At 43.7% G+C, this 258375-nt stretch overlaps 3 protein-coding genes across 9 annotated transcripts; all 3 read right to left on the reverse strand.

The window, feature by feature from the left end:
* Positions 1–14555: 14555 nt before the first annotated feature.
* Positions 14556–64126, reverse strand: setd5 (SET domain containing 5). 6 transcript variants are annotated; one of them, XM_020468660.2, is made up of 24 exons: positions 63655–64126; positions 42387–42644; positions 36084–36186; positions 35363–35607; positions 33561–33619; positions 30319–30506; positions 29748–29786; positions 27363–27820; positions 27000–27117; positions 25812–25921; positions 25358–25667; positions 25116–25199; positions 24852–25001; positions 24386–24763; positions 23863–24120; positions 23532–23655; positions 21422–21702; positions 21144–21200; positions 20477–20983; positions 19815–19907; positions 18054–18334; positions 17519–17646; positions 17117–17205; positions 14556–17017 (listed from the first exon to the last, which is right to left on the reverse strand). In XM_020468660.2, the coding sequence occupies exons 2-24, from the start codon at positions 42455–42457 to the stop codon at positions 16355–16357; spliced, it is 4794 nt and encodes a 1597-aa protein (XP_020324249.1). In that variant the 5' UTR covers positions 42458–42644; positions 63655–64126; the 3' UTR covers positions 14556–16354. The 6 variants fall into 6 exon arrangements, with proteins under 6 accessions (XP_020324249.1, XP_020324246.1, XP_031682565.1 ...); XM_020468657.2 differs by having other exon boundaries at positions 35363–35637; positions 63655–64008; XM_031826705.1 differs by lacking the exon at positions 63655–64126 and having other exon boundaries at positions 24386–24748; positions 35363–35637; positions 42387–42510.
* A 1896-nt stretch (positions 64127–66022) lies between these two features.
* On the reverse strand, positions 66023–80921 carry LOC109876197 (probable peptidyl-tRNA hydrolase 2). 2 transcript variants are annotated; one of them, XM_020468650.2, is made up of 7 exons: positions 80482–80921; positions 76944–77066; positions 76676–76747; positions 76498–76572; positions 76060–76157; positions 75697–75811; positions 66023–68001 (listed from the first exon to the last, which is right to left on the reverse strand). In XM_020468650.2, exons 2-7 carry the CDS (start codon positions 77052–77054, stop codon positions 67915–67917), a joined length of 558 nt encoding a protein of 185 aa, XP_020324239.1. In that variant the 5' UTR covers positions 77055–77066; positions 80482–80921; the 3' UTR covers positions 66023–67914. The 2 variants fall into 2 exon arrangements, with proteins under 2 accessions (XP_020324239.1, XP_020324240.1); XM_020468651.2 differs by lacking the exon at positions 66023–68001 and adding an exon at positions 74921–75005 and having other exon boundaries at positions 80482–80907.
* Positions 80922–88266: 7345 nt separating this feature from the next.
* Positions 88267–208092, reverse strand: plxnb1b (plexin b1b). The gene is made up of 37 exons (XM_031826739.1): positions 207654–208092; positions 147421–147519; positions 121547–121639; positions 120159–121332; positions 117781–117963; positions 113348–113476; positions 112780–112880; positions 111805–111937; positions 110853–111009; positions 108243–108351; positions 106908–107016; positions 105421–106431; positions 104844–104978; positions 104522–104644; positions 103843–103936; positions 103035–103201; positions 101600–101751; positions 101271–101513; positions 100977–101153; positions 100552–100780; positions 99057–99302; positions 98472–98657; positions 97143–97291; positions 96802–96902; positions 95397–95614; positions 94881–95059; positions 94712–94778; positions 94010–94156; positions 93408–93573; positions 92975–93078; positions 92637–92721; positions 92176–92342; positions 91888–92048; positions 90296–90443; positions 90033–90173; positions 89647–89721; positions 88267–89262 (listed from the first exon to the last, which is right to left on the reverse strand). The coding sequence occupies exons 4-37, from the start codon at positions 121329–121331 to the stop codon at positions 89158–89160; spliced, it is 6870 nt and encodes a 2289-aa protein (XP_031682599.1). The 5' UTR covers position 121332; positions 121547–121639; positions 147421–147519; positions 207654–208092; the 3' UTR covers positions 88267–89157.
* Between the last annotated feature and the right edge of the window lie 50283 nt (positions 208093–258375).

Here is a 258375-nt window from a genome sequence, read left to right on the forward strand (position 1 = left end):
CTTTTGATAAAGTACGACTGGAGTATATACACTGCTCAAAAAAATAAAGGGAACACTAAAATAACACATCCTAGATCTGAATGAATGAAATATTCTTATTAAATACTTTTTTTCTTTACATAGTTGAATGTGCTGACAACAAAATCACACAAAAATTATCAATGGAAATCAAATTTATCAACCCATGGAGGTCTGGATTTGGAGTCACACTCAAAATTAAAGTGGAAAACCACACTACAGGCTGATCCAACTTTGATGTAATGTCCTTAAAACAAGTCAAAATGAGGCTCAGTAGTGTGTGTGGCCTCCACGTGCCTGTATGACCTCCCTACAAAGCCTGGGCATGCTCCTGATGAGGTGGCGGATGGTCTCCTGAGGGATCTCCTCCCAGACCTGGACTAAAGCATCTGCCAACTCCTGGAGAGTATGTGGTGCAACACATACTCTCCAGAAACAGACTCCATGAGGGTGGTATGAGGGTCCGGCATCCATGATGTCCCACATCTGGGACATCATGTCTCGCTCCATCCACCAACGCCACGTTGGTGGATGGAGCGAGACATGATGTCCCAGATGTGCCCAATTGGATTCAGGTCTGGGGAACGGGCGGGCGAGTCCATAGCATCAATGCCTTCCTCTTGCAGGAACTGCTGACACACTTCAGCCACATGAGGTCTAGCATTGTCTTGCATTAGGAGGAACCCAGGGCCAACCGCACCAGCATATGGTCTCACAAGGGGTCTGAGGATCTCATCTCGGTACCTAATGACAGTCAGGCTACCTCTGGCGAGCACATGGAGGGCTGTGCGGCCCCCCAAAGAAATGCCACCCCACACCATGACTGACCCACCGCCAAACCGGTCATGCTGGAGGATGTTGCAGGCAGCAGAACGTTCTCCACGGCGTCTCCAGACTGTCACGTCTGTCACATGTGCTCAGTGTGAACCTGCTTTCATCTGTGAAGAGCACAGGGCGCCAGTGGCAATTTGCCAATCTTGGTGTTCTCTGGCAAATGCAAAACGTCCTGCACGGTGTTGGGCTGTAAGCACAACCCCCACCTGTGGATGCCTGAAGATGGTTAAAATTGATGGGAAGATGGATGGAGCCAAATACAGGACCATTCTGGAAGAAAACCTGATGGAGTCTGCAAAAGACCTGAGACTGGGACGGAGATTTGTCTTCCAACAAGACAATGATCCAAAACATAAAGAAAAATCTACAATGGAATGGTTCAAAAATAAACATATCCAGGTGTTAGAATGGCCAAGTCAAAGTCCAGACCTGAATCCAAACGAGAATCTGTGGAAAGAACTGAAAACTGCTGTTCACAAATGCTCTCCATCCAACCTCACTGAGCTCGAGCTGTTTTGCAAGGAGGAATGGGAAAAAAATTCAGTCTCTCGATGTGCAAAACTGATAGAGACATACCCCAAGCGACTTACAGCTGTAATCACAGCAAAAGGTGGCGCTACAAAGTGTTAAGGGGGCTGAATAATTTTGCACGCCCAATTTTTCAGTTTTAAATATCCAATAAATGTCGTTCCACTTCATGATTGTGTCCCACTTGTTGTTGATTCTTCACAAAAAAATACAGTTTTATACCTTTATGTTTGAAGCCTGAAATGTGGCAAAAGGTCGCAAAGTTCAAGGGGGCCGAATACTTTCGCAAGGCACTGTGTGTATATATATATATATATATATATATATATATATATATATATATATATTAATACAAGAATCAATGTTTTTCTGTTTTGTATCTCTAATACATGCAATGGGATAGCGATCACTGATGTCATTAGAAAAAATCAATCAGGGAGGAGTTTGTTGGGTTTCTTACATTAATCCATGTAGGTTTGGATATTAGTTGAGTCAGATTAAAGTCGATACAAATATTTTATTCAATAAACTAATCCAGGTTAAAATCTCCCCAAAGAAATATAAATGCAACATGCAACAATTTCAAAGATCAAGCTGTTGCTTGTGGCCTGTGGAATGTTGTCCCCACTCCTCTTCAATGGCTGTGTGAAACTGCTGAAACACTCTGTTGTACACATCGATCAAAAATGATCCCAAACATGCTCAACGGGTGACATGTCTGGTGAAGGCCATGGAAGAAGGAGATAGAAAAACGGGGATATTTTCCGCTTCCATGAATTGTGTACAGATCCTTGCGACATGGGGCCATGCATTATCATGCTGAAACAGGAGGTAATGGCGGCGGATGAATGGGCCTCAGGATCTCATCACGGTATCTCTGTGCATTGAAATTGTCATCAATAAAATGCAATTGTGTTCATTGTCCGTAGCTTATGCCTGCCCATACAATAACACCCCCCCCCCTGCACCATTGGGGCACTCTGTTCACAATGTTGACATCAGCAAACTGCCATATTTTCTAAAATATATATATGTTGTTTTTTTGTGAGTATGGAAAGTTTCTGGGATCTTTTATTTCAGCTCATGAAACATGAAACCAACACTTTACATGTTGTGTTTTTATTTTTGTTCAGTATAATTCAGATTACGGAAAAGTTTTAAATACAGAAATAGTACCAACACCCTCTTCCAGTGCAGCAGGGCGGCAGTAAATCTCCACTACAAACATATGCATGTTTTGGCATAAGGCCACATCTATAACCAAACACTCAAACCTTTTGGGGATAGTGACACTTAGACAAAATGATGCCACGAGAGTCAATTTCACATATATAGCCACCCCTCCCCCCTTTTTTCAGTCTATCACACCTGAAGATGTTGTAATCAGCTATTTCAATGTCTTTATCCATGATCAAACCATTGAGCCAGGTCTATGTGAGAACCAGAACATCCAGACAGAACGTCCTCATTGTTCGCCGAGAGAACTCTTGCCTCTCTCCTATTTGGATGCAAGCCATTCCTCTTGTGAAACTGGGGCCTCTTCCAGAAGTTCTCAAAATTGTCAATGAACTCCGAATCTATCGAGGAACAGTAGGATTTTAAGCCAGTAGTGTAGACAGAGGAGACGGTTAACTACTTTATTATCATTAACAATGGACACCACAGTAAACTATAAATTTAAATGATCTCCACACTACTGTTTATTCTATGACAGAAGCTTGAAATGCTGAATTGACAAACAGTTAAATATCACATTACAAAGCTATGGCTAGAAAGAGGAATGAAGAGAGAGATGGAGAGAGAGATGGAAAAAGAGGGAAAAAGAGAGGACAAAGTGAATGCAAATCTTGGAAAATGGGAAAAGAGAAGTGAAGAGCAAGAGTCAGCTGGAATTGAGAGAGAGAGAAAAAAAAACAGAGAAGGAGACCCAGATGGTCAGTCTGGAGCTTGGCTGCAGCAGGCCGTCTCCTGTCTGCTCCCTGCGGGCTGGCCAATGAGACGGCAGGATGGAGGGGGCCCGGGCCTGGACAGTGCCAATGCTGTCGGGCAGTGCCAACACGCTTTGAGAGGGGCCAACCAGGGGCCAAGCTGTCACAGAGGAGCCCTGTGGAGGGTACCGGCAGGGCCGCTTTCACTTTGATCACAGGGAACCGACAGATGATGGCACTGCCAGCGCCAGCGGACTGACACCAAGGTGTCCTTCTACACCCTAAGAGTATCTATTATATTGACAAGATAGTAGAGTGACCGCTCTAACAATGGTAATACATGTCCTCAAAGATGGAAGCACTGTATTGTCTTTGATGGAAGGAAGGTGGGAGTAGGCAAGATCAGGTGGGACCATTCTAGCCAATGAGAGGGCAGATACCCGTGTTTTTTTAAGTTGCCAAAATACGTCCACTTATATCAGCACATTCGTAACAACCTAAGCAATATGAAACTTCTATTCGATTGAATAAGCCTCACGTAGCAAATTAGCAATTCAATTTTTTGTTGACAAAATTTGACATTCTCTCATTGACCTCCAAACAAAAATTCCTCACTTCGTGGTCTTATCTTTGGGTGGAGTAAACCCTCTCACGTCGCCTGTTCCTCTCTGACTACACCCTTTCAAATGCCTCCTCGCTTTCTCCCTTTCTTGAGAGGTTCACTGATGTGTTGGCAATAAGATAGGTGAAGTTGCACAGCCACACTAATGGATTGCGTCAAAAGTCGATAAATAATTCAAACCTGCATATGGTGTAAACATGTCATTGTCTTTGACTGCACCAGCTGTCATCTACAGTATCGAAACAGAAGTGTGGTACGACTCGGATCGTGAGCGAGTCTGGACCCTCACTCTCAGTGTCGATCAATCGGGTCTGACCAGTTGCACATGTGTGGTCCTATCGACCGCTCTCCTTTCTGCCCGTAGACATGAAAGGAAAAAAGGAATGACCAGTTGTTTATAGCACGCCTTGTTTAAATAATTCAGTCTGGTCAAAGAAAAGGATGTTGTCAGCCCCTGGCTACAAATCACTTCTAAATCATCATCACCCATCCAGTCTTTATGAGTCACCAGGAGTATTACACACAACGAACTAGGCAGTGGGTGCCACACCTTGAAGGGGCTGAGCTGAGGCCTGAGCTCATCGACTGGAGAGAGAACAGTCGAGTCAGGGAGTGGACCACAGTTTGTGTATGTGTGGCCTGTCACTGTGTGTGTGTCAGGAAGTGGACCACAGTGCGTATGTATGTGTGGCCTGCGAGAGTGTGGCCTGTGTGTGTTCACGCAGCTAGCGAAAATAATCACATGGAGTGTGGTAATCATTGTGTGAGCAGAGATTAGCTCTTTGGCCATGTGGGTTTCTCATCTGTGGATGAGCTCGGTCGGGAGTTGAGGGGATGGGAATGAGAACAGGATGTGCTAGGCAGGGTTTTGGTGGGATGGGTATCTGTCAAAGGATGTCTGAGTGTTTAGGCTTCACCATCGGAGTGGCAGCTTTGAAAATAAAGCAACCATGTCACTTCACTTTGTAGACAGAGCCAGCAGCAGGGCCTGGCCTGGCTTCTGTATGTGAGGCTTTGGCAGGAAAGGTGGAAAACGTTACCCCTTACCTACAACGAGCACACTCACCTGCACACATACACACGCAAGATGAAACCACACACGCACAAGATGTCAGGATGTCACAATCCCCCCCCAAAAAATCGGTTATTGTGCCCTTGAGCAAAGCACTTAACCCTAATTGCTCCAGAAAAATCGCTCTGGATAAGAGCATCTGCTAAATGACTAAAATGTAGGTCATGTTGTCGCCGTGCCCATTCTTGTTTAAGTCAAACATCAGACGTGTTTATTGTCCATCTTAAAGAACAAGATGTGCTGACAGGACTCAATATAACACCACACTCTATCTAAAGCACTGGGTGGTGACCAGGGCCCGTAGCCACAAAGTCTATCAGAGTAGGAGTGCTGATCTAGGATCGCTTTAGCCTTTTAGATGGTAATGAATATATTGACAGGTGGGGACCTGATCCTAGATCCGCACTCCTGCTCTGAGACGCTTTGTGGATACGGGCCCCGATTCCAGGGGACATGTAACACACAAGCATTAACCACGTAACACACAAGAAGGAACAGCACATATACAAACACGAGCCATCCTGAGGTTCAAGCAGTGCGAGAGTATATTTTCTCTGCGAAGCTCCTAAAGAGTTTGCCCAATACATCTTATAGGAAATAATCTTCAATATATACCTTCGCCTAATGTACATAGAGCTCCATAGAAGTTACATAGATGTTTCCCTAGGTACAGATCTAGGATCAGCTTGCTTTTCAAAAATCCTAACCTTAACCATTAATGGGGAAATGCTAAATTAACCCAAGAACAGCATCCAGGGGCAACATAGATGTCCAGGATCAGGACCAGTATGCATCTACTTACAGCCACTTACAACTAGCTGGATCTCTTTTTGGAGACTGGTTGGATGACGCGCCAAGATAAAATTAGACCGTGGTTTTCATCAGCTGGTATAATTAACCAGTTATGTAATGGCTCTGCTGCCACAGTGAGGGCCTGGCGGGGGTTCTCCTCATTAAAAACAGACACATCTAACATCGTCATCACCGATGCACATACAGTGAGCTCCAAATGTATTGGGATAATGACAAGTTTGTTGTTGCTTTGGCTCTTTACTGCAGCACTTTAGATTTGAAATGATATAATGACTATGACCCCTCAAAGGATTAGTACAAATTCAAGTAGAATTGGTACAAATTCAAGCGGTCAAATGTTTTTGGTCCCACATGATTACATCAAGTGTGTGACTCCACAAATGTATTGGATGCATTTGCTATTTGTTTTGGTTGTGATTCAGCCACAGGAGGTTGGTGGCACCTTAATTGATGAGGACGGGCTTGTGGTAATGGCTGGGGCCGAATTACTGGAATGGTATCAAATACATCAAACATATGGTTTCCATGTGTTGTGTCATTTCCATTCGCTCTGTTCCAGACATTACTATGAGCCGTCGTCCCCTCAGCAGACTCCACTGGTTTCAGATTATTTTGTGCCCAATAGAAATGAATGGTAAATCATGTATTGTATCATTCATTATTGACCATTACGTTCTACTGGGCACAAAATAATCTGAAAAACAACCAAAAACAAACAGCAAATGCATCCAACAAATTTTTAGAGTCACAAGTTTGATGTAGCCATTGTGTGCTATGAATATGGGACCAAATACTTAACTTTTTACTACTTTAATACACGTCGGGCATCCTTCTGAGAATCCGGAGGCGAGTGTGTAAACTCCCACTCCCTTCCATTCTTCTGGCTAACGTGCAATCACTGGAAAATAAAATTGATGACCTATGATTAAGATTATCCTACCAACGGGACATTAAAAACTGTAACATCTTATGTTTCACCGAGACATGGCTGAACGAAGATACGGACAATTTAGAGCTAGCGTGATTTTCCATGCACTGGCAGAACAGAGACGCTACCTCTGATAAAACGAGGGGTGGGGGTGTGTCTTTTTGTCAATAACAGCTGGTGCGCGATGTGTAATATTAAAGAAGTCTGGAGGTATTGCTCGCCTGAGGTAGAGTACCTTATGATAAGCTGTAGACCACACTATCTAGCAAAATAATTATCATTGTATTATTCGTAGCCGTCTATTTACCACCACAAAACGAAGCTGGCACTAAAACCGCTCTCAACCAACTCTATGAGGCCATAAGCAAAGAAAAAAATGCTCACCCAGAAGCGGTGCTCCTAGTGACCGGAGACTTTAATGCAGGCAAACTTAAATAAGTTTTACCACATTTTTACGTGCAACCATGGGAATGGGGGAGAAATCCTAGACCACCTTTACTCCACACACAGAGATGCATAAAAAGCTCTCCCCAGCCCCCCATTTGGCAAATCTGACCATTATTCTATCCTCCCGATTCTTACTTACAAGACAAAAAGCAGGAAGTACCAGTGACTCACTCAATACGGAAGTGGTCAGATGACGCGGATGCTACACTACAGGACTGTTTTATTGCACAGACTGGATTATGTTCCGGGATTCATCCAATGGCATTGAGGAATACACCACCTCAGTCATCGGCTTCACCAATAAGTGCATCGATGACGTCGTCCCCACAGTGACAGTATGTACATATCCCAACCAGAAGCCATGGATTACAGGCAACACCTGCATCGAGCTAAAGGCTAGAGCAGCTGCTTTCAAGGAGCAGGAGACAAATCCGGACACTTATAAGAAATCCCGCTATGCCCTCAGACGAACCATCAAACAAGCAAAGCATCAATACAGGATTAAGATTGAACCCTACGACACCGGCTCTGACACTCGTTGGATGTGGCAGGGCTTGAAAACTATTACGGACTACAAAGGGAAACCCAGACGTGAGCTGCTCAGTGACGCAAGCCTACCAGACAAGCTAAATGCCTTTTTTGCTCGCTTCGAGGCAAGCAACACTGAAGCATGCACAGGAGCACCAGCTGATCTGGATGACTGTGTGATAACGCTCTCGGTAGCCGATGTGAACAAAACCTTTAAACAGGTCAAAATTCACAAAACTGCTGGGCCAGACGGATTACCAGGTCGTGTACTCAAAGCATGCGCGGACCAACTATCAAGTGTCTTCACTGATATGTTCAACCTCAACTGAGTCTGTAATACCTACATGTTTCAAGCAGGCCACCATAGTCCCTGTGCCCAAGGAAGCGAAGGTAACCTGCCTAAATGATTACCGCCCCACGGCACTCACGTCAGTAGCCATGAAGTGCTTTGAAAGGCTGGTCATGGCTCACATCAACAGCATCCTCCCGGACACCCTAGACCCACTCCAATTCGCATACCGCCCCAATAGAACCACAGATGACGCAGTCTCAATCGAACTCCACACTACCTTTTCTCACCTGGAGAAAAGGAACACCTATGTGAGAATGCTGTTCATTGGCTACAGCTCAGCGTTCAACACCATAGTGCCCACGAAGCTCATCACTAAGTTAAGGACTCTGGGACTAAACACCTCCCTCTGCAACTGGATCCTGGACTTCCTGACGGGCCGCTCCCCGTTGATAAGAGTAGGCAACAACACATCTGCCACACTGATCCTTAACACTGGGGCCCCTCAGGGGTGTGTACTTAGTCCCCTCCTGTATTCCCTGTTCACCCATGACTGCGTGGCCAAACATGACTCCAACACCATCATTACGTTTGCTGAAGACACAACAGTGGTAGGCCTGATCACCGACAATGATGAGACGGCCTATAGGGAGGAGGTCAGAGAACTGGCAGTGTGGTGCCAAAACAACAACCTCTCCCTCAATGTGAGCAAGATAAAGGAGCTGATCGTGGACTACAGGAAATGGCGGTCCGAACAGTCCCCCATTAACACCAACGGGGCTGTAGAGGAACGGGTTGAGAGTTTAATGTTCCTCGGTGTCCACATCGCCAACGAACTATCATGATCAAAACATACCAAGACAGTTGTGAAGAGGGCACGACAAAACCTTTTCCCCCTCAGGAGATTGAAAAGATTTGGCATGGGTCCCCAGATCCTCAAAAGGTTCTACAGCTGCACCAGCGAGAGCATCCTGACCGGTTGCATCACCGCCTGGTATGGCAACTGCTCGGCATCTGACCGTAAGGCGCTACAGAGGATAGTGCGAACGACCCAGTACATGACGGGGGCCAAGCTTCCTGCCATCTAGGACCTATATAATAGGCGGTGTCAGAGGAAAGCCCATAAAATTGTCAGAGACTCCAGTCACTCAAGTTATAGACTGTTTTCTCTGCTACTGCACAGCAAGCGGTACCGGAGTGCCAAGTCTAGGACCAAAAGGCTCCTCAACAGCTTCTACCCCCAGGCCATAAGATTGCTGAACAATTCATAAAATCACCACTGGACAATTTACATTGACCACCCCCTCTTCTCTTTTGTACACTGCTGCTCTGTTTGTTTGTTACCTATACATAGTCACTTCGCCCCAACCTACATGTACAGATTACCTCAACTAGTCTGTACCCCTGCACACTGACGGTGCCCTCTGTATAAAGCCTCGTTATTGTTATTCTTATTGTGTTACTTTTATTATTACTTTTTCTTTTAGTCTACTTGGTAAATATTTTCTTCTTCTTGAACTGCACTGTTGGTTACGGACTTGTAAGTAAGCATTTCACAGTAAAGTCTACACTTGTATTCGTCGCATGCGACAAGTTTTATTTGATTTGTACATGAATTTGTCCCAATACTTTTGGTCCACTAAAATGGGAGGGGGGGACTATGTACAAAAAGTGCTGTCATTTCTAAATGGTTCACCTGATATGGATGAAAATACCCTCAAATTACAGCTGACAGTCTGCATTTGAACCTTATAGTCATCATTTGATTTGAAATCCAAAGTGCTGGAGTACAGGGCCAAAACAACAAGAAATGTGTCACTGTCCCAATACTTTTGGAGCTCACTGTATATACAGTGCCTTCGGAAAGTATTCAGACCCCTTACTTTTTCCAAATTTTGTTACATTACAGCTTTATTCTAAAATGGATAAATAAATAAAAATTCTCAGCAATCTACACACAATACCCCATAATGACAAGTGAAAACAGGTTTAGACATTTTTGCAAATGTATTAAAAATAAAAAAAAACAGAAATACCTTATTTACATTAAGTATTCAGACGCTTTGCTATAAGAGTCGAAATTGAGCTCAGGTGCATCCTGTTTCCATTGATCATCCTTGAGATGTTTCTACAACTTGGAGTCCACCTGTGGTAAATTCAATTGATTGGACATGATTTGGAAAGGTACACACAGTTGACAGGGCAAATCAGACCAAAAACCAAGCCAGGAGGTCGAAGGGAATGGTCCGTAGAGCTTTGAGACAGGATTGTCCCGAAGTAGCTTTGGGACAAGTCTCTGAATGTCCTTGAGTGTCCCAGCCAGAGCCCCGGACTTGAACCCAATCGAACATCTCTGGAGGGACCTGATAATAGCTGTGCAGCAACGCTCCCCATCCAACCTGACAGAACCTGAGAGGATCTGAAGAGAGGAATGGGAGAAACTTCCCAAATACAGGTGTGCCAAGCTTGTAGCATCCTACCCAAGAAGACTCGAGGCTGTAATCGCTGCCAAAGATGCTTCAACAAAGTACTGAGTAAAGGGTCTGAATACTTATGTAAATTTGATATTTCAGTTTTAATAAATTTGCTAAGATTTTTTAAACCCTGTTATTGCATTGTCATTACGGGGTATTGTTTGTAGATTGATGAGGAAAATAAACAATTTAATCAATTTTAGAATAAGACTAACATAGCAAAATGCGGAAAAATGTCAAGGGGTCTGAATACTCTCCTGGCTTGGATCATTTTCGAAAAACCCTGAGGTTGGGCAAAAAAGGTGAGTTTGCTGCTAATTACTTGGTTGGGATGTTGGGTGGTAGATGAGAATGAACTCTACTTAATGTGGCCAAAAAACAGGTCAGGAGCCACTCACGGCCCAGACTTGAATGTAGGGATTGAAAAGGGGCTTGTGTCATGGTAACTGGGTTAGATCACGGAGGGCTGTCATGTTCCCGTTAGGTCTGTTAGCTCTCCAGTTTCCTCTCTGAGTGATTGTTATTCCGAATGCAACAGTGACGACAGATAGACCTACACGACAGCCTGTTCCCACGTAAGACTCCAGGTGTGGTTGACTGATGTGCGTGTGTGTTTTTGTGAAAAAGCCACCCAGCGTGCTACAGTGCTAGACACCGCACCGACACCCACAGGAAAACGCCAGGCCGGGACATTCCGAAACGAAGCGGTCCACATTCCACACCTAGCGTTACAATTCCGGAAGCTGCGCTTTGCTCATATAAACCCAATGAGTCAGAAGAAATATCAAAATATTTAGTGGAACTTTTCCCTTTGCCCAGACGGACCAAACCCCAGTCGACCCAGAGCGTTCCAGAACGGAGATGCGCCGGCCAGACAACGAGGGGCGGGGGTGCACTCTGGCACAGACAGGAGTGCAATAGAAAAAGAGAGGGAGGAACGAAAATAACATTTTTTAAAATTGGAAAGAAACAAGCACAGAAATGTATGTTTAGTCCTAGGCGTCTCCCACTAGCTCTCTCTCTCTCTGCTGTGTGGTACCTTGGCCGGCAGAGCAGGTGTTGGGCAGGGAGGGTATAAAGGCCATCTGGAGCGCAGAGCAGTGAGAATTAAGACTTCCACACTCTGACAGAGCTCAGACGAACCATCTGGTCCACTCCTCGCTTAAAGAACCTGTTCCCAGCTTCATCACACACCGGCCTCCGGCACTTGCGCTCTCTCACATGAAAACATAGGCTACCTCTTCACTCAGTCACTTTGATCTGCATTTGCTGTCGGGAGGTTAGTGGAGTGTGAAGACCTGCTTCTTCCTGGTAGATTTCCCAGTTCATTTTTCTTGTTACTTCTTGGAGCGGAGTCGGGCTGCCATGGCGTGGATGAGACGTGTGTTTGAACCTGGGATGTCAGTCTGTCTCTGGGCTTTGTGTCTGTCCCTTAGTCTCATCTGGACTTGTCAGGTGACCCAGGCAGCCATCTACAGACACGCAGGTACAGTACAACCTTGATTATATACACTCTTGGAAAAAATGTGTAATGAAGGGGTCTGTTTTTTGGTTCCAGGTAGAAACATTTCACCCAACGAACAACCCTTTTGTAAAAAAAAAAGAAAGTTATATCTGGAACCAAAACAAGGGTTCTCCATCAAGGGCAGCTGAAGAACCAGCTCTGGTCCTAAGTAGTGCGCCAGAGTAGGCTAACATGTTTCTGGTAACTTGTCTTTTCTCTTTTGGTGCACAGGCTATTTCGTTTTACCTTTCTGTAAAAAAAGAAGTAAAACCTGTGGAATATATTTTGGCTTTGGTCAAATAAACATTTTGCACACATTTCTTCCTTCAATTGAATAGTGACTTGACAAAACAAAGCAAAACTCCCCTTAACAAATCAGCGTAGATAAAGATACACATTGTGTACCATCAATTAAAATAAAATCACATCTGTGATAATACATTTTCACATGCATTGCATGAATCCATTTCTCAATTTGGGTCATCACTTATTTGGAATGGAACGCTTTACTGTTCAGCAGTTTAAGTGTAACATTTCCATCTACTGGCCAAATGAAATAATGCTGGCAGCGCAGGGTGCAGCAGGACAGGTCTACTTATTCAGGGTCAGATTGGTATCAGGCAGTAATCTCTGGAGTTTATTTGTAAATCCTTGCAATTGTGCATGCCATAGCCAGATAGATTGACAGTGCATTCTAACAACCGGTACGTTTTTAATCAATGTCAATTGAGCTCTGTATTCTGACTGCAGGTCCGTGTATTCACAAGGAGGTTCAGTTTCAGCCTGGACAGACCTTCTACAGGGGCTGTGACAAGTGCTACTGCCATGAAAATGGCTACTTTTGCCTCTCGTGAGTAAACAAACCAAATTAATAGCTACATTAAAAATAGACCTTAAAATGTTGAGTACTGGTATGCAACAGTGAGATATAGAAAAATCTGCTAAAGCCAAACAGGAATTCTGTTTGCCAATATCACAAAGTGCCTGGTTTCTGTTCGTATCCCCAGACCGATGAAACCTACCACATGGCCCAACAAGTGCCAGCGGGTTTCGACAGAGTGTGGCTACCGCATCGTTTATAAGGAGTTGCCGGAGGTGGAGTGTCGTGCCTACAGCTGGATCCGGTGAAGGAAGACACACCGATGCCCCCAACAGTCAAAATACAAGACGGCAAGACTCTGGCAGTGGACCCTTTAATGAAGCAGTTACGCGGCAGATAACATACCCCACTCAACCTTCAATTTGCTAATTGGTTCTCTCAAAAGGAGGAACCAATTCCCAAATTGAACAACCCAACTCCCATCCTGGGATGCCAGTGTGTGCACAATATTGACTGTAAAAACATTTAACTGGACCAAAGGATCTCCTCAGTTGTCATGGGATACTAATAAGGTGTTGTCAAACAAGTACCGCAAAAGTAGCAACCAACTCCAGTGTACAGTTTCCCATCGTCCCAATATGCTTGTTCAGATTCCTGCCCGTCGCCTTACTGTAATGACCACTGGTACATGGGACCAACTGAGTTGATTGGTGGACTCTTCTAAGAGGACAGACCATGTATCACCTCGCGACAGGTACGCAAGACAAATGGCGTTGCATTATACATGTCAACGCTATTACACTCCGCTGCCCAAGTGTGGGCGCCCATACCCCAACCAGACACCCGTCATTACCACGCAGTGTTACAAAAAGGTCTATAGTCATCTCCCCATTTTATAATTTCCCTCTGTTCTTTCGTAGGTGTTCAATCTTCTATATGACATTGACTAAGTGGCGCTTTCGCACCCTGATTAGGTTTTCAATGTGAAAGGTAGCGAGAGCGCCATCAGTCAACTTCACAAACGTATGCTGGGTTTACACTTCACTAGGCATACTCCAGAGGCTTCGCGACTTCACACGACACCGAGATTTTGGTGCATGTCTGAATTTGCAACTTTACGCAAGCCTCAGTGACGTATTGCTAAGCACCCTAGCATCACTTCGTTTGTTAAGCTAAGGAGATGCATGCCAATATTTCACTGTTGACTTCATTGTATATAATTTCTTTCTAATAAAAAAATGGCAGTTTAACATACTGTGTGGACATTTTTTCATCTCCATTTCCCCTCACAGATTTGGGGGGGGGGGGGGGGTATACACAACATATCATAGATGGGAAGGAAGGTAGCCTAAAGGTTAAGAGCATTGGCCCAGTAACCGAAAGGTCGCTGGGTCGATTCCCTGAGCAGACTAGGTAAAAAAAGAAAATTAATTGACGTGTCCTTGAGAAAGGCACTTAATCCTAATTGCTCCAGATAAGTGTCTGCTAAATTACTAAAATGTAAATTTAGGATTGTCCTTGCATGAAATATCAAAAATGGCCAATTTCTAAATACTAAATGTATTTAATTAGATCTTTTGGATGGGGAGTCCAAATAGTTACCACTATGCTCTGTTTAAAAATCAAAACAAAGTTAAACCTCCCCAGAAAAAGAAATGCACTGTCCGGTGTTGTGTAGAAACAGATTTTCTGGACAGACTGTCATCCCAATCTGTCTATCTGTAAGATCCAGAAAAGAAATATCATGCTGCAAATTTAGTGTACTATATTTTTCTTTGTACAGTTTAACACATTTTATACAAGTACACATGATCTTACATTCTCATTTGTTTCATTTTAGGGTTTTGTCTTTCTTCACTCAAGGTGCTGGTAATATTGTGTCACATATTTCTCTGAAGTCTTCGGTCAAACATTCATGTAACAAGTGAGTACCCTTTGTCTATGGATGAGGCAATAAGAAAGGTCAAGTGTCCGGTCAAGCTGACAAGTCCCTCTGTCCAAAACCTTCCCTTAAAGCCCCAGTGTGGTTCCTGGCTCCCCAAAGACATTTACTCCCAACCAAACTAGAACGTCCGAACGAGTTCCATTAAAAAGTCCATCTTCCTGCGGTCTCGTCTGTCACGAGGAGACTACATCTCCCAGTGTGCATCAGCAATGTCATTTAACATGGATTAAAAGTCCCACTGCAGTGATCATGGCACATGACTTGTTAACGCCGCAGTGTGATTTTTCATCTTTTTGTTTTGTATTCAGTTGGTGAAGACCCTACTAAAATGGAGGTACAGCATTCTGTGGGAAGGGAAACGTCTTGAAGCAGCACTCGCATAAAAATAAGAAAACAAATAAAGGAGAACACAGCAGCTTTTTCTTTCTTTTTTTTATACCATTCAAACAAATCCCGCCATAGATTATCCTCTTATTTTCTTAGGTGGCATACGGAATGCAAGGATTGGTCAGAGGGAGAGAAAAAAATATATATTCTCAATACATTTTTCATAAAAAGAATCCGACAGGATTCAAGAGACAACAAACCCAACGGAGTAAAGAAAAAAAAATAAAATGAAGTACTCTGCTTCTTACTTCTCGCTCCAGCAGAATAAAAGTTAACGATTACTAAGATGCATTTCTGGCAAAAGTCTTGATTCCAAATAACAAATGAGCTGAATCAACCGGTTGAGTGCGGAACATAACTGGATTTGAATGTAAATAACTTAAAAAGACGAAAACAACTGCAGCACCATGAATTACAAGATCTGTATGACTCAAGTATAATATAGCAAATCTACTGTGAAGTAGTAATACATCAAATCAAAACAGTCACGTGGGAAACAAAATAAATGTTTTAAAAAAAGAGCAGAAAAATCATTGAACAGTAAAATACAGATCAAGAGTGTTCAGAAATTGGCTAAGTTTGAGACAAAAAAACTGGAAATCATAAGGAATGATTTTTAGGCAGCTGTTATTTGCCACCCTCTGCATCTTTATAATGGATGATACACACATACACTTTTGCAAGTATCGTTTCCCATTTCCAAACGAAACACATACTGCAGGACTGACCCGGCTTCTAGCCAAATCCAAAAAGTAACCATGACAAAGTCTCTGCTGAGTTACACCTGCCATCTCAGCATGAACAAATCCGGAACCAAAACAATAGGTACGCTTCTTTAAAAACAAAAACCAAGAAAACACTTTGTACAGATAGTCGTGGTTGAGTTTCACCATCTACTTAGCCAGTTTTACACAGTCTGTTCATGTCAGGGCAATTTCAAATGACACTTTTTGTTGAACATGTCTTTTTTTCTCTTTTCATTTGATTCCTTGATGTTGAAGTTCCTCAATTAGCCATGTTTAGAATGCAGTAATTTAGTTTCAGATAAAACAAAAAGACAGAAAATAAGAAGCCAAGAAGCCAAGTCCTTACTCCTCTTAAGTCTGTATATAACCCCTCCCCCAAGCCTAGTTTCTCCACAGGGTTTAAGATAGGAGGTACACAATTTCACACACACACGCTCAAGCAAACAAACACACACACACACACACAACATCCTAAAAGCTTCCTGACTGTGTCCTTACTCCTGACCCCTGTATGGGTGGGTGCTGGAACTGACTGAGGGGTGTCCCGCGCTGTGGGTAGTGTTGTCCGGTGGAGGCCGCCAGGAGCCTGGAGCCGGTCTGCAGCACTGTCTGCCCGGGGCTGCCTGGTTTCAGGCTCCGGGACGCCTGCTGCTGGCTCAGTCTGGAGGCGTGGTGGGACGCCGGGTTCCCCACAGCACCGGCGCCCAAGTCTGTTTTAGGGTTGCCGTGAGCCCTGGAGCCAGGGGTGGGAGACCCTGACAACCCACTGTTCAAGAGGCTGGCTTTTAGGTGGCTCCCGCCACTGTACACGTGGGACCCGTCCATACTGCTGCTGCCGCTCAGCTGGTGCAGGTTGCCTCCTGGCGGTCTGGAGGCCCCACACAGCGCAGAGTCTGCAGTGGAGGTGGTTTGGTTGGGGAAGGAGGACAGGGAGTTGAGGGGCTGTTGTTGATGCTGCTGCGAGGGGTCTTGAGACAGGGCGGAGAGGGAGGACAGGCGAGAGTAGAAGCCCTGGCCTGAGGGAGGGGGAGCCGAGGGACTGTAGGAACCACGGAATGGAGAGGACACGCTCTGCTGAAGGAAGGCTGGACTGTCCACTGTCTGCTGGTGGCCCTCCGATAAGGGGGGCTGCACCTTAGAACGAGAAAACGCACAAAATACTTCCTGACACCCTAGTACAAAACCAGGCGAAACAAAACACTCAACTCTCGCAAATGACAAGGGACACCATACCTGGTGTGTGTAGACAGACGGGCTGTATCTCTGTGGGCTTTTCATGGGAGAGGCCAGGGGTACCGTCTGGATCTCATACCGGTCTGCATCTGGGATAAACAGAACAGGACACAAGCTGAACAGATGGTACATGCGTGCGGATTCCCTGAAACCTCGGAATCTGAAATGAATTTGGCAAATGTTGTTCCAGACTAGGCTAGATACTGTAGCTACATTTCAGACAAAAACTTTAGACGAGAAAACCCAAGACAAACCAGCCTAAACACACCACTATATTTCAGACTAGAGGTCTATGTTTAAGTCTCGTCTAAAATCGGGACAGGAGGACGTCTGGCCTGAATTTCCTACTACTTCATTCATGTGAAAACTAGAAAAACCTGGTAGTGAAAACGAGCGCAGTACCAGGGTCCTTGTCTGTAGCCGAGCAGTCCGTTCTCTTCAGCACACGGTCCATCTTGAGGGAGCCCCTCAGTACCCGCTCTAAGACACCCTGGCCCTCTCTCAGCCGCTCAACTGTCGTGGGCACCATCCTGGATCGAAGCAAAACACCAACACCGTCATGTACAGTATGTTCAGTCACACACACAATGGGCTTATATAGGACCCTATAAAATCTGTACAATAGTTTTTTGTTGCCGAATCCGTTTTAGTTTTTCCCCCAAACTCAGTTTTGTTTTTCATCGATAGTCAGGTTTTGCTCTAAGTCACTTTTTTTTTTTTTAAATAGAAAAACAAAACAAATTGGATGTTCCAAGTCCACAACAATGCTTAAACCACATCAGGAGACAATTTTTGGGGTCTGGGAAAAATCTAAAGACATTTTTATTTTTGAGTGCAGTTACCCTTGAAGTCAACTGCACACCAACAAGAAAAGTGAATGCAAAGTGACAGGGAACAAAGTGCTGTGAGAGGATGTGGTGCCGGTGTCTAGTCTTACCAGTGGCTGGTACCTTCCTGAGCCCTGGACTGTTGCTGTGGGGCGACGGTGTGGTGGTTATCTGGGGGGCTCACCTCCTCTATCTGGGGGATGGAGGAGTGGATGGGGGAGGAGAAGGAGCTGTGGGGGGAGGCTGGGGGCTGCAGGTGGAAGGAACGGAGGCCTCCGGGAGACTTGGCGCTGGCACAGATGGAGCTGGGGCGGGTGTCCAGGGAGCTACCCCCGGGTTCTGGGTCCCTGCTGCTCCCCTGCTTTCTCTTACGGTACTCCAGCAGAGACACCTGAGTCGTCGAGGAAAAAGAACCATCCCTAGTCAGTCATATGTACAGCCTTAGTCCCATGACACACACACTACCACTGGTTGCATTGCGACACCAGTGATTACTCACCAGTACAGTATGGTCAGGACGTCATGCATCAACTCAACTGTTAGACGACTTACCTTGAATGCACGTTCGCTTACATGTTATCAACGGACTGACCAAACATCCAAAATGTTACCAAACCCTGAATGGAAGAGCAACCACAGGTCACCGATCTACTACTTCTACCATCCTGGGAGTTCTATGGTGGGTCAACATCCTCAGTTGCTGTGGTTATCTGACATGGATATAGAGGTGCAAAAATACAATACCTTGGCTTACAATTGGAATGAGTCGACTTTGACAATAACAGACAAACAACGAAGCGATCCAGGGTAGCTTTATCACACTCTCCCTACAGTGTCGGGACAAAACCCTGCTGAATGGCAAAGAAAATGGCTTTTTGTACCAGAGTATTGATACTGGCATCAATGTTATTACCAGAATCAGGAAGCGATCATATTCTAAAATGGGTTTTGTCACACACCACCATTCTGTTTTGACTTATGAAGCCTTTGTTCTTTGTGGATAGTTAGTAACGGGCCAACATTGAAACATCAGCACAGGCAACTTATCATTATCAAATGAAACATCACAACAAAGCAACCACTGGGAGGTAAGAAACAAAACAGAAAGGGGGGGGGGGGGCGACAAAAACAGAACACTCGCGTACGGTACATACACCCACACTCAAGAGACAAATGAGAGAGAGAGCAGCTCGGTAGAAGGTCGTCATGAAACAGGCAGGAGACTCAAGGAGGGAACGGGGGGGGGGGGGGATGAGAGAGATGAAGGCTGCCTGAATGGACAGTCCGATATCAGGGCTACCAGGAGGCCCCACCTAGACCCTTAGAGCTGCAGTTAGAGGCTTAGGACTTGAAGAATCTCCACACAGTAGGGTCTTCGGACCCGAGGACTACTATACTTGTTAGGGCCTTTTGATTCTGCTTGGGCCCCAAACCCAGCTTCTCGGGCTCCAAAGACTACTTTTATGGACCTTCTGATTGTCCTTGGGCCCTTAGGGGTGCCTCTTGAAGGGGTGCTAGTATGGTTCTTGGATGGGCATTGGCCATACTGCTGGTATGGATCGAGGCTGGTGAAAGGGGATGCGGGCACAGAACTATGGATGAGATGGACCATAGACGAATGGCCAGTGAAGCCGACGCCCACAGGGCCTGGCTCAACCTCGGCAACCTGAAGACAACACCATGAAGCATCGGGCTCGTAGCACGGCGCTCCGAGACGACGGGGTGACCATGTTTCTGACACAGAGATGTTTTGATATAATAGGTCATGTAGGTTTTTTTGGGGGGGAAAAGGGGAGTTTGGGGTGGGGCTGTGTATGCGGATGCCAAACAATATTTACATGCACACTTCTAAATGGTATGGAAATATTCACCATATTGTGTACTGTCTTGTATTCACGTCTTACTGCTATAGCCTGGTAACCTGGCTGTCCTGTCAGCAGACTAACGGTTTGCAGGTTGGCCCTCTGCCTTGGTAGAAACAGTGGAAGAAAGACTTGGCAAAGGTTTCAGGAGGAGCATAGGGGGGGGTGGGAGGGTGAGGAGAGGGTCGACAGAACACAAAACCTGTTGGGCTAGCTGCAGTAGGAAAGACAGAATACACATAGAGAGAGAGAAAATGTGTAAATCATTCTAGAAGTACGGCATCGTTTGTTTCTAAAGACATGTATGACAATTGTTACCCCACGTCTATTTTGATTAAATTATCATCTCGGCGTGGAATCACTGAGCCCACTTGATCTATTTGACACAAAGTGAATGGAAAACACAAAGCAAGGAAATACTACAATGACCAAGTAGTCATTCAGTTTCCACATACTCTACCACACTCAATATGACTCTTTCCCCTCAAATTTGGACATTATACCAATAAGCATGTAGGCACTTCTTCCATACTACCACTTCAGACATGATCTACCTAGCATACCGCCATTTGGGAGTTTCATTTAAAACAAATAGCTTTGTTAAATGGTACAATTTCTTTGGGGAGGAAAAAAAAACAAAAGCAGGAAAACGTTGAGAGAGTTGGACTTGCCTTCTTTTTCTGCGGTGGGTTACTGGTGTGGTGGGGAGGGGTGCCGCTGTCTGGGTAGCCCCCGCCATAGTGCTGCTCGCCGTAGGGTGACAGAGAGCCAGGCCCTGCCTCGGCCAGAGGCCCTTGGCCACTCACGGTGCTGTAGAAGGACTCGGCCGGGGAGAAGCTGCCCTCCGATTGGCTGAGGCGCCTGTCGGTGGTGACGGGGTTGCCCAGGTTGGCGTTGAGCGGGGAGCAGGTATAGATGAGGTTGAACTCAGTCCTGAAGCTCTGCTCTCTGGCCTGCTGGGCCGACTCGGACAAGGTGCTTGGCGCCAGGGGAGTGAGGAGGCCGCCCCCGCCCACCATGGAGGCCAGCGGCCCCTGCGTGTCAGGGGGAGGAGGCCCCGTTGCCAAGAGGAGAGAGAAGTCGTCTGACATGGCGGGCGCAGGGCCATCGAGGCCCGAGGACAGGTTGGGGAACTGCAGGGCGCAGCGCGGGGCGTCAACGTCCGGTTGCAGACACGGCTACAGGTGGAGGAGGAAGAAGAGGGAAACAGGGTTACGAAACCTGTGACAAAGAAAAAAAGAAAAACACCTGCCCTCATCTGTCCTGTGTTCCCTAACGCATCTAGCCCCGTCTCCAGTGATCTAACAGTTACTCTGGGTCTGTGGGGTGAATGCCTACCTCTGGAGAGATGGACTCTGGCCTGTGCACAGGAGAAGCCTCTGGAGATGATATGTTCTGGATGGGTAGAAGAGAGAGACGTGAAATACCATTAGAAACAGATCGATAGCACAGTGAAAACAACCATGTCTATGCACTGTAGCGTTGTACGCAGAAATGTCATATGTTCTGGTACCCCACTGACACATGTTCAGTATGTCCTGTGTGTGTGCGAGCATATGTGTGAGAGTGTATTTCTGTATGTCCTGTGTGTGTTTATCTGCATCCTTCCAAAGTACCTCAAACTGCAGTGGCGTGTTGCAGCGGCTGGTTGGCAGCGAGGGCAGTGGCGAGTAGGCAGCCATGCCGTTGGACAGCCGGCGCTCCTCGTCGCCGTAGCAACCCAGCAGCGCGGCGTAGGATGCGGGGCTAGGCAGGGGTTGGTCCGACGGCAGCGGGGGAGTGATGGGCGACAGGGGCCGCAGCAGCAGACAGTGTTCTTCTGAGCCGGGCAGAGGCGGCGCTGCCTCCACCTCCGGGCCATATATGGACCGCCTCTTCTTGGGGGGCGCCGCCAGTTCTTTATTTATTTATTTTTAAATCGGAAAGAAAAGCAATAGCGTCAGATGATCTGCTGTGACAGGTGTCAGCGCACACCGATGAAAAGGATCTTCGTTTGGGGTTAGGTTCACTTAAAATGATGTACATGGTTGACGAATTAGGATAAAGTAAGTAAAACAATACCAGACTAACAATAGCTAACGCTAAATACTGGCACGTCTGAGGAAGAGTGCTCGTCAACAGCAAGACTGCTATACCGGACCCGGGTTCCAAAAACGATTTCAACTATTAGAAACCTTTCAAATGCTGCAGCTGTGCTTGGCTGACCTCTTGCAATGGAACAAAAAAGAAAAGTCCCAAAAGTGCAAACATCGTCCACCTTGAAAATGCTCAAAGTATTTGAAAGACTTGGAATAGTATAAACCAGGTCTGTACTAAACTCAGCAAAAAAAGAAACTTAACATGTGTAAATATTTATATGAACATAAGATTCAACAACTGAGAAACTGATCAAGTTCCACAGACATGTGACTAACAGAAACTGAATAATGTGTCCCTGAACAAAGGGGGGGGGGGGGGTCAAAAGTAACCGTCAGTATCTGGTGTGGTGAGATGTTACCCCACTCTTTCACCAAGGCACCTGCAAGTTCCCAGACATTTCTGGGGGGAATGATCCTTGCCCTCACCCTCCGATCCAACAGGTCCCAGAGTTGCTCAATGGGATTGAGATCCGGGCTCTTCGCTGGCCATGGCAGAACACTGACATTCCTGTCTTGCAGATGGCATTGTCATGCTGGAGGGTCATGTCAGGATGAGCCTGCAGGAAGGGTACCACATGAGGGAGGAGGATGTCTTCCCTGTAATACACAGCGTTAGGATTGCCTGCAATGACAACAAGCTCAGTCCGATGATGCTGTGACACACCGCCCCAGAACATGGACCTTCCAACTCCAAATCGATCTCGCTCCAGAGTACAGGCCTCTCAGTGTAACGCTCATTCCTTCGACGATAAACGTGAATCCGACCATCACCCCCCCGGTGAGACAAAACCACGACTCGTCAGTGAAGAGCACTTTTTGCCAGTCCTGTCTGGTCCAGCGACGGTGGGTTTGTGCCCATAGGCGACATTGTTGCCGGTGATATCTGGTGAGGATCTGCATTACAACAGGCCTACAAGCCCTCAGTCCAGCCTCTCTCAGCCTGTTGCGGACAGTCTGAGCAATGATGGAGGGATTGTGCGTTCCTGGTGTAAGTTGTTGTTGCCATCCTGCACCTGTCCCGCAGGTGTGATGTTCGGATGTACCGATCCTGTGCAGGTATTGTTACACGTGGTCTACCACTGCGAGGACGATCAACTGTCCATCCGGTCTCCATGTAGCCCTGTCTTAGGCGTCTCTCAGTACAGACATTGCGATTTATTGCCCTGGCCACATCTGCAGTCCTCATGCCTCCTTGCAGCATGCCTAAGGCACGTTCACGCAGATGAGCAGAGAACTTGGGCATCTTTCTTCAGGTGTTCTTCAGAGTCCGTAGAAAGGCCTCTTTAGTGTCCTAAGTTTTCATAACTGTGACCTTAATTGCCTACCGTCTGTAAGCTGTTAGTGTCTTAACGACCGTTCCACAGGTGCATGTTCATTAATTGTTCATGGTTCATTGAACAAGCATGAGAAACCGTGTTTAAACCCTTTACATTGAAGATTTGAAGTTATTTGGATTTTTACGAATTATCTTTGAAAGACAGGGTCCTGAAAAAGGGACATTACTTTTTTTGCTGAGTTTAGATTACAAATGCTACTAGACTTGTTAGAAGACAGTGAACAGACAAAAAAAATATATGTTTGTAGATACCGGCTTTGAAAGGGTTGGGGGTGGAGCTGCTGCTGTTACTTTGGTGGGAAGAGGTGGACTCAGTGCCATCCTCCAGGCCCCCCGAGCAGAGCCCGCTCTCATCCTGGGCTTGTTGGATCCATCTCTGCACATAGGGGAGATACAAACAGGCATCAGACAAAATACCGGAACACTGAATATCCTTCAAACATATGAAGGGTAGTGGACAAGTGCACACTTGGGATGCATCCACTTCTAACAGCCCTGTCCTTCACCCACTACACATCACATTTTCCATGTACCCCTATTCCCCATTGACCCCAACAACTTCCACAACTCCCTCCACCATTACCTTCTTGAAGGAGCCGTAGGTGGCGTCCACACTGACAGGCCGGCGCCGGCGCTCAGGGTTGAAAGGCGAGCCGAAGCGCACGTAGTGTTTGGGCGCAGTGCAGATGAGCGGCGAGGCCGCAAGGCCCGGCAGCATGTTGAGCGTAGTCGCCAGCACCGTGGGGTCAGTGGTGATGCGCAGTTGCCGCTCCACCGTGGGCGCCTCCTGCAGGACTACCTTGTCCAGCACTTTGTCTTTCAGCCACTCAGTCACCAGATACTGGGGGAGGGGGAGATCATTATTTGCAAACAAATTCTGGAAGACTCGTTACCTCCAAATTCTAAAAGGGACTTTTCAGCAAGAAATCTGGGAATTATTTTTAACAAATTGTGGAAAAGACTGACAAATTCTACATTTGTGTATATTGGACTATAAATGTTGTAATACAAAAACTCTAAAGAGTTGTCCTGGTTCATTAAATTTTTAATAAATAATAACAATTAAATACAAAATGGTGGTTGGAAGTCAGCCCCATCCCTCTCACCTTCTTAGTCTTAGGCAGGTTGCGAAGGTTGCCTTTGTTCAGAGCACTCAGGCCTTCTCCGTCAAGGAGTTGCCCAGCTCCCAATGCTCCGTCTCCCAGCCTCAGCTCTGTCCCGGGTCCCCCCAGGGGACCCTCCTGCCCCTCGGCCACCACCGCCTGCTCCAGGGCTGCCTGCTGCAGGGCCAGTGCCTGCCGCTGGCGGCGGGCTCGCTGCGACGAACTGGAGCGGTAGCGCGAGATGCGGCTCTTAGGCCGTGGCTTGGAGGAGCGGGCCGGGGGAGGCTTGGGGGGCACCGCAAGAGGGGCCAGGAGGGGAGCGGTACACACCAGGGCCTTGTCTGCGTCAGCTACAAAGGAGGGTTCCTGGAGAGAGAGATTCTGTTGGGGGGGGGAATCAATATTGAAATATTGGTCACAAAGTTCAAAAAGAGAATGTGGCGGTAAAGGGGATGAAAGTCTAACTCACGGTGACGTAGGTGGCACGGCGCGTGCTTATCCCCACCCCTACTTGGTGGGCCGCGGCGTTAACCCCCGTGGGGTTCCCTCCGCTCCCCTCTACAGACTCCAGGCCCTCCTGTTTAAACTCATCTATGCCCCCTGTGCTGGGCGTCCTCTTCTACAGAGACAGAGAGAGTGGGTTACGAACTGCAGACTTACACTATGATTTGATAGTGACAGTGGGTTGGTTGGTGCGACAGGAATTATGTCAGGGCGGAGATGTGGCACATACCGGTCTACTAGAGATGAGGACTCCGTTCTCGTCCAGCTCTTCCTCCTCTCCTTCCTCCAGCTTCACCCCATCTAGGAGTGCCTCCTGTAACACATACGGCGCATACATTTTCATTACACAGTGCACACACACCCCCGTGTGTCTCTGTAGGAAAGCACCACGAGTTGTAAAATTCTCTACAACCCATCCACCCAGTCTCTATATGTACACACACGTCTTTGCACCAAGACAAACACACACACCTCTGTGTCACTGTTGCCCAGGCTGACGTTGCCCTGCAGCGTCTCCCGGACCTCGCCACTCTCCTCGGGCGGCTGGTTACTGTCATCTGACATCCCGAAAGGTCCCTTGCCGCCACCTGGCCCCTCCATCTCTCTCCGCTGGGCCTTCCGCCGCCGCGTCTCGGCCCCCGTGGGTGCCGGGAGTTGAGAGGGCGGGGGCAGCGACCCCGCGGCTTGGCAGAGCAGGGTTTCGCGTGGGCTCAGATTGTGCTTCAGCACGGGGCAGTTCTGCTGGTTGCCCTTGTAGCAGGCGCAGTCCACCTTGTAATTACTGCAATAACGATAACAATAAAATGATTTATCTCGTGTGCTTTTTTAAAACCCAGATGAACACTTTAGGGTCGAGAGAGAAGAGCAAAACCGTACTTTGTGCTGATATAAAAAGTCTTTACAGATATACTTGATTGACACTGACCAACTATTGAACTCGTAGTCAAAGCTGATGGTGACCTCGGCGTCCTTGAGGATTTGCGTGACGGCGTAGATACAGAGGTGGATCATGCCATCAGCGATCATATGCCGAACCTGGAGGGGACAGAAGACATTATGTATTAGCTTGGCTAGGACTGCATCCATTTCCCCCCCTAGAACAGGGGTCCCCAACATGTCGCAAGCTACTCATTTTTTTCTAGCTTTCATAATAGGCACATTCTTCTCCCCTGCAACTCTTCCCCAGGTCCTTCCTGTACAAGAGAAACCAGTGCATTGTTTTCTAGAAACACACCTGGTAAAATAATGGTTAATAAAAAACTAATGGGGGCACTTTCAAATCTGTGATTTATTATAAAATTGTTTTACTCACTTTTTTTCCTGGCTTTAGATTTTAGTATTTCACTCTCAAAATGACAATTGTTCATAGAGAAACAACAAAATTGGATGTTCTGAGTCAATGGTTAAATCATATCAGAAGACATTTTTTTTTATTAGGTCTGGAAGAAAACTACCAAATTGATTAGTGTAATTCCCCTTTAATTGCACATCTAGCGAGTGAGGAAAGTGCCGTCTAATGTGCTGGTTCTGTACTGCTGCTGCTCATTTCAAGGCAAAGTTCGCAAATAACAATAGTGATATACTTCTGCCAGGTAAGCCCACATTGCAGTTAACACTCATTGAGGAGGTTTTGTGGAAAGCACCACAGACAAACAGGGGCAACTTTTCTGGATATTAATTGGCAGATATTGTTTTAGTTTTAGCTTTTTAAGCCAACAGGTGGCTAACCAGGGGTGGGATAATGTCAGTGTTGCGTTGAATAGATAGTAGCTGGGAGCTTGCGGTGTCTGATACTTGTGAGATTGGTTTATGAAGGTCTGCGATGGAACACATGGAAAATTGCATTTAGGCCTACTTTCAGAATTGTTTGATCGACCTGTTGGAGACTCCTGCTCCAGAAGGGTGCGTCTCAATAGGCATAAATCTTTCCCCATCTTTTCCTTCATCTATGCTGATGTAAGAGCCCAGGAAAGGTGAGAACTAAATTCACCTGGTCTGACATTGCAAATGAGTGAAGTGAACTAAGGAGAGGAGATGAGGGAGTAAGTGTAAACTACTGAGATGCACCCAATGCCTTTCTTGAAGAAAAAAAAAACCAAACAAGATGGCTGACCTCTGCGCTGGGTGTACAGGACCTCCGGATGAAGCGCGCATCATTCCCAAATGTCCGCGCGTCCACGCACATCTCTACGTCGTTGAACTTAGAGTAGAACAGCACGAAAGGGTAGGGCCTAAAAGAAGTCAAAATCATGTCAACATGTGTATTTTTTCATAATAATACATCCTCAATTTCCTTCATAAAAACGATGCAATGGTGCAGCATATGAAAACCAAAACAGTCCACCTTAAAAATGTCAGATTTGACATCTTACCAATGCCACATTTTTGTTGGGCCTGCTTGAAAAAGCATGGAAGTTTGGGGAACGTTTAGGGAATTCTGCAACCATATGGAGAAGTGTAATGAAGGAATGCATACTTTTTGAAGAAGTGTCCGTTGACCTCAAACTGCTGTTTGAGCATGACCTTGCCCCGGTACTCGATGATCAGGGTGTCTGGCTCTAGATCCCTTGACGCCCGCAGGATCTTCCGGTGCTTCTGCACACGTGTCACCCGCCCCAGTTGTAACTGCATCTGAGAGCCAAGCACCGTGTTGTTGCACGCCAGCTCCGTTCGGTTAATTGTGTCCATGGCATTGGCCGAGGCATTGACCTGGGCCGGTGAGGTCGTCGTTGTCGCTGCCGTTGTATCGCCCACTACCACGCCCTCGGCAGCAACAGTAACGGTGGCGGCGCGGTGCAGCTGGAGCAGTGTCTGGACGTCAGCACTGTACTGGTTGGCCGTGGCCTCCTCGTACTGGTCCGTCCACTGGCGGATGCGGCTCTCCCAGCCCTCCGCTGTGGTCTCGTCCACTGCGCTGGCCTCCGTAGTGGAGTTCTGGGGGAGGGGAGGAGAACGGTTTTACTTCAGAGCCGTGTAGTGTTGAAAATACATGTATTTTTATTTTATTCACCTCCATTCTAAGACCTTTCATAAATGACCATGTCAGGTCTACAACACGTGTTTCTTCCCCTTAGATTAATGGGTTATCATGGGTGGGTGGTGCACAGTGCTTTATATCAACTTACCATATGATCATAAAATGGGAGTATTTGTGATTGGGTCAAAGGAACACGTCACTCAATGGAACCCTGAAGCTAACAAAGTGGCACTGATTTCTTCATCCCATTAGCTACTGCTGTGAAGTTTATTCATACATTGATATACAGTACCAGTCAAAGGTTTGGAAACACCTACTCATACAAGGGTTTCTTTATTTTTTTTTGTTGCATTTTCTACATTGTAGAATAATAGTGAAGACATCAAAACTATGAAATAACACATATGGAATATGTAGTAACCAAAAAAAGTGTTAAACAAATACAAATATATTTGAGATTCTTCAAAGTAGCCACCCTTGGCATTGATGACAGCTTTGTACTCTTGGCATTCTCTCAACCAGCATCATGAGGTAGTCACCTGGAATTAATTAACAGGTGTGACTTGTTAAAAGTTCAATTAATGCATTTGAGCCAATCAATTGTGTTGTGACAAGGTAGGGGTGGTATACAGAAGATGCCCTATTTGGCAAAAGTCTATATTATGGCAGGAAGAGCTCAAATAAGCAAAGAGAAACAGTCCATCATTACTTTAAGACATTAAGATCAGTCAATCCGGAAAATGTGAAGGACTTCTAAAGTTCCTTCAAGTGCAGTCGCAAAAACCATCAAGCACAATGATGAAACTAGCTCTCATGAGGACCACCACAGGAAAGTAAGACCCAGAGTTGCCTCTGTTGCAGAGGATATGTTCATTAGAGTTACCAACCTCGGAAATTGCAGCCCAAATAAATATAGTTCAACATTAACTGTTCAGATGAGACTGCGTAAATCAGGCCTTCATGGTCAAATTGCTGCAAAGAAACCACTAGTAAAGGACACCAATAAGAACAGACTTGCTTGGGCCAAGAAACATGAGCAATGGACATTAGACCGGTGGAAATCTGTCCCTTGGTCTGATTAGACCAAATTTTAGATTTTTGGTTCCAACCGCCGTGTCTTTGTGAGATGCAGAGTAGGTGAACAGATTTGTGTGGATCCCACTGTGAAGCATGGAGGAGGTGTGATGGTGCTTTGCTGTTGACACAGTCTGATTTATTTAGAATTCAAGGCACAATTAAACAGCATAGCTACCACAGCACTTTGCAGTGATACGCCATCCCATCTGGTTTGCGCTCGGTGGGACTATCATTTGTTTTTCAACAGGACAATGACAAAAAACACCTCCAGGCTGTGTAAGGGCTACTTGACCAAGGAGGGAGATGAGTGCGGCATCAGACGACTTGGCTTCCACAATCGCCCGACCTCAACCAAATTGAGATGGTTTGGGATGAGTTGAACCGCAGACTGAAGGAAAAGCAGCCAACAAGTGCTCAGCATATGTGGGAACTCCTTCAAGACTGATGGAAAAGCATTCCAGGTGAAGCTGGTTGAGAGAATGCCAAGTGTGCAAAGCTGTCAAGGCAAAGGGAGGCTACTTCGAAGAATATTAAATATATTTTGATTTGTTCAACAGTTTTTGGCTTACTACATGATTCCATATGTTATTTCATAGTTTTGATGTTGTCACTATTACTCTACAATGTGGGGGGGAAGTTTAATGAGTAGGTGTGTTAACTTTTGACAGGTACTGTATATAAATGAACTTCACAGCAGTAGCTAATGGGATGAAGAACTCAATGCCACTGTTAGCATCATGGTTCCATTGAGAGACCTTTGACTGGTACTGTATAACTGAAAAGATCCTCGGAAGGAATTCATCTTACCTTCATCCTCATGGACTTTCTAGAACCCTCTCTGAAGGCCTGTAAAGACAGACACTCATTTACACAACGTTTCGACAACATTCAGAGGGTCTCCTACTCACAACGTTTAGGCAACGTTTCAGAGAGTCTACTTGTGTTAACACGTTTCAGAGATTCACAAAATAATGTAGCAAAAATAACTTTATGCTACTAGAAAAAGACTGCAACTTCTCTCTTGGCCTCTAGAGGTATAATTGGCATATTCAGCCTTAAGAGCAAATTAAAACAAGTAACTTCACCATCTTGGTCCTCTTCCTAGCTGTGGGTTTTGCATTTGCTCCCTCAGCCCCTTTTCACACTTTGAATGTGTGGCATTTGGCACACATGGCCATTTTCCCCATACTATTGTTGTCTTTAGCAAGGATACTCTTGCCGTCGCTGCCGCCTGCATTTAGCCCAAATGGTGGCTGGCACCTTCTGCTAGCACTTCATTTGGCACTCTTTCCTGGCATGTCTCGCATTTCACACACACTTAGGACTCTTTGCTAACTGTGCTCTTTTGAGGACTGTGCTCTTGCTCCCAAGTTCCTACCTTTATTTTCTTGCCCTTGGGCACTCCGCGGGCCTTCTCCATGCTCTTCTTCCTCTTCTTGGACTTGTTCCGCTTAACGCGGTTGACTGTGAGCGTGATGCTGGTGGGCGTGTGCTGCGTTGCTGTGTAGGACACAGTGGCGGGCGACACTTCCTCGTCACCACTCTCCGTGGCGCTGCTATCGCCCACTAGAAGTGCAAGAGAGACTTGAGCATTCACAGGTACTTGGCAAAGTTAGTTTCCACCTGGGCACGCCAACAGTAAAGACTTAAGGTTGGTTTCCCGGACTAAAATGCTATTTAAATAGAGATTCTGCATTGAACTTTTTAGACCAGGCCTAAGGCTGCTTTCACACCAAATTGGTTTGGAACGTTTTTTTTCCGAACTCCAGCGCATTTTCTCCCTTAGATCAGTTCGTTTGGACTGGTGTGAACACTATCCACACTAGGGAGCGCAGTAAACACGCTGTGGTTCGCTGCAGGTGATCATGCAGTCCCGGACCAAACACAGTAAAAGAACCAGAGGTTCATTCAGTATTATTGGTTGTTTTGACTGCGATCATTTGATCAAATGCACGCAGTAACTTAACATACGGTGAGTAATAGCACATTTATGAGCGCATCCCATGCAGATTAATGGAGAAGGGGGCTACACTGTAGGCTACTGAGCCGGTAGTGAAATTCTACACACCCATTGCATAGTCTTCACATTTTGTGGCCTTAATACAACATCTAAAAAGGGATTACATCATATTTTCAAGTAATGAGGTGGCAGCATCATGTTATGCTTGTCATTGGCAGGGACTGGGGAGTCTTTTGATCCTGACAAAGGAGCAAAGCTCACGTAAAAACTTAAAGGAAAACCTGCCTCAGTCTTCTGAAAACCTAACCCTGGGATGTAGTTTTATTTATCAGCAAGAAATGTAGATTTTTATGCCAAAGACACACCAGAATGGCTCTCCAAGAGGTCTTGCGTGTTCATGAGTGGTCTAGCCTCTGTCCGGACTTAAATTTGCTTGGCAATCAGAGTCGAGGTTTAAATATTGCTGCCCAACAATGATTCCCAACCAAATTTACTGAGCATGAGACATTTGGACCAAAACGATGGACATATGTTGCCCTAAGAATCGTGCAGAGTTGGTAGAATACTATTCAAAATGATTAACGCTGTGAACTTTGCCAAAAGGTGCTTCCAAGAAGTATTAACTCTGGGGTGTGAAGACATACGCAAACCAAACTTTCACTTTGAATATGTGGAGTAAGTTGTTCAGATCTGAAGGAACAAAGTCCAATGCAATCCATTTTTACATTTAACTTTCAGGCAGCAAAATGTGAAGACTGTGCAAGGGGTGTGTCGACTTTCACTAGGCACTGTAGTATACTCTTCTCCTCCTGCGGCCGTTCTAACAGGTAGTGGATATTGCGCGGTTTCCTCACGCATTTTGTTGGATGACCAAAGCGAAAGTAATAAACTCAGCAAAAAAAAGTGTCCTCTCACTGTCAACTGCGTTTATTTTCAGCAAACTTAACATGTGTAAATATTTGTAGGAATATAATATTCAACAGACAAACTGAACAAGTTCCACAGACATGTGACTAACAGAAATTGAATAATGTGTCCCTGAACAAAGGGCGAGGGGCAAAATCAAAAGTAACAGTCAGCCACCATCTGCATTAAGTACTGCAGTGCATCTCCTCCTCATGGACTGCACCAGATTTGCCAGTTCTTGCCGTGAGATGTTACCCCACTCAGCCCTAGCCCTCATGCTCCTATCCAAAAGGTCCCAGACTTGCTAAATGGGATTGAGATCTGGGCTCTTCGCTGGCCATGGCAGAACACTGACATTCCTGTCTTGCAGGAAATCACGCACAGAAAGAGCAGTATGGCTGGTGGCATTGTCATGCTGGAGGGTCATGTCAGGATGAGCCTGCAGGAAGGGTACCACATGAGGGAGGAGGATGTCTTCCCTGTAACACACAGCGTTGAGACTGCCTGCAATGACAACAAGCTCAGTCCGATGATGCTGTGACACACCGCCCCAGACCATGACAGACCCTCCACCTCGATCCCGCTCCAGAGTACAGGCCTCAGTGTAACGCTCATTCCTTCGACGATAAACACGAATCCAACCATCACCCCTGGTGAGAAAAAAAACAACTTGTCAGTGAAGAGTACTTTTTGCCAGTCCTGTCTGGTCCAGCGACGGTGGGTTTGTGCCCATAGGCGACATTGTTGCCGGTGATGTCTGGTGAGAATCTGCATTACAACAGGCTTACAAGCCCTCAGTCTAGCCTCTCTCAGACTATTGCGGACAGTCTGAGCACTGATGGAGGGATTGTGCGTTCTTGGTGTAAGTTGTTGTTGCCATCCTGTACGTGTCCCGCAGGTGTGATGTTCGGATGTGCCGATCCTGTGTAGGTGTTGTTTCACGTGGTCTGCCACTGAGGACGATCAGCTGTCCGTCCTGTAGCGCAGTCTTAGGCGTCTCACAGTACGGACATTGCAATTTATTGCCCTGGCCACATCTGCAGTCCTCATGCCTCCTTGCAGCATGCCTAAAGCATGTTCACGTAGATGAGCAGGGACCCTGGGCATCTTTCTTCTGCTGTTCTTCAGAGTCCATAGAAAGGCCTCTTTAGTGTCCTAAGTTTACATAACTATGACCTTAATTGCCTACCGTCTGTAAGCTGTTAGTGTATTAACAACCGTTCCACAGGTGCATGTTCATTAATTGTTCATTGAACAAGCATGGGAAACAGGTGTTTAAACCCTATACAATGAAGAGCTGTGAAGTTATTTTGATTTTTACGAATGATCTTTGAAAGACAGGGTCCTGAAAAACGTGCATTTTTTTGCTGAGTTTATGAAGTTTGAGACACAGAAGTTATGCTTCTTGATAATCATTGATGGATTTAACATGACCATTTTCTCCAATTAACAAATGACTCGTATGAACACACATTTGGCAATGTGAAACCAACCTGCCCAAACGCAAAAAATACAACATACCAGATAAAAATCAAAGTCGGATTCGAACTATAGCTACGAACAATGTGTGAAAAGCCCTAAACTTAATCCGTGTCCAGGAAAACTGGCCCATGGAGTTTACGTGGTTTAGTTGAGGCCAAGTGGCACCATGTATATACGTAACGCCCGTGCATCAATGTGGTGGCTGTATGCGTTTTCCATACTTGGAATACGCACATTGAGATGCATTTTATGTAGTCTATCATTCACCATACCTGATACATTTTCTTGTTTCCGGCGTTGGCCGTCCAGTCCTTTCCTCCTGTCTAGCCCCCTGAAATCACAGAAATAAGAAAATCACAATTAGGAAATTGCAGATCTTATAGGCCTTTAGCAAGGTGAGAGATAAATATATCTATCTCAATATATGACTTATACTATATCTGTATTAATCTAAGCCAAATAGAAGTGGTGACCCACCATTAACGTAGATGGTGGGTCACACAGTTGAAGTCAAAAGTTTACATACACTTAGGTTGGAGTCATTAAAACTCGTTTTTCAACCACTCCACACATTTCTTGTTAACAAGCTATAGTTTTGGCAAGACGGTTAGGACATCTACTTTGTACATGACACAAGTAATTTTTCCAACAATTGTTTACAGACCGATTATTTCACTAATTCACTGTATCACAATTCCAGTGGGTCAGAAGTTTACATACTAAGTTGACTGTGCCTTTAAATAGTTGAAAATGATGTCATGACTTTAGAAGCTTCTTATAGGCTAATTGACATCCTTTGAGTCAATTGGAGGTGTACCTGTGGATGTATTTCAAGGCCTACCTTCAAACTCAGTGCCTCTTTGCTTGACATCATAGGAAAATTAAAACAAAATCAGCCCAGACCTCAGAAAAACAATTGTAGACCTCCACAAGTCTGATTCATCCTTGGGAGCAATTTCCAAACACCTGAAGGTACCACGTTCATCTGTACAAACAATAGTACGCAGGTATGAACACGATGGGGCCACACAGCCGTCATACCGCTCAGGAAGGAGACGCGTTCTGTCTCCTAGAGATGAGCATACTTTGGTGCGAAAAGTATAAATCAATCCAAGAACAGCAGCAAAGGACCTTGTGAAGATGCTGGAGGAAACGGGTACAAAAGTAGGTATATCCACAGTAAAACAAGTCCTATATCGACATAACCTGAAAGGCCGCTCAGCTAGGAAGAAACCACTGCTCCAAAACCGCCATAAAAAAATCCAGACTACGGTTTGCAACTGCACATGGGGACAAAGATCAAACTTTTTGGAAAAATGTCCTCTGGTCTGATGAAACAAAAATAGAACTGTTTGGCCATAATGACCATCGTTATGTTTGGAGGAAAAAGGGGGAGGCTTGGCAAGCCGAAGAACACCACCTCAACCGTGAAGCACAGGCTCATGTTCTGGGGGTGCTTTGCTGCAGGAGGGACTGGTGCACTTCACAAAATAGATGGCATCATTGAAGCAACATCTCAAGACATCAGTCAGGAGGTTAAAGCTTGGTCGCAAATGGGTCTTCCAAATGGACAATGACCTCAATCCTATAGAAAATTTGTGGGCAGAACTGAAAAAACGTGTGCGAGCAAGGAGGCCTACAAACCTGACTCAGTTACACCAGCTCTGTCAGGAGGAATGGGCCAAAATTCACCCAACTTATTGTGGGAAGCTTGTGGAAGGATATCCAAAACATTTGACCCAAGTTAAACAATTTAAAGGCAATGCTACCAAATTGAGTGTATGTAAACTTCTGACCCACTGGGAATGTGATGAAATAAATAAAAGCTGAAATAAATCAATCACTCACTCATTATGCTGACATTTCACATTCTTAAAATAACGTGGTGATCCTAACTGACCTAAGACAGGAAATGTTTACTAGGATTAAATGTTAGGAATTGTGAAAAATTCAGTTTAAATGTATTTGGCTAGGTGTATGTAAACTTACGACTTCAACTGTACACACACGACATTCCACAGAGTGTACCATGTATTCAGAACCTTTTCTCAAAATGGCTGCGGCCGGCTCTCACCTGCAGCTCTCGCACTTTATGAGGAAGCCATCCGGAGTCAGGCTGCAGTGGCACCAGCTGGCCACGGCCCCTTCTTCCTCCGACGAGCTGTCGCTGTCAGCAGAGTTCTCCTCCTGGCGGCCGTTGTCATGGTAGCGGGAGGTAGGGCCGCGTGCCACGCCGTTGAGCTCCATGCGGGGGATGATGGTGTGGGAGAGCGGGGAGGCGGGTGGGGTGGGGGGAGGGGGCGCGCCATAGTTGTGATCCTGACAACACACAACGGAAGACTGTTGCATCTTCAAACAATGGGTGTTCAGGTACAAACAAAAAAAGAGGAAGGGGAAACGGAAAATGGAAGACGAATGAAAATGAGGGCAAACAAAAATGGTACGTGACAATACAGCATGTTAGCTAAAAACGCACGAGGGCGCTGCGAACGTGTTAATCAGCATTAGCGATTCATAGCATTGAAGCCTTGCGCCGACTTTATTTTGCTACGTTTTGATACTTAGCATGTCGTGCGGGACTCTCCTTCCTCTCGGATGTAAGACTACGCTTGCAACTGTACTGGCCTTACGCGCTCTTAGGCCGACACATTCATTTAGGATACTGACGAAAAGTCCAGAAGGGACATCTTACAAAAAGATACTTGATCGGAATGTTGAGATCGTCAGATATGAGAGAGACTGGCCTATAAAATTGGCCACATTGTGACAAAGGAAGAAAAGAGCTGTGTACTCACAGTATATGGTAGTCCCCGATACCCATGACTCTGTGCACTCACACAGCTGTGGTTGGGGTAGTTTTTCTCATTCACGGCAGGGCTTGCTTCCACTGACTCAGGGCTGAGAGAGGGAGAGAGAATGAAAGCATAAGCAGTAGAAACATTGACAGTAAAAGAGTAATGGTACAGACACAAGGAGAAATCTGACTGCTGATAGGTACTTAGCACAGTTGGAGGCTGTTCCACCTCTTGCAGGAACAAAGATGAACTAAATGCTTAACCAATAAATAATTTAATTCACTCTCCATTATCACATACTGCCAGTTACAGTTCGCTTGCAAGCGTCGCCATTTAGCACAACACAGCTAGCTACTCCATCGACTCGACAGACAAGCTGCTTCATTCAAAACAAACAAATCCATTGTGATTTAATTATAATGTTGCTAACTACACTAGTTATCTATACTGAATGTAAATATAAAACACAACATGTAAAGTGTTGGTCCCATGTTTCATGAGCTGAAATAAAAAGATCCCAGAAATTTTCCAAATGCACAAAAAGAGTATTTCTCTCAAATGTTGTCAACAAATGTGTGCTCATCCCTGTTACTGAGTATTTCTCCTTTGCCAAGATAATCCATCCACCTGACAGGTGTGGCATATCAAGCTGATTAAACAGCATGATCATTACAGAGGTGCACCGCATGCTGGGGACAATAAGGGCAAACTAAAATGTGCAGTTTTGTCACACAAACAAAACAAGGCCACAGTTTCAAGTTGAGGGAACGTGCAATTGGCATGGTGATTGCAGGAATGTCCACCAGAGCGGTTGCCAGAGAATTGAATGTTAATTTCTCTACCATAAGCCACCTCCAACATCGTTTTAGAGAATTTGGCACTACGTCCAACTGGCCTCACAACCGCAGACCACGTGCAACCCCACCAGACCAAGACCTCCACATCTGGCTTCTTTACCTGCGGGATCATCTGAGAACAGCCACCCAGAGAGCTGATGAAACTGAGGAGTATATCTGTCTGTAATAAAGCCCTTTTGTGGGGGAAAACTCATTCCTGATTGTCTGGGCCTGGCTCCCCCGTGGGTGGGCCTATGCCCTCCCAGGTCCACCCATGGCTGCACCCCTGCCCAGTTATGTGAAATCCATAGATTGGGGCCTAATGACTTTTTCAATTGACTGATTTCCTTATATGACCTGTAATTCAATAAAATAGATTCGTTGAAATTGTTGCATGTTGCGTTTATATTTTTGTTCAGTGTAAATAGCCAAGAAACACAAACGACAGTTTCACGTCCGTACACTTTCATTTCAAGTAAATAAGTAACAAAGCAGCTTGCTAGTTATCTTACATTAGCTCCAGCATGCACAAGCCCAACAAGCTACTGCCACCTTGTCGCCTGGAGTATTTAAATTAAGCAAATCGGAGGCAAAACTGTTCTGTGTGAACAACAAAAAGGTAACTGCCGACACTCTGGGCAGAGGTGCTAAGCACCTACTGGCAGTCAGATTTCTCAGTGTGTCTGACCCTTAAAAGAGTATAAAACAAAAGTTGGAGAAATGTAGGAGTCAAAGATAAAAAAGTTAGGAGATATAGAATGAAATATGGTATCTAGAAAGAGTTTTAAAAAACTACAGGGAAAGCCATTTTTCAACTACTAAGCAGCTAAGCTTGGTCATATTCATAACGCAACAGAAAAAAAAAAATGAAAGACAACCTAAACTTGCCAATAAGACATGCCCGTTGTAACTTATCATCACAAAACGTTTTGGTATAGTTTGTCTTGATGAATACTACCATGTTGGGGTGGGGGTCCTGCATTAACCTGCTTTACTTGTAAACAACTCTAAGGTGATATATCCTAGACCTGTTCTGTACACTAGATGGCGCCACAGCCCAAAACATCCTCAACAGCTAAGGGAAGTCTGGGTGAACGATGACAAGTCAGGAAATGGAATGTCAGCGGCCATGATGCGTGTTATGCAACTCCCCCGTTGCCCTTTAGCAGAGGTCTTGGAGGGAGGGGAGAAGAGAACCGTGTCTTTTTACCCAACAACTAAGAGCCCTGGTACACGTAGCCCTGCCGAACAATATCAAATGTCAAAAGGCTACATGTCAAAACAAGAAAATACTACATCCCGGCTGGTGATTTTTCTAAATGTCGCCCATGTCTGCTTTTCTGTTTCTCATTGTTTTCATGCGAGGTGAAATCCCCCACCCTGCATGCCTGCCCGAGTCAGGTTGGGTTTCTTAGTATGGGGGAGGGGGAAGAGCCTGATCCAGCTACATTCCATAGAAGCTCAGTCATCTGGCTCACCTACAGGGTAGTAGGAGCACCGGGCTGTTTTCCCTGTGCAGTCTAGAGCCATTTCCTCATACAGCACTCAGCAGAACAGCTGGCTCTTGTTCCAATACTTGTCTGATTTAACCTCAGTCACCCTAAAGCTCTCTTGGGGGGGGGGGGTCATCACTGATCAGTTACAGGTGTAACAGTATAATTTTAAACCGTCCCCTCGCCCATACCCGGGCGCGAACCAGGGACCCTCTGCACACATCAACAGTCACTCACGAAGCATCGTTACCCATCGCTCCACAAAAGCCGCGGCCCTTGCAAAGCAAGGGGAACTACTACTTTAAGGTCTCAGAGCAAGTGACGTCACCAATTGAAACGCTATTTAGCGCACACCGCTAACTAAGCTAGCCGTTTCACATCCGTTACACAGGGTCCGTCCCAAATGGCACCCTATTCTCCATACATTTTTAGCAAAAGTAGTTCAGTATGTATGGAATAGTGTGTCATTTGGGGCGCCACCACTATGTGATGGGGTGGTTGAATGCAAGGCCTGACAGGGGAAGAAGGGTTCAGATCCTAATGGTCCCTCACGCTGCCTTCTGCCCCATAGATAGAAAGTAGGGATGCACGATATATCGGTATCAGATGATATTAGCTGAAAATGTCAACATCGTGGTCGGCCCGATGTCTAGTTTAACGCCGATGTCAAAACTGGCATGCATAACGTAGGTACAAGACGTAATGACTCCACGTCAACAAAATAAATGCACAGTAATAGTGTCACTGCTATTGGCTTCACAACATACTATGGAACGCCTTTGGGTCTTTGCGTGTCAAAAAAGACAAGTCAGATAACACTATTTGACACGTTAAATAACACAGATTATAGAATGTTGTGTGTTCTGAATTTGCATGTGCAAGTCAAAACGCCACCACTCCTATCAGTAGCACTTGTCAAAGCTGTACAAAAAAGTCTGCAAACAAGCAGACACCGGCCACGAACGACGCATTTACAATACCACGTTGGCAATGAAGCATCATTTGTTTGACCACAACTTTAGCTTGGTACCTAGCTAGCACCAATACAACCAGCCCGAAAACTATGACCAGTAGAAACTGCAGTCATTTTCATTATTCTTTGCAATGATTTAGGAATCCTTGTGAGTAAGTATTACGTAGGTGACCACTTGTTGTTCGCCTATTGAAATTGAACTTCAAATAAATAGCTAGCCAGCTACTTAACCGTGTTGCTCAAAGCTAACGTTATAAGCAGCCAGCTAGCTTCATCTGGCTAGTGAGGCTCGACCGGACCGGATTATGTGTTGTGAAGCTAGCCACAATAAGGATTAGGCACAATAGTGGAATTTGCGGTTTGCCTTCACTTTAAAATAGGTATTTTTATTTTGATGCAGAAGGTTACAATTGGTGGAATCATGCCATATTTAGACTAGATAATGTTAAACAAGGTTGGAATGTGAAGCAATGAAATGGGGTCAGTCTACTCGGTGACACCCACAGAACACAACTGTTAAGAGTTTACGCAAATATTAGTGTTGTAGCTCTTATCACGGGACTCACCTCCCCAGTCAGCCCATTGTGTGTAATGACATTCATATTGCACTGTACAGCCAGCCGTACCTAAGGATTGGGGATCAATGAAATGGGTTATCAGTCTACTCAATACCCAAGATAATTTTTCCCAACATCCTCCTCAGAAAGACTCAAACATCCATGCAGTATTGTTTTTCCTCTGGAATAGTGTTCAATACACAGGTTGATAATAAATGTGGCTCAGTTCAGTTGTTTCAGAGTCCAGCAATAAGAGCTACAACGCTACTGTTTTCTGGGTTGTCACTGAGTAGACTGATACCCCATGTCATTGATCCACAATCCATAGTTAAGGCTGTACAGTGAAATAAGTATGCCCTAAACGCAATTCTAAAGTATAATACATTGTGTGATTTTAGATTTGTCAAATTAACAAATTGCCCAACCTCATTTAGCATGATCTATTCAATTATGGCATAATTTACTATTTGCAATCATTTGCATCACTGTCAATTACATTTATTTTGAAGGATACCCGCAAAGTCCACTATTGTGGCTAATCCTTATTGTGGCTAGCTTCACATAGATGGTTCTGACCCCATTTTAGATGACACCTAGCTATATAGTTAGCTAGCTACAAAAAAAAAGAAAAAAGTTAGCTAGCTACTGAAACGGATGTCGTTTTGCTATGTTTTTGGGGATGAACATTGCTTGCATTTTTTTATGACCAGCACTGTAGGTGCCCGAGACAACTTTACTAGCATCAAAGCATACGCAATCGATGAAACGTAACACATGAAATACGAGTGAGTGTAAAAAGTACGTAAAAAAATGAATACACGTTAAATTAGTATGTGACGTGCAGTCATTTTCAGGTCCTGATTGGTCAACAAGCTCATTTGACATGTCAAAGAGTGTTATTTGACACAAAAACCCAAACGGCAATCCATAGTATGAGAAATCGTGGTTGAGAATGAAACTGAACAAATTAACAACGAAACAGCACAGCAAGTTAAAGAATTAGATTTTGATTATGTTTTACTGGTAAATGGGGACATATTGTAAAGCCAACAAAATAACTTTTTGGTCAGTGTGGTGTGTATAACCTTTATTTAACTAGGCAAGTCAGTTAAGAACAAATTCTTATTTACAATGACGGCCTACCCCAGCCAAACCCAGGCCAATTGTGCGCCGCCCTATGGGACTCCCAATAACGGCCGGATGTGATACAGCCTGGATTTGAACCATGGACTGTAGTGACGCCTCTTGTACTGAGATGGTGCCTTAGACCGCTGCGTCCGTGTGTGTTACCTATTTAACTGTAATAGAATGCTTAATAGGCCGTTAAAATTCTAAATATCGGTATTGTTTTTTTGGCAAGGAAAATATAGGATATCGTTCAAAAATGTTATCGGTGCATCACTAATAGAAAGGCATCCGGTAGTACTCCTGTATTCTGTCTAGGCTTGGGCAGTATACGGAAATAACCACGGGATGGGTTTTCAATACCATTAAAACAATTTAAATGTTTTTTTTAATAAAATGTGAATATTTGTAGCTACTTAAATACCTGCTGTCAACTTGAATAATACGTTAGCAGATAAAGATCATTCTTCATTTCACCTGAAACATTTTTCATTATGAAGTTTACTGGTACTCCCTAGTCACGTGGCGTTTGTTTACAAGCACACAACGACGAGAGCACCTGCTTGGTTATCTAGTTACAGTATGGAATTCACAACTAAATGTTTGGAAGCTGGATATCTTTTAAATATTAAGTTAACAGTCTAAAATGTGCTGAATGCTCAGCAGTTGTGTATTAGGTTTGCTAATTTATTAACTTGTTAGCTTGATTTTAGAAGAAGCTTCGCTTGGTAACAGCAGAGAATCTCCTTATCAAGAGCCTTGCTGTGTAATATTTGTTTGGTGCGTGCAGCACCAAGTACTTTTGAGTTACTTATATAAATTTGAGCAGGGATGTATGTTTGTCCTGCAAATAATTTAGCTCAGACACTGTATAAAATGTTCACAAAGCACTTGTTAGCATTCTCTATGGGATATTACATGGAATTGTTAGTATTGCGAACCTATGGATTAAAAAGGCTCAGTGGGGTTTGAAAAGAGCACCCCGTGTTCAGTGCTGATATTACCGAATATCCTGGTATGGCACAAGGTCGGTATGAAAGTATGACAATTGGGATACCGCCCAAGCATAATTCTGTCTGTGGTGGGCCCCAGCTTCCTGGTCTAGGTTGGAAGGCCTTCACTGTGACCTACACTTTCCAGCTCTCCTGGTCACTTCCTGATTCTGACCACAGTGGAAACGCAGCAACAGCTAGTTTAGAAACATTTTGAACTGCTGCACATGGCTTGTTGGGTAGTGAAAAAAAGACACACACACACACACACACACACAAACCCTAGCATCCCTATCCTCAACCCCCCCCCTCCCCTGTGGTACTCACTCTGATCCAGCAGCCATATCTGAGTAGGACGTTTCTGGTGTAGTGACTCCCAGCGCGATTACTATGCTCATGACGTCCAGCACAGCGGCACGCAGGGAGGAGGGGGAAGGGGGGGGGAGAAGGAGGGGGAGGGTGGGATGGGACAGGGGGTGGGGAGGAGAGGGGGGGGGGATCACGGGGTCTGAACTGTAGTGACAGACCACTCCAGGGGTGGGGTGCCGCAGAGCCGCAGCCGACGGCTCACGGACATGGGGAGACCTGGGGAGAGAGCGAGAGGACAGGTCAGGAGTGAGACAAACACGCACCCCAAACACATCCACCAGCGAGCGCACACACACGCCCACACAAGGAAACAAGTGAAGAGTCAACAAAAGACACTTCTGATCCCATGAACTTGAGTTGGGTATAGCCTAAAATACAGGTAGAACAATAGAAATATAATCTGTATATTCTAGATTATATATTTCTATGGGTACAACACCAATATACAGACAAGCATAAAACTGGGTCTCCCGCTGCTGTTAATACACAATCGGACCATTTCATTTGGATTCTCAATGAACTATCGTGAGTCATAAAATTTTAGAGGTCATTCTAAAATCGATACAAGCCTAAAAGAAAGGCTACAGAAGTTGTCACATACACCGGATAGGTGCAGTGAAATGTTTTGCAGGGTCAGCCATTGTAGATGGCGTCCCTGGGGCAAATTAGGTTTATGTGCCTTGCTCAAGGGCAAGTCGACAGATTTCTCACCTTGTCGGCTCCGGTATTCGAACAAGCGACCTTTCAGTTACTGGCTCAGAAGCAATACTCTGTCTTACCTAAAAGCCAAATGCAAAACAAGGGAAAATCTGCTGCAGCCCCATGTTCTGTAAGTGTGTGTGAACAATGAACTTGATTGAGTTTCAATACCATGGGGTCGGCACCTAGGCCTAAATCCTAGACAAGTTGGAGAATAGGCCTAAGGTTTATAGGGTGTTTCCACACCAGTGTGGACAGGGAATATTTTTGGTATCTCAGATTCTGCTCTGAAATTTTCATAAAGAAAATTAAATTGGGAGGAAGGGTGTTTATCAATATGTTGTGTCAAATGAAAAACGCGCCAATCCTCTCCAAACTGGGATGGTATAAATTGATAGAATAATTTCTTAATTTATAGACTAATCAACGCAGATCAGGCCCGGTCCTGGCAGAGACAAAATTGCCACCCTCCTATCCCCGCAAAGTAGAATAGTAGCCTAGGCTATACACAGTGTAGGCCCACAATGCATCTTTATGAATGCCCATGTGGTAGCCTACCGTTTGTCATTTCATTCATACATTTGTGAACGTGTGTATTAGTCATTTACTGCTCTCATTCTCGGGGTGGAAATGTTGTTTGCAGAGTTCACAACCTGCTAGACTTGTGAGAAATTAGTTTGGGTTCATAACAAACCATCATGTGTGTGTTCCATGTGAGCATCTGTCTGGTTTCTCTGTCCTGTTAAATGTTGATGGCACGTGCGCTTGAGCACGCATAGAAGTACCTTGCCTGCTTCTCGCCAATGTCAAATATAGGAAATTGCCCATTTGGGGGATGTCTGATTGTCTTAACTCACCATGTCCACCAATAACAAGCTGGGCTTCTCAGTAATTTTTTCCTTCACCTCAAAGTATATAAAGTAAGTATTTTTAGAATATATATATATATTTTTTATCCATTCAAATGATAATACTTCCTCACATTATTTGAAAAATCTTTCCAACACTCCCCCTCGATAATCAGCGTTGCTGATAAATAAGTTATGGGCATATTGCGTGTATTTGTTTCCATTTTAAATTATTGTAAATTTCATCTTCACATTATATCATAGCTGTACCCCACATACTTTCCTTGTCAAATCATTATCTTATAGCCTACTTTCGGAAAGCCTAGTTTTTTAAAATACGTTTTAAGGAAAGGAGAGTTGTGCGCGTGTGAGTTCGCCGATTCTCTATACGTCCATTCAGAACAATTCCTAAAGTAGCCTGTCTGGAATCCATCCCTTTAAATCATGACAGGAGCGTTTGATTCTCATCTCATTACGACGTCCTCTCTGACGAACATGCCAATGCCATCGAATGACCACAGCAACAGGGTGTGACGTAATGCGAATATTTTGCGGGACAAAGTGGGAGAGAACCCACCAGACTTCGTTTGAATGGTTTTGTGCGTCGAAATAGGATCTGTATGAAAAACAATTATATGCAGAACAGGTAAGCATATCTTTATTTTTACTTTGACTTAATATAAAAATGCGACAGATCCTCTCCAACCTGGCATATCTTAATATTTATAAGTAATAACCTGAATGGTAATAACAAAGTGTAATGGCTTTTCTCCAACTAGGTTTTATTAAGAAGCATATCCAACAAGTGTACAATTGACCTTCCCTTTTTTGACCGCCGGTTATGTCGGTGACTTTGTACATTGGCCTGGCCAATTATCATAAGCTCAAATTCCAAAACAGTCGCATCCCTAGCACCACCAACACAGTGAATGGGAAAATGGATTCAAACGGAACTCTTTGCTGGTGATTTGCAATCTTAGATGAGGGCTATGATTGGTTAATTACATATATCCATTTATTTTAATAAAATGTGTCATATTTTCAAAAGTACCAGAGAGCCCGCTCTTAAAACGTGATGTACGTGTAGAGTATTAAAGGGTAGGAAGCATGAGTTTACTCAAACTAGGGCTGCTGCCCCGCCACCCAAAAAACGATCTTCGTCGAACAAGAGCCTTCTTTCGACCAATCGATTGGTTGACATTTTTAAATGTCTATTTATCCCTATATAGACACATCCTATGTGTTTTAATCTATTAAAACTATATGCACTGAGCTTGTCTGATGCCTTAATCAAAACTGTTTGACGAAATAATTATGACACAAATGACTAGATGGAGGCTGATCCTGGCTCAGACTTGCTGCACGTGGCTGTAACTAGCATCCGTTGGTCTCTCGCTCTACTCCCTGCTGCAGCGACCACCACAGAACATCAAAAGTTTGTATAGCGCTGTCCGTGTTGCTGAAGCTTTAACATAATTACAGCCATTTCTGACTTAAGTTGTTACCAAAACACCTCATTTGTTTAGGAAAAACATTTCCTATTCCCTTGCTCTCTTTAGGTGCATTTGGAAAGCATTCAGACCACTTGATTTTTCTCACTGTTACATTACAGCCTTATTCTAAAAGATTATTACAATTGTTTTTGTCCCCTCAATCTATACACAATACCCCATAATGACAAAGCAAAAACCAGTTAGAATTTTTTAGCAAATGCATAAAAAAAATAAAAGTATTCAGACCCTTTACTCAGTACTTTGTTGAAGAACCTATGGCAGCGATTACAGCCCTGAGTATGACGCTACAAACTTGGCACCTCTATTTGAAGCGTTTCTCCCATTCTTCTCTGCAGATCCTCACAAGCTGTGTCAGGTTGGATGGGGAGCGTCTCTTCAGAGATGTACGAGAGGGTTCAAGTCTGGCCTCTGGCTAGGGCACTCAAGGACATTGAGACTTGTCCCGAAGCCACCTCCTGCGTTGTCTTGACTGTGAGATCAAGATCTCAAGCTTGATTTCATCAGACCAGAGAATCTTGTTTCTCATGGTCTGAGTCTTTTGGCAAACTCCAAGCGGCCTGTCATGTGCCTTTTACTGCGGAGTGGCTTCCGTCTGGCCACTCTACCAAAGACATAATAGTTGGAGTACTGCAGAGATGATTGTCCTTCTGGAAGTTTCTCTCATCTCCACAGAGGAACTCTGCAGCGCTGTCAGAGTGACCATCGGGTTCTTGGTCACCTCCCTGAACAAGGCCCTTTTCCCCCCCGATTGCTCAGTTTGGCCGGGCGGCCAGCTCTAGGAAGTCTTGGTGGTTCCAAACTCCTTCCATTTAAGAATGATGGAGGCCACTGTGTTCTTGGGAACCTTCAAAAGCTGCAGAGTTTTTTTTTGGTACCCTTCCCCAGATCTGTGCCTCGACACAAACTTGTCTCGAAGCTCTACGGACAATTCCGTCGACCTCATGGCTTGTTTTTTGCTGACATGCACGGTCAGCTGTGGGACCTTATATAGACAGGTGTGCCTTTTCAAATCATGTCCAATATATTTAATTTACCACATGTGGACTCTACATAAATTATAGTCATACCAAAAAGTCACGTTTTCTTGTAAAGCCTTTATTACAGCAAAGACCAAAAACAGTCACATTCATTTGTGAACGCAATTTCCGAAATGGAATGGTTGTCCTATTTATTGTTAACGATAATTATTCAATGTTTGCTTGATTGCATTTCAAATCATGAATGACTCGTATGCTATGAAAGACCTGAACAAATAAATTATTGATTGATATGGTAGCCTATATAAAAAAATAATTGAAATAGGCCTTAGTAAGTTACGGTTTTAAGACTAAACAGGATGCGCTCTTAGGCCTACAGCTCGATGGTGGTTATACAAGGCTGCTATACGAAGCCTACTAATGATAATGAAATCAATTATTATTATATAAAGGAAAAATTAGGGTTTTTATAATTAAGGTCTTAAGTCCAGCTTGTGAACTGCAGCTGGCAAGCCTGAGGTGATTTACAATCTGACAAGAAAGGTCTATGAAAGTGCAAACCCGTGCCATTGGTAGGTTATAAATCAATGAAAAGTATATTTGAACCATTTCACAAAACAAAATTGAAGACGTTTAACCCTTCATAGGAAAGACAACATAATGACGTGTCAAGATATAGTAGAGGTAAGGGAGGAATGAGTCCAGCTAGCTCAAATAAACAAGGGAATGAAATGGGTGTATCAATCCCTGAGTCTAGGGGGGGTTAGAGGTATACACTGAGTCTACAAGACATTCAGAACACCTGCTCTTTACATGACCAGGTGAATCCAAGTGAAAGCCATGATCCCTTATTGATTTCACTTGTTAAATCCACTTAAAATCAGTGTAGATGAATGGGAGGAGACAGGTTAAAAAATATATATTTTTAAGACTTGAGAAAATTGAGACATGGATTATGTATGTGGCATTCAGAGGGTGAACGGGAAAGGTCAAAAAATATAAGCGCCTTTGAACAGGGTATGGTAGTAGGTGCCAAGAGCACCGGTTTGTGTCAAGAACTGCAATGCTGCTGGGCTTTTCATGCGCAACAGTTTCCTGTGTGTATCAAGAATTATCCACTACCCAAAGGACATCCAGCCAACTTGACAACTGTGGGCAGCATTGGAGTCAACATGGACCAGCATCCATGTGGAACGCTTTCGAAACCTTGTAGAGTCCAACACTGATGAATTCAGGCTGTTCTGAGGGAAAAAGCAGGGGTTGCAGCTTAATTAGGAAGGTGTTCACAATGTTTGGTAAACTCAGTGTATATACAAGCAGTTTGAGAGACTGGTAACGGATAAAGACTGACTGATGCTGTTGAAATGCAGTTCTTGAGGAGAAACGACCACACTGGATGTGTACATCTCGCCAGCCAAGGACGACAAGGCTTGGGTGGCTGCAGGTCAAGTTGTCCATTCCCTGTCTCCTTTTGAGGACAACAAGGGGAAGAGATACCATTTTATAGAGCCTTTGCTGGCAGATTATAGGGTGAGAGATTAATACAAAGCATGAGCTAAAAAATTAAAATTAAAATTAAAAATGAAAGCACTGAATTGAGTTTTTGTATGTTTATTCAGTTACTCAGGTGGATTGTTAATAATAATTTAATATGAAACATTTGTCATTGATGACCTAGAATGAAATGACGAAAACGTTGTACATTTGAAACGGAGTGCAGTGTCATCATTTGTTGTCACATCCATAGCGCAGAATGTCACATCCATAACAACATTCTCCTCTAGTGCTACGAAAGTTAAAATATTTCTATAATAATTGGAGGTATGCAGCACTAATTCGCAATGAAAACAGATCTTCAAATAAAGCACATTTGTGCATTTCTGGTTGTTAAGATGGGACCAACGAGCGCCCTTTGAAAGCCTATGCAATAACTATTCAAGACACTGGAGATTTCTTGGTTCTTTGGGAGGTGCACTGCATTTTCAAATTATACAAGTATTATAATTAAGTTTGGTGAAGAAATAATTAATATACAAAAACACTCCTTTTACAGAGTCACAACCATAACGAATGTCATATCCATACCGGTACATTTTCCTCTCTAAAATATATGACAATAGCTGCATTTTCATAGTGGTTGTTTTAGTGTAGCCAAGCCTTACTTTCAAAGTGGCTATTCAGAGAATTGAGATTCGGACATTTGCCGTTGTGTCCCTTCTCGCAAAGATGCATGTCCATTTCTGTCACATCCATAACGAAAGTTTGGCTGTTCCGTTACAGAATTTTAAGTAATATCACTGAAGTGTATACACTTCCCCTATAGGGTTCTGCAAATCTACACATTCTCATTAATGCCTGATAAGTCAATTCTGTGAAACATTTTGTTTCTCATTTTGAGTGCAAATGCCATCTACATCACGCTGGAATTTGTCTGCACAGGGTCTTGCAGGCAGAATGTATAGGTACAAATGTAAAAAGCATATCAAACATCCTTCTTCCCAATTAAGTTTCTGTGAGAAATGCCAGAGAAATCTCAGTTTGTTCTGGCAATAGCAATGTCAACTAATGTCGGATATTTCACAGCTTCATAGCAAAAGAGTGTTCCATACTCAAAATCGGGAAGTGTCCATTTCAAGTACCTTTCTATGGCATTTGTTGCGCCCCCCCCCCCCCACACACACACACACCCACATGTAACTAGTGCATGGTACGGCACAAGGGGCCACCTATAATACCTCACATTACACAAACACTATGCTGAGTCATGCTGTCATCCATGACATGGGGTTGTGTGCAGGCTAGGTTGGCAGCACTGCTCCACCTAGATCGGACTTGCAATGGCAATGACTGTCAGGGACGGACTTTCCGCATCCCAAATACAGTGCACTATTTTTGACCAGAGCCCTACAGGTTACTGTCTGACTATACGCTCTGGATAAGGGGGTCAATATGTAAAAGTAAAATGTAGTGCACTAAATAAGGAATAGGGTACTATTTGGGATGCAGACATTCCCTTCCATACAAAGGCTTCCACTGCCCAAGGCCAGTAGTGCTTTCCAATGTGGAGAAAAACAAGCGCCAGATTCCTCAGTCACCACCCCTAAAGCAGGAGCTCTATCTTGGCCTCCCTCTCCACTCACCAGGAACAGTACCAAGGACAACCAGCGGGGGCAGTGTTTGCCCAGACAGACATTACTAGGGGGTGAGTCATCCAGAATTAGGCTGGGCAGCCGGTCATGTGATCCACACTCCACGACTACGCAGACGCTGGAACACTGACCCACACTCCCCCCCCGTCTCATCCGCCCAGCCACCTCGCAGGATAGCCAGGAAGCAGAGCAGACTGTGGCTGCAGAAAGAAGCAGCAGCCCTGGGAGCGTGTGAACCCAGCAGCAGCAGCAAAGAGAGAGAGAGGATTTGGCTTAGAGCAAGGTCACCTTAAGGCCACCCACACGCACTGACTGACTCTCACACAGACATGAACGCATTCAAAACATGCACATGTGTACACACACACAGTCACAAGGGTGTGGCTTTTAAGGCTTCCAACAAAATCATTCTTCCGCACTACACAGACCTTGATCCACCCTTGTATAAAGCTCAAGTCATTGTTCAACTGTAGTGGTGTGTCCAGTAATGGGTAGCCTAGTAAAAGTACTGAGATGCATGGCATTTCTGAACTGGGCCCTTAGCTACGTTTAAAGCTAGCTTGCATGCGTTCCCAGTGCCTAGTTACCAGCATCTAGCCACAACAATGGGTTAGCTAATGGCCTAGCTGCCTCCACTAATGTCAAGGTCAGCTAACTCTCCTGCCCAAAGTTTATTTCTAGGTGGACAGCGATAACTGTCTCTTGATTAGAGTGGAACTTGCTGACAGAAATCCATAGACGACCGTGGAATGGTTTGGTCCTAGAAATGTTTTCTAAAAAATTAAAATATGTTGTAGATTCAAGCCTAGTGTTAGGTTTGATAATGAAGGAATAATATACAAAGCATTTAAGGTACAGATCAACATGCCAATTTTACACTTCCGAGTTGAATTCCTCTTTAAATCTGAGGGACCATTTAGTAACTTTTCTTTGAGATAAAATGCTCATCTATAACAAGTAGACTATAGTCAGAAAAGCCCAGCCATATATACAGTACCAGTCAAACGTTGGCACACCTACTAATTCAAGTCATTGAATGAGTCTTTATTTGGACAATTTTCTACATTGAAGAATAATAGTAAAGACATCAAAACTATGAAATATGTAGTAACCCCCCAAAAAAGTGTTAAACTAATCAAAAAATATGTTATATTTGAGATTCTTCAAAGTAGCCACCCTTTTGCCTTGATGAAAACTTTGCGCATTCTCTCGACCAGCTTCATGAGGTAATCACCTGGAATAAATCTAAACAGGTGTGCCTTGTTAAAAAAGTGAATTTGTGGAATTTCTTTCCTTAATGCGTTTGAGCAAATCATTTGTGTTGTGACAAGGTAGGGGTGGTATACAGAAGATAGCCCTATTTGGTAAAAGATCAAGTCCATAAGAACAGCTCAAATAAGCAAATAGAAACGACAGTTCATTACTTTAAGACATGAAGGTCAGTCAATAGGGAAAATTAGAAATATATTGAAAGTTTCTTCAAAGTGAGGTCGCAAAAACCATCAGGCGCTATGAAACTGGCTCTCATGAGCACCGCCACAGGAAAGGAAGACCCAGAGTTGTTCATTAGAGTTCAAGTAACATACACATCAACTGTTCAGAAGAGACTACGTGAATCAGGCCTTCATGGTCAAAATGCTGCAAAGAAACAACTACTAAAAGGACACCATTAAGAAGAAGAAACTTGCTTGGGCCAAGAAACACATGCAATGGACATTAGACCGGTGAAAATCTGTCCATTGGTCTGATTAGTCCAAATTTTCGATTTTTGGTTCCAACCGCCTGGTATTTTTGAGACGCAGAGTAGGTGAACGCATGAACTCCGCATGTGTGGTTCCCACCGTGAAGAATGTAGGAGGTGTGATGTGTGGGTGTGCTTTTCTGGTGACACCGTCTGATTTATTTAGAATTCAAGGCACACTTAACCAGCATGGCTAACACAGCAGCAATATCCTATCTGGTTTGCTCTTATTGGGACTATCATTTGTTTTTCAACAGGACAATGAGCCAAAACACACCTCCAGGCGGTATAAGGGCTATTTGACCAAGGAGGAGAGTGATGGAGTGCTGCATCAGATGACCTGGTCTTCACATTCATCCGACCTCAAACCAGTGGAGATGTCTTGGGATGAGTTGGACCGCAGAGTGAAGGAAAAGCAGCCAACAGGTCCTCAGCATATGTGGGAACTCCTTCAAGACTGTTGGAAAAGCATTCCAGGTGAGAGAATGGTTGAGAGAATGCCAAGAGAGTGCAAAGCTGTCATCAAGGCAATGGGTGGCTACTTTGAAGAAACTCAAATATAAAACATATGTTGATTTGTTTAAGCCTTTTTTGGTTACTACATAATTCCATGTGTTATTTAATAGTTTTGATGTCTTCAATATTATTCTACATGTAGAAAATATAATTTTTTTAAAGAAAACTAAACACTTGAATGAGCAGGTGTCCAAACGTTTGATCTGTACATATTTTATACATTGGTTATCACGAAATTGGGGATTTACCAATTGCAATCTAATTACAATTACAACCCACCTGGGTAACCGGGAAACAAGCCACATCAATGTTTAGGAGGAAACACCAACCGATGACCTAAGTCAGCCTGCAGGCGCCTAGCCAGCCACAAGGAGTCGCTAGAGTGCAATGAGCCACGCAGAGCTCCCCCGGAAAAACCCTCCCCTAACCCGGGCGACGCTGGGCCAGGGTTGTAACTTGTGACAGACTTGTGTACTTTTTTACAGAAATACAAATGCACACACCATCATTTCCCTGTTTTGTCTTCTTGCCAGGTCACCTTTGTAAAACAGGTTTCTAACCTCAAATGGTTCTTACCTGGTAAAATAAAATCTACGGCTACCGTGCCATAGAGAGAAGTGCTTATTAAAAACAACTTGACTGTTAGAAGCGAGAGAGCTGTACTATTTATTTGGACAGAAATAGCCGGTTCCCTGTGAGGCCTCAAAGGGAGTTCACGATTGGGCCTTGTTCCAAAACAACCAGACGGTGAACTGAGAGGTAAATTCCAAAAGGGGAAAGAAAAGGCCTCTTTACCTCTCCCTCTTTCCCTTGTTCGCTCCCCCTAGCCTTGAATTCCAGGCTCAAATTACCAATGGCCTCAAAGTCTTTAAACTTCACTAGAAGAGGCCATTTTGGAGAGGAGTCTAAGGGGGACACAAAATGAACAGCAGAGAGAATACTTTCTCCCTCCCTATCCTGCTTCCGCTCTTCCCTGCCTGTCCCTCACTGACTGCCTCGCTCTTTTATTTCACTCTCCAGACAGTTAAGCTACACACACACACACGTATCATGTGTCCCTGGAGGGATAGTGCATGTATGGCATCACAAGAAGGGAGAGAGAAACCAGGATGTGTACACACACACAAAAACTACACACCTAGCTACAGTGTAGCAGGGCGGAGTAAAGGCGTCAGCATGCCTCATTTCAGCTGGCGGCCAGCTGAAGTCGGCCAGGCGAACCAAACGAGTGTGCTTGCATACTCCTTTTAAAAGACCTTCGCTTGAAAAACGGAAAAAGAGGCACTAGTACCATTTGTCCATTTTGAGACGCCGTAGCCAGTATACTGAAGATTAATGCATGAAACTAACGCAAGAAATCTGCCATAAATGTTTATGTTTTTTCCGAGGAGATCTTAGTCGTGCAATTTTACTTCTAAGATGTTCGGTGCAGTATTCTCAATGAAAACGAGTCATCTCGTTGAATGACAAAAACTTAGTTGACCAATAACGGACGGAGGGGTGTAGACTTCAGCGTCCAAACCTTGGCTGGCCCCGGGGAAGAATAAAAATGTATACCCGAACATTTTCTTATTTACTGTGGCGTTCGTTGAAAGCATTTGCATAGGAAAAATTAGGCTAGGCCTACGTCTGTCGCACAGAAATAATTTGTTACTAGCACGGAGTAGTAGGTCTACACATCAGAGAGACACCGCGTCAAGTCATTCCCATGTTTGGCCGCAAAAGATTAGCCTACCCCGAAACCACACTGCAATGGCTGTGCGTATTCTGCAATACCGCACTCACATTACCGTACAGACTAGGGATGCACGATATATCAGTGAACATATCGGAAAAGGCCGATATCAGCTAAAAATGCCAACGTCGGCCCGATGTCTAGTTTAAAAGCCAAAGTGCAAAACCGATGTCAAAGCTGACGTGAATACCTATAACAACTAAGGTAGATGTAATGAATGCACGAAAAATACAGCCCTACACAAAACAAAAATCGGAAAAATACTAAGCACACAGTTTCAACAAGTAAACAAGTTCAAGTCGAGCAGTCATTTGAAGTGGCAAGAAATGTTCAGCGAGACAAAGGCGAAATCCATTAACACCAATACAATAGAATTTATTGCCCTTGACAATCAACCGTTCTCTGTTGGGGATGATGTTGGCTTTCACCGACTAGCCAAGCACCTCGGGAACACATTACCAAGTAGGTGCTATTTTTAAGATGGTGCCCTACCGGAGTTAGACAGTATTGTTGAAATGCACATCTATGAGTGTCACTTCTATTAGCTTCACGACTGACATTTGGACAAGCGATGTCAGCCCCATGAGCATGCGGAGTCTGACAGCACAGTGGGTCGACGAGGATTTTGTACTGAGAAAAACCATATTGCATGCTCAAGAATGTGATGGTTCTCATACCGCTGCTGCCATTTCAATGGCATTAGACAACATGTTTGAAACATGAACACACTCCTAGCTCCATTCGAACAACTGACTCGAGAAATAAGCTCAAGTGTGTCTGCAGCAGACTTGATACACTGTCATGGCATTGAAATGCCTGCTCAACAAAACTGCTGACACATCGTGGGGTTAAAAAAAGTACTCTACAAGAGGCTGTGAACATGCGATTTGGTGGCATTCTCTCTGAGCCTCTGTGTCGCCACCATGCTCAATGCTAGGTAGAAGGAGTGCTACTTCAGTACAGACAAGAAACAGGGTTTATGTGAAATGTTACAGACAGAGCTGGACAAGATGGAAACGGACACAGTGACAGTGCGCACCAAGGAAGGGAGGCCACGGACAGACTTCACTGATTGACGTGTATGATGAAATCCTGGTTGAGACTGAACAAATGAACAAAACAGCACAGCAAGTAAGTGAAAGAAATAGGTTTTGATTATGTTTTACTGATAATGGGGACATACGTAAATGCCAACAAAATAACGTTTGTGTGTGTGTGTTAACTATTTAATGACTGGAATGCTTAAAAAAAAAAGGCAGCTACATTTTTTAAATATCGGTTATCATCTTTTTTTTGTCAATGAAAATATTGAATATCGGTATCAGACAATAATGTCATATCGGTGCATCACTAGTACAGACCGGACGGAATGAAACCTCATGGGCTCGTTGGATTGAAAAACATGCTAGCTTACATGCAAAAACTCCAAAAGGGATACACTACCTTGGTAATGTGCGTGCCGCATAAGTATTCTGTTAGCTAAATTTTGTGAGTGCCCACCAGAAACCTTTAGCGTAATAGAAGACCATAGCCCTAGCACAACGCAAGCCTCATTAACCCCCGCAGAACGTAAGAGAAATACACTTTAAGTGGACAAAGTGGTTCAGAAAAGCTAGTATCACGTTTCGATTCTTCAATGACGTGTTGCTTCAGCACTGGGGTAGGCTATAGCCTAGCATGTTTATTTTTAAATTGTGGCTGATTGGCATCAGAAAAAGAGGACAAGCGGTGCTTGAGGTCTAGATTGAGGGTATGGGCTCAAAGACAAAGGAGCTTACTGGTTCACATTGTACTGGCTTAATTGACAGAACATGTGTGGTGGGTGATGAGAAGTAGGATAGAACATTGATCAAAGGTGAATAGCCATCTTCTGGGGAACAAGTAGGAAATCAAGGCCTCAATGAGAAATATTTCCAAACTCATACCTCTTTCGTTTTCTCTTGTGCACACACATTCACACGCTGACGTCAGAGACTGATTCTATAATCGTGTGTTGTACACGGACTGGGATGAGCGCTTCACATTTGAGCTGCGGGGGGCATCGTCAATTAACAGGATAGGCGACATTTGTTTACATATTTTTCTGTTTTGGAAAAATAGAAAATAAAAGAGAGAGGCTAAGGTTCTTGAAGCAGGTAGAAGGGTAAAGCTCCTCACTGAAATCCGACAATATTTGGCAGAATTCGATCGTCATTTATGCAAACCTTTCAAATGAAAGTAACGCAGCGAGAGAGAGGGGGGGGGGAATAAGGGCAGGAGTGAAAGTACAGTTTGCATTATATCGGCTCTTCCATCTCTCTTACCCTCTTTGAATCTAATATCCACCACCCGCTGCTCCCTCAAAAAAAAAACGCAATTACGTGACAACAACAGTTTGCTCTACGCACAACACAATTATTCCCCACATCGACAGTCTCCTGGTCTCACAAGAAAAAATGTCTGCATCAGATAGGACACCAGCTGGCCTCCTGCTAAAAGCAACCCCTGAAAGTAAACATGGGATACTACTGAGAGACGAGCTATCATGATAATAATCCCACAAACTGGTATGAGTCCCAACTTCAAAATCCTTTTTAGTTAATGATATATTTCAACATCTGATATCACGATATTGACGTGTCGTCACATCGTCGAGCCAGCAAAAAAACTACAAAAGAAAAGTAGAATGACTAAACAGCGACTTCCAGTCGAATTTTGGTCAGCCGGCGTGTCGTCAGATCATTATGCCGCCATCATGATCTGACAGTTCTCATGCCGTGCGGTCAGGCAGCGAGGAACACATTGCAGCCTTCCATTAACACAACAATGTCCAGCTGTCTGAATGGACCGGGACCAGACTGGGGATGAGAAGGACACAATGGAGAACAAAGGGGGAGAGAGTGCCATAGGAGGATGGGGGGGGGGGGGGGAGCAGGCCGACAGAAGGGCCAGTACACAAAATCAATCATCTGTTTCGGGAGCAAACAAACCAAGCCACTGTCCACTGGGGCAACAGAGGAAAGGGAGGAAGGGAAGGGGTGTCTATTTGGGTACACAATATCCCAGCCTGCCCTATCACTTTCTATTAGTCAGACTGAGACATCAGAGCTGCTCATTGAATAAATAAAAGTCTACTTCTCGACGTTCTGAGGTCTAAGCTAACAAATCGGCTTAGCTTAGCTGTGAATAGAGCCGTACAATGTGTGTCCAGTCGACATTCATCACGGGACGGTTACTTTCTTACATTTGTTGTAACAACAATGTACGTGTTAGCTACATTTGTTTGAACTCGTTGGCTTCCTGGTGTCGAGGGTGTAATTTCCCCCTGAGAGAGTGTGTGTGTGTCTCACTCACACACACACATGGGTCAGCACTTGCACCACCTCGCACTGATGTTCATCACAACACACATACGTATGCTAACGCTAGGCTAGAGGCAGCATCGCAGACAACACAGAGAGGCCATTTTACATGCCTGGGAGCTCCTGGGTTTAGCCCATGTGTCTGCTTCCCACAAAGTATATTCTGTTCGGGGCCCAGGAAATGCAATACAATGATTTAAACAGGAACCCAAAAACGACAACATTTAGTATTTAATAAAGTAAGCATGGCTGAGTGAAAACAAAATCAGACCGTTGCATGATTGTGGTCAGGACGGAGTGCACACATCTACTGCTGCCAAACCTTCAATTCAACCATAACCCGTTTTGGGAGGGGGGAGGGAGACATGTAGCAACTCTGGAAGGGGCAATGAAAAAAGGCAGCCTTCACGAGGCTGCAGTGGGTAGGGAGGTGTTGAGCGGCCCGACACCGATTTCTTTCATCTTCCTCATTTGCTCTCTGCGGTGCAACACCCTTTGTGTAAACACACAAGTCAGAAATATGGTTTCGCAATGGTTTCACCTGACCAAGGCAAATGTGTCAGTACTCGGACCTCGAGCTTGTTTTATTGTCCCTGCCACATAGGAGGGGAACATGGCCAAGCTCTTCTTCCCTGAAGAAGAAAAGCTTGTCTCTGCCATACACAACAGGTCTCTTCATTAATCAGAGCCTTTTGTGGAAAAAAATAATGAATAAATAAAAACTAGGAAGGGAGAAACTGCCTGTGTGGGAGAGCAAGACGGAAAGAGAAAGAACGAAAGAGAAAGAACAGAGAGCGAAGGACAGAGCATGAGGGCGGAAAACCAAAGAGAAGAGAGAACATGAGAGAAGGGGAGAGAGGGCGTGAGGAGAAAGCAAGAAAGAACGAGAGTGTGAGATGATTACGTAGCTCACTCGCCCGCTTCTCCTGGCCTTGTTTTTCCCCCAGCCTCTTCCTCCTCCCCCTCCATTATTTTCCCAAGAAGCTTTGCTCCTCGCCACACAACAGAATTACCCAGCAGAGCCCTCTGCAACACTGCTCTCCCAGTGCCATGGCTGGGTTGAGGAATCGGCGAGCCCCATTGGAGCAACTCCAGAGTGCCTGGGCCAATCAGAGGGCACCAGAGAGCCAGGCGTCACAGCGACTTTTTTTAACCCCATTGTGCAAGACGAGCCAGCAATACAACACAGAGCAGCTGCCGAAGAGCAGAGAGAAAGAGCGAGAGAAACAGAGAGAGCGAGCAAAGGAACAAGAGACATAGCAAGAGGGAGGGAAAGAGTCACATACGCAGGCAGTCACACACATACACACACACATTCAAATGCAGACAACCTTCACTGGCATGGACATGAGGGAACAATGTTGCAAAAGTAATCAATATCCAGCATGTGCAGTACTACCCACAATCTTGCTATCGTCCAGTCAGTAAAAAGGATTGCTCACAGCAACCATAGCTGAGAGCAATCTCCTAATAAAAGAAGCAGAGATAATGGATTCACTGAAAGCCAGTGTTTCCGCTGCTGTCATTTAGCTGTGGCGCTGCACCAAAATCATTGCCACAACGTCCCAAAAATCTGGAATATTAAGAATATTAAGAGAGAGAAAAAGTACTCTAAAATAATAGCAAAAAATAAAAAAAATTAAAAAAAGACAACCCCATAGTAGAATATTTTATATATATAGGCGGCTTGTTGTGTGATCAATACATTTTCCTCTTGAGGCGTATTCAAGTTACGACTGCCATCTAATATAGACAGCAAAAATAGGCTACATTTATTTAGTGGGCAACTCAAACTTTTAGTAGTCACATCGGTTTACACTTTAAATGGCCTGCGTATGGTCTAATGAACGAAAGCCTGAATTCATGTGATCACTGAATAAGCTTAAACAAAATAGGCCTATCTGCTTGCACTGTGTGTAGGCGGTGTATCCATCTACCGCACTGTTGTCCTTCCAGACATGGGATTTCACTCATGCAGCACCTGTTTCCACAATTGTGTTGTAGCCTATACCCTTATCGTAACCTTGCTTTTTATTTCGCTGGTTAGGCCTACGTTAGCCATTTTCACATGAGCTAGGCTATCCAAAGAAAGTAAACTTGGCAATGTGTCGTAATCTCACGTAGGGAAGAGTGAAAATGAACTCTGCGGTGGACAAATTCAAACATTTTAGCCCCACACAAATAATGACCAGTCCAATATGTTAATAATTTTTAAAAGAGCTTCAGTCATTTATAAAAATTATCCGGGGGGGGGGGGCACATGAACTCCACCCGCCACTGCAGGACATTTATTTGTAGAAGAAACACTTCTGAAAGCCATTGCAAATCACTACCAAACAAGGAGGTAGCTAAAGTGAAACCACAGACTCTCAGACACAACCAAGCTTCTCTTATTAATTCTCTGAGCCATGAATTCAATCCGTCCAACTGGCCATATAATGACACATTCAAAACAGTGACTGTGCTCTGCATAAGCAGAAACTCACCACTGCATTACCATGTCAATGGACACACCTGCCCTCCATGTAATGAAACGAAGTGTCATCAGCATACAAATGGGGTAGCAAAAAAAATAGCAAATTTCCCCCCTCTCTCTTTGCTCTTCCTAACAACCAACCACATCCCCCTAGCCTAAAGTAGTCTGCACGACGGAGCTGGGATCCTGTCTTCCTTTGTTGAAAACCGGCCAGCATCCTGCCAGTCTCTCTCACACACAAAGGTGATCTAAATAAGATGCAACTATGTCAACATTTGAGAACAACTTCCCCTTACATGGATTAGTGTTATGTTAGTTCAACGACACAATGTTGCCCCAACAGTAATGATCACGTGTAGTTATTTTACAGCTGTGTGGGTGTAGCCATCGATCCACTTTAATAGGAACACCACAAAAAAAAATAAACAGGCCAGACTAATCTTGCCCGTCCGCACATTCCTTCAGATCTCCGAAAGTTAGCGAGGCCCACTTTTGGGGGGGAATTCCACAGCCTCCCCACACACACACACACACACACACACACACACACAATAATGCAAAGGAAATCCGAGCAGATGTTCTTCAACAGTACAGTACTCTCAAAGATAAGCTTGCCAAGGCAAAACACAAGTGTACAGAAGCCATTTTCTCTTTCTGAATGACTCTTACGTTAACTCCTTTATGTTGATTGCGTGTTATATGTAGGCTAAATTCTTTATGTTACGCGGGCGGTGGGAAGTGTTTTACCCTCACAAGGTGACCCTGTGTAAGAGGCGCCTAAAAATGCAAAATGGTAGGCTATATGAGGCAGGTTATAGAAAATGAACAAGTCAAGTAGACCATGTGGACATTTCACAATATTTGCAGGTTGGGTTAAGAAAGCGAGCCATTGTGTCCATGTCCCAATTCTCCCTGCGTTTCTTAGGGGCTTGTGTGCTTGTCTTTGTCTCTCTTGGTGAGCACACCGTTTGTTCTAGATAACAAGAAGGGTCAGGCTAGGGGGAGTGTGGGGGGGGCTCATGTTTCAAACGGTTATGAGTGGCCAGAACGGCAGCGGCGAGGCTATTAAAAGATGGGAAAACATATTCAGAGAATGCGCGCCGGGACCAATCGAAATAAGTCTCTACTCTGTGCGCCTTACCACCGGCATGCTTCGAGAGCAACCAACACATTTCAATCCCGCCTATTCAGTATGAAATTGGCAAGGTCGTGGTAGCCGCACTACTAAGGTTGTGGTAGCCAAACTGTTTCATCAAATCACCAGTCCATCAGTGACATTTAAGTTTTCCCATTTTATTCCTGACAATCTGCAAAAATGGACTGACAGTATTTTGCGGTTATACAAAACAGGATCACTTGCTCTTGATGTGTAGGCCTATCATGCTGTGTTGTGACACTGAAGGCTTCTAATCTAAGCAGAGCTAATCAACAGCAGCATACCTTGCGATACTATCAAATAAAGTACACTTATCCAAACGTTACAGCAGCTCATCTATTTGGGTTGAAATGAGGACTGACAAATTAACCATTATACACTCAATTTGTAGAAGAACTTTGACATTTGAAGAATATTTGTAGAAAACATGGCAAATGTGTATTATTATTCCAAAGGACTAGGTAATGACACATTGAACACTGAGTTGGACACAACACATTCGCTTTGACTAGGTCGTCACACATCCGGTTCCAGATTGGCCTACACAGGCAAAGCTGGGAGGAAATCAAACAGTTATTTTTCTCACTGTAGCCAACTCTCTGCTCTGCGAGCAATAGACAGTGCATGTAAAGGTAACTGCCAAAATAAAGGAAACACCAACATGAAGTGTCTTAATAGGGCATTGGGCCACCACTAGTCGCCACCACTAGTCGTTCTGGCGATTCTACAAGTGTCTGGAACTCTATTGGAGGGATGTGACACTAATCTTCTATGAAAATGTTCCATCATTTGGAATCTCCCATAAGTGTTCAATTGGGTTGGCATCTAGTGATTGAGACACGCTCTTTAAGCCCCCTATGCTCCTTTGAGACCACTCAAAGTCAATGAGATATCTTCTTCTAGCCATGGTAGCCAAAATAATGGGCAACTGGGTATTTTTATACATGAACCTTAGCATGATGGGATGTAAATTGTTTAATTAATTCAGGAACCACACCTGTATGGAAGCACCTGCTTTCAATATACTTTGTATCCCTCATTTACTCAAGTGTTTCCTTTATTTTGGCAGTAACCAGTACCTCATGGAGTCTACATGGGGCAGCTGAGTTTACCCAAATAACTCAGGCAATGATGAGGGCAGCTATTGTGGCGCCCTAATGAATTTAGAAAACTATATAACATAAGCTCAACGGCAATGGCCCTTTACTATTGTAACAATGCATAAGTAAAAAAAAATGTAATGGCTGCCAGCCAGTACACAAAATTAAATGTGAAGATCAGTAAGCCTTCTTACTGATCTTACAATTAGGCCAACGTCAACAACAAGATCCAGGCCAGTCATGGGTGAAGCTAAAAATAAACTGCGAGGGCTTGTCCAAATCAACTCTACAATGACAGGAAAGATTAATTTGGCTACATTGGTGGCAACGAAGTGAAACAGTTGCCCGTCGAGTTCATCGTGTGTGTCATTAACAGGGCATTGTCCAACATAGACCGAGAGTCAAACAGGCCAAACGGTGTTTAATCAGCTTCGCAGAAAAACAGAGCTCAGCATCAGCATCCGAGTCTACAGCGATTCTAGTCTACAGCGATTCCATTCTTGCGCTCCGGCTCACTTGTTGAAATAAAAATGGAGGCTAAAAAAAGGAAACGCGAGCTCCCTCAAAAATACCACCCATTTCTATTCTCCACCACAGAGGTTGGGGGAGGTGGAGAAGAATGAGAAAAGCAAGTCACTACTATTGAGATATGGCTTTCTATTAGCTTGAGTCGACAAAGAAAAAGTTTTCCCCAATCATAGCCTACTTTTTTTTTTTTTTACCCCACAAGGCAAATACACTGAACTCAAAACGTAACTAGGGTTAGGCTAACATTAGTATTGGCTAACTCGGAATAAATAACAGAATAGCCTAGCTCAATGTAAGCACAACTGTAAACATGTTCAGCAAACGTAGCTATACTCACCATCTCACAACACAGACTGATAATGAAATACTAAATCAAGTGAGTACACAATCAACTGGAACATGTCCATAAAGTTAGCTACATCCTTGCTAGCCTAGTCAACTAGCTAACTTCCTTGAGGACATTTCCCTCACTAATTTTCGTCCAAGGCTGCTCCTAAATGCAGAGCTAGCTACCAAGAAAAGCAACTTTGTATCAAACTGATGATTCCAAACTACAGCCATCTACACTATCAACTTGTTAAGGCAAGCAACTTGTAAGCAACCTAGCTATCTAGCCAATCTTGCTAACAAGCTCATATAGCTAGCTAGCTAATAAACACCAAACCAGGGTCCCATGGAGCCTACTGAGAGTGTCTTCTTGAAACGTGGTTTATTCTAATGTAGTTGGCTAGTTGTATTATAAAACTACTTACTACGTGGACAGTCACTTCAATGGGAAAAGGTATATAGCTACTAGTTAACAGCTAGCTAGATGTCCTATTTTTAGGTAGACTATAGTCAATGTAGTGAGAACCAAAAAACGAAAGATGGATATTTATCTTGATATGAATATTCAGCTGCTCAGCCATCGTGGGAACCAACCATTAGAAGTTGAAACCTTTGTAACAGTTATGGAAATGGTGTAACTAAATAAAATGCACTCATTGCTGAGCTAACGTTAGTTCAATTAAATTAACAAATGCAAAAGAATACAATGTTTCAGGTTATCATAAAACAAGAATACATAGTGTTGATATTAGGTAACGTCAGTAAGCCTAGTTAACTACCAAAGAATTCCAATGAATGCGGCTAGCTAAATTACATGAATTGCACGAGGACCTGGCCAAAACCAAGGATAATCATTGCATACATCAACTGCTTTGCGACGTTAGACAACATCAGGAATATTAGCAAAAGGAATCTAAACTATGAAAATACTTAAACTACCCCATGAAGGACGACAAAGTGACAGTTGCATTAGCTAGAGAACAGGGTTACTGATACTGCATTTCTATTGATGGCGTTATGATACTGAAAGACAAAAAGCCATTCAATGTGTTTAAACTAAAACATTGAAAAGTTGATCATCCCCCCCAAAAATACACATTTAACATGACAATCACTCACCTAGTGAGACATTCCAACCCAGCACAAATAAAATATCCTCCTGTGTTGTCTGCAGATCTTCGAGTATTCCAACATCAAATCGAACTAGACCAGTAGGCCTCAACCTCGGCCTCGGCGTCTCCTGTATCCTTTGCCCCCCAAGATAGCTCCCTCTCCCGGGGTAGGAAACAAACTTGTCTATGTCTCCCACGCAAAGGTTAAAAGTTTAATTCCCTGTCCTGCTTGGGCACCGTATTTCCATCGCGTGTCTATGTTGAATCCCCGGTGCTTGGATCTATTTATTATGGCGTTTTATATGATTTACAATTGATATTTATAAAGGGGTATATGCTGCTCTATGTTGTACAGGGCTCTGATTCTGTCTCGGGTTCTAACATTCGCAGTGGCACCCATCCCCCTCCACCGGCATCGACCGCGGGTCCCAGCGAAAGTGACACACAACCATGCCACCGGGTTTCCCAAGCGATGATGCAGGGGCTGATTAATAGGGCGGGTTTTGCGCCGATGTCCTGCCTCCTATATATTTATTAGTCTGTATGAGCAAGCGATTGGGCGACGAATTTGGATTTTCTCTACGCAGAGGGCGTGACGTTCTTCTAGGAGGGGTGTGGAAGCACATTCGGATTCTGCTATGTGTAGTGGTGGCACACAGGAGTGAGAGCAAGTGACCGTAGAAATGGATGGATTTTGCAGAGAATTTGATACAAAAAGCGGACCCGTGTCTACAGTACGAAGAAAATGCTCAAGTAATTAAATGAAAAAGTCGTGGATTTTTTTCTCTCGTTATTTTATAGAATGATTATATTGCTTGAATGTTTTATGTGTTTGCTCAACGCAAAGAGAAAACAACTTCGTTACATACAGATAGAGCTAATAATTAGAGTAGCCAATTTTTAGCTAAACGGGGTCTACCGGGCCCCATAAAAGGAAATACAACAGAATATGAGATGTCGGGCGAGCTTGTATGATCTGGCATGGGATTGGGCAGGGAAATTGACCAGGGTTGTATGTATTAACTCTGGTCCCACCTACTGCCCAGCCCGAATTCAGTCGCTACACACTTGACTGGGGATAACCATTGTTACGCTTCACGAAAATACTATCTATTCGAATGGCTCATTAACTGCACGAAAATACCATGTTTGCGAGCAGATCGTATTTTCTTATAAAAAAAACACATTCCATAGCAGTAAAACATAAATTTGATTTTAGGCTATATTCTACTGTTCTAACGCACATTCAAAGAATGGGTGAAATGTTAGATTCCGCTTCCATTAGCCTTCATTGGTAAACAATAAATCATAACTGCGTCTGAGGATGACTGGATGTAATTAAGCGTTCATGCGATTGGCTTCTTAATTTGTTATGACGTCATGAGACCTGGGAGAATAATTGGGATTGGCTAAAATGATCACGCTACTGTCATTTGTTTTGCAACGGTGGGAAGTGGAAATACGGCTAGACGATATAACGCTGTTTTTTCACGCTTCTCAAAATGTATAAATTGTTACTTTTACTCATAAATTGTTCCAGGTGACAGTAGGTGACAAATGTAACCACAAACTCACAATAAAGATGTTAAACTGTGTACATTTTTGTGAATATAAATGATCAATTTGAGACCTTCCATACACTGTCTATTTCTGCACGATGAAAACGAAGATTACGTGTTCTGAATAAATCAAGGGTTCTTTCGGTTGTTTTTTTCTTAAATGCATTTTCTATAACATTTTACTAATTTAGCAGACGGTCTTATACAGAGCGATTTACAGTTTAGTTCAACTATGTACATTTTAGTGAACAGATATTAATGTTCCAAAATATATATAATTATAGATCGTACGACATCTTGGTTTTATTCCTCACTTGGATTGATATGGGGGAAGGGCAGACCATTCCTACATCCTTGACGTAATTGGCATAGGCTTTGTTAATTTATTTGGCTTCCCAGCTCTGCTGATAAACGATTGGTACATTTACTACCTTTTCTCATCGAGGGTAGCTCAATACATAAAACAAGCTAGACATGATGGGCTCCCGTAAACCTCTATGGCCAAATAACTAATGAGAATGCATTCTGACCCTAATATAACAGAAGAATAACATATTAATAACAAATAATTCCACACTGGTTTCCAGGTTCTCACACCCATCTAACGAACCGAAAGACGCACCCAGGTTGTGTTTGGTAAAATGTTATTGGGAAGTTGGGTAAGTGTACAGACAGGATAACCTTTGTTCTGTAGCCCTCACGTGATTAAAGAACTCTTCTGTACAAGTCTCCCAGCAACCGTTCCAGATATAGTGCCTTCGCCAATACTTATATTGTAAATACGATGAACAGGCTACAAACGTGGCAGGGCACAACTTCCAACATTAATAGTTTTAATACAATAAACAAAACAGCAAAGGAATTGTGTGCCATATGACATTGTGTTGGGGTAGAAATGTTCACATAAAACATGTGTTATACGGATCACGTAACTAAAACAAAAAAATCAGTTCACTTGGTCAGGAGTCATTTGTAATTGTCTCCTAGGTTTTAATATGTACAAAGCCCTAACACATTAACATGGATGCAGCCATGGGGTTTTGCATGGTCTCGAACACAAATAATATGAAAACATTTCATTTGAGTAACTGTTAGATGCAAGTCATGTCATATAAGCCTTTTCCATATTTACTAAGACTTCAGAGCCATTTATGGTCCCAAATGGAATCTCATGCCCACAAAATACAATTTATTTTATAGTAATGAACAAAGAGCTGTTTTATCAGAAACATAAAATATATCCTAGGTATCTGTTAGTCAAATGTTGAAGACTAAGTGCAAGAATCAGTCATTCTTTAAGCGGTCCTTAACAAATGTTAATCTGTATTTGCTACGCCATCTTAAAATGTATGTACCGGTTTGGTAAAAAACTAATTGCGCAACCATTTAGCTAGCTAGCTACACTGTGCTAACACATTTACCCTCAAAGCAGTTACACAAATATTTCACTTGTGTAAACTATTATCCATAATAGTCAGCTAAAGTACATGCGCTTAGGCATTGTGCAAGCATCAGCACTGTCACTTATTTTGACCCATACAATGAGTTCCTTGCACTCAAATCCTATTCAACAAATACAGTGTTATGTCTACCAAGTCCCCAGACAAGGAATTATAACTCATTGAGCCTCAAGTCGACCGTACCCTTTTTTTTTTTTAGCAAGAACAGAAAAATAAAATACATTTAAAATACACCACAAAAATTATGTAGCAAAGTCCAACAGTGATTGTGCGAAACGTGGAGGATGGCACACCCATAGCGACTGATAGACTTCTAGCGGCCAAAAGCCTGTAGCATGGGCAGCACCATTGAGGGCTTCCATGTTTCCCCCATTTGGAAGTAGTCAACTGGGTGGGGATTCCTATGGGTTCTAGCCTCAATGGCCCTACCCATGCTGTCAAAGTGCTATAATGGCACAGATAAAGATGAGCCCTTTATCTCAATGGGCACACCACATTATATATGGCCTAAGCAGATGCACATAAATGCAATGGATGGACATTTGACATCAGTATGTAGTGTTATAGATTCTAAGGGACATGGTCTTTGGGAGAGAATGTATACATATACACCTTCATTTTATACATCAAAGAAATAGTAAAGGTATCAGTAAAGCACTCTTCCCAAGCAGTATCCTAAAGGATATTAAAATTACATATTTCGCTCCTTGAATTTATGACAACAGTATTTAACAATCACCAAAAGACAAGGCTCTATCCTTGATTTTTTTTCAAACGCTAAAATCATATCTTAAATTGGGAGATGGAATTAAGATTGTCATGGACTTCCACCTTTATAAAAATTGGATATGATGCTCTCATATAGTAATGGACTTTCCCTTAACTAGCAAAACTCCATAATCAAAAAAAGATACAAGTAGACACTAAAAGTTGTTCAAACTGCCTTCAACATGGTCAGTTCGGGGAACCAGTCCCTTCCTTTCAACCTAAGCAGCTCTGTGTACATCTCTTCTCCAGTCAGTGGATCAGACAGGAAACAAGAAGAAAAATGGCTGAGTGTGTTCGACTTGGTGGTTGGGTCATGTCTGGTTGTTTCTTTTTTCCTGTTTTTTGTTTCATTACGTTGTTGTTATGCGCTTGCATGTTGAGACCCTTTTGCTGTTAGGGGATGCTGCCCTCTGCTGGTTGCCCCAGTGGCAGTACATGGCCCTGTACATGGCCCTGCACCTCCACAGCCGGTTAAGTCCCTCAGAGCAGCTTCAGACTTCCAGTGACGTTGTTCACCATATCCTCTTCCCCAACGATGGCCAGGATGGTGCGCGAGCCAGCTTCCACCTGGCAAAAGAGCAGGTCATAGAATTTAGACTAGCATCCTTGTGGGTAGGAGGTACTAAGAATAGGTTGTAACAACAAAAGTATGTGGGAAGGCAGGGAAGACTAGGCATTCATTTATTTAAATCTCAATAGAGAACCCCTTAATATTAATTGATGCAGATAGTTTTTTATGTTGAATTGCATCCCCCCCCCCCCTGTCCTCTACAGAACTTGTGAGCCCCAAATTTCTGCTGTATTGTCTTTTGCAGTGCCTTCAAAAAGTTCCCACCTCTTGACTTTTTCCACATTGTTCTGTTACAGACTGAATTTAAAATTGACTGGCCTACACACAATACCCCATCTCATAAAATGGCGCCGACAGAGAGGGCTGCCGTGCTTCTAGCTCTTAGGAAACTTTGCAGATTTTAAAAATGTATTATTTCTACCATTAGCCCAGAAAATGTGTTATTACATACAGTCGGGAAGAACTATTGGATATCAGAGCGGCGGTAACTCACCAGCACTATGACCAGGAATTACGACTTTCCCAAAGCGGATCCTTTGTTCGCACCCCCCAGGGCAATTGAACTGATTCCAGAGGCAGACCCAAAAACACATACTCGGAGTGGTCTTCTAGTCCGACGTACGAGGCGTGCACAACACCCACCGCTTCTCGAGCACATTACTCGCTATTGTTCAGTCTCTGGATAATAAAGTTGACGAGTTCAGGGCGAGGGTTTCTTTCCAGGGAGACATCACAGAAACATGGCTCTCTTGGGATATACTGTCTGAGTCGGTCCAGCCAGTTGGGTTCTCAGTTCATTGCATAAACAGGAATAAATCTCTCTCCGGGAAGGAGGGCGGGGGTGCATGTTTCATGATTAACGACTCATGGTGTGATCGTGATAACATACAGGAACTCAAGTCCTTTTGTTCACCCGACCTAGAATAACTTACAATCAAATGCGGACCGTATTATCTCCCAAGAGAATTATCTTCGGTTATAGCGGTGTTTTGGGCTTCTGAGTGGCGCAGCGGTCTAAGGCACTGCATCTAAGTGCTAGAGACATATCCTGGTTCGATTCCAGGCTGTATCACAACCGGCCGTGATTGGGAGTCCCATAAGGCGGCGCACAATTGGCCCAGAGTTAGGGTTTGGCCGGGGTAGGTCATCATTGTAAATAAGAATTTGTTCTTAACCGACTTGCCTAGTTAAATAAAGCTTAAATAAAACATTAAATAAGTCACAGCAGTATATACCCCCCACTCAAGCCGATACCACGACGGCCCTCAAAGAACTTCACTGGACTTTATGCAAACTGGAAACCACATTTCCTGAGGCCGCATTTATTGTAGCTGGGGATTTTAAAGCCAATTTGAGAAAAAAAGCTACCGAAGTTCTAACACCACATCGACTGTAGTACTTGCACTGCTAAAACACTCGACCACTGCCACTCCAACTTCCGGGATGCCCTACAGGGCCCTCCCTCTCCCTCCTTTCAGCAAATCTGACCACAACTCCATTTTGCTCCTCCCTTCCTATAGGCAGAAACTCAAGCAGGAAGTACCCGTGCTAAGGACTATTTAATGCTGGTCTGACCAATCGGAAACCACGCTTCAAGATTGTTTTGATCACGGGGACTGTTCCGGGTAGCTTCCGAGAATAATATTGATGAATATACCAATATGGTGACAGAGTTTATCAGGAAGTGTATAGGAGAGGTTGTACCCACCGACTATTAAAACCTACCCAAACCAGAAACCATGGATAGATGGCAGCATTTAAGCAAAACTGAAAGCGCAAACCAAATCAAATGTATTTATATAGCCCTTCGTGCATCAGCTGATACCTCAAAGTGCTGTACAGAAACCCAGCCTAAAACCACAAACAGCAAGCAGTGCAGGTGTTGAAGCACGTTGGCTAGGAAAAACTAGAAAGGCCGAAACCTAGAGAGGAACCAGGCTATGAGAGGTGGCCAGTCCTCTTCTGGCTGTGCCGGGTGGAGATAACAGAACATGGCCAAGATGTTCAAATGTTCATAAATGACCAGCATGGTCAAATAATAGGTCTGGGACAGGTAGCACGTTCGGTGAACAGGTCAGGATTCCATAGCTGCAGGCAGAACAGTTGAAACTGGAGCAGCAGCACGGCCAGGTAGACTGGGGACAGCATTTAACCATGGCAAGGTGACTGGGAATATGGCAGAACACAAACAGTGTAGTTTTCCCACCGCAAGGCAATCAAATATGCAAAACGTCAGTATAGAGATGAAGCGGCGTCGCAATTCAACGACTCAGACACGAGATGTGGCAAGGTCAACAGACAATATCAGACTACAAAAGGGAAACCAGCCAAGTCGCAGACACCGAATTCTTGCTTCCGGACAAGCTAAAAACCTTTGCCCGCTTTGAGGATAACAGTGCCACTGACCCGGCTCACTACCAACGACTGTTGGCTCTCCTTTGCCATGGCCGACGCGAGTAAGACATTTAAGTTTGTTAACCCTCGCACGGCTGCTGGCCCAGACGCCATCCCTAGCCACGTCCTCAGAGCATGCGCAGACCAGCTGGCTGGTGTGTTTACGGACATATTCAATCTCTCCCTATCCCAGTCTGCTGTCCCCACATGCTTCAAGATGGCCACCATTGTCACTTTACCCAAGAAAGCAAAGGTAACTGAACTAAATGACTATCACCCCATAGCACTCACTTCTGTCATCATGAAGTGCTTTGAGAGACTAGTCAAGGATCATATCACCTCTACCTTACCTGTCACTCTAGACATTTCAATTTCCTTACCGCCCCAATAGAACAACAGACGATCCAATCGCCATTGCACTTCCCTATCCCATCTTGACAAGAGGAATACCTATGTAAGAATGCTGTTCACTGACTACAGCTCAGCATTTAACACCGTAGTACCCTCCAAGCTCATCATGAAGTTCGAGGCCCTGGGTCTGAACTCCACCCTGTGTCTAACTGGGTCCTGGACTTCCTGACTGGCCACCCCCATGTGGTGAAGGTAGAAAACACCGCCTCCACTTTGCTGATCCTCAACACTGGGGCCCCCAGAGGGGTGCGTGCTCAGCCCCTCCTGTACTCCCTGTTCACCAATGACTGCGTAGCCAAGCACGCCTCCAACTCAATCATCAAGTTTGCAGATGACACTACAGCGGTAGGCTTGATCACCAACAATGAGATAGCCTACATGGAGGAGGTGAGGGCTCAGAGTGTGATGCCAGGAAAATAACCTCCCTCAACATCAACAAAAAAATGATCGTGGACTTCAGAAAGCAGCAAAGGGAGCACCCCCCCCCTATCCACATCCATGGGACCGCAGTGGAGAAGGTGGAAAGCTTCAAGTTCCCCGAAGTACACATCACTGACAAACTGAAATGGTCCACCCACACAGACAGTGTGGTGAAGATGGCACAACAGTGCCTCTTCAACCTCAGGAGGCTGAAGAAATTTGACGTGGCACCTAAAACCCACAAACATTTACAGATGCACAATTGAGAGCATTCCTATCAGGCTGTATCACCACCTGGAACGGCAACTGCACCGACAGCAACCGCAGGGCTCTCCAGAGGGTGGTGGGTCTGCCCAGTACATCATCGGGGGCAAACTACCTGCCCTCCAGGACACCTACAGCACCCAATGTCACAGGAAGGCCAAAAAGATCAAGGATAACAAACCACCCGAGCCACTGCCTGTTCACCCCTCTATCATCCAGAAGGGGAGGTCAGTACAGGTGCATCAAAGCTGGGACCGAGAGACTGAAAAACAGCGTCTATCTCAAGGCCATCAGACTGTTCAATTGGCATCACTTGCACAGAGACTGCTGCCCTATTATACATAGACTTGAAATCACAGGCCACTTTAATAATGTTTACATATTTAGCATTACTCATCTCATATGTATATACTGTATTCTATTCTTCTGTATCTTAGTCTATGCCGCTCTGACATTGTTCGTCCATATATTTAAATATTCTTAATTCCATTCCTTTACTTAGATGTGTGTGTATTCGGTGTATGTTGTGAAATTGTTAGCCATTACTTGTTAGATATCACTACATTGCCGGAGCTAGAAACACAAGCATTTCGCTACAGCCACAATAACATCTGCTAAACACATGCATGTGACCAATAAAATTTGATGACAAAGTGGAATTATGTTTAGACATTTTTACAAATGAAAAGCTGAAACTAGTCAGTAAGTATTCAACCCCTTTGTTATGGCAAGCCTAAATAAACTTCAGGAGTAGAAATTTGCTTAACAAGTCACGTAAATTGCATGGACTCACTGTGTGCGATAGTGTTTAACAATTTGAATGACTACCTCATCTCTGTACCCCACACATACAATTATCTGTAAGGTCCCTCAGTCGAGCTGTGAATTTCAAACAGATTCAACCATGAAGACCAGGGAGGTTTTCCAATGCCTCGCAAACGGCACCTATGGGTAGATGGATCAAACTTTTAAAAAGCAGACATTGAATATCCCTTTGAGCGGGGTGAAGTTATTAAATTACACTTTGGATGGTGTGTCACTACAAATATACAGGCGTCCTCTTCCTAACTCAAGTTGCTGGAGAGGAAGGCAGTTTAATGGCTGTGATAGAAGAAAACTGAGAATAGATCAATAACATTTAAGTTACTCCACAATACTAATCTAAATTACGAAAGTGAAGAGAGGGAACGCTGAATATAATTTTTTTGTCTTCTCCAAAACATGCATCCTGTTTGCAATAAGGTATTAAATGAAAATTGCAAAAAACATGGGCAAGAAATTAACTTCATGTCCGGAATACAAGGCTCTGTTTCAGGCAAATCCAACACATCACGGAGTACCACTTCATATTTTCAAGCATGGTGGTGGCTGAATCATGTTATGAGTATGCTCATCGGAGAGTTTTTTTGGGGGGGGATAAAAATAAACTGAATCGAGCTAAGCACAGGCAAAACCTTAGAGGAAAACCTGGTTGTCTGCTTTCCAACAGCCACTTGGAGACAAATTCATCTTTCAGCAGGACAATAACCTAAAACACAAGACCAAATATACACTGGAGTTGCTTACCAAGACAACATTGAATGTTCCCGAGTGGCCTAGTTAGTTTTGAGTTAAAAATCTATGGCAAGACATGACAATGGCTGTCTAGCAATGATCAACGACCAACTTGAGAGCTTGAAGAACTTCTCAAATAATGCAAATAGTGTACAATCCAGGTGTTAAAAGCTTTGAGACTTTCGGGGAAAGACTCAAGAGCTATAATCGCTGCCAAAGTTGATTCTAACATGTATTGACTCATGGGTGTAAATGAGATATTCCTGCATTTCATTTTCAATAAATTTGCAAGCATTTCTAAAAACATGTTTTCAATTTGTCATTGTGGGGAATTGTGTGTAGATGGGTGAGAAAATAAATATTTTTGAATTCAGGCTATAACAAAATGTGGAATACGTCAAGGGGTATGAATACTTTCTGTAGGCACACTTATTTTCTCAGACTCATTGTAATATTTATGTACCCCCGTCTAATCCCATTTTATAATACCAAAAGGTCAATTAAAAATGTTGTTTACAAAAAAGTTATTGCACATTTAGCAGGCTATGATGTGAAATAGGCCCTTATAAGTGCTTTCTTTCATTAGGTATAGTTAAGGCAGTCTCATGTGCTTATCAATGCACACTAGAGGTCGACCGGTTAATTGGAATGGCCAATTAATTAGGGCCGATTTCAAGTTCTCATAACAATCTGAAATCGGTATTTTTGGGCACCGATTTGCCAATTATTATTATTTATTTTTTATACCTTTATTTAACTAGGCAAGTCAGTTAAGAACACATTCTTATTTTCAATGACGGCCTAGGAACGGTGGGTTAACTGCCTCGTTCAGGGGCAAATTGATAGATTTGTACCTTGTCAGCTCGGAGGTACAATCTTGCAACCTTACAGTTAACTAGTCCAACGCATTAACGACCTGCCTCCCTCTCGCCCGTTGTGCGAATGCAGTAAGCCAAGGTAAGTTGCTAGCTAGCATTAAACTTATCTTAGAAAAAAACAATCATTCATAATCACTAGTTAACTACACATGGTTGATGATATTACTAGATATTATCTAGCGTGTCCTGCGTTGCATATAATCTGACTGAGCATACAAGTATCTAAGTATCTGACTGAGCAGTGGTAGGCAGAAGCAGGCGGTAAACATTCATTCAAACAGCACTTTCATGCGTTTTGCCAGCAGCTCTTCGTTGTGTGTCAAGCATTGTGCTGTTTACGACTTCAAGCCTATCAACTCCCGAGATGAGGCTGGTGTAACCGAAGTGAAATGGCTAGCTAGTTAGCGCGCGCTAATAGCGTTTCAAACATCACTCGCTCTGAGCCTTCTAGTAGTTGTTCCCCTTGCTCTGCATGGGTAACGCTGCTTCGATGGTGGCTGTTGTCGTTGTGTTGCTGGTTCGAGCCCAGGGAGGAGCGAGGAGAGGGACGGAAGCTATACTGTTACACTGGCAATACTAAAGTGCCTATAAGAACATCTAATAGTCAAAGGTTAATGAAATACAACTGGTATAGAGGGAAATAGTCCTATAATTCCTATAATAACTACAACCTAAAACTTCTTACCTGGGAATATTGAAGACTCATATGAAAGCTGGTGGTTCCTTTTAACATGTTCTCATGTTCTGAGCAAGGAACTGAAACGTTAGCTTTCTTACATAGTAGATATTGCACTTTTACTTTCTTCTCCAACACTTTGTTTTTGCATTATTTAAACCAAATTGAACATGTTTCATTATTTACTTGAGGCTAAATTGATTTGACTGATGTATTATATTAAGTTAAAATAAGTGTTCATTCAGTATTGTTGCAATTGTCATTATTACAAACATTAATATATATATATATATATATATATATATATATATATATATATTTTTGGTCCTCCAATAATCGGTATCGGCGTTGAAAAATCATAATCGGTCGACCTCTAATGCACACAGCGCCTTGTCCCCCACTCCTATGGATAAAACAATTGTATAATGTCAATGTCAATAGTTTTACAAAGCAGGACATTTCAAATGCACGCTGTCATTACTAAATATGTAATGTGATAGGTATTTGTTTTTTTACACACAAACAACTTGATTAATTAAATATTTAATCTGTCATCTTTGATGACGCAATGTTCACAAGAGGGAACGAATCGGATTTCATTGGTCCTCAACTCATGTCTCATACACTTCATAAATGGAGTTATCCCCTAGTTAGCATGCCCCGGAGCAGGTTAGTTCTGAAGCATTTGTTGCCATATACATTTACCTGGCTATACGGTGAGCCTCTTTTGTGATACCGGTTGTCCCAAGTTGAACTCAGAGTTGACCAAAGTTATCTCGCCAACTCCTCAAACCAGATGGGTATACTACGTTCAAACTCAATACTTATCATAATGACTGTGCGTACCCCTAAAAGCAGACACTATAGTGTTACGTGGAAACATAATGGCTTCCACGTAACACAGCAGGTGCTGCTGTGGAGCCCCAATGCTGGTGCATGTGTCTGTAAGCAGGAGCTACTATAACTACAAAACCGTCATGGTGGGGTTGTGGGCCTGTAAGCAGGTGCAGCAGTGCTACCATAGAGCCGTAATAGTGGCACATTGGGTCTGTAACTAGGTCCTGAAACCGTTGCTGTGTAGCCGAACGTCTCACCTGGGTGCGTCCGGCGTCCTGGACCAGATACGTGGGCAGGCTAAGGCTCATTGCCAGGGCCTGCAGCTCCAAAAGGTGAGCCATGTTGGTCCCCTGCAACACCACCTTCTTCGCCCTGCATACCACAAACACACAGATATCCTGCTGTGGCAAACATCGACAGCAGGTTGAAGCGGCACATAGAACAGCAGATAGTTGTATTGCCATTACCAGATGTCATTATGGCGTTATAAAAGTGTCTGGCGTTCTTTACCTGATCAGATCCAATTTGTTCGGCAGTGTGGAGTCTCAAGTAACACATATGATTATGGTATTGCTCCAGTAAAGCCCTAATTTTAAAAAATTGTCCAGTCAGTTCCTTACCCGCCATGGTCCCACTTCCAGGCCATCTCCCTCCAGCTGTTCTTCTCCTGCAGGGCCTGGTAAAGCCCTACGGCCGCATGGCCCACCTGCGCAGCCACCTACACAACACACACTTTAAGAGTAAGCATGTTTAATGTATTAGCTTTGAGTGTGAGGTGTGATTCTCATTTTTTTTAAACAACCGGGGCAAACTGGGCCTTTGTGCTTCTGGTTGGAACAAACTACACCACAACAAGCATACTAGCCAGACAAAATATATCATATCTAGCTATGTAATGTATCTTTGTAATGTTTTTGCACCATGTAATTTAGGGATCACAATGGCAATAAGTCTGACTGTGATATTCCTGTCACGCGTTTACAATGCATGCATTGGTTTTCTTAAACAGGCAAATAAAATCTATCAAAACACATTCCAACCCTTGTCTTCAAACTGACCTTTCCCACACCCATGGCCAGGTCCATGTTCACCACAAACACCATCTTGAACATGAGGTCGTCGTCTCCTTCTTCCTGAGGGGACGAGAGAGAGACAGTCAGGGTGGGCTCAGACACAATACAGGAGACGTAATGTACCAACGTGTACCTGTGCGGACTAAGGCTATCTCGTGGGTACCTCATTCTCCAGCTTGTTGAAGTAGTACATGGCAGCCTCCTCAGCAGACACATTTCGGGTGTGCAAGAGTGCCTGCGGGAGGGAGAAACATAGAAAATGGCAGACAATGTTGGATGGATTAGACATGTCAATCATAGCTATGGTACTCTTTACAGTCATTATGGATGCCTTAGTAAGTAGATACATATAAATATTGCATTAGAAAATGTAAATCAAAGATCATATCTCAGGAAATGCAAGAGAACCTGTATACAGTAAATTAACCCACCTGCTTGGCAGCCTCCTCTGGGATGTCCAGCTCCCGAAGTTGCTGTAGGTACACAGAGTTGACCTCCTGAGAGCCAGAGTCTGGGCCTGTCTGTTGGTCGGAGGGCTCCATAGTTAGCTGGAGCTAGTTGGATTAGAGTTAGTTTGGTGCAGCATTAAAAAAAACACACATATACACCTTAGCGTAGTTCTCCACAAGCTGTGTCAATTAATTTAAAAGACTAGCACCATGATGTTAAATTATGAACTTTTGGTGCCTGTATTTCCAGTTCAACAAGGCTTGAGGCACAGCCAGAGAACCATGATGCATTATCATCCTAGTAGACTAGCCATCAGGGTTATGCTCATCCTAGTAGACTAACCATCAGGGCTAGGGTTGCAAAGGGTTGGAAACTTTTCAGTAAATGTCCAGAAATGTTCCATGAATTTTCCTTAAATTCACACAAAGTTAGCTTATAACAGTAAACCTTTTTTTTGTGAGATACACATAAGGTAATTCTAGGTCTTATGGCATATTTTGGTTAAACTATCCCCAATTTAATGGAATTGCAACCCTCGGGCACACAGTGCATTCTTCCATCACATGTGCAGCTGATTCTCAAGATCTTGCACACGAATGAGATGCTATTGAGCCCACACTACTACACTGTCTGAGCCAAGGACTACATGCTTTCTGTTAAGTTGTGATAACAATACTAGGTGGGGTGAATATATTTAATATGACATACAATCTTTTTTTGTTAACTAGTAAATAGTAGCCTACAGCAAAGTGTGTTTAAATCATTTCTATCTTGTTAACAATTTCTGCTAGTTAGTTTTTGCTACCATGTGGGTTTTAGCTTGCTTGAGCCTGCTGAGGAGTGTTAATTCACCTGTTTCCATACATGTTTCATTTTAAAACATTTATCTTACAAAAGGAGTTGTTTAATCTAACTGCTTAACTATTAATCTGTTCATGGAATTGTATTTGGGTATTTTTAAATTTTTCCCCCTAATCTTTACAGGAAAATGCCACAGGCACCATCTAATGTGTGGAGACATTTCACTGCAGCTAATGAAGGAAAAGCTGTGTACATTTCCAAATACTGTGTCAAATCATATATGAAGAATGTAAAAAAGATGCAGAATCACCTGGCAAAGTGCATAAAGTTCCCTCAGCACTCACAACAAGCAAACTGACAAAAGTCCCTCTACTTCTATTCGAGGTGAACATTATGAATCAGACATCTTATAGCAACAGCTCATGGTCCTCCTGGAATCAGAAGTTTTTTTGACTCAATGGAGGAACGTAGTCAGAGAAATGCAGATGAATGTCTTGCTCGAGCTGTGTATGCAACTGGTTCACCGCTGATGCACACAGGCAATGTGTATTGGAAGAGATTTCTTTAAAGTTTCTTGCCACATAAACACCCCTCCAACCAGACATGCTTTATCTACTCATTTGCTGGATGCAGAGTTCAAGTGAAGGTCAAGCAAATCATAGAGAAAGCAGACTGTATTGCAATCATCTGATGGGTGGTCGAATGTTCATGGGCAAGAAGTAATTAACCACATCATCTCCACCCCTCAACTAGTGTTCTACAATAGCACAGACACAAGGGACAACAGACACCACCGGTGTCTACATTGCAGATGAGCTGAAGGCAGTCATCAATGACCTTGGACCACAGAAGGTATTTGCACTGGTGACAGACAATGCTTCGAACATGAAGGCTGCTTGGTCTAAAGTGGAGGAGTCCTACCCTCACATCACACCCATTGACTGTGCTGCTCATGCATTGAATCTGCTCCTCAAGGACATCATGGCACTGAAAACAATGGATAGACTCTACAAGAGAACCAAGGAAATGGTTAGGTATGTGAATGGTCATCAAGTTATAGCAGCAAAGCAAACTGAGCAGAATAAGAGCACCACTTTGAAATGGCCCAGCAACACCCGTTGGGGTGGTGTTGTCATCATGTTTGACAGTCTCCTGGAGGGGAAGGAGTCTCTCCAAGAAATGGCCATATCAGTCTGCCGATATGGACAGCTCCATCAAGAGGATCCTCCTGGATTATGTATTTGGGGAGAGAGTGGTAAGCAGCCTGAAACCTATAGCAGTAGCCATTGCACGAATTGAGGGAGACAATGCCATCCTGTGATGTTCAGACTCTGCTTGCAGATGTAAGAGAAGAAATCCGTACTGCATTGCCCACTTCACTGTTGCTCCAAGCAGAGGAAACTGTAGTTCTGAAATACATGAAAAAGCGTGAAGACTTCTGCCTGAAGCCCATACATGTTGGTCCCCAAGTATGCTGGCAAGAGCATCCTGTCTGGTGCAGAGATCAACAGGGCCTATGGTGTCATCACTACCGTGTCTCGCCACCTTGGTCTGGATGAGGGCAAGGTTCTTGGCAGTCTGGAGAAGTACACTTCCAAGCAAGGGCTTTGGGATGGAGATGCAATATGGCAGTCATGCCAACATATCTCATCAGCCACCTTGTTGCCTCCATCATCCTCCAAATCCCACCAACATCAGCCGCCTCAGAGCGCAACTGTTCCTTGTTTGGGAACACACACACCAAAGCACACAACAGGCTGACAAATACATCCCATGTGAAGAGTCAACTCATTTAAATAAAGTTCAATTCAGGAACTACATTTTTTCTATTGGAAGGATTTAATAATTTGCAATTATATCTACTTATAAGGTAAATGGTTTATGTTTGTCTCCATATGATATGGTAAATATATCCAATGCTAAAAACATCACATTTAAATTGTATTAATATTATTGTGCATATATTTTCGTTAATTCACACGGAATATCCCCCAAAATGTGCAACCCTAATCAGGGCATCCTCATCCAAGTAGACTAGCCATCGGGGCATTCTCATACTGATGGCAGCCCTGATGGCTAGTCTCTTGACAACCTAGACAAGACACCCCATGTGTTTCACTAACTAACTTTAGTGAACTGATATCATAGCTACCTAGCAACCTAAATAAAAAAATGATGTAGTTATCAGTGGTCTACAGCTAGCCAGCTAACTAGCTACGTTGAGGAAGCGAACATAGCTAGGTAACGGTAGCTTTCTAGCTACAACGCACGCAACTAACGTTCGTTAGCCAATTAACGTTACCGACAGAGAAGAGCAAGTCGTGCCTAACGTTAGCCAGCTATCTAGCTAGTTACTCATATAATGGAACGAAAGAGCTACTTATATCGCTTACAAATTGGCAGCTCGATTGTGGGATGACATCTAACTAGTTAGCCAACGGTTATCACAAGACACAGAGGAGAAATAATGTAAACCATGAAATAGAAAACAAACCGTAACGTTAGCCAACCAACCAACCAAATTGGCTACAGTATCTAGTAGCATGCACTGTAACACTAATATTATTGAACAGCACGCATTAACTAATAGCTATTTATTTTAGCTAGTTACCTAGCTAGCTAACATGCATTTGTTTGCTATGTATTAGTTTTCCTGCAAGTTCTGTCAAACCAACGTTAGTTAGTTTACAGTGTAAAAATTGCGCCCGCCACACCTACCTGCGCTGCCTAGATAGCGTGTTAGCTATAATCCCCGTGAATTAGTGGGATGGGAGTGCAAATTTGAAAACAAGTATTCACGCAGTCCTTTCACTACGACGAAGCCAGGTTGTTGACTGCAGATTACTTGTTCGTTCAAAAATGGGCGTGTTGTGGTTTTTCCTCTTTACACCATTTTGAGAACGGTTCGTTCCGAGAGAAAGAGGCAAAGCGAGAGGGTTCACTCCGCCCAAAATCGGTCACCAAAATAAGACCACGAAGTGAGCGATTTTTGTATGGGGGGGGTCATTGAATGTCGAACTTGCTCAACCAAAGATGTACTAGCTACTTGAGGTTTATTCGATCGAATATAAGCTTCGTAATGGTTAGGTTTTTATAAATGCACTGGTGAGTTGACGCACGTGGCATTTTGGCAAAAACGTTACCTGAGTTGTGCCCATAGAGAATGATAGAGGCCTCTAGTGGCCAAAGGGCCGTATTTGCGGACTACATCCAAAAGGGTATATTGGCGCTACCTACTGGGTGGGGTAAAAACTGATACTTGAACGAATAAAATAAAACACTCGTATTATTCTCAAAAAACAAAAGTCAATGTAGTCAGATTCCTACACAGGCTCTGGGGCCTGAAAGGGTGAAGCATCTTCAGACAGTATTCCCTGCAATGTTCCAGCCATGAAATCCTGGAGATCCAAGAACCTTTTAGTCACTTTCACAATGATTTCCAGTTTCTTCTGTTAGTTTGTCCTGTGCAATACACAAAACAAAATCAACCTTCTTCGCGATTAGTGTTTCAGGATCTCTCAACTGGCTGACATCCAGACTGGTACACATCTGTCATTCTGCCCCTGAACAGGCAGTTTACCCACTGTTCCTAGGCTGTCATTGAAAATAACAATTTGTTCTTAACTCACTTGCCTAGTTAAATAAAGGTTAAAAATAAAAATCCACTGCCATAGCTTCATCATCTCTACTCGCTGCTTCGACAATTGTCACTGCCTCTGCATAGGAGACCTTCGACAGTCCTGACCTTTCCTACTTTGACCTCCTTCACCCTAACAGGGAAACTCTGGAACGTGATTCCCATGACAAATTGCAACACCTTGCATCCCCAGACTCTTCAACAATGATATTCAGTTTGCAGACACATGGTAAACGTTTATATAGAAGACTTTTGTACATAAGCTCGCACAACATGGGTTGGGAGAAATTCTTCATCAAACATCAATTGACAAAGAAAGGCTTTCCAGCTCCTTTCCATTCACAATGCGAGTTAAGAAGACGTGAATCAGATGATAAACAAAATGTTAGAATTTCTGGGCAGCACCATTTAGAGTTTCAACCATTTTAATGAATTCAACTGGGTCGGACTTCCAACTTCATTGGCTGATCCATCCTGGTGACCCGGTTGGAGTCATGTCATCAGGAGGGATCAGCCAATCGTGAAGAAGAAATTTGAGATTTCCTCAATGGCACTATATGGTTGTGCCTGTTGTTCACTAGCAGGCCTAGAAAGACACCTGAGCGGAGTTCACACTTTCATTTGTCAGGGAAAACATAAGACAGATTGAAAATACTGTAGCCCTGAAAACCGGATGTTAGCATTTCCGTCTGACTCCGCATCACTGAGGTATAATAAGAACTGGAGACTGTGTCCAAGATGTCCGACCATTGTTTTCAAGGTATACTACTCATGTCTTCTTCAATGACATTTAACGGCAGTTGGCAATAAATGTTGTATTGCCCCCACCGACTAGACTGGAATACCCTACCATCTAACCCTACACTCATTAAAAACCCACCACCCTACTCCACTGTTTAAACCTATCTATTCCTACCCCTGTCCAACAGCCTAAAAGGACAGGACACCACCACTCAACACACCCTGTAACTCTTCTGACGTCAAATCCCGTACACCCAAATACTTCTCTGCAGCTGCCATCACAACCTCTATTTTCTGCGACATACAGTGCAGTTGATAACCATTGCTATGAACGCTAAAAAGCCAATCTTACTGAACCATATATCACTCGTTGGCCCATCCCTCTGTACTGGTACAGATCTACTACATGCGAAACCTCTCAGGATCCCTTCCCTTTGACCCATCTCCATCAACTTTCTTCAATGCCTCAGCATACAACACACTCTGCTCTACTCTAACCCTGGTAACCTCAACCTGCCTCTCTCACAACAGACATTTCTGATCCCCAGCCACATGGGCACCCCTACAATTAACACGTACGGCATCTTTACCCAATGCTGCACGTTCCTTTGTCTCTTGCCCTTCTGCACACACCTAGGAACCTCCCTCCTACACACTGCTGCCACATGCCCATAAGCTTGACACCTGTAACAACGTAATGTATTTGGCACATAAGCTCGTAAGGGATAACTGAAATATCCTAACATCACTGTCGGCCAAATAGTCAACATCAAAACGACAGACAATTAGTCTTTCACCACTCACGCCACCCCGTTTGGTGTCGCACCAAAACGAGTATCACAAACACCGGGAATCTTTCCCTTCATTTGATCCACTTTCACATTTCCCGCTACCCCAGTAGTCACTCCTTTCAATAGTGCCCTTTTCTTGAGAGCAATTCAAGTCACACCGCTTGTCCGAATTCGTTCGGTGCGAAGTGCCTGCTCCCTCTGATCAGCAGAAACACAAACAATTATCACAAGTCCCCTTCAGGTTACCTTCACTGATTCCACAGCACCCAACTCTGGTTTTACCCACCCTGAAACAACAAATGGATAATCTACTCATGTTTCGGATTGTATCTGGTTTATACAGACCAACTTCACATGCACACTAGCACTCAGTGCACACAGGGAGCAGTAAAGATATCATCCATAAACATGGCAGACATTGGATGAATATAAACTGTTACTATCTTAGCCTGCGAGTGATGAAAAAAGAAAAATCTGCCTCAGCGACAATTATTTGAATAATTCAACGTATGTTGATGCCTAAAGTGTCTTATTAGGAATGTTCAAATCTATGTGGCCGTCTATGGAAATTGTCTTTCTGGGCCGTGTCAGTTAAACTGCAGTACCAAAGCAAAACAGTAGGCGTATTCGAAAACAGTGCTTCTTGACCAGAACCCTGGCCCCTTGCTCGGCATAGGCAATAGAAAAGTGTATCTGCCCTCTCATTGGCAAGAATGGTCCCACCCTCCTCACTCCTGCTTTCCATCTTTGAGGACATGTATTTCCATTGTTAGAGCAGTCACTTAACCATCTTACCAATATAACAGATAATATTTGGCTCCTTTTCCCGTTGTACTCTACCGGGTGGCGTCACATTGCAGACACGAATAATGGGTCGTGTGAAACAAAATGTGTTCCTCCGTCATTAGTTTCTGAAAGTTTCCTAACTTTGTTCAAGTAGTTTCCCATGCATGCTGCTTAGTCACTTTATGACCCTCCTCAAACTGATTTGTTTTGCATATGGTGTGTGAAGGCATTAGGTAATGTTAGAGCGATTATTGCATTTTCATGACTAAGTGAAGGGCCTTCCATTCCTCATTTTCATACAATGGTCTGAAAACAATATGTCAGTGCAGACAACTGAGGAAACAAGCATAGTGGACTGAAATTCCCCTCACTTCAAAACATTACTCCATATGAGACAGACTGTCGACAAAGAGCATATGATTTTACAAATACTTTATTAACACACCTCCAGGTAGTGTGAATTTACACTCTCTTATTAAACAGATTAAGTCGCTACAAGTTACATTATTAAAATCATTATGTACAATGATATTAACAGACAAAATAAGAACCATCCTTACAAATTGCTCATTGCAGAGCCTGCTCTACATAGCTGAATTTATACAGCCTAACAATAGTTAGTTTTTTTTCTTCCCTCAAATGACCTCCACCATCATGGTCTCTCCATCAGAAGGCGTCATACATACTCCTCTACATTAAAAGCATATGACAGTACTAATTGTCCATTCAAATGAGACATTAATTGCATGTGGTAAGTCGTGTGATGTTAGCCTATAGGCTACTATGATTCGGTTATGCTGTGCAATCTAGGGATAATGGTGGTGCACATGAAAGAGCATCAAACTGGAGAACCTACACAAATGGCATGTAACGGATACACTCCATGCACTTCTGTTAAAAAAAAAGAAGGTGCCTCTCTCTGAAATGATTGGCTATCCAAACAGGAAGACACGTGATTGGGTTTTTACAGTTAAATGATATGCCGACTCATTGCTATATCATATGAAGATATAGCCTACCAGGAAGGTGGTGTCAAACTTCATCCGTAAGTCAGTTAGGTTTATGTGTAGTTAACATTCATACAACACCTCCAATTCATGTGATAACGTTGTTGCTTGGTACGTAGCTTTACCAAGGGATTTCATCCTAACTTCAACAAACTATTAAAGCTCTGTGGGACAGAATGAGAAGTCTAGGGATACGTCCCAAATGGTAGCGGATTCCCTACATAACGCATTACTTTTGACCAAATCCGTATAATCCTAACCCTAAATGGGTGCCATTTGGGACTCGAACTAGCTTTAGAAAATAAATCTGTTGTGTAATAGAGAATGTCGAGGTGAGCAAATGAGGAATAACATAGCCCACGGGGAAACCATTAGAACTCATATCGGTAAAGTTCAGAAATGGCAAATAATGCTTTATAATCCTAATATTTGAATCAAACCTGGGAAAATATGACTAGGTCAAATAATTTTCTGTGAAACTTCATGTACAGTAAATACAGCAGTTTACTTGTGCTAGAGCATAAGTTCAACAAATATAGGAGCGGTTGCCATCTTGTGTTCAATAGAAGAACTGCACATATCAATGAGCGGTCTCCAATGTCAGATAAGTAGTCTACCTCACAACAAGCACAAAGTGAAAAATCATGATTCAATAGAATTGTCTTGGTTGAAAACCAAAAAGGAATGTTAAAAATGTACAACATGGGAAGTTGTATGAACATTCACCATAAAATACTGTCTGTGGGACACGTTTGAACTATATTAAATTCAAAAAGTTGAGATTTGTTTGTTTAAATCTCTGATCTAGTGTCCCTCCAGTGACCGTTACCTTTTTAGAAACATCCGAATAAACAGCGTTAAAGCAACAAAAAGTCGAAGTAAACAATTCATTCACACGGTCACCTATTTTCAGTACCTTTTGAAAGACTGCCTCTGCTTTCAGTACCGTTCTTTTAGTCCTGCAGTCTCATCAGGACAGAGCTGTTCATTTCAACTCTTACAATAACATTTTCCTCCCGTTCCTATAACATAAAGACAAACAACGCACAGATGTGTATGGACGTGGGCGCTACCTGAAAAAGCGGAATGACAATTACAGATTTTAAAAGACTGATTAAAAAATATATATAATAGCTGTCTCAAGAGTGAACTATGTGTGCGTGTGTGTGAAAGACACAATTTGACCTTATGATTTGGACGGATATGGAAAAGCTACTGTTATGACATAAAGAGAGCCAGGGGGAGAGCACAATCTGGTTTACCAGAGCAGACAAACAGTGATCACATTAAACTTTGCTTTCAATGAGAAAAAAGTTTCAATTAGATAAGAGGATAGCTTGAGTATTTAGTTGAGTAAAAGGAGGAAGAGAGTGCTGATCATTGATGAGACTCAAGACCCTTGAAACTACATCGTCACCAATTAATACCGTTGTATAGGGTCGGTTTCCCAGTAATGTTTATGAAATGCTAAGAAAACATTTTTACTCTGCTGTGAAAAATGGTCTTGTCTTGAATGGGGGGGAAATCCAACTGGAATTCTGTCAATTGTGCACAAGAGAAAGGGAGGTATATACAAGTAATGCCCAGCATATATACAGTACCAGTCAAAAGTTTGGACACACCTACTCATTCAAGGGTTTTTATTTCTTTTCACTATTTTCTACATTGTAGAATAATAGTGAAGACATCAAAACTATGAAATAACACATATGGAATCATGTTGTAACCAAAAGTGTTAAACAAATCAAAATAGCCACCCTTTGCCTCGCTGACAGCTTTGCACACTCTTGGCATTCTCTCAACCAGCTTCATGAGGTAGTCACCTGGAATGCATTTAAATTAACAGATGTGCCTTGATAAAAGTTCATTTGTGGAATTTCTATCCTTTCTTAATGCATTTTATACAGCCTGACAGGATGCTCTCGATTGTGCATCTGTAAAACTGACAAACTTATACAGATGCACGATCAAGAACATCCAGTCGGGCTGTATCACAGCCTGGAATGGCAACTGCACCTCCTTCAACTACAAGGCCCTCCAGAGGGTGGTGTGGTCTGCACAACGCATCACCTATTCACTGGCCACTTTAGTAAATGGATCACTTGTTACTTTACACAATGCCACTCTAAATAATGCCACTTTAATAATGTTTACATGTCTTACACGACTCATATCACTTGTATATACTGTGTTTTATACCATCTATTGCACCTTGCCCAATGCCGCTCGGCCATCGCTCATCCATCTACTTACATGTGCATATTCTCATTCACCCCTTTAGATTTGTGTGTATTAGGTAGTTGTTGGGGAATTGTTAGATATTACTGCACTGTCGGAACTAGAAGCACAAGCATTTTGCCTTACTCTCATTAACATCTGCTAACCATGCTTATGTGACAAATCAAATTTGATTAGAGCCAATTAGTTGTTGTGACAGGGTAGGGTTGGTTTACGAAGATAACCCTATTTGGTATAATGCCAAGTCAATATTATGAAAAGAACAGCACAAATAAGCAAAGAGAAATGACAGTCCATCATTATGATATTAAGACATGAAGGTCAGTTAATGCAGAAAATCTCAAGAACTTTGAAGTTCTTCAAGTGCAGGTCACAAAACCATCAAGGGGAATGATGAAACTGGCTCACATGAGGACCACCACAGGAAAGGAAGACCCAGAGTTACCTCTGCTGCATAGGATATGTTCATTAGAGTTACCAGCCTCAGAAATTGCAGCCCAAATAAATGCTTCACAGAGTTCAAGTAACAGACACATCAACATCAACTGTTCAGCAGAGACTACGTGAATCAGGCCTTTATGGTCAAATTGCTGCAAAGAAACCACTACTAAAGGACACCAATAAGAAGAAGACTTGCTTAGGCCAAGAAACAAGAGCAATGGACATTAGACTGGTGGAAATCTATCCTTTGTTCTGATGACTCCAAAAACAGCCACTGTGTCTTTGTGAGACGCAGAGTAGGTGAACGGATTATCTCTGCATGTGTGGTTCCCACCATGAAGCATGGTTGAGGTGATGGTGCTTTGCTGATGACACTGTCTGTAATTTATTCAAGGCACACTTAACCAGTATGGCTACCACAGTATTCGGCAGCAATACGCCATCCCATCTGGTTTGCTCTTAGTGGGACTATCATTTGTTTTTCAACAGGACAATGACCCAAAACACACCTCCAGGCTGTATAAGGGCTATTTGACGAAGGAGAGTGATGGAGTGCTGCATCAGATCACCTGGCCTCCACAATCACCCGACCTCAACCCAGTTGAGATGGTTTGAGATGAGGTGGACCGCAGAGTGAAGGAAAAGCAGCCAACAAGTCCTCAGCATATGTGCGAACTCCTTCAAGACTGTAAGAAAAGCATTCCTCATTAAGCTGGCTGAGAGAATGCCAAGAGTGCGCAAAGCTGCCATCAAGGCAATGGGTGGCTACTTTGAAGAATCTAAAATCAGAATTTCTTGATTTGTTTAACACTTTTTTGGTTACTACATGATTCCATATGTGTTATTTCATAGTTTTGATGTCTTCACTATTACTCTACATTGTAGAAAATAAAGAAAAAACATTGAATGAGTAGGTGTGTCCAAACTTTTGACTGGTACTGTATATCTCAATTATATAAAACAATGGTGTCAGTGGGCGGGGCATGTAAACCAAAACAGTTTACCTTTGCACGCATGTACATTTAAAGAGGGAGATGGACAGACATACAACCTCTAATTATGCAACAACACAAGCACAAGGCATGGGAAGTACCCTTTTCCATTTCATCCACCCAGTGTTTCCCATTGGGAAATGGCTCTCTCTCTCTCTCTCTCTCTCTCTCTCTCTCTCTCTCTCTAGAACCACCATTTTGATACATATAACACGACTTCTTTCATTCATTCATATGAGACTACAGAGTTTTGACTTCAGCACGTTTCCATTGACACGTCACGTAATGTCCAGATAGCGTCCGGATAACATCCAGATCTCCCAAGCCCTTTCTTACAATTCTCCTACTTCCACAGAGAGTTCTAGAAGAGAGACAGACGCAGATGCCACAACGTGGTCCAACTCAGGGCTGACGGGTGAATGGGTGGGACATACAAACAAAGGCTCCTGGTCTGTATGTCTCCCTTTCCCTCCTGCTTTTTTCCACAGTGGAGAGTGAGAGAAGGGTTTGTGTCCACCACCATCTCTAGAGGGCTTCATGTGTCCAGCAGCCCAATCCCCCCCCCCCCCCCACACACAAAAAAAGGAGAGTGTTTATGTGTAAACACCAGTCACCCATTGGCCCTTAATGTGGAAAAGGGGTGGGGCTTTTTGCTCCTCCCTCTGCGTTTCCCTCCCCCACTCTAGTGGGTAACCTCACAGTGTGTGCGTCTCTTAATGTGGTCCCCCTCGCCGGCGTGGTCTCGGTCGGTGGTTCTTCTGTCACAAGTCGGTGACTTTGTTCTCCACGGCTGCAGCGACCTGCTGGAGCCGGTAGCCCAGCTGCATTTTCTGGGCCATGCTGTCCTCCTCTAGGGCCCCGATGATCTGAGAGAGGGAGGGGTGGAGAGAGAGAAAGGGATGAAGATATATGGAGAACGGTGGAGTGTGATGGAGGATGGTAGAGTGATAGGCGGATGGAGAGAGAGATGGAATGAGACAGAAAGAGAGGGAGGGAGAGAGAAAGAGGGATGGAGAGAAAGAGAGGAGTGGAGTGAGAGAGAGATGAAAGGAGAGATAGGGATGAAAGGAGAGTGAGGGATGAAAGGAGAGAGGGAGGGAGGGTTGGAAGGAGAGAGGGAGGGAAGGAGTGAGAGAGGGAAGGAGAGAGGGAGGAACACAAATCCAGTTTAGAGCAGGTGCAAGGTAAACCAAAGACAACTATGATGTGTTATTCCATCCAACCAGACAAGCGACTGAATGAAAACTCACCTGGTCATAGTATTTGTTGATGTACTTGTACAACTCGTGCAGGGCGACAAGGTAATTCAACTCTCCTGAGTAATTCTGGTTGGGGGACAAAACATATTTTCATGTCATTCCAAATAAATAATAAGCACATCTTTTCAAAGATGACCTGAAATTGAATTGAAAATGTGCTAATATACAGTTCAATTAACGATAGGACAAAGAACAGCTTAAAGGGATAGTTAACTCAAACTGTCAGCAGTCATGTTTTCAAGATGGAGCACTTTCAGTACAGAGCAAAAACATTGATGGAAGATCACTTTTGCGAAGATTGCTTTTGGGTGAACTCTCCCTTTAAAAAGGAACAATACAGTGTTTACTGAACAAATAAACTGAAGTAAAAGACTCACCCTGGACAGCTCTGCTAGAGCTGAGTTCATCTCCTGATCACTGGCAGAGATGGTCTGTCTGATGTCAGCGTAGTACCTTTCCACCATCTGCTTGTAACGGGGGATGTCTCGGGCATACAGCAGTTTGTTGATTGGTGAATCCTGGAGAGAGACGGAGGGAAAGAGAGAGAGAGAACCAGTTTAGAGAAAAAATATCACATCCTCCAATAGTCCTCTCACCCCACCCTGTCCCTTGGTCCCGTCCCTCCCTATCTGTCTCTCACTCTGCCCAGCTTGTGCTCAGCGGTGGTGCAGGAGTCCATGAACGTCTGGGAGATGACCGTCAGCACAGCGTCCACGTGGTCCGAGGGCTGAACGTCAAAGATGAACTGGGGGTTCTTCACAATGTTGATCCAGAACCTCAGGGGCAAACTGGAGGCAGGGAACCAGTGTTACAGAACTGTTATTGCCATGTTCACATGTTACATATATATTTGTTTATTTGGATCCCCATGAGCTTTTACAGAAGCAGTAGCTACTCTATACAACAATATACAAACACAACAAAAAATAGTCTGTGTGAGTGTGTCTGTGTGTCCCCTCATAGTCCCGCCGTTCCATGAGATGTTTAATCCATTTTTTAAAAGGTCATTTTGATGTTTGCTTGAATACTTGGAGATGGGAGTTCCGTGCGATCATGGCTCTGTGTAGTACTGTGCATTGCGTGAATTCGTTTTGGACTCGGGGACTGTGAAGAGACACCTGGTGGAATGTCTATATATGTATATATGGGGTGTTTGAGCTGAATTTGATTTGATTATGCAGACAATCTGGAATTGTCATTACAGTGATATTTCTCATAACTAGGAGAAGCAGTTAGCATCTCGTCAACCCTCAACCGGGAAAGACTGGCATGCATATTGTTAATGTTCGTTCTGTATGTGCAGTTAAGGGCAAGGCGTGCTTCTCCGTTTTGAGCCAGCTGCAGCTTTGCTAGGTCTTTTTTTGCTGCACTTGATCATATTACCAGACAGTAATCAAGACGGGACAAGACCAGAGCCTGAACAACTAATACAATTGATTTTTGTGTAAAAACATATTTATAAACAGACATAGACCTAGGAGTGTAGATTCCTCAACTTGCTCAATGGTCACAACCTTTATGTACAACTCCAGCTGAGGTTTAGGTCTCAGAGAATGTTTTGAACCAAATACAATGTTTTTAGTTTTAGATGCATTTAAGACTAGTTTATTATTAAATCACCCATTCTGATACCCACTGGAATTTCAGTGAGCTCACTGGCTTTGGGTCATCCGCATACATAGTCATTCTAGCGTTGTGTAAGAACAGTGTCAAATCATTTATAAAAATAGAGAAGAGTGACGGCTCAAGGCAGCTGCCCTGTGGGACACCGCGCTGTATATTTCTGATGTTAGAGAAGCTTCTATTGAAGAACACTCTCTGGGTTCTATTGGATAAATAACTCTCCAACCATGTGATGTAAAGCCAAAGCAAGTGAGTTACTTCAATAACAATTTATTATTAAAACTACAGCTCCAACTATCATCTTATTATCCATTTCTTATAACCATTTATCAGTCATCTGAGTCAGTGCAGTACAAGTTTAGTGCCCTCTATATGCATGCTGAAAGTCAGTTTACACATATATATATAGATACATATATCACCAGACCACATACAAACATATACACACGTATGCACACACACAGATTCACAAAGACACACATGTTGATTTTCCAGATGTGGACGGCATCGGGATAAGTGTGTGTGCATATGCATGTGATTGAATCTATGTGCGTACGTGAAATGTGTGTCTGCGTCTGCATCGGCATGTGCGTGTGTGTGTGTGTGTACCTGTTGGTCTTCCAGATGTGGATGGTCTCGGGGTCAGTGATGGCGTGGTGTTGCGCCTGGTCGTCCAGCAGGTCAAAGAAGTACTTGACGGCCAGCGGAACGGGACGACTGGTAGACAGGATCACAGTGAACAGATCGTCTACAAACTTCTGCAGAGTTCCCTGTGGAGGGAGGGAGATGGGTAGATGGGGAAAAGGTTAGAGTTTGAAAGTGGGTGGAAGTGTGTGTGTCTACAGTATCTGGCTCTTCACCTGATTCTTAGTGTGTATGTGTGCATCCAGTATCTACCTTCATAGAGAGCAGGCGTGTGAGGTAGATCTCTGGTATAGCCTTGGCCCTCTCCCTCTCCCTCACGCTGCCCCGGCGGTGCTTGGGTAGCTCGGGCTCCTCACTGGCCTTGACCAGGTGCCACAGCCTCACCCCGCCCTCGTCCGCGTCCTCCAGCATGGGCGTCTCTGAATGAGGGCGGGGGAGAGGAGAAAGGAGAAGGGTTGAGAAAGAACATTAGAAAGAATCAAATAAAAATGCTTATCTTGTATCTTTTATTCCTTGTCCACAAAAGTGAACATCGGAGTCAACGTTTCAGCCTAGGGGCCTTTCACAAGAAGAGATACACTGACGCTTATTCTACAGAAACTTAGTGGAAGAAACTGGACATATAGCTAGTTTGGCTGTGCACTGTAGAAGAACAACGAGACATTTCCCAGAGAGAGAGAGGGGGGGGGAACTAAAATGCAAGCGGAACTCACTTTCTCCTGCTACATAGTCATGATTGTCGTGGTGAATGTGTTTGCTGTGGCGCGGGACCAAAGCCACTGTCGCACCATCTGGAACCTATAACACACAAAAATAACAACAACAACAACTGTTATAAATCTCTCAAACGGTTAGTGTATGCACTATGAAGGCTTATGAATGCTTATGAAGGGTTAACGAAGTGATACACTGTTACGTAAAGGCTTAGAAACATGAATGTTAAATCTTAAAGCCATTATGAATGCTTTATAAAGGCTCTATAAATACTTTACGTGTTACAAACTCTGTATGAAGCGTTAGGAAGGCTCTATGAATGTGTGTGGGTGCAGACCTTGTAGTGTTGTAGTGTATTGAGGCGCTTCCAGTTGCCCTGGACAACAGATGTCAGGTCTTCATCAGACAGGATCAAATGACCAGCTACACCGGACCTCCACTCTGAAAGATAAAACACACACACACACACTGTTAGACAGGGCTATAGACAGAATTAAAATAGAACACTATATTATAGAACACTATATTATAGAACACTATATTATAGAACACTATATTATAGAACACTAAAATGATGTTAAAAGAGAGATAGAAAAGAGGCTGTGTGTGTGTGCGTGCGCATCGTGTGTGAGAGAGAGAGTGTGTGTGTGTGAGAGAGAGAGAGAGAGAGCTTGTGTGTGAGAGTGTGCGTGTGAGAGAGAGAGCTTGTGTGTGAGAGTGTGCGTGTGTGTGTGTGTGTGTGTGTGAGAGAGTGCGTGCGTGCTTCTCACCCAGGTCTAGGGAGTCTGTGTGTGGCCGGTGGGAGAAGGAGGTGCCCTTGTAGACCTGGTCCAGGAGTTTCTCCTTCACCTGGGTGATGGTGTCTATGTCCAGCACCTTGGAGGGCAGCGGCTGAGTCTCGTTCACCCCCCCACCCTGCATCAACACGTTCAGGGTCTGGGAGAGGGGGAGGAAAGAGAGTGAGGATGAGCTTTCAAAATCACTCACAAAGCACTTTCTTGGATGTATATATAATCTATTTATCTATCTCTGGCTTTTCACTGAAGAAAAAACATCTGTGTGTGGTTAGATTGCGTGGACATGTGTGCGCACGTGTTTGAGTGTGTGTCTGAACCCTTGAATGTGTGTGTGTGTGTGTCTGAACATGTTTGTGTCTTTGAGTCCATGTGAGTGTGTTTCTGAAACCCTGAGTGTGTGTGTGTGTGTGTCTGAACCCCTGTGTGTGTGTGTGTGTGTGTCTGAACCCCTGAGTGCGTGTGTGTGTGTCTGAACCCCTGAGTGTGTGTGTGTGTCTGAACCCCTGAGTGTGTGTGTGTGTCTGAACCCCTGAGTGTGTGTGTGTGTCTGAACCCCTGAGTGTGTGCATCCTCACCAGGGTCTTGTACTCCACGTCTTCTCGGAGCAGGCGGTTGTCGTTGAGCGTGTACTTTGCTTTTCCCGTCACCGCGTCCACCGGCCCCTTGTCCACCTGGTGCTTGATAGCTCTGAACAACATGTACAGGGACTCGCCTGCAGAGTCCTAGGGAGAAACAACAACAGTTAAACAACTAGCATCAGGCAAACCATGCTAACGATCAGGTAAACAATTAGCATCATGCTAACAATCACTGTCCTGGGAAAGACAAGGACACAGCATAGTGATTATGTTTATGCTAATAAATGCTAATGCTACAAGGTATTTTGACCCAGGTAAGATATAGATAAAGGCCCCGTTTCGAATTCTTCTAAAGTGAATCCTTCCTTCCATGTAATCACGGATTAGAAATGAGTGGACAGGTGAAAGCCATGTGGTGGAGACATTTAATTTCTGTCCAATTGTGTCTCATCTGTGATTACTTCAAGGAAGGGAGGAAGACGATTCACAACAATGCACTTCTAAAGAACGGGGCCATCATTTCTGTCCAATTGGCTGCGTTTACACAGGCAGCCCAATTTGTGCAATTATTGGCAAAAAAAGATCTCATCTGTCATAAAAACCAATTAGTGGCAAAGATAATATGAATGGGGCTGCCTGTGGAATGGGGCCATCATTTCCTCCTCTTTGTGTGACAGTAATTCATTTGGGCCGACTCACCCTGAGGAAAGCGTAAAGGCAGATGGACATCCAGTTGGTCAGAAGCTTCTCCACCACTGTCTCCGTTCTGCAAAATGACGCCATGTTAAAAATCAGTTATAGGTCGATGGAGCACACACACACACAATCCCACCCCACCCCCTGACCCACACACCTCTTCCTATCTTACCTTCGCAGCATGAGTTTTGGGTTCTTGGCCACGTACTGCTCCACTAGATCATTGAGGAGGGTCTTGAGGATGTCGGTGAAGTACTCCAGTTTACCATGCAGCGCCACCGTCAGGAGAGATGCCACGTAGGCCCGGTCCCGAGGTGAGAATGTCCGCTGGCTCTCCAGAGTATGGATGAACTAAGGGGGAGGGATGGAGGAAGAGGGATGACAGAGTTAGGGGGGAAAAAAAGAAAAAGGGAGCGAGAGACCGCCAAATATCACCCATGAATACTCTCCCGTAATATTTCAACAAGAGGAGTCTGGTGTATTCAAGAAGAAGAGGATGGTTCTCTTATATAGCCATATACTACACAATTAAAATCCTGGCCTAAGTCTTTCTAGGTCAGCTACCAATGTTCTTCATCGCGGTCATTGCACCTTGCCTGCTTTCCTTCAAAACCACTTGTCTTAAACAAACTTTCACGAGTCCACTAAACGTGGTAAGAACTGCCAATTATCATCACTGTCCCCCTACCTTGGTGAGGAAGAGTTTGCTGTTGAGCAGGTTGGAGAGCTGCACCAGGCCCTGCTCCACCGTGGCCCGTCGACACTCCTGGACGTCCAGATCCCTCCGCAGGGGCGACTCGCGGTGGCCCGGGAAGAAAATCCGCTCAGCGTAGCGCCGGTAGTCCAGGAAGGGAATGCCTGAGCCCACCAGGTCACTGGACATGTCCATCATCTCCGTCATCAGGTCTGTGGGGGAGGGGGGTCAGGGGTTCAAAGGTTAAGAGAGTATGACCTTCTTTGCAACACATAAATGGTTGAGTGAAAGTCAGTGGAGAAAAAGGGCCCCTTAGAGAGTATAAAGAACTTTTGGCTTTTAAGCCAAAAGCGGTCACCTAAATGAAAAGATATATTGTCCAGATGTAATTTCTGGACAATATATCATTGGACAGAAAGGGTCACCGTCACCGTCCCCCCCCCCCCCCCCCCATTTAGAGCTGGTATACCGTATTTGACCATGTACCGGTATTGATGCACGGAACAGTTTCGGGTTTTTACTTTACCTTCTATAACAGTATTGTAATTGTTAAAGGTGATACGCCACTCCGGCGCGCGTAATGTCCATTTTTATAGTTTACTCCGTTTGCTACTCGAGTCATATCTCTCCCTCTTCTCCTGCATGCTGCTTCCCCATACGCTTCACTACACTAAGCCCCTGTCCCTCAAGTACTTGCCGTCCTCAAAGTGCTGCTCACTATATTCCAACTATAGCACTAGAATAATCACTCTATTTCCAGGATTCCAACAGTTCACCAATTAATTAGGCCTCGATTTTTTGAAAATGCTCAACATTATTGTTGGTTGAAGTTGGATTGAACAATAAAACAAATCAGAATGAATAAAGCCCCGTTGAAAAATAATAATTGATGTGTTTCCACCCTAGGGGTCATGAACTACTCATAAAGCATATTTAGAACATTTATTGTCCAAAGAAATACTGTGAAATACCTTCATAAATGTGAAAAATATCTTGATGACATTTTGGCCATATCGCCAAGATTCCACACTTTGTTGTGGACAACAATGTTTTTTGCTGTCACTTCCTCTCACCCTCTCTCGCTCTGTCTCTCACCCTCTCTCGCTCTGTCTCTCACCCTCTCTCGCTCTGTCTCTCACCCTCTCTCGCTCTGTCTCTCACCCTCTCTCGCTCTGTCTCTCACCCTCTCTCGCTCTGTCTCTCACCCTCTCTCGCTCTGTCTCTCACCCTCTCTCGCTCTGTCTCTCACCCTCTCTCGCTCTGTCTCTCACCCTCTCTTGCTCTGTCTCTCACCCTCTCTTGCTCTGTCTCTCACACTCTCTCGCTCTGTCTCTCACCCTCTCTCGCTCTGTCTCTCTCCCTCTAACGCTGTCTGTTAGTCATAGTGTTAGGGTCTGACCTGTGAACTCTTTCTTGCACCGGTCTCTCACGCTGGTCTCCAGGTTCTCCAACTGGATCTGTACTTTCTTGTAGTCCCTCAGAGCCTGCTTACTCTTCCTCCTGACAGACAGACAAACAAACAAACAAACAAAGCGAGAGAGAGCACACACACACACACACACACACACACACACACACACACACACACACACACACACACACACACACACACACACACATACATACATACACACAGACACACATTAGAATTACACTCATAGCTCAAATCACAAAAAGTTTACGTAAACAAATGCAAATGCTTGCACCCACATACCCCTACCCCACCTCACACACACGTACCTGTAGATGAGGACTATGATGAGGACGATGAGGGCTACAATGGAGGCCGCCACGCCCACCCCTATCTGGGCCTCGAGGGGGAAGGTGGACAGACTGAGGGTGTCATACTGCACCCTGCCCAGGGAGAAGTTCAGGTTGCCCATGTGGACCTGGAAAACACACACACACACACACACATCAGCTATGGAGCGACACTGAACAAAAATATAAATGCAACAATTTCAAAAGATTTTACTGAGTTACAGTTCACTCTTCTTCAATGGCTTTGTGAAGTTGCTGGTTATTGGCAGGAACTGGAGCATGCTGTTGTATAAGTCGTCCCAGAGCATCCCAAACATGCTCAATGGGGTGACATGTCTGGTGAGTATGCAGGCCATGGAAGAACTGGATATTTTAAGCTTCCAGGAATTGTGTACAGATCCTTGCGAAATGGGTCCGTGCATTAATATGCTGAAACATAAGGTGATGGTGGAGGATGAATGGCACGACAACGGGCCTCAGGATCTCATCACGGTGTCTCTGTGCATTCCAATTGCCATCGATAAAATACAATTGTGTTCGTAGCTTATGCCTGCCCATACCATAACCCTACCACCACCATGGGGCACTCAGTTCACAACTTTGACATCAGCAAACCGCTCGCCCACACAACGCCATACACGCTGTCAGCCATCTGCCCAGTACAGTTGAAACTGTGATTCATCTGTGAAGAGCACACTTATCTCCAGCATGCCAGTGGCCATCAAAGGTGAGCATTTGCCCATTGAAGTCGGTTACGACGCCAAACTGCAATCAGATCAAGACCCTAGTGAGGATGACGAGCACGCAGATGAGCTTCCCTGAGAGGGTTTCTGACAGTTTGTGCAGAAATTCATTGGTTGTTCAAACCCACAGTTTCATGTGCTGTCCTAGTGGCCGGTCTCAGACAATCAAGCAGGTGAAGAAGCTGGATGTGGAGGACCTGGGCTGGCGTGGTTACACTTGGTCTGCTAACAAATTCTCTAAAACAACTTTGGAGGGAGCTTAAGGTAGATAAATTAACATTCAATTCTCTGGCAACAGCTCTGGTGGACCTTCTTGCAGTCAGCATGCCAACTGCATGCTCCCTCAAAACTGGAGACAATTGTGTCATTGTGTTGTGACAAAACGGCACATTCTGGAGTGTGTTGTAATTGACTCTCTTATCGATCTTGTGTATTGAAATGTGTTTTGGGGAAATGTCAGTCTTTGGGACAATGCGTTTTGAAACGTGTGATCATCTGTCTGTTTGGAACAAAAGTGTGCCTAGGAATGGAAACGGCAGTAGTGGAGCACATAAGGTGGACTTGCAGTGAACTCGGGCAGCGTGTCGGCGCCCTCGCGCTTCCTGCCGCCGTTGGGGGGTCCCGGGACGGGCTGCTGGGGCGGGGGCTCGCAGTACAGGTGGTTCCTGGTGAGGGTCTTCACGGCACACACACCCTCCCCCACCAGTACCACCACCTCCTCCTTAGAGATGGCCAGGTCCAAGTTCTCACCCTATGGAGGGGTAGGAGGAGAGAAAGGGAGAAGATATTACCACATTGAGCATCGTGCTTGAATCAAGACTTGTGCTTTCCTAGCCTCATCTTTGGAATATTCCTCTATTCCCCCCCCATCTCTCATAGGAGTCTAGCCTTCTCCTAAACTCCAGCCAGGGGGACAGAATGAAAGTTTTATTTCTGACTTCCAGGAGACTTCTCTCTCAAGACCAGTTGAGTGGAAAGTAATAAAACAATAAGAATCTTTACATTCTATACCTTTGCCTTGGATTTATAGTACTAGCTAGCAGATAATGCTAACCTTCAGCTGTAAACTGTACATGCTGTTAGCCTGAAAGCTGTCTAGCCTCCCACAGCTAATTTCACAAGTTGAGAGTAGGTAGCGGCTAATGCTAACCTCCAGCTGGATGAAGCTTCCTGGGTTGTAGCGGTAGGGCTTGAGGGGCTCCTGCTGGTTGAGCGGGTGCAGCACAGGGTTGGGCTCGTAGCTGAAGGCCCCCTGGGGGCTGACGGCACCGAACGGGAAGCGCAGGTTGTCCAGGAGGAAGGCCACATCAACCCGCGAGCCCCACACCGAGGGCCCCACCGCCGGGCTCCGACACAGGATCAGACTGGAGGAGTTCACCTCGCAGCGCTCTATGTACTGAGGGGGTAACGTGTTTACAGTAATCAGATTACTTTAATGAGTAAAAGAGTACTATAACAAGGGACTTTAAAAATATTGTAATATTATTACAGTTACTTTTTTAAGTAACACGTGTGCTAGCTTTATGTTACTCTAAGAAAATATTTCCCCACCGGGGGCGTGGTGCTTCCATGATCCATGATCTCAACTTGTTTCCCCATTTAGTTTTCGAGCGAGCAGAGAAAGCTTGTTTGGAGAATTGTCATGACAGCTGGCCATAAAAATGGATAGAGGGCACACCTCTGATTGCCATCGATCCCTTCTGTAATAGGAGCACAAGTACCTTGGCTTCACCACCTAGTGGCAAGTGTGCCGTCTAGCTACCCAAAAGTCGCACTGTAAGGAAAATAAAATCTGTACAGAGGTTAAGCTTCTATTAGGTTTGGCTGTGCGACCTATCACCCATTTCATAGGATGACATAAGTTTAGACTAAAGGGATTTTCTCTTTATAGTGAAAAAAAGAATGAAAAGATTCCCACCGGAACTTCTGACGGCAGACCCTCTGAAAACAATTTCCCATTTCCAAATGATCCACAATCATGAAATGATTCAGCAAATTACTACTCATTTTGTATTCATTTACATGATCATCGCGCATTCCATAGACACAGGCTTTTACATTTCTCGATCAGTGCGCTGGCACATACTGTACGGATGCAGTGTTGTGGATTAGGCCATCGATTGGGACAACTTGTTTTCTATCAAACCAAAAGAGGGTACATGGAATTATTGATGGTTGACAGGTAAGAAAGGTAAACGCAGCAGTGAATAAATCAGGCTTACACCATTTAGGAAATCAACGTTTTGACCAAGATGTTTCTGATTGGGTTGAAGATTAGAAGACGTTAGTAGCCTATCTTTGGTAGAGCGTGTGTGGCTCGCCTCGCTATTTCCGACAGTCAAATAAACATTGAGGTTTTCAGATTGTGTTTCATACAAAGTAATATTGTAACATAAGTTACTCCCCCCCCCCCCCCATGTAACAAGTAATATGTGATACTACCTTTTCATGTAAATCCCAACACTGCCCAGGATAGAGGGCAGAGGGGGAGGGAGAGGTGCAGGAGGGGGAGAGGGACGGGAGAGCGATAGGGATTTCCTTGAGTGAGGAACGCCTGACACAGTCAGAACATTATTCCTTTGAGTAGAGTTTCAGCTACGAATACCATAAAGATGACAACACACACCCTCTCCCTATCCACACACCTGTTTTATGGAGCATAGGGGGTCGCCGGGGCAATGGGGCTCCGGGACGATCCTGCGATGCCTCAACAGCAGCACCTTGTCCTCAGTCTCTTCCTCCCTTTCGCCTCCACTCCTCCTCCTCCTTCTCTTCCTCTGGCCGATGGACTCATAGGGGGACAGGGTCACCAACATCCTAGGTTCCTGCACCACATCCAGGTTATGACCAGACACGAAGACCAGACGACCACCGCTACAGAGAGAGAGAGAGGGTAAATATTGAGTGTCTCCAAGTGTTTCAGTCTAGTTGACGAGATCTAAGGGTCTTTGCCCCTACTTCTAACTACATGGTCATACCCAATTCTAGGTTTCTGAAATACACAGTTTCGGTGTAGGAGTGGTGCCAAACACACACACACACACACACGAACACACACACACACACACACCTGAGGAAGCTCTTGGCGGGCGCGGCCTGGGTGATGTTGGGGTTGGGGGTGTAGCGGTAGGCCGACTCGTGGAGGTGGCGCTGGCTGTCGCCATAGCGAAGCGTCACGCGGTGCTCTCCCGTCCCATTGCTGCTGCCCGTCACACACACCACACTGCCCTCCTGAACCTCCGACGAACTGGTGGAGAGGAGAGGGAGGGTAGTTGAGAACCGAGAAGTTGTACAATACGGCAAATAGGATCATGTATCAATGGCTCTGTGTGTGTGTGCGTGTGTGTTTTTCATAATCACTCACATGACACAGGGCACTCCTCCCACAGTGACAGTGATGTCAGAGGGGCGTCCCGTGAGCAGGTTCCTCCCAGTGATGGTAAGGGATGATCCTCCCGCCATGGGACCCCTCTGGGGGGACACCTCCATCACAAAGGGGTCCTGGTAACTAAACCTCTGGCTGGAGAGGCCAAACTCTCCCCCACTCACTTCTACTGACACCTGGCCCATCTTCTCTCCCCCGCTGGCTTCAGTCTTACACACGATCCTACAGAAAACACACACACACAGGTTGAAGACGACGCATCCTAGAAATAGTCATCTCACACACACTCTCTCATTCACAGTCCTTACCTGGAGGAGACCTCATAGAGGTGGGGGATGACAGAGCAAGAAACCCCGGCCACACTGACAGAGTGGAGAATGTCCTCAGCCTTCTGGCCCAGGTTGGACCCTGAGATGGTCACCACCGTTCCCCCCTCCACCAGACCTGACAGGGGCTCGATCTAACAAACATATCCTCCAACATAAGCCTCAACAGTATTAAGACATCTATATATATTACACATCTCTATATATATTACACATCTCTATATATATTACTCATGTCTCTATATATATTACTCATGTCTCTATATATATTACTCATGTCTCTATATATTTTACTCATGTCTCTATATATTTTACTCATGTCTCTATATATTTTACTCATGTCTCTATATATTTTACTCATGTCTCTATATATTTTACTCATGTCTCTATATATTTTACTCATGTCTCTATATATTTTACTCATGTCTCTATAAAAAATTTACTCATGTCTCTATATATTTTACTCATGTCTCTATATATTTTACTCATGTCTCTATAAAAATTTTACTCATGTCTCTATATATTTTACTCATGTCTCTATATACACTGCTCCAAAAAATTAAGGGAACACTTAAACAACACAATGTAACTCCAAGTCAATCACAGGAGATCCCTCAGGAGACCATCCGCCAGCTCATCAGGAGCATGCCCAGGTGTTGTAGGGAGGTCATACAGGCACGTGGAGGCCAAACACACTACCGAGCCTCATTTTGACTTGTTTTAAGGACATTACATCAATGTTGGATCAGCTTGTAGTGTGGTTTTCCACTTTAATTTTGAGTGTGACTCCAAATCCAGACCTCCATGGGTTGATAAATTTGATTTCCATTGATCATTTTTGTGTGATTTTGTTGTCAGCACATTCAACTATGTAAAGAAAAAAGTATTTAATAAGAATATTTCATTCATTCAGATCTAGGATGTGTTATTTTAGTGTTCCCTTTATTTTTTTGAGCAGTGTATTTTACTCATGTCTGTATATATATTACTCATGTCTCTATATTTTACTCATGTCTCTATATTTTACTCATGTCTCTATACTTTACTAATGTCTGTATATATATTACTCACGTCTCTATATTTTACTCACGTCTCTATATTTTACTCACGTCTCTATATTTTACTCACGTCTCTATATTTTACTCACGTCTCTATACTTTACTCATGTCTCTATAGGACTATAAAATATTATAGTGACGATAAACTGAGCAAATTGTGAAAAACTAAGAAAACTAGTTAGTCCAGAAGTCGACATCAGCTATATCACATCTGACTTATCTTTGACAACGCTTAATGAGCTAAAATGACAGGAGCATTCAAGTTCAAGTGTTAAAACGTGTCATTAAGTGTAAATCAATGAGCAACAATAAGTCCTGAGCATTGAACTCTTGACAAGGAGGGGGGGGGGAATTCTTACGGCATGAATGACGGGGGCGGGGCAGGTCTGTTCGATAGGCTCGCTGCAGGAGTCTCCGTAGAGACAGGTGGACTGGCCCCCTCCGCACCACACACAGCCGTACTTCTGGTCCGCCGTGTGACACCGGCTACAGTCTGAACGCCCCACTGAACAGTTGTACAGAGTCACTGGGAGGGAGAGAGAGGCAAACTATAGTCAACACACTAAATTACACAGTTGAGTTGAAATGAGTCTCTGTAGGAGAAGTGTAGAGTGCGGAGGGAAAAAATATACATGTTGAGTGTGCAGTTATACAGAGTCATTGCGAGGAACAGCGAGAGAGAGTTATACAGATTGTGTGAGAGAGTTTACAGTGTGTTGAATGGGTTTAGAGTTGGGGTTGATGGAGTGTCTGTGAGAGTTTACAGTGTGTTGAATGAGTTTAGAGTTGGGGTTGATGGAGTGTCTGTGAGAGTTTACAGTGTGTTGAATGAGTTTAGAGTTGGAGTTGATGGAGTGTCTGTGAGGGAAAGATGTTAGAGAGTGAGTGGAAGAGGAATACAGTCACTGGGGGAGAGAGTGTGTGTCCGGGAGTGCGCGCGGTTGCAATGCGTGTGTGTGTGTGTGTGTACAAAAATAGAAGACACGGCGTGATAAAAAACATCACACGACCACACTCATGCTACCAGGTCTCTCTGGACCACATATGCTTGATACAGAAGTGAAATAGAAAAACATGTAAAAAAATATAAATTGTTATGGCTGAGAGCAACAACAGCTGTCTGGGCTGGCGGCAGGTGTTCCTCAGTGCTCTAACGCCGGGGCTCACCATACAGGTCGTGAGCGCTGTCCACATGGAAGGTGTCCCGCCTCTTCACGTACACCATGGCGTTGTACTCTTCCGCCGGGGCAGAGTAGGAATACTGCAGCGAGAATTAGTCATTAAAGTTTCCATAGAAACTGCAAGAGTAATACAGTTTCCATAGAAACGGGAAGAGTACAGCAGTGGCACTATTCCCTTTAGAGTGCACTACAAAGGGAAACGGGTGCCTTCTGCAAGGCAGACAGAGTTTCAATAGAGTATTGAAGTTTCCAAAGAAATGTCAATAAAGTTACCATAGAAACTTCAACATTTTCATGGAAAAAAAAAGGGGGATATAACAGTGATCAGAAAGTAAACAACTACAGTTGGCTGCAGTGTCAGCAGTGTTTAACACACATTGAATTGAATTTATTTTGGGTAGCAGTTGATATCACTTGAAAGTAGTAAGACTCTTGTATCCAAAGAGGTCCTTTAAAGTGTTTAAGTATAACAAAGCATTGAACAAAATCATAATCATAAAGGCTAAATCCAAAGTCCCATACCACTTAGAATGCACACCAATATATTTCATCATTCTAGGTAATGTAGTGTGGATATTGGAACAGAGACATATTAAAGTCACGGACAAGATTCGACTAAATCTTCATCCAAACGGGCAGTGAGTGAGTATGGGATAGAGTCTGACCTGGTGCAGCTGGCAGGTGATGTCAAAGAGAGACGGGTTCATCTCGTCCATCTCCACATAGGCATCCACCACCACCGTACGGCCCTCGATCACCAACACACACTCGTAGTCCAGGTCTCTGTCCTGCACACACACACACACACACACACACACACACACACACACACACACACACACACACACAACATACACATCAAGCCAGGTTTAAACGTCAACAGGGGCATTTGTTAATAGATAACGTCCCAAAAATTTAATCAAATCCTGCCTTTTTTCATTTCCCCAGAACCCGGAGTAGGGGTGTGTGTGTGTGTGTGTGTCTTACCTGATACAGGTGGAGGTTTCGGGCGAGTAGCGTGATCTTCCTCTCTACTCTGACTGGCAACAGAGGCGAATCCTTGACCTTCTCCACACAGGGGCAAGCAGACGAGCCCCAACTCACATAGGACCCCTCGTCCCCCTACATTCCCAACACACATGTTAGATACATATACATACACTCACAAGGACACACACACACTCCAACCAACACAAGCTACCGCAAATTTCGGAAAATCCCATCAACCCATAAGAAATGGACAGTTACACGTTATAAGGATGTAATAGGCTTTTTGATGTAATACCGGACTATTAGAATGGTCTAACAAACAATAAAACATGTGAAAACATTAGCAAAAAAGCAACTGCTCCAGCTTGTGCTGATGCAGCCATTTTTTCAGGTCTATTTCCAAAAGCCAAAACAATGTCAACGACGAAATCAAAACACAGTGAGGAATAACAAGGGGATAAGGGGACATCGGGGATTCTGGCAATTGGTGTCAGAAGTGGGATTCTAGAGAACTGTGTCCAGTCAAGAGCTGGGACCACGGCGGCCATGGAAGCTCCAGGGAACTCGAACTCACCGGCAGGAAGATGTCGGCCGAGTCGTACTGGTAGTCCAGCTCTGAGTCGGCGTCAAGGAGCCGGGGGTAGGCAGAGGCCGAAGGGGAGTGCTCAGCTGCCTCTCCGTCCCCTGAAAGCACGGTGGTGGCCGAAAACGCGACGCTGGTGTCGTTCTCCGCCGCTTTGCCCTCCGTCTCCTCCTCCACTTCCTCCATGGGCCAGAGGAACACGTCCGGCTCGGCTCCCTGGCCCTCCGCCTCAGTGGGGGGGAGGGGCTCTAGTGGGGGAGGGAAGTGGGCTCCCGTCAGGTCTAGGTGGAAGGTGGGCTCCGAGTTGGCCAGTTCCCACAGGGGGAAGGGGGTCGGGAAGGGGTAGCTGCCAGTGGTGGGCTGGACCTCCATGGGGGGCTTGACCAGAGTCAAAGCCTCGTCCAGTTCCTGAGGGGGGGACGCGGTGACCACTTCCAATGGGGATGTCTCGGGGGGGAATGCCAGGGGGTTTAGGGTGGCGAGATCATCGGACGGCTGCTCGTCTTCGGTCATAACTGTCGCCACCTCGGTTTCCGCGGCGAGCTCCATGTCACCAGGGGTAACCACAGGGCCTTCGGTTTCACTTTCAGCCTTTGCAAAGAGCTCTCCTGTGGTTGTTTGCTCCTCTTTCTCACTGGTGGTGGTCTCATGCTTGGGCGTTGTAGCCTCGACTAACGTTGTAGGGGGAATAGTGGTGGGGGCCTCTGTCGACATAGCCGTGGTGGGCGGTGTAGTCGGCTCTGGGGTGGTGGTTGTGGGGACAGTTGTAGGCAGGGTTGTTGTCGGAGGCTCCTCCGTGGTAGCTATGGTGGTTGGGGCTTCGGTTGTTGTAGTCGTGGTGATAGTTGTTGTAATTGTGGTAGTTGTCGTTGTTGGGGGTGCGGTTGCTGTTGTAGTTGTTGGGGGCACAGTTGCTGTTGTGGGGGCCACAGTTGTGGATGGGGAAGTCGTTGTTATAGTTACGGCTTTAGTAGTGGGAGGAGCCAGGGTGGGGAGTTTAAACTGGGTGGTGGAGGGGGGTAAATGGGGAAGACATGGGGGAGAGGGCGAGACAGAAATAAACAAACTCATAAGTTGACTGAAAAACCCAAATTGGATGTGAAACACGTCTTCTGAATGTTGTTAGTGTTACCATCAACGAGGACAAATCTCATGCATTTGGTTGGCGACACACAGGCAAAATGGAGATGATTATTAGTTATATCTGATGTACGCTTGTTTTGGGACATGAGGAGCCGTGAGAAAATGAGTGTCTGGTTATTAATGACTCCCAACAGTTTGTGTTCTCATTAGCGACCTTCTTTCGCTCAACCGGCTACAATTGATCGGCCCCAACCAGCCTTACACTAGGGTGCATTAGGTGGACAAACTCTACAGTGGACAAAATAGCCAGGCTGGCGATTCCTTTTGCAGAAAGCGCATAGCATGCTGTTTGACCTCTAGCTAACTGACCATTGGTTACTGTGTGCGTGACTTACGTGTTCGTTGTAGATGATGACCCCCTTGTCACAGGTGGGCTTGTGGGTACAGGTGTGCTGGTGGACACACCAGTTGCAGCCCCAGCGACTCAACACGCAACCACGGCAACTAGAGGAGGAACAGTGCAGAGAGTGAGAGAGTGAGAGGGGGATTGGGATACAAGAGAGAAAGAGAGGGAGAGAAGCAGGGGGGGGGTATGGAGAGAAAGAAAGTGAAAGGAGAGTAGAAAATAAAATGAAAGGAGACAACGGAAAAATAGATCAATGGGAGGAAGGAGAGGAAGAGCGAGAGCAGGCTTGGGCCAGTGGTAAAAAAAAGGTCATTCATTTAATTGAATAAAGTGGCGGTCGCTGGTTCCTTGTCAGAGTGCTCTGAACCATGTACAAGGAAAGGAACGGAGACGAGAGGAGAAAGAGGGGTAATTGAGTGAGTGTATGTGCTAACATCATAGAGATTGATAGAGTGCTCACCGTGGCGTCGCCCATACTATCAGTCTTTTGTGGTCAAGCGTGCCCTCTATCCAACTGAATACGGGCATTACTAGACATTAGAGCTGTACAAGGCACTCCTATCTCCGGATATCCCGCATCTGACACCAACTGTATCCAATGCATTGCTAATAAGGGTTTTGCACCTGTGTGAAGTTGGCAACTATCACTATCAATAGGGAATTAAACACGCAAGAAAGCAGAAAGCAAAAAGTTGAACGAAAATGAACAGATTGATAAAAATGAACAGATTGATAACACCCGATGGACAATACTAAAGACGGTTATGTTGAATTTGTCTCTGAAGAAACATGGCTCCTGCTCCTAGTATTCTGGCTGGGTTCTTTCACTTGCAGACAGTTTTCCTGCTGGCCATATATGGAGATGTCTCTGAGATGTGGTTTTAATATCAACCAGACTAGAGAGAGGAGGAGGCATGTGACCACCACATGTGGAGGGCAAGGGTAAGGTGTCTGCAGCCATAAGAACCACAGGTTCTCCTGAGAGTGCGTGAGTGGGAAAGGAGAGTACGATAGGTTTAGAATAGGTTTGGAACGGAGCGTGGGGATTGGAAGATGCTATAAGCGGTTCCAAGTGGTGCAGCACAGAGGTCCAACAGACCCAGGTCAATCAGCCCATAGGGGAGAAAGGGGAGAAAAATAGAGAGAAAGAGAGAGACCCCTATTGAAGGGGGTAGAAGGGCAGAAATTGATTTTGAAATGAAGAGAGAAACAGAAAGCGAGAGACAACGGAGACAGGAAGGGCAAACGAGAGAGAGAGAGAGAGATAGAGGGGAAAAAAGAGCGCAAGAGTAGGAAAAAGAGGGAGAGGGGTGGGCCAACTCACGGCACGCTCCCAGACAGCTGCTTGACGGCGGTACAGTCGTAGAAGGTGAACTCTGTTGCCGTGACGACGACATCACCGAAGCGCAGGGACAGGGTGACCGTGACAAACTCTGAGGAGAGAGCGAAATGGAGAGAAAGAGAAAAGACAACAACGATAAATCATAAGCAACATTGTGTTTCCCTTCACCAGGATCCCTACCCGAACACCGTGCCAAGCTTTCTGAAACTACTCTGTTCGGGAAGATTTGAGAGACAGAGACAGAGGCTTGGCCTTGTCGGTCTGACCGCGTCTTCAAAACAGTGTGAGGAGGGGAGAACGTGAGAGTGAGACGTTACGACCCCAAATAGTGCCCTAGTACCTATTCAGTGCATTATGGGGACTGGTCAAAAGTAGTGCACTATGTAGGGAATGGGGTGCCATTTGGGACAGCGCCTGAGAGTACGCTTGGCCAAGTGGAGAGTCATAACAGAGCTCTGTAATAAAATCCATCTGCAGCCCCAAAGCCCCCAGACGTAAACAGTGCAGAGGGAGGAGTTCAGGTCTGTGGGGCCCACCGTGTGTGAAGTATGAAGCGCACTGATTGCACACACACAGACACGCTCGCACACCTACACACAGACAGACAGAGACACACACACACTGGCATGTAAATATGGCAGACGTGTATTCCCTCACACACACTAGCCCACGCATGGAAATATTTTTGGGAGCTGGGTAAATGCAATTGGATTGTATCACTTCACTTAATACAATCTTGAGTCATTTTCAAAGTATCAAGCTGATCTTCCTAATTCTAATCACAGGATAAGAGCGTCTGCTTAATGAATTAATGGTTCAGACTATGAACTAAACCACGATTACATTATGTGAGTAGGGCTGGACTCCCAAGATCCCATTTGAACCCCCCCGCAGATCACACACACACACACACAAACACACACACACACACACACACACACACACTAACTCCATATACAAACACACACAGTCACACACACACACAGATCTCCCTGTAATACATGTGGGATCACTGGAGCCTCCCTGTGTGTGTCTATTCACTAATACCCCCAGGCAGACGAGCATAACTACCTAACCCTCACGGCCTGAGAACCACAACAATCCTCCTTGCTCCAGGAACAATGTTCATGGGAACCAAGTGGAGAGAGAGAGAGATGGGGGGATGAGAAAAAGAGTGGGCGGATGGAGGGAGGGGAGAAAGTACAGTGGGGAGAGGAGTTCCTGTGTGTACATGCATACGTCTGTCACGCCCTGGCCTTAGTTATCTTTGTTTTCTTTATTATTTTGGTTAGGTCAGGGTGTGACATGGGTGGTTTGTTTAGTTTTTGTATTGTCTAGGGGGTATTGTATGTCTAGGGGTTTTTATATATCTAGGGAGTTTTGTATGTCTAGGGGTTTATATGTCTATGGTTGCCTAGATTGGTTCTCAATCAGAGGCAGCTGTTTATCGTTGTCTCTGATTGGGGACCATATTTAGGTAGCCATATTAATTTGGTATTATGTGGGTTATTGTCTATGTATAGTTGCCTGTGTCAGCACTCGTTGTTCATAGCCTCAGGTTAGTTTTGTATTAGTTTGTTAAGTGTTCTTTGTTTATTAAAAGAAGAATGTATTCTCTTCACGCTGCGCCTTGGTCTCCTCACCACGACGAACGTGACCGAATAACCCACCAAACAAGGACCAAGCAGTGTGAAAAGGAGGAGCAGCATTTAATGGGGAGATGGACCTGGGAGGAAATATTGGATGGGGCAGGACCCTGGACGCAGCCGGGGGAGTATCGCCTTTCTGAGGAGGAAAGAGAGGCAGCGAAAGCGGAACGGCGATACTACGAGGAGAAATACCGGAGAATAGAGGAACGGCGACGATATGAAGGTACACGGCTAGCACGGAAGCCCGAGAGGCAGCCCCAAGAAATGTTTAGGTAGCCATATTCATTGGGTATTTTGTGGGTTATTGTCTATGTATAGCTGCCTGTGTCACCACTCCTTGTTCATAGCCTCACGTTCGTTTTGTTGTTTTGTATTAGTTTGTTAAGTGTTCTTCGTTTATTAAAAGAATAATGTATTCTCATCACGCTGCGCCTTGGTCTCCCCACTACGACGAACGTGACATCGTCCAACTACCCACAAGCGTATACATGCTTGCTTTTTTATCGGCGCTTGATAGTTAACAGTTCATCCCCGTAATTCCTCCGAAATGACTAACTAAAACAAATCGACGGCTCCAAGCACGCAACCGAACCGTCGCAGACTATCCCAGACAAAAAGATAGAAGAGGCTGAATTGTTGCGTGAATTTAAAATCATTAGTTAGAGCTGCTACCCGGACCGGCGGAGTTGGAGATTACTCCCTGCTGTGTAAACTGGGAGCCAAAGAGGATTGGGCTGCAACACACATCTGCTCTGCAAGGACATAGGATGTCGCTGCCTAGAGTGGCGCTACAGGCTGATCGGCCTGTATAGCCACACACACACACACACACACACTTTAATGAACTCATGAAACTCAGTGTGTGTGTGTGTGTTTGTGTAAAAAGTATGTAGATGCAGGTTGAATGCCCAGTACATGCTGATCTCACCCCGTTGGTACTCACCTTGTCCAGGGGGCACAGCTGGCACCCTGTTGGGGTCGGGGGAGAGGCAGGTGACGCCCGTGTCGGTGACGGTGGCAGGACTCTCAGTGTCATGGAAGTAACAGGCATACGAGTTGTCCTCTTCTAGGATGGGCAGGCCCGGGACTGATAGAGCAATCTAAGGGAGGTAGGGAGAAGAGGGGGAGGATGTGAGAGAGAGGGAAAGAGAGAGTGTGAATGAGCTGGCTCGGCTCTGCAAGAGCGGATCTGCATTTCAACTAAATCCAGGAACTCAAGGAACACTAAATTGGACCTTGGCTGGATAGAACTGGTTTGAACTTGATAAAGGTTGGTAAGATCTGGATTTATCTGGATATCACAGAGATGTCGTTGAAGGCCTGAGAAACTGAGGAGAGATCGAGTCTCCCTCGAGGAGTTTTGTCTCCACTGACAAGAAGCATCTCAATAGTCCAAACTCGCACTCGCTCCCTTCCTCCCACCATATTGATGTGAGCAGATTAAAAAAAGGCAAATCCTCAAGAAGAATCCACCATATCACCTTCACGCAGAGGAGACGAGACGCACCCAAGGTCATGCCTTGCGTGTTTACTTGGACGTGTCCAAGGAGACACCCTTCCCTCCCACTATTAATCCCCAATGTCAGATGATATACATATGTACAATTGACATGAATTATTCTGTACAACTGTCCAGAGCCAGATCACTTAATACATGATTTATACTAGATGTTGAGACGGGGGCAGCTAGCGCCGAGTCCGATAACCATCTCTGATCTTCGCTCCGACACTGGAAGTCAAACGAGCAAACACTATGTACAGTGTGGAAATAAAGGAATGCACTGTCTATGAGCATGCGCTCGAATACCCATGTGCGTGGACACCCAGACACACATGCAATCGAACGCATACACACAGAGACACAGAGACACAGAGGCGTGCTCGCGCACACGTACACGTCTCTTCTCCTCGCGGCTGATGTTGGAGGGGCTGAGGGACTGGATGGTGAGGCACTGCTGTTCCATGTCGAAACTCCACAGCCACTGGCCCGCCTGAGCCCTGTGTGAACACTGAGACTGCTGGCCACACCTAAAACACACAACCGATTATCATCACACAATACCGTACACACTACACGATCAAATCATACCGTAACAGACACGTCATGGCCTCGGTGTCGTATCGCTATAAAAGGGCAGGATGTAGACGGAGACAGGAGGGGAAGAGGGAGGAGAGGACTATAAGGGCAAGGGGAGGGAGGGAGACGGGAAACGGAGGGACAGAGAGAATGGGAACACGGGAAAGGGAGAGAGTGAAGAGTGACAGAGGAACCGGGGGGGGCGCAAAGAGGCGATGACGCCGACGAAGGCCGAAACGTTTGTCTATCTGCCTAACCCTGGATGAAATAAATACTAAAAATCCTTGAATCTCCTTTTTGAGTTTGGACCGGCTACACACTGTCGATGGGAGAAACAGAGTGGGGGAATATGAAGTAAATGTGGAAGGAGGATAGAAAGCCAGGCGAGTTGATAACATTAAATAACATTAGCTGGGGAAAATGGAGAACAAGGAGGGAGGACACATGGCCAAGGTGCAGGAGAAGGGAGAGGGGGAGGAAGGAGAGGGAGAAAGAGATGGTAAAAGAGATGATGCTCTTCATCACTGCATCGTTACTCATAGCAATCCCCCTGAGTAGTACGAGTGGTACCACAAATACATTCTCTGACTGTGTTGAGCATCTGCAATGCCCTGAGTTTTTCCAGTGTGCTTGACCTGACAATGGAAAACTCTGGGCTCTAGTTTGATTTGTCAGCCCTTTAACCAGAGACAGAATTGTGTGTATTACTTGAAAAAAATGTACCAGGTTACATGACAATAAAAGTAATTTGTGACAATCAATCCCATTGGATTACTCCGAATGAGCCGCTCACCTCCCCTCCAGGACACACCAGCCACAGTAGGGGTCGTGGGCCGACAAACAGGCCTGGCAGTCCAGGTGATCGTGACACTCTGCCACTGGCCTCTTCTGCAGCTGTGACCGCAACAAAACAACAGGGAATATTCATCATGAATTTGCAAATGCAAATGCAAATCATTGCAAATGATGACACAGCTCTTAACCGAGCCAAAAGGAGACCCATTTTACCCCCCCCCCCCCCCCCCCCTAGTCTTAGCCTATTGGTGCTGTGGATTAAGTCATTACTATAAATGTAACCTCGTCCTCAGGCCTAAAAGAGCTGCTGTGGAATGAGAACTATATACCAGCACTTCCCAAACCTGCCACCCCTGGTGCCCCCAGGACCGAGTTTGGGAAATGCTGCTAAAAAACTATAAAATAGTATTTTATGAGAGACACTTGTTGACCACTGGGGGGAGCCTTAAGTTGTGACGTGGTGTACTGTCGGCGTCAGAAGTGGGATTCAACTGTGAAACACAGACAACGACACGAGAGAGTTAAGACAGCGCCAACAGTTCTGGGACCAGGCTAGTGTACTGTACCATGGTGGAGGTCATGATGAAGAGATGTTCCTCTGACTGATCCAGGACCAGGTCAGAGCTGATGGCTGCGTTGGCCTGGATGGAGACGACGGCATACTCCTCCACCTCACCATTGGGGCCCAGGAACACCTGGAGTACACACAAGCCAATGGTTAAGAACCCCATAAGGTACATTTCAATTCATTATGGCAAACGGATGGAGGAGTAACAGAACTCGAGTCACTTGTGTGAAAGGAAAACATGCAATAGGGTTAGCCTACTTGAGGGAGTTATAACGTAGGCTCATTAGCGAGGATTGCTACAACATTATAGAATCCAAAGATGACAATTTTCGTAAAAAGTATTTTGAAATTCTATTTTAACGTGATGCATACCCCTAGTTATATAATTCACTAGACAGGGAGACAAATAGCCTAGCATGGGCTGTTAAATATAGCCATTAGGAATAACAAGTGTGCTAAATTGAATTCGGTTGGCGTTTGAAGTATTTTGAGCCACAACGGTTTCAGAGTTTAAAACGGTGAAACGTCATAGGTCTGCTGAAAGCATGAAGACGCGCTGGTTGGAGGAGTTGGGATGCCAATCTAAATGTGTGTCTTGAAGAGGTCAACTGGGAACATGGAGACGGGGTAATTGTTCGTGTGGCAAGTAGATGCAGTTCACTCAGTCATCCTCATCACTTTTTAAATCGCTCTCCTCTCGCTCTCATTTCAATACACACCCGATTCGTGTTTGGGCGTGGGTATAGGTGTGTGTGTGCATGTTTGTCTATGTGTGAGTGTGTGTTTGCTTGTTTGTCTACGCGTGCGTTTGTCTGTGTCTGTGTGTCTGAATATTATTTCAATGCAGGCGTGTATTTCTTCAAGAAACGCAGAGAGATTTGCCTTGGCATTTCTTGAAAAGAAAGGCTGATCTGATGCGTCAATGCCCTAAGCTTGCTCCCCTTTGAAGAGGGGGGAATCTAATTTAAAATCAGTTGTTTCATGTCTGGCAACCCATCTGACCCATCTGTTCTGTAGGGTTGCCATGTTGGGGGACTAACTGTGCTCTCGTGTGGGTTAAATTGCTGTTATTAGAGCCTAAACAGTCAAAGCCTTTGATGAACGCCGGGATCAAAGAACATGCGACGGCATAGCTGACCCAAAACTCTCCCCCACCGTCCAATAGAATTGGATTATCTCATCACGGCGAAATCTTGGCCTATATCTCGACCATTGCACTCCCCATCATCTGTGTGTGGCCCTGCCTGGACACACACACACACACACACACACACACACACACACACACACACACACACACACACACACACACACACACACACACACACACACACAACAGAACAAACAAACTCAGATGCAGGCACACACACACACTTTCACAGATTGAAACACAGACACATGTTCTTTCTATGCCTCTTGCTCCTTCTCGTTCGCTCTGTCACCCCCCCCCCCTTACACACACCCACCCACCCCCACTACACACACCCACTACACACACCCATCACATTAGGATGATTGCACTCTGGTGGAGGTCCACGTGAAAGAGCGGAGGAGTGGAATGTCCAGTAATAGCATTACATTAGACAGGTAACCTGATGTTGAAAGGCCTGCTGTAAATAACATAAAAGCCTGACGCTGTGGAGCTCCCGGTCAAGCACTTCTCACATTAAGGTGGCTCAGTCCCCCCCCATGCACCAGTTTTTAACAGTGGAACAGCAGAAAATACTGCCCGCCTACCTCAACCTAATGGATTGAACTGTTTTGTGACGTGTAGCATTTGTTAATTTGGGGGGAAATGTAGCATTTATTAATTTGGGGGGAAATGTAGCATTTGTTAATTTGGGGGGAAATGTAGCATTTGTTAATTTGGGGGGAAATGTAGCATTTGTTAATTTGGGGGGAAATGTAGCATTTGTTCATTTGGGGGGAAATGTAGCATTTGTTCATTTGGGGGGAAATGTTGCATTTTTTTGTACTGGATGTCATTACTCTTTCTTCCGACTTTTGGCATCCAGGAAGCTAATACGACATTTGCGACAATGAAATCGCATAGATTTTTTGTAGATTTTTTTTATTTAACTAGGCAAGTCAGTTAAGAACAAATTCTTATTTAAAATGACAGCCTACACCGGCCAACGCTGTGCCAATTGTGCGCCGCCCTATGGGACCCCCAGACACAGACGGTTGCGATACAGCCTGGAATTGAACTAGGGTGTCTAGTGATGCCTCAAGCACTGAGATGCAGTGCCTTAGACCGCTGCGCCACTCGGGGGAGGCCAAAGCCACTTGATGGCCAATACAAATCAATCGACTTCCCAATATCAAATCTGTTATAGAGCTTAAACAAATACCATTTTCAACAAATATCTATTTCACTGCCAATTCACCTAGAGGGTATCAGTCTTGTGCAGTAATACGCAAGCGAGAGACGCACATGTAAGATAATATGTACTTTATTGTCAATTAACTTACAGAGAACAAAAAATGTGCCTTTAATGCTCACAACACAAACCCCCCCCAAAGACACTCACACTCTCACACCGAGGGGTTGGAAGCAATGGGCCAGCCACAGTGCAGCACCACTAGAGCAATTGTAAGGGGTTATGTGGCTTGCTCAAGGGCACAATGGCAGGCAATGGTATCTAGTATGTCCCAGGGTCATATATAGTTCTGGGACTACAGTTAGGGACCGTTTGGGACTTCATTCACACAATTCGGCAGTGTGCGGGTGTGAGGACTGATGAGTCTACGGAAAGAGAATAGGGCCTTCTGTTTAGAACTGTTTTTCCCATCTAGTTGCCACTAGTCAGCGTCTATGCACTGTGACACACACAACAAAGACCTGAGTCATGGACTGATATTAGCTAGCCAGTGGTGTTGTTTTGTGGTCAGTGTATAATGTTTTTTATTTTTTTACTGTTAATGGGTGTCATTGTGCTGATAGAGCTTCCCTCCACTCTACCCCACTCCGCCCTGGTCACAACCGCAGGGCACCTATTGACAAAAGAAAAATGGCACAAAGCGCTAATTGTTAGCGCTAGTCACCATTCCTCGAAGTGACATTCCTCGAGTGAGAGAACTCGCTACTGTTATGTACTCGTGATGCTTATAAATACTCTGATGTGGCTTCTCCTTGGCTTCACTGACAGTGATAGGCGAACCGAGCAAATTTAAACTACTGAGATTCACCCTAAGAGCCCCCCCCCCTCCTTTAATTTCCATGTTTGGAAATGGCCTTAATGTCATATTTGAAGTGTGGTGTTCCCCCTTCCCCCCAAGCCCTCTGTGTATCACTGTCATATTAACACAAAGCCCCCCCCCCCTCCAATGTGGGCACCCTGGTCCATGAACCCCAGAAGACACAGCTCCCCACGCCACCCCCTGTGACCTCTGCTCTGCACCAGGTGATGGCACCACACAAAAATCTAGCGGACAGAACATAACCGTGCCTCCTGTTCACACCAGCTTCATGTGACCCCAGCCAATAAGGAAAGCCAATGGACTGGACTTATTCCAGCCAACACGGCAACCCAATGGACTGGACTTGTCCCAGCCAAGCTGGCAAGCCAATGGAATGGACTTATGCTAGCCAACATGACAACCCAGTGGATTGGATTTATCCCAGCCAACATGGCAACACAATGACCTGGACTTATCCAAGCCATACCGCCTAGACTTAATGTTCTGGGACAATTACGGCTGTTGAGTTTGTATAGAGATGTCCGTTCCCGGTTCTCTATATCGGAGGATGGTACAGGGTGGATGTACTAATATCCCCCTCGTAACTTGTACGGTTAACAATAGTGTCAGTCTATACGGCCCTTCCTCTATCAGTGACCGGGTCCATCCTCGGCCAATACTGCCTTTCCATGGAAACTTACAGGGCTTTCGACCAGACAATGGAGGACTACGACTACGTTTTACGAAACAGGACATGAATAAATGAAGTAAGGGGAAGAAAGAGAGCTGGGGGGGGGGGGGGAGGGAGAGACCCAGCCGAAGAAAAGGGGAGAGAGAAAGAGAAGAGGTCTTACTGTGCATAACAACAGTACTAGTGTTATCTGGCAGGTCCATGGAAAAGCAAAACGCACCCAGAGCCAATTAAGAAGGATGCATTCGTTACCTGGGCCGGTCTGCTCCTTCTACTATTTATGGAGTGCTGAGTACAGTGCATGTGTTCGCGCGGCAGTTTGCGAATATCTGGAGATGCAGTTATCTACAGATGATCAAAGGCTCACTTCATGCCACGGAATGTACTGGAATATACTTTATACAAAAACAACCAGCATAGGACATGTCTAGTCAGGGCCCAAAATTCACAAAGAGTCCTGATCTAGGATCAGGTCGCCCCTGTCAATATAATCTTATTTTGATCGGTATTTATACCATAGATATAAACCGCTCCATCAGTTTGATCTCTATGGTCTCTACCTTGCGCAGGTTCCCCTTGGAGTCCCCCAGGAAGGCGATGGTATGTCCCACCCTCACGCTGACAGCCACTGCGGTGAGACGGGCGGACGGGCTGTCCAATATGGGCTCGGTTTCCACCGGCACACGGCTGGCCATTGGACTGGGGGTGTGGTCCGAACCACAGGGGTATGCATCAAGGGTATTCTATAGGTCAGGAGGGAAGGAATATGTAAATGAACGTAGTTTAGAGTCGTATGAGGCAGTAGGAAACAGTTTATTAAAGTAGGTCAAATGTATCTACAATGAAAACAATAGCGTTACAGTCAGACAACAAGTCTAAATGCAGATGGATTTGCGCTTAAAAATCTATGGTCAAAAACAGATACACAGCGGCAACTCATTCACTAGTATTATTAATTGCGTGGAAGGTTAGACAGGTGCTAAAAGTCTATAGTGGCTCCCTCGAATCCTATACGAACACAGTCACGATTTATACTGGTAGGGTTAGAGGTGAGAAGGAAACTATTGCAGGAATCCGGCAAACGGTGTTCCAAAGTGCTTTAAAAAAAATTAGCTTCGACCCTTTGACAAAGGAAGATCTATGGTTGGACAGGTTGTTTTTTGTTCAGCAAGTTTTGGGAACACCCGAGAGCAAGTCATTACTAGATCAAGAACAATTCTGAGTACAACAATCTGTTTTTACAATCTCCCAAACACAAATGCATCCACGGAATTTCAATATGATGACACTGTGTCAAGATAAATAACCAGTTTACGAGGCCCTGCAAAAAAAAAAAAGTAGCAACAACAGGAGGTACAAGAAATAAACATTGGGATCTACCCACTGTTCATAGTGACCTGTTTTGATGGTTTCCTATGGTGTTCCAATTTGTTACAGAGACTTAGCCCAGCACTATCCCTATCTCCCCATAACCCTATCTCCCTCCCTCTCTCCCTCACACACACACCCAATCTCTTGCTTCCTCCCCCTGGCTCTCCTTCCGTGTCCTGTCTGCTTCACTGTTGCCATCTCCCTCCTTCGCTTCTTGGCGGTGGGTGACTTTATCTGTCCTTGTCAGTCCTCGTTAAACATGGCCCTCCGGCTAATGAAGGCTAATGCCGCAGATCAATTCCCCCCTTACAATCCTATTAAATTACCCAGCATGCGTCCCACCTGTTTCCTATGTAGTGCACTACTTTTGACCAGGGCCCATAGGGCTCTGGTCAAAAGTAGTGCACTATACAGGGAATAGGGTGTCATTTGTGACACAGGACCACCACACTACTGTTCCCCAACCCGCACTGGAGGTAAACAGCATTCAAGGGTCAGAGTTGAACAATTGTTCTGTTTCCTCTATGTGATGTATCATTAAACACACTGTGGCTCAGCGACCAACTGTAGTTGGTGCGGTAGTCGCACTAAAGGTACACACAAAAGCGCACATACAAGTATACACATGTGTATACAGCACACACACAGAGAGAGAGAGAGAGACAACAGGGGAATTTCCAAAGCTAGTGGCATTACGAGAAAATAATCAAATTGAATTCCCAAAATAGGAGGATTACATTTGTCTGTACTAAAAGATCAAATTAAATGCCATGACATTTCTAACATGGAGGTCACGTTGCTGAAACCGAATGACTCCGGAAAGCGGCTGATCTAGTAGCATGCTCAATAGTAGGCTTACAGTAAATTTAGAAGACATTCAGACTTTGAAAGAAACATCTTAATTCGCACATGTCAAGGAAACCCAGTTAAACTCTATTTTACCATCCTCTAGTTGCTTTCTAAGTACTTAAAAACACAGTTACAGCATACATACTACATTATTATCACTTCATAATATTCTAATACTACCACTAGGTTTTCAAACAAGGACCAAAACGTATCAATTGCATGCCATGTCATTTCGTAATACATACCAGCTGAACAGAACTATTAAATAAAACACTACCAGACACAATAAAACAAGGATTACTGCTTACAATCTGGCACAGAATGGTTACAAATTGTTGGATTTTTGGCAAGGGGCACCGGAAAGTACCCATTGTTGCCCCACAATTTCCTCATACGAGGTAGCCTAAATATCAGCAATAAAAGGGACTGTAAACTAAAGTGCTTCCAGAGACACAACACAATAAGGAATTGGCGAATAGACCTGGGTTCTAATAGTATGCGAAATTATTTCAAATACTTTAGCGGGCTTGAGTGAGCTTGTTTGACAATATGGAAATGAATGGAATAGTCCAAAATGCCAAACCCCGTCCACCTGAGCCTCAAGACAGGCTATAGCGAATGTTAAAAGATTTGGAAAGATTACGATCACTATTTGAACCCAGGATTGTATAAAATAAGGACCTGGCAAGTCAATCCACTCATCCCCACTCCTACTCACCGACGGCAGGTTGGCGCAGTTAGATTTGACTTCGTACTCGATGTAGGCCGCCTCCCCCCCTCCCTCGTCCCGGCCGAACTGTGTGTAACACAGGTCCCTGGTGGAGTTGATCCTCTGGTCCAAATCATCAAGATTGAACATGCAAAGAGCAGAGTCCTCGCTGGGTCGCGTGGACGAGGCCTGCCGGGTGGAGAACACCCCCAGGAGCACCTCTGCCTGCCCAGCATCGCCCCCATTCTGCTTGGGTGGTAGACCAAGGCGGACAGCCTGGAGCAAGTTGTAGCTCTTCCCGGCCGCCGAGCGACAGGCCAGGGGCACTTCCACGTACGAGTAGTAGGCCTGGTCGTCCAGGCACACGCGTGACACGTAGGTGCGGTACTCGCGAGACTGAGACTTAATGTCGCGGCGGTAGAACAGGAAGTAAACGTGCTGGCGGTGGGCGAAGGACGCCACGAAGTGGTGGTCGTACTCCGAGAGGCGACCCGCCACTGCTAGCTTCGCCGTTTCTTCGTAGGAGAAGACGGGCTCCTGGGCCAGGTTGCGTGTGGAGATGGGTGGGTGGCTGCTGGTGTAGCCACGGCCCACAAAGAGCACGGGCTGGCGGTCGGGGCGGGAGCGCACCACCAGGCCCACTGTGCTCACATTGGGGTGGTTGGCAGCCACGTACTGCGTGTCCACGGGCCGCTCGGCCGAGAACAGCACCGTACCCACCGAGTCCAGACTCCGCTTCTGGCAGATGCCCTGGTTAACGCTGCCGCAAGTGATCAGTTCCATGGCGTAGGGGTCCACCAGCAGGAGTTTGTTGTGGTTGCTGGTGCGCCGCGCTTGCGGGCAGTTGCTCTCGGTGACGGGGGGCAGGCACTCGCGGCTGTCTGTCACGGGCCCCGTGTTGTCCTGGAGCTCGGCGGTCAGATTGCGGTCCAGCTGGAAGAGGTGGTCCCGCGCTCCCACGTAGATGCGCCCGACTGCAGGGTCTGGGTGCAGGGCCAGGTGCTCGAAGAGGGCGTCTGTGCGGGTGAAGGTGGGGTAAGGGGAAGAGGCGGTGGAGGAGGGGTCAGAGACCCAGGCCAGGCCATAGGAGGGCCAGCTGGCAGCTAGCAGCAGCGACAGTACTGGGACCGCCGCTGGGACTGAGAAACCATGTCGCACCATCCCCGGAGGCATGGCAACCATTCTGGCAACCCAGGGGAGAAAGAGAGGGATTCACACACTATTTTTAACCATAGATACGTATATACAGTACATAGACGAGATTCACAACATTTCTAAGTCCCTTGTACACACACTTGTACACTACACATTTACATTCAAAAACAAGGCCCTGTACAAACTGATAAACTACAACTTATACCTCTATTTGACGAATGAATAGGATAGCTTTTCCTCACCATTTGTTTCCAACGATGCGTTACAGAGGCATGTCACCTCTTGACCTCCCAGCAGCTTGGTTTGGTTAAAAATACCTCCTCTACAGCTCCAATCTGCAAGACAAAGGGAGACAAAGGGACAAATGGTTAACATCTCTGTAAACCAAGGAACACCAGTCCAAGTATATATAAAGGTTTCCACTTACCTCAACACCTCAAGTGTTAGCAACAGGTGCTAGCAGCAACAAGTGTTACCCCAACACCAGAGCTGGCATGTTTCTTATTGAACAAATCCCAACACATAAAACACAAGTCTAAGTAAAAATAGGAAGTCATCTAATCCTGCTCCAGCAGATACACATGTGACAGACCAGGTTCAGAATCAGGGTTCACACTCAGGTCTCCTGCACTCCATAATAATTCATTATCCCCCTGAGCGATACGGTGTTTGGTTGTGCACTGTGAGCACGTTTGACAAAATGGAGCTCATTCCCATTGAAATTCCAGTCAGACCTGCCTTTTCCCAACAACATCCGTTTTCACTGGCCTGGGAAGCCATTCTTATCAAAAGCCAGGTCAAGTAGTGTCACTCATAGAGAGTTTTCAGTACTACACACACTCATTGCTCCAAACCCTCCCCAATTCTAGGCTACCAGGCAAAAACATTTCACTTCAGCCACTAACACGCCTGGACACTTTAACCACAGTCATTCCTGGCACCAACATAATACTGTGTGCGTCCGAAATGTCATCCTACTCCCTATTTAGTGAACTACTTTTGACGAGGCCCCAAAGGGTTCTGATCAAAGGTAGTGCACTATATAGGGAACAGGGGTGCCATCTGGGACATAGCCAGCCTAACTCTCACTCTACCTCTGCACATCTCCCTCCCCACTTCTGTACCCCCCCCCCCCCTCCAGTCACTGGCACGGAAGTGAGATTATCCACTGCTAGTTCAGACGGATCTCTCTCGCTCTGTCTGTAGTGAGAGGAGCAAGAGAAAGAGACACACTGAAATATAAACTATTCACCCCTCCACCACACCTCATTCCTCACCACACTGAGGCATGTTGAGAGCCCTCTTTACGAGGAGAGGTAGAGGTTTTATCTGGGAAATAGGGTAGGCTTGGCAGGGGGCCAAACTATTAACAAAATAAAACATTTTTACTCAAGCATAATAATTATAATTACCACCGTTTTTTTCTCTCCAAATCGATATAATTTTGACCTGACATGAATTACATCAAGCCGTAATTTTGCACTTCCTCTACAAACGTTTGTTTTTCCGCTTGATAGCCTGCTCATGTATAAGTAATTACAGTTCTCTGGAAAGTTTTATCAACTGAAGGCACCAGGGGCAAAGTCGCTCTTTGATTGATGCCTTAGTCGGTGAACATTCAAAACAAGCAATCCAAACATTGGGTCGGGATTCGGAGGGAAGATAGGACACACTGACAAAACAAGCCAAAAGACAGACTCTCCCCTTTGATCCGGCGAAGGAACAACAAAAACAAATTAAAAGCCAAAAAAGGGTTATTCTGTCTACAAGTTGTCAGGTCGTGAACCCCCTTTGCTGAGCATACCTGGGTTCAAACACTATTTGAAATCATTCAAAACGCTTCAGCCGGGATTCATTGAGCTTGCCTGGTTCAAACACTATTTGAAATCATTTAAAACGCTTCAGCCGGGGTCCATTGAGCTTGCCTGGTTCAATGGAACCAATAGAACTGGCAGAAATGCAAAGCCCCACCCATCTGTCAATCCATGCAGGCAAAAGCAAACTCAAAACGTATATTTGAAAGATTTCAAATTAGATAAAAATGACAGAACCATCTTCAATACCAAATGACACTATTCGTGTTCGTGTTATTCAAAATGCATATAACCAAGGAACATCCAAGACAATCTCCTCACTCTGTCTCAGCCTGATTGCCCACTAGAAAAGACTCAACCCTGTATATTCAAAAATAGGAAAACGAACTGAAGATGGACATCTCAGTGGAAGACTGGAACAATATATGCAGAACACAACTTACTGTACTTCTACAAACTCAAGAAAATGGAGGAAGTTTAATTGGAAAACTGACAGTTAAAAAAAAAAGAAATCACTCCTAGAATGAAAAGCCAACAGTTAGGGACACAGCAGCCATGTTGGTGGCTGTGTGGCCATGTAGATGCCAACCACACCAGTTTTTGGGGAATGTCAGAAGATGTCATTGTTTGGAGATAATGTATGCTCAGTGTTAAAATATGTCCTGGGATATGAAGTCCCTAGAACTTGCCATGTAATGTATCCTGGCAATATTCCAGAGAATGTGATGGGAAGTGATAGATATCGCCCGAGTGGTGCAGCGGTCTAAGGCACTGCATCTCAGTGCTAGAGGCGTTACCACAGACCCTGGTTCAATACCGGGCTGTATCACAACCGGCCATGATCGGGAGTCCCATAACGTGGCGCACAATTGGCCCAGCGTCGTCTGGGTTAGGGGAGGGTTTGGCCAGGGGTAGGCCGTCATTGTAAATAAGAATGTTCTTAAACTGACTTGCCTCGTTAAATAAAAATACCCGATTAAAGTAAGAGCCATTACCAGGTCCTACCCATCCTAGATTATGGAAACGTAATTTATAGAGATCAGCAGGTAAGGGAGCTCTCGAGCAGCTCGGATGTTTTTTACCATCAGATTTGTCACCAATGCTCCTTATAGGACACATCATTGCACTCTATACTCCTCTATAAACTGGTTGTCTCTGTATACCCATCGCACGACCCACTGGTTGATGCTTATTTATAAAACCTTCTCAGGCCTCACTCCCCCCGATCCGAGATATCTGCTACAGCCCTCATCCTCCACATACAACACCCGTTCTGCCAGTCACATTCTGTTAAAGGTCCCCAAAGCACACACATCCCTTGATCGCTCCTCTTTTCAGTTCGCTGCAGCTAGCGACTAGAACGAGCTGCAAAAACAAACACTCAAACTGGACAGGGTTTCTTCATTCAAAGACTCAATCATCTTACTGACAGTTGTGGCTGCTTCACATGATGTATTGTTGTCTCTACCTTCTTGCCTTTGTGCTGTTGTCTATGCCCAATAATGTTTGTACCATGGTGTATTGCTGCCATGTGGTGTTGGTCTTAGGTCTCTCTTTATGTAGTGTCTCGCTTGTTGTGACGTGTGTTTTGTTACATATTTAAAATGTTTAATCCCAGCCCCCGTAGGAGGCCTTTTGCCTTTTGGTAGGCCGTCATTGTAAATAACAATTTGTTCTTAACTGACTTGCCTAGTTAAATAAAAAGAAATAAATCATTAACACAACTGGTAAAAAGTGGAAGCCTCAAAATCTAAAGAATGGCAAAGAATAATCCAATACATCAATACAGCTGAAATGTCTTAATAATAAGTTAAGGAATACAAATTTACTGAACAAGTGACTTATTAAGTTGCATGGACTCAGTCTGTGTGCAATAATAGAGTTTAACATGATTTTTGAATTCCTCTCTCATCTCTGTACCCCACACATACATTTATCTGTAAGGTTCCTCAGTTGAGCTGCGAATTTCAAAAACAAATTGAACCACAAAGACTAGGGAGGTTTTCAAATCACTTGCAAAGAAGGTCACCTATTGGCAGATTTTTTTTTTAAAGCAAGACATTTAATATCCCTTTGAGCATGGTGAAGCTATTAATTACACTTTGGATGGTGTATCAATACACCCAGTCACTACAAAGATACAGGTGTCCTTCCGGGCTCAGTTGCCGGAGAAGGTGGAAACCACTCACAGGTTTCACCATGAGACCAATGGTGACTTTAAAACAGGTAGAGTTTAATGGCTGTGATGGGAAAAAACTAAGGATGGATCAACAACATTTAGTTTAGTATTGTGGCATAACTACAATGACAGAGTGCAAAGAACGCAAGCCTGTACAAAATCAAAATATTCCAAAACATGCATCCTGTTTGCAATAAGGCACTAAAGTCTATTGAACAAAAATATAAAGTGCAACATGCAACAATTTCAACGATTTTATTGAGTTACAGTTCATAAGGAAATCAGTCAAATGAAATAAATTCATTAGGCCCTAATCTATTGATTTCACATGACTGGGCAGGGGCGCAGCCATTGGTGGGCCTGGGAGCCAATCAGAATGAGTCTTTCCCCACAAAGGGCTTTATTACAGACAGAAATACTCCTCAATTTCATCAGCTATCCGGGTGGCTGGCCTCATCCTGCAGGTGAATGAGCCGGATGTGGAGGTCCTGGGATGGTTACTCATGGTCTGCAGTTGTGAGGCCGGTTGGACATACTGCCAAATTATTTAAAACAACATTGGAGGAAGCTTATGGTAGAGAAATTAACATTAAATTATCTGGCAACAGCTCTAGCGGACATTCCTGCATGCCAATTGTACGCTGCCTCAAAACTTGAGACATCCATGGCATTGTGTTGTGTGACAAAACTGCACATTTTAGAGTGGCCTTTGATTGTCCCCAGCACAAGGGGCACCTGTGTAATGATCATGCTGTTTAATCAGCTTTTTGATAACCCATCTACCTGAAAGGTGCGGCATATCTTGGCAAAGGATAAATGCTCACTAACAGGGATGTAAACACATTTGTGCACAAAATTGGAGAGAAAATAAGATTTTTGTGCATACGGAACATTTCTGGGATCTTTTATTTCAGCTCATGAAACATGGGATCAACACTTTACAGGTTGCGTTTTTATTTTTGTTCAGTATTTAAAAACAGCAAAAAAAAATACTTTGTCCTGCATACAAAGCGTTATGTTTGGGACAAATCCAACAACACATCTCTGAGTAACACTTCATATTTTCAAGCATGGTGGTGGCTGCATCATTTTATGGGTATGTTTGTCATCAGCAAGGACTACAGAGTTATTTAGGATAAAAATAAATGGAATACAGCTAAGCACAGGTAAAATTCTAGAGGAAAACCTGGTTCAGTCTGCTTTCCAACAAACACAGTGAGACAAATGCACCTTTCAGCAGAACAATAACCTAAAACAAGGCCAGGTATACACTGGAGTTGCTTACCAAGACAACAGTGAATGTTCCCGAGTGGCCTAGTTACAGTTTTGACTTAAATTGGCTTGAAAATCTTTGGAAAGACTTTAAAATTGCTTCAATTAATAATGTGCAAATATTGTACAAGGTGTGCAAAGGTGTGCAAAGCTGTATATTATTATGTACCTACTTTATAGCAACTGCTGTTTTTTAAAAGTTTGTTTCTGTTGATACTCTATATTGTTTTGAAAAAATACTTAAGTATAAAAAATATAAATGATTTCACATCATATTTGAACCCAGATAGGGGAGAGTGGGGTAAGTCGAGCCACCCTTGTTTCGAGAAAGCCATATACAAAATGTATCATTTTATCAAATATTAATTAAGAGGTCATCATTTCATGGTCTGTGAAGGAAGAAACCACATGGAAAACGTAAGATCCAAAAAACAGATTTTCACCAAGTCAAATGAATTTATGGTGTTACAGGTTTCTGAATTCTTGTATTTAAACCAAAGTAGATCACTTTGTTCTATACATCAGTTGGGGTCTCTATAACCTTCCATATGAGGTCCTAAACTGAGCATTAAAAGTGCATTCTTGTAGCTGTGTGGACTAATATAGCTAAAAGGTTTACCCTGGGGTAAGTTAAGCCAATGGCCATGGAGTAAGTTGAGGCAAAGGTTGAGCAAATGTAAGAGTGTTTTCTTCCCAGGTGTAATTGCAAGGCATTATTGCTTGTGATATGAGGTAACAACATTGGGCTGGCCTATGTTAAAATTGTTAAATGATTAAAAGAAAAAACAAGCTTTGTGATTGTGTTGAATTGTGTTTGGGAAATAAACTCCTAACTTACCCTGTCCCGTGGTTCGACTTGACCCATACTCGGGTTAAGTTGTGCCAAGAGACCACATTTTTTTGGACAAGCTATGTTTTCAAAACTAATGTTTTGATGAATTCTGATTTTCCAGTGATACACAATATCCTGAAATATATGTAGATATCTTTGTTAAAAAGAATACCATATTTCCGTTGATGGAGTGATGCTGAATGTACAAAAAAATGGATCAACTAACCCAACTCTCCTAAGATTGTGAGCCTGTCACGACTCTTCTGGAAACCTCTTCCCTATACTAACTCTGCCTCGCAAGAAAGATCGCTAACCCTGAGAACGCTACAGCCCCGGAGCCTAGGGCAGCCCCGTCAGGAATGACATGTTAACTCTGTGAAAGACTATAGCAACAAACAGTGTTTCTCCCATTTCCTCCATGACCACCGGATTCTGGGGGTCGCATGTAATACCATCGCGGGTCATGGTGAATTTGGCACAACCCAGTTACGTGGTTGTCACTTTGAATGATGGCAAAAATCTTGCAGGCCTGTGCGTTCACGGTCCAAGAGCAACAGTTGGGTCAGTTCAACGTCTGTTAATCCTTCTTTTTTTTCCTTCTTTACTCCCTTCCCTCAAACTTATTTTAGGAAATAAAGCTGCCAGAAAACGTACGGCACACTGGCTTCTCACTCCACTTCGTCCTGTTTGACTTGGAAATGAGTTCCTTTTCCCGAAGCAATAATCCAATCAGGCTAAACTTCATTCAGAGTTTTTTTGATATACGAGAAAGGGCGAATGGAGCGGTGATTCAATTCTTGTAGTCGGATCTCCAAATTCGATTTTGCCTCCAGGGGAAGTCGTAGTTTTTTTTTTGTGGGGGGGGGGGGGTTAGGTATCATTGTGAAAGGAGAGCAGGGAGGAAATGTGTGCTTGTAATTGGTTTATCTGTATGTAATGTTTCTTTCACCTCAGAGTAATGGAGTATTCCTTTCCCCCTCTGTCTCTTTACTGATTGGAGTGGACACAGAAGCTAATGCACCGGATTCCTATGGTCAAGCTGTGCAGACTGAACAGAGTATACAGTGTCTAGGCCTACCGTCAAAGTAAAGCTGCGGACCAAGCCTGTTTGTGTAGAGCCTAAATGTGTGGCCAATGTATATGCTTATGTGTGTTTGTGAGATTTAGCCTTACTAGCCTATATGGGTTTTCAATTGATCTATACAGGTTCTCATTGGCTGTACTGCCCTTGGATACAGAGAGGTCACCATGGATACAGACTAGGTTGTCAGGGATTTGGGGTCTGGGTTTTCTGGTATACTGTGGGTACAGAACTCAAGGAGGTCAACTGGTCTGGGCCTAGCCAACGACTACGGAGCATTCCTGGTAGGCCATCATCTGTTTACTGAAGTCGACTCCCACACACCACCACCATCTCATTCAATCAAGCCCAAATCAGTCAGTCAGACACACACACACACACACACACACACACAGAGAGAGAGACAGAGACAGAGACACAGAGAGGGAGAGAGAAAAGGGACAAAAAAGATAGGACAATTGAAGGGAAGAATGAGGGAGAGAAAGGGCGAGAGAGGAAAAGAGCGAGACAGACCCAGAGAAATCACCACAAACAAGTGCTCGCAAGCCTCAGTGCTCCCTGAGAACTGATGGAATGTGACTAATGATAATAAGCCACAAATGGGGGGGATAAAAAAGAGAGAGAGAGCCATTAATTACAGGGCTTGCCCATATTCCCCATTCAACACCCAGAGAGGGAAGAATGGAGAAGGAGAAGTGGACTCCCATCCCATCCCATCCCACACCCACGCTCGCACACCCTTTCCTTTGCTCGACAGAAAAGCGGGACAAAAATCAGGTCTGCAGAGTGCACACGGCCTCCTGCGGTCAGTCACTTCCTAACATCAACAAAAGAGTGTTTACAAAGGATGCTTTAGAGCCCATGTTCAATTACACAAACACTGGCGTCGATGTACCCTCCCCCACCCCACCCCTTTTCACAGTGCAACTGTTACAGCACACACAGAGAAACCTGTGATATACAAATTGCTTAAACCATTCAGGGAAGCTCGTAAAGGCTAGCCGACGAGGGTCAGTACAAATGTACGCTATTGTGCTTTAAATAAGCAAACGCATCAAGTGGCGTGAGTGGAGAAATTACGACATCGTTAGTCAGTCTTAGCTTATCAACAAACATGTGTCTGATCACGCCCCTGTATGTTTTCATTGGGATATATCAGAGGGTGATATGTATGGCTTCCATTTCAGAGAGAGCAAACAATTATGGGTGCGACTAAAGGGAAGTGATTGACTGGCATGTCAATCCAAACCCCTAACCCCGGGAGACCCTTAATGAGGGTCCAAAAAGCAGGTATTTTGTGTAGATTGTTGACAAAAAATGACATTTAAATCAATAACAAAAAAATGTTGATAAATGTCAAGGGCAGCAGCTAATGGGAATCCATAATAAATACAAATACTTCATGAAGTCACTGTACGAGTTTCTTTGACACGGTCATTGGTGAAGTACTGCATACGGCAGGTCCAGCATCTGACCAACTGTAATATCTACTGTAGTGTCTCACACCCAAAGAATCCCAAAGTATGTTGAGTGGGAAGGGAGAAGTTGCTTGTAAAAAACTAAAAGTACAGGGGCGTGGTGGAGCATCATTTGGAGGAGTGTCCGGAGGATCTTCTTGGACCCACCCTTGGTCCACAAAACAAATCTGGAAGTTAAAGCTCTGTAAAATGTGTTGTTTATTATTGCTAGACAGCCATTTTCAGGTCTTGCCATAGATTTTCAAGCACATATAAGTCAAAACTGTAACAAAGCCACTCAGGAACATTCACTCTCTTCTTGGTAAGCAACTCCAGTGTAGATTTTGCCTTGTGTTTTAGGTTATTGTCCTGTTGAAAGGTGAATTCATCTCCCAGTGGCTGGTGAAAAGCAGACATCCAGGTTTTCCTCTAGGATTTTGCCTGTGCTTAGCCCCATTCCATTTATTTTTTATTCTGAAAAACTAGGCAGTCCTTAACTATTACAAGCATACCCATAACACGATGCAGCCACCACTATGCTTGAAAATATGGAGAGTGGTACTCAGTAATGTGTTGTATTGGATTTGCCCCAAACATAACACTTTGTATTAGAGGCAAAAAGTGAATTGCTTTGCAACATTTATTGCAGAATTACTTTAGGGACTTGTTGCAAACAGGACGCATGTTTAGGAATATTTGTATTCTGTACAGGCTTCCTTCTTTTCACTCTGTCAATTAGGTGAGTAGAGTAACTACAATATTGTTGATCCATCCTCAGTTTTCTCCTATCACAGCCATTAAACTCGAACTGTTTTAAAGTCACCAATGGCTTCATGGTCAAATTCCTGAGCAGTTTTCTTCCTCTCCAGCAACAGAGTTTGGAGGGTGCATGTATCTTTGTAGTTACTGGTTGTATTTATATACCATCAAAAGTATAATTACTAACGTCACCATGCTCATAGGGATATAATTTTTTTACCCATTTACCAATGGTTGCCCTTCTTTGCGAGGTATTGGAAAACCTCAGTGGTCTTTATGGTTGAATCTGTGTTTGAAATTCACAGCTCGACTGAGGGACCTTACAGATAATTGTATGTGTGGGGTACATAGATGAGGTAGTCATAAAAAAAAATCATGTTAATTAAACACTATAAAGGCACACAGAGTGAGACCATGAAACTTATGAGACTTGTTATTAAGAAATGTTCTACTCCTGAACTTATTTAGGCTTGCTATAACAGAAGGGTTGAATAATTAGACTCAAGACATTTCAGGTTTTCATTTTTAGTAAATTTGTAAAAACACATTTTTAAACATAAATCCACTTTGACATTATGGGGTATTTTTTGTGTATAGGCCAGTGACGGAAAAAAAGTATAATTTAAAACATTTTAAATTCAGGCTGTAACACAACAAAATGTGGAAAAAGTCAAGTGGTGTGAATACTTTATGAAGGCACTGTATCTGTGACAGCACACACCTAGTCACTGGGCAGCAGTATCTAAACTCGGCAAGAAAAAAGAAACATCCCATTTCAGGACCCTGTCTTTCAAAAGATAATTCATAAAAATCCAAATAACTTCACAGATCTTCATTGTAAAGGGTTTAAACTCTGTTTCCCATGCTTGTTCAATGAACCATAAACAATTAATGAACATGCACCTGTTGAACGGTCGTTAGGACACTAACAGCTTACAGACGGTAGGCAATTAAGGTCAGAGTTATGAAAACTTAGGACACTAATGAGGCCTTTCTACGGACTCTGAAGAACACCAGAAGAAAGATGCCCAGGATCCCTACTCATTTGAGTGAACGTGCCTTAGGCATGCTGCAAGGAGGCATGAGGACTGCAGATATGGCCAGGGCAATAAATTGGAATGTCTGTACTGTGAGACGCCTAAGACAGCGCTACAGGGAGACAGGACGGACAGCTGATCATCCTCTCAGTGGAAGACCACGTGTAACAACACCTGCACAGGATTGGTACATCCGAATATCACACCTGCAGGACCGGTACAGGATGGCAACAACAACTGCCCGAGTTACACCAGGAATGCACAATCCCTCCATCAGTGTTCAGACTGTCCGCAATAGGCTGAGAGAGGCTACCTGAGGGCTTGCAGGCCTGTTGTAAGGCAAGTCCTCACCAGACATCCCCGGCAACAACGTCACCTATGGGCACAAACCCACCGTCGCTGGGCCAGACAGAACTGGCAAAAATGTCTCTTCACTGATGAGTCGTGGTTTTGTCTCACCAGGGGTGCTTGTCGGATTCACTAGATATTGACTGTTACTTTGGATTTTGACCTCCCCCTTTGTTCAGGGACACATAATTCCATTTCTGTTAGTCACATGTCTGTGGAACTTGTTCAGTTTATGTCTCAGTTGTGAAGTCTTGTTATGTTTCGACAAATTTACACACGTTAAGTTTTCTGAAAATAAACGTAGTTGACAGTGAGGACGTTTGTTTATATGAGGATTATAAATGTTTTCATTATTACGCATGAGTTGAATCTTTGAAAGGCCATGTTTATTCCTAACGTAATTGCCCAGGTGTTAACTTGCATAACTTGTATGATGCCGGTGCTTGTGAGAGAAGTACTGTATAAGTTAACTAGGCTGTATCATATCAGGCCATGAATGGGAGTCCCATAGGGCGGTGCACAATTGGCCCAGCGTTGTCTGGGTTAGGCCAGGGCAGGCCGTCATTGTAAATAAGAATTTGTTTTTAACCAACTTGCCTAGTTAAATAAAAATAAATTAGACTGCTCTGTGTCCAGTTCGTTCAAGTAGACTTTATTTATCAGTGTGCTTCAAACATTTTCTTCTAAGACTCTGAACTGAGTCATGTTACAGTTTGTAATATGTTACAATCAACGCCTGCCAAAATCTTTAAAAAGTTGGCCACAGATTATGTTACAAAAGCTGTGGTACATTATTTATTTTCTGCATCAGACTTGACTCTTCTTCCAAAACTCTCTTGAAAGGGCTGAGTAGAGTTTCACTGTTTGTTTAATTTATGATATTGAATTGCTACTCACCATCAGTCCCTCTTTATAAAGACACTATTTGTGCCCTTTCACTCTGAGCAAATCATAACATTACCATTACAGAGATAGCCTTTCAAGTGTTATTGATTGTCAGTCCCTGTGTGTATTTTTTTTTATTTGGTACAAGTCGTTTCATGGCTTCTGCGCCAGCCTTTCCAGACGGAGTTGGGTCGCGATACAAGTAGTGCCCCATGAATAACTGTTCCCCAGCCTGCCAGTTGGCCTGACCGCTTGCCTGGCTAGTTATTTATAGAGAACAATGGCTGCTGAACTGAAGAGAACACATTCCTCCTCGGCAGCTCAGTTGATTAACTTTCTGATAGGGAGATTACTGCGTGTGTGTTCTTCCGGAAAGTTATTCTCTACTGGTACAAGACGTAAAAAATGACCGTATTTTTTAAAAATTAGCCCCTTTTAGGGAGAAGTTTGTTCTCACACTCTTTTGGTCATGTTCCACTGCTCTGGGGGAAGAGAAACTTGTCACTAGGAGAGGGGACGGAAGTTCCCATGGCTATTAAACTTTATGGCCCCTGAGGAGGAGTGACTCCTGTGTGAGGGAGGCTGATGAGTTGTCAGAGGGATGGATATCCGGAAGACAGCGGCTTGGTTGAGGGGATCCGCCTTCTTTCAGGGGGACAGATATTGGCATGACATATGAGAACTTTGATCAAACTTTGATCAAACTCTGTCTGTGTTGCGCTCACAAGAGTCAATGTTAAAACTAAGGAGCTCGGATGGTCCTTTCTCTGAAAACTTACTTCTAAAGCAACTAAACAAACGTTAATCTGTAAACTTAGGAATTTGAGATCTAGAATTTTTTTTATTTTTTAAAGGAGTTATTGTGGGGACACAATCAGAGGAACTAATGTATACCCTGTGAACGTAACCACTTCTTCCTCTTTACTTCACAAGATGCACTACATTTTCTCCCATTAAATACCTTTTTTTTTTAAAAAGGCTACTTCCTGGAATACCGACGGGTCACTTGCATAGCATATAGACGACAACAGCTGCCAGGAAGCTATGAAGTGTAGGCCTAAAACTCATGTGAGTTTAACTACACTCAAATAGAGACAGGTGGATGTCATTGCAATGTATTCAAAAGGATCTACTGTTTTCACACCTTAACAAGCGTGTCGGATGACTCATCTATGATTTAGCTGAGATTTCTCTCTTTTGTGGAAACACACACACACACACACACACACACACACACACACACACACACACACACACACACACACAACTCTTCTACCCCAAGTTCTGACATTGTTTGGGTATGAGTTGGTGCATTCCAGGGCTTTAGCTGACCAGCCAGCTGTCGCCATAGAAATTGCCAGAGTCTAGGGGTTTTATAACAGTAGAAGTTAAAACACAAGAGCTTAGAAAGGCCACTAAGTTCCTGTCTCTCTGAATTCATCTGCACCATATTAGCTGCTGTCACAGTCCTAAGATGTGTGATTAGTTTATGTTCATCAAGCAAGCATGCATGTAGAGAGATGGTGGAGGTGAGTCTATAACTGTTATGGTGGAGATGAGTCTATAACTGTTCCAAGTATACTGTAGGGTTGTCAGGAAAAGTCCATGTGATTGTGTGTGAGTGCATAACTGTGTGTGTGTGTGGGGTGGGGCTAGAGTATTGTTTGAGAAGGATCACGCCATGTGAAAACACGTGTGTGTACACGCACGGGATGGAGTGTACAACGTGTGTGTGAGTCAGGGTTTCGCTAGCCAGTAATAATTGCCTTTTGGCCTATGAAAATTTTGAAAAGCCGATAAAGTTGGCAACTGCCAATTGTCCAGGAGCCTAGGCTTACTGGTTGTATGAATTTGTGGATCCATCTTCCCACAACTGTCCCAGAGTCTGTTTGGAATAGGCTATTTCCTTCTCAACAAGCTGACCAATATAATAGGTCAACTTTTCTACTATGGGGTATAGTAGATTGACGGGCTAGTGGTTTTGCTGTTCATTAGTTGTCTTGCTGGCTGAGGAAAAGTAAAATGTTATTCAAACATCTTCAAAGTGCACAATAGAATTTGGAAAGAAGGACACACATCGACTTGCATGATCTGTTAATATTAATTACCATAATCTAAATGTGATTTCTGTCATCCTGAGCACCGTGGGAAAACACCCTAATCATGTTACACACCCAATACCTATGGGTCCGGGCAGATGTCTGGTAAATAAAAATGCCCAGTGCCACATTTTCCTAACTGAAACCCTGGTGTGAGTGTATAATTCCATTATTTAGGGTGGTCACCGCTGGTGGCAGCTGTCCAGAGGGGACAGTCATCCTGCCACAGTACAATAGTAGGGTGGGGACATTGACAGCAGGGCCAAGACCTCAAAAAGAGATACATAAATAAATCACTGAGTGCAACCCTGTCATTAGACACTAAGACCCTGGATGTGTCTGAAATGGCACCCTATGCCCTATATAGTGCACTATTTTTGAACAGGGACTTCATAGGGTTCTGTTCAAAAGCTGTGCACTAGTATATAGGGAATAGGGTGCAACTTCAGACACACATATACTTCAACCCTTTCATTAGATACTAAGACCCTGTGCTCCTAGACTGCATTTAACTGCTTACAGGTCTGACCAGTTCAAATGACGTATTCCTCAATAGTTCAAAAGGCCCCCAAAGAGTGATAATGGAACACTTTTGGTCAGATAGGGGAGGGCAGACGGAACAAAAGCAATCATTAAACTGGGATGGAGCTTTTTCATCATGTACTACAAGGTGACCTGGGGGGGGGATGACTCAAGGGGTATTAACAGAGAGAGCGAGAGGTAAAGACAGTCAAAGCCACAGAATGAGACACCGAGAAACAGACTATTCAAATGGTCCAGTCATCAGGCAGTCATATTTCCACATGCATAACATGTACAAGTACACTCAATCTACCATCTCACCAGTGTGAAACTTCCCTACTGCCAAATGAAAACAGACAGTGTGCACTACCAGTAGGTGGCACTATATTTTCCAACAGGGCCATACATTTGGGTGAGATTTTTTTCCTCACCCGAGTAGCCTCGTTTCACTGCCAAAAATAAAATGTAACCATCTAGTGTTCAGCAAAATAACAACAAAATGTCAAATACAGATAATTAACATCAAATTACATGAACCATTACTCTCTCGCGGGAATTCCACTAACGGTACGGAGCCAAACGTAGCTGCTGCTCATTCCATTTTCTCGAAAATTGATAAATGGTTCAAAAAAGTAAGGCCTGCGTCCAGAGACGCATACCAGCTCTACTGGCTACTACCAGCAGTACTACACCTGCACTTGACGACGCCAAGATGTTCTGCTTACACGAGCACATCCAATGCGAGCATCAGTAATTCTACATTTGTTGCTAGCCCAGCTAGCATGGACACTGACAGTTGTGAATCTGATGCAGCGCGAAGAGCTACTGCCCCCTTACCTGGGAAAACAATGAAGAACAGATAGGGACGTTGGACCATTTGCGGGACGTTTGCCCCGCAAAACATGGCAATTAGAAAAATAAACCACGGGAGTTTTTTTAGCAAGAATTAAGACGACTTTCGAGTAACAAGACATGTATAAAAGCAACAGATACCATTAATAAGAAGGGGCTAGAAGCGTCTTATATGGTGTGCTACCGAGTGGCAAGGACAGGCAAACCCCATACTATTGTGGAGGACTTCATTATTCCTCCTGCCGCAGATATGGTTGAGACAATGCCGGGGCAAAAAAAACTATACAGACAATGACTTCATCAAACAACATTGTTTCATGACACATCAGTGACATGGCAGGAGATGTTTTGAAACAATTACTGCTTCGCATACAAGCCAGTGAATTCTATGGGTTACAGCTGGATGAGTCAACAGACGTGGCGGGCCTGACACAGCTCCTTGTATATGTCCGTTACGTTTATGGGGGGGGTCAATTAAGGAAGACATCCTTTTCTGCAAACCAGGACAACAGGAGAGGATATTTTTAAAGTAGTGGACAGCTTTGTGACATCAAATGGACTTGTGGTCAAGATGTGTTGGTATCTGTACTGATGGCGCAAAAGCAAGCCATGACAGGGGGACATAGTGGAGTGGTAACATGCGTGCAAGCAGTTGCTCTGACGCCACTTGGGTGCACTGCAGCATCCACCAAGAGGCTCTTGCTGCCAAAGGAATGCCTGACAGCTTGAAAGACCTTTTGAAAATGGTTAACTTTGTTAAAGAAAGGCCCCTGAACTCTCGTGTATTTTCTGCACTATGCAATGATATGGGCAGCGACCATGTAACGCTTTTACAATATACAGAAGTGCGCTGGTTATCAAGGGGCAAAGTATTGGCACGTTTTTTTAAATTGAGAGACTAGCTTAACATTTTCTATACTGACCATCATTTTCACTTGTCTGACCGCTTGCATGGCCTATCTGGGTGATGTTTTTTCTCGTCTGAATGATTTGAATCTAGGATTACAGGGACTCTCCGCAACTATATTCAATGTGCGGGACAAAATTGAGGCTATGATTAAGAAGTTGGACCTCTTCTCCGTCTGCATTAATAATGACAGCACACAGGTCTTTGTATGATTTTTCGTGTGCAAACTAACAAGCTTACGGACAATGTCAAATGTGATATAGTGAAGCACCTGAGTAAGTTGGGTGCACAATTACGCGGGTACTTTCCCAAAACAGATTACACAAACAACTGGATTCGTTATCCCTTTCATGCCCTGCCTCCAGTCCATTTACCGATATCTGTACAAGAGAGCCTCATCAAAATTGCAACAAGTGGTTCTGTGAAAATGTCATTTAAATCTGAAGCCACTGCCAGATTTCTGGATTGGGCTGCGCCTAGAGTATCCTGCCTTAGCAAATCGTGCTGTTAAGGCACTGATGCCCTTTGCAACCACGTACCTGGATTCTCAGCCCTCACTAGCATGAAAACTAAATACAGGCACAGATTGTGGGAAATTATTTAAGACTGAGACTCTCTCCAATACAACCCAACATTGCAGAGTTATGTGCATCCTTTCAAGCACACCCTTCTCATTAACCTGTGCGGAGTTATTCACAATTTTCGATGAACAAATAAGGTTTTAAATGTAAGATGGTTAAATAAATAGCAACATTATTGATTATTATTATCATATTATTTGTGCACTGGTCCTATAAAAACTCTCACTTCCAAAAGAGCCGAATTGTGACAAACTCACTCATTCTTATGTTTAATAAATGTATTGTATCGTGTGTGGCAGGCTTACAATGATGTTAAAGAACAACGTGAAAGTGCACTGACCCTGGTGCTAGAGGGGGTACGCAGCTGGAGGTTGAATGTTTGAAGGGGTACGGGACTATAAAAAGTTTGGGAACCACTGCCATAGTAGAATGGACATTTGCTTAGCAATTTTACTCATCTAAAATAATATTACATATATTAGTGTAGGTCTGCTTCATTCACTTTTATAGGTAGAAATGGTGATTGAAGCAGACCTAGTCATTTAAAAAAAATGTAAATACATGCTTTTTAGCTTTTTAACTACTTATTTCATATTCCTACTCTTCAAGGTCTCTACTAACAGGAATGGTGCAATTTTAATCCCTCACCAACTTAATTCCTGCCTTTTATCCCATATCTTTGGTCACTGATTTGGAGTTTTCTTTAAAGCCCACTGAGTTATAGTGCCACAACACTTTTTTTGCAGCAACTAAAAAGGATACACATTATGCTAATTAATGCAGGATGGCTGGGGGAGTTGACCGATAAAGTTCATGTGAAGATGTTCTTTCATATCCACTTCTATATCCATTGTCAAAAGATGCTCTGCCAGCCAGTTGAGAATAGGGTTAAAGGGTTATTGGACAAGTTCAAGTAATCCCTTAAAGTTTCAGTTTTCTTCCTTTGGTTGTCAAATGAACATGACCCAGGTCTGTGTGTGAGAGGCTAGGTGTGTTGTTATACCACTACTGGAACAATACATTCAAATGTCGGCCATCTTTTGTTCTGGCAAGTAGGTTGTGGACGGACACACTTACCAGTTTGCTGGTGATTACTATGAGTACCCTACCACTCCCTGACAGGAGTAAGGGAGGGATGGTGTGTACCACTGTGTCAGAAGTACACATGCACGCACATACACAGCTCGCAGGACGTGCTTGGACCAGGCAGGAGAATTCCCACACACACCTGAGCTAGACAGAGATTGGCATTGACATAAGATTCATGTAGGAGGCAAACTAGGGATTCAGCCTTTGTAAATATCTCACCAATAGGCCTGTTCTGCAGAGGGCACACAACCATCAGTGCAAGAGATCACTCGTCAGACAACACATTGATAAATCCCTGTTTATGGCCTATACAGTAATACCATATCACTCATGTGTCTCAGAGTGTGGTGAGTTACAATAAGGTGTGATTTCTGGTCCCAACATGCAGAGGCATTATGACACACAGATCCAGGACAAAGTCTACTGGGTAGGACTATTGTATTCTTCCAGGATGAACAGAGTGAAAGAATCCCAAAAATAGTGTGTGTGTGTGTGTGTGTGTGTGTGTGTGTGTGTGTGTGTGTGTGTGTGTGTGTGTGTGTGTGTGTGTGTGTGTGTGTATTCATACGTGTGTGTGTGTATTCATACGTTTGTGTGTTTTCATGGAGCAAATGCTTTCGGAGTGAAATTACAGCTTGGGTTTTTACATGCCGATTATGGAAGGGGGAAATATGTGCACATTCTAGGAAAGAATGTGCTACCGTCACTGACACGCGGGGAGAAGCTGGAAAAAGTTAGTACATTTTTCTCTCTGGACATTTTCATCACAACAGAACATACCAGCCACTGTAGCAATATGACCAACCACGGAAGAGACCAAGTACCAGCTATAAGTGGAGGCTAACGGTTAGCAGTTAGCAGTTAATGCGTCATGCTAACATTAGTTTGGCCCTAAATGCAGGGCATTCTAATAAGCACTTTTCAGGAATATAGTGACAACACCAACCACAGCTTGGCTTGGAAATAGTATTCTTTACATCAACAAAAGGGAAGAAATGATTGCCATTACACTAACTAGTCCTATGGAGCTTATGTACGGTATACATAGTAAAATAGCAACCAACGACTATGAACGTGTGACTTTTTAAAACAGAAATATCTACTTGAATATGGAAATGAAAATATGAATTTGAAGACAAATCCTGACTTGAGACGCACGCTGATAACTTTTCACACAAACACAACAAGCATTATTTAGCATTCCACCATCTCCCTATGCATTTAAACATATTTATTCATGAAATCCTTGAATAAATTAAATCGAAGCCTGATTGTTATTTTGAGATTCACGGGGAGATACTCTTTGATGATGGTTGAAAGGCTTTGTGGGGCGGTATGATGAGAGAGAGCTCTTTGTGAAACCGCCTGTTGTCCACGCAAACACACACCGTTTGAAAGGCCTCCTGTAGGCCTACTCCATTCAACTGAACCCACTGCCCTGAACACACACACAAGATTGATGCGCGTATATATTATACAGATCGCGCAAACTTTACCGAACCAGGTAACATAACACCCATGGATACACACACACCAACCAACCCATCACACACACAGCCCATCGCAGATCGCACACCCTCCTCTCCAGTCTTGGCATTAATGCTGGCTCTGGGTTTTTTTCCTGAGGGTTGCGTTTCATCTTGGTCCCTGACTACTAACCTGGATTGATCGGACATCTTCATCATGTCAAAGTACTGTGTGTTTGATGCAGTAAGCAAATGACAGAACAAAGCTCTCCTAACTCTGTAGCAGGCAAGGAGCAAACACACACACACACACACACACACACACCTTCCTTCCTTCCTTTGATGGCTTATTAACCAATTGGGACACTATGGAGGAAGTGAGGTATGCATTGCTCTCCTGCCCCAATTCATCAAATGTCTCAGAGCAGTGCTGATCCAAGATCAGTTTAGCCTTTCCGATCATATTTAATAAGAGGGGAGACCTCATCCCAGACCAGCACTACGAGGGGTGTAAAAGTGGCTATATAAAAATATCAACCATCATACTGAAAACAAGAGAGTGAGTGAGAGAAATCTGGGTGAGAGTATGAGTACTGCTAAGTGGGTGTGTGAGTGAGCAAGAGAGGAAGAGTGAGAGCACCAGACAGACAGGGAGAGCGCCAGAGCACCAGGCCAGCTGCGGAGTGTGGGATGGGGACTGGGAAATGGAGTGAATGAGGGACAGCCCTGGGAAGAAACACAAATATTTTTCCTCCTCTCTCCAGCAGCAGCACGGGGCAGGCAACAGCTCTGCCTCTGACACAGCAGGAAAAACAAGCAGTTATTTATAACGTCTGGTAAAGGGGACAACAACAAGACGGAGGACAGATGTACAGAGGACTGGAATGGCCAGAGGAGAGACTCCCGAGAGGGGTGGAGAAAAGAGATCTGATTAATAAAGAGAGAGAGCCAACTAATTCAATTTCTAATATCTCAGTTAACAAAATACTATAGTGCCCGATTCACACTGGCTGGCCTGGTTATACATCCACTATAGCTACTGGAAGCGTGCTGGAGAGGACAATGTGAAAAGAAAAGAGCCGAGCCAGCACAGTGTGGTTAAGGTCTATAATTTTGTTGAAATGTAATAGGTTTTGAAGAGCTTCTGAAGAGATTTACTAGCTCCTCTTAGTCTCCACAGTTGCTCTATAACAATCAGTCTGCGAAGTCAGTGACAGTTTAAAAGGTGAGGTTAGGTATTTCCAGACTGTAGCATTACAGTAAGAGACACCAAAGACCACTAGGGGGCACACACACACACACACACGAATATGCATGATCCAGCCCTTAAGGCAAACATTACACACTCTGTTATGCCACACCAAAGAACATACAGTACGAGGTGATGAATTACAGGCACACACACGCACTTAGCTTTCACACACACACACTAAGTCACACTGTGGATCAACACACCAACACAAGTCCCAGATGCTCTCCACCTCTCATGACTCAGAAGACCAGGAAATGAAGCATGGAACAGACAGAATAACAAACTGACAGTGACGGAGCCAAAGAAAGCACAGGCCAGAGATATTACAGTCCACAATATGTTACAGGACACCACTAACTAAAGAGCTGCTGGGTTAACATTGACTCCGCTACGCTTTCATGCTTAAGCCAAAGTGTTGTCCATATTTAGCACGTTAGCATTGAAAGGTAGGGGTGGGCAGAAAACCGGGGTATTTCAAAATAACCTCTGTACGATTTTCCAATACCGTAAACACAGTTTAAGAAATTTGAATATTTATACTTTTAAAATAAATACCTGCAGTCAACATGTGCACTAGGTAATAGATATAAACGGATCACAAGTTTACCGCTACTAGTTTCCAAAAACAACTGTTTTGGTGTGTGCTGCAAACTGCGTTTTGAAATACTTGCAGCGCTTTATGGGCTGGGTTGTCTGTCTCAGTCGTAAACGTTTGACTGCGCTCGTCAGCATTTACCTACCATCCTTAATCGGGATTCTTTAGTATTTTGTTGGCATTCTGGAAAGTGAAGATTTTTGGGGCTTTTCCCCCCATAAAAATAAAATTAAAAAGTGACCCTTATGTGCTATAGGGGTAAAATTGTATATCACGGGAATCTGGATACCACCCAATCCTGTCAAATGGCTACAATAAGCATTAGCGATTATTCAGTCTATTAATTGTCTTTTTTCACGCCGGTAATACCAAATGTGACCTTGGCGCATTCCACTTCATAACATATGGCTACAAAACGTGCTTAGGGGAATTAGTTTACGGAGGGTCCTTCAACCCATTTTCATGTGACTCAAATATACTTAGACACGCTTGGATTTGCTTGGAACAAGGTGGACTGTAAAGGAGCTATGCTAAAGGATTACATGCACACACACACAGACAGAGAAGCAGTACAGAAACACTGAACAACTGGTCCATTCATTTTCGACCAACAGTGGACCAACCCACCCCTCTTTGGAAAAACCAATGGGCCAATCCTCTTTTCAGGGTTGTGTTGTACTGAAGTCTTTTCATAATCAAATCAAAAGTTTATTGGTCACGTACACAGTTTTGCAGATGTTAACGCAGGTGCAGCGTTAATGCTTACGTTTCTAGCTACAACAGTGCAGCAATATCCACCAATATCCAACCAGCAATATCCACCAATATCCAACCACTACAAATCTGTCGTTCTGCCCCTGAACAGGCAGTTATCCCACTGTTCCTAGGCCGTCATTGAAAATAAGAATTTGTTCTTAACTGACTTGCCTAGTTAAATAAAGGTATAAACAAGAAATTTAAACATATCGGAAAGAGCAATATCAGAACGAGCAATGTTGAGTCTGGAATATAAATTTATAGTGCATTCAGAAAGTACTCATACCCCTTGACTTATTCCACATTTTGTTGTGTTACAGCCTGAATTCAAAATTGATTAAATTTTCTATCTCACAACACCCCATAATGACGAAGTGAAAACATGTTTTTAGACATTTTTGCTAGATTTCTTGAAAATGAAATTACAGAAATGTCCATTTTAACACCCACGGATGGATGCACACACCAACCAACCCAGCACACATACAGTGCACAACAATAGTGTTTAACAGGATGTTTTAATGGCTACCTCGTCTCTGTACCCCACACATACAGATAATTGGAAGGTCCCTTAGTGGAGCAGTGAATTTCAAACACAGATTCAACCAAAGACCAGGGAAGTTTTCCAATGCCTCTCAAAGAAGGGCACCGATTGGTAGATGGGTAAACATTTTAAAGCATACATTGAATATCCCTTTGAGCATGGGGAAATTATTACTTACACTTTGGATGGTGTATCAATACACCCAGTCACTACAAAGATACAGGCGTCCTTCCTAACTCAGTTGCCAGAGAGGAAAGAAACCACTCAGCGATTTCACCATGAGGCCAATGATCACTTTAAAACCGTTTGAGTTTAATGGCTGTGTTAGGAGAAAACTGATGATGGATCAAGAACTTTGTAGTTACTCCACAATACTAACCTAATTGACAGAGTGAAAAGAAGGAAGCCTGTAAAGAAAATAAATATTACAAAACATACATCCTATTTGCAACAAGGCACTAAAGTAAAACTGCAAAAAATGTGGCAAAGCAATTCATGTTTAGCCCTGAATACAAAGTGTTAGGTTACGTTTGGGGTAAATTGAATACAAAAGCTGAAGAACATACGCACATCCAGGTACGTTTTTCTGGTGCTGGAGTTGTAGGTGAATAAATAAAATAAAAATGCTGCACATTGCTGCTCATACTCATATGTGATTTTGTTTCAACCCTTAGGTCTTCATCAGGCATGGATGCGTTTTTATAATGTCCAAATCCAATACAACACATTATTGAGTATCACTCTCCATATTATCAGGCTTAGCAGTGGCTGCATCATGTTATGGGTATGCTTGGAACTGGGGAGTTTTTTTCAGGATAAAAGAGAAACGGAATGAAGCTAAGGACAGGCAAAATCCTAGAGGGAAAACCTGGTTCAGTCGGCTTTCCACCAGACACTGAATTCACCTTTAAGCAGGACAATAAAACACAAGGGAAAATCTACACTGGAGTTGCTTACCACGAAGACAGTGAATGTTCCTGAGTAGCCGAGTTACAGCTGACTTAAATCTGCATGAAAATCTATGGCAAGACCTGAATATGGTTGCCTAGCAGTGATCAACTACCAATTTCACAGAGCTTGAAGAATTTTGAAAATAATAAAAATGGGCAAATGTTGCACAATCCAGGTGTAGAAGGCTCTTAGAAACTTACTGTCACGACTCCCGCCAAGGGTGGCTCCCCTGCCTGTTCGGGCGGCGCTCGGCGGTCATCGTCACCGGCCTACTATCCGCCACCGATCCCTTTTCCCTTGTCTGATGGTTTAGTCTTATTAGTTGCATCGGTTTCTTTTGTGTTTCTTGATTTCTGGTCTATGTAAGCCTGTTTGGCCCGCTGGTGGTTTGTGCGTGATTATTTTGTGTTCACTGTCGGTGTTGGATGTATTTTCTCTCTCATTTTGCCCTGTGTGCTTGGGCGCGTCAGTGTTTCTGCGCCCTGTGCTTGGGCGGGTCAGTGTTTCTGCGCCCTGTGCTTGGGCGGGTCAGTGTTTCTGCGCCCTGTGCTTGGGCGGGTCAGTGTTTCTGCGCACTGTGCTTGGGCGGGTCAGTGTTTCTGCGCACTGTGCTTGGGCGGGTCAGTGTTTCTGCGCACTGTGCTTGGGCAGGTCAGTGTTTCTGCGCCCTGTGCTTGGGCGGGGCAGTTATTCTGCGCCCTGTGCTTGGGCAGGTCAGTGTTTCTGCGCCCTGTGTTTGTCGTGACCATTTTTTGGTGCCGGAGAGAATAAATAGTCTGTTATTGAACCCTCTGCTCTCTGCGCCTGACTCCTACCTTCCACACCTAGTAACCTGTGACACTTACCCAGAAAGACTCACGGCTGTAATCGCTGTCAAATTCTAACATTGATTGACTCAGGGGGTTGAATACTCATCTAAATCAAGAAATATTTGTTTTATTTTTCATAAATGTTTTAAACATGTTAGAATTTTTCTTACACTTTGACATTACAGAGTATTTTAATCCCACTTTGTAACAACAAAATGTGGAAAATGTCAAGGTGTGTGAATACTTTCTGAAGGCATTGTACATATGTATTTATATTCCAAACTCTGACATTGCTCGTTCTGATATTTTGTTAATTCCTTTATTTATTTTTTTGGTATTCATGTGTATTGTTTTGTACTGTTAGGTATTACTGCACTGTTGGAGCTAGAAACATAGGCATTTTGCTGCACCTGCGATAACCTCTGCAAATTATGTGTACGCATCCAATAAAATGTGATTTGATGAGCACATTTTTACTCCTGAACTTATTTAAGAGAATACTTGACTCAAAACATTTCAGCTTTTCATTTTTGATTAATTTGTAGTAAAAACTAAATAACAATAATTCCACTTTGACATTATGGGGTATTGTGTGTAGGCCAGTGTCAATTACTTTTTTCCCCTTTTTCTCCCGAATTTTGTGATTTCCAATTGGTAGTTACAGTCTTGTCCCATCGCTATAACTCCAGTATGGACTCGGGAGAGGCGAAGGTTGCGAGCCATGCGTCCTCCAAAACACAACCCTGCCAAGCCGCACTGCTTCTTGACACACTGCTTGCTTAACCTGGAAGCCAGCCGCACCTGTGTGTCGGAGGAAACACTGTACAAATGGCGACCGTGTCAGCGTGCATGCGCCCTGCCCACCACAGGAGTCGCAAGAGCGCGATGGGACAAGGACATCTAGGCCGGCCAAACCCGGACGTCGCTGGGCCAATTGTGCGCCGCTTCATGGGTCTCCCAGTCAAGGCCAGCTGTGACACAGCCCAGGATCAAACCCGGGCCTGTAATCATGCCTTAGACCGCTGCATCATTCAGGAGGCCCCCACAAAATCTCAATTCAATCCATTTTAAATTCAGGCTGTACCACATTTGGAAAAAGTCAAGGGGTGTGAATACTTTCTGAAGGCACTGTATATGTATGTGAATGGTGTGTACAGACAGTATATGAATAGAAAATGTGTGTTCAACAGTAGTTATATAAATGAGTAGAACACAATATAAACATATAAAGTGGGTAAAACAGCATGTACCATGATTAAAGTGACAAACTTCCTGCAATTCGTCATTTGGCCATGTAATAAGCATTTAGCTGCACCTGCTATAACATCTGTTAAACTGTGTACGCGACCAATAAACTTTGATTTGATTTTGATAGAGCGAGAGAGAGTGACAGCTGTCTAGGCCCCCCACACTGAATGATGCGTGTGTAGAAAACACCCGTTAACAAAGAGCCCCTTTGTGTTGTTGTGCCCAAACGTCACTTTTCCATAACGTAAACATAAATCACAGGGTGTGGGGCGCTTACTGTGCCCAGCGAGCAGCAGTGCATAAACTCCCAGGGGTGAAAACAATGCCGTAAAATAGTAGGGGGCCAGTGCCACTGTAGCAGCAGAAACAGTGATTACTTCCTACCATAGGCTGTTGAGAGATGAGGACTGGGTCGTATTCATTAGGGCACACTGTAGCACAACACACAACAAAATTAGCGTTTCTTATTGGACAAGTTGAGGTAGTCCCTCCCTGCTTCAGTCCGTTTTCTTCCGTTTGGTGCCTAATCAATACAACCCAGGGAAAAGACAAGGGATGCATCTAGATCGACAATCTACAATGGCGTCCTATCCTCGACTACTTCACCTCTCATGGAGTGAGATGATAATGTTTTGAAAAAAGGTATCCGACCATAACATATAAATAAACACAAGCAAAGTGCAAAGGTAATATTGTGTGTGTGGGGGTCATCTTTCTTCTCCAATTTAATCCAATCAGATAACACAGGATTGTACAGCGATATACAATAAAGGATGCCTACCTGGGATATAGTGTTCACCTGTTCAGCTCGTTCACATCAGTGCAGATGAAGGAAAGGGGGCGAGGAGATGAAGCCACTTTAAACTATTGAGATGCAGCCCTGTAGAGAAAAAGAAAAGTGTTTACTGTAGCTCAAGTTTGTCTCTAAGGCAGGCCGCTGAAACAAGATGGCCAATAATGAGAGCAAAGAAACTGGTCACTTCCAAAATACTTACTCTCAAATTCAGTATGAGATTATTTATTTTTATTGTTTAAAATGTAACCTTCATTTCACTAGGCAAGTTCGTTAAGAACAAATTCTTATTTACAATGACGACCTACACCGATAGTCAGTGTGATATTGAAATAGACAGAAATAACACTAGGGGCTCTGTTTTAGCAAACCTAAAGCAATGGTCAAATCTAAGCGCTATAGGTTCAGAGGTGTCAAATATTTTTGCTATTTTCATAACCGGAATTATGGGCGCAGTGGCGCAAAAGGGCTGGGTTTTGAATAAACACGGTTTTAGGTGTGTCTTGATCCCTCACTGGCCAATCAGAACGCGCTCCATAGCGTAATACACTGAGTATACAAAACATTAGGAACTCCTTCCTAATTTTGAGTTGCACTCCCTTTTGCCCTTAGTACAGCCTCAATTCATTGGGGCATGGACTCTACAAGGTGCTGACAATATTCCACAGGGATGCTGTGCATGTTGATTCAAATGCTTCCCACAGTTGTGTCAAGTTGGCTGGAAGTCCTTTGGGTGGTGGAACATTCTTGATACAGTTGAGCGTGAAACACTCAGGAGCGTTGCAGTTCTTGAAACACTCAAACCGGTGTGCCTGGCACCTACTACCATACCCCGTTCAAAGCCACAAATCTTTTGTCTTGCCCATTCACACTCTGAATGGCACACATACCCAATCCATGTCTCAATTTTCTCAAGTCTTAAAAATCCTTCTTTAACTTGTCTCCTCCCCTTCATCTACACTGATTGGTGTGGATTTAACAAGTGACATCAATAAGGGATCATAGCTTTCACCTGGATTCACCTGGTCATTCTGTCATGGAAAGAGCAGGTGTTCCAAATTTTTGGTACACTCAGTGTATGTGGTTGCTTTAAGTTGTGTTTACAGTCGTATGTATTATGTAATCAAATCCAATATAAATGTTAGCCCGTTATAGCCTAGTTTGTTGAATAGCCTAAGAAACTAAATCAAACGTATGTAGGCCTTGCCCATCTTTGATAAATATGTTGAACATGTTCGTAGTTCTCATTGTAAGAAGCCTAAATGCATGACTTCAATATGGAAATGTATTGTTAAACATAGCATTTGCACTGATATAGGGGCTAGGCCTACTGTAAATTGCATTATGTCTGCCATGTCTGAGCCACGGACATGCCAAACGTTGTCAATAAGCAAGATTACATTCACTAAAGATGGGCCTTAAAAAGAGAGTGAATAATTCTAATCAATTCCAGCCTGTAAATAGATCAAAGTCAAACAAATCAAATTTACATGAAGACATTTTAGAAATAAAAGTGGTAGTTGTGTACCAGTTATATGACTGGACAAAGACAACCACCAAAACAACAATGTCCATGAAGAAACCCTCAAATCTCTTCAGTATAAACCAATGCATCTACTCACTAGGTTACAAAACTGTGTGTGTTTCTCTCCAGCGTACATACAGGGCACATGGGGATAAATGTTGACCTTAACACATTCCCATTTATTCCCCCAAAGGACTCTTCGCCTGGGTCTGCGAAATGCCACGGATTCCTGGAGCTTTGGATCACTAGCCTGGGGCTCTCTGGAGCTCTCTCCCTGGCTGGATGGTGCACCAGTTCAGCTGGCGCCTAGCCAAACTCGGCTAGGTGAACCAAACGAGTGTGCTCGCATGCCTTCCACCTTTGCTTGAAAGAAAAAGCAGCAATAGTAGTCAGAATGAATCTAAGGTAACTACAAATCTGTCATTCATTTGGACTTTTTTTGCAGAGGATATCTTAGTTGCGCAATTTTACTAACTAGGATGTTTGGTGCAGTATTTCTCAAGTGAAAACGTATGCATGAAACAAGGCATCTATCGTTGAATGACAAACGACTTCATTGAGGAATCCCTACTGTTGATCAATCACCAAACAAAGAGGCGTAGTCGTAGGATTCCGAACTTTAGCTTGACTCGAGAAATAAATTGTGCACGAACAGCTGATGTTGCCATAAGATATGGACAAACTGTTCCGAACTGTTTTGGATGGGGAGCATGCGGGCGCCTTAACCCAAGATCAGTGCACCCGGTCTTGGTAGAGGTTGTTCATTCACAACCTCTCGTGTGAGTGAGTGAGTGAGTGAGTGAGAGGGGATTAGCCCTTGCTAGGCCCCCTGTGATTGTGGTACTAATGTGGCGCTGGCCACTGATTGGGCTGGAAACACAGATAAAGGTCAGACTGAGGGGTCGGGGACCAGGTGACAGAACAATAGGAAAATCCCCTCTCTTTTCCCTGTGTTCATTGGATTCCAAGATGGCACCGCAGAGACAATGGCTGAGGGTGCTGAAGAGAGGTGATTATGTTCCTCATATTACCAGGCACAACACACACCACTTTCTCATATTTTGTTCCCACACACCACATGCACACATACACCTCTCATACACTGAACACAAACATACACTCCCTTTACAAATATACAAACACATAACTGTAAACCAATCACAGCTGTACAAAGACATGATAAACTCTACTTCATAAAGCAACCAATATTACAGGACTGGAGCTAGGTCTATATCCAGCCAAACATAACTGTGACAGAAGAATGAAGGGTAGATTGGTGAGGATAAAAGGAGAAGATAAGAGTTCCAAGTACATTCCTGTGGTGAGCTAGCTTACATAACCATATTTACATTATATATATATCACATTCGCACGCCAATACGTCTGTCTGTCATAACAAACTTGTATTGGGTTCTCTCCTTGACTGTTTCACAACACCGATCCGAGATTGAGCTAATAAGTCGTTGAAGGACGTGACTGTAGAATGGTTATTAGGTTGGGCCGGAGGAGGAATATACCACTCTTCTTTTCACAAGGACATGGGGAGGCTTGCCTCCGTCCTTCAGACCCACCTGTCTGCTGTCCACTGTCTCCTTTCCCTCTCTCGTTCATACTCTCTTTGTGTCGGTCTCCTTTCTCTCATTCTTCCTCTTTGTCCCTAGTTCTTCCATTCCTCTCCTTTTCCATCTTGTCCTCCCTTCTACAGCTTAACTATCTCTTCCACTTCTCCATTCCTCCTCTGTCCTTGTTTTTTTCCATTGCGTAACTCTTTACCCTCCGCTTTCCATAAAGCTCAATTCATAGTTCAGAGCCGTGTAGCCCCAATAGTCCGATGGGCCATTTATTTATTCCACATTTACAAACCTCATTTCATTGGCTGTTCTCAAGTTGCAGACGTATGTCCCAATAAATCACGCAGCTCTGCCGCATTGAACTCTGTTGGACGCTTTTTTCTGTCCCCTTACTCACTCCTCTCGTCTATCAATATTTGTCATCTCGCTCTCTCTACGTCTTCCTCGCTCCATCTCTCCTCTCTGTGAAGCTGGTTCAGGAATGTTACACACTCCCATGTGTGCTCCCTTCTCTCCACCATACATACTGGAAGCTTAGAAAACACTGCTTGACATTTCAGCCTCCCCAGCACTCACACTGGGGCACATTCAGCCGACACTACGAAGGCTCGACCCCCGACTACGGCCTATAGGCGGACAATATAAGACACTTTAAATTATACCCGACTTCATTAAACAAGACAACATGGTATGTGTATAGTATGGAGATGTTAAAAGGTCTCAGGGATTTATTCAGGCCCGAAAAGATCAGAGATGTCAGTTTTTTAGGACATGTTGATATAGTGCTGAGAAACGTCTGTTAAAGCTGGTTGCGCCGTAGAATGACATCTGCATTGCTTGCTGGGGTTTTAGGCGGGGTTACTGTACAGCACTTTGTGACATCGCCTGAAAACGGGACTTTATAAATACATTTGCTTGATTGATCTGTTTGAAACATGTAGGTATTACAGGCCAGGGAGAGGTTGAAAATGTCAGTGAAGACACTTGCCTGTTGGTCCACGCATGCTTTGAGTACACATTCTGGTAATCCATCTGGCCCCATGGCTTTGTGAATGTTGACCTGTTTAAAAGTCTTGCTCACATTGGCTACAGAGAGCGTGATCACAGTCGTCTGGAACAGCTGGTGCTCTCATGCATGCTTCAGTGTTGCTTGCCTCAAAGCGAGCATAAAAAGGCATTTAGCTCATCTGGTAGGCTCGCGTCACTGGGCAACTCACGGCTGGGTTTCCCTTTTGTAGTCCCTAATAGTTTAAGCCCTGCCACATATGACGAGTGTCAGAGCCGGTGTAGTAGGATTCAATCTTAGTCCGGTATTGATGCTTTGCCTGTTTGATGGTTCGTCTGAGGACATAGCAGGATTTCTTATAAGCGTCCGGATTCATGTCCCGCTCCTTGAAAGCAGCAGCTCTAGCCTTTAACTCGGTGCGGATGTTGCCTGTAATCCGTGGCTTCTAGTTGGGAAATGTACGTATGGTCACTGTGGGGACGACGTCATCGATGCACTTATTGATGAAGCCGGTGACTGAAGTGGTATACTTCTCAATGCCATTGGATGAATCCCGGAAAATATTCCAGTCCGTGTTAGCCAAACAATCCTGTAGCGTAGCATCTGCGTCATCTGACCACTTCAGTATTACTTGTAAGCAGGAATCAGGACAGAATTATGGTCAGATTTTACAAATGGAGGGTGAGGGAGAGCTTTGTATGTGGAGTAAAGGTGGTCTAGAGTTTTTCTTACACTCTGGTTGCAGATGTGACATATTCTTGTGGATATGTTCTGTTGTCTCTTTAAGTGACACTTCAATATTTATTTCAAGAAGACGAGGCTTCCATTTTAGTTGATTGGAGGATCAGTAGAACGTCAGTAGGACCTCAGTGATACGAACACAATGGGAATAGAAGTTGTTTCCGAAGACCGAAATGTTCGTAACTTTGAAATGGGCTTAAGAAATGCATCAAACCTTTATAAAATATAATCAACATGTAATTTATAACCATTTAGCCAGATACTATACATGTTTGCATCACATGAAAGCAACATTATAATTGTATGTCGCCTTTAAAAAGTAGAGAAAGTTCCAATATTAAAATATTACACGTTTTGGTTGACCAGTCAGTCTGTATATTCAGTCCATTGATTATCTAAAAAGGGTAGCACTTACCACAACTAACCTTAATTTAAAATGCTATAGGCACATACTATAGCTATAAACCTGCCTATATACAGTTGGTCGGAAGTTTACATACACTTAGGTTGAAATCATTAAAACTTCAATCACCTGTTAACAAACTATAGTTTTGGCAAGTCAGTTATCTACTTTCTGCATGACACAAGTAATAATCCCAACAATTGTTTACAGACAGATTATTTCTGTCACGCCCTGGCCATAGAGAGGTTTTTATTCTCAATTTTGTTTAGGCCAGGGTGTGACTAGGGTGGGTATTCTAGTTTCTTTATTTCTATGTTTTCTATTTCTTTGTGTTTGGCCCGGGTGTGGTTCTCAATCAGAGGCAACTGTCTATCGTCGTCTCTGATTGAGAATCATAGGCATCTTTTTCCCCACCTGTGTTTTGTGGGTAGTTGTTTTCTGTTTTGTGTTTACACCAGACAGAACTGTTTTGTTTTGTTCCACTTTGTTATTTTGTTTCAGTGTTCAGTTTGAATAAATAATCATGAACACGTACCACGCTGCGCTTTGGTCCTCTTCTTCAGACGAGCGTTACAGAACTACCCACCACCAAAGGACCAAGCAGCGTGGTAAGGAGGACTGGACATGGGAGGACATCCTGGACGGCAAAGGATCCTTCAAGTGGGAGGAGATCCTGCCCGGAAAAGATCGCCTGCTATGGGAGCAGGTCGAAGCAGCAAGGAAGGCTGAGGCAGCTGGTAAAAGGGCCAAGAATTACAAGGGGACAGGCTGGCACTAAAGACCGGGAGGCCACTACAAAAAAACTATTTGGGGGGGACACACGGGGAGATTGGCTGAGCCAGTTTGGAGACCTGAGCCAACTCCCCGTGCTTACCGGAGGGAACGTCGTACTGGTCAGGCACTGTGTTATAAGCTGGAGCGCACGGTGACTCCAGTGCGCGTGCACAGCCCGGTGCGCTACCTTCCAGCTCCCCGAATCGGCTGGGCTAGAGTGGGCATCCAGCCAGGTCGGAGGATGCCGGCTCAGCGCATCTGGTCGCCAGTACGTCTCTACGGCCCAGGATATCATGCGCCGGCTCTGCGCACTGTGTCTCCAGTGCATCTGCAGGGTGAAAATAACCATCCAGCCAGGCCGGGTGGTGCAGGCTCCTAGCTCGAGACCCCCAGTGCGCCTCCACGGCTCAGTGTATCCGGTGCCTCTGCCTAGGACAGGGCCTCCTGTATGTCTCTCCAGCCTGGTGAGTCCTGTGCCTGCGCTCAGAACTAATCCTCTCGTATGTCTCCCCAGCCCGGTAAGCCCTGTGCCAGCTCATGGCACGAAGCCTCCAGTGATGATCCATGGCACGAAGCCTCCAGTGATGATCCATGGCACGAAGCCTCCAGTGATGATCCATGGCACGAAGCCTCCAGGGATGATCCATGGCAAGAAGCCTCCAGGGATGATCCATGGCAAGAAGCCTCCAGGGATGATCCATGGCAAGAAGCCTCCAGGGATGATCCATGGCAAGAAGCCTCCAGGGATGATCCATGGCAAGAAGCCTCCAGGGATGATTCATGGCAAGAAGCCTCCAGGGATGATCCATGGAAAGAAGCCTCCAGGGATGATCCATGGCAAGAAGCCTCCAGGGATTATCCATGGCAAGAAGCCTCCAGGGATGATCCATGGCAAGAAGCCTCCAGGGATGATCCATGGCAAGAAGCCTCCAGGGATGATCCATGGCAAGAAGCCTCCAGGGATGATCCATGGCACAGAGCCTCCAGGGAAGATCCATGGCACAGAGCCTCCAGCGACGTTCTCCAGTCCGGAGCCTCCAGCGACGTTCTCCAGTCCGGAGCCTCCAGCGACGTTCTCCAGTCCGGAGCCTCCAGCGACGTTCTCCAGTCCGGAGCCTCCAGCGACGTTCTCCAGTCCAGAGCCTCCAGCGACGAGGGTACCCAGTCCGTACCACGCTGCACTTTGGTCCTCTTCTTCAGAAGAGCGTTTCAATTTCACTTATAATTCATTGTATCACAATACCAGTGGGTCAAAAGCTTACATTCACTAAGTTGACTGTGCCTTTAAACAGCTTGGAAAATTCCAGAAAATGTCATGGCTTTAGAAGCTTCAGACAGGCTAATTGATATAATTTGTGTCAATTGAAGGTGTACCTGTGGATGTATTTCAAGGCCTACCTTCAAACTCAGTGCCTCTTTGCTTGACATCATAAGAAAATCTAAACAAAATCAGCCAAGACCTCAGAAAAACAATTGTAGACCTCAATAAGTCTGGAAATTGCTCCCAATGATGAATCAAACACCTGAAGGTACCACGTTCATCTGAACAAACAATAGTACGTAAGTATAAACACCATGGGACCACGCAGCAGTCATACCGCTCAGGAAGGAGATGTGTTCTGTCTCCCAGAGATGAACATACTTTGGTGCGAAAAGTGTAAGTCAATCCCAGAACAGCAGCAAAGTACCTTGTGAAGATGCTGGAGGAAACAGGTACAAAAGTATCTATATCCACAGTAAAGGAGTCCTATATCAACATAACCTGAAAGGCTGCTCAGCAAGGAAGAAGACACTGCTCCAAAACCACCATAAAAAAGACAGATTACAGTTTGTAACTGCACATGGGGACAAAGATCGTGCTTTTTGGAGAAATGTCCTCTGGTCTGATGAATCAAAAATATAACTGTTTGACCATATTGACCATCGTTATGTTTGGAGGAAAAAGGGGGAGGCTTGCAAGCCGAAGAACACCATCCCAACTGTGAAGCACGGGGGTAGCAGCATCATGTTGTGGTGGTGCTTTGCTGCAGGAGGGACTGGTGCACTTCACAAAATAGATGGCATCATGAGGCAGGAAAATTACGTAGATATATTGAAGCAACACCTCAAGACATCAATCAGGAACTTAAAACTTGGTCGCAAATGGGTCTTCCAAATGGACAATGACCCCAAACATACTTCCAAAGTTGTGGCAAAATGGCTCAAGGACAACAAAGTCAAGGTATTGGAGTGGCCATCACAAAGCCCTGACCTCAATCCCATAGAAGATTTGTGGGCAGAACTGAAAAAGTGTGTGTGAGCAAGGAGGCCTACACACCTGACTCAAGTTTCATCAGCTCTGTCAGGAGGAATAGGCCAAAATTCACCCAACTTATTGTGGGAAGCTTGTGGAAGGCTGCCTGAAACGTTTGACCCAGGTTAAAAGCAATGCTACCAAATACTAATTGAGTGCATGTAAACTTCTGACCCACTGGGAATGTGATGAAATAAATAAATTCTCTTCTATTATTCTGACATTTCACATTCTTAAAATAAAGTGGTGATCCTAACTGACCTAAAACAGGGAATTTTTACTACGATTAATTGTCAGAAATGGTAAAAAACTGAGTTTAAATGTATTTGGCTACTGTGTACATAAACTTCCGACTTCAATGGTATATAGATAGATGTCTAGCGATTGTATAGTTGTGTAGTGGGTAGGCTTTACATTTCTGAACAGTTTGTCTGAGGAGTACGGAAGATCCTTAAGGGTGATACCACACCCACACAGCCTTATGGGAGAGGGAGAGAGACAAAAAAGACAAAGAGTGTGTATGTTCGTTAGTATGTGTGTACGCTAAGCGGGATAACACTCCACAGTCAAGTCTCACACCTCCACTAGAACAGTCCCATTCATCATAATGTCCCAGACAGGATAAGGGTCACACAGGCACACACCTCATTAAACAGGAACACAAGCAGCCTAGTACAGTACGGCATGGCACGGCTCACATGATAAACAAGGTCTCTCTGACCTTACCTTGGAAACACACAGACAAAAGCCCGGTTTAATCTCTCCATCAAGGATGAGGCAGGAAGATACTTATTCACATTGAAAAAGTTACGTTATGTGTTATGTGCCTTTCTTAGGATGCGCCCCAAATAGAGCCCCACAGTGGAAATTTCATAATACCCATAAAACCTAGCGGTCAAATTGGGAAATGGTTCCAATTGTTTTTCCACCATTTATTTTTCCCATTAGGGATTATAGAAACAATGAAAATAAGGGCTGTATTTCATGTAAGCTTACCCTGGCGTGATGTTTTGATAACCATGTAAAAAGTAAAAAATAAAAAATAAAAATATCAGACAAAGGTGAATTTTATCAATATATTTGTCTCCATTTACGCTCAGATTTGAAAATGCTAATTAGCATCAAAGTAGACATCATGCACGATTACAAATCACTGCAAGCTCCTGCACGTCATCTACTTTGCGAACAGGTTTTGCGTCAATATAAAACTTGCCCAAGACAGTTCACAGTAATGTAGCCAATTTATTAATTACTACATTTAGCTAACATTAGATAGTTAATCCAGAGAGTCTTACCTTTGCCTCAATTCGGTAGTCTCGTCTACATCATGGCATTTGTAGTTCTTTATGATAGCCACATTAGCAGCTACTTACCATTTCATTTGTCAGGGGTAATTACATGCGAATATATTGAGCAAAGTCAGATTTACATGGTTACCAAAACGCCATGCCAGGGTAAGTCTACACGAAACACAGCCTTATTTTAAGTTCTCTAAAAGCCCCTATGGGATTTAATTGTGGAAAAAACTATTGGAACCATTTCCCTCTTTGACCGCTAGGTTTTATGGGTATTATGACTCATACTGTGGTACTCAATGACACCCTATTACCTGCTATATATAGTGCATAGGGTGCCCTTTGGGAGGCAGCTCCTACAGATTGTTAATGAGTCGAGCTGAAATGTGCCATGTACTCTCGTGGCTTTAGATGTCACGTTGTTTCTGGCAGTTTCAAAAGAGCAACAAATTCTCTTAATATATCGGTCCTTGATTCCTTGCATTTGTTCTCCTCCCCTCTTTCTCAAAATGCATTGGAAAATAGGAAAGGACCTCCTCCACAATGTTTAAGCATTGTATATAGAAAGACATAGCCTGAAGTTTGGTTAAATATTGTTCATAATGTGATCAAAAAGAGTACATGGTGTCAGGTGCCCAGTAGCAGATAACCAAAGGGGTCACATCCCCCACATACACGCAAACGAAAAAAATGCTAATTCATAATGTGTGCTCTACCATTCACACATACTGTGCACACTCTCAATTCCCCCAATCTACTACAACAAAGCCAGCGGAGGTATAAAAACTCCCTCTACCCTTTCCTTTGTGATACTGAGAAAATCCATACAAGGTCCAGTCATAAAGTAAACCAAAGTGGATTTCCCCTCCCCTACCCACCTCTCCATCTGTGAGCCAATGGTCCAGCCCAATCATCTCCCCAAGGAGTCAAACCAATCGGGAGTAGAGGGTGGTGGTGGAGACAGGCTGTGATGGATGAGCCACCCCAACGGTTGGGTCCCAAATCAAAAAACACAGGTCTCATACTTCCACATATGGAGGATGGAAGAAGTGGGTGCCAAAAAGAAAGAAAAAGAAAGAGATAAAGAGAGGGAAAGAAAGAGAGAAAGAAAGAGAGAGAGAGAGAGAAAAAGAAAAAGATAGAGGGAAAGAAAGAGAAAGAAAAAGAGAGAAAGAAAGAAAGAAAGAAAGAAAAAGAGAGAGAGAGAGAGAGAGAGAGAGAGAGAGAGAGAGAGAGAGAGAGAGAGAGAGAGAGAGAGAGAGAGAGAGAGAGAGAGAGAAAGAGAGAGAGAAAAAGAAAGAACAAGAGAGAAAGAAAGCGAGAAATAAAAAATAAATATACATTGAGAAAGAGAGGTGTATGAGAATAGGGGCAGAGTGGTTTAGGGGGGTAGGGCAGAGGGGGGTTTCTTATTCCTTCTGTTCCAATGTCAGGGGATGGACAGCTCCATTTAACACACAATGGACACCCCTCCAGCTCCCCATCACCCCCCTCCTGACCGCAAATGGGACTGTGTGTGTGTGTGTGTGTGTGTGTGTGTGTGTGTGTGTGTGTGTGTGTGTGTGTGTGTGTGTGTGTGTGTGTGGGAAGCTTACTACAGGGGGATGCAGAAAGGAGGGAGATGTGTACACACACATGGTATGAACCCACTTGTACATTACCGTGAATTCACATGCAAACACATTATGTAAACCTATCAACGCACAAAACACACACACAAACTATCGACCTCACTCACTAGCCACAGGATCACTATAACCTCCTGTAGAGACACAGATGAGCTCAATCTAATGCTCTTCTCCTCCTGTTAACACTGATAGGCAGATCCATAGGTGCCATTGATCCACACACACGCTACCCATGATGATACACGCCCTTACTAACACAGAAGGCGCACAACCACACACACAGAATACTTAAACATTTTGCCACCCACGCGACGCAGACATCATACAAACACCAGGCCCACACACACACACACACACACACACACACACACAAAATGAGTCCTACACCAGTGAATGGTTTACTGAATAATCCCAAGAGTGAAGCTACCTGTTAGGCAGTGAATAGATCCATTGTTCCTCTGTGTGCACTGCAGCCACACCCCAACTTTACTACCGGCCATTATTGCTTTGACATAGATCATTTGGAAATATTATTTCCCATTCGGCAATGTAGTTTAAAAAATATACAACCCAACATGCAACATTTGCAACGATTTTACTGAGTTACAGTTCATATAAATTCATTAGGCTCTAATCTGTGGATTTCACATGACTGGGCATAGGCCCACCCACTGTGCAGTCAGGCCGAGCCAATCAAAATGAGTCTTTCCCCACAAGAGGGCTTTATCACAAACAGAAATACTCTGCGGTTGAGAGGCTGGTTGGACGTACTGACAAATTTTCTAAAATGAAGTAGGAGGTGGCTTAAGGTAGAGAAATTAACATTAAATTCTCTGGCAACAGCTCTGGTGGACATTGCTGCAATCAACATGCCAATTGCATGCTCCCTCAACTTGAGACATCTGTGGCATTGTGTTGTGCGAGAGATCTGCACATTTTAGAGTAGCCTTTTATTGTCTTTTATAGCACACGGTGCACCTCTGTAATGTTCATGCTGTTTAATCAACTTCTTGATATGCCACACCTGTCCGGTGGATGAATTATCTTGGCAAAGGCTAAATGCTCACTAACAGGGATGTAAACAAATTTGTGCTCAACATTTTTGAGGAATGTTTTTTTTGTGCGTATGGAACATTTCTGGGATTTTTCATTTCAGCTCATGAAATATGGGATGAACATTTACATGTTGCAATTATATTTTTGGTCAGTATAGTTTGCCATTCAGCAATGTCGTTTCAAAATTCAGCAATGCATTTTTACATTCAGCAATGTATTTTTTTTCACATTTTGCAATGTAGTTTTGTAATAGGAATGTAGTTTCACATTCAGCAATGTATTTTCTCATTCAGCAACGTCGATTCGCAACACATTGTCAGCTAGCCTACATTAAATTCAGTGAGCTTTGCATTATCTTCAATAATGATAATATATCATTTACATTGTCTTGTCAGGGCTGTGTGTATATTGGTCCGTCCATAGTTTTTGAATTAGCCGTGTGCATTGTATAGATCTTTACCATGCACAACTACACACAGGCACGCACACACACTTTTTCCTAAAGAGGGTCCCCCCTTCCCCTTGCTCGGTCTGTGTGGCAGGGATAGTCCTGATGCAGGATTGACAGCCTATTTCCCCAGTCCACGCTCCCACACTGTTATCAGGAGTATAGCGCTGACAGCTAGCTAACTGCTATTCATTACCCTGTCATCCCTGGCCATGCCATCTGACCATGAGAAGCATACAGCTAAACTAGTCATGTTCTTATAGATAAAATCACAATTTAAAAAATAAATAAATTGCACCTTTAACTAGGCAAGTCAGTTAAGAACACATTCTTATTTACAATGACGGCCTACACCGGCCAAACCCAGATGACGCTGGGCCAAATGTTCACCACCCTATGGGACTCCCAATCACAGCCAGTTGTGATACAGCCTGGATTTGATCCAGGGTGTCTGTAGTGACGCCTCTAGCACAGATGCAGTGCCTTAGACCGCTGCGCCACTATTGCTGTGTCTAAATATTTTCCTTGCCATCCGATTCTTGCTTTCTCAGTCCTTGTTTCTGTGGCTTGTCTGAGACCAGAGCATAGAGAAAAGGGGGAGGGGAGGAGTGTCAATTTGTCACCGTGCATCAATTCCCCAGGAGACTAGCCCAGGATGGCGTGTCCGTGTCTGTATCTGCATGTGTGCGTGCGTGTCTGGCCAGGCTAAGCGCCTGGGGACCAGTGTCCATTATTGATCAGGCCCATGTGTGTTTGACTGTACCTCTGGGGATTCTTCAGTCAGCCAAAAACCACAGATCTTCTGCATACTCTAGTTCTCCGTTTATCTGCTTGGTCACTCAATTTTTTTCTTCAATTTCAGACTCTCTCTGCAACTCTCTAGAATTGTCTTAGAGATGTCCTTTTCAATCTCACTCTCTCTTTCTGACTTAGTCTCTCTCTGCTTCTCCCTCTTAGTTTGTCTCTGTCGGGCTGAGTACGGATGGAGAGCGGGAAGGAGAGAAAGCAAGAAAGACTGGGTAATGACAGAGGGGAACGTTGGGGCCAATGTGGAGGGGAGAGACTGAGAAAAAAAAAACTGAGCACAGGAGGGTCTTTACTGAAGAAACCCCCCCACCCACCTCAACATCACTCAGTCTTAATAAAAACCCAGCCAAACTGTCAAATGGAATTATCAAAGTATTTGGGGAAATATAGATGACCAATTACTGTATATAGAAAAATTCTACAGTTCTCTTTCATGACAAGTTCAACGTTCCTCATTTAAATTTGGTGTACATTCTGGACAAATATTTAGAGTTTGACCAGACTAGAAAGTCCTTCATAGAGCCACACAGCCCAACACACCAACGAACAAAGAAATAAGCAAAGGCAACAAAACCACATTGGGTCGTTCGGCAGGGATGGCATATTTTCCCATTTTAATACATTTGAATAGCAAAACAAACCACAAAGCAGGCAGTGACCCAGTTAAGATAGAAAGTTCTAATTAGCACCAAGGCCCCTATCTACCATTGAATAATTTTAGAGTAGCATTTGAACATAGCTTGCTACAGAAGTCAGAAAGAAATGATTGGCTGAATAAACGACTGAATAGCTTATTTAGTGTTCTACTACCAGATAGATGCTTTCAGTTTTCTTTAGGATGTGTGTTTTTGGACAGTGGCTCCAGAGTGGTGCAGCTGTCAAAGGTACTGCATCTCAGTGCTAGAGGCGTCACAACAGACACTCTGGTTCGAATCCAGGCTGTATCACAACCGGCCGTGATTGCGAGTCCCATAGGGTGGCGCACAATTGGTCCAGCGCCGTCTGGGTTTGGCTGGTGTAGGCCGTCATTGTAAATAAGAATTTGTTCTTAACTGACTTGCCTAGTTAAATAAAAAAAAGTATAGGCAGTAGTTGACCCTGCATGCATTGAATCCTAAGATACTGTAACCAAACTTGCTTTTCACACTATACAATATTCTCCATTAAATGTAATGTTTGTACAATGTCCCATTCTTAAGAAGTTTGGGCCATCCTATACAAATATCAGGGCAAAATGTGTGTAATGTGAATGATTATAATAATATATCCCATTAAGCAGACCCTTTTGTCCAAAGCAATTTATGTGTGCAGTTTTTTTATATGAGTGGCCCCAGAGGGAATTCAACGCACGACCTTTGACGTTACAAGTACCACTCTCTAGCAACAGAGCCACACACACACAACGGTTCTGAGTGCTGTTTCAAGACCCAAACATATGCACAGTTGCAAACCTGTCAAGGGATTGACCCACTTATGCCATTTCAAAGCCCTTTTTATTTGACTGAGCAGGATTTTCTAGCCCTCAACATCAAAGGCAGAGGCACCACCCATAAAGCCCCGACCCCTCCCGTGCATAATACCCTCTAATGTTCTGTATTTAAGCAACGAAGCATCAGATTGGAAAAATTCTGATAAGGGGGGGGGGGGGGGGGGGGGTCACCTCTACTTCAACCCTGGAGCATCTACAGTCGGCCATGTGAAAGTCACAAACGGTCAAGTGGTGATTATGATTCCGGACTGTTACTGCGGAGTGGGAAGCAGAGAGGGATGGAGATGACATTGGATGACGAGGAGGAGTGCGTCTTGTTCCCTCTCTTCGGGCCTGGCTACTGCATTAAACCCAGACATTGTTCACGGGACGGAGATTAAGTAAAGGGGGGGGACGGAAAAAAAAGAAGAAGAAGAGGGAATCATGTCAAATGACATGATTTGATTACTTCTGCCTGCTTGTTATGACTACTGCTCCCTCGCTGAAGGAAAGTCACCTTGTTCTGCAAAGAGACTGCTGATTACATCACGGCTGTATGTATTAACTCTTTCAGATGTGAGTACAGTCATTTAGCAAGGACATGGCTGAAGGCCAAGAACAAAGAAACTAAACTAAAACAGGAAATGGGTTAGAGGCAAAAAAGAATGTATTCAAGGGATGGTTGCCGAGGCCTGAAGGCAAGGGCTGTGGCAAGACGAACTTCAGTGGAAGGGCGCGTGTGTGTGTGTACTACTACTAGTGACCTATAAAATGTGTTTTATTTTTTGCCAGATTCCATTAATTTTTTCCAAAATTCACTTTTTTTACTTGTTTTATTTTATTTTAAAACAGAAGTCCATAACAATGCTTGAACCACATCAGGGGACCACTGTTGGAGGTCAGGGAAAAAAATCTAATACATAAAGAATGTGGGTGTAGTTACCTTTTAATGCAAGTGCGCACCAGCCAAAGACCGTTGTTAGGTTAGCTGTGTTTCTGTAGCGCTCATGTTGTGATTTCAGAGTTAGCAAAACAAATGGCCACTGGATTGACGCAAATTATCATGATATCATACTGCCAGGTAGGCATAGGCTACTTTGTAACATTTAATTGAGAAGGTTTTTGGGAAAGCCTTTCCATCTACCAGCAGATGGTTATCATTAGCATTATCGCTAACGGCTACACTAAGTGTAGACTAGACATACGAGCACAACGCACACAGACGGACATTCCTGTGCAGTTGCAGAAAGTTGCAGGAATACGAATCGCTGATGCATTTTGTTCATGTCTTATGATTGACTTGGGAAAATTAAAGAATTTTTGAATGACTTCAACACATTTTCTTTTAGATTGTTGAATTATGTTTTAATGTCTGGATTCTGTGATTCTGTCTGCATTTTCCACAAGGTGGATTTTATAGGGCCCTATATGGTAGTACCAGACTAATAAAGAATACACAGACCAGCCCTTCCAAACAAATGGGCCACCACATATTACGGTCCCTTAGGGGAAAACTTTCTGAAATGACCACATCCTTTTAGAAGCATTACACTCCAGATTGGTGGTGTCGAAGCCATGCTTGTCTAACCTTTATTTTAGTAGGCAAGTCAGTTAAGAACAAATTCTTATTTTCAAATGACAGCCTAGGAACAGTGGGTTAACTGCCTTGCTCAGGGGCAGAACGACAGATTTTGAACTTGTCAGCTCAGGGATTTGATCTTGCAACCTTTTGGTTACTAGTCCAATGCTCTAACCACTAGGCTACCTGCCGCCCCCGTCTATATCTTACCTCAGTCAGTATTATAGGCCACTTTCTACACCTATACTCAAGCGCTACGTCAATACTTTCGGTCCCTTGTCGGAGTAGTAAAACAGAATTACGCCAAATTCTCACCTCCACAAACACACAGAAGAATGTGTGACGAGAATTGCAGGTGTTGTTTTGGTCTGTCCAGAGAAAAAACTACTAACAAACATTTCACAGGTAAAAAAAAAGGACAGCATCATTTTGTGTAACAGTCATCAAAAGGAATCTGTCAAATTGACCCAAATGATAACAATAAGACTATGTTAATGCCTCAAATGTTGTCTAGTTCTGTGGAAGCTTTCATTTCGGAATTGCCAATTTCCCAGGGTGTCCACACACTGCCTAAGCAATTTTGTTATTGATACACCCAATCACACAGACACCTGAAAAATGTCAGACATTTCTACTGAGCGTGTCAAAGAATTTCTCTGCACAACAAGGGAGTGAGAATCATTGAAGTGGGTAACAGTTTCTCCCATTTGAAATTGGATGTCGTGAAATACGCTAGTAGTGTGACTAAAATGTTTAATGAATGTACTACTACCACCACCTATTAAAACGCTAGTTAGAGAGCTTGGTGCTACCTATAAGGAGTGAAGAGAAACGGCTACTATTCAAACCATTATACAGTGCAGTATACAGTAGATAATGTTTCCCACAGTACAGAATATGCCGTGAAAAAATGCCACAACGATTGAGACAAGCGAAATTCAATCCAAATAGTGCCTTTAATTCTATGGTCCTCAGAGTTGAGTGTATAAACTGCACAGTCCACCTTTCCAATAACACGTCTCTGAGAGAAGGAGGTAAATGCAGTACATATGATAGTAGTGCTAGCCTTCCTTCCAGACCGTTACCTCACCGTTCAGACACTACCTCAGACTGCAAAAATAAACATGAGATTGACAGCCAAAGTTCCTTATCAAACCCCCTAATGTTAATTAAGATTTCTGATACGCTTAGAGGCCACTTAATCTACTGTCCCTAGCGCTCTTCTCCACTCACAGTTTGATGCAGTTCAAATACAAAAAGGTTTGCTTTGGCCATGGAGCCTGACTGAGAAGTGTGTGTACTGTGAGTAGGCTGTGTGTGCACAAGTCTCTGAGTGACGAAGTGGTTTGGTATTTTAAGAAGGCTAGGTTACCAAAACGCCCTGCCTTTGTCATGAGTTGAACAGGACTGCCAAAACGAGGCACATAGCGGCCATCATGGAGCTTGGCATGGCGCTCGGTTACACAAAATGCCATTTTAAATCAAATCACCCGACTGAAACCATACAAGGTGAGTAGACGGAGCAGATTGAGCTCCACCATACTTTGCATATCATTCCCCTACCTCAAATTACAGGATACAGTTCAGGACAATACACTGCTGCCGTACCGACCTATTCCATCTCATGGTATCCGTTGTTCCTAAAAAGACCCATCCTAAAGTAAAATGTGCAATGGGTTTTAAAAATGACACAATTACACGGTCTGGTTGTCAGTGGTATGGGACTGCGGTTATGGTAGTGTCTAGACCAGGTGTATGATGTTCAGTGAAGTCTCTCTCTGCTTGCGATAAAAGTTCAGGTGCGTACACAAGGACACACACACAGCTAACACTGCAGTGTGGCTGCTGGTTACCGGTCTACTCTGGCTGATCATTTCCCTGTAATCTAATGCTCAGCTGCTCATCTCCGGTTCGCTTTGGGAGTGGGAGTGGGTCTTTGTATGGTGTGGTGCTTTATTCTGTATCCTTGATTGTAAGAAACTGACTCCTTAGTTGTCACACACACACACACACATATATATATTTATTTCTGTTTTCTCAAATTATGGAACCAAACAAAATACTCAAACAAGTGTGTTTGGAAGGGTGTTGAGAGCGAGATAAAAAAAGAGACGGCACGGTGAAGCGACGTTTCAACTTTCAATGTCACATGCCCGAAATGCCTTTCTTGCCAGCTCTAACCCCAAAATTGCAGTAATCATTAACAATGTAAAACTGAAAGCTGTGTGCATGTATGTTTAAGGAGGACATAGTGCGAGTGTGTGTGTGTTTGAGAGAGATGAGCAACTAAGTAAACACACAGAGGCAGGGCATTGTCGTGTTGGGCTCCAGGAGAGCTACTGGATATAGAAGGTCCAGATGGTCAACAAAAACATCACTCCCTCAATCAAAATGACACGCTTGTCACGACTTCCGCCGAAGTCGGTCCCTCTCCTTGTTCGGGCGGTGTTTGGCGGTCGACGTCACCAACCTTCTAGCCATCAATGATCCATTTTTCCATTGGTTTTGTCTTGTCTTCCTTCACACCTGGTTCCAATCCCAACAATTACATGTTGTGCATTTAACCCTCTGTTTCCCCTCATGTCAGAGATTGTTTCGTTTGTATGTGATGTGCTATTTAGTGTTGGTGTGCGACGGGTTTTGTACCCACTTTGTTATTTTGTACATTTTGGTTGTTTTGGAGTTTGGCCAGCATTTATTAAACAAAGCTCGTTCTCCTGCGCCTGACTTCCCTGCCACCAACACGCACCCCGTACAACTCCCATAACCCCTCCCAACTACCATAACATCACTCCCTCAATCAAAATGACAGGCTACCATAACATCACTCCCCTCCCAGACAAATCTCAGTGAAAAAGTAGACATTGATAAGGCACATGCCCCAAGGCCACAGGCTTGTGTGAGTGAAGCACTGTTTAAACGGTGCTCAAAATCATAGGCTTGCCTGAGTGCCGCTACCAGTATAATGACCGTGCTGAGAGTCGAGGGAACTAATGGAGACAAAAAGTTCCTTGTGATAACCTGTGAGAGCGACCCGCCGGACAAATGTCTGATTTAATGTTTCCAGAGTTTGGCTAACCAGGCAATGAGAAAGAGAAGAAGTGGAAAAGGGATTACTGAACCAAGAACAATACGTTGTTTTTTTTATCACGATGACACTTGTTGCCATAGAATACATGGAAGGGAGTTAACTTCTTGGTGACAAGGGGGTAGTATTGAGTAGCTTGGATGAATAAGGTGCCCCGAGTAAACTGCCTGCTACTCTGTCCCAGATGCTAATATATGCATATCATTAGTAGTATTGGATAGAAACACTGAAGTTTCTAAAACTGTTTGAATGATGTTTGTGAGTATAACAGAACTCATATGGTAGGCAAAAACCTGGGACAAATCCAACCAGGAAGTGGGAAATCTGAGGTTTGTGGTTTCATTTAAATGATTGCCTATCCAATATGCTGTGTCTGTGGGGCCAGATTGCACTTCCCAAGGCTTTCAGCAGATGTCAGTCTTTAGAAAGTTGTTTGGCTTCTATTGTGGAAGGGTGTCAAATAAGAGCTGTTTCAACAAGTGGACTAGGCAGAGGCCAATCAGTTGTTTACTGCGTGGTCACACGGACGCGCCGTTCCTTCTTTTTCCTCTGTAATGAATACGCTATTGTCCGGTTGGAATATTATTGAAGATTTATTATAAAAAGACCCTAAGGATTGATTGTAAACATCATTTGACATGTTTCTACAAACTGTAATGGAACTCTTGACTTTGTCTGGATTTTGCGCTCGCGCATTGTGCCTTTGGCATAGTGAACTAAACGCGAACAAAACTGAGGTATTTGGACATAATCGAACAAAACTAACATTTCTTGTGGAAGTGGGAGTCCTGGGATTGCATTCCGACGAAGATCAGCAAAGGTAAGTGAAGATTTATATTGCTATTTATGACTTTTGTTGACTCCACAACTTGGCGGGTAACTGTATTGCTTGCTTTTGTGGCTGAACGTTGTTCTCAGATGATTGAATATTGTGCTTTTGCCATAAAGCTTTTTTTTTTTTTATCTGACACAGCTGTTGCATTAATAACAAGTTCATCTTTAATTCTATGTAAAACATGTATCTTTCATCAAAGTTTATGATGAGTATTTCTGTTATTTGATGTGGCTCTGCAAATTCTCTGGATGTTTTGGAGGCATTTCTGAACATGGCGCCAATGTAAACTGAGGTTTTTGGATATAATTATGAACTTGATCGAACAAAACATACATGTATTGTGTAACATTGAGTCCTGGGAGTGTCATCTGATGAAGATCGTCAAAGGTTAGTGATTAATTTTATCTATATTTCTGCTTTTTGTGACACCTCTCTTTGGTTGGAAAATGGCTGAATGCTTTCTGTGACTAGTTGCTGACCTAACATAATGATATGTTCTGCTTTCGTCGAAAAGCCTTTTTGAAATCAGACACTGTGGTTGGATTAACGAGAGGTGTATCTTTAAAATGGTGTAAAATACTTATGGTTGAGGAATTTTAATTATGAATTTGGTACCCTGCAATTTCACTGCCTGTTTGTGAGGTGGGATGCTAGCGTCCCGAACGATCCCAGGGAGCTTCATGGAAAAAGGTCAGTGTTTCCCAATTGTTTCCTCAATGTTTGGCTTTTGTGGGGAAAAAGTTGAATAATGGGGTTAAGATGGGCAATAAAGAACATTTTGGGAATAAAACGGATATGGTTGCTGAGACATAATGGTGGTTTTCTTTGTAATTCAAACAGCTGCTTTGCCACAAGGGGCATGGGGAGAGGTTAGGAGGCGCTAACAGCTTACACACGCTCGCACACTACAACCCTCTGGGTTCCACCACAACAGCCTCCTCCCACGCATTCGCCTTCAATCCTCGCTCTCTCTGCACCTCCTCCCCCCGCCACCCCTTTTAGCCACACGGCCAGCCTGGGGGAGAAAAAAAAAATGTCCCTGATCCTATTTCACAATGTAATCAAAACACTTTGTGGGAGCTTGTCCTCGTAGGATGGGGCCTGGCAAAATGGCAACTTGGACAGGGTGGAATCAAGGAGGGGGATTCAAGAGGTGAGTTTACATAACCAAGTTCAGCATGGAAGGAAAATGTTTTATAATCCTTGGCTTGGCCAAAAAGGGCAATGGCGAGGAGGAGAATAAGGGAAGAGCACTAACCAAAAGGGAAGGGAAATATGAAAACAAACGGATAAAAGCTACTGAAGGAGGGCTCTTTGGTCCACAAAGCGACCAAAGCCTCTGCTTTGGAGAGGTAATCGGGACCAGACGTGGACACTTTAAATAGCTGCTGAATGCGTTGGCATGTGGTTGGTGGAAGTGGACTTGTCACCAGTGGGTAGGAAACTCCATTCCTAGGCACTGAGCGATTTGTATAATTCAGATGAATTAGAGGAAATGTCTTGAAAGTCATAACAGTTATTTATATTGCCACAATGGGCACTGCCCGGTTTACAATTGGACTTTCTACCAAAATAACATCAGAAATCACGTTCTGGAAGATCTGGGCACCATGTCTGCTTTCTAACGATGTAACGATTCCCCGATAAACATTTGAATCTGGGTCTGATGCGTAAGAAAGGACTGCGTTGGTCCGCAGACCCCCAGACTGACTCAAATGTAGCATGCATCAGAAAATCTATTAAAATGTTACAAAATCAGAGTCACATTTCTTTGTTGTTGCTCATAGTACTTTCTTTCTCCCTTCCCGAAACTGATGAGTCTTCCTTCAGGTGTTAAATTAAGCGTGTAACTGTGTTGACAGTCATTGATCCACAAGTCATTTTACATGCTGTATAACCCCCAGGCAATAGCAGTAGCTTAAATCAAACTGCACTGTGCCCAGCCTTACATGCTGAACAGCCCTACACACATCTGCGTAGCACCTTCAGCCAATCAAACGGCTTGCCAGATACCGTATTAGGCTTTATTGAGTGACAGCCTGTAATTTAAGTTATTGTCATCTATGTGCTGTTGAAAATGGTGTTTTACCCAAAATAAAAGCAAGCTACCAGAGACAACTCTCATCTGGTTACACTAGGCTACCTGCTAAATGGGGCTAATAATATATTTTATTTAGATTCTTCAGGTTCACCATCAGCAATAGTTTTGCTAGATTTGCTTTAAAAACAAATCAGTGTCTATGATCAGGGTAAAGTTGATCATCTCAAAACCAGGACAGCAATCACATTGCGAGGCGCACTGCATTGCACAAAGCAGGAGGAGAAAAGAAACTCACTAAAAACGTCAACTAATATTCGATTTTGAGATGGAGGTGAAATCCAAAGTTGTGCTATTTATTGGCTATGCCATAGCTAATTTGTAGATGATAAATATTGATACATTACTTACTCAAACACTAAATCTGCAAAAGTTAGTGGGTGAAGCTGATTTCAGAACCAAAGTGGGGGGACAAAACATACTACATTGCCCCCCTAATCTGACAGAGGTAGTGGGGTGGTAGATGCCTAGTTTCCTTTGTGGCTCAGATCAGGCCCCTACATAATACATACACATACATAATTTACACAGAAACACAAGTTAGGTCAGACAGATCAAGGTCAGAGAGGCCCAGCTCGTGAGCTCCATCAGCAGAATGGAAAATTAATGTGTTTGTGCAACAAAATGTAAAGTGCTTCAGATGGAATCACATTGATTTGTTCTCTAATCAAACTGAATTGTTTAAATTGTATCATTCCTGTATTGTAACGAAGCCCATGTATCGAATCATCCTCCGGAAGTTGTCATAATTACTGTGTAAGTCTATGAAAGGGGTTGAGAACCATGAGTCTCCTAGGTTTTGTATTGAAGTCAATGTACCCAGAGGAGGACAGAAGCTAGCTGTCCTCTGGACTACACCATGGTGCTACCCTACAGTGTGCTGCTGAGGCTACTGTAGACCTTCATTGCAAAACAGTCTGCTTTAATAAATGATTTGGTGGCGTGGAAATATTTAGTATCGTTTTTTTCTAATAAGGATAACTTTAATGTTTCACTATATGTTTTAAAATTCCCTGCGGAGGATGGTCATCCCCTTCATTCTCTAAAGGAACCTCCACTGTGGGAGAGTGAGGCATTTTTCCTTCTTTGGGACCGATATTCCAAATGTTTAGATTTGAAATCAAAAGCTTTCATTTGAGGGTATTTTCATCCATATCGTGTGAACCGTTTATAAATTACAGCACTTTTTGTCCCCATTGTAGTGGATCAAATGTATTGGGACAAATTCACTTACACGTGTGTATTAAAGTAGTAAAAAGTTTTGTATTTGGTCCCATATTCATGGCATGCAATGTCTACATCAAGCTTGTGACTCTACACATTTGTTGGATGCATTTGCGCTTTGTTTTTGGTTGTGTTTCATATTGTGTGCCCAAAAGAACTTAAATGGTAAATAATGTCATTTTGGGGTCACTTTTTTGTAAATAAGAATATAATATGTTTCTAAACACTTCTACAATAATGTGGATGCTGCCATGATTACGGATGGTCCTGAATGAATTGTGAAAAATGATGAGTGAGAAAGTTAGCCACACAGGTACCATACCCCCAAGACATGCTAAGCTCTCAACACTACTATAACAGGGGAGGTTATTTTATTTCGTTTCAATCTGAAACAAAACCAAAACAAACAGCAAATGCATCCAACAAATTTGTAGTCAAAGCTTGATGTAGTCATAGTGTGCTATGAATATGGGACCAAATATGGGGCGGCAGGGTAGCCTAGTGGTTAGAGCGTTGGACTAGTAACCGGTAAGTTGCAAGTTCAAACCCCTGAGCTGACAAGAGCTGACAACAACTGACAACAACCCCCAAATCTGTCGTTCTGCCCCTGAACAGGCAGTTAACCCACTGTTCCTAGGCCGTCATTGAAAATAAGAATTTGTTCTTAACTGACTTGCCTAGTAAAATAAAAGGTTAAAAAAAAAATACTTCACTACACATAAGAGAATTTGTCCCAATACCTTTGCTACCCTAAAAGGGGGGGACTATATATAAAAAGTGCTGACATTTCTAAACGGTTCAACCGATATTGATTAAAAAAATACCCTAAAATCAAAAGTTGACTCTGCACTTTAACCTCATGGTCATCGTTTGATTTGAAATCCAAACTTTCAAAAAATAGAGACAAAAATAAGAAAAATGCTTCACTGTCCCAATAATCAATACAGTTTATAAGATTGAAAATAACTGCAAATAGAGAAATGGTAGAGGAGGACAAGGCGGCCATGTTTTAATGTGTGAACATGCCCTTCCATTCCCACAGTATTCCTTCCCGTCAGTCCATGCATCCGAAACAGACAGAGCCTTAGGGCTCGTCCCTTTAGAATTACAAGTTCTACTGTTCCTTCACTTACATTCCAAACGTGCTGGAATTACACTTCCTGGATCCCCATGTGTACCTATTCAAAACAAAGGATGGAGAAGAGAGGAGATTAAAGTTAAAACCAAAAAGACTTGATGATTAAAACATGCAAATGTTGTTCAGGTCAACACACCTATGCATGGTTAAGTACAATATTGTTACATTACAGCCTTATTCTAAACTTGGTTAATTGCCCCACTCCCCCGTCAATCTACACACAACACCCCATAATGACAAAGCAAAAAACAGGTTTGTTGATTTTTTTAAAAAAGTATTACAAAAATGAAAAAATGAAATATGAGATTCACATAAGTACCCTTTACTCAGTACTTTGTTGAAGCAACTTTGGCAGCGATTACAGCAGAGTCTTCTTGGGTATGACACTATAAGCTTGGCCCACTTGTATGTGGGGAGTTTCTCCCATTCTGACCTGCATATCATCAAGCTCTGTCAGGTTGGATGGGGTGGGTTGCTGCACAGCTATTTTCAGGTCTCTACTGAGATGTTTGATTGGATTCAAGTCCGGGCTCTGGCTGGGCCACTCAAGGACATTGAGACTTGTCCCAAAGCCACTCCTGCGTTGTCTTGGCTGGGTGCTTAGGGTCGTTGTCCTGTTGGAAGGTGAACATTCACCCTAGTCCGGGGTCCTGAGCGCTCTGGAGAAGGTTTTCATCAAGGACCTCTGTACTTTGCACTGTCCATCTTTGCCTTGATCCTGACTAGTCTCCCAGTCCCTGCCACTGAAAAACATCCCCAGAGCATGATGCAGCCACCACCATGCTTCACCGTAGGGATGGTGCCAGGTTTCCTCCAGACATGACGCTTGGCTTTCAGGCCAAAGAGTTCAATCTTGGTTTCATCAGACCAGAGAACCTTGTTTCTCGTGGTCTGAGAGTCTTTAGGTGCCTTTTGTCAAACTCCAAGCGGGCTGTCATGTGCCTTTTACTGAGGAGTGGCTTCCGTCTGGCCACTCTACCATAAAGGCCTGATTGGTGGAGTGCTGCAGAGATGGTTGTACTTCTTGGTCACCTCTCTAACCAAGGCCCTTCTCTCCCGATTGCAAAGTTTGGCCAGACAGACAGTTCTAGGAAGAGTCTTGGTGGTTCCAAACTTTTTCCTTAAAAAAAATAAATGGAGGCCACTGTTTTCTTGGGGTCCTCCAATGCTGTAGACATTTTTTGGAGCTCTACAGACAATTGGTTTTTGCTCTGACATGCACTGTCAACTGTGGGACCTTATATAGACAGGTGTGTGCCTTTCCAAATCATGTTCAATCAATTGAATTTACCAAGGTGAACTCCAAGCTGTAGAAACATCTCAAGTATGATCAATGGAAACAGGGTGCACCTGAGCTCAGTTGAGTCTCATAGCAAAGGGTCTGAATACTTGCGTAAATAAGGTATGTTTTAGTTTGTTAAAGATTTGTAAACATTTATAAAAACCTGTTTTCGCTTTGTCAATATGGCGTATTGTGTGTAGATCAGAGGATTTTTATTTCTTTAATCTATTTTGGAATGAGGCTGTAATTAAACAGAATGTGGAAAAAGTTAAGGGGTCTTTCCAAAATATTATTTTCTGCTGGCTGGACCTAAACCTGTTAAATGTTTGGCTTGAATGATACATCATGCTGCCTAGGTGAAGCCTACACAAATAGGGCAAGGCAGCCTTTGTCGGCTATGACAACAAAAGCCATGCTGAGCACAGAGGAGCAGAGCGAAACCAAAAGGTCACTTTCAAAAAGGCAGACGACTGACAACCACAGAAGAGAGGTTTGGCGGAACATGAAACATGGCACATTGTAGTGCTTTTAAAAAGACTCACACATGCCCTTGATCAGAGAATGACTGGAATATTGAGTTATAACCAGGTCAGTTACCAGTTAGGAACGAGTCTACACATTAAGTTATCAACCAAACAAAACAGACGGAGTAGACCAGAGTGAAGCTCACTAGTTTCAAACAGACTATCACTTAGCATTGTGATTTCGCGACACCAAGCAAAAATGTATCAAAGAAGACTAACCAGACTAAACAACTTCAGAAGGCCGGTTTCCCAGACCCAGATGAATCTTATTCCCGGACAAAAGAATTACTTGCAATCACATTGTGGACTTCATTCATTCATTCATCTTAGATACTTGTAAGGAATATTATTCACTTCTCCTACCCAGGAGTTCAAAATGACAGCCATTGTCAAGGAATGCTGCCTGTATACCAGGCCAACATTTGGTCAAACCTGGGGACAATCTCCAGATATCCCTCCAGGTTGTAAGAAGAGAAAGTAGTAAGTAAACTATATGTTTCTGTCCAGAGGTCTGCACTGCAGTAGCATCTGCTGTCTTACAATTCTCATTGCCACGATGACGCTTTTAAAACCCAGGAAACCCTGTGGCCTTCTGTCAGCTGAGCTCCGGCTCATTCCTGGAACTTCCCATTCCTGGAACTTCCCATTCCTGGATCTGTCAGGTCTTGTTGTGCGACGCTTCCCCTCAGGTGAGGCAAGCACAAACGGAGTCGCTCAGTCATATAATGGGTTCATTTAAATCACTGACCTACACTATGACAACTAGGGCCTGAGTTGGCGTCTAAATGAAGACAAATGGAGAACCCTTGGATACATATGGGATGTTCTTTGGTTGGGGGGCGGGGTTTGCGATTCATGCGATTCGTTGGGGACTGAGCTGGGAAATATTGTCATCTAAGATCTTGTTTGTTTTCTATATAGGACTCCCCATTCAAGGATTAGTAGCACAATAGTCCCTCAGGTTGAGCATACAGTCTACAAACAACCTTATCAGAAAGAGTAAGAGTGTGAGCATTAATTATAGATCTACACAGTGCACATATTGTATTGTCAGAGGTTGACTACCTCTGGCAGGTAGGAAATGGTATGTTGTAGAATTGGACTCATTGAGCTTGATAGAATTGTGTAGAGGCAGTTGTAAAACACCACATCACACTTTAATGTCAAGCTTAATGGGTCCCATTGTGGCCATGAAATGAACTGGACCCATTTCCACAAGACTTCCCAGCGTTTGAGACTGTACAGTGACTCAACTAGTGACATAGCGTGTTTCACTCACCCCTGCCAAAATTTGGGGTCACCAGCACTAAACAGAGGGGTAATTGTACCCTTATACCCACACTCTGGGGGTTGACATCGCACTCATTGTCCTGAAAGCCCTCTCAAACATGGCCGGCACTCCAAATAAACAAGGCTTTTTTTAACCGGGCCGAATAGGGATAACTCGAAGTAAATCAGGTCAGACATACAGAGAAAATAAAATATTACTGCCACCAGACGGCACTTCAGAAAACTAGTTGGTCGTAAAAAGCTGGGGGGGGGGAAAAGTGGTTTCTTCATAGCTGCTTGGAACCTTCAATATAAAAGGCTGCTGTGAGAAAATGGGACTTCAAAAAGAGAACATTCTAAAATGTATTTTCTATAAATCATCAGCAAAGTCAATAAAGTACTGAAAATGAGCATACAATTTGTTGATTATGTGAATCATGAGATGTAGTATAAATCTCAACGGTTTTCCCGTACTAGCTATTTGCACACACTCTACCAGCTTCTCTATTCTTCCTCTGGCGGGGTTGGAACACACACACACACATTCCCCTAGCACATCAAAACCTGAGGGGAAATAACACAACGTCATCAAAACCAACAATGCCACCATTTCTTGCGTGGTTAAGCTGTTGCTCCTAAACCTCCAATGACCGTGTTTCTTTGGCCACAGTGGGGCTATAATTAATTACAAAAAATATATATACGGTTAGTTTTTTCCTCTCAAGCAGAGGATAAAAGGGTCCCAAATATAACTCCACGGCATCCTGTCCAAAAGGGCTTGTCCTCTCCAGCCACTTGGCATGCGGCTGATGCTATCCTAATTGCTTCCTTCCCGAACTAACAATACGTTATCGCCTCCCCAAACTCCACAAAGGTTATGCCAACGCAGTCACAGTCCACCAAAACAAACATAACAAAAGGACCATTGAGGCTTCAGTGGAGGCCATTGAGGCTTCAGTTTATTAAATGAGAGTACACTATATAGCATCGTGGGTGAGTCTGGGAGGCCAACGGGCAATTAGTGGAGGCTACTTGATTTCATCAGAAAGATATGAGAATTCGCATTGGCCGTGATTCTGCAGCAATGTGAAGCTCTAACCAGGATTACTCACATTACTACATAATGAGAAACTGGGAGAGAATGGGCTTCTCCACTCACTTTGATGAGATCGGGGATGAATGCGTTTCTGTGATAGAACACAATTCAACTTAATGAATGCTTAAATGAATGCTCTCAGTCAAAATGACAACCATTAGCCTATAGCCTATATCAAGTTTCCTTTGCATATCCGTAATGGCATGCACTGGGAGTAAGCTGACGATTTGAATCCGACAGTGACACATGGTATGTGTGTGCAAAATCTCCAATTCACTTTAGCATGCTTCCATGTTTAGTAAGTTGAAAAGAAGATGCATTATTGCGCAGTCTGCATGCATTTTTCCTGCTGCACACACACACAGCCCCATTTATCAGTTGGGTCTCATCTGCCTCCTTTCATTACCAATGCTTTTCTAACTTCCCGGGGGAAGAGGTCAACGTCCTTCTGCCTGTCCCACCCCCACCCCTCAGACATCTCCAGAGGTCAAAGTTAACAACTGAGCGAGAGCCAATCCAGGATCATTCTAAATTGGAGGAGCTAAAAACAGTGTTGTTTGTGCAGTTGTCAGATCAGGCGGTGGTTTCTCTGGCCTACAACCAACCACTGAATTTTGAACAACACATAGACCTTTCTCCAGTGGCCTGACCATGCTAGGTAAAGCTCCGCCTTATCTCAGTTCACTGGTCACGATGGCAACACCCACCCGTAGCACGCGCTCCAGCAGGTGTATCTCACTGATCATCCCTAAAGCCAACACCTCATTTGGCCGCCTTTCGTTCCAGTTCTCTGCTGCCTGTGACTGGAACGAATTGCAATTGCTTTTATCTCCCTCACCAATTTCAAACATCTGCTATCTGAGCAGCTAACCGATCGCTGCAGCTGTACATAGTCCATCGGTAAATAGCCCACCCAATTTTACCTACCTCATCCCCATACTGTTTTAATTTTTTTTACTTTTCTGCTTTTTTGCACACCAATATCTCTACCTGTACATGACCATCTGATCATTTATCACTCCAGTGTTAATCTGCAAAATTGTAATTATTCACCTACCTCCTCATGCCTTTTGCACACAAAGTCTATATACACTCTTTTTTTCTACTGTGTTTGACTTGTTAATTGTTTACTACATGTGTAACTCTGTGTTGTCTGTTCACACTGCTATGCTTTATCTTGGCCAGGTTGCAGTTGCAAATGAGAACTTGTTCTCAACTAGCCTACCTGGTTAAATAAAGGTGAAATAAAAATAAAATAAAAAAGTCCACTTCTTCTTCTCCGCAAAATAGGGTGAATCAGTTCTGACGATATTGCAAGTTTAGTTTGGTCTTTCTAGCATGACAATCTAGTGACTAGTACGTCAAAATAGTAATGATGACTGGGGGAAGAGGAACGTCTTACTCTAAACAAGCAGAGTCGGTTAAAGTGGCAAAATCAAAAGAATTAAGAGGGACATAAATGTCCTATGGATTTGGGAGCGATAGATTTTTCCTGGCACTTCCTGACTTTGAGAAGAATTTGTTACTTTGCGTCATTTTTAAAATCATTTTTCACACTGGCCAGCTTGGTTTGACCAGAGATCCCGAGGAAGGAAGCAAGCTTGACTCGTCAGTAAGCAACTCATTCCACACAACTTTACTTTTATGGGCCAAGAAATACAAGACAGTCACAGACTCTAGAAATGGCCTCTTCATATTTTTCACTGCGCTCATTTCTCTACCACAGAGTTATCCTACACTGGCAAAGCAATTCCCTTTTCCAAACCTTTCGTCTCAATACGAACTAACAGATTGGCACAAACAAGTAGGCCAAGGATCTCATAGGGCCAAGATCAGCGAGTTAATCACAAAGTTAATTGAAAAAGGACATTTCCACTTGATTTAACAAACATAAACAGGGGAGCGGAGATCCATGGGAAGATTGAGCTCCAGCCTTTGAGATGATTGTTCATTTCTGCGTCCATAAAATGCTGCAATAGGCTCCTTTTCAAGTCAAATCGTAATCATTTGAAGAACTGCTACAACAAAGTCTGTCTGACCCAGTGACTGTTTCTAGCAGCAACAGTATCCACCAAGTAGGTCGATAAATAGGCTTTATGAAATACATTTTGATGAGAGGGTGCAGTTGATCTGATGAAAAACAATTCCTCAAGCTTGGGGTTAAGATAAGCAATTTTTCCATTATGAGCCAGAAGAGAAATCAAAACAGCCATCGCTCAAGTCAGTGAGACTAGTAGTAACAAGTCTCAAATGAGTTACGGACTGGGAATGGACTTCTGCCATCTAGGACATGCGGTTGTGGGACTCTCAGAACAATTTGTTGAACGTAGTCTATAGGAAGCAGATTGACTGTTGAAACTTAAAATGGGGGAGGTTCAGGGTCATCGACCAAATATCACTTCAATTATTGGTTACAGTTGATATGCATTGATAATTGACAACTGTTGAGTCTTCACCTTCAGTTATAAAAATAAAACAACTATTGCAGGCCTATTTTCTTTTTACCAACAAAGTCAACAACAAAGCCCACATCAATGGTAAATACAATATCACCAATGAGGCCTTCTCAGAACATTCATTGTTCAAGTGAAGATTCAATAAAATGCAAATGTGGAAGCGTTCTGTCTTGTTGATAAGTTCAGCAATAACTAACCAGCCCACATTGTATCGCTGTCCCCGGAGAGCTGTGTGCTTGTGTGCACATCTCACTGCTTTTTGGTTTAGCCCCTAAATATGTGGAATGTGCTCGGCCCAAACTGTCAATGTGCTTGGACAGTAAAGAAAAGAAAACATAACGGAAGAATAGGCATGGGTTCTTTCTTGTTCTTATGTTTTCCACTCACCCTGTATAGTTGCATAGGAAAACACACACACTCAGCAAAAAAATTAATTTCCCTTTTTCAGGACCCTGTCTTTCAAAAGATAATTCGTAAAAATCCAAATAGCTTCACAGATCTTCATTGTAAAGGGTTTAAACACTGTTTCCCATGCTTAATGAACATGCACCTGTGGAACGGTCGTTAAGACACTAACAGCTTACAGACGGTATGCAATTAAGGTCACAGTTATGAAAACTTAGGACACTAGAGACCTTTCTACTGACTCTGAAAAACACCAAAAGAAAGATGCCCAGGGTCCCTGCTCATCTGCATGGACTGCAGATGTGGACAGGGCAATAAATTGCAATGTCCGTACTGTGAGACGCCTAAGACTGCGCTACAGGGAGACGGGACGGACAGCTGATCGTCCTTGCAGTGGTAGACCACGTTCAACACCACCTGCACAGGATCGGTACATCCGAGACAGGTACAGAATTGCAACAACTGCCCGAGTTACCCCAGGAACGCACAATTCCTCCATCAGTTCTCAGACTATCCGCAATAGGCTGAGAGAGGCCGGACTGACGGCTTGTAGGCCTGTTGTAAGGCAGGTCCTCACCAGACACCACCGGAAACAACGTCACCTATGGGCACAAACCCACCGTCGTTGGACCAGACAGGACTGGCAAAAAGTGCTCTTCACTGACAAGTTGCGGTTTTGTCTCACTGGCGGTGATGGTCGGATTCGCGTTTATCGTCGAAGGAATGAGCATTACACCGAGGCCTGTACTCTGGAGCGGGATCGATTTGGAGGTGGAGGGTCCGTCATGGTCTGGGGCGGTGTGTCACAGCATCATCGGACTGAGCTTATTGTCATTGCAGGCAATCTCAACGTTGTGCGTTACAGGGAAGCCATCCTCCTCCCTCATGAGGTACCCTTCCTGCAGACTCATCCCTCCAGCATGACAATGCCACCAGCCATACTGCTCGTTCTATGCGTGATTTCCTGCAAGACAGGAATGTCAGTGTTCTGCCATGGCCAGTGAAGAGCCCGGATCTCAATCCCATTGAGCAAGTCTGGGACCTGTTGGATTGGAGGGTGAGGGCTAGGGTCATTCGCCACATAAATGTCTGGGAACTTGGTGGAAGAGTGAGGTAACATCTTACAGCAAGAACTGGCACATCTGGTGCAGTCCATGAGGAGGAGATGCACTGCAGTACTTAACGCAGCTGGTGGCCACACCAGATACTGACTGTTACTTTTGATTTTGACCCCCCCTTTGTTCAGGGACACATTATTCCATTTCTATTAGTCACATTAGTCTGTGGAACTTGTTAAGTTTGTCTCAGTTGATGAATCTTGTTATGTTCATACAAATATTTACGCGTTAAGTTTGCTGAAAATAAAACGCAGTTGACAGTGAGAGGACGTTTCTTTTTTTGGTGATATATATTATATGACACACATATACAGACACACGTGGAACACGTCGAAGAATGTCATAGACCAAAACATTGTCTATTAAAACACAGATTTTGCGAGACAAGTGAGTGTGTGCGTGTGTGTGTGGTTTAAGTATGAGCGTGTGTGACGTCTGCGGGTCCTGATACAGTCTCTCTGCTACCAGAATTCCCTCCAGCTGGATCTCATTAGGCCAGCTGTGCTGCACACATCCGATTCTGATCCAATGTACTGTGCGTGTGTGTGTCCCCTTCTAGGCATATATAATACAGGGAATAAAGAATTCAACCTTCATAGAAAAGAAAGCTTCAGGGCGAGTTGGATTTTCTTGTAGGAAATAATTAAATTCACTCTTTCTGCTAGCATATTAACTCTGGCATGTAAGTAAAGTAAAACTACAAATACACCATGTTTCCCTGTGAACATGACCAAATCCAATTACAACACATTCTCAGAATGCATCCATCTGATACACAGTTTAGACCAGAGAAGTAACTCTGAAGTCATACTGACTGGGTCCCAGAGAGCGACACCTACTCTCAGGAACACCTACAGTAAGTAACTTAGGACTGTAGTTTAACGTGTAAGACAAACTCACATTTGTGCATAAATCATGCAGTGATGAGCATTTTAATAGGATTTGGTCCCCTAGTGCTTGTGTAAGAGTTTTGTTTTCATTAGTTGGGAAGCTATGGCACAAACGATAAACGTATCACACTAACGAAGATAACACACTTTGTCATGGTTTACAAACGCTTTCCAGCCATCAGTCATTGTACCAAAACATAACCAACATGACAAGACAGTGGTGGCTGGGTGACGAACCGTGACTATTTGCAAGTGGTCCACCTAAGAAAAGTGAAAACAGTGGAGTCCCTCCCCCTTCATTCTGTCAAGTTGAGCTGGTCCACTGGAAACAATGCCACACCTTGAACCTTCGAATTCAAACCCTTTGCTAAAGAACACAAAACACTTACTTTATTTTAATGTGTGTTCAACATTTTTTTTTTTTTTTAAATACGCCGTACCCATCTTCCCCAGGGAGGTCAGTTTTGTCGACGGGATCTGTGAATACCTTCTGGCCTTGGAATTGCCTGGCCTGTTGACGTTTTTATGGAAGGAATGTTATTGGCTGCTGCCTGAGATTGTCTCCAGCTGAGCAATGGCAGCTATCTGCCAATAGAACTGAGGAGGGGGCTGAGGAGACAGCCAAGCCACCACACAACAACAAAGCCACTGACTTATCAGTAGCTTCCCACAGGTTGGCCCAGCAAGCACAGACACCTCAAGCTATTCTATGCCAATGCCCTGACTCAAGAATAGAGTACAATAGAGAAAAACAAACGGAATATGAGGAAGAGAAGATAAAAGGGGGATAGAGACAGGAGGGTTAGTACTCGGGACAAGGGAGATAAGGTAGGCAAGTTCAAGGATAGTAGGCTACTTGCCATGTCAGGCAGTAGGCCTAAATTGATGTATCTAACACTTTAGTGTAGCAGACAGTAAATTAACTTGTTCTGACCAATTTAGAACTCGAGCAACTGACTGGCATTTTACGCCCTTCACATCCATTTAACGCGTGGTGATTTAGTTTAAGCGGTTGTGTGATCCATAGTCGATATTGTTTTACTATCGTACAGTAGAATTAGAGTGTTGTGTGCAGTCCAATAAAAAAAGCAACCCACACACACTTTGACACACAAAACCACTGGGGGGGGGTGATGTGAGGGTTTTTGCCTCCTCCAACCTGGAGCCCACCCCCCCAGGTCCCTCCATAACCCTGGTCATTTTGACTCCAAAGTGGCGCAGCTGTCTAAGGCACTGCATCTCAGTGCTAGAGGCGTCACTACAGACCCTGGTTGGATCCCGGCCTGTATCACAACCAGCTGTGATCGGGAGTCCCATAGGGTGGTGCACAATTGGCCCAGCGTCGTCCGGGTTAGGGGAGGGTTGGGACCTCAGTGTAAAATAAGAATTTGTTCTTAAAAATTGACTTGCCTAGTTAAATCGAAAACATTTTTAATGTAGAAACAGAGGCCTAGTTCACCCCTCCTAGATCAGGCCATCGGGGTGGAGCAGGCGGTTGGAAAAGCTTACCGTGTTCTCAGTAAGCAGAAAAAGCCTTAAGCCCTCCATTAACAACATATAGAGAGAGTTATTTATGAAGCAGCCTGCAGGTTCTGCTGTGGTGTCGTGGACATACAGGGCCGTAGTCTGCTGTTAGCCATGCATGCCAAGTTAGCTAACAACACACACACACAGTTCAGCGTATACGCAAGAGGCCCTTGACGATTGAGGGTTATGAACACACATTTGTTTTCAAATTGAGAGAAATGTTTGACAAAGATCTGTCACTACAATACACACGTGATGACATCTCCAGAGGTATCAGATATAGGCCAGGCTTAGATTATGGTGTGGTTTAAAAGGGAGTGGGACACAAGTTTCCAGAGACAAGATACAGTGTGATACAGGTGAAATGTGATTGCTTTGGATTAGGGAACAAGAGATGAAGGACTCATTGTCACTCTACAAATATTGTCAGCTCTAGGCCTCAGGTAGCCTAGTGGTTAGAGCGTTGGGGTCAGTAACTGAAAGGTTGCTGGATCGAATCCCTGAGCTGACAAGGTAAGAAAATGTTGTTCTACCCCTGAACAAGGGAGTTAACCCACTGTTCCCCGGTAGGCTGTCATTGTAAATAAGAATTTGTTCTTAACTGACTTGCCTAGTTAAATCAAGAATAAATAAAATAGACCTATAGTTAATTTGTTTGCCTACCAGAGAAACCTTGAAAGCTTTTCAAATACATTGAGAAACAATGTTGCATACCATATTTTAAAAACACTAAATCCTTTATTTTACAACTGTAGTAACGTAAAAGCCTTAATATTCTCTCTCTTATGGCTCTGACAGTCATGGAATTTTGGATGATGGTAATTGGCCAGGCAAATGACCGCAGTCACTGTAATAACTGTTTGAATAGCAACATAAATATATTTATTACACACATTTTCTCCTCCTGACTGCATGTGCTGGAATTCAAGACAATGATGGCTTAATGGTACGACTGTCAGCCTAGTGTACCCATAGAGGGTTGCCAGTTGACGCACAACGCCTCGTGGCGGCCATGTTGGAAGACCATCGCATCAAGTCTTTCGACAACAACAGCTGAGTGGCTACCCCAAACTGCATGATAACAGTGCCTCAAACTAGTTGATCCATCACCAAAGTCCATTTCTGTGCAGTATTTGACTGCTCTAACAAGGCACGAAAGATAAATCCCTGGTTTCTTTTTTTATAGATGACCAGCAATTATAAAACTCAACTGTCAGAAAGCTTAGAAACATTTTTGCCTGTCAAGACCTGAACCCACTGGTAAGTCTGATAGATTTCGAGATTAGTTTAGCTGTTATGCTAACCAAGTGTTAACAAGACTACAAGTTAACCCACGTTAGTTAGCTAGATATGCTCATAGTTAGCTTGTAGTCTGTAGTCTGTCTCTTACATAGGCAGTATGCGGGTTTCAAGTTTGGGCGAAGCAAATTTTTCACCATAAAATGCACCTTTATAACAAAGGATCACTTGCATCCATCATTGCATTTGCAGACTAATGCAAGTCAACTACTCCTAATGTGATGAGTAGATTAGATAGTAATTTTGGCTATTAATGAGCGTGTAGAGGCATAGGCTATATCAGAGACGTTTCTTTCCTTTACTCAGGAAAAATGTGGCCTTTGATAATCATTCCATGAAATTCTACTACATTTACATGACTGGAGACATCAGAATCGTTTTAATATGAATAGGCCATCTCTGCTTACACTGATAACAGATCACTAAAATCTACCTCATCTTGAATGCAACCATGTAATCTAGGCCTATGCAAATAGGTCATGGCTAAAAGGGATCCAATTGTAAAATGAACTTCAAAAGTTCGAAACCTTAATCTAAAATTCTCCTGACCTGCTACGAAAAGTCAAATCCAAAACTGGATCCCTTCTAGCCATAACCATGAAAAAGGGAGACACAAATTGTACAATATGACATCCAGTCCAGCTACACTGTCTAAAACTCCAGTGGTACTGACCCAATGATCATTTGTTGAGAACTTTATTCATAAGAAGAGGGAAAATATATTAACATTAGAGCATAGGACAAAGGCCTCAATGGGATAGGACAACCTGCTGTGTTGACTATTGGTGGTTCCAGCCCAACAATAGATTTAATCTTTGACACTAAAACACCTGAAGGAATTAAACACAACCAAACAAGCAAGAGCCCTGATGGTATAGGAGACCTGAAGAAGTGATGTTCTAACATCAGGTGTGCCTTTCATTTGTTTATCAGGTAGGTTCATAGTAGGTTCACCAGCTGACTTCTATCAAGACACCCATGTCGACTGGATTCCCACTGTGAAGCTGAGCAATGCTGGTGCAGCATCAGTTTCTCCTTTACTACTTTGTCCTTTTCCAGATATGAAAAGGAGACATCCCTCAGTAATACAAGATGGTTGTCATATGCTGTGCTTTGGTCAATCTGAATGATTCTGTTGTGACACTTGAGTAAAGCGCACCTTGTCATGACTAAAGTGCCCCCTTAAACCATGTATGTATGTATGTATGTATGTATGTATGTATGTATGTATGTATGTATGCATGTATGTATGTATAAATTGTAATTTGCAACATGTAAAAGTCTATTGTAAACATACTGTACTTCAATAATATGCTATATTGTTGTAATTCTAAGTATTTTGTGTAATCTCTGCTTTGTCTGGTCCCTTTGAATAAAATGTATTTCTTATAGCCTAACTTTAATTTATTTAACCATTTAAACAATGCAATTGTTGTGGTAGTCTTAGGCAAATCATCTTCATGAACACAGTAGCACCTGCAAGTTCCACTCAGACATTTTGGGAGAAAAGTATCTGGCATTGAACTTGGTGGTAGTAGTTGTGTATATTTTAAGCTAAGGATCCCATAGGATCCTGCTTCCAGACATTTCACTACCTAGACTACAAGGGTTGGATTTTCTTTAGACAATTTAAAATGTCAGCACAAGGCATGTTTGTACCCTATTTTGTGCTGCTACAATGTCGTGCTGCCGCCACGCTATTGTCTTAGGTCTCTCTTTTTGTTGTGTTGTGTTGTCTTGTCGTGATCAGTGTTTTGTCCTATATTTTTTACATTTATTTTTAAATCCCAGCCCCCGTAGGAGGCCTTTTGCTACGTCATTATAAATAACAATTTATTCTTAACTGACTTGCCTAGTTAAATGAAATAAAAAATTAATGGTACAAAATCTTGTATAATTAGCCTCATATACATTGTCTACTTGTATCATTTTAAAATTGAGAACATATAGCTCAACAATATGTAAATGTGGGAGTTAAGCTATTCTCTTCTTCAAATGCAAAGGGTGCAATGCATATGCCCATAAGGCAAATGACATCATACTGTAAGCCAGTGGTTCCCAACCCACAAATACCCTCAACAGTACACATATTTATTGTAGCCCGGACAAACACACCTGATTCAACTAATCATCAGGCACTCAATGAGTTTGAATCATGTTTGTCTAGAGCTACAACAAAAATGTATGCCGTTGTGGGTACTCAACAACTGTAGTTGGGAACCACTGCTGTAGGCCTATGGCTGCATTGGTGTTGCATGCCATTATCAGCTGCAAAATGGGTTCATATTAGGGATGCATGATATATCAGAAATCGGACGATATTAGCTAAAAAAATGGCAACGTCGGCCGATTTCTAGTTTAACGCAGAATTGCAAAACCGATGTGCATACCTATATAAACGTAGGTACATGACGTAGTGACGCCATGTAAAATTTAGCGCTACATGTGCAACACAGCATTCCTAACCTAGCCCACAATGTCTGCTGTGTGGATCAAGCACTCAAGTCAAATAAGTCGAGCAATCATTTGAAAGAGTAAGAACATTTCAGCGAGACAACTCAAAAGGTGAAATCCACTAAACCCAAGATAATGGAAATCCTTGCCCTTGACAAGCAACAGTTCTGTCATGGGTGATGTTGGCTTTCGCCGACTGGTCGAGCACCGGTACGCATAACCAAGTGCGCTATTTTTCAGATGTTGCCCTACCAGAGTTACACAGTAGTAGTGTCACTGCTATTAGCTTCACGCATACATACTATGGAAAGCTGTTTGGGTCTTTGCATGTCAAAAAAGATACAGTAGCACTGTCAAAGCTGTACAAAAAAGACTGCAAACACAGGCCACGAACAATGTGTTTACAATACCACATTGGTAATAAAGCATCATATTTGTTCGACTGCAACTTCTGGAGTAGCTAGATCTAGCCTGGACCTAGCAAGCACCAATACAACCAGCCTGAAAACAATGACCAGTAGAAACTGCAGTAATTTTCATTATTCTTAGCAATGATTTAAGAATCCTTGTAAGTATTACCTAGGTAACCACTTGTTCACCTATTGAAACTGAACTTTAGTTCATGAAAATAAACAGCTATTTAACCCGGTTGCTCCAAGCTAACGTTATAAGCAGCCAGCTAGCTTCATCTGGCTAGTGAGGCTCGACCTGACCGGGTTATATGTTGTGAAGCTAGCCACAATAAGGATTAGGCACAATAGTGGAATTTGCGGTTTGCCTTCAAAATAAGTGTAATTGACAGTGATGCAAATTAATACAAATAGTAGAATTATGCCATACTTTTATTTTGAAGGCTAAACGCAAAGTCCACTATTGTGGGTAATCCTTATTGTGGCTAGCTTCACATAGTTCTTATTTGATTAATGGCAGTCGGACCCGTCTTATAAATAAGGGTTATTTTAGATGACTCCTAGCTAGCTAACTCTATAGCTACTGAAACAGATGTAATTTGTTTTTGGGGATGAACATTGTTTGCATCCATGAGCTAGCTAGCTTTTTTTTATTTTTATGAGCAGCACTGTAGGTGCACAAGACAACTTTGCCAGCATCATAGCATACATATTGATGAATCGTTGTGACATATGAAATATGAGTGATAGTGTAATCAATGTTTGACACGTCAAATAACACTATTTAACACTACGCGCATGTAGCGCGTATCTTTTTTGACACGCAAAGACCCAAACGGCGTTCCATAGCAAAAGACCCAAATAACATTATAGAAATCCTGGTCGAGAATGAAACAACTGAACAAATCAACAACGAAACAGCACAGCACGTAAGTGAAAGAAATAGGTTTTGATTGTTTTTCTGGTAATGGGGACGTAAATGGCAACAAAATAACTTTTTGGTCAGTGTGGTGTGTGTGTAACCTTTAACTAGGTCATTCAGTTAAAAACAAATTCTTATTTAGAATGACGGCCTACCCCAACCAATGCTGGGCCAATTGTGCGCTGCCCTATGGGTCTCCCAAGTCTCCCACAGCCGGATGTGATACAGCCTGGATTCGAAGCAAATCAAATCAAAAAAATGGTTAGCAGATGGTTAGCAGATGGTTAGCAGATGTTAATGCGAGTGTAGCGAAATGCTTGTGCTTCTAGTTCCGACAATGCAGTAATAACCAACAAGTAATCTAACTAACAATTCCAAAACTACTGTCTTATACACAGTGTAAGGGGATAAAGAATATGTACATAAAGATATATGAATGAGTGATGGTACAGAGCAGCATAGGCAAGATACAGTAGATGGTATTGAGTACAGTATATACATATGAGATGAATATGTAAACAAAGTGGCATTTTATTTTTTTATTTTTTTTTAACCTTTATTTAACCAGGTAGGCAAGTTGAGAACAAGTTCTCATTTACAATTGCGACCTGGCCAAGATAAAGCAAAGCAGTTCGACAGATAAAACGACACAGAGTTACACATGGAGTAAAAACAAACATACAGTCAATAATGCAGTATAAACAAGTCTATATACAATGTGAGCAAATGAGGTGAGAAGGGAGGTAAAGGCAAAAAAAAAAGGCCATGATGGCAAAGTAAATACAATATAGCAAGTAAAATACTGGAATGGTAGTTTTGCAATGGAAGAATGTGCAAAGTAGAAATAAAAAATAATGGGGTGCAAAGGAGCAAAATTAATTAATTAATTAAAATTAAATACAGTTGGGAAAGAGGTAGTTGGCATAGTTAAAGTGGCTAGTGATACATGTATTATATAAGGATGCATTCGATGATATAGAGTACAGTATATACGTATGCATATGAGATGAATAATGTAGGGTAAGTAACATTATATAAGGTAGCATTGTTTAAAGTGGCTAGTGATATATTTACATCATTTCCCATCAATTCCCATTATTAAAGTGGCTGGAGTTGAGTCAGTGTCAGTGTCAGTGTGTTGGCAGCAGCCACTCAATGTTAGTGGTGGCAGTTTAACAGTCTGATGGCATTGAGATAGAAGCTGTTTTTCAGCCTCTCGGTCCCAGCTTTGATGCACCTGTACTGATCTCGCCTTCTGGATGATAGCGGGGTGAACAGGCAGTGGCTCGGGTGGTTGATGTCCTTGATGATCTTTATGGCCTTCCTGTAACATCGGGTGGTGTAGGTGTCCTGGAGGGCAGGTAGTTTGCCCCCGGTGATGTGTTCTGCAGACCTCACTACCCTCTGGAGAGCCTTACGGTTGAGGGCGGAGCAGTTGTCGTACCAGGCGGTGATACAGCCCGCCAGGATGCTCTCGATTGTGCATCTGTAGAAGTTTGTGAGTGCTTTTGGTGACAAGCCTCCTGAGGTTGAAGAGGTGCTGCTGCGCCTTCTTCACGATGCTGTCTGTGTGAGTGGACCAATTCAGTTTGTCTGTGATGTGTATGCCGAGGAACTTAAAACTTGCTACCCTCTCCACTACTGTTCCATCGATGTGGATAGGGGGGTGTTCCCTCTGCTGTTTCCTGAAGTCCACAATCATCTCCTTAGTTTTGTTGACGTTGAGTGTGAGGTTATTTTCCTGACACCACACTCCGAGGGCCCTCACCTCCTCCCTGTAGGCCGTCTCGTCGTTGTTGGTAATCAAGCCTACCACTGTTGTGTCGTCCGCAAACTTGATGATTGAGTTGGAGGCGTGCGTGGCCACGCAGTCGTGGGTGAACAGGGAGTACAGGAGAGGGCTCAGAACGCACCCTTGTGGGGCCCCAGTGTTGAGGATCAGCGGGGAGGAGATGTTGTTGCCTACCCTCACCACCTGGGGGCGGCCCGTCAGGAAGTCCAGTACCCAGTTGCACAGGGCGGGGTCGAGACCCAGAGTCTTGAGCTTGATGACGAGCTTGGAGGGTACTATGGTGTTGAATGCCGAGCTGTAGTCGATGAACAGCATTCTCACATAGGTATTCCTCTTGTCCAGATGGGTTAGGGCAGTGTGCAGTGTGGTTGAGATTGCATCGTCTGTGGACCTGTTTGGGCGGTAAGCAAATTGGAGTGGGTCTAGGGTGGAGGTGATATGGTCCTTGACTAGTCTCTCAAAGCACTTCATGATGACGGAAGTGAGTGCTACGGGGCGGTAGTCGTTTAGCTCAGTTACCTTAGCTTTCTTGGGAACAGGAACAATGGTGGCCCTCAATCCCTATACAACTGGTATAGGGATTGATTGAATATGTCCGTAAACACACCGGCCAGCTGGTCTGCGCATGCTCTGAGGGCGCGGCTGGGGATGCCGTCTGGCCCTGCAGCACGTTTAAATGTCTTACTCACCTCGGCTGCAGTGAAGGAGAGACCGCATGTTTTCGTTGCAGGCCGTGTCAGTGGCACTGTATTGTCCTCAAAGCGGGCAAAAAAGTTATTTAGTCTGCCTGGGAGCAAGACAACCTGATCCGTGACTGGGCTGGATTTCTTCCTGTAGTCCGTGATTGACTGTAAACCCTGCCACATGCCTCGTGTCTGAGCCGTTGAATTGAGATTCTACTTTGTCTCTGTACTGACGCTTAGCTTGTTTGATAGCCTTGCGGAGGGAATAGCTGCACTGTTTGTATTCGGTCATGTTACCAGACACCTTGCCCTGATTAAAAGCAGTGGTTCGCGCTTTCAGTTTCACGCGAATGCTGCCATCAATCCACGGTTTCTGGTTAGGGAATGTTTTAATCGTTGCTATGGGAACGACATCTTCAACGCACGTTGTAATGAACTCGCACACCGAATCAGCGTATTCGTCAATATTGTTATCTGACGCAATACGAAACATCTCCCAGTCCACGTGATGGAAGCAGTCTTGGAGTGTGGAGTCAGCTTGGTCGGACCAGCGTTGGACAGACCTCAGCGTGGGAGCCTCTTGTTTTAGCTTCTGTCTGTAGGCAGGGATCAACAAAATGGAGTCGTTGTCAGCTTTTCCGAAAGGGGGGCGGGGCAGGGCCTTATATGCGTCGCGGAAGTTAGAGTAACAATGATCCAAGGTCTTTCCACCCCTGGTTGCGCAATCGATATGCTGATAAAATTTAGGGAGTCTTGTTTTCAGATTAGCCTTGTTAAAATCCCCAGCTACAATGAATGCAGCCTCCGGATAAATGGTTTCCAGTTTGCAAAGAGTTTAATAAAGTTTGTTCAGAGCCATCGATGTGTCTGCTTGGGGGGGGATATATACGGCTGTGATTATAATCGAAGAGAATTCTCTTGGTAGATAATGCGGTCTACATTTGATTGTGAGGAATTCTAAATCAGGTGAACAGAAGGATTTGAGTTCCTGTATGTTTCTTTCATCACACCATGTCTCGTTAGCCATAAGGCATACGCCCCCGCCCCTCTTCTTACCAGAAAGATGTTTGTTTCTGTCGGAGCGATGCGTGGAGAAACCCGTTGGCTGCACCGCCTCGGATAGCGTACTGATGCCTCTTGCACTAAGATACAGTGCCTTAGACCGCTGTGTCCATGTGTGTTTGTGTAACCTATTTAACTGTACAAGAATGCTTAAAAAGGCTGCACAAATTTTAAATATCGGATATCGATATCAGTTTTTTTTTTTGGCAAGGAACATATCGGATATCGGCCAAAATTTTTATATCGGTGCATCACTAGTTCACATGGCTGATATCCTGAAAAAAAGAGTGACAATCAAATAAAACTCATTGGAGAGCTTACAACTAAACAAAAAAGTCAAGTTCATTTCAGTATACAACACAGAAATTAGAGATTTCCTTTCACTCTTTATTGCAGGATTGTGATCTGTGATTAAACATTGACACTAGTTCATTATGAATAGTTTTAAGTTAACAATTGACACAAGTTTAAACACTTCACTTCAAAAGAATCAACACTATTTAATATAATTGCATAGTGTACAAGCTAACGCATATGGAAAAGGTTAGACATCTTAGTAACACGTAGGCTATTATTCATTACTAAAGCATACATTTCACGTGAACAAAAAAAAGTCCATTCCAAAGGTTGCCAACCTTGCTCCACTGATCCCAGCAATAGCGCACTTAATTATCAACTAATTAGGTTTTATAAATTGAATTCGGTGTATTAGTGCTGGGCTGAAACAGAAGCAGGCACACCCAGCAGGGTTGGCCTGCTCCAGTTGTAATAGGTTTATACATTGTGTCGGACTTTAAAAACAGTATTTTTGTTATTCATAATGTGCTCTGACATAGGTACACATAGAACATAGAAAGGATGTATCCTTATTCTCTCGGGGCATTCATTGGGACCTCTATCTGCAGAAAGGGATTCACAGCTCTCTGTATCGGAGTACAGAAAAGAAAAAAGAAACAGACCGCATTATACTCAAATTAGACAGCACTGAAAATGATGATACTATATCTCTGTCCTTGGTTTCTCGTGCTGGACTGGAGAACATTTTCATAATGTCCTCCCACAAAGTTACCTGCCCTATCCAGAGTAGCCTACTCTCCGTTCTGACAGCTGGAACTGCTAGCTATAGTGCCTTCAGAAAGTATTCATTCCCCTTGATTTACTCCACATTTTGTTGTTATAGCCTAAATTCTAAATTGATTTCTCACACACATAATACCCCATAATGACAAAGTGAAAAAATGGTTAGACATTTTTGCTGATTTATTTAAAATGTAATACAGAAATATCTCATTTACATAAGTATTCACACCCCTGGCAGCGATTACATCTATGAGTCTTTCTGGGTAAGTTTCTAAGAGCATTCCACAACTGGGTTGTGAAACATTTACCCATTATTATTTTTTTTAAATCTTCAAGCTCTGTCAAATTGGTTGTTGATCATTGCTAGACATCCATTTTCAGGTCTTGCCATACATTTAAGTAGATTTAAGTCAAAACTAACTCCGGAACATTCACCATATTCTTGGAAAGCAACTCGTGTAGATTTGGCCTTGTTTTTTAGGTTGTCCTGCTGAAAGGTGAATTCATCTCACAGTGTCTGGTGGAAATCAGCCTGAACCAGGTTTTCCTCTAGGATTTTGTCTGTGCTTATAGCTCCATTCCGTTTATTTTTTATCCTGAAAAACTCCCCAGTCCTTAACGATTACAAGCATACCCATAACGACACAGCCACCACTATTCTTAAAAAAGTGAATTACTTTACCACATTTTACTCTAGTGCCTTGTTGCAAACAGGATGCATGTTTTGTAATATTTGTATTCTGTACAGGTTTCCTTCTTTTCACGCTGTCAATTAGGTTAGTGTTGAGTTATTAAAATGTTGATCCATCCTTAGTTTTTCCCTGTCACAGGGATTAAACTCAAACTGCTTTAAAGTGACCATTGGCCTCATGGTGAAATCCCTGAGCGGTTTTCTTCCTCTCCAGCAACCGAGTTAGGAAGGACACCTGTATCTTTGTAGTGACTGGGTATTTTTAATTTTTCCGTTATTTTACCAGGTAAGTTGACTGAGAACACTTTCTCATTTGTAACAACGACCTGGGGAATAGTTACAGGGGAGAGGAGGAGGATGAATGAGCCAATTGTAAAAACTGGGGATTATTAGGTGACCGTGATTGTTTGAGGGCCAGATTGGTAATTTAGCCAGGACACCGGGGTTAACACCCCTACTCTTACGATAAGTGCCATGGGATCTTTAATGACCTCAGAGAGTCAGGACACCCGTTTAACGTCCCATCCGAAAGACGGCACCCTACACAGGGCAGTGTCCTGGGGCATTGGGATATTTCTTTTTAGACCAGAGGAAAGAGTGCCTCCTACTGGCCCTCCAACACCACTTCCAGCAGCATCTGGTCTCCCATCCAGGAACTGACCAGGACCAACCCTGCTTAGCTTCAGAAGCAAAATGTATATTGATACACCATCCAAAATGTAATTAATAACTTCACCATACTCAAAGTGATATTCAATGTCTGCTTTTCTTTTTACCCTTCCACCAATGCCCTTCTTTGCTAAGCATTGGAATACTTCCCTGGTCTTTCTGGTTGAATATGTGTTTGAAATGGACTGCTTGACTGAGGGACGTTACAGATAACTGTATGTGTGGGGTACAGAGATTAGGTAGTTGTCACGACTTCCGCCGAAGTCGGTCCCTCTCCATCTTCGGACGGCGTTCGACGTCACCGGCCTTCTAGCCATCACAGATCCAGTTTTCATTTTCCATTTGTTTCTCACACCTGGTTTCAATTCCCCAATTACTTGTTCATTATTTAACCCTCTGTTCCCGCATGTTTGTTTGTGAGTGATTGTTTATGTAATACGTTTATGTGGGCTTGCTTATTTTGTATTGTATTTGTCTATTTTGAGTAAAATACGTTTATTTACTCATATCGGCTGTCCTGCGTCTGACTCCTCTACACACAGACTACATTACAGTCATTCAAAAATTCATGTTAAACACTATTATTGCACACAGAGTGAGTGCAACTTATGTTACTTGATATGCAAATATTTACTTCTGAACTTTTTTGGCTTCCCAAAACAAAAGGGTTTCATTTTTAAGTCACTTATATATATATATATATATATATATATATATATAAACAATTCCACTTTGACATTATGGGGTATTGTGTGTAAGCCAGGTACATTTTAAACTCAGGCTGTAACAACAAAATGTGGAAAAAGTTAAGGGATGGGAAAACTTCCTGAAGGCACTGTACTTAACTACAAATCCATTTCGAATTACAACGGTAAATACACCAAGATAGCTAACTAGCTAACGATATTTAATTAACTTAGCTAACTGTACATACTGTATAGCTAGCTAACATTACATTAGCGGCTAATTTGAGTTAGCCTGTACAGTAAGTTCTAGCTAGCGATACATTATCATTTTCTAAATATATTTGCTTACTTGAATAGGTTCTCCCTCCGTTTTCTTGGTCCTTAGAAAACAAAATAATGGGTAATCTTCCAGAAGTTTCCAGTGGAAGCAAAACTCAGGAGTTCCAACAGACAGACTCTGGTGTGGTTGCTAGGTGATTTGTGAGGCAACTGCAAGCCCTCTATAGGAGGAGCAGGAAGTAAAATGTTATGTGATTTTGTCGATTCAACGAAACTGACATTACGGAAAAAAATACATTCCATGAGCCACATCAGTTAACATCATTTGAATGAACATTGTACATTAACATGGAAATTATTGTATCACAATACAAGGTAGTCATTGTGAGTGTACCCATGAGTTTCAGTCAAATGCCAGGGTGAGGTCCTAAGCCCTTTCTATTAATTCCATGTCTATGGGCGAGTTTGTAAATGCGCTCTGGCCATCTACTCCGATTTCCGAGCACTTGTCTGAGCGTGCCAGAGCGCAGAATAACTGATGAATTTATAAACGCTCAACACCAGTTGAAATTGGCAGGTGACGGGAAACGTTGGCAAAAAAAAACATTTACATTGTTGCCAGCAGCACAGTTAGTCACCAATGCTCTGAATAACATGAAAACAGCATAACCAGCTCTGCTAGGGTGAACAAAATGGTCAGAGTGAGGTGTTCTCTCATTTGTGTCTGGAAGTAGCTAGCAAGCTAGCCAACGTTAGCCAGTTCGATAAGGTGCTTGACTGCCATTGTGTGGTCAGAACGCTCGGATCAACCCACTCCTCGGCCAGAGCGTCCAGTGTGCGCACTGAACGCGCCGAGAGCTAAACGTTCTGAATTTATGAACAGACAATCTGACAACGCTCTCAATATATGAATGCCCACTGAGCACACTCTGGCACTCCAGAGTGGATTTACAAACGCACTTATGTGTGCTGCTATAATGTTTCAGCAAAGAGCATCAGTTTCATCACGTTGCCCAGCCTAGCCTGCCCAGCCAGCTGTTTTTTTTTTTTTAAACAGTTATGATGGTTCTTTTCATGACAGCGTTCATCCATAACTGTCGGTTACATGGTTATAATAGTAGTAGTTGTGCCAGCCCCCCCACCCCAGAGTAGGGAATGCAGTGCCCCCCAAACTAAAAAGAGGCCATGTCCTAACAGTCAGAGACCGTTCCCTTAACAGTGTATGTCCTAGCTTGGCAACAAGTGGCAAAAGGTTGCTAGGAAACACCTTGCTCTCTGGGGGCCGGGGTACACGCACACACTTCAATGTATTAACTGGAGCTTTGTATTTAACTCTTGATGTGTTGAAAAAAAATCCAGTCAGGAGGAAAGCCCCTGTCAGCAAAGTAACATGTCTTTAGAGGGATGACACTCAACCTTTCACCTTTGACCGTTTAGAAGTGTGAATTAGCAGGAAGTGTCATGGTGATGGAGGGAGCCACATACAGGCTGTAAAAAATAATGTCCTGCCCCTGGCACCCAATCATCACAGCACATGTCAGCCCTGTGTTCAGCACACACAACCACACACACGGAACTCAAAATCCAGTATGCCTATTTTATTATTTTTAAAGACAGTCCAAGTTAAAATGTTGCTTCGTCTGCTGCCATGTTCATAGTTCAATAAGCCTAGTCTTGTTTGTTAGTTAGTTACGTTAAACATAGGGAGAGAAAAGAAAGCTTTAGCCTGACCAAATCGCAATAGATCGAACAAATTAAGATAGAGAACCTCAAGTCAATTTCAGAATAGGTCAAGTTGGGACCAGCGAAAGAAATCCCACACACCCTCCCCTCATCCATCTTTCCGCCATCAAAGTATAAAACTTTTAACAGTCCAGTCCAACATTGGTCCTTTCCTGTCCATGACAACCCCCCTTTCCCAGGATAGAGCGCATCCCCCCCGGGGGGGATATGGTGGGGGGGGGGGGGGTTAAGGGTGATTGCCCCAGCTTTGGCAGTCGTCTTGAGAAAAAAGGGTGTTTCTGGGGAAACCGAGTGCTCCCCATTTTCCAAGGACTCCATAGTTCCTACTTAGCAACAGCCAGAAGCATCGGTATTGCGAACACCGCCTGCCTATCGGCCTGCCAAAACCGCACAGGAACACAAAAACCTGGCGAATGTCACCATAACAGATGCCCCGTGTATTGTTTTCCAGGAGTCAAAAGCCACAGAAAGCCCCCTGATGTTATTGAGATGATATTCTATTTCAAGAGCAGTTTAATATCCATAATATCCATGTGAATAGCCAGCTAGCTATCTAGCTTTGGCAAAAAACTAGAACCAGTCAACGAGAAAATAAATCCCACACTAATATCAAAATTACCACAACCACAAGATACTTATCGTAAGGTGCACAGATGCCGAAGAAAACTAAAAACTCAGAACTTTGCAAGTTTCAAAGTTCAGACTTTTGGAGAAGTTCTGCCCTAGTTTTTGGGTCCGGTTCCAGATGGTGGACACTCCCCCTCTACCACACCCACTCACCTACCTATCCCTCGGCGGAGGACTAAAGTCTGCAGCCAGTCAACACCAGCTGTTCTCCCACAGACAGACAGTTCAGAGCAAAGCAACACAAATCCTCCCTTCTCTTCCACATCCCTCCCCCATCCAGACATGTACCACACCCCCCTCCACCCCTTCCCTCCACCCCAGTTCTCCCTCTTGTTGGCTGGCCTTTTCAACCTTAGCCAACAAAAGAAACAAAAGGAGCCAGTACAGAGAGAGAGAAAGAGTAGAGAGAGACCAGGCCACCCTTTCAGAGAAGTACTGGGACTGCAAAGGCTAAGCACAGCAATAAACTCCACACATGCACATACCTGTAGACACATGTACACATCTACACAAGTACACACATGTGCATGGATGCAAACTCATGCTGCTGACAACAATAGACAGACCCACAGTGCTAACACACACACCATTCCACGAGGACACAGACTTCTGAAAACATGCAAACACACATATGGCCTGCATGAAATATGCACACAAACACAACACCCGCACACCTTTTGTGAGCACGTCAACATTATTTTGACTACAGCCTGACAAACTGCAGATCATGTACCGTTCTACACGTTGCCTCCAAAGGAATGCCCTTTGCTCTGCACGAGTGAGCAAGACAGATGCCGATTAGTTGTGCTTGTGTGTTTGTGTCTGTTCCCCTGTCTCCAGTTCTCTCTCTTCACCTGTCTCGGGTGGGGGTCTTATCTTCTCATAATCATCCGAGGCTTTGACAAAAACCTCCTCAGCCATGTCATTCTATACCATCTCACCACAAGGGCTTCATTCTCTAAGGGGCTGCTTGAACTTGTGAGAGTGTGGAAGAGAGTGAGATAGCAAAATATCGATATGTGAAATTGACACATTCAGTAGGAAGAGAAAGAACAATGAAAAAAAAAAAAAAAAAAAAAGACGAGAAGGAGCGAGAGAGAGCAACAACACCCCACGCAAACAAAAACAACAACCCAGGAACTGCTTTACACTTTGTGTCTACCCTACCATGTGCTAAACAGGAGAAAGACAATGCTCGTGTCACTGAATTTTAACATGGATTCAGGAGACACACACCAACTCCATTCATGAGGGAGCTCACACGCATATACCATTTAGACTCATAAGCTGCATTCGGTGGAAGCACACAGGGTGCCCTTCGGAGTTAATAATTCACACTCCGTTAGGGCACTTCAGTTGTGCTTCAAAGGAATGCCGATACTGCACTGTGCGTAGTTTTCATAGTTTGCATACGATCTAGGTCTCTATTTACATATTTGAATAATGAACAGGCTTTCCAGTCTAATTAAACCCTATGAGAGTTAAGACTAAAGTCAAGTTATCTAAAAAATATTACAGACATTTCAACATACATCCATGGGGTTAGGCTACTGATTAGAATCAAGGGCATGTCTGGAGGGTGTGGGTAACATGTTAAGTTGGGCCTCTTGAACAGTGTTCACCCTTGTGGGTCTGAATTTGATTAAATTAACTGACTAAAGGCGTTAGCATGCTTCAATTCGGCTTGCGTCTATCCGAAACAGTCTGTTCGCATACCCCCTTAAAAGACCTTCGCTTGAAAATCAAGTGTTGTTTGTCTGTTTTGAGACACCGTAGCCAGTATTTACTTCCTCAAAATAGTCTGAATTCATCTATAAAATGTTAACGTTTTTGCCGAGGATCTTAGTCACGCGATTTTACGTCCAACTAAAATGTTTGGTGCAGTTTCCCCCCCTCCCCAAAATAAATATTTGCATAATTACAGGTTGTCTCTCGTTGAATGACAACTATATTGAAGAATCCCTACTCTTGACCAAGCACTGACAAAGGGGCGTAAACTTCGGCTCCGAACTTCAGCTTTCCTCCCACAAAAAAAAGAGAAAGTAGTGTGACCGAAGTCCAAAACAAACAAATACGTTGTCTTGATATATGCAAGAACTCTTCTGAACGATATTGGCTGGGAAGCATGCGGACGCCTTAATAAGAAGTAACAGCAAAATAAAACTATGAAAAAATAAGAACTTGGCACTCTTGCACTGTTTCTATGGCCTGAACCGCAGCCAAATAATGAATAAAGATGGGAATTAAGATTAAGCCTAGATCAAGTTTCAAGTTTTATTAGTCGTACGGGATACACATGGTATACAGTCCAATGAAATGCATATTTGCAGTTCATGACAACAATAAGAAATAAGGGCCTCCCGGGTGGCTCAGTGGTTAAGGGTGCTGTACTGCAGCGCCAGCTGTGCCATCAGAGACACTGGGTTCATCCGGTAGGGATGTCCTTGTCTCATCGCGCACCAGCGACTCCTGTGGCAGGCCGGGCGCAGTGCGCGCTAACCAAGGTTGCCAGGTGCACAGTGTTTCCTCCGACACATTGGTGCGGCTGGCTTCCGGGTTGGATGCGCGCTGTGTTAAGAAGCAGTGCAGCTTGGTTGGGTTGTGTATCGGAGGACACATGACTTTCAACCTTCGTCTCTCCCGAGCCCGTACGGGAGCTGTAGCGACAAGACAAGATAGTAGCTACTAAAACAATTGGATAAAACAAAATTGGGGAGAAAAAGGGGTAAAATTCCCCTCAAAAAACCAACAATAAAATAAATCAATAATAAAAATTAAGAATACGAAAAAAGTAAATGGCTCTGTATAATATGATACAAATTTGAAGTATAATACAGGAAAGCTCAATTTATAGTCCTATTATTACATGTGTTTGGGGGAAGGGGGGGTTGGGGGGGCAAGTGTTTAACGGGAAGAACCATTTTATTTATTTAGTTTCTACGCACATTACATACATGTGTTCACTGCGATGTAATAGAGCGGGAATAGAGCGGGAAGCCGTTGTCTTCCGTCATTCTCAGAACCTTATTTGCTACAACAACAACAAAAATGCAGCCTTTGATTGATATCTAGAGATATATTTGTCAGATAGCTGCCATCTAGCCAGATCCAAAGACCTCAAATGGTTTAAATAGTCAGTGTGGCACTGGGTATCTGATTCTGAAACCCACCCGACCCCCCTCTTTTAGGGGGATTGCGCTTTTTGCCACCGGTATATTATTCTTAATCTGTTTGCGTCTGTTGGCTTGCAAAGCCCCATTAAAAGACCAGACCATTCTGATAAGGTTACTGAGTTAATGCCCACTGATATAATTAAAATAGAGTATTTAATCTGGCCATGATTGTTGAGAGGGTAAGACCACTTTAAAACAAGTGTAGCCTTCACATATCATGCAAGGCTGGCCATCCTTCCCAACACGTACTTCCATCCACGTTAAACAGATTTGCTCCAGGGCAATTCCACAATAAAGGAATTACGCCGAGACTCCATTTTTCTCACTTTAAAATGTATGCCAAATAGCCATTGATTTCAAAGTTTAACAAAGCATACGACGACTACTTTGAACAATTTATAAAGTTACATTTACTGGAAAAACTGCAGATAAAGTTACAGAATTACGGTAATATCTCCCTCAGTTGTATTATGTTATCCAAACTTTGGATATGCACAGTTCTTCCTGTAAATGTGTTTTTGTAAAATGTTCAGTGAAAATAGTCAAAGGTAGTCCTTGTGCATAGAGTTATTTTGTTTGTTAAACTGGTATACATTTTAAATGTTAAAATCGGAGTCTCAGCGTAATTCCGTTACCTTGGAATTGCCCTCCAGTCTTGGATGGATAAGGGGCTTTACCATATCTAAGAGGGGAAACACACCAGAGCAATTATCCTCCAAAACCAGTCAGTAGGCGACCATCCTGCCAGCTCGTTGCAAGTGGTAGCCGCCTTTCCCTCATTGCAGGGTTAGTGTTATCAACATGGGCCTATTCCGGTAGCCCAAAGCCGTTCTAACTCTTCAGGGCTGCGAGTGTGCGCCGATGTATCATGACAGGATATGGCACTTTGTGGTGACACCTCTGGCCTGACTGAGTGTGCTGCTGCAAGACATAATTTAATCAACACCACCACTGATGATCTACAGCCATCGCCACCCAGTCACAGTTTATCAAATCTCCCCACCTGTTAATCACCAGGCTGGCAGGATAAATGTCACGATGAAAGCTAAACAAGACCAATCACGAAAGTGTCTAGCCACTCAGACAGCATCCGCCCGCCTACTTGCCTTTGCTGGGGACAACTTGACAAAAGGACGGACAGACTGACTGAAGGACTGAGGCTCACTAGTTTGATTGGGCTACTGGGTGGTGCAGCAGTATAAGGCACTGCATCTCAGTGCTAGAGGAGTCACTACAGACCCTGGTTCGATTCCAGGCTGTATCACAATCAGTCGTGATTGGAAGTCCCATAGGGCGGTGGACAATTGGCCCAGCGTTGTCTGGGTTAGGGCTTGGCTGTCATTGTAAATAAGAATTTGTTCTTAAATTGACTTGCCTAGTTAAATAAAATAGATAAAAAGTTGAGGGAGTAGGACTGATGAAAGGTGTTGACACGACATGTCCATGCTAGCCCGTACAGCTGCCAGCCACAGAGAACAAGAATGGCCAACACCCATCCCCCTTCAGACTTTGACACTAACAGTTATAGGGTGTCTGAGGTGACACAAGCACCATATACTGGCAGAGAGGTGAGGAGTGCTCTGCCCAATTGGGTCATTATCACTGGAGCCCTCTCTTTCACTAACTTTCTGTTAAGTATGGATTCCCTTTTAACTCAACTCGAGGCAATTAGTGTAGTCAGTCATGCATATTATATACCACTGTGGTTTAATCTCAAATTAATCCAGCCTCAGTAGCCTATACATCACCACCCATATTGAATCTATTCAGAATATGGGAGTGGGGTTATGGAGATAGCAGTTGTAAGGGCATTAACGTACAATTTCTTTGAGTAGCAAGCCAAACTGGTGAGGGACTAAATTGCAATGGAATAATATGGACATAATCAACAGTCATGGAATTTATATTGTAATTTCAACTACAATTCCCCGTGAATCTAGGGAATAAGGTTAAAAATGGGAGAAAATCCTATTCCTCAGCCCTCATCTGTAGTGCCGGAACGATACCAGTATTGCGATACATATCGTGGGAAGGAAACAAAACACGAGGCGGATTTCACTTCTTTAGGAAAACAGCCCTAATGTTGGAAACAATCATCATGTTGTCATCCAGTCACATTGATTTATTTTCCAAGCTATAGCACACAATATTTGACATACAGCAGGTTTTTAAAATGACCAATATTGCTATACTGGTAACGTCACTGCCCAACTCATCTAGCACCCTTCCAAAATTGCATTTCTGGCTCAGGTAATGACAGGTCAAATCTCAAAAAGGTCACACAGTGAACACAATGGTACCATTTATACATGGAGCCAAGGGTCATTTTACAAGTCAAGACAGATCTGTCTTGTCCAACTCTGTCCAGGTAGAAGTGCAAAATTGTGCCTGCCGGCTACCACGTCTGAAAACTTGCCACATATTTGATCCTTGGTAACTGCTTTCTTTGTGACTGTTACACAGTCGGTAAAAATCTGTCCCAATTAGTCACAATCGAGAACAGCAGTGCTGTTCAGCCACCTCCTACAACAGTGGCCAGCTTGAGCCATGTTTATTTGAGCTTCCACAGCCAAGGGACATAATTGGCAGCAATCTCTCATCTGTTTAAAAAGGTAACTTCCTATTTATTTATTTATGACTGCAGACAAATTTAGCCGTCCATAAGACAATGCTCTGTTAGTCTTCTGATCTCCATGCTGCCGAAATACAGCCATAAACATCTCAAAACCTTTTAATCATCTACCCAAAACAAAAGAAGTGATGCTTTATAGAGAAACTGATAGTGCCAAATACTTATCTAGTCTTTGTAGCCTATCAAGGGAGTTTAGGCCTTACCGTTAGTAACCAAAAATGACAGCTGTGTATGCCATGCAGCCTAAGACAAAAAAAAAGCACCCAAAAATGACAATCTGCGGATGAGTGTAAAAAAAAAAACGAGTGAATGCGGTTCCGGATTTTCTGGAAACCCGATATGCCATGGCTAAAGGATTCTGGGGGGGCAGCCACTGCCAAAAACTATTCAGGAAAAGTTCAATAACTAAAACAACGAGGAATGACCCAGTTATTAGATGCCAGGTCTGACAAACTACAAAGCAAATCAAATGGGCAATCAGCATCAGGATGGGATATTCCATGTGGTTTCTGCGATTATGATGTTGCGATAACTTAATCTGTCACTTAAATTATAAGGGCGGCTATGAGCTTAAAAAGAAGAGCAGTTGGCTATCATTTGAGGAATGGTTCAACTCAGAGGCAGTCTGTGGCCACCGAGGCAGTCACTCTCACTGAAGGCTCTTCTGTCTGCCATGGATGACACTGTTGGATAGCTGAATATCAATACACACAGACACATTTAGAAATAAAAATTAAGTGGTAGAAAATCGTTTGTCAGGTTGCGTTTGTCACAAAGCATGATGTGCTAGCCCATTAACTTTTATTCTGAAATAACTTCATATGTCTGAGTTAATCAAATATTAGTTTACACTTGAAATTGGCATGGGAGCTAACTAGCCAGCAAGCTATCAGCTAGTTAGCTGCTCATTAAAAAAGGTAGATAACTGGTTAAATTTTCCAACAAAATAAAATCAACCAAACTTTCTCAAAATTACTGTAGTTGGCCAATTAATTTGATCATGCTTTGTGATACACCCAGTTGTATGCTGTTTTAGTCCTCACAACATGTCACCCTGTCATCTACAGTAGAACCTGGTGAACAACATGGCGGGAAACAATTGGCCATTATTTTTTTTATCCTACCAGATCCGTGATGAGAAGGTTCTAGCTAGTGTATCCCTCTGTCCTTCGACTCTTATTGGATGTAGTATTTATATACAAGTTAATTACAATTACCTTTTTGCTTTAGGCCATCTGTACCTGATAGAGCAGACATCTCACATGCGGAAGTAAGCCGTCTGGCGCGAGACAATCATTGGGAGGAAACTAGAGCACACCCAGAAGTTCTGACTGAACGCACATTTGAGCGCCCCAGGATGGTCCATTTACTTTGTGCTATTATAATTTATGCTACGAAATCCTGCAACTTCATTGGGGTATTTCCCCCTCATAGCAAATAGCCTGCAAAGCAATGGAAGCAATGTTCGCATTGGTAGATGCGCCCACGGAGGCGGAGCTGCCTGACCGTCACTGAGGAGCAGAGTAGTAAATAACTGAACAGCTTGCTTTGAACAGTATTTTTTTTAAACAGGGTAATGTACACATTTACCTAACTTTTAGAAGCATTTTAAACATAATCCATGAATTATCAACAACAAAAAATTTATAAAAAAAAAAAAGGTATAACGGTGTATGACCGTAGCTCAACTTGTGACAGCTTCCACAGAACTGCATCTGTCAAGACACGAACTGGGGCGCAAACAGTGGAACAGATCAAACATGTGAATTTGTTAGGGATCAATTCGTCAAAGAACTGAAGAGGCATGTAGTCTATTCTTGCGATCGCTGGAAAGAGGATTTCTTAATGTGCATCTTCAACATAGAACATAGAAACCAGATATTGATATTAAAGTATTTGCAATACACAAAATACCACTGGAAAAGTAATGTAAAGAATGCAATGTAAAGAAACGACGCCTGCCGGGGAGAGACGAAATGGGCTGTAAATACAGGGCCTCCCGAGTGGCGCATTGGTCTAAGGCACTGCATCGCAATGCCAGCTGTGCCACTAGAAATCCTGGTTCGAGTCCTGGTTCTGTCGCGACCGGGAGACCCATGGGGTGGTGCAAAATTGGCCCAGCGTCATCCGGGTTAGGGGAGGGTTTGGCAGGCCGGGATGCCCTTTCCCGATCGCCCTATAGTGACTCCTGCGGCGGGCCAGGCACATGCATGCCGACAGGGTCGCCAGTGTTTCCTCCGACACATTGGTGTGGCTGGCTTCCGGGATAAGTGGGGATTGTGTCCTGGAGCAGTGAGGCTTGGCTGGGTCGTGTTTCGGAGGACGTACGGCTCTTGACCTTCGCCTCTCCCGAGTCCATACGGGAGTTGCAGCGATGGGACAAGACTGTAACTACCAATTGGATACCATGATTTTTTTTATAAATAAAATGGGCTTTAAAAACAAAACAAGCAGTCCCACTCCAATGACGCACCACCTGCTGTGGTTCAACGAACTACTGCTAAACAGCAGTGACGTTGGAAAAAACCTTCCATTTACTATACTACTGCATCTCCAAAAATGTGCTAACCAGCAGGGAAAAATGTGTCGAGTTGCAAGAAATTCACTTTAACGGCCGACTTTGGGCATGAAATACGGTTCAACTCCTCTTTCTCAATTTTTTTACAGAAATTGGCTGTGCATTTGATGGTTCATCAATGTGTCATTCTGGTAATGCTGCTGATGTAGCTAGTTCGTTAAGCTAAACATAACTCCTCCAGGATGTGTTGAAGTCATTTCACAGGATTTGTTTTGGGTGGAAGCTGTAGAGATCGAAATGTCACTTCTTTAGCCAAATATCTTATTAATAAAAAAATGTAATCATTAAATTACCTGGTATGATGTTGCATTAATCAGTTATACAGTTTAAAATGTATTTTTGCCCAGGGTCGAACTTTAATGTAACTGTCCAAAGTTTCAAAATTTCTATGAAATATGACCCATTATTAATTACAACAGGAGTGAAATCGTTTTCCTTCCCAAAAAAATGGTGATTAAGTATGCTAAAAAGCTACTTCTCTGTGTTGGAATAGCGTGAGCGTTCCCCAACAACAGAATGGTGTGGCGTTTACCGGTCATTCAAAATATTAATAAGAGTAGACTGCTGATTGGCCAGCTCCTCCTCCTCAGGAGGATGACATCAACCCCTGTGAGGAAATCGCAAGCATTTATTTTTAAAGTTCTGTTTGAGATTCAAGTTTTAGATGTGGTTTTTGAAGTGTTTTTTTCCCTCCAAATTATGCTTTGGCCACAAATATAAGTATAGAATGAGTCCAAATTATTTGGGTATGAGTTAACAGAATATGAACTTTTAAAAGTGAGATTGTCACTGGACAGTTACTTTAAAACATGTTCTCTCAGCTTAATGGCAAAACGTGAAGAGTAGCAGGAAATTAGCTTTAAACTGAAATGTTCTCATCCTCATGGCAAAATGTGAAGAATAGCATGAGATGAGCTATAAAAACATTTTTCTCTTTGCCCCATGACAAAGTGTAGCATTGCAGGTAATTAGTTTTAAAACTACAACATTTTCTCTGAGATTCACGAATAAATGAGTAGAATAGCATTATAAAACTGCACATTTGTCTCCCTGCCCCATGGCAAAATGTGGTGAAATGCAGGAAGTGAACATTTTTACTAATAAAGGAAAACTGCTATCCGAATAAAATTCTACTTATCCTTCCACTGTTTCCAAATTACCCCTCAAGAGAGGCATAATAATTTGTCGAACTGTGCAAAGTTGCAGGAAATATCCCCAAAAAACCTCAATGGAAGGACCCCAGGACAACCAATCTACTGTTAGTCCCCACCAATATCTACATCACAATTTCGCCCTTGCACAGACTCCCGATGTGGTTTTGGAAAGCCAACCTACAGTGTGGTCAAGTTTATCACCCCAAATAGCCTAATCAAAATACATGGGTGGGTAATAGTGATAGTTGCCTCCGTATTACATAAGTTCATTTACACATTCAAAACTAGGACTCATTTTACATGGCAAAACTGGATTCCATACAGAAACTATTGGTATCGGCTTCCAACGTTAAGATAGAAGTACCCCACTATTCGTGCTACCAACTATTTTCACATTGCTAAAACCCTTGAAATGTATATATTTTTAAAACGTTTGAGTGCAATGATTACTGTTAATTTCTAATGTTTTTTTTGTTGTTGATGTTAAATGTGTTTATTCTAACTTTTGCTGGTTTATTTCACTTGTTTTGACAATGTGAACATATTTCTCGTGCCAATAAAACACGTTTTAATTCAATAATAATATTGGCCACAATCAGCATGCAACTTGCACTAGACTCCACGTATTTAGGGGATAAACCCATTTTGCAGGAACTATTGACGACATTTCTGAGAAACATGGTTTTGCAAGCATCAAAAGTAGGTTTTCGCAGTAACAGTAAGCTTAGACCTCTTTCACTCACCTTCAATTCTTATAAATCAGGTTAAATTCCACGACCCGCCGTTTCGTTCTGGATACAAGGAAAGTGAGTTCAGTACCGTCGGCTGGCCGAATTGGGGGGCAAGTTTATCCAATTTGTCAGCAACTTGTGCTTTTAAATCCAGGCAAATCACAACGGTTCCCAGGGGTCAGAAGAACCCAAATTCCATTGTCGTTCAAACTTGCGTTTGGTTAGTATTAGTTTTCTGCTGGTTTAAGGTTGTTTCACGAGATCAAACAATCTTTAGCTTTAGTAAAATCTGCAATGTTCCATGTACATTTCCCGGCTTAAAAGCAACTCGTGCGCGCTCTTATTGTTATTGCTTTTTTCTCATATTGCAGTGTGCGCTTTCTACGATTACCACATGTCGGCCTGCCCGGCGAGAATGGATAGATTACCTCACGACAGCCCTAGATAAACCAGCCCCCGATATGCGTAATGTTTTAAAGGGGCTTGGTCACATCGACTGCTGAAATGCCCTGGTGACTGGCGGACCCCTCCTGGCCAACCAACTTCGTTCTCTTAACGGGGCAGTCTGCAATTCAACAACAACAAAAACGACACCCCGCCACTGATTTAGTAAACAGCTCAGGGATGGAGCTGGAGAAATGTAACCGCTCTCAAATTAATTGACAGAGCTACAGTATGTATGGATGCAAGGACTGACCATCCAACAGATCAACATTGGCATTTCACCATGATTTGAGGCTATACAGTGTTTGTTTACCATTAGCCTACATTGTTTACAAAAGCTTATATTTGTGGGTCTGGTGGGATGGGGTAGGACATTTGAACGAAGCCCATCAGGCATTTTTAAGTTATTATTCAATAATAAATGGGTATGTACAATTCATGTTTAGTGCAAAAATTAAATTGTAGTATCAGCAGATTGCCCCTTTAAAGGGGCAACAGATTAGCGGCCGATTCAGATCCGCTTTAGCCTCATCCACATAGCAGTTGTTTTTGCAGGAACCCACTAAGGTGTTTCAGATGCAGTGTTTATGGTCATGTTGCACAACCTGGTCTCAGAGCATTTCATATTATTCTGTACTTAAATCCGAGCTACTCCATTTGCCATGTTATGTATGGTATGCATTAATTTGTGACTGTTACGAATTTGCAAAAGGCACGATATGCTAAAAATTTACAAACGTATGATATGTGACAAATTCCAATTTGTTGTGGCTAATGTTAGCTAACTGGCTAACTTTAGCTACGCTAGGGGTTAGGGTTAAAGGGTTAACTGACTTGCCTAGTTAAATAAAGGTAAATAAAATAATATATAATAAATACGCCCACTCAACCACCATCCTTTTGTTTTTGCCTTAAGTAACCTGTGTTATGTAACCATACCAAATGTAACATATCATACTAATTTCAATATCCCGGATTTACATATCCTACGTTATGTCTAGTCAATAAGACCAGGCTGTGTTGCAGCAGTGTTTAGGAGGGAGATTGCGAGCTGTGAGAAGTATGCAGGAGGGCATGGGACAAAGGAATGTGTAGTATTGGTGGGAAAAAATGTGTGAATTGTGGGGGTGCCCATGTTGCTGGGGATCAGAAGTGTCTGTGCGAGAGAGACAGGTTGAGGTTGCCAGGGTCAGCGTAGAACAGAGGTAGGGGGACCACATGTCCCAGCTTGTGCGGCACAGTCTATCATTTTGTCCATTTGTCCCACGTCCCGCAACCAAACAATCATGTCCCACATTTTATCAACAAATTCAAAAACCACATGTCCCGTATTTCATTCAAACATTCCAACCTGTCTCTTGCATTCACGTTGTATATCATAACGCTTCGATAACACCGACAGCATTATTGCGCAAAATAGTATGCAGCATCATCTGGATATGTATGCAACAAAAGTTCAACATTCACCTTCTACTACCATTTCTGTCAGGCCATCTACTATACAGTTTGACACGTGTTAGATAAATCCAACATATGCACCACACCGAACGCACTGCAACTGTCTCTGCAACGCAATGCTGCAAGGCAAACGCAGCGTTTGATTGGGAATTCATGTAATTCTGGTGTACCAAAATGCAATGACACTGTCGGTGTGTTCGAAGCATTACTCAGAACTTTCTTGAACAGACTTTGAGGTACGTTTGCTCCCATTTGGTGGGTGTAGCAAGGTGTGGCTTGAAGCATTGAGTGACGTATTTAAAGGGCAGTGGCCATGCTGACAGCTTCCCCAACCCCTCTCCGTTTTTCACCAATTCCATTCAAAGTAAAAACGTACTGAACACAGGACTGATATTCTGTGCAAGACTACAAAAGTAAGTAACTAGCTGCATTAGACTGAAAGCTAGGCTATAAGGTAATGCTCATTCAAAATATTTGCTCTACTTCCCTCAATCCCGTTTCAAAAGTATCCCCTCCCAACTGTTTTACATTACTTGAGACCAGCCAGAAATATTTTCTTGGCCACATATTCCCGCATTTTCACAACAGACACACATTTTATCAAAAGAGTAGGTGCGCTTTAATTAGCTCATTCAGTGTAGCGGCAAAAGGGATGTAGTGCTGCCGGAGCACACCAGAGCATCCCTTCGCCACTTTCCACAATGGTGCTAATTTTGTATTTATATTTGTATTTATTATGGATCCCCGTTAGTTGTTGCACAAATCAAAAGTTACTCTTACTGGGGTCCAGCAAAATTAAGGCAGTGATACAGTTTTAAAAACATTACAATACATTTCACAACAGATTTCACATCACATTAAGTGTGTGCCCTCAGGGTACTACTCTACTACTACCTTTTTTTATTTAACTAGGCAATTCAGTTAAGAACAAATTCGTATTTACAACACCGGCCAAACCCGGATGACGCTGGGTCAATTGTGCGCCGCCCTATGGGACTCCCAATCACGGGCCGGTTGTGATACAGCCTGGATACATACATTATCTACAACACAAAATTCATGTGTACGTGTGTGTATAGTGTGTATGTTATCATGTGTGTATGCATGTGCCTGTGTGTCTGTCTCTTCACAGTCCCTGCTGTTCCATAAGGTGTATTTTTATCTGTATTTTAAATCAGATTTGCTTGTATTCATATCCCTTGATTTATTCTACATTTTGTTGTTTTACAGTCTGATTTCAAAATGGATTAAATAAAAAAAAATCTCACCCATCTACATGTTTTTATTCATGTTTGCAAATGCATTGAAAATTAAATCTGGTGGAAGGCAGACTGAACCAGGTTTTTTTCCCATCTAGGATTTTGTTTATTTTTTATCCTGAAAAACTCCCCAGTCCTTAACGATTACAGACATACCCATAATGCGATGCAGCCACCACTATGCTTTAAAACATGGAGAGTGGTACTCTGTAATGTGTTGTATTGTATTTGCCCCAAATATAACACTTTGTATGCAGGACAAAACGTTTATTGTTTTGACACATTTTGTGCAGTATTACTTTAGTGCCTTGTGTCACGCCTTGGTCTTGGTATTTTGTGTTTTCTTTAATTATTTGGTCAGGCCAGGGTGTGACATGGGTTATTGTGGTGTATTTTTGTCTTAGGGGTTTTGTGGGGTGTCTAAGTAGTCTAGGGCTGCCTGAGGCGGTTCTCAATCAGAGTCAGGTGATTATCGTTGTCTCTTATTGGGAACCATATTTAGGCAGCCATATTCTGTGAGTGTTTTCGTGGGTGATTGTTCCTGTCTTTGTGTTTGCACCAGATAGGGCTGTTTCGGTTTTCACATTACGTTTATTGTTTTTGTAAGTTCGTGTTTCTTTATTATTTAATAAACATGGATTGCAATAGCCACGCTGCATTTTGGTCCGATCCTTGCTACAGGAGGAGATAGAAGAAAGCCGTTACAGAATCACCCACCACACCCGGACCAAGTGGCGTGGTAACAGGCAACAGCAGCAGCAGGAGCAGCAGCAGCTGCAGTGGGAGAGGTTGCACCACCTGGAGAAATGGACATGGGAGGAGCAACTGGACGGTAAAGGACCCTGGGCTCAGCATGGAGAATATCGCCGCCCCAAGGAGTAACTGGAGGCGGGGAAAGCGGAGAGGTGCTGGTATGAGGAAGCAGCACGGCGACGCGGATGGAAGCCTGAGAGTCGGCCACAAAAATTTATTGGGGGGGGGCTCACAGGGAGTATGGCTATGCCAGGTAGGAGACCTGCGCAAACTCCCTGTGCTTACCGGGGGGCTAGAGAGACCGGGCAGGCACCGTGTTATGCTATAGAGCGCACGGTGTTTCCAGTACGGGTGCATAGCCCGGTGCGGTTCATACCAGCTCTTCGTATTGGCCGGGCTAGAGTGGGCATCGAGCCAGGTAAGGTTGGGCAGGCTTGGTGCTCAAGAGCTCCAGTGCACCTGCACGGTCCGGTCTATCCAGAGCCACCTCTACACACCAGTCCTCCGGTGGCAGCTCCCCGCACCAGGCTTCCTGTGCGTGTTCTCTATCCAGTTCCACCAGTGCCAGCACCACGCATCAGGCCTACAGTGCGCCTCGCCTCTCCAGCGCTGCCTGAGCTGCCAGTCTGCATGGAGCAGCCAGAGCTGCTAGTCTGCATGGAGCAGCCAGAGCTGCTAGTCTGCATGGAGCAGCCAGAGCTGCTAGTCTGCATGGAGCAGCCAGAGATGCCAGTCTGCATGGAGCAGCCAGAGCTGCCAGTCTGCATGGAGCAGCCAGAGCTGTCAGGTTGCATGGAGCAGCCAGAGCTGTCAGGTTGCATGGAGCAGCCAGAGCTGCCGGTCTGCATAGAGCTGCCAGTCTGCATAGAGCAGCCAGAGCTGTCAGTCTGCATGGAGCTGCCAGTCTGCATAGTGCAGCCAGAGATGCCAGTCTGCATGGAGCTGCCAGTCTGCATAGTGCAGCCAGAGCTGCCAGTCTGCATAGAGCTGCCAGTCTGCATAGAGCAGCCAGAGCTGCCAGTCTGCATGGAGCTGCCAGTCTGCATAGTGCAGCCAGAGATGCCAGTCTGCATGGAGCTGCCAGTCTGCATAGTGCAGCCAGAGCTGCCAGTCTGCATGGACCTGCCAGTCTGCATAGAGCAGCCAGAGCTGTCAGTCTGCATGGAGCAGCCAGAGCTGCCAGTCTGCATGGAGCAGCCAGAGCTGCCAGTCTGCATGGAGCAGCCAGAGCTGCCAGTCTGCATGGAGCAGCCAGAGCTGCCAGTCTGCATGGAGCAGCCAGAGCAGCTAGATTCGCCAGTCAGCCAGACTCTTCCAGATCTGCCAGTCAACCAGACTCTTCCAGATCTGCCAGTCAACCAGACTCTTCCAGATCTGCCAGTCAACCAGACTCTTCCAGATCTGCCAGTCAACCAGACTCTTCCAGATCCGCCAGCCAGCCAGGATCTGCCAAAGCCAACTACCTGCCTGAGCTTCCTCTCAGTGCTGAGCTTCCTCTCAGTGCTGAGCTTCCTCTCAGTGCTGAGCTTCCTCTCAGTGCTGGGCTTCCCCTCAGTGCTGGGCTTCCCCTCAGTGCTGTGCTTCCCCTCAGTCCCGAGCTTCCCCTCAGTCCCGAGCTTCCCCTCAGTCCCGAGCTGCCCCTCAGTCCCGAGCTGCCCCTCAGTCCAGTGGGGTTCTGGGTGAGGACTATTAGGCCATGGTCGGCGGCGAGGGTGGATTATCCCAGGACGCGAGGGGGAGGAACTATGACATTTGTGGAGTGGGGTCCACGTCCCGAGCCGGAGCCGCCACCATGGACAGACGCCCACCCGGACCCTCCGGTTTTGAGGTGCGTCTGGGAGTCCGCACCTTAGGGGGGGGGGGGTTCTGTCACGCCTTGGTCTTAGTATTTTGTGTTTCCTTTAATTATTTGGTCAGGCCAGGGTGTGACATGGGTTATTGTGGTGTGTTTTTGTCTTAGGGGTTTTGTGGGGTGTCTAAGTAGTCTAGGGCTGCCTGAGGCGGTTCTCAATCAGAGTCAGGTGATTATCGTTGTCTCTAATTGGGAACCATATTTAGGCAGCCATATTCTGTGAGTGTTTTTGTAGGTGATTGTTCCTGTCTTTGTGTTTGCACTAGATAGGGCTGTTTCGGTTTTCACATTACGTTTATTGTTTTTGTAAGTTCGTGTTTCTTTATTATTTAATAAACATGGATTGCAATAGCCACGCTGCATTTTGGTCCGATCCTTGCTACACCTCCTCGTCCGAGGAGGAGATAGAAGAAAGCCGTTACACCTTGTTGCAAACAGGTTTTGAAATATTTTTATTCTGTACAGGCTTCCTTCTTTTCACTCTGTCTGTTAGGTTAGTATTGCGGAGTAACTACGATGTTGTTGATCCATCTTCAGTTTTCTCCTATCACACCATCCAAAGTGTAATTAATAACTTCACCATGCTCAAAGGGCTATTCAATGTCTGCTTTTTAATTTATTTTATCCATCTACCTAAAGTTTCCCTTCTTTGCAAGGCATTGGAATACTTCCCTGGTCTTTTTGGTTGAATCTGTGTTTGAAATTCACTGCTCAACTGAGGGACCTTACCGATAATTTTATGTGTGGGGTACAGAGATGAGGTAGTCGATCAAAACTCATGTTTAACATATTATTGCACACAGAGTGAGTCCATGTGACTTGTTAATTAAGCAATATTTAGGCTTGCCATAACAAAGGGGTTCAATACTTATTGAATCAAGACATTTTCAGCTTTTCATTTGTAATTCATTTGTAAAAATGTCTAAAAACATTATTCCAATTTTACATTATGGGGTATTGTGTGTAGCTCAGTGACAAAACATCTCAATTTAATCCATTTTAAATTCAGGCTGTAACACAACAAAATGTGGAAAATGTCAAGGGGTGTGAATACATTGCAAAGGGACCTCCGGTGGTGGTGTAATTTGCTCCTTTCCCCTTTCCCTTTTTATGTTTTGTGTCACAAAATGTAACGTGATCGAGCCTACATTCCCCACAGTAGGTGGCAGCATGCACAAACAAAATGCGCGAACACCATGATACCAAAGAAGAAGAAGTTGTTTTGTTTTGGCAGTGTCGGAAGTGGAACTGCGTTAGAGCTGTCAAATCCACAAGTGACTCTCGGCAATATACCGAAAGTGGACATTGACATTGACTGCACGGAGTTGCATTAAGACAAATCCCATGCAGCCTTTTTTACAAGTTCGAACACTGGAATGTAATCTACACCTAGATTAGGATGATATACAGTACCAGTCAAAAGTTTGGACACACCTACTCATTCAAGGGAGTTTCTGTCTTCTTTACTATTTTCTACATTGTAGAATTAATAGTGAAGACTTCAAAACTATGAAATAGAACATATGGAATCATGTAGTAATCAAAGTGTTAAACAAATCAAAATATATTTTATATTTGAGATACTTCAAAGTAGCCACCCTTTGCCTTGATGACAGCTTTGCACACTCTTGGCATTCTCTCAACCAGCTTCATGAGATAGTCACCTGGAATGCATTTCAATTAACAGGTGTGCCTTGTTAAAAGTTCATTTGTGGAATTTCTTTCCTTCTTAATGTGTTTGAGCCAACCAGTTGTGTTCTGACAAGGTAAGGGGATGTAATGAAGATAGCCCTATTTGGTAAAAGTCCATATTATGGAAAGAACAGCTCAAATAAGCAAAGAGAAACGACAGTCCATCATTACTTTAAGACATGAAGGTCAGTCAATGCGGAAAATTTCAAGAACAAGTGTAGTCGCAAAAACCATCAAGAGCTATGATGGAACTGGCTCTCATGAGGACCGCCACAGGAAAGGAAGACCCAAGGTTACCTCTGCTGCAGAGGATAAGTTCCGTAAAGTTACCAGCCTCAGAAATTTGCAGCCCAAATAAATGCTTCACAGAGTTCAAGTAACAGACACCTCAACATCAACTGTTCAGAGGAGACTGTGTGAATCAGGCCTTCTTGGTCGAATTGTTGCAAAGAAATCCCTACTAAAGGACACCAATAAGAAGAAAATACTTGCTTGGGTCAAGAAACATGAGCAATGGACATTAGACTGGTGGAAATCTGTCCTTTAGTCTGATGAGTCCAAATTTGAGATTTTTGGTTCCAACCGCCGTGTCTTTGTGAGACGCAGAGTAGGTGAACGGATGATCTCCGCATATGTGGTTCCCACCATGAAGCATGGAGGAGGAGGTGTGATGGTGTAGGGGCACTTTGCTGGTGACATTTGTTTTTCAACAGGACAATGACCCAACACACCTCCAGTGTGTGTAAGGGCTATTTGACCAAGAAGGAGAGTGATGGAGTGCTGCATCAGATGACCTGGCCGCCACAATCACCCTACCTCAACCCAATTGTGTCACGACTCCCACCGAAGGTGGCTCCCCTGCCTGTTCGGGCGGCGCTCGGGGGTCGTCATCTTCGGTCTACTAGCCGCCACCGATCCCCTTTTCCGTTTCTGTTTTTTGGTCTTATTGGTTGCACCTGTCTTTTATTTTGTTTTTTGATTCAGTCTATTTAAGCCAGTTAGGCCCATCTGTTTTTGTGCGGGCTTGCTTTCTGTTTGTCAGGTTGTGCGTGTTGTGTTCCTGTCAGTTTGTGCCCAGTGTTGGGTTGGACAATTTTGTGACTAATTTCGCCTGTTGTTTTGGGCGTTAGCTTTGGAGACCTAATAAAGTCTGATTTCCCCAGTATCCTCTGCTCTCTGCATTTGACTCCGCACCCACCACTCCAGGCGTTGTGACAGAAGCCGGCACCATTTCATGGAGTCAGCAGGAGCAGCTGCACCTCCTCTCCCATCCTGTAGGAGCGAGTCCACCATCATAAGGCCATTCTCCACTGTATCGGGTCGGCAATGGACCAAATGATGGAGAGGATGGACCGATAGGAGAGGAGTGGCCTCCCTACCTTACCCCCAGCTCCTCCTCCGCCTGTAACGGTATTTGTCGTCTGAAGAAGAGGAATCATCGGACCAAAGCGCAGTGTGGTAAGTGTTCTCTCTTTCTTTATTAAAACTGAACACTATATCAAAATAACAAAGGGAATAACCGAAACAGTCCTGAAAGGTGCAAAACACTAAACATAAATTAACTACCCACAAAAACCCTGTGGGGAAAAAGCTACCTAAGTATGGTTCCCAATCAGAGACAACGATAGACAACTGTCCCTGATTGAGAACCATACCCGGCCAAAACAAAGAAATACAAAAACATAGAAAAAGGAACATAGAATGCCCACCCAAATCACACCCTGACCAAACCAAAATAAAGACATAAAAAGCTCTAAGGTCAGGGCGTGACACCGCCAGCACCACCTACCCCTCCTACGGCGTCTGGATCCGGTGCTCTGTGGCTGGCGCTCCCCAGGGAGTACGATGGAATGGCGGCTGGATGCCAGGGGTTCTTACTACAGCTGGAGCTGTACCTGGCTACCGTTCATCCAACTCCCTCGGGGGAGGAGAGCGTGAGCGTCCTTGTCTCCTGTCTGACGGGTCGAGCCCTGGAGTGGGCCAACGCAGTGTGGAATGGCCCAGTCTCGGTGAGGGACCACTACCCCGAGTAGTGGTAGGGAACGGCTGTTTCACCTGAGATAGGAGACGAGGAGCGCGCAGGACTGTGCGCTGGAGTTCCGGACCTTGGCCGCTGGGGCGGTGTGGAACGACAGGGCCCTGATGGACCACTATCGCTGTACCCTCTGGGAGGACGTCCGCAGGGAGCTAGCTTGTCGGGACGCCACCATCTCCCTCGACGAACTCATTGACATGTCCATCCGACTAGACAACCTGCTGGCTGCCCGCGGGCATCCAGAACGGGCCCTGTTGGTTCCACCTCCCGGCCCTCCCGCTCCAATCCCCATGGAGTTAGGGGGGGCCGCATCGAGGGGGACCGGAGGAGGAGGCTCCTCCTGCACCAGGTGTGGTAGGAGAGGACACACTGCCAATCGGTGCTGGATGAGCTGGTCTGGGAGTCGGGAGGGCAGGCAGAGCACTCCTCGTTCACCCCAGGTGAGTTAGCACCAGACTCACCCAGAGCTCCTTGTTGGTCATATGTTCCTATTAATTTCTTTCTCTGAGTTTTCTCCCTCTCTACAGCATAAGGCGCTAGTCGATTCAGGCACAGCTGGGAACTTTATGGATCGTGGGCTCGCGTTAAGGCTAGAGATTCCCCTGGTGCCGCTAGACCAACCCTTCCCCGTGCACTCCTTAGATAGTCGACCATTAGGGTCAGGGCTGGTCAGGGAGGCCACGGTTCCACAGGACATGGTAATGCAGGGGGATCATAAGGAGCGGATTAGTCTCTTCCTTATTGATTCACCTGCGTTTCCAGTGGTGCTGGGAATTCCCTGGCTGGCTAATCACAATCCTGAGATTTCATGGAGACAGGGGCTCTCCGAGGGTGGTCAGAGGTGTGTTCAGGGAGTGGCATAGGAGTTTCCATCGGTGTGACGACGGTGGTCAGTCCAGACCAGGTTTCCACTGTGCGCATTCCCTCTGAATATGCCAATTGGCTATCGCCTTCTGTAAGAAGAGGGCGACCCAATTACCAACTCATCGACGAGGGGATTGCACGATAAACCTCCTGGTAAACGCTGCACTTCCCAGGAGTCACGTGTACCCGTTGTCTCAGGAGGAGACAGTGGCTATGGAGACATATGTCACCGAATCTCTGGGACAGGGGTACATTCGGCTCTCCACGTCACCCGTCTCCTCAAGCTTATTTTTTGTGAAGAAAAGGGAGGGAGGTCTGCGTCCGTGCACTGATTATAGAGGTCTAAATTACATCACAGTGGGGTTTAGTTACCCGCTACCTCTCATCGCCATGGCGGTGGAATAATTTAATGTGGCGCATTTTTTCACAAAACTGGACCTTAGGAGTGCGTATAATTTGGTGCGTATCCGGGAGGGAGATGAGTGGAAGACTGCGTTTAGTACCACATCTGACCATTATGAGTACCTCGTCATGCCGTATGGGTTGAAGAATGCTCCAGCCGTTTTCCAATCTTTCGTAGATGAGATTCTCAGAGACCTGCACGGGCAGGGTGTGGTGGTGTATATCGATGATATACTGATCTATTCTGCTACACGCGCCGCACACATGTCTCTGTTGCGTAGGGTACTTGGGTGACTGCTGGAACATGACCTGTACGTCAAGGCTGAGAAATGTGTGTTTTCTCCAAACAAGCCGTTTCCTTCCTGGGTTATCGCATTTCCACTTCCTCTGGGGTGGTGATGGAGCGTGACCACGTTACAGCCACGGTAACGGTAAAGGAGGTGCAGCGGTTTTTAGGGTTTGCCAATTACTACTGGAGATTTATCCAGGGTTTTGGTCAGGTGGCTACTCCCATTACTTTACTGCTGAAGGGGGGTCCGGAGCGCCTGCGCTGGTTAGTGGAGGCGGGCAGAGCCTTCAGTCGCCTGAAGGAGCTGTTCACCGACGCTCCCGTGCTGGCTCATCCGGACCCCTCTTTGGTGTTCATAGTGGAGGTGGACGTGTCCGAGGCTGGGGTGGGAGCCGTGCTATCACATCGCTCGGGCACGCCACCGAAGCTCCGCCCCTGCGCTTTCTTCTCGAGGAAGCTTGGTCCGGCGACGCGGAACTATGACGTGGGGGACCGATTCAGGCGCAGCTGGGAACTTTATGGATCGTGGGCTCGTGTTAAGGCTAGGGATTCCCCTGGTGCCGCTAGACCAACCCTTCCCCGTGCACTCCTTAGATAGCCGACCATTAGGGTCAGGGCTAGTCAGGGAGGCCAAGTATCCACTGGACATAGTAACGCAGAGGGATCATAAGGAGCGGATTATTCTCTTCCTTATTGATTCACCTGCGTTTCCAGTGGTGCTGGGAATTCCCTGGCTTAGCGGAACTATGACGTGGGGGACCGGGAGTTGTTAGCTGTGGTCAAGGCTGTGAAGGTGTGGAGACATTGGCTTGAGTGGGCCAAGCACCCTTTCCTCATCTGGACTGACCATCGTAATCTCGAGTATATCCGGGCAGCGAGGAGATTGAATCTGCGTCAGGCCAGGTGGGCCATGTTTTTTACCCGATTTCGTTTCACGATCTCCTATAGGCCAGGCTCCCTTAATACTAAGGCCGACGCGCTGTCCCGTCTCTATGACACCGAGGAGCTGTCCATCGATCCTTCTCCCATCCTTCCAGCTTCATGTTCGGTAGCACCGGTGGTATGAGAGGTGGACGCGGAAATCGAGTGGGCGTTACGGTTGGAACCTGCACCTCCTCAGTGTCCAGCGGGTGTTCAGTACGTGCCGCTTGGTCCTGCACCTCCTCAGTGTCCAGCGGGTGTTCAGTACGTGCCGCTTGGTGTCTGTGATTCGATGGGCCCATACACTACCCTCTTCGGGTCATCCTGGTATTGAGAGGACAGTGCAGTCATAGGGGGAGGTACTGGTGGCCCACTTTGGCCAAGGATGTGAGGTTTTATGTCTTCTCCTGCTCAGTGTGTGCTCAGAGCAAGGCTCCTCGACACCTGCCTAGGGTGAAGTTACAGCCCCTCCCCTTTCCACAAAGGCCGTGGTCGCATTTGTCGGTGGATTTTCTCACCGATCTTCCCCCGTCTCAGGGAAACACCACGATCCTGGTCGTTGTGGATCGGTTTTCTAAGTCCTGCCGTCTCATCCCGTTGCCCGGTCTCCCAACGGCCCTACAGACTGCGGAGGCTCTGTTTACCCATGTCTTCCGGCACTACGGGGTGCCTGAGGACATCGTTTCTGATCGGGGTCCCCAGTTCACGTCCAGAGTTTGGAGGGTGTTCATGGAACGGCTGGGGGTTTCGATCAGCTTGACCTCGGGTTTTCACCCTGAGAGTAATGGGCAGGTGGAGAGAGTGAACCAGGATGTGGGTAGGTTTCTGTGGTCGTATTGCCAGGACTGGCCTGGTGAATGGGCGAGGTATGTCCCATGGGCGGAGGTGGCTCAGAATTCCCTCCGCCACTAACATATCACCATTCCAGTGCATGTTGGGCTACCAGCCGGTCCTGGCTTCATGGCATCAGAGCCAGACCGAAGCTCCTGCGGTGGAGGAATGGGTGCAGAGCTCAAAGGAGACCTGGAGAGCCGTCCAGGAATCACTGAAACAAGCTAGTGGACGGCAGAAGAGGAGCGCTGACCAGCACCGCAGTGAGGCCCCAGTGTTCACACCGGGGGACCGAGTCTGGCTCTCAACCCGAAACCTGCCCCTCCGCCTGCCCTGCCGGAAGCTGGGGCTGCCGTGTGTGGGGCCATCTAAAGTCCTGAGGAGGATGAACGAGGTGTTTAATAGGTCACAGCTTCCTCCTTACTATCGTATTAACCCCTCGTTTCATGTGTCTCTCCTCAGGCTGGTGGTGGCTGGTCCCCTGCAGGAAGGTGAGGTGCCGGAGGTCCCTCTGCCCCCTCTAGACATCGAGGGGTCCCCGGCGTACAATGCACATTCTATTCTGGACTATAGACGCCGGGTGAGTGGCCTACAGTACCTCGTGGACAGGGAGGGGTATTGTCCGGAGGAGAGGTGCTGGGTACCGGTAGGGGTACCCATCACTACTGAGGGACTTCCACCGCCTCCACCCGGATCACCCTGCGCCTCGCCCCCCTGGGTCGCCCTCGAGGCCGGTGGCGGCGCGCTGCGGGAGGGGGGGGGGGGTACCAAAGGTGGCTCCCCTGCCTGTTCAGGCGGTGCTCAGCGCTCGTCAGTCTACTAGCCGCCACCGATCCCCTTGGTTGCACCTGTCTCTTATTTTGTTTTTTGATTCAGTCTATTTAAGCCTGTTAGACCCGCCTGTTAGATCCACCTGTTAGACCCGCCGTTTGTGCCCTGTGTAGGGTTGGACAATTTTGTGACTAATTTCGCCTGTTGTTTTGGGCATTAGCTTTGGCGACCGAAAAAGGCCGGTTTCCCCAGTGTCCTCTGCTCTCTGCGTTTGACTCCGCACCCACCACTCCAGGCGTTGTGACAAATTGAGATTAGAGGTCGACTGATTATGATTTTTCAACGCCGATACCGATTATTGGAGGACCAAAAAATAAATCTGATACCGATTAATCGGCCTATTTTTATATATATACTGTATATAAAAGACCCTTGTAATATCTTAATCTGTCTCCAATTGTGATAATGCTTGGTCAACTGTTGAAGCAATAGAGCAGTAGAGTACATAACAGTTTAATTTTACACTGATTTCATCACCGATATTGTTTATGTAGAGAGTGAAGAGTAATGGACCAAGTATAGAACCTTGTGGGACCCTTTTACCCAACTCCAATGGCTCCGACTGGATGCCATCGGCTCTAAAAGCCTGACTTCTGTTCTTTAGATAGTCATGAAACCAATGACAGGCATCCGATCCGAGTCCTATTAATGACATCTTACGCAAAAGTATTGCATGGTCTACAGTGTCAAAAGCTTTAGACAAATCTATGAATAAGGCGGCACAGTACTTTCTATTATCTAGGGCATTAGTAATATAATTTACAACATGTACAGTGGCCGTAGTTGTAACGGCTGTCCTCTTCATCTGAGGAGGAGTAGGAAGGATCGGACCAATATGCAGCGTGGTAAGTGTCCATGTTCATATTTATTATAACTCAGAACACTAAGACCAAAACAACAAAAATAGACCAACACGAAAGTTCTGTCTGGTACAGACACAGAGACAGAAAACAACTACCCACACCCATAGTGGGAAAACAGGCTGCCTGAGTATGGTTCTCAATCAGAGACAACGATTGCCAGCTGCCTCTGATTGGGAACCATACCAGGCCAAACACATAGAAATACAAAACCTAGACTACAAAACATAGAATGCCCACCCCAACTCATGCCCTGACCACACTAAAACAGAGACATATAAAAGGAACTAAGGTCAGGACGTGACAGTAGTCATACTGTGTTTAGGTCTGAAGCCAGATTGATTGCTAGAAAGACTATTGTTAACAGTTACAAATGATTGTAGTTGCCTATTCAAGTTTAGCCAAACAGGAGAGCTTGGAGATCGGCTGATAATTATCCAATTCACTACCATCACCTCCCTTGAGGAGTGGTAAAACAAAAGCTGTTTTTCAAGCTTTAGGAATCTTTCCTACGACTAATGTTTGATTATAAAATATGCATCATTGCACTAGCAATGATAGGTGCTGCACACTTGTGTAAATATGGATCCAGATTGTCAGCGCCTAACAATTTCTTAGAATCTATAGCAGATAGTACAGATAAGACCTCATCTTCTGTGAAATTTTGGAAATTAAAAACCAGCTTACTGTTTTCCACATCAGCTGAATGCCGAGGGGATGAAACAATAGACCGGTCAGGATCATGTTGGCCATTTTTTCTTTCAAAAAGAAAACCAGCAGAAATAAAGTGCTTAAAACATCACAAATTTCAATTCGGTCACTGATGATCCCAGATTCCGATGTAGGTAACAGTTTTCCAGAATTTAGAGGGATCACCAACAGACTCTGTCATAGCACTAAGAAAATACCAAGATTTTGATTTTTTTATTCCTTCGGTCCATTTATTTCTCAATTGCCTAAAAAGCAGCTGTTTCACCAGTTTTCCTCGCCAAGACCCATGCTTGATTCTTTTGCAGGTAAAGGATTTTCAAATTAGAGGAGATCCAAGGATTAGTTGTATTTTTTATTTATTTTTTTACCTTAAACACGCCCCGTTAAAGCGACTTATCAGCCATTGAGGTAAAATTTTATGGAAAAGAGAATGCTAAAACTGGGTCCATTATTCAGTTTATGGATAAAAGGCTCTTATTAATAAAGGTCATGGATAAAGGCTTGCTCTGAGAAGTGTTTATAGTTTCTCTTTAGAATTATACGGGGTCAGGGTTTTTTAGCTTAGTGTCTCTGATACATGCAATAAGGCAGTGGTGTCACATCTGCTCCTGCCACACCTCCAGTACACTCTATCTCCCCCTCCCTTTCTGTTTGTTTGTGTGTGGTTGGAGACAGGTGTGCTGGAGGCAGAGCGGATACTCACCACCTGCAACCCGATCCATAATCAAGACCTCTACAACTACTCAGTCGTGCCACTTCCACTCTGGCAGATCATAATCTCTGCTCAGTCAGTTTATGATCCTAGCTTTTTATGATTATTCAAGATCCTGTTACCCTGCTGTGTCTGTTGATGCTGTTTATCCTCTCACTGCAGTTTTGCTGCTCTGACTCTGGTTCCTGTCTCCTGTTCCACATCTCACCACCCTGCTAACCTGTTCTGGATTCACCACACCACCACTCCATTGGATTCCACCCCCGGACCTGTTTACCCTGTACCAACCCAGCTCACTCCAACCTCAACTTCCACATCTAGTTTCCTACCACTCATCTGAGTTTCCCTGGATCTGCACTCCATATCTCCCTGTGTTACAATACATACCTTGGTTCATTCATCCCTGTTTATTGGTCTGAGTCTGCTCTTGGGTTCCCCTGTGCTGCTCCGCTTAACCGTATGATCTGGCCAAAATATGAACCCAGCAGACTCGGATACTCTCCACCAAACTCTCGTTGGTCAAGGCACCCTGCTCAAACAACATGACCAAGAACTTCTGGAGAACATCAAGGAGTTTTCACTGAGTCTGTCTGACCTACAGGTCTGAACCTTTGCCCTGAGCTCACAACCAGTCCCAAGTCCTTCTTCTCTGCCCCTGGAGCCTTTTGGAGTCCTTCCATGGAGCAGCGCTTTCCTGGGCCACTGGTGTGGGTGAGGCAGTCCCCCATCTGCTTCTCCTACGGTAGATTAACGGAGGAGATGAGGGAGGTCTTTGACCACCCGGTCTGTGGAAAGAATGCTGCTAAATGACCCCTGTTCCTATGTCAAGGCTTCCAGAGTGTGTCTGAAATGGCATGGGAGTTCCGCATCCTCACCGCAGAGAGCGGCTGGAATGAGGAGGCCCTTCAGGGAGCATTCCGGAACACTCAGACTCGAGTTCCATTCCAGAACCCCTGAACCTGTCTTCTGTTCCTTCAGAATATCACTGTCTAGCTCCTGTGTTCAATAAGCACCCCACCCCATCTCTGTTGCCTCATCGGCCATACGACTGTGCTATCGAGCTTCAGCCTGGAGCTCCTCTCCCCAGTAGCAGGTTGAATAACCTCTCCCGTCAGTTCACCGCAGACAACACAGGTTCCGAGCCAGAAACCACAACACCATCCTCCTGCATTGTTGCTGCTGTTTCCTGGGAGATTGATTCCCATGTTCGCCAGGCTCAGCTGAACCAGCCTGATCCAGGAAACTGTCATAGTAAGGCTCTGTTTGTGCCAGATTAAGTTAACTCAGAAGTTCTTCAGTGGGCCTATCTACTCTCCTCACCTGTCACCCTGGCATGAACCAGACTATCGCCTTCCTGCATCAGCGATTTTTGGTGGCCCACCATAGATGAATTCCCAAGTATTCTTCTCTGTCTGCTCAGTCTGTGCCCGGTACAAAACCTCCACCAAACCTACGTCCAGTCTGCTTCGCCCTCTTCCCATACCCAGTCGCCCCTGGTCACACATAGCTCTGGACTTCATCACTGGTCTTCCCCCCCATCTGATGATAACTGTCATCCTCACTATTATTGACTCCCCCCCCCCCCCCCCCCCAAAAGCGTCTCACTTGCTTCCATCCTCCAGGGAGACTGTGGTCCTGCTGGTATTCCATATGTTGCGGCTGCATGACATCCCTATTGACATCTTTTCTGACAGGGGACCCCAGTTTACTTCCCAGGTATGGAGACCCTTCTGCAGAGCACTTAATTTTAGCCTTTCATCTGGATATCACCCCCAGACCAATGGCCAGACCAAGCGGTCCAACCAGGAGTTGGAGACTGCCCTACACTGTGACTTCGGCTAAACCTTCCTCCTGGAGTGCCCAGTTACACTGGGTGGAATATGCCCACAATACCCTCATCAACGCCTCGTCTGGTATGTCACCCTTTGAGTGTTCCCTGGGTCAAGAGGTCAAGGTAACGGAGCCCTCGGTCCTGGACCACATGCGCCATTGTCATCGCACCTGGAGGAGGGCCCGGGCTGCTCTTCGTGCCTCCACCAGGACCCAATCTCAAGATAACTGTCGCCGTGCTTCAGCTCCATTCTACACTCCAGGCCAAAAAGTATGGCTCTCGTCTATGGACTTACCCTTGAAAGTGGCTTCCAGAAAACTAGCGCCCTGATTCATTGGTCCATTTGAGATTGTCATTAACCCCTCTGCTGTGCATCTGAAACTCCCAGACTCTCTCAAAATCTACCCACCTTCCACGTGTCTTTGATTAAACCAGTCTGCTCCAGTCTGCTCCAGTCTACCCCTGACGCTGTTTATCCTCTCACTGCAGTTTTGCCACTCTGGCTCTTGTCTCCTGTTCCACATCTCACCACCCTGTTCTGGATTCACCACACCACCACTCCATTGGATTCCTCTCCGGACCTGTTTACCAGCTCACTCCAACCTCAGCCTCCTAGTTTCCTACCACTCATTCAAGCTTCCCCGGATCTGCACTCCATATCTCCCTGTGTTACAATAACTACCGTGGTTCATTCATCCCTGTTTCTTGGTGTGAGTCTGCTCTTGGGTTCCCCTGTGCAGCTCCCCTTAACAAGTGGTCACTGTCATTTGCAAATAACCCATTAACTGTGTTTTTTAAAATATTTTATTAATTAATTTTTTATTTCACCTTTATTTAACCAGGTAGGCTAGTTGAGAACAAGTTCTCATTTGCAACTGCGACCTGGCCAAGATAAAGCATAGCAGTGTGAGCAGACAACACAGAGTTACACATGGAGTAAACAATTAACAAGTCAATAACACAGTAGAAAACAAAGGGGGAGTCTATATACAATGTGTGCAAAAGGCATGAGGAGGTAGGCGAATAATTACAATTTTGCAGATTAACACTGGAGTGATAAATGATCAGATGGTCATGTACAGGTAGAGATATTGGTGTGCAAAAGAGCAGAAAAGTAAATAAATAAAAACAGTATGGGGATGAGGTAGGTGAAAATGGGTGGGCTATTTACCAATAGACTATGTACAGCTGCAGCGATCGGTTAGCTGCTCAGATAGCTGATGTTTGAAGTTGGTGAGGGAGATAAAAGTCTCCAACTTCAGCGATTTTTGCAATTCGTTCCAGTTACAGGCAGCAGAGTACTGGAACGAAAGGCGGCCAAATGAGATGTTGGCTTTAGGGATGATCCGTGAGATACACCTGCTGGAGCGCGTGCTACGGATGGGTGTTGCCATCGTGACCAGTGAACTGAGATAAGGCGGAGCTTTACCTAGCATGGACTTGTAGATGACCTGGAGCCAGTGGGTCTGGCGACGAATATGTAGCGAGGGCCAGCCGACTAGAGCATACAAGTCGCAGTGGTGGGTGGTATAAGGTGCTTTAGTGACAAAACGGATGGCACTGTGATAGACTGCATCCAGTTTGCTGAGTAGAGTGTTGGAAGCCATTTTGTAGATGACATCGCCAAAGTCGAGGATCGGTAGGATAGTCAGTTTTACTAGGGTAAGCTTGGCGGCGTGAGTGAAGGAGGCTTTGTTGCGGAATAGAAAGCCGACTCTTGATTTGATTTTCGATTTGTATTTGTTAAGATAAGGTCTAATGTAGTTTTTTTCAGGTCTTTTGGATTAGGACGGGTAGATATAGTTATTAGTTGAGTAAGATTTAGTTTGTTATAAATGTCTTAAATTATGCTTGCATCAGCCAGTCCAGATTGAGCTCTCCAATGAATCATTTAGTTTGCATAGTTAGACATTAACTCAAACAATTTGCTTAGAACAGATACCGGAGCTGAGGGTGGGCGATAAACTCCCGCTAGCGTTAATAGTGCATTATGATCAAGGACCACATTTAGAACTAAGCATTCATACTGTTTCGGAACAGAAGTTGAAATGGACACCGTGACATCTAGGTTGCATTTAACATATATGGCAATACCTCCACCTCTACCCACTCTGTCTGCTCTGTAGACATTATACCCAGCTAACAGAACAGCTGAGTCTGGAACAGACACACACAGCCAGGATTCAGATGTAATCAATATGTCAGCATGTGATTGTGAGACCAGTATTTCAATCAAATTTAACTTTGGGATCAAGCTTCTAGCATTATAATGAATCATTCCAAGGCCACTGTTTCGAGAGCTAATATCAGATGGAGCATTCAAAGTAATATTAGATGAGCGACGCTTCCTTGTGTAGCTATTGACAGGCCTTAGTTGGATGGAGACGATTACTTCTAACAATACCCCTCTGCCTGTGCGAGGAAGTGGCAACACGGTACATTGACAGTAGTGTAACAATACCATAAAGTCCATCAAAAGTTTAATCCATGTTAGCAGCACCTGTAGAGCTATTTAAAGCTGTGGGGGGAGCAATGAGTATAGTCTGATGGGTAATCGACCAATTCCGAGTATCAACCCCCATGGCTATATATTGTCAATTCTCACATGCTCTGTATGAGGGCTATAGTGAGAGCCAGGTTTGAGGAGAGAATGCTTGTGCCGTACATATTCAGATGTAATCTATCCCGGAGAAATACATTTGGTCGATGTAGGAAAGCTGTAAAATTGTTCACATATTGTATGCTTATTGAACAACAATAGCCTTCAAGCCAGATGTGTAGCTGGCACATACGACTGAAATTCTTATCTGTATAGCGTGGAGACAGGAGTGGACCTGAATAATGCATTGGTTACCTGATTTAAGTAGAGTATAAACCAGTGATTTAAAGTCATTTAAGTTGCTCAGATTGCTGTAGTTTAATATCATCTGACCCTACATGGACAGTGATAGCTGAGGCAGTCAGGTGAATAGCTATTCACTAATGAATAGCGGTAACATACAGTCAATGTCCTGAATCTGGGCACCCGGGTAACAGATGGTCTCTGCTTTCCTAATAGAAACATTTTGGATCATGGATGAGCCCACAATAAGGACAGTGGGACTGCTGCTTGGTACATTTTTTAAATTGTGTCTCTCTTGAGTTTTCTTCCTCCTAGAAAGTTGTTTGGGGCTAGTTGTTGGGCTGTTTTGTTGTAAATTGTTTAAATGGCAGGGATCCACTTGCTTCCGGGCAGAGTTGTTTGTTCCTTTGGGACCAATGGCAGAAACCTCAGACTCTTCCAATACCCGGTATCTGTTTCCCAGTTCCAAGGCATCACATTGCCTTGACGTTTTCCTGCCAAGGATTTTTTTGTTTGTTTCCGTACACTAATCCATGGCTCCTGAGGCAGAGCAGAGGGAGTGGAGCAGACCGGGCGCTTGAGTATAGCTCCCGGTAATGGCCAAGGCTCTTCTAGCGGGATCAAATTATGTCTCACAGCTGCAGGCTAATCCGAGGCCGTGGTGACAAGCCATGGGCAAGTGGCTTCGTTCACCACGTTTTTGGCGGATTCAAGCAAAGAGTCAATCAGCTGATCATCTCCTTTAATCTTATGAAGAATAGGCACTTTACCCTCCAAGTCAGTGATTTTCTTGGTCAATTGTTGGCAATTGACACATCCAGGGGTGAAGCTAGAAACGCTAACTAGCTTTGGTGTGGGGGTAGGCCCAAATTGAACTAATACGCTAGCCAGCGTTACAGTGCTTCTGCGAGTCCAATACAAATTTCTTTACAGATAGTCTGTTTGTAACTCCACTCACTACTTGTATAGTCTGTTTGTAACTCCACAATAGGGGCTTTGTGTTTTGAGATTACAGCAGGGTTGAATAAGGCTTAACTTTGTTTCTTGTAGCTGCGTGTGTGTCAAACCCCACCACAATGTCCTGTCCTGGTAAGTCTGGCCTTCTCTTGAGTTGGGCTTAATTTCAGTGGAAAGCCAGCATCAGTATTAATTTATTTTCTGACCCTCCAAGAGATATGTAAGACATTTATTTGTAATAAGAGATATAATTGCATTTATTCCTGTTATCAATCAAGGTGAGACAAGGCACTGGAGAAACAGAAGGAGAGCTACCTGAGCAGAATCAAGAAGGGTCCCAAGTGCTACGACATCTGGGCAAATTACTTGGTTTGGAAGAAGGACAAAAGGAAGGCGAGACCTGGGAAACTTCGCTGCTCTTTCGCTCGTAGCTGGCGTCAACATCTGTTAAGGTGAATATAAAACATCTCAGATAATAACTATTTGCATTTGCACACAAAATAACCTGAAGCTAGTTTTAGTTTCCCTAACATTGATATTTTTCTCTTTTCTCTTCCTAGGGTTACTTCGGTGGAAGCCAACAATCTTCTCCATTTGGAGTATTTGGACGGTCGACCACTGCAAGCCCTGACAACCTACACTTTGATGAAGCCCAATAGACAAAGTATGTTAAGCTTTGGTTGACATTTGATAAAGCAAGAAATGGCTATGATAAGCTTACTAAAATGTACCTCTTCAATTTACCGCTCCAAATGACTTTAGGAGTTATCCCATCCACCAGAGCCAGTGAGTTCGGATCAGTCTGATTCTCTGTGCTCTGAGTCAGAGGGGGACCAGCTTGAGTTAGGCTATACCTTCCAAAACTGTTTCTCGCAGTAACGTTGCTTGTTTACGTCTCTGCCTCCTACCTGGTTCCCTTTAACTCTGCTCCTGTTCTCCAGGACCTAGAGGTTCTAGCACTGAAAAACACTTAGAACAAAGTGAGCAGAAATGCCTGGACTTTGCAGTCTTCCTCTTCAAGTTCCACTTTCTAGGCAGAGCCTCCCACCCACAGCAACCACCTCCTCTACACTACCCGTCAAAAGTTTTAGAACACCTACTCATTCAAGGGTTTTTCTTTATTTTGACTATTTTCCACATTGTAGAACAGTGAAGACATCAAAACTATGAAATAACACATATGGAATCATGCAGTAACCAAAACATGTTAAATAAATCAAAATATATTTTATATTTGAGATTCTTCAAAGTTGCCACCCTTTGCCTTGATGACAGCTATGCACACTCTTGTCATTCTCTCAACCATCTTCATGGGGTAGTCACCTGGAATGCATTTCAATTGCCTTGCTAAAATTATAATAGTCTGTTTAATTTCAGTTCATGTGATAAAACGAGCAAATGTAGTGTAGAAAATCATTGTGTCAGGAACTGGCTCAAAGTGCGTAACAAAAAGGGAGACAACGTGGAGATAAGGATTAACAAAATACATTTATTAACTAAAGTAAACTAAATATATTTAACAATGGTGTGTGTAGTCAGTAATCAGTAGTGTAAGTGAGTGGTTGCGTGCATAAATGTGATAATGAGGGGTGTTGAAAGGTACCAACGCAAACAGCCGCAAACAGCCACAAAAATGCCACAACCAAAATCTGTGTCTGCATGGAGAGTGTCTCCTCAGTGAATGGGGAAGAGGTGCATTTATCCTGGGAACCCAGGTTTATCCACCCGAACCCAGGTGTGTCCCATTTCACTGACAACCCTCCCAGCTCTGCCCACCGATATCCTATTAAAGAAAACAAGGGCAAAGAGAAAGAATTTGGCAGACAGAGTGGGAGGGTTGTCACAATTGTACCATCTAAACCGCTGTGAAATATGTTTTCCATAAACAAAAATAATGCATTTTCTGAAGCTGGTGTACAAAACTGAAAGTAAAAGATGCAAAAAGCATAGAAATAGTGCACATAGAAAACATCTACTGCTTCTTAGACTTGCTTTCAATGAGAATGGCAGATCTATAACACACATTTCTATGTGAATTTCGTCAGGTCGCCCAAAAAGTTGCAGCTTTAATAATCGACTTTGGGCACGAAAAACGGTCCAACTCCTCTTTCTAAATATTTAAAATAGAAATGGGGTGTGCCTTTGGGGGTTCATTGATGTGTCTTTCTGGTCATGCACGCCGCAACCGATGTAGCTAGTTCGTTAGCTAAGCTAGCCACTTGTAGCTAGCAAGTAACTCCTCCAGTATGTATTGACATAATTAAACAGGATTTGTTTTTGGACAGAATCTGTAGAGATCAGTCAGAAATGGCACTTCTGTAGCCTAAAGTAACTGTCCAGTCTTTCCAGATTTCTATGAAATAGGACCTATAATTAATTACAATATGAGTGAAATAGTTGTCCTTCCAATTTGTTTATTTATGAATTATTTTAAAAGCAGACTTTCTGTGTTGGAATGGTGTGGGGGTACCCCAACATCAGAATGGTGTGGGCTTATACAGGTCATTCAAAATATTAATAAGACTAGACTGCTGATTGGCCAGCTCCTCCTCCTCAGGAGGATGACATCATCCTCTGTGATGAAATAGCAAGTGTTTTTTCTCTCCAATTTATGATTTGGCCACAAATACAAGTATGAGATGATTCAACAACATTATTTGGGTATGAGATAACAGAATCTGAACTTTTAAAAGTGAGATTTTCACTGGAGTTACTTGTGCAGAGTAGCAGGAAATTGGCTTTAAAACTGCAACATTTTCTCTCATCCTCAAGGAAAAATGTGAAGAATAGCATAATCTATAAAAACATTTTTTTTTATTATCTACCCCATGGGAAAATTTGTAGCTTTAAATGGCTAAATGTTATCTCAGATTTATGACTAAATGTGTAGAATAGCATTATAAAACTGCACATTTTGCTCTCTGCCCCATGGCAATATCTACACCATCTTTTTGCCCTTGATATAGTAAATCCTCAGTATTATTATTTAATGATTTTTCTATTTGAGCGTAATTATTTGTACATAGCCTACCCTTTCTCATTCTGAACCTTTAACCAGAGAGGAGTGGGTGTGTCTTTCTGCATCTTTCTTTTTCCCAATGCAGTTAAGCCAAAACCACGCCCCGTTATTCAGAGTAGCGTTCTACTATACTCCCATTGGCTAACTAGCATTGTCTCACTCACAGTGACCTTCCAAGGAAAGGATGGAAAGTGTAATTTAACAATTAGCTGCCTACCGTAATGCAGGCCTATTATCATGTTTGGTAACATTTGCCCATGTATTTATTTTCAGAGTTTGAATGAGTTGTAAAAATGTCTCAGACTGCTTAATTCCCTCAATTGAAGGCCAGCTTAGTTAACCTAGGCTACTTAGGAACCACCCATCCCGGATCCGGGATAATTGTCATCAACTACGCTAAATAGCATAGCGCAACGGTCAAATAATCTTACTAGAAAATATTCATATTCATGAAATCACAAGTGAAATATAGCGAAACACAGCTTTTTTTTTGCCTTTTGTTAATCACCCTGTCGTCTCAGATTTTGAAATTATGCTTTACAGCGAAAACAATACAGGCGTTTGTGTAAGTTTATCGATATACTTGCAAAACATTATGTACACCTAGCGGCAGGTAACTTGGTCACTAAAATCAGAAAAGCAATCAAATTAATCGTTTACCTTTGATGATCTTCGGATGTTTTCACTCACGAGACACCCAGTTAGACAGCAAATGCTCCTTTTGTTCCATAAAGATATTTGTTATATCCAAATACCTCTGTTAGTTTTATGCGTTATGCACAGGAAACCACCAGAAATAGTGGTCACAACAATGCAGACAAAAATTCCAAATTCCAAATTGGCAAACGTTTTTTATAATCAACCCTCAAGGTGTTTTTCAAATATCTTTTCGATAATATATCAACCGGGACAGTTGGCTTTTCACTAGGACCGGGAGGAAAAATGGCTACCTTTTGCGCAAAAATCACACTGAGAGCCAACAACTGACCACTTACGCAATGTGGACGTTTACGCTCATTCTTCAAAATAAAGGCCTGAAACGACGTCTAAAGGCTATAGACACCTTAGGGAAGCCACAGAAAAAGGAATCTGGTTGATATCCCTTTCAATGGACAATAGGGATGCATAGAAAGACAGGGGTTTCAAAATAAGAGTCACTTCCTGGTTGGATTTTTCTCAGGCTTTCGCCTGCAATATCAGTTATGTTATACTCACAGACAATATTTTTACAGTCTTGGAAACTTTAGAGTTTTTCTATCCTAGGCTGTCAATTATATGCATATTTTAGCATCTGGTCCTGAGAAATAGGCCGTTTACTTTGGGAACATTATTTTTCCAAAAATAAAAATAGTGTCCCCTAGCTTCAAGAGGTTTTAATTAACATTACTAGCTCGGTATCTGAAGTTGTTATATTATCATTAGTAGTCTATTATCAGGTAAAAGCATATACTTATTCATAATTTCTAAAATAGTTATTAGCTAATCATTCAGTCGAATACGCTATGCTACAGCCATTGAATCTGTCTTTGAGCGTTAAGGGATATTATTGGCTAGCTCGGTCCACGACATTATGTTATTATATTTTTCAATCTTGAAATAAAAGTGCAAATGTTATTAATCAGTGACTGAATTTTCGCGCTATGTGATATTCACTTCCGGACATGGAGAGCGTGGTTTTGGTTTAAAACGTGGTTTTGGTTTTAATTGCGTTGGGAAAAAGAAAGACGCTTACGCCGTTATGGCTTTCTACATGATAATGATCGTGCTGCCAAAACATCCGCTATACAGGTGTCTGCTATTGCAGGTTAATGCTTGATCTGATTGAATCTAGGCCTAGATTTGCAATGCAATGGCACTACTGAGAGAGTAATTACGGTTTTAATGCCTGTGCTTTATGAAGAGGGATCAACAACCTATACCTAACGAGGTAAATATTTCAATCCAGATTTTGCCATCATTTCGCCACCAAGTGTTACTGGACCGAACATGTAAGAATACAGTAAACTAAGTTCTCACAATTTAATTGTACTTTTCTGTACTAAAATGTGTCTTTTTAGTATATTTACCATGTCCTTGTGGCTCTACATTACAATATTGTCGTCTTTGGTCAGTCTGAAGTGATGTCATTTCCTCCATCTTGTTTGAAGAGTATAGAAATGCCTCAATTTACGGACACCCCATGCATATCAGTCGAGACCACACACAGAACACAAAACCCCCAGCACACACTCGTCATTCTAACAGAAGATTTCGCTCTGCCATTCAATCTTCCTCTCTCAGAGAAAATAACCTTTTATCTCCCCCCTCACTTCTCATTCAATGCAGATTAAACATAATACACTGTAATGAGTTGTCAGTTCTAGGATTCAAAGCCCCCACCATTCCCCTGCCTCAATTCCCACCCCCCACGCCACTCCCCAAAAGCCACTAAACCCCCCTCTAACTAGAAATGCAAATAAGAGGATAGAAATAGGCTAATGAGGCAACAAGGGAGAGGGGGTGAGAAATTAAACAACTTCATGAAAATTGATTAAAAATAAATAAACAGAAGGGGAGAGAGAATGTGTGTGTGGGGGGGGGAGAGAGAAAGTGGGATGGTGGAGTATTTTCTTAGTCCCCACTAGTTTGTCCCTGTGTATGTGTGAGCACAGGCTAGTATTCATGGCAGGGGGACAGAGGGAGGTGCGGTGGAAGGGGAAAGCTGGGTGTGTGAATGAACGCGCCTGTCTGTCAGGGGCTACACATTGCATTCATGCCCCCCGAAACACTGAGTCATTCATCCAGCTCTCAGACTACCCCTCTGAATGCCAACTCTGCCTTTCAACAGAGTGAGAGGAGCTGGATAGGCCTGAGCCGGGGTGAGAGGAAGGGAAGGAGATGCTGGGGGGGTGGAGGGGGTCAGGGGGCAACACCCCTCCTCCCCCTCGTTATGTTGATTCACAGAGTTATTCAGGAGAAAGTCTTCAGTCACTGGGTTGTTTCACACTTATGTGACCCATGGGAACACATGCTTTTGAAAGCCCAAGGTTTTTGAGATAAACACACCATTCTCGCATACGATGTTATCACCTCCTAAGTTATCTAACGGATTCTTGCTCAAGTCTCATGCTTCTATTCTCTAAATTGAGAGTGAAGTTATGAATGGGCTATAACGTCTGAACTCTGAATGGCTTCCCATTGGCCAGACAGTTCAAATCAAATCTTACAGTGAAATGCTTACTTACAAGCCTTTAACCAATGCAGTTTTAAGAAAAAATAAGTGTTAATTAAGTAAAAAATAGATAAGTTGTGTGTCGGTGAACGTATGTGTAAACAGAACTACAGCTTATCCCGTATCCAAGGTACAGTATATGAAACACTTGTGCCCTGGCATACCTTGTGTGTATGTACATCTGGCAACCCAGAGGTACACCACCAAAATCTCCCCATCCCAATCTTGATTAGTTTAGGCTACAGAGACCGAATATTTTTATTTTGTTTTTATTATTATTTATTTTTTTAAATGTACCCCCTTTTCTCCCCAATTTCGTGGTATCCAATTGTTTAGTAGCTACTATCTTGTCTCATCGCTACAACTCCCGTACGGGCTCGGGAAAGATTAAGTTTGAAAGTCATGCGTCCTCCGATACACAACCCAACCAAGCCGCACTGCTTCGTAACACAGCGTGCAACCCAGAAGCCAGCCGCACCAATGTGTTGGAGGAAACACTGTGCACCTGGCAACCTTCGTTGACATGCACTGCGCCCGGCCCGCCACAGGAGTCGCTGGTGCGCGATGAGACAAGGATATCCCTACCGGCCAAGCCCTCCCTAACCCGGACGACACTAGGCCAATTGTGCGTCGCCCCACGGACCTCCCGGTCGCGGCCGGTTATTACTATAAAAATCTAACTTTCATTAAATCACACATGCAAGATAGCAAATTAAACTACACTTGTTGTGAATCCAGCCAACATGTCAGATTTCAAAAAGGCTTTTCGGCGAAAGCAAACGTGAGCCTGGGCACGAACCCAGAGTCTCTGGTGGCACAGCTGGCGCTGCAGTACAGCGCCCTTAACCACTGCGCCACCCAGGAGGCCCTAGAGAATGAATATTTGATGAACAATCCATTATCCTTTTGTTTAGGGGTAATTGACCTCATGCCCCTCGATGAAACACGTTTTCATTGTTTCATCAGAATCCAAAGACAGGAATGAAATGTAGGTATATGGGCTACAGCTCAACCTTCTTATAAAAGGTCACACAAACAGGTCAACCAATGTGGTAGAACACATCATATGATATGTTACAAGTCTGAGGGGCCATGCAAAAATAAAACATTTGTTTTGACACAGTACAAAAACCTGTCAAATATATGTACTGAGACGGTCTTATTAAAAGTGATATCTGTTGAGCTAACATGTTTGAGAAAGAAACTGAATATTTCAAAGCTACATCATAGCCATAACACCATGTGGCTGGCTTGAGTTGGGAGATGTAGCATTCTCCTGGACAGATGTGAGGACATCAAACTCCTTACAAAATGTCAGGTGGATGGAAACTTGAAAGGACATAAAAAGACACCTTGTGATCTGGTTGACCACATCTGTAGGGGAACAAGGACACAAAGCCTTAGATCGGATTACTGTGTGGATCATTCAGTGACTGGATTTGAAACGTTATTTCTAATTGTTGAGTTCTAGAATATGAAATATACTTATTCATGTCACTGAGGGAGAGAGGGTAATGTATAATATTTACATTATATCAGGGATCCTATTGAAAGACTGAGTCAGGGAAGTGATCACATGTGGCAGGCAATGAAAAGGGGAGAGAGCCATGGATTAGTGATGAAGGGGGAGTCGAGGTCAGGTCACGTTAACCTGTTTGGGATACGGGGCAGCATTTTCACATTTGGATGAAAAGCGTGCCAGAGTAAACTGCCTGCTACTCCGTCCCAGTTGCTAATATATGCATATTATTAGTAGATTTGGATGGAAAACACTCTGAAGATTCTAAAACTGTTTGAATGATGTCTGTGAGTATAACAGAACTCATATGGCAGGTGAAAACCTGAGAAAAATCCAACCAGGAAGTGGGAAATCTGAGGTTTGTAGTTTTTCAACGCTTGGCCTATTGAATATACAGTGTCTATGGGGTCAAATTGCACTTCCTAAGGCTTCCACTAAATGTCAACAGTCTTTAGAACGTTGTTTGAAGCTTCTACTGTAAAGGAGGGTTCATAAGGGCTCTTTGAGTCAGTGGTCTGGCAGAGTGCCACAAGCTCGTGACGCTAATTCACGTGAGAGGTAGCTCGCGTTCCATTGCTTTTCTACAGACAAAGGAATTCTCCGTTTGGGACATTATTGAAGATTTATGTTAAAAACATCCTAAAGATTGATTCTATACATCATTTGACATGTTTCCAAGGACTGTAACGGAACTTTTTGACTTTTCGTCTGGACCTAGTGTTCGCACCTCATGAAGATGGATTACTGGGCTGAACGCGCTATCAACAAGGAGGAATTTGGACATAAATTATGAACTTTATCGAACAAATCAAACATTTATTGTGGAACTAGGATTCCTGGGAGTGCATTCTGATGAAGTGAACATTTATAATGCTATTTTTGACTAATGTTGACTCCACAACATGGCGGATATTTCTTTGGCTGGTTTGGTCTCTGAGCACTGTACTCAGATTATTGCATGGTGTGCTTTTTCCGTAAATTTTTTTTTAAATCTGACACAGCGGTTGCTAGCGTCCCACCTGGCCAAAAGCCAGGGAAAATGCAGAGCACCAAATTCAAATAAATTACTATAAAAATCTAACTTTCATTAAGGCAAGATAGCAAATTAAACTACACTTGTTGTGAATCCAGCCAACATGTCAGATTTCAAAAAGGCTTTTCGGCGAAAGCAAACGATGCTATTATCTGAGGATAACACCTCCTTAAACAAAGAGAGAAACCATACTTCACAAAACGCAGAAATAAAAATATAATTCATGCCTTAGCTTTGACGAGATTCTTTTTGTTGGCACTCCAACATGTCCCATAAACATCACAAATGGTCCTTTTCTTCGATTAATTCCCTCGATATATATCCTAAATGTCCATTTATTTAGGGCGTTTGATCCAGAAAATCACCGGTTCCAACTTGCGCAACGTCACTACAAAATATCTCTAAAGTTACTTGTAAACTTTGCCAAAACATTTCAAACTACTTTTGTAATACAACTTTAGGTATTTTTGAATGTATATAATATATAAGATTGAAGATGGGATGATCTGTGTTCAATACAGGAAGAAAACAAACTGTAGCTAGCTTTCTGGTCACGCGCCTCTATCTAACAGTACACTTCAAGTGACCCTCGTTCAAGATGGCCATACTTCTTCATTACACAAAGGAATAACCTCAACCAATTTCTAAAGACTGACATCCAGTGGAAGCGATAGGAACTACAAGAAAGTCCCTTAGAAATCTGGATTCCCAATGAAAACCCATTAAAAGAGTGACCTCAACAACAAAAAAATCTTAATGCTTTGTCCTCAGGGTTTCGCCTGCTAAATAAGTTCTGTTATACTCACAGACATGATTCAAACAGTTTTAGAGACTTCAGAGTATTTTCTATCCAAATCCACTAATAATATGCATATCTTATCTTCTGGGAATGAGTAGGAGGCAGTTGAATTTTGGCATGCATTTCATCCGGACATGAAAATACTGCCCCCTGTCACCAAGAAGTTAAGGAGAAGTCTATCTTTAATTCTGTGAATAACACTTGTATCTTTTATCAATGTTTATTATGAGTATTTCTGTAAATTGATGTGGCTCACTGCAAAATCATCAGATGTTTTGGAAGCAAAACATTACTGAACGTAACGCACCAATGTAAACTGATATTTTTAGATAATGCACTTTATCGAACAAAACATACTTCATGTTACATGTATTGTCTAACATGATGTCCTATGAGTGTCATCTGATGAAGATCATCAAAGGTTAGTGATTCATTTTATCTATTTTTCTGCTTTTTGTGACTCATCTCTTTGGCTGGAAAAATGTCTGTGTGTGTTTTTGTGACTTGGCTCTGACCTAACATAATCATATGTTGTGCTTTCGCTGTAAAGCCTTTTTGTAATCGGACAGGATGGGTAGATTAACAAGAAGTTTATCTTTCATTTGGTGTATTGTACTTGTTAATGTGTGAAAGATTCATATTTCTAGAAAATATTTTTGAAATTCGCGCACCTCCTTTTCAGCGGAATGTTGTCGAGGGTTGCCACTAGCGGAACCCCTAGCCACAAGAAGTTGTTAAGGGAGGAAGAAAAGTTTATGGCCCGTATCACTTAGTGTCCTGCCTAGCAATAAAATATACAATATTTGTACAGATGAGACTCAGCCTAGGAGGAAGGGTTAAATATCAGTTCTTCTGTGAAAATGTCTTTGTCTAATGCAGCTGTATTGATCCTCTGGGAAGAATAAACTTGGTTAAGCGTAATGGCTTGTACACTAAATATTCGCCATAGTTATTTAATAAACTTTGAGGGAGGCTTGCTCCGTTTGGTGGGTGTGGCGGGGTGTGACTTTTAGCAATGAGTGGGCAATTTCATTTTGCATCGTTCGGTGCCTCCGGTGGGTGTGGCTTGCACATTTTATACCATTCCATTGGTCCTAATGTCACGTCCTGACCTTAGTTCCTTTTTATGTCTATATTTTTGGTTTGGTCAGGGCGTGAGTTGGGGTGTGCATTCTATGTTTTTGTTCTATGTTTTGTATTTCTATGTTTGGCCTGGTATGGCTACCAATCAGAGGCAGCTGTCTATCATTGTCTCTGATTGAGAACCATACTTAGGTAGCCTGTTTCCACCTGTGTTTGTGGGTAGTTGTTTCCTGTTTTGTGCTGTGTCACCTTTCAGGACTGTTTCGATTTTCGTTGTTTCACTTGGTTATTTTGTATTTCGTGTTCAGTGATATTAAATTAACATGGACACTTACCACGCTGCGTTTGGTCCGATCTTTCCTGGTCCTCAGATGAAGAAGATCGTTACAGAACTACCCACCACAAACGGAACAAGCAGCGTGGTAACAGGGAGCCGAGGGTTCAGGACTCCTGGACTTGGGAGGAGATATTGGACGTCAAGGGACCCTGGGCACAGGCTGGGGAATATCGCCTTCCCAAAGAAGAACTGGAGGCAGCTAAAACTGAGCGGCGGCGATATGAGGTAAGGTAGTGCAACAGGCACGAGAGGCATCCCCCACATTTTTGGGGAGGGGGGCTAACCGGGAGATTGGCGGAGTCAGGCGATAGACCTGAGCCAACTCCCCATGCCTACCGGAAGAAGCGTAGTACTTGTCAGGCACGGTGTTATGCAGTGAAGCGCATGGTGTCGCCAGTGCGTGCTCATAGCCCGGAGCGCTATAGGCCAGCCCCCCGCAAGTGCCATGCGAGAGTGGGCATCCAGCCAGGGCGTATTGTGTCAGCTCAGCGTGTTTGGTCTCCGGTACGCCGTTTCGGCCCAGGGTATCCTGCGCCGGCTCTGCGTGCTGTGTCTCCGGGGCGCTAGGAGGGTGCAGTTCACCCTATGCCTGCGCTCTGCCTGTGCCGGGCGAATGTGGGCATTGAGCCTAAGAGAGAGGTGCGAGTGGTATGCACCAGATCTGCAATGCTCCCACACAGTTCGGTTCAACATGTGCCTGCACTCTGGAGGGTCCGGGCTAAAGTGGTCATCCAGCCTGGAGGAGTGGTGCCAAGGCTGTGCACCAGAGCTCCAGTGCTCCCCCACAGCCCGATCCATCCGGTGCCTCCTCCACGAACCAGGCCTCCTGTAGGTCTCCCCAGCCTGGTGGGTCCTGTGGCAGCCCCACGCACCAGGCTGTCTCTCCGTCTCCTCCCTCAAGGTTCTCCGCATGTCCGGTGCTGCCAGAGCCGTCCGTCTGTCCGGAGCTGCCAGAGCCGCCCGTCTGTCCTGAGCTGCCAGAGCCGCCCGTCTGTCCGGAGCTGCCAGAGCCGCCCGTCACTCCAGAGCTGCCAGAGCCGCCCGTCAGTCCGGAGGCGTCAGAGCCGCCCGTCAGTCCAGAGCCGCCAGAGCCTCCCTTCACTCCGGAGCCGCCCTTCACTTCGGACCCGCCAGAGTCGCCCTTCACTCCGGAGCCGCCAGAGTCGCCCTTCAGACTAAGGTGGAGTGGGGTCTACGTCCCGCACCAGTGCCGCCACCACGGTGAAATTCCCACCCAGACCCTCCCCTATAGGTTCAGGTTTTGCATCCGGAGTCCGCACCTTTGGGGGGGGGGGGGGTACTGTCACGTCCTGACCTTAGTTCCTTTTTTATGTCTCTATTTTTAGTTTGGTCAGGGCGTGAGTTGGGGTGGGCACTCTATGTTTTGTATTTCTGTGTTTGGCCTGGTTTCCAATCAGAGGCAGCTGTCTATCGTTGTCTCTGATTGAGAACCATACTTAGGTAGCCTGTTCCCACCTGTGTTTGTGGGTAGTTGTTTCCTGTTTTGTGCTTGTGTCACCTTTTAAGGACTGTTTCGATTTTCGTTGTTTCACTTGGTTATTTTGTATTTCGCGTTCAGTGATATTAAATTAACATGGACACTTACCAAGCAGCGTTTTGGTCCGATCTTTCCTGTTCCTCAGATGAAGAAGATCGTTACACCTAAAGTGAAAACTTTACCCACCTGGGGCAGCGGGCCATGCAAAATAAACTCATTAAATTACGTATTTAAAGAGGGAGTAACTATGCTGGCAGCATTTCCCAAACCACAACCCAACACCTCAGTTCAGTACAGCACCATTTCCATTTAATTATGTTTTTTTGGTACTAAACGCAGCCCTGACTGTGTGTGACTGCCTGGTTGTGAGAACTGTCTGTATCCACTCCCTGTAGTTCTAATGGCCTGTTTGCTGTAGTTCTAGTGGCCTGTTTCCCTGTGGTTAATAGGTCTCCTGAGCAGGCTATTGGCGCAGCCTAGGCCCACTGGTACATTTCGCCACTGTCATTCTCAAGGTTATTTAGTAGACAAAAACAGTAGACTCGATCACATGGTACAACAGATTGATGTTGATGCTAATAATCTATTGGATTGGCACACTTAAACCGGGCGTGCTCTGTTCGCTGGCTGATTATCGATCTCTTGTCATATTGGGTGTTTGCTGTGTATTGATGTATTGATCCGATTTGAGAGGGAGATTGTGTGAAAGTTTGGCCCATTGTAAAGTAAGTTGCTTGGCATTCAATGCTGTGCAAAGTCAAAGACTTGAATGGCTATTTTGTTAGCGTTTGTCATTTCTTGGGTTAGGCTGGGGTAGTATTGCCACAGAGTTGGTTCTACCAACATCATTGACTGTGTAACTGAGACAACTAACACTACAGTTAGTTGACAACTAACACTTGCCACCCTGTTGAAATCATAACTAATCCTGTGGTGCCTGCTGTGCAGGTTGACGAGGTTGAGTACAAGTAGGAGGGGGGGTCTGGACTAACAGATTCATGTTGAAATCAATATTTCTGACCTATTTAAGTGTCCTATGTCATGGTAGTCAATGATGCTATATGTTAAATTGTGCACTGTGCTTTCAATTAAAGGCCCAGTTCGGTCAAAAACGTGATTTCCCTGTGCTTTATATATATTTCCACACTATTAGGTTGGAATAATACTGTGAAATTGTGAAAATTATAATAATGCTCTTTTAGTGTAAGAGCTGTTCAAAAAACCTGCATAAATTTTTGGTTTTGGCAGGATTGACTTTTGTTCTGCCTGGTGACATCACTAGGCAGTAAAAGGCTCATGACAGACTGCTTGGAATTTGCAAAAAAGCACCTAAAGGACTCTCAGACCATGAGAAATAAGATTCTCTGGTCTGATGAAATCAAGATTGAAGGCCTGAATGCCAAGCGTCACGCCTGGAGTAACCTTGCACCATCCCTACGGTGAAGTATGGTGGTGGCAGCATCATGCTGTGGGGATGCTGTGGGAGTCAGGATTAGTCAGGATCGAGGGAAAGATGAATGGAGCAAAGTACAGATAGATCCTTGATGAAAACCTGCTCCAGAGCGGACCTCAGGAAGGTTCACCTTCCAATAGGACAAGTCTCTGAATGTCCTTGAGTTGCCCAGCCAGATTCCGAACTTGAACCCGATCGAACATCTCCAGAGAGACCTGAAAAAACTGTGCAGTGATGCTCCTCATACAACCTGACAGAGCTTGAGAGGATCTGCAGAGAAGAATGGGAGAAACTTCCCAAATACGCGTTTGCCGAGCTTGTAACGTCATACCCAAGAAGACTCCAGGCTGTAATCGCTGCCAAAGGTGCTTCAACAAAGTTCCAAATAAAGGGTCTGAATACTTATGTAAATGCATTATTTAACTTTTTATTTTTTATTCACTTTTCAAAAATGAAATTATGGGGTATTGTGTGTAGATTGATGAGGAAAAAAAGGATTTAATAAAATTTAGAAAAAAGTCAAGGGGTCTGAATACTTTCCGAATGCACTGTAAATGTCCACTTCAATGTTGGGATAAGATGGCGCTGAAGTGGATGGCTGACGTTTTACAAGCCCGTAACCAATTGTGCTATTTTATTTATTTTTTGCGTTGTTTGCAACTTATTTTTTTACTTATTTTGTGCATAATGTTTCTGCTACCATCTCTTAATACCGAAACAACTTCTGGACGTCAGAACGGGGATTACTCACCACGAACTGGACGAAGCTTATTCCTTTAATGAGTCCGATGAGAAAGATACACTGCTCTCCCGGGAACAGGCCCAGATCCCCGTCATTTGGGTGAAGAAAAAGCAGAGGAAAAAAGGACGCAGATTAGGCTGCCTTTTGAGAATCCATAGGCGAGCGAGTGAACTCCCCCTGCCATCAATTCTACTTGCTAACATGCAATCATTGGAAAATAAAATCGATGATTTACGATTATCATACCAACGAGACATTAAAAACTGTAATATCTTATGTTTCACCGAGTATGTGAATATGTGAATATGTTCCGGGATTCATCCAATGGCATTGAGGAAAATACCAACTTAGTCATCGGCTTCATCAATAATTGCATCGATGACGTCGTCCCCACAGTGACCATATCCCAACCAGAAGCCATGGATTACAGGCAACATCCGTATCGAGCTAAAGGCTAGAGCTGCCGCTTTCAAGTAGTGGGACACTAATCCAGATGCCTATAAGAAATCCATCCCCTCAGACGAATCATCAAACAAGCTAAGCGTCAATACAGGATTAAATTGATTGAATCCTACTACACCGGCTGTGATGCTCATCGGATGTGGTAGGGCTTGAAAACTACAACGGACTACAAAGGGTAACCCGGACGCGAGCTGCCCAGTGACGCGAGCCTACCAGACAAGCTAAATGCCTTTTATGTTCGCTTCGTGGCAAGCAACACTGAATCATGCACGGGAGCACCAGCTGATCTGGATGACTGTGTGATAATGCTCTCGGTATCCGATGTGAACAAAACCTTTAAACAGGTCAACATTCACAAAGCCGCGGGTCCAGATGGATTAGCAGGACGTGTACTCAAAGCATGCGCGGACCAACTGGCAAGTGTCTTCACTGACATTTTCATCCTCTCCCTGACTGAGTCTGTAATACCTACATGTTTCAAGCAGACCACCATAGTACCTGTGCCCAAGGAAGCGAAGGTAACCTGCCTAAATGATTACTGCCCCGTAGCACTCACGTTGGTAGCCAAGAAGTGCTTTGAAAGGCTGGTTATAGCTCATATCAACAGCATCCTCCCAGATACCCTAGACCCACGCCAATTTGCATACCGCCCCAACAGATCCACAGATGATGCAATCTCAATTGCACTCCACACTGCCCTTTCCCACCTGGACAAAAGGATCACCTATGTGAGGATGCTGTTCATTGACTGCAGCGCAGCATTCAACACCATAATGCCCACGAAGCTCATCACGAAGATAAGGACCATGGGACTAAACACCTCCCTCTGCAACTGGATCCTGGTAAGGGTAGGCAACAACACGTCTGTCATGCTGATCCTCAACATTGGGCGCCCTCAGGGCGCAATGATGAGACAGCCTATAGGGAGGAGGTCAGAGAACTGGCAGTGTGGTGCCAGGACAACAACCTCTCCCTCAATGTGAGCAAAACAAATGAGCTGATCATGTACTACAGGAAAAGGCGGGCCGAACAGGCCCCCATTAAGATCTACAGCTGCACCATCGAGAGCATCCTGACCGGTTGCATCACCGCCTGGTATGGCAACTGCTCGGCATCTGACCGTAAGGCGCTACAGAGGGTAGTGCGTACGGCCCAATACATTACTGGGGCCAAGCTTCCTGCAATCCAGGACCTATATAATAGGCAGTGTCAGAGGAAAATCCATAAAATTGCCAGAGACTCCAGTCACCCAACTCATAGACAGTTTTCTCTGCTACCGCACGGCAAGCGGTACCAGAGCGCCAAGTCTAGGACCAAAAGGCTCCTGAACAGCTTCTACCCCCAAGCCATAAGTCTGCTGATCAAATGACCACCAGACTATTACATTGACCCCCACCCTCCATTTGTTTTGTACACTGCTGCTACTCGCTGTTTATTATCTATGCATAGTCACTTCACCTCTACCTACAAATTACCTCTAACCTGTGCCCCCGCACACTGACTCAGTACCGGTACCCCCTGTTTATAGCCTCGTTATTGTGTTACTTTTGATAATTTTTTACTTTAGTTTATTTGGTAAATATTTTCTTAACTCTTCTTGAGCTGCACTTTTGGTTAAAGGCTTGTAAGTAAGCATTTCACGGTAAGATCTACTCTTGTTGTGTTCTGCGCATGTGACAAATAAAGTTTGATTTGATGCTTTACCCTGTAATGCAATGAAACATCTGTGCAAAACCAAAAAACACTGATAGAGGTCACTGTTTTACCATTATTTGACCAGTTATTAGCACTGCAACTGACTGAGGGGTAAAAACATGACATGGTCTTAGTTAATGACACAGAGGGTTAATACTTTAGCTACAATGGTCTAACAAATGTATTGTTTATCATCTGTCTATGCACCATTTCACTATCTAAATGGTACAGCCGGTGGTGGGATGGCAGGATGGCTGCTATTGTGAGGCAGAAAATCATTTAGAAGATGCTCTTTGGAGGGGTTCTTGCTGAAAAGTAATTCAGTAAAAGATATAATGCCATTATTTTAAATTGGTATGTCCACAGGGGTGATCTAAAACATGGCACACTTACATATTTCAGCTATGCCATCAGTGTCAATTATGAAGTACGTCCAGTGATCTTGGTTGGTTTGGCTGGGTTCATTAGAAAAACGTAAGACTTTGGTGGTTGGCATTTGCTTTTTGTATGAATCTACTCATAATCAGGCGGGGCGTAAAGGAGGAGGGGGCATTTCTTACAGTGAACCAATAACTTAGCTGCTCTGTGTATCTGTCCATGTATGGTAACCATAATGAAAGACCCTTGGGTAGAAAACGCAAGTGTCTCACTCACCTCACAGTTAACATCTGTAAATATGGGGAGAATATTCATTGTCCTGATTGTCCTACATTGTAAGTACCCTGCCTATCTACACGGCTATAATCCTAATCCTGTATTGACCTAATTCTTTATTACTTTGTATCAGCATGTATAAACCCTTATATGACTTATGTCTTATCTTATCATGTATGTGGCAATTATCCAATGAACAGAACATAGTTGTTATTTATTCAGGATTATTACAAGATAATAGTACATTATAGGTACTTATAACACATTTTACAAGGTATAATGACCACATTAGGCCTGTCTGCGTTTAGTAAATTGTTACCAAAAATATGTGAGATTTATAGTTGTTTTGATGTTAGAGGCCTAACCTGAAAACAATGATATAAAAAATGGCTTTTGACAGTTTTTTCAGTAGGCTCTATCATAACTGTTCTCTCCCAGTCTCTCCAGTGTCCTCCAGGCCACAGGATTCCTCCGTTCAAACTATGACCAGAGTCGTCAAACCTGGGGACAACGTCACTCTGTCCTGCAGCGTAAAGCACAAGAACCAGACAGTGTGGTATGGACAACAGAGCAACAAGCTTCCCTTCATCATCATCTCAGCCCGAACACATCAATCAAGGCGAAAGGATGTTCTAAACAAATTCTACCGAGGCAGTACCTCTGGATTCACCACAAAATTTGAAGACAACAGCTCCATTAGTCTGACCATCTGCAACATGACTGGGTCTTTGCTAGCGCTTTACTATTGTATCTCAGGAGTTGGGGGGGGGGGACCGTCCTTGGATCGGGTCACGTTCTTACATATAAAAATGCCAGTGTTGCATCTAAAAGTGATGAAGGTATGTTTTCTTCAGCATCCCATTATGGTTTCATGTTTGCTTCTCTCAATTATAGACAAAGGCATGAATATTGTGAATTTTGTGTTGCATTTACACAGAGAAACTGGATGAGTCTTCAATGTGTCTTCCTGAGTCTTCTGGGCAATGCTGGGTGCTGACGGGCATTTTGTGTTCTCTCAGTGCTGCTGTAGCTGCTCTGCTCACCTTTATTTGTACCTGGATTTTTCACAGAGAAGGCAAAAAATAATTCTCAAAACTTCAACAACCTTTATGTATTATTTTGATATTTTTTTACCAAATATGTAAAAATGATTTTTTTTTTTTTGTTAACTGGTTAATCAATATAACTATAAGTTTACTTTACTACTATACCCTAACACCAATATTATTCATATATACAGTCGGGTCCGAAATTATTGACACCCTTGATAAAGATGAGCAAAACCTGACTAAATAAAATGAATAATTCAAATACTGAGATATATTGTACAGTATGCAAAAAAAATGGGAAATTATATTATTTTATGCTAATACCATTTGCTCAGTAATTTCTTGCTCTCTCAAAAAGGTAGGGATCAAAATGATTGACACCCATATTTTCACTACCTTTCAATGACTCACCTTGCGAGAATAACGGCATTGAGCCTTTTTCTAAAATGTTTTATGAGTTGGAGAACACATTGGGAGGGATCTTAGACCATTCCTCCATACAGAATCCTTCCAGACCCTTGATATCCTTCGTCTGCGCTTATGGACTGCCCTCTTTAATTCAAACCAAGTTTTCAAAAGGGTTTCAAGTCCAGAAACTGAGATGGCCATTGCAAAATGTTGATTTTGTGGCCAATTAACAGTTTTTGTGGATTTTCATGTGTGCCCCATAACATCAAAGATCCACCATAATATTTCACAATAGGTATGGGGTGCTTTTCTGCTTATGCATTCTCATTTTGACACCAAACCCACCACTGGTGTGCGTGGGCAAAGAGCTCTATTTTCATGTCATCTGACCAAAGCACCGGTTCCAATCCAAGTGCCAATACTGTTTAGAAAACATCAGGCGTTTACATTTGTTCGATGACATGAAAATAGAGCTCTTTGGCCACACACACCAGTGGTGGGTTTGGCATCAAAATAAGAATGCATGAGCAGAATATAACCCCATACCTACTGTAAAATATAGTGGTGGATCTTCGCTGTTATGGGGCAATTTTGCTTCCATTAGTCCTGGGGCTCTTTTTAGGGTCAACAACATCATGAACTTTACCCAGTACCGAGACATTTTAGCCAAAAACCTAGTTGCCGCTACCAGGAGGCTGACATTTGGCTGCAAGTGGATCTTCAAGCACACATCAAAATCCACAAAGAAATAGTTAACTGGCTACAAAATACATTTTTGGATTTAAAGAGTGCAGTCCATAAGCGCAGTCCATAAGCGCAGTCAAAGGATATCAATAAAGGATTCTCTCCGTAAAGGATTATGTATGGAGGAATGGTCTAAGATCCCTCTCAATGTGTTCTCCAACTCATAAAACATTTTTTGAAAGGTTTTTTAAAAAAATCAACAAAATCTCTTTCCCTGAACAATTGTATTAGGGTTAGTTTTTGTTGTTGTTGCATGCAATATAGCTCAATATTTGAATTATTTATTTGATTCAGTAAATGTTGCTCATCTTTATCAAGGGTGTCAATAATTCCGGCCCCACTGAATAATTATACAGTATATCAGTTGTTTGACAGAAATGAAAATGTATGAAAATTGTTTAAACACATTTTGAAATAGCGTCTTTGTACCCACAGGAAACAATGAACAGGAGAGACGGAAAATAGATCAGCGAGGCAACGACGATGTGCAGGTATGTAGGTATTTACTTTTACTTTACCAAATGTAGTTTTACAGGAACAGTGCACATTAATCAACATTATTGTAAAAGTGCCAGTTTTAGCCAGCCGACAAACTTGTAACTGCAGTCCCTGGGCAGCTCATTTAAAACAAATGAAATTACAATACAAACAGACAATGTGCACATGCAGAGCAGCACAGAATACAACAGGACAAGCAAACACATTACTGGTAAATTGATCATTGATCTTGTTAATTGATCACAATGTTAAACTGTACTGTCCAAAAACTAGGCCCGGTCCACATCAATAAGGTTTTGTATCCTAGCTAATAGCTAGGTCTATTTAACAGTTAAATGCAAAGGCCTTGAATTTTGTATACATGTTTAAACGTGTACTGTAATAGTAGAATACACAAACCTATGCTATTTTCATTTTAACAGGGAGGGGAGGAAGGAGTACTTTACAGCGCCTTACATTTCTCAAATGGAGATGGAAAGAACACACCTAACTAGGAAAGAACCCACCTAACTAGTGTGATCCTATGTATTTTTTAGCAGCTGCAGTTGTAGCTGATGTAGCTGATGTGATATTTCTATAAGTTTGTATACCTGCTGGTACAGATATTGTTGATCTGGTACTGTATTGTTGTGGTTAGCTTTTCTCCCAGAGGTGTGGACTCCAGTCACATGACCTTGACTCAAGTCACAAATAAAATAACTTGAGACTTGACTTGGAGCATCAAGACTTGACTTTGACTTGTGACTGGTGACTTGAAATGATCTAGCCAGGTTTTGTAACGTTTGCAACTTTGTAACTCATTTTGTGACACAGATCAGTGGTGGAAAAAGTACCCAATTATATTTTTGTGAAAGTAAAGATACCTTAATAGAAAATGATTCAAGTAAAAGGGAAAGTCACCTAGTAAAATCCTGCTTGAGTAAAAGTCTAAAAGTATTTGGTTTTAGATATACTTAAGTATAAAAAGTAAAAGTAAAAGTCCGTTCAAATTCCTTATATTAAACATTCTTGTTTTTTATTTATTTACGGATAGCCAGGGACATGCTCCAACACTTAGACATAATTTACAATGAAGCATGTGTTTAGTGAGTCCGCCAGATCAGAGGCAGTAGGGTTGACCAGATAAGTGTGTGAATTAGACAATTTTCCTGTCCTACTAAGCATTTAAAATGTAATGTGTACTTTTGGGTGTCAGGGAAAATGTATGGAGTAAAAAGTACATACTTTTCTTTAGGAATGTAGTGAAGTAAAAGTAGTCAAAAATATAAATAGTAAAGTAAAGTACAGATACCCAAATAAACGACTTAAGTAGTACTTTAAAGTATTTTTAATTGAGTACTTTACACCACTGGTACAGATGTCGCATTCATGTGCTAGTTATTGTGTCAAAAACATCTAATCTGTGCTTCCCGAACTAAAAAGTAGGACGTCTTTACTGTTGACCAATGACCAGTCATCATCATTGGCGCGCAAAGGTGGTCGCACATATAGTGCTACACATTAGTGACTAGCAAGAGCTTGTTCAATTTTGTCTGGTGTTGCCTGGAAAAAACAGAGTAGCCAACCTAAGTCAATATTATCCGTATAAAGTATCATCTATCTATCTGCTACGGACGCATCTTTGTCACAACAATAGGCTACCTGGTGATGTCATTGATCATTTTCATATTTCAGATAGGCCTAGTTTGAGTAGGTCATAATTATATAGGCTCAGTGGTGCTACTGGCTATATGTCTGAAGATAGCTGTAACAAATCGCACTACCTTCAATACTTATGGGATTGAACTCCAGAGAATGGACAATGTGACAAGATATCCCAAGTAGATATTGACTGCTAACATTAATGACATGCAGCTCAAAATGCAGGTGTAAAACGCAGTTTATTTCTGTATCTTGCGTTTTGAAAACGCACGACGTTTATGGATGTAATTACATTTGCGCAGCTATTGTGCACCCGTGTTCGGGTGTTTTGAACCACACCTTTTTTGATTTGAAAGCTACTGACCTAGCAGAACAGATTGCTGATTTGCTGCACAGCTAGCTATATGATCGGGTGCAGCGCAAACGTCGAAATTGTAGGGAGAGATGATTACCATAAATAATTATGCAGCTCCAAAAACTGTTTGGTAATCAAGAATATGAACCGTTTACTCTGGAAGCTCACCAGCAATGGGGGCATCAAGCAATAATAAGACTACTGTTTTTTTCGGTATGTCAACATTGCTTGGAATTGATCATTTACATATGAAGCTTGCATTTGGAATTTGCTGTTACAATTCATTATTACATAATCAAAATGCGTTGTAGACAAAATAATAAAAAGGTCTGTCTGGTAGCCTCAATAAATAGACAAAGATTTGTAGCTGAATAAGTCATTGCCTGTATAGATTTGAAAAAACTTGACTTGCTCTTAGAATGCACAACTTGGACTTGATTTGAGACTTGACCCAAGACTCGACCAGTTCTACTTGGGACTCGATTTAAGACTTGAACCTTGTGACTTGAATTATAGTGACTTGGTCCCACCTCGGTTTTCTCCTGTAAAATGTACTGTTTCTTCCTATGAAGTCCAATAATGCATTGGTTATCTACAGCATTCTGCTGTGACCTGTGTTTGTACCGCTATACTTTTCAGCTACTTCATTAGTCAGTGCATACTTAGATTGTACTATTATGTCACCACACATCTGTTGTCTTCTACAATCCAGTGATTGTTGTCTGTTAAAAAATGCAGTTGATCATTTATTTTATAGCAATGTATATAAAACAAACTCAGTGGAATCTTGGAACATATTCATTAGATGTGGTATTTTTAAAAGAAATGCCTATGATATGGTCATCTGTTGTTGAATGTGTGACTGTGGAACGTGTGAAACCACAAGCAAAAATATACTTTTCCAACCAGCCAGGGGAGCATCACAAATAACAGGAACTCTCTACTCACATACTAGGCTACTAGCAAATGTTTCTGAAAGGTGTTACACATCATTAAAGATTGCAATTACTTTCCATTATAGTAACTATTATAGATCATGGAACATGGTCCCATCCATGATGTCAGTTTAATCAAAGGATTTATTGACGGTTTTAAGACAGGGCTTTCCAAAACTAGAGTGGCTCTTAACTCTCTTAGTCCAATCTAATACCTTCAGTAAGAATGTTCTGAATTTGTCTGACATTATCCAAATGGTGCCCCAAAATGGTATGCAGCTTGCTGTTTATTCAGAGAGACAGGAGGGCGCCAGATCCTTGCTTGTGCTACAACAGAGCTTTAGCCCAGGGGTCATATGTACAGTGCATTCGGAAAGTATTCAGACCCCTTCCCTTTTTTCCACATTTTGTTACGTTACAGCTCAAATTGATTACATGGCTTTTTTACCTCATCAATCTACACACAATACCCCATAATGACAAAGTGAACAAAAATGTTTTTAGAAATGTTTGCAAATATATACAAAAAAAACGAACTGAATACCTTGTTTGCATAAGTATTCAGACCCTTTGGTATGAGACTCAATTGAGCTCAGGTGCATCCTGTTTCCATTGGTCATCCTTGAGATGTTTCTACAACTTGATTGGAGTCCACCTGTGGTAAATTCAACTGATTGGACATGATTAGGAAAGGCACACAGCTGTCTATATAAGGTCCCACAGTTGACAGTGCATGTCAGATCAAAAACCAAGCCATGAGGACGAAGGAATTGTCCGTAGAGCTCTGAGACAGGATTGTGTTGAGGCACAGATTTGGGGAAGGGTACCAAAAAATGTAGGCAGTATTGAATGTCCCCAAGAACACAGTGGCCTCCGTCATTCTTAAATGGAAGAAGTTTGGAACCACCAAGACTCTTCCTAGAGCTGGCCGCCCAGACAAATTGAGCAATCGGGGGAGAAAGGCCTTGGTCAGGGAGGTGACCAAGAACCTGATGGTCACTCTGACAGAGCTTCAGAATTCTCTGTAGAGATGGGAGAACCTTCCAGAAGTACAACCATCTCTGCAGCACTCCACCAAATAGGCCTTTATGGTAGAGTGGCCAGACGGAAGCCACTCCTCAGTAAAAGGCACATGACAGACTGCTTGGTGTTTGCAAAAGGGCACCTAAAGGACTCTCAGACAACGAGAAATAAGATTTTCCGGTCTGATGAAACCAAGAACTCTTTGGCCTGAATGCCAAGCGTCACGTCTGTTGGAAACCTGGCGCCATCCCTACGGTGAAGCATGGTGGTGGCAGAATCATGCTGTGGGAATGTTTTTCAGAGGCAGGAAGTGGGAGACTAGTCAGGATCGAGGGAAAGATGAACGGAGAAAAGTACAGATAGATCCTTGATGAAAACCTGCTCCAGAGCGCTCAGAACCTCAGACTGGGGCAAAGGTTCATCGTCCAACAGGACAATGACTGTCAGTACACAGCCAAGAAAACACAGGAGTGGCTTCGGGACAAGTCTCTGAATGTCCTTGAGTGGCCCAGCCAGAGCCCGGACTTGAACCTGATCGAACATCTCTGGAGAATCATGAAAATAGCTGTGCTCCCCATACAACCTGACAGAACTTGAGAGGATCTGCAGAGAAGAATGGGAGAAACTCCCCAAATGCAGGTGTGCCAAGCTTGCAGCGTCATACATAGTGATGTTCAAATCAAATTTTATTGGTCACATACACATGGTTAGCAGATGTTTATGCGGGTGTAGCGAAATGCTTGATCTTCTAGTTCCGACCATGCAGTAATATATAACAAGTAATCTAACAATTACACAACAACTACCTTATACACACAATGTAAAGGAATGAATAAGAATATGTACAAATAAATATATGGATGAGCGATGGCCGTGTGGCATAGGCAAGATGCAGTAGATGGTATAGAGTACAGTATATACATATGAGATGAATAATGTAGGGTAATGCAAACATTATATAAAGTGGCATTGTTTAAAGTGGCTAGTGATACATTTATTACACCCAATTATTAATTATTAAAGTGGCTAGAGATGTTGATGTTGACGTTGATGATTTTTGTTTTTGTTAGCACATTGTTGATATGTTGTTGACAAGGTGATCTGAGAATGCACAGAGCACTTTACTTATTAGGCAACTTTGGCTTGCTAGATTTTTGTTCTACTGCCAATGGCAATCACTAGTAGGCCTACTGTATATACAGTGCCTTCAAAGTATTCACACCCCTTGATTTTTTTAAACTCATTTTGTTGTGTTACAGCCTGAATTAAAATAGGTTAAATATAGATTTGTTTTGGTCACTGGCCTACACACAACCACCCATAATGCCAAAGCGGTAATTGTTTTTAGACATTTTTACAAATGAACAAAAAATAAAAAGCTGAAATGTCATGAGTCAATAAGTATTCAACTCCTTTGTTATGGCATGCTTAAATAAGTTCAGGAGTAAAAATGTGCTTAACAAGCCACATAATAAGTTGCATAAGACTCGCTCTGATCTTTGAATGACTACCTCATCTCTGTAAGGTCCCTCAGTCGAGCAGTGAATTTCAAACACATTCAACTACAAAGACCAGGGAGGTAATTCCAATGCCTCGCAAAGAATAGCACCTATTGGTAGACATTGAATATCCCTTAGAGCAGTTATTAATTACACTTTGGGTGGGGTATCAATACACCCTGTCACTACAAAGATACAGCTGTCCTTCCTTACGCAGTTGCCGAAGGGGAAGGATGTCACACCCTGATCTGTTTCACCTGTGTGATGCTTAGTTTCACCCCCCACCAGGTGTCTCACTTTTTGTCCCCCATTATCTCCTGTCTATTTATACCTGCTTTTTCTGTTCGTCTGTTGCCTGTTCGTTGTGTCCCGTCAAGTTCTACCAGCGTGTTTCCTGTGCAGTCGTTTTTCTTAGTCTTCCCAGCTCTGACCTTTCTGCCTGTCCTGATCCTGTCTGCCGTCCTGTACCTGCCTTACTCTGATTTGGATTTACAACTCTTTGCTTGCCTTTACTTACCTTTTCCCTGCCCCTTGTTTTGTAATAAACATCTGTGATTCAAACTGTCTGCATCTGGGTCTTGTCCTGATAAAGGAAACCACTCAGGTATGTCACCATGAGGTCAATGTTGAATGAAAGTTACAGAGTTTAATGGCTATGATAGAAGAAAACTGATTATGGATCAACAACATTGTAGTTACTACTCCACAATACTTACCTAATAGACAAGAGTGAAAATTAAGCCTGTACAGAATATAAATATTCCAAAAGTAAAACTGCAAAAAATGTGGCAAAGCAATTAACTTCATATAAAGTGTTATGTTTTGGGCAAATCCAATACAACACATTACTGAGTACCACTCTCTATATTTTCAATCATAGTGGTGGTTGCATCACATTATGTTTATCAAATCAAATTGTATTGGTCACGTACACATGGTTAGCAGATGTTGTAATCGCCAAGGACTCGGCAGTTATTCAGGATAAAAAAGGAGCTAATCACAGGCAAATTCCTAGAGGAAAATCTGGTTCATTCTGCTTTCCACCAGACATTGGGAGATTAATTCACCTTTCAGCAGGACAATAATCTTAAACACAGGGCCAAATCTACACTGGAGTTGTTTGCCAAGAAGATAAAATAATAAATAAATAAAATAATTCAAATAAAAATTATAATTGAATAATTTTTTAAAGAATAATGGGCAAATGTTGCACAATCGGTGTGGAAAGCTCTTAGAGACTATGTCAATGAGATATTTCTGTATTTCATTTTCAATGTATTTGCAAACATTTCTAAAAACATGTTTTCACTGTTATTATGGGTTATTGTGTGTAGATGAGTCAGATTTAAACAAATATTTAATCAATTTTGAATTCAGGCTGTAACACAACAAAATGCGCAATTATCAGATCTCTTCCCCACTCCTAGACATTCCTAGCAAATTCCTTGCTTGAGAAATTGCCCTTTGCGATGTAGCTATTTTTTATTATTTGGCTTTTTGACTAAGATGTTTTATGTACTTGTTGCATGCACATGTTGTTCTGGGTTTATTTGGAAGAATTGGGGTTTGACCACTGCTTATTCATGATTGATAAACTTTAATACTGTATATGATTAAATAAATACAAAGTATTTATTTGTGTATTTTGTAACTATCTTCAACTACTCTGCTCCATTCTTACGCAAATATTTAATTTTATTTTAAAATGTATACCTAATCAAATATGCAGTTGCCTAAAGACATGTGGGGTTATGTTGAACAGATCTCTCATCATTATTGTGTCATTATTTCATATATATCTATAGTTTAATTTGTACAATTTTAACATTGTACACACGGGGCAAGCAAAGATGGACGGGAAAGGAGTAGATGATGAGCAGGTATATTATTCAGTACATATCCATCCGATTTATAATTCAATCATATGAGGTGGTTAAAAGCAACACCTGGAATGCTGTGTATAATTGCGTGAACTGTACAACGCCACCTTTTTGTCACACGACACATGTACGTCAAATAACTGACATCAATAGGTTTAACAAAAGGGCCATAGTTTATTACAACAAGAACAAAAGAGTCACTAGTATCCCCCCACCGGCTAGGACTAGGGTCTACAGAGCACACACAATGAATCAGCACCGGGATGAGAATATGTATAAGAACATAGGATGTAAGCCTGGCATGTAAAGCACTTCTAGGAGAAAACATGACAACTTTAAAGTATATTCACACTTGTAAGACAGAAAACTCGTATTTGAACACTCCTTAGGATAACACGCGTGACGAAAACACTCTTTTTAAGATAGTACACTCAAGATGAAACACTCTCTTAAAGATGATAACAATTGTGGTAATCAGCACCTCCAGATCCGACTTCTTCACCTGCGGGGGAGTGCTGAAGAGTATTTCTGTCTGTAATAAAGCCTTTTTGTGGGGGGAAAACTCATTCTGATTGGCTGGGCCTGGCTCCCAAGTGGATGAGTTTTCCAAGGCTGACCCATGACTGCACCCCTGCCCAGTCATGCGAAATCCATAGATTAGGGGTTAATGAATTTATTTACATTGACTGGTTTTCTTATATGAACTGTAGTTCAGCATAATATTTGAAATAGTTGCATTTATATTTTATATTCAGTAAATAGAAATTATGATATATGTGATATCATACACTGCATTACAAATTTATTTATTTTTATCTTTCACAGGCTGGGGTCAAAAGTAGGCTGGGAATATGGTGGAATGACAACAAGTCACATGTGTCAGTGCTGCCAATAAACCCCTGTCAGTTTGCATACGGTGTTGGACTTGTCATCCACACTAAAACACTATTTCCTAATGTAGTACTACTTCTCAACATTAGACCACTTTTGACTACTGAAAGCATCTCACAAACTTAATTTTGAAGTTACTGTAACTATTGAGAAATGTAAATGATTATGAGAAATGTGACTATACAGTGTGTCGTGACTCATCCTTGCATACTATAATTGTACTTTTGTGCGTAGGTTTACCATGAATGTGTGAAACACACATTTCCAACCGCCGAGTATCAAACAGGGTGGTGTCAACAGGATGTTGGCTTCTTTGACCCCCCCAACATGTCACACATATCTTTAAAAAAAAATGGGGGATAGATTAGCTTTAACATTGCAGATATATTGTAGCTTCCATCAAGGTAATTGTCTGCAGCATTTTCAATCCCCCATATATTTTTTTTGTAAATGTATATATTTATATGTAAATACAGTCTGGACACACCTGCTCATTGAAGGGTTTTTACTTTATGTTTACTATTTTCTACATTGTAGAATAATAGTGAAGACATCAAAACGATGAAATAACACATATGGAATCATGTAGCAACAAAAAAGTGTTAAAAGTGTTATTTTCTATTTGAGATTCTTCAAAGTAGCCACCCTTTGCCTTGACGACAGTTTTGCTCACGCTTGGTATTCTCTCAAGGTGTGTTGGGTCATTGTCCTGTTGAAAAACAAATGATAGTCCCACTAAGTACAACCAGATGGGATGACGTA

This window comes from Oncorhynchus kisutch, linkage group LG1 (genome assembly GCF_002021735.2).
Source record: "Oncorhynchus kisutch isolate 150728-3 linkage group LG1, Okis_V2, whole genome shotgun sequence".
Taxonomy (NCBI): Eukaryota; Metazoa; Chordata; class Actinopteri; order Salmoniformes; family Salmonidae; genus Oncorhynchus; species Oncorhynchus kisutch.

Bases quoted from the DNA above. Each gene is read 5' to 3' on its own strand.
- setd5 (XM_020468657.2), bottom strand. From the start codon at position 42,457: ATGAGCATAGTAATCGCGCTGGGAGTCACTACACCAGAAACGTCCTAC. The intron at 25,002-25,115 runs GTATGTGCCACA...CTGTCTCTGTAG, and splicing joins TCCTCATCTCTAGTAGACCG to AAGAGGACGCCCAGCACAGG. The intron at 24,121-24,385 runs GTGAGAGGGATG...CCCCTCCCCCAG, and splicing joins ACCTGCCTAAGACTAAGAAG to TATCTGGTGACTGAGTGGCT.
- LOC109876197 (XM_020468650.2), bottom strand. From the start codon at position 77,054: ATGGAGCCCTCCGACCAACAGACAGGCCCAGACTCTGGCTCTCAGGAG. The intron at 76,748-76,943 runs GTGGGTTAATTT...TCCCTCCCGCAG, and splicing joins CAGAGGAGGCTGCCAAGCAG to GCACTCTTGCACACCCGAAA. The intron at 76,573-76,675 runs GTACCCACGAGA...TCGTCCCCTCAG, and splicing joins TCAACAAGCTGGAGAATGAG to GAAGAAGGAGACGACGACCT.
- plxnb1b (XM_031826739.1), bottom strand. From the start codon at position 121,331: ATGGTTGCCATGCCTCCGGGGATGGTGCGACATGGTTTCTCAGTCCCA. The intron at 97,292-98,471 runs GCAAGTCCACCT...TGTGTTTTCCAG, and splicing joins ACACGCTGCCCGAGTTCACT to GTCCACATGGGCAACCTGAA. The intron at 89,263-89,646 runs GTGAGTTTTCAT...TCCCTCTCTCAG, and splicing joins TCAACAAATACTATGACCAG to ATCATCGGGGCCCTAGAGGA.